This window comes from Schistocerca serialis, chromosome 5 (genome assembly GCF_023864345.2).
Source record: "Schistocerca serialis cubense isolate TAMUIC-IGC-003099 chromosome 5, iqSchSeri2.2, whole genome shotgun sequence".
Classification (NCBI taxonomy): Eukaryota; Metazoa; Arthropoda; class Insecta; order Orthoptera; family Acrididae; genus Schistocerca; species Schistocerca serialis.
This window is the reverse complement of record NC_064642.1, coordinates 1,773,999-2,010,106: the sequence shown is the minus strand read 5'-3', so window position 1 is coordinate 2,010,106 and position 236,108 is coordinate 1,773,999. Positions and strand designations below refer to the sequence as shown.

The following is a 236,108-nucleotide window of genomic DNA, read 5'->3' as shown; positions in this document are numbered from 1 at the left end:
GTTCCAGTATTTCTACGGAATCCAAACTGATCTTCCCCGAGGTCGGCTTCTACTAGTTTTTCCATTTGTCTGTAAAGAATTTGTGTTAGTATTTTGCAGCTGTGGCTTATTAAACTGACTGTTCGGTAATTTTCACATCTGTCAACACCAGCCTTCTTTGGGATTGGAATTATTATATTCTTCTTGAAGTCTGAGGGTATTTCGCCTGTTTCATACATCTTGCTCACCAGATGGTAGAGTTTTGTCAGGACTGGCTCTCCCAAGGCCGTCAGTAGTGCCAATGGAATGTTGTCTACTCCGGGGGCCTTGTTTCGACTCAGGTCTTTCAGTGCTCTGTCAAACTCTTCAAGCAGTATTGTATCTCCCATTTCATCTTCATCTACATCCTCTTCCATTTCCATAATATTGTCCTCAAGTTCATCGCCCTTATATAGACCCTCTTCCACCTTTCTGCTTTCCCTTCTTTGCTCAGAACTGGGTTTCCATCTGAGCTCTTGATGTTCATACAAGTAGTTCTCTTATCTCCAAAGGTCTCTTTAATTTTCCTGTAGGCAGTATCTATCTTACCCCTAGTGAGATAAGCCTCTACATCCTTACATTTGTCCTCTAGCCATCCCTGCTTAGCCATTTTGCACTTCCTGTCGATCTCATTTTTGAGACGTTTGTATTCCTTTTTGCCTGCTTCATTTACTGCATTTTTATATTTTCTCCTTTCATCAATTAAATTCAATATTTCTTCTGTTACCCAAGGATTTCTACTAGCCCTCGTCTTTTTACCTACTTGATCCTCTGCTGCCTTCACTACTTTATCCCTCAAAGCTACCCATTCTTCCTCTACTGTATTTCTTTCCCCCATTCCTGTCAATTGTTCCCTTATGCTCTCCCTGAAACTCTGTACAACTGCTGATTCTTTCAGTTTATCCAGGTCCCATCTCCTTAAGTTCCCACCTTTTTGCAGTTTCTTCAGTTTTAATAGATTGTGGTCGGAGTCCACATCTGCCCCTGGAAATGTCTTACAATTTAAAACCTGGTTCCTAAATCTCTGTCTTACCATTATATAATCTATCTGATACCTTTTAGTATCTCCAGGGCTCTTCCATGTATACAACCTTCTTTCATGATTCTTAAACCAAGTGTTAGCTATGATTAAGTTATGCTCTGTGCAAAATTCTACCAGACGGCTTCCTCTTTCATTTCTCTCCCCCAATCCATATTCACCCACTACATTTCCTTCTCTCACTTTTCCTACTCTCGAATTCCAGTCACCCACGACTATTAAATTTTCGTCACCCTTCACTATCTGAATAATTTCTTTTATCTCATCATACATTTCTACAATTTCTTCGTCATCTGCAGAGCTAGTTGGCATATAAACTTGTACTACTGTAGTAGGTGTGGGCTTCGTATCTATCTTGCCCACAATAATGCGTTCACTATGCTGTTTGTAGTAGCTTACCCACATTCCTATTTCCTATTCATTATTAAACCTACTCCTGCATTACCCCTGTTTGATTTTGTGTTTATAACCCTGTAGTCACCTGACCAGAAGTCTTGTTCCTCCTGCCGCCGAACTTCACTAATTCCCACTATATCTAACTTTAACCTATCCATTTCCCTTTTTACATTTTCTAACCTACCTGCCTGATTAAGTGATCTGACACTCCACGCTCCGATCCGTAGAACGCCAGTTTTCTTTCTCCTGATAACGACGTCCTCTTGAGTAGTCCCCGCCCGGAGATCCGAATGGGGGACTATTTTACCTCCGGAATATTTTACCCAAGAGGACGCCATCATCATTCCATGCTTAGCTCCAAGAAAACAGTTCAGAAGGCTAGTCGTGTATTAGCAATTCTGGTGAAATCTGTGTTGAGATGTAAGGAGATACTACATCCTTTTTGTTTGCAGTTGGTACAAGCTCTAAAAAAATGTTCAAATGTGTGTGAAATAAGGTCATCAGTCCCTAAGCTTACACACTACTTAACCTAAATTATCCTGAAGACAAACACACACACCCATGCCCGAGGGAGGACTCGAACCTCTGCCGGGACCAGCCGCACAGTCCATGACTTAGACCGCACGACTAATCTCGCGCAGCCAAGCTCTAAAGCGCGCAGACTGTGGTTTACATGCCTACTTTGAAAAAGAAATGTTGCTGCATGACGAAGATTTTCTGTATCGTGTTGTCTTCATTGATGAATTGACATTTCACCTAACTGTAAATGTGAGTGCACATAATGTACACATCTGTAGTCAGCAAATTGCCACAAGATAGTACAGTTGCAATGAGATTTTCCTAAACTTAATGTTTTTTGTGCCATATCCCAGCGGAAAGGTTATGGGCGTTTCTTTTTTGGCAGAGCAACTATACAGCAATGCTGGTTTATGAGAGCAGCACTCCAGGCAGCTGATACATCCCTGGTTCAATTAGGGTTAAGTGGCTGCAACCAGTGCTCTCCTTGGTGGCAAGAGGTGGTCCACACAGAGTGCCATAAGCAGATTTGTCCTTTTGGTCACTTCATGTTGTTATTTTAAGCTTCTGTTGCATCTATAACAACTATTGTCTATTCCATATAGTTGCTATGGTTTACTGTGTTGACTGGATTGTTACTAGCTGTTCACTGGTGACTACACTTGGACTTTTGCCTTTGTGCATTGGACTTGTACTGTGTGCAAACTATTCTTGTGTCTCGAGTCCAGTAAACAAAATGTGTGCCACAATCACAACAGTGGTGAGACAATACAAATCTATAGTGCTGCTAGATAGGTGCAACATTACTAAGAGTTTTGAAAAGTCTCCAGCAACAAATGACCTTGCATCAGCTGCAGTTTGGAGCTCAGCAGGAGCTGCCTCAGCAGCAGATGCCTCAGCAGCAGATGGCCGTATAACAACAGCAACAATAAGAACAACAACAGTTACCACCATTTTAAAACCATGGAATAGCAACAGTTACCATTATATCAGACCAGCACTGGTTGGTAAGTATTCGTACATCGCTGTCATGTCACAACTTTTAAAGTATATGATCCTGATCTTTAGAAATCATTATTTTTGTTAGGTGACCCATGGATTGTCCCTCTGGAGAGCGAAATGAGATGTCAGGATGATAGTAGATTTGTTTAATTGACTTCTTTATTCCTGCCCTCGGCCATATTACATCTGGAACTGCTTCATAGAAGCATCCAGTTGCCTCTCTCATGAAACAATAAATCTCTGGCATCACAGACAGAAAAGAGTGGGGCTGACAATGGCATCACTTGAATGCTGCCGTTCGCGATGTTCCTGGGTGTGACTATGATGACAGCGTGGCAGCCCTCGTGACTCGAGGCAGGCTGCCCCATCCTTTGACCGAACAGCAGACCTCGCACTGCATTTGCTCCAGATGTCACAGGCTCTTGGTGAAAGCTGTGAAACTGAGACGAGAATATTTTAGTAGTACTTTGAAGTCTAGCCTATGTTCATTTAGAGCTTAAGGCACGTACTCTAAACTCCTCCTCGGTGGCAAGTGAGAAAAGACTTCCATCTGTTCACTAATGTATTGCAGGGTCAGTTGTTGTTACACCGCACACAGCTGCCTCTCCTCTTGGGGGCTCACCACTCCTCGGTGAGTTCGAGCCTGGCTACCACAGGGCCCCAGCCTTTGCAGCATCTTTTCCCTTTCTGTGCTGCATGTCTATCTTCCTGCTATTCTTTTTCCCCTCTCCCTTGGGGAACATGTCTGATATTTTGGGAATTTATTCCCAAAAGACTTCCATCTGTTCACTAATGTATTGCAGGGTCAGTTGTTGTTACACCGCACACAGCTGCCTCTCCTCTTGGGGGCTCACCACTCCTCGGTGAGTTCGAGCCTGGCTACCACAGGGCCCCAGCCTTTGCAGCATCTTTTCCCTTTCTGTGCTGCATGTCTATCTTCCTGCTATTCTTTTTCCCCTCTCCCTTGGGGAACATGTCTGATATTTTGGGAATTTATTCTAAAGTTTTAGTAGCCTGATATTAGAACAATCTCTCATCTGTTTTATCTCTCTTTCTTCATTTAGCCTCTCCTACCTTCCTCCACATAGATGTTTGAGGTTCCCCTTTGTTTCTTCTCCTTCCTTCCTTCCTTCCTTCCTTCCTTCCTGTGCACACATTAAGGCCGGCACACACGTTTGACACATAACAGGTGACTAGGTAGGGCATAATTGCCAGCCCCAGGTTGACAGGTAGGGATCACGCTTACCCCTGCTACAGCCCAGGCCCAGGGAGGGGTGATTGCCTGTGCTGTTACCTTCCCAGACTGCCAATTGGTCCCCCTGTCAGGAGTTTGGGAGGTGTGAACAATAACCTAAGGCCAGTGAGCCCCCTTCTGAGGGGAAGGGGGGGGGGGGCCTCCCAGTTTGAAGGAGCATGACATTGGAGACACTGGGAGTCATTGAGGGATTTTCTTGCAATGACCCAATCACCATCTCAGTCTACATTTTCTAAACGTAAGCAGAATGAGGCTAAAGATTCAAAGAATCTCCCAGCTACACCTTGGTTCCTCATGGTAACATATATTGAACAAAGTCAGTCCTTTGCTACAGTTAATCCATTCATTATTCGGGAAGGTTTTGACGCAATTGCGGGCCCTGTGTAATTGTGCTCTCGTTTACATAATGGAACTTTGCTTTTGGAGACCGATTGTGATTTGCAGATTGACTGTTGTCAGGTGTGCCTTTGTCATTGTCACCATCCATTTTCAGTATTCACAGTAGAGTTCTTCGTTCTGTATCAGGCCATGCAGTACATATGGTGACACAGACTTTTTAATTGTGTCATCTGCTCTGATTCTCTCAATGCCCTTCAAAGCCTCTGTGTGCTGTACACAGTCCATCCCTTAGCGCAACGGGTCCAAGGAAGTTTTCACTTGCTCACTCTTGAGGGAGCCACTGTGACGTTCACGTGAGTTTCTGGTCACATCAGTCTGAGGGGGAAAGAGGCTGCTGACATTGCTGCCAATACTGCAGTCCTCCACCCTCGGTCTAACTAACTCTATCATCCCTTCATATTATCTCTATGTTGCCATCTTTCAGCAGATGGTGTCATTTTGGCATCACCACTGGTCTTATCTTCACAGGAACATGCTCCAGAGAATTAACCTTCTCCCAGCAGCTTGCCTGACCCCATCTGCACCCCCACCCCCCCACCCCCCACAGTATGGAGTACCACCGGCGAGGCTTGAGTGGAGGTCGTGTGCGAGTCAGCAGGCGCACAACCGGGTTTTCCATCTCAGTTGAGGCAGAGGCGGAGTGACTGGCGGCATGTCCACCTCCACCTCATAGTCGGTTAACCAGCAGAGTCGGACTATGCGTCAATTGACCCGAGAGCAGGCTGTTGTACTGCCCCCACTGCAATGTCGCTGGCGTCCGTAGTGATGAACAACTCGACCGACAGGTCAGGATGGGCGAGTGTCACGGCGTGAACTAAGGAAGTTTTTTAGAGCCTTGAAGGCCTCCAGCTTAGGTTCAGTCCAACGAACTGGTTTAAGGCCTGAAGTCTGTTTGCCCGCCAGCGAGTCTGTCAGCGGGGCCTGCATAGCGGCGGCAGAAGGCAGATGCCGATGTTAGTAATTTATTGTACTCAAGAAACGTCGGAGTTCTTTGTAAGCAGCCAGAGGCATAAGTGACGTGAGGGCCTGCACACGGGATTTGGGAGGCTGTATTCCGTCTGTTGAGACAGTGTAACCCAAAACTGTGACAGAGGAATGGCGCAATTGGAATTTGACCTTGTTGACCTCGACGCCGTTGGAGTTCGAGGACTGGAGGCCCTTGTATAAATGATTTTCGTGTTCCTCAGCTGAGTTGCTGAAAATGAGTGTCATTCATATATTCAAAGCAAAACTCGAACTGTCGTAAGATTGAGTCAATGAAACATTGCCGCATTTGTGCCGCAGCTGTCTTTGGAATGTCTTCCGGGGAATCCGGTGACAGGCACATTACAGTCAATCACACTGAAGATCCCGATAACATGTGAGTGAAATCGTTCATATTCGGCACAGGGTAATTGTCCATGACGTCACGAGTGTTTAAGCGTCTGTAATCACCGTACGTTTGAAAAGAACCGTTGTGTTTGGGGATGAGGTGAATCGGTGAAGACCAGTTGCTGTCAGACAGTTGTAGAATAACCTGCCTCCGAAAGTTCATTAATTTGCTGCCGGGTTGCTCGCAGCTTAATGGAGTTGAGGCGTCTAACCCTGTGCCTAATGGGAGGGCTAGGAGTGGTAATTATCATGTGTGCCATTCCGTCAGTGATGGAAGAAACTGAGAACTGCACATGAGACTGAGTAACGTCCTGGCGTGAAGTTTTTGGATGAGTGGGTCGGGACGAGGCCTAACTGTTAGCGCGGGTGGGAAAAGGCAGCACGAAAGTCACATGACTATTACGTGAGCATGGCGTGCAACTGTCTGGAGAGGTCGGCTGTGTGCGCAGCGTGCAGCGGGTCGGGATGTGCAACGACTGTCTGTTGTCAGTTTTTATCAACACGCAGGGCGGCTGCCTGTGCGGTGGGTGTGGTCGTATCATGCGCACAATTGTCATTAGAAGCACTGAACGTGGCGAGCGCATCGGGGGGTGCGGTGTCTACCGGACATAAATCACACACAATTAATGTTTTTGGACTAACCTGCCGAGTGTCTGAGCTGGTGTCTGCTGGAGAAACAAGGTTATGTGGTGGCACTATGGACTGCAGTTTCATCAGCGAGGTACGAGCCGCGACGAGATCATTGTAAGTGTGTGCTATTCATTGTTTCAACTCGTCGTCTGCCCGGCAGAGTTGTGCTGCTGCATCGTATTCTGACAGTAGGTTAGTGACGCAGGTCACAATGTTGCCTGCGAGGGCGGAACACTCGCACTCGCCTGAGAAACAGAACGTGGAACGTAAGTGCGGGAGCACAGTATGTGAGTGTTAGCGGGATTGTGTAGCACCGAGCCCTGAACCACGTTCGTAGAGTGTTTATAATGGGACAAAAAGTCCATAGCAAGAATTGGTTCATCAATGTCGGCAATGTAGAAAGTCCACGGAAAACACAGATAAGGAGATAGGTGCATTGTAACTTTGACAGAGCCTGAGGTTTGTAATGTTGATGTGTTGACAGCTCACAGAAGTGACCTCGTTGGTGAAAAGACGGGGGAGAGTCATCAATGTAGGTATGATAAGACACATCAGCACCAGTGTCGACAAGGAAAACGAGACGTGACGAAATATCAGTCACATAGAAATGACCGCTCGGACGAGTGGACGGAGTGCAATGTATGAGGATGCCTGTGAGGTTCCCTGTAGGACTCGGCGTCTTTTAGGTCCTGTGGGCAGCTTGGGTGCTGGCCAGGTAACCGGCACTTCTTAGCATTATTGCCAAAAACCATGTGGTACCAGCAGTATGGATGAGCTGGATGTGGTGGTGGTGGTGGTGGTGGTGGTGGTCGTGGTGACTGCAGCAATGGAGGAGGAGGCTTGTCCTCGTTGCTTTGTTCTGGCATGTATATCGGCACATATGGTGCGTGGGCGATCGTGGAATGTGCAGATGGTGGAGAGAGCAAGTGTGTACTGCCAGATGATACAGAAAGCGCGGACGTGGAGCGAGCTCTGTCTCTGCCAGCAGACGGCCGGTAAACAGGAGCAGTTGTGCCGACCAGCGATGAGTGGTGAGCTGGTTGGTGTTGTCGTAGCAATGCATACAGCTGGTCTGCGATGCAGAGACGAGAGCCGATTGACTCAAGGAGTGCAGTAGCAGGTGGAGGTAGGCAATTTGGCGGACCTTACCGCCCACAGAGTGACTTCCAGCATTGTATGCTCACTCACGAGCAACCGAAGATGGCGCCAGAGTTATGGTGGAGTTCGGTTCCCCAGGTGTTCCTTGTACAGGATCTTGATGATTAATTCTTGTGTTGAGCAGGCGAGTTGGTCCATGATGGTTTTCTTCGTGACTCGTGCTTCTGTGGAGGCAGTGGCGAGAGAAGTAGATCGCAAATTAAGTCTGAGTGATCATGGAGATGCGTGATGAGACACAGGAATTTAGAGTTGTCGTTGGACACATGACGCAACTCGAAAAGATGCTCAACAAGCGCAAACCATAATGCAGGGTTGTCCTCATATAATGGAGGCAGCTTCAACAGATGACGGGGGGGGGGGAGGAGATGAAGGCGGCTTCGGTGTCCCTTGGAAAACCAGTTGGTCCATGGTAGGAGAGGCCATACAGCAGACCGGCACAGTAGGTGTAGGTGTGTTACTGGCAAGCATGTCCATAGCAATGGCGGGTTGCATTATCATTGACGTGTCACGAAAACATGACGTGGCTGGCACAGTTGGTACCGTGGGAACGAGCGGTTGCACAATAGGTGCAGGGTCCCATAAACTGGACCAGAGATTACAGGAACTGAATTGAATTGACCCATCCAGGACATAACGTGGAAAGCCGGCGCGGCAGACACAGGTGATGCTGTGGGAGAGGCGAGCGGCTGTGCGACCGAAACCGGAGCCCCCTGAGAGTGCGGGGGAGGGGGGGGGGGGGGCGGTAACTTGTATTATCAAAGTTTAAGTTCTTCTTAAGTGAGCATGGAGAATTGTGCGCACTAAAATGTTCTTGATTAGTTTGCCAATGAGGCAAAACTGGAACAGGTCGCAGTTGATAGTGGCAGGGTACATTTTGCAATAATGGCGGTGCTGCACACAGCACGACAGTAACTGTTGTTGCAGTCCTTTGAGAGTCAAAGTATGCATGCGAATGTAGATCACTTTGAGCATTACACAGTTCTGAATATTATTCACTTCACATGTTTGTGAGCACAGTTCGGCGACATGAAGCCAGAGTCCATTGTTTGTATTAGCGGTGTAGCACTCGACCGTTGTAGAGCTACAAAGTTTGAAGTTAATGTGGCTGGAGATCGCAAATCACTGTGAATTAATGTAGAACCGGTCGTTGGCAAAGGAATGAAGACTTCTGGGGATCGTTATTGTGCTTCCAAGTCTTCAAACAAAGTGTTGGGTGAGGTAGCCATGGCGTCGTGTGCATAACCTGTTTTGGCGGCAACACAACCACCTAAGCTTTGTGCACATAGTTGTTTACCAACCCAAGTTCACCACAGGAGCAACATAGCTCAGCTTTAACCAACACTTTTTCGACTTTTTTCACACCAGATCTCTTGTTGCTTTCTAGTTCACCTTTATCTCTCCCCATATATTTTCATTTTCATTTTAGCCTCCTGTTACACTTTCCACCTTCTAATACCATGTTACCCTCACAACATCCCCACAACGACCCCATTAAGTTTTATTTACATTCCCTCTGCAAACATGCCTTTGCCCAAGCCAGATTACACTCCCATATTTTATTTACTCAGCCTTGTCTGACATTTGGCATTACCCCCAAAGGCCTCACACTTAAAGTTCCTATCTGTGGCTGTAACCCTTCTTTCCATCAGTCCCTATACCAGTTCCAAACTGAATAATCCATAGCCCTCACCCACCTAATCCTTCACCTACACATCAACTCAGCCAATGAACACACCCGTCAACTCCTATCCTTAATAAAAGTCCTCAATCTTTCCTCTCCCACATCCACACCGGCTGTCCAGAGCATCCTCCTACAGGCCAACCGCAAATTAGAACAGCATGCCACCCTCCACCTCAAAAAACTATCCAATCTCCTGGTTTTCCACCTCCGGAAAGGCAACTCACTCACCTTCCACAACCTTTCCAGCAAAACTCAACCTCCTCTCATTGCACACAGACCCAGTCTCTCCCATCTAATCAATCTCCGACTTCCAGCTCCACTCCCCCCAAAACCTCAAAATTCCAATCAACGCAATCTGGAACCACAACACCCCAATTCAGTAGTTAACCTTTCCTCCAAACCTCTCTCCCAATCCAAAACCTCTGTCCTATCCAAAGGCCTCACCTTCAGCCCTTCTCCCAGATTCAACCAAACAGCCATTGTCAAAGATTTACTGTCCTACACTCGTTCTCTCTGCTGAAAATATCACTTTGCCATGAAGAAAAATAATCCTAATCCTACTCCTAATGATCCAACTCCCCAAGACACTATCCAAATTGAACTCTGCCTGGAACAGTTCCATCCTCTGTCACAGCGGGACCCACCTCCTCTTCCTCAAAATCACCCCCTCCAAACCTTCCAGGAATTTCTAACTTCCAGCCCTGCCTCTCAATCTTTCTTGAAAAACCTTAATCCTACTTCTAACATCACCACTGCTGAAGCTCAGGCTATCCGTGATCTGAAGGCTGACCAATCCATCGTCATTCTTCCGCTGGACAAGGGTTCCATGCCCATGGTACTTGATTGTCAGGAGTATGTGGCTGAGGGACTGCATCAGCTTTCAGACTACACGACATACAAAGTTTGCCAAAGTAATCCCATTCCTGATGTCCAGACGGAGCTTCAAGGAATCCTCAGAACCTTAGGCCCCCTACAAAACCTTTCACCTGACTCCATCAACCTCCTGACCCTACCGACACCCCACACCCCTACCTTCTACCTACTTCCTAAAATTCACAAACCCAATCATCCCGGCCACCCGATTGTAGCTGGTTACCAAGCCCCCACAGAACGTATCTCTGCCTACGTAGATCAACACCTTCAACCCATTACATGCAGTCTCCCATCCTTCATCAAAGACACCAGCCACTTTCTCGAACACCTGGAATCCTTACCCAATCTGTTACCCCCGGAAACCATCCTTGTAACCATTGATGCCACTTCCTTATACACAAATATTCCGCACGTCCAGGGCCTTGCTGCGATGGAGCACTTCCTTTCACGCCGATCACCTGCCACCGTACCTAAAACCTCTTTCCTCATTACCTTAGCCAGCTTCATCCTGACTCACAACTTCTTCACTTTCGAAGGCCAGACATACCAGCAATTAAAGGGAACAGTCATGGGTACCAGGATGGCCCCCTTGTACGCCAATCTATTTATGGGTCGCTTAGAGGAAGCCTTCTTGGTTACCCAGGCCTGCCAACCCAAAGTTTGGTACAGATTTATTGATGACATCTTCATGATGTGGACTCACAGTGAAGAAGAACTCCAGAATTTCCTCTCCAACCTCAACTCCTTTGGTTCCATCAGATTCACCTGGTCCTACTCCAAATCCCATGCCACTTTCCTTGACGTTGACCTCCATCTGTCCAATGGCCAGCTTCACACATGTCCTCATCAAACCCACCAACAAGCAACAGTACCTCCATTATGACAGTTGCCACCCATTCCATATCAAACGGTCCCTTCCCTACAGCCTAGGTCTTCGTGGCAAACGAATCTGCTTCAGTCTGGAATCCCTGAACCAGTACACCAACAACCTGAAAACAGCTTTCGCAACCTGCAACTACCCTCCCGACCTGGTACAGAAGCAAATAACCAGAGCCACTTCCTCATCCCCTCAAACCCAGAACCTCCCACAGAAGTACCCCAAAAGTGCCCCACTTGTGACAGGATACTTTCTGGGACTGGATCAGACTCTGAATGTGGCTCTCCAGCAGGGATACGACTTCCTCAAATCCTGCCCTGAAATGTCTTTCCGCCGTCCACCTAACCTTCGTAACCTCTTGGTTCATCCCTATGAAATCCCCAAACCACCTTCCCTACCCTCTGACTCCTACCCTTGTAACCGCCCCCGGTGTAAAACCTGTCCCATGCTCCCTCCCACAACCACCTACTCCAGTCCTGTAACCTGGAAGGTGTACACTATTAAGGGCAGAGCCACGTGTGAAAGCACCCACGTGATTTACCAACTGACTTGCCTACACTGTGAAACTTTCTATGTGGGATTGACCAGGAACAAACTGTCCATTCGCATGAATGGACACAGGCAGACAGTGTTTGTTGGTAATGAGGATCACCCTGTGGCTAAACATGCCTTGGTGCACAGCCAGCACATCTTGGCACAGTGTTACACCGTCCGGGTTATCTGGATACTTCCCACCAACACCAACCTATCCGAACTCCGGAGATGGGAACTTGCCCTTCAATATATCCTCTCTTTCCGTTACCCACCAGGTCTCAACCTCCGTTAATTTCAAGTTGCCGCCGCTCATACCTCACCTGTCATTCAACAATATCTTTGCCTTTGTACTTCCACCTCGACTGACATCTCTGCCCAAACTCTTTGCCTTTACACATGTCTGCTTGTGTCTGTATATGTGCGGATGGATATGTGTGTGTGTGCGCGCGCGAGTGTATACCTGTCCTTTTTTCCCCCTAAGGTAAGTATTTCCGTTCCCAGAATTGGATTGACTCCTTACCCTCTCCCTTAAAACGCACATCCTTTCGTCTTTCCCTCTCCTTCCCTCTTTTCTGAGGAGGCAACCGTGGGTTAGGAAAGCTTTAATTTTTTGTGTGTGTGTGTGTGTGTGTGTGTGTGTGTGTGTGTGTGTGTGTGTCAACATACCAATACTTTCATTTGGTAAGTTACAAAATTCCATTCAATTAGGGGGACCGAAAAATAATGAGAACTGTTTTATAAAAATAATGTCCATCATACATTTGTTCCAACGTTTTTTTCTGTTTGTGGAAACAATTTTTACACTCATTGGAATTTATGCTGTTTTGTGCACCCAGCGTTTATTTTTAGTTTCTTGTATGTCTTGAAAACACTTCCCTTTAGGTTTGTTTTCATTATTTGGAATAAACAAATGTCATAGGAAATGAGGTCCATGGAATAGATTGGGCGAGAAACTGTTAGAATTTGGTTTTTGTCCAAAAACTGCCAGACTTGCAGTACTGTGTTTGCAAGAGCATTGTTGTGGTGAAAAAGCCAAGCTCCTAATTGCCACAGTACAGCAAAATTATTTTGTCTTTTTTTCCCCTCACTGCTTCATATAATCGTTTTACCAGTTCAAGGTGGTATATTGGTTAACTGTGATACCCAGGAGAAACAAATGCATCATGATGGATGATCCCCTTGATGTTGAAAAAACAAATCAAAATTGTCTTCACATGGTATCTCATCTGCGTTGTGTTATTTGGCCTTAGTGATGAGAGAGTCTTCCACTGGTTGCACTGTTCTTGGTTCCTGGGTAATATACATAACATCACAATTCGTCGCCCGTGATTACTTTTGCATATAAATCCAGATCAGTTTCTGAGTGATCTATCAATTCCCAGCACACCTGCAAATGATTCACTCGTCTGTTCCGTAGAAAGCACACATGTAATATATTTTGCTGCAACATGATTCATCTTCAGAACCTCTGTCAAAATTCATTGTCATGAACGCCTGGATGTTCCCACCAATTCATCTATTGTTGTATGACGATAAAACATGATCACAACGCATATTTTTTTCGATGTTTTCATTCAATCTGGAAGTTGAGGGACATCAGTCACGATTCATCTTCAGCTGACATTAGACCACTTGTAAACTCCTGTCTGCCTCAGAGCTTCCACCCCACAAGCTGGCTAAAGCAATTTAACAGTTTCTTCTGCTTATGTTTGCACTTTGCTATTTAATGTCTGCTATTTAAAAATCACTGAACACGTGAAATAGCACTCACAAACACACGCACATTGACCACAACAATGTTTCTGCACCAATGTCATTCAGATAACTTATACAAAATGGTGTCTAGTAAAGAGATTTACCAGCAGAATTCGGAACTAGCGTTCTATCAATTGCCAGAGAAAAATTCTTGTTGCTTTTTGAGTCCCACTTGTATAATAAACTTGTGGCGACTATTGACCACAAAAAACATTTTAGAGTTTGACTTGTAGAGTCTTTGGTCAAGGATCTTCGATATGCTTGTTTTTGTGTGGTTCTTTTTCTCATATTTTCATGTTTTGTGTATATATGCTACAGTTATTTCATAAAAGTGTTCAACATACATCATCTTGTTGATTCTTATTCTTTTGGCATATGATGAAAGGAAGAGAATTATTACGTTGGTGACCCTAGACTCGTTTTTGCCTTTTTTTTTGCTGTTACAGTAGTGACGGCATGTTGTGTGCATGCTATGAGCAATCATCCATACACTGTACAACACAACACACCTCATGTTCTGTCATCTCATTTCACCAGTAGCGTGTGGATCTCGAATGCAGCACCTACCACATGCTGTACTGGTCCGTGATTGGCAGTACCCAAGATTGATTGACAACGACAAGGGATCGTACTGTACCAACGTCTCTATGCCGTTATTGCAGAGTATCCTGTTGCTCAAAGTACTTAGGCCACCAGTCTTCCACCACACCTTTAATTAGGTACAGTTTCTTATTTTTAAATAGATGTTAAGACTGTAGAACGCTATCTAATTGCAGAGGAGAGGAGCGTCTGATGACAAGAATCTAGCCCGCGCCGCAATCACACTCGCAATGAACTAATCGGACACGAAATCAGCCTTAGTGTAATTAATATTGCAGCCACCTCAACCGCTGACCATGCAAACAGCCTGTCTGCCAAATAAAGGGAACAACACCCTGCCTAGACACGACGCCGAAATCGTACCAAGCCACGATAGAACTACGAATAATCACTTTACAATATTCACACACCAATGATTGCTGAAGTAAATCAGTAGTGAATAAATGGGCCTATTTAATGAACCACTCTTGTTGTCTACGATACTGATCTCGTCAGAGCAACAAATTAATTTCAGTACCTGATTATCTTGCGTGATGATAAATGCGGGGACTAGTGCAGCAGGGGATACAACCCGTCGGCTTTGAACAATGACGTCACAAGTCGCCAGAGAGCATGTATTACAGAGATGAAAGAGCTGAGGAGAATGTTGAGAAACAAAGGAATGCGAGAGAGATAAACATTGATCTTGTCAAAAGCATAAGTGTTTTTTGACTTTTTTTAAAAAAAAATCTCACGAGATATAATAAACTGATCCTACTTTATTAAGCAATATTTTGTCAAAAGCCGAGAAGCGATTGTTCTTAATGTTCTAGCTCCCTTCAGTGCGTAATAAGTGTTTTTTGGCTTAAAAAAAAATCTCACGAGATAGAATAAACTGACCCTACTTTATTAAGCAGCTCCCTTCAGTACCTAATAAGTGTTTTTTGGCTTTTAAAAAAAAAAAAAAAAAAAAAAAACTCACGAGATAGAATAAACTGATCCTACTTTATTAAGCAATAGTGTTTTTTTGGCTTTAAAAAAAATCTCACGAGATAGAATAAACTGATCCTACTTTATTAAGCAATATCTTGTCAAAAACCGAGAAGCGATTCTTCTAGTGTTGTAGCTGCCTTCAGTAGCTGATAAGTGTTTTTTGGCTTCAAAAAAAAATCTCACGAGATAGAATAAACTGATCCTACTTTATGAAGCAATCAGTAAAAAAACGAAATTGAAACATAACAGCAAAAGCTTATTAGAACACAGAACTGCTTTATTATCTATGCCTCAAAGAGAAGACATTACGGTCTATGACTAAGGAATGACGTCATTGTTCAAAGCCGACGGGTTGTATCCCCTGCTGCACTAGACCCTAAATGCGACATCCAACTAGCTATTGTTATCTTTCGCATCGAGCTTTTCACAACGCAGTACGTACTCTCTGACATAAACTCGGAACTATTTTATTACTTGCACTAAAATACCAATCTGTCTACCGTCTTGAAATGATTATTCGGATAAATTCTAGTGTCCGATACCACCCGTCGGCTTTGACCAATGACGTCATACGTAAGGCAAAGATGCTGCAATGGTCAATCTATGAATTGAAGAAGCGTCTCGCGGGCCCCGAGGAATCATGAGGTCACATCATGACATGACGTCGTCTATCACGCTAGCCAATATCGCTGGTAGTTTTCGAAACGCGGATATTCTTTGAACATGACACGCAGTTGTGGGTGTATAATGGCGGGTTTTGTGATTTGTGTGCGTTAAAGCTTTTCAATCACGGAAAAAAATTGACAATACTTGCTGCAAAAGCAGATGCTTGCAGAGGAGAAAGGATAGGTTATATTCCAGATAATGGATGGTAAGTAACTTCCGTTAGTAATCTTATAATGCTCAAGAAAAGTAAAGTGTATGGTAAATGTACAGAAATTTCATTATTTGTGCCTATAGTATTCTGATGCATTATGTTACCCAGTAAAGTTTCTTTCAATGCATCTATGTGGATTATTTGTGGTAACGGCGTATTCTCATAACAAATGGCTTCGGTATTTAAGTTGCAATCATCGTAACTTTTTCGTGATCTCTAACGTCAGTAACCTGCACATTTGAAAACTTTTGAATGTTCACAATTACATCGTTCATCATAGTCAGTATTTTTTACAGTAAAATAGGTATGAATTGCAGTGACTGAATCCAGATTTGTGAGTGATGTAATCTGTTTTTGTAATGAATGTTTCAGTTTCTGAAGTGAAAATCCAAAGAGAAGAAGACAGCGAGAAGTAGCTTTTTGTCTGTTTCATGGTTTATAGGCCTACTGGGGAAACTCGCCATGTAAAAAAAAACGAGTAACGCATCAAGCTTGGTACCTCTATGGTGATGTGGAAATCCGAGCGTTGTTAATAAAGAAATTAATTCAGTGTGTGTGGGTGTTTCTTTTGATTCCTTTACCATGTTGCTTATAGTAGACCAAATTTAATTAAAATACCCAAGTGATAATTTCAACATAAATTGGACTAAGGACATAGCTGTTTCTAATGGCTTTGCTTCTTCTCAGAGGCAAAGTATGAACATTTACCTTCCTCAGGCATGTGTGTTCACTAGTCATTTATGGCAAAAGAAATCACTGACTGAAAGCATAATTTGCTTGGCAGACATAATTGGAAATGGCCTTTTTAGTTATAATTTTACATTTTTGGATTACAGTACTCCCAGAGAGATTAACTTAAGCATTTCTTGACCCTGACATGATTAGTAATGGATGTTTCACCACCAGGTCAGGCATAAAGCATTAAGTGTCCTGCTCTGCTGTGAGCAGCATGGTAGTCAATGTTTTAAGCAGACATTTAGGAACTTTGAGTGTAAAGTTTATGAATCTGTACAGTCGTGGCTAAAAAGAACAGCTAGAATGCTAATTACTGTTTCAGGAATTATCCTTTACACAGTTAAATATGTATATAAAAATGAATTCATGAATACGTTTGTAGTCATTTAATCGTTTGGTTTTGTAAGACATTTAAATAAAAATACTGCAGACCCAAAAATAGTCTGGAAATGGCAAGGAATATCAAATATAAGTAAATATTTTTCCTCAGTAAGATTAAAGTGTAAAATTGCTGATACCTGGTTGTTACCATATCACTGCTGGCCCCAGCAGAGCAGTCTGCTGCGACCACCAGCACCTTCTTGCCAGCCAACGGGTTAATACACAAAATAGGGCAGTGCAAGACTTGGTCCATGATTCTCATTGGTTGAAGCAACTAAAATCAAATTTCTGAGGTGTGCTGGAACTGTGTTATTAGTATATTCCCCAGCATGATTTAAAATTTTTGCATTGAAATGGCACTGACAGTGCGTAATATATTTTGCAAATGAGAATAGATACTAAAAAATTTATGTGGGAATATATTTCAAGAAACCCTTTCATACTGAACCTAACAATTATATTGACACACAAGTAAACCCACCTGAATGGCACACTGGGTTACACAAGCATTAGGTGTAGGTGTAAATAGGTAATTTACACGGAAAACTTTTCATACAAATTTTATTGTAAAGCACACTAAATTTAAGAGAAAGGTGCAATGTCTAGATGAGATAAACTTGGACACACAAGAACTGGTTTTGCTCAGATATATGGAAAATTAACTGTAGTATTATATGACATACAACACATCTGAGGTGCAAATCTGTGGAGAGGAGAGATTGCATTGAACCTGTTGTGTATGGTGCACATTTTGTTGCAGTGCTGGGATGATGTCATCCAGATTTCAAAATTAGTGGTCTAGTAATGAAACTCTCATCAGTTTTAATATTTAAAAATAAACATGCCTGAAAAAGGAAGCTGAATTAGGACCTTCAATTAAATTGCAAAAATGTTCTTGTTTTGCACATTCACTGCGGATGACACTTAAAAGCACGGTGTTAGTAGCTCCTATTGACCTTTGTGTCAGCCACAGTGAATATGTTGAAGGTTTTAAAGTAACAAAGTAGTTGTTGACATTCAGGTATTAATGGATGACAGCAGCAAACAGCAATGAAATAATGTGAATTACTTAAACCAGGAATTAAACAAGTCTACATAGCTTTGAACACAGTCAAAAAATGGTTGGTTCAAATGGCTCTGGGCACTATGGGATTTAACTTCTGAGGTCATCAGTCCCCTAGAACGTAGAACTAAGTAAACCTAACTAACCCAAGGACATCACACACATCCATGCCCAAGGCGGGATTCGAACCTGCGACCGTAGTGGTCGCATGGTTCCAGACTGTAGCGCCTAGAACCGCTCGGCCACCCCAGCTGGCGAACAGTCATTTCAAACTTGTTATTACCTGCATATTTGTATGCTATAACTAATACAGCAACCTTTTATTTTCTCATCTTTGATCTGGGACACGTGTCACATCTTGCTCGTTTTCCTAGAGCAACTCTAGGTTTACAAGATCCACATTTCAGAATTCTGGTAATTGCTAGTCCTACCTCATGCTGAAAGTGTGGGTTGATAGCTGTCTCTTCAGATATGATCTCATCAACTGCCATTTCAGAAACTTGAAGCAAAAATGTGATTATTCAATTTTCTGTCAGTGATGAATATATCACTAATGATAGGTATATTCATGCTGGTATAGAACAGTGCAGGGACATCTTCTGGAACACCTGCTGGGTAGACTAAACTGTGCACTTCACATCCAGTGCATCAATTTCTTCATAGGTAGTATCATAGTACACTACTATCTCAGACTTGATTGTTGTGATGCTCAGCAGCATTATGCCTTGAAGACACTAAACTAACAGCCTTCTTAAGTTTTTTGAATGAAGGATATAAGTAAGTAACATACCCAAAAACAATTAAGTTTTACATTTTGCTGTCAGGAACTCTTTTGGAATCTTTCCTTTTATTATTATTTTGTACATGTGTGGCCTTTTTGTTTCCTCTTCCCAGCTTGACAAGCACATCTGATTTGCTTAATGGGGATATTTATGGTAACGAAAAAAATAAATAAATATGTGGATACAATGCAACCTGCAAACCAAGATCATCCTCCAAAACTTTACGAGCCTAGGAAATAAGCACAATGATTTGGACATAATAGCATGTTTTAATAAACCAGATATTTCAGTTATTACTGAGCACTGGTATACCAAAAAAGAATCTTATTATGCACCCATTAACAAAGAATTTCTGCTCATCTTTCAGTAGGGATATCAAACCTTATGGTGATGTTGCAAAAAGTGGCAATAATTGGTGCTCAAAGATGTAATTCCTTACGTGTTGAAGGTGTTTCTGAACTTTCTGCGATAAGCTATAGATGGGAAAGGAAACATAATTTTAGATATGGAAAGACCTCCATCTGAAAGTACAGATATTTTTTTAGCTAATCTCTATCAGTTGCTTGTAGAGAGAGGTAGTAAACACTCTGGGAAAACAGCTGGGTAATTATGCTGATAATTGTTCACAGTTTAATAAAACCTTATCTAACACAATTCAGTTTTCACTCTTAAGGATGGTGAGTGACACACACAGATCTAACATTGCTGATATGTAATACAGGGTACCCAGGACTTTGTACTGGGATACTTTTGTTGATTTATGTAAATGACAAAATACTGCTCCCCAAATCCAAGGATAGTTCTGTATGCCGATGCTACATCCATTGCACGCAAGTGTAAAGATCATGAGCAACTACAAAAACTATGAAACTGTATTACAAATGAAGTAATTCGGTATTTCTATGAAAATCATCTCATTGTCAGCACAAGATTGCAGCAGTAATGGATTTTCACCCCACAAGACAGATTTTGAAATTCAGTTGTGCACTGGAACTGATATTGTCATCAAAGAAAACTACTGCTTGGTTACAGTTAAACTTTCTATATTTAACATGTTATAATGTGGAAACTAATTACCGTACAGGGTCATTCCATGTCAAGTCACCCAGGCCTTGACACCAACCATGTCAGATTTTGATGAAACTTGATACAATTACTTCTTTTATCATCCTGAAAGCACTTGTAAAATTTTTTTGCTCTATCTCTTATAGTTTTTTTTATAAATTTTTAAAGTTTTTAGATTTGGCTTTGTTTCAACAGTCGGAAATTGTAACTTAAACGTGTCCTCACAACTAAAAAAATTTGTATATTAAAGAATACTCAAGATATCAGTATGAAATTTTGGAATAAGTTTGTGTATTATATCTAAATGTTAAAAAAAATTACCATAAAGATATATTAAATTCTTCCAAATGAAAAAAAATTTATAAGGGGGTGTTTTTTTTTTTTTTTTTTTTTTTTAGCTAACGGATGTTTAGTTTTACAAAAACTGCAATATCTAGAGTCTCAGACCTGATAGAAAGCTCAAATTTGTTTTAAAATACTCTTAATTGTATAGGCTATTAGATAAAAGGAAAATTATGTTGGCTTTTTAACCTGTTTAATAGTTATCTAATTTTTAAAATAATATTAATTATATTTTAAAAATAAAAAATGCCAAGTGACTTAGACACCGAAAATAAGTTTTTGTCTTCTTGGAGTAACAATGTACACTTGTATTTTGTATTGTTACTCCTGTGTTTTGAAGTAAAAAATTATTACAGTGTTAAATAGTGCGTGGATAGTGTTTTATTAAGTTTATTCGAACTCTCAGTAAGTACTGTTGCTTAGTTTACAGAGATTCTTTTCCAATATCCTATAAAAGTAACCAGAACAGTAATCAGACCAAAAGTGAAATCAGTATGTCAGATATTCAAACCTGTAGTGTTGGGTTATTTAAAAAATCTGACTGTTTCCAAACAACTTACACACCTTCAAAAAAGTTACAACCGGTATCAGAATTGAGTGAGGAAGAAAAAGATTTGATCCACTTAAGATCTGGAATTAATCTGTGTGAATTTAAGAATATTTGTTCACACCACAGCTACTACTTTTTAAATGTTTTTGAAAAGTATCAAACAACATGTGTAGACCCACTAAAAAACACAAAAAGCCCATCAAAAAATCGTTGAGAAGTGTAGGCTTGGATCTTTCTAAACAATTACTGACAAAAAATATTAGCATAAAACCTGGACAAAAGCTTTGCTCAACATGCCGTAACTTTTGTGAGGAAAAATAAAGAGTTGAAGTCAATGAAAGTGAAACAGATGATGAAGTCATGGTTGAATTAGAATCATTGGAATCCAGAAATGAATCCCTCGTACAAACAAACATTGCTATTGATTATTTAGGTTTAACACCGATAAAGCTTCATCGCTTGTGAGAACAAAGTAAAGGGTCTTATTTTAAAAGGAAGGTTAGCAGTATTGAAAAGACTGCAAAAAAGGCGGTTTCAAAAGCATTAAAATATGATGCACCAAGTTCTGATGATGACGAAGAAGATAAAAGTGTGGTTGAGAAAGCAAAGGATTTTGATGTAATGATTTCTCTTATGAAAGAGAAGATTTAATCTGTTGGGAGGTCTAGAAAAATCCAGATTCTGACCTTGGCTCCAGATTTTTGGACTCGAAATAAAGTGATGAAAGAATTTAATGTAAGTGAGTACATGGTGCGACAAGCTAGAAAGCTAAAATCTGAAAAGGGTATTTTAGAAACTCCTGGTCCAAAAAAGGTAAAACTCTTTCTGAAAATACAGTAAGACTTGTAACAGATTTTTATGAAAAGGATGAAAGTTCCAGAGTGCTACCTGGAACAAAAGACAAAGTAAGTGTTCAAAAAAATATGTACATGCAAAAAAGACTCATTTTGTGTAACTTGAGAGAACTCTATTACTCTTTCAAATGGGAGAATCCCGAGGTAGAAGTAGGATTTTCAAAATTTTGTTTCTTGAGACCTAAATGGTGTATCCTTGCTGGTGCTGCAGGCATACACACTGTATGTGTATGCAGTATCCACCAGAATGTTAAACTATTACTGGATGCTGTGAAAATTGAAGAATCTTATAAAGACCTAATTAAGATGCTTGTGTGCAACACAGAAAACCAAAACTGCATGCTACATCATTGCAACAGCTGTCCTGATAATACTGCACTAACAGAGTGCTTAACTGAAAAACTAAGTGAAGATTATGATTTAGAAGAAGAAATTGTAATCAGTCAGTGGGTTAACACAGACAGGGCAGAAATGATCAAACAGTGTATCAGTGTTGAAGACTACATTTCTTTATTGGTTGGGTCATTGGAAAAGCTCACCCCACACTCGTTTATAGCAAAATCCCAATCAGCAGCCTTTAAAAGATTGATAGAAGACCCACCACCCAAAACAGCAATTATTGTGATGGATTTCAGTGAAAATTATTCCTTTGTTATACGAAATGAGATCCAAAGTTAACACTGGAATAGAGGTGGTTGTACTCTACACCCAGTTGGAGTTTTTCTAAGAAATGAGGTAAACAATGTTTTTGTTTCCAACCACTGTTTTATTAGTGATGAGCAAGAACATGACACTGGTTTTGTTAACTTTGTACAAAAAGAAATTACAAAGTGGCTGTCATTACATCATACTGACATTGACTCAGTTCACTACTTTACAGATGGTTGTGCTGCGCAGTACAAAAATAGAAACAGTTTTAAAAATTTGACTGAACACTTGAGAGACTTTAATTTGAAGGCCCAACACTCTTTTTTTGCAACAAGTCATGGGAAGTCAATTTGTGATGGCCTAGGAGGAACTATTAAAAGAATTTTAAGGAAAGCCAGTCTACAGCTTTCAGACAAAGAACAAATAATGACAGCAATCGATGTGTATAAGTTTTGTGAAAAAAATATTGAAAACATTCATTTTCACTTTATTGACAAAAAAGAAGCTGATTTGCTACGGTTAAAACTAGAAAAACGTTTTTCAGCAACCCGAACCATTCCTGGAACTAGAAGTTTTCATAACTTCAAACCACTTCCAACAAACAACCTTGAAATTAGAAGGACTACATATAGTGTAAAACCCTCCTTAGTCTTTTCTTTCCATTCTTCTTCTGATTGGGTTCGTGTTGAACCATCCATAAATTGCTATGTGGCTGCAAATTATGATGGTAACTGGTACTTTGGACTGGTAAAAACAATATTCAATGATGAAGAAGATGCAGAAATTCCATTTCTACATCCTTCAGGACCCGCTGCATCATTTTATTGGCCTGAAAGAGAAGATTCCTGCATAGTGCCTTTGGAGCACATAGTCTGTGTAGAAGACGCACCTCAATCAAGTGGCACTGGGAGAATGTATTACTTCAAAAAAGACTGTATCAAAAGAACTGAAAGCTCTTGGATGAAGTGGAAAAACAGTTTGAATCAGCATTAATGTTTATTAAAAACACAAAATTACTCAAAAAATTCAATGTTTCAAGCAATCAGTTGGGTTATACATACGTGTCGTAAGTAAACTATCTTTGAACATAATTCTAATGTAATCTACTATAATTAATAAACATGTTAAAAAGCCATCATTATTTTTGTTTTATCAAGTAGCCTATATGTTTAAGAGTAAATTAAAACAAATTTGAGCATTCTATCAGGTCTGAGACTCGAGATATTGCAATTCTTATAAAACAAAACATCCGTTAAAAAATACATATATATATATTTTTTTTCATAGAAAATATTAATATATTTTAATAGCATCATTTTTATCTTCAAATATGTATAATAAATAAACTTGCTGCAAAAATTCATGATGTTATCTAAAAGAGTTTTTAAGATAAGCAAATTTAAAGTTTTGAATACAAATTAAACTGACCATTTCCGAAGGTTCAGAAAACGCAAAACATAATAACTTTAAAAATTTATAAAAAAAAAAAAAAACTGTAAGAGATACAACAACAAAAAAAAAATTGCAGGTGTTGTCAGGATGATATTAGAACCATTTGAGCCAAATTTCATGAAAATCTAAGGAGGTGGGTGTAAAATTTATTTTTTATTGGGTGATTTGATATGGAATGACCCTACAAGAACATAACTTGGTAGCATTAATGTCAAGGACATGGGGAAGAGAAATAATGCAGAATCAATTCAATTGAAACACTTAATGTGCTGCTACAGTACACCATACCATTACATACCAGTACCATTACTGATGATGGTGATGGAGGCTGTTATGAAAAGCTTGCAGTTTTATTCAAATCTGATGTGGCAAGTCAATAGAACTTTTTATCCATGTGAGTAAAAGTATTGTGTAAAATCGATAGAAGTCTCTTCAGGGCCCTTCGGAGTCTTTCACTTACATGTCAACATATTTACTCCCTAATAATATTTGTTGTCCATAATAGGGGTAATTTTACTCCGTTCAGTTAAATGAACTTGCAAAATACTGGAAGTAGACTATACATCCATGCCTACGATTCAGAATGGAATTTCACATTTGGATCGAAAGTCTTCAGTAGGTTGCTGCTAACCATCAGGCAGAAAACTGAATATCCTAAGATATTAAAAAAAATACAAAATAAAAAATTATTTTATTAGTCTCTCCTTCTATAATTATAATTAAACGTAACGTTTCGACTCAAGGATGCATATGCTAGTTAACACTACGGTTCAAATTAACAGGATTTTAATTTTATCATTTTATGCAGGGCTGACAGTACTCATTGCTTTGTACGAAGTATGAGAGAAAAACAGAACTTGAATAAAAAAAAAACATTTCTAGCTGTCACGGTCATTACTTCCTTCCTCTGTGAAGATTAATATCTTTTGTGACTGAAAATGAGGGGAAGATCACTTACACCACCCGTATAGAACACTTTATGTGACACATTCATGAGTATTGCTCGAATGTTTGAGATCCAGGTCAGATTTAAGCAACACACTGAAGCAACTCTGAGGTTGGACGCTAGATAGGTTACCAGTAGTTTCAAACTATGTGCGAGTATTATGAAGATGCTTGGCAAACTCATGTGAGGATCGCTGGAGGGGAAACAATGTTCTTTTTTTATAACACTATTAAGAAAATTTAGAGGGCACGAGAAAACAGGGCTCGGATAGTAGATAGCCTTTCTTCCCTCTCTCTATTTGCGAGTGGATCAGGAAAGAGTATGATTTGTAGTGGTACAACGTACCCTCCACCAGGTACCATTTGGTTGCTTGTGTAGTATGTATATACATCAAAACACGGAAGTTAATTGTGACTGCTTACTACATTAAGAAGTAATAGTTGAACTAACCTAAAGCTTCGTGATTTACTTCAAATGTTTTCTCCCACTGATACACTCTGACAGTCAGTGACTTGCATCTATAGCAGTCTTACAATTTGGAGATGTCAGTATTGCTTAAATCTATTAATATTCCCTCAGTGAGCTCTTTTTATCTTAAGATCACATAAACTGGATTTTTGAGAAACTACACACAGGAAGATGGCATATAGCTGTTTACAGAAAAACAACGATAAAAATTTAAGCATATCGGTAACAGACACTGGGCACGAGCACATATCTGGGCTAGAGCACTATACTGGATTTCGCCCCCTTCCCCCCCCCCCCCCCATTTTCCCTAGAAACCTTGGCTATTTCGCCCCCTCCCCCCCCCCCCCTTTTCCCTAGAAACCTTGGCTGGAGTTATAAATTTATTTGTAGCATAGTCTAAGGTATAGATTAGGGTGAAAAGAGATAATTTCGTTGACAGTTGTGGAACACAGCGAATGAGAAATAAAGGTTGTGGTAACAGACAGACGTGTGGCTTTGACTAATATTTGTTTGCGGCATATTTAAATGTATTTTCCCACATTTAACGCATTTCTCATAATTAAAAAAATAATAAAACTTCTAGGTCATCCACAAAAACATATATTAGAAAATGAACAAGCATCCGACGTGTTTCGATGCATATTACGTACAGATATCGTACACAAACTGGAAAAATGCAATGGGCGTTCCACTACGTATCCTTTACCATATTTGATTCGTTTTTCCGCATTTGCTACTGCTGGTATGGGTTCAAAGACAAATTCCTGCTGCAAACGTCTCAGTGGTAGTTAGTCTACATTAGTAAGCTGCAGTTAATGTGTTAAAAACATTTAGACACATTGTCCTCAATGCGTAATATGTGTTATGCTATAAATCACTCTGCCTTTCGACCAATAATTTGTAATCAGTTGGCTTCAATCAATCACGTAAGACTCTAATATGTAAATTTGACTACGCTGCGGATTATTATGTCACTATAATCGAGATTATTCGCATTCAAATCTTATTTCTACATTTAATTCTGTTAACGGAAGATTCATTCAAACAATCCGGATTGATTTGACGTTCCAAAACAATAGCTGAAGGCAGGTCTGTATAAACGCTGTTTTGACGTCACTTACGTCAACAGAGTTGTTAACAGGTCTAGTCACCAGGCAGCGCTGTCACGCTTTCAGCCTTTCTGATGACGTCATGAAGCGATTCCTCAGGGCCCGCGAGACGCAGAAGCGTCTCGCGGGCCCCGAGGAATCATGACGTCATATCATGGCATGACGTTGTCTCTCATGCAAGCCAATATCGCTGGTAGTTTTCGAAACGCGGATATTCTTTGAACATGGCATGCTGATGTCTTGTGGATTTGTGTATGATGGCGGGATTTGTGTGCGTTAAAGCTTTTCAATCACGGAAAAAAATTGATAATACTTGCTGCAAAAGCACGTGTTTGCAGACGAGAAAGGATAGTTTATTTTCCAGACAATTGACGGTAAGTAACTTCCGTTAGTAATCTTATCATGCGCAAGAAAAGTAAAATTTATGGTAAATCTACAGAAATTTCATTCTTTGTGCCTATAGTATTCTGATGGATTATGTTACTCAGTAAAGTTTCTTTCAATGCATCTATGTGGATTATTTGTGGTAACGGCGTATTCTCATAACAAATGGCTTCGGTATTTAAGTTGCAATCATTGTAACTTTTTCCTGATCAAAAATTGTGTAGTAACTGTATTCTAACAGTAACCTGCACATTTGAAAACTTTTGAATGTTCACAATTAATCATTGATCATAGTCAGTATTTTTGACAGTAAAATAGATATGAATTGCAGTGACTGAATCCAGATTTGTGAGTGGTGTAATGTGTTTTTGTAATGGATGTTTCAGAGTTTCTGAAGGGAAAGTCCAAGGAAGAGAAGACAACGAGAAGTAGCTTTTTTGTCTGTTTCATGGTTTATAGGCCTACTGGGGAAACTCGCCATGTAAAAAAACGAGTAACGCATCCAGCTTGGTACCTCTATGGTGATGTGGAAATCCGAGCATTGTTAATAAAGAAATTAATTCTGTGTGTGTCTTTCTTTTGATTCCTTTATCATGTTGCTTATAGTAGACCAAATTTAATTAAAATACCCAGGTGATAATTTCGACATAAATTGGACTATGTGCATAGCTGCTTCTCACAGGCAAAGTATAAATATTCACCATCCTATGGCATGCGTGTTCACTAGTCAGTTATGGCAAAAGAAGTCGTTAACTCAAAGCATAATTTGCTTGGTAGACATAATTGGAAATGGCCTTTTTAGTTATAAGTTTACATTATTATAGTACTCCCTGAGAGATTATATTGGCCCTGACATGATTAGGTCTGGAATACAGCATTAAGTGTGCTGCTCTGCTGTCAGCAGCTTGGTAGTCAATGTGTTACGCAGTCGTTTAGGAACTAGTGTGAAGTATATGCATCTGTACAGCCTTGGCTAAAAAGATACAGCTAGAATGCTACTTACTGTTTCAGGAATTATCCTTTACACAGTTAAATATATTATGTTAATTATGTATCTAAAACTGAATTCATGAATAACTTTGTAGTCATTTAAATAAAAATACCGCAAACCGAAGAATTGTCTTGAAATGGTAAGGGATATCAAATATAAGTAAATATTTTTCCTCGGTAAGATTAAAGTGTAAAATTGCTGATATCTGGTTGTTACCATGAGATCAGTGCTGGCCCCAGCAGAGCAATGTGCTGTGACCACCGGCACCTTGATGCCAGCCAACGGGTTAATACACAAAACAGGGCAGTGCAAGACTCGGTCCGTAATTGTCATTGGTTGAAGCACCTAAAATTAAATTTCTGAGGTATGCTGCAACTGTGTTATTGGTATATTCCCCAGCATGATTTAAAATCTTTGCATTGAAATGGCACTGACAGTGTGTAATATATTTTGCAACTGAGAATAGATAAAAATTTATGTGGGAATATATTTCAAGAAACCCTTTCAAACCAAACCTGACAATTATGTTGACACACCAGTAAACCCACCCGAATGGCACACTGGGTTACACAAGCATTAGCTGTAGAATAGGTAATTTACACAGAAAACTTTTCATACAAATTTTATTGTAAAGCACACTGAAGTTAAGGGAAAGATGCAATGACTATATGAGATAAACATGGACACACAATAACTCGTTTTGCTCAGATACATGAAAAATTAACTGTAGCATTATATGATGTATAACATATATATGACATACAACACATCTGAGGTGCAAATTTGTGGAGAGGAGAGATTGCATTGAACCTGTTGTGTATGGTGCATATTTTGTTGCAGTGCTGGGATGATGTCATCCAGATTTCAAAATTAGGGGTCTTGTAATGAAACTCTCATCAGTTTTAATATTTAAAAATAAACATGCCTGAAAAAGGAAGCTGAATAGGACTTTAAATTAAATTGCAAAAATTTTCTTGTTTTGCACATTCACTGCAGCTGACACTTAAAAGCTCGTGGCTAGTAGCTCTTATTGGCCTTTGTGTCAGCCACAGTGAACATGTTGAAGATTTTAAAGTAACAAAGTAGTTGTTGACATTCTGGTATTAATGGATGGCAGCAGGAAACACAGCAATGAAATAATGTGAATGACTTAAACCAGGAATTAAACAAGTCTGCATAGCTTTGAACACAGTCATTTCACACTTCTTAGTCACTGCATATTTGTGTGCTATAACTAATACAGCAACCTTTCATTTTCTCATCTTTGATCTGGGACACATGTCACATCTTACTTATTTTCCTAGAGCAACTCTAGGTTTACTAGATCCACATTTCAGAATTCTGGTAATTGTAGTCCTACTTCATGCTGAAAGTGTGGGTTGATAGCTGTCTCTTCAGATATGATCTCATCAACTGCCATTTCAGAAACTTGAAGGAAAACTGTGATTATTAAATTTTCTGTCAGTGATGAATATATCACTAATGTATATACCACACAAATATTCATGATGCTATAGAATAGTGCAGGGCCATCTTCTGGAACACCTGCTGGGTAGACTAAACAGTGCACTTCACATCCAGTGCATCAGTTTCTTCATAGGTAGTATCATAGTACACTACTATCTCAGGCTTGATTGTTGCGATGCTCAGTGAAACAGCATTATGCCTTGAAGACACTAAACTAACAGCCTTCTTAAGTTTTTGAATGAAGGATATAAGTAAGTAATATATCCAAAAACAATTAAGTTTTACATTTTGCTGTAAGAAACTCGTTTTGAATCTTTCCTTTTATTATTATTTTGTACATGTGTGACCTTTTTGTGTCCTCTTCCCAGTTTGACAAGCACATCTGATTTACTTAAGGGGATACGGAATCACCTATCCCCGCAATGTTAATATATGCCTACTATAGGGAACATTTTCTCACAAACTACTGGAGACAGAGAGGTAAAAATTTTACTGTATGTGCATTCATATGTTACAACAATACTGAAACAACAGTTTATTGTGAAAGTATTTTCTTACAGAGATATTGTACATTTATTTTTAAGTAAATTTTTTCCATCGCTTTTTACTAGACTATCACCCCTAAGTCTTTTGTAAATCAAGTAATTAAAAAATCGTTGTTTCAGTATGTAATAGGGACCTATGTCACTACGTCATAAAAATTTCAGACTTCTAGGTTGACCAGTACCTGAGATAATGTTCCTAGATGAAGTAAAAAGTAAACTTACGGGAAACGGAGAAAGAAGATTAAAACATTCCTGATCCGTAGCTAATACCCCCTTCACAGTCTTCATAATCATCTTCAAGTCTTCTTTTGGCACCCCTCTGCACCTGTCTTGCTTTTTTCACTAATGTCTTGATTATATTATCAGCATGCCTTAGTCTGTGCTGATCTAAAAAGAACATAGCACGTACCGTACGGGAACCAACACACATACCCAACTTTTGAAGGACCTGGCATTTAGTTATATTTCCAAGATTGAAGGTTGCCACAGCATCATACACACCAAAATGTAGTGTATTAATTCCGACAAACACTGTTTTTGGGAGACGATGCCATATCACACTATTCAAGCACTCGTTGGGGTTCTGCGTTTTTCCGTGAAGACATTTCATCAGAAGACTTCTGTCAGCCAGATCTCTGAAAATGGGCTTTATTTCTGCCATGATGGCTGATGACTGTGGTGGTGAATGTATTTCTCTCCTGTTGTTAGTCCCCTATTGTATTTACACCAGCTGTTTTCACCTTTGGGGCACAAACCATGTTGTGGATGCTCATCCGTGGATGCGGTGTGGAAATATAAAGCCCATATAGCTCTCCTCATTTCTTCAAGATTGCCTGTATTTTGCCAGATTGCAAGGCCATAGCAGTTCTGAATGTGGTCTATTATGGAATCAGTCAATCTTCCTCTGCCATCCAAGGTTTTCCCATCATCTAGTTTTTTCCCTTTCATAACTGATTTTAACCTTCTCAGCCTGGCACCCATTCTCTTCTGCACATGTCCTATACATTCAAGTTTGCTTATATTTACACTGTTCCCATATGGTTTGCTTTCCAAAACTTCTTTGAATGCTTTAGAGTCACCATCTCCCAGATATTTGACATAGCGAACATTATACCACTGTGAAGAGCGATGAAAAATTTTCTTCACCCCAGCAACCTCCATGCCACCACTACTACCATAATAATTAGCAATACAGTCATCACTGTGTTCATTTTTCAGCCTGCCTGTGCACCTACAGTATTTAGACATTATTGCAACGTCAATAACCTTGCCAGTATCAACACTAGTTGCTGTTACAACACCATTGTTGGAGGTGTGGCCCCTTTTCTGCCACGTGCCATTAAACGCCACTGTGAGGTCACGACTGCCGTCATTTTCTTCCACTGCTTCTTCCACAGCAACCTGCATTGACTTCTGTGCTACATCTTCAACTGCAGATCCTAGTACATAATTGTAAGCTTCAAACTTTGAAGGTGCACTTGGAAGATTTAGAACACCACATAGCATATCACCAGCTGCTTTGCCCTTACCAATTGCTCGCAATCCATAAACTAACCTAATATTTACACTATAAAGTTCAGTTTTCTTGTATCCATTATTTACAGTTACTGAAACCGAACTTGGAAACTTACAGCTGTATTTACAAACACTGCATATTAAATTAAACTGGGCAGCCAGGCCAACATGGGATTCTACTTTCAGAGAAACGTTTCCATGACATTTTTTGCAGCACAAACTGTTTTCAAGAGCTTCACACAATATATTCGTATCAATGAGTTCAAAAACTTCATTCCCTCTATCAAGTAAATTATATTTCTCTTCCAAATCTCTTAGTTTTTTATGAGAAGCACTGTTTTCATTTGGTGTAAGTTCGTTCGGCAAATCAGTAATAAGTGGATTCACATTTTCCAACAGTGATGATGATGAACTGCTTTGCTTTGCTAATGAATCATTATTTCTTTTCTTTTGCCAGTTCACACGCTTTTTAAATACTTTTGCTTTAGCTCTAGGCATTTTCACTGCGAAAAATGAAGCACTAAATACGAAATAACTCAACAACAACTACTTTCTTATATCACACTGTTTACAAAACAGTCCCGCCACAAAGTCAAAGAGTAACTTGAGGAAACCAGAGAGAAACATTTTCGGGCAACTAGTGTATAAATAGTCGCTGGAAACCGGGATATTTGAATTCATGTCACTTTAAAGGTACTGCCAAAAAGTTCATGGTCAGCCACGAGAGACGTGTATAACTAAAGCGCAATACCCGATCTCACAAATATATAAAAATAAAATAGTTATAATTGTAGTAGAGCTATGTATGATACGTCATTTTAAAGAGGAAACATGGCAGAATATAATACGCCAATAAAAAAAAATTCGATTTTTTAACCCAAAATCCGATTCCGTATCCCCTTAATGAGGATATTTATGGTTACAAACAAAAAAAAGAAAAAACATGTGGTGACAATGCAACCTGCGAACAAAGATCATCTTCCAAAACTTTACGAGCCTAGGAAGTAAGCACAATGATTTGGACATAATAGCATGTTTTAATAAACCAGATGTTTCAGTTATTACTGAGCACTGGTATACCAAAAAAGAACCTTATTATGCACCAATTAACAAAAAAATTTCTGCTCGTCTTTCAGTAGGGATATCAAACCTTATGGTGATGTTGCAAAAAGTGCCAATAGTTGGTGCTCAATTCCTTACATGTTGAAGGTGTTACTGAACTTTCTGCAATAAGCTATAGATGGGAAAGCTAATCTCTATCAATTGCTTGTAGAGAGAGATAGTAAATACTCCGGGAAAACGGCTGGGTGATAATGCTGATAATTGTTCACAGTTTAATAAAACCTTATCTAACACAAATCAGTTTTCACTCTTAAGAATGGTGAGTGACATACACTGATCTAACATTACTGATATGTAATACAGGGTACCCAGGACTTAGTACTGGGATACTTTCTTTTGCCGATTTATGTAAATGACAAAATACTGCTCTCTAAATTCAAGGATAGTTCTGTATGCTGATGCTACATCTATTGCATGCACGTGTAAAGGTCATGAGCAACTACAAAAACTGTGAAACTGTATTACAAATGAAATAATTCAGTATTTCTATGAAAGTCATCTCATCGTCAGCACAAGATAGCAGCAGTAATGGATTTTCACCCCACAAGACAGATTTTGAAATTCAGTTGTGCACTGGAACTGATATTGTCATCAAAGAAAACTACTACTTGGTTACAGTTAAACTTTCTATATTTAACATGTTGTAACATGGAAACTAATTACAGTACAAGAACACAACTTGGCAGCATTAACGTCAAGGACATGAGGAAGAGAAATAATGCAGAATCAATTCAATTGAAACACTTTTAACGTTTCTAGAATGAGAAACATCCCCCAGGCTGTGGCTAAGCCACGTCTCTGCTATATCCTTTCTTTCAGGAGTGCTAGTTCTGCAAGGTTCGCAGGAGAGCTTCTGTAAAGTTTGGAAGGTAGGAGACGAGATACTGGCAGAGGTAAAGCTGTGAGTACCGAGCGTGAGTCGTGCTTCGGTAGCTCAGATGGTAGAGCACTTGCCCGCGAAAGGCAAAGGTCCCGAGTTCGAGTCTCGGTCGGGCACACAGTTTTAATCTGCCAGGAAGTTTCACTTTTGATGTGCTGCTATAGTACACCACACCAGTACCATTACTGGTGACGGTGATGGAGGCTGCTATGAAAAGCTTGCGATTTTATTCAAATCTGATGTGGCAAGTTAACAAAACTTTTTATCCATGTGAGTAAAATTATTGTGTAAAATTGATAGCGCAGCTTCTTACAGAAGTCTTTTCAGGGCCCTTCGGAGTCTTTCACTTACATGTCAACATATTTACTCCCTAATAGTATTTGTTGTTCATAATAGGGGTAATTTTACTCTGTTCAGTGAAATGAACTTGCAAAATACTGGAAGTAAAAACAATGTCCATGTAGACTATACATCCCTGCCTACGATTCAGAATGGAATATCACATTCTGATCGAAAGTCTTTAACAGGTTGCTGCTAGACATCAGGCAGAAAACTGAAAATCCTAAGGTAATAAAAAAATACAAAGTAAAAAAAATATTTTATTAGCTTCTCCTTCTATAATTATAATTAAACATAAAGTTTCGACTCACAAATGCAATTTCTAGTTAATGTTAACACTAAGGTTCAAATTAACAGGATTTTAATGTTACCATTATATGTACAGCTGACAGTAGTCATTGTAAAATTATGAAATGACATGTACAAAGTATGAGAGAAAAACAGCACTTAAAAAAAAAACCAACCTTTCTAGCTTTCAGGGTTGTTACTTCCTTCCTCTGGGAAGATGAATATAGTTTGTGACTGGAAATGAGGGGAAGATCACTTACACCACCCGTATAGAACAATTATGTGACACATTCATGAGTACTGCTCCAATGTTTGAGATCCAGGTCAGATTTAAGCAACTCAGAGTCTGGATGCTATATAGGTTACCAGTAATTTCAAACTATGTGTGAGTATAATGAAGATGCTTGGCAAACACATGTGAGAATCCCTGGAGGGAAAATAATGTTCTTTTTGTACAACACTATTGAGAAAATTTAGAAGGCATGAGAAATCTGGGCTCGGATGGTAGATAGCCTTTCTTCCCTCTCTCTGTTTGCGAGTGGAACAGGAAAGAAAATGATTTGTAGTGGTACAAGGTACCATCCACCAGGTACCATTTGGTTGCTTGTGTAGTATGTATGTACATCAAAATACGGAAGAAAATTTTGACTGCCTACTACATTAAGAAGTAATAGTTGAACTAACCTAAGCTTTGTGATTTACTTCAAATGTTTTGTCCCACAATCAGTGACTTGCATCTACAGCAGTCTTACAATTTGGAGATGTCAGTAGGCTTACTGCTTAGATCTATTAATATTCCCTCATTGAGCTCTTTTTATCTTAAGATCACATAAACTGGATTTTTGAGAAACTACATACAGGGAGATGTGATTAGCATATAGCTGTCTGTTTACAGAAAAACAACGATCAAAATTTACGCATATCGGTAACACACACTAGGCAAGAGCACATATCTGGGCTAGAGCACTATACTGGATTTCGCCCCCTTCCCCCCCTTTCCCTAGAAACCTTGGCTGGAGTAATAACTATTTGTAGCATAGTCTGAGGTCTACATTAGGTTGCAAAGCGATAATTTCGTCGACAGTTGTGGAACATAGCGAATGAGAAATAACGGTTGTGATAACAGGCAGACGTTTGGCTTTGCCTAATATTTGTTTGCGGCGTATTTAAATGCACTTTCCCACATTTAATGCATTTCTCATAATAAAAAAATAAAACTACTGGGTCATCCCCAAAAAACATATATTAGAAAATGAACAATCATCCGACGTGTTTTGATGCATATTATTTACAGATATCGTACACAAACTGGAAAAATGCAATGGGCGTTCCACTACGTATACTTTGCCATATTTGATTTGTTTTTCCGCATTTGCTACCGCTGGTATGGGTTCAAAGACAAATTCGTGCTGCAAACGTCTCAGTGGTAGTTAGCCTACATTGGTAAGCTGCAGTTCATGCGTTAAAAACATTTATACACATTGTCCTCAATGCGTAATATGTGTTATGCTATAAATCACTCTCCCCATCGACCAATAATTTGTTATCAGTTGGCTTCAATCAATCACGTAAGACTCTAATGTGTAACTTTGACTACGCTGCGGATTATTATGTCACCATAATCCAGATTATTCGCATTCAAACCTCCTTTCTACATTTAATTCTGTTAATGGAAGCTTCATTCAAACAATCTGGATTGATTTGACGTTCCAAAACAATAGCTGATGGCAAGTCTGTACAAACGCTGTGGCCAACGTGTGACGTCACTTACGTCAACAGAGTTGTTTACAGGTCTAGTCACCAGGCAGCGCTGTCACGCTTTCAGCCTTACTGATGACGTCATGAAGCGATTCCTCGGGGCCCGCGAGACGCACGTCGCGAGACGCACGTATGAGTTGAACGGATCGTACTCTTAAACAAACGAGTGTAGCATGCCGTAAAATAATACATTTAACGTGACTATTATTTACGCACGAATTCATTAAAACGAGTTGAAGATGACTGAAATAAATAAGAACACGAGAGTAATTACGAGCGCATATATTACATTTTACACACGTACTGCAAAAAAATCTAAATAATGAACCGTCGAATAGTTGGAATCGGTAACTAGAAGCAACCTATGTTGGACGTCGTTTCTAGTTACCGATTCCAATATTACTGTTTGTTGCGCAAAAATCTTATATCAGAAACGTGCTTAAAAATGATCTTGTGAGTAAACTACAGAATACGACTAGAATTAAAAAAAAAAAAAAAATATCTTTACATACACTACTGCACACGGAAAGAAATAAAACGCAAAAATGATAAACCTTGCAACCGAAAACTATACTACATGAAAGACACACCAGCTACAGTCTCAAATAACTCTCAGTAAAATCGATACACCAGAAGCGACAGCAAAAATAAGAGAAGTGTAGTAGAAACACCGACAAGGAAAACGTAAAAGTGGCGACATAAAAAGAAACTTACCGCGTATGAACTTCCAAAGGAGACAAATATCGAGGCTGACAAGAGCGAAAGGAGGACATAACAAGAAATAATAATGTTAGGTCAAACTGTAAGGAAAGAAGCAAAATCCATAATAATAATGAGACATAATAAGAAACACAAACTGCCAGGAACGAATGAGATACCACCCAAATCAGTTCTTCTCTACCACCCGCCCTCAATCTGACGTTATAACATAAACCCTATGATGGGAAAGACACAGAAATACCCCTTGGACCACCACTGTAATCAGAAAATATTAAAACGACAGAAAAACCTCCGTGCAGAGAAACCAAAAAAGTAGCACTGGCACAATACAGTAATATAAAAAAAACGCAGTGTAAAACAATAAAAAAAGTACCAGACCCACAAACACTTAACTAACAAGACGAGGCTTGTATATTTTGCCGAATACTTTCATAAATGCAAGACATAAACAGTAACCTTTAGGAATACTATTCCTCCAACAGTATTCGTCTAAATGGCCTTACAACACAGAAATCCTTTCCTTTCCCCGTCTGACAACAGATTTTACAGCCCTCAAATACCACTCGATTCTACTGGTACATGCCCCCGTCTTATAATCTTTAAACTGAATATTGTGATTCACGACCAAATGATGATAACCCCGCTGGCCAGTGCGCTACAGTCTGGAACTGCGCGACCACTACGGTCGCAGGTTCAAATCCTGCCTCGGGCATGGATGTGTGTGATGTCCTTAGGTTAGTTAGGTTTAAGTAGTTCTAAGTTCTAGGAGACTGATGACAGATGTTAAGTCCCATAGTGCTCACAGCCATGTGAACCATTTTTTATAATCCCTTTCGCCCAACCCCCTGTACGAAGCAAACCTATCCGACATGACTACAGAACCTTCTTCCACATATTCTATTAAAGATGTCAAGAGTTCCTTTGTTCGATTTGGTACAACCCTAAATACATCAGCACAATCTCGTCCAGAAGCTACTACTCCAAAAACCCAAAGCCCAACAACATCGTGCCCCCCTTTCGTACTTTCTCTTTCCAAAATGTGACTCGTCTACCTCAACTATAACCCCTGCCCCCCCCCCCCCCCCCCCGCCCTCAAATGGTCCCCTATACTTTATAAATTCGCCGCAGACTCTTCTACAAAACGAGAATCAGTCGACTACAGCGCCACACGAAACCCCTGCTTCGTGCGTGACAGATTTACAAGAATATTCATAGCAAAAATAGTAGGTTAGCATGACAATTACCTCTAAATTCAGTCTCGAACTTTCGAGTCACATCCCACTGTGTATGGATCTCCATATGTTATTTTTTTCTGCACCTCCACATGAATTCGTTGGAAGTTCGTGATGACGCAATCTCCGCCAAAACCGTATAATTTCCACAGACACTGTACTTGCAGAATTCAGCAATGACGCCCAATGATTGCAAAAATTTTATAGTTGATTTACGGTCACTCATTTTCTGAAGAATTTTCTCAGTAAAAACAACTGACTCATCCATAACGAACAGCCCCAGAAATAAAGACCTTATAAATCATGACTACTTACAAATCACTATTTTCATTAACGAAAAATGTCGGAAACAAATTACGAGATGAAAACAATACAATCTACAGCGGTTTTTTTAATATAAGCGAGTAACGAGGAAATCCAGCGAAATAATTTAACGTTAATCGACAACAATCTGCAGCACAAACAAAATAACATTACACATTACGTCATTGATCAAAGCCGACGGGTGGTATCGGACACTAGAATTGACCCGATTATTCTGTTTATGGACACTTCCATCACTACTGTTAGGAATTAAAACATTTTTCATTCTCCCTTAAATATTTTTCCGACTCGACGTAGCGATAACATGTAAGTGATGAGACTTCTCATGCGTCAGAGAATAACGAATCTTTGTTAATAGCATAATCTTTGGCCTTTCCATAAGTAATTAAGTTATTTCAATTAAACTTATTCATCATTTAGGAAGCTTTTCCCCTTAATTGAAATCTTTTCTTTAATATTGAGAAGATCTACTTTCAGTAGATTATTTATGATTTCATTCTTTCAAGAACCTTTTACCAAGCACATTTAAAAACACCACTTTATACGTGATATCGACTCCATTGTATCAATATCGTTGAATTATACTCATTTATACTTCCGAGAATTCTATAGATATATTCACACTAGATACGAATTAAATAGACTGGAAGGTTTCCTTTAACCCCAATAAAATTGGATTTATTTTCCTTCTAGGTATCTCAATACACGTTATCACCAGTGAACGAGTCCCAGCAAATATATTATCATTCCCCACAATACGGAAACAAGTAATAAAAAAATCAAACAAAAATCCTAAATGTCACTGCCACTTTTCAACTAACCTTGAGTTACAATTTAAAAGCAAATCTTCACCTCTTCATGTGTTGACCACACGCGACCCGCTAAGTTCCCTAACATTTAAATCGGCCTCTCGTGACCTTGATGAATCAAGTTTTGGTTTAGCTACGTGTAGCTCGTTAAATGGTTTCTTCAATTGACTATCGCTTGTCTACTCAGCTATACATGCACACCATCACCGTATAGTGAAACAGTTTGTCGTTCTATGAGCCAATTCTCTGTCTGCTGCAAGCTAGTGGTCTTGAACAAACAACTACCAGCACGTGTTCGAGGCTTTCCCTTCTCGATACACACACGCACAATACCCAAACCACCTCAATAAAAACGACAAGCAACCTAATTACCTCTGGGTGCGTCGCGACCACTCAACATACAAAGCAGACGGGATATCGGTCACACTGATTCCACAAAACTCAGCACCTAACAAATCAGTCTCTCAATTAAATCAGGCTCACGCGGGACTCACACCAGCAAATTCTACGAACGAAGCTGTTCCCACAACTATAATCGACAAAATTCCGTGCACTCTCCCAAGACTTAGGTGTCAACTGAGTAGCCTCACTACACGACGCAGTGAAACGCTACAATATCAGACCTGATATACACCACTACCACCACTTGGTCGGTGAGAGGTCTATCCGGGAACTAACTAACTCTTTTCGTTGTACAGCAGGAACCATTTAAAACGAACAAACACGCAACGCCACGCCAACTTCTAACAATTAATGTAATAATCATCGATGCTGTCGATTCTTCGCAATAGTGGCCGGCTGCTGCGCGTCGCTCAGGCGGCATCTCTGGACGCAGCGAGGACGGTATGGTATATCGCTGCAGTCGCGCATGCTCGCCACCTTCTATCCCGTAGACGCTCTCACATCATCTACGACACGATTTGATTTTGGTTTTACCACACCATACATGTATATTATCGTGACCACCAGGAGTTATCATTGATTTATCACGCGGGACGCACCAGTAAGGGCGAACGTACCCTGTGCGTTTTGACACAGCACAATGCCACCATTAAAATGGAACAGGAATATTTCCTTCCCCATGCAATATAAGTGGGCCCTCTAACCTACCCAGGTTCACTGTGGTGCAAACCAAGTGAATCCTCTGCAGTATTTCCACAAGGAAACGTTGACGTTAGCAATCCATGTTTCACAAACTGTTGGGCATGTGTGTTTCAGACCGGATATCACTACCCATTGCATACATTGCTGTCAGTGCCCAGTGTGGAAGTTACTACACTCAACATGTCACTGAAGGTACTGTTCATTCGCCTGCTCTCGTATGCTATGTATCTTCCGTTGTCGCCTCAATGAACCACTGTGTTTCCACACATTCCACATACGGTGATTTTGGACCTTTCCCTCCCAAGTCGGCCTTGGGCAACACGTCACATCATGCTCTTGCAAACCACAAAAGCACATCCCTGATGCATTCAACAACCACGGTCGTCCCTTCCCCCTCCAACCCATCAGTCAAACACACTCTTGTGCCCACAGTATACTGTACAGCATGTAGTCACCTTCTTGACCACTCCCCACCACAAGGACATTGGGTGACACTGCTCTCTACCACCCATCACTCAAACAAGTTTTTGCTCTCAGCACCTCGTCTCCCTCAAAGCCTCAGGGTGCACCGATTCAACTGTCTCCAAACCAGAATTTTCTCATCAGCAGGGTTCCTAAACTGCCGCCCTCTCCATTGAAAGACAACCCTTTGACCTGGTTTACAACCTTTTAAACCTGCTTCGCATCGCAGATGAGGATTCATGCTTCATCTGCCTGATGAACCATCTTCATGACCACACAGACCTTATCTATGACCTCATTCTCTTCCCACCTACGCTTTGGAAATACTCAGCTGGCAAAGCAGCGATAATCAAGTGTCTATCACGCCTTTCATCTGAAGTTATTCACTACAGTGTCCATGAAGAAAGCTTGGGTTGGCACACATCATTCCAACTCAGACATTGGGCAGAGGCTTGCCAGTCCCGACTGGCCTGTGGATACCAGGGTTGGTACTAACAATGACACCCCACCTTCCATCTCGCTCAGCTGGCAACGGATGAGTGAGAGTATGCATGGCACTTCAAGACACACAGCCACCTGGTGGCAACCTTTGCCCGTTACCTGCATCTGCCACCCGACCATTCTTGAGCAATACTGAATTTAAATATTTATTGGGCCAAGAATCAGTTCTGTACATTGTTTGTACATGTGATATAGGACAGTGGTAAACCTAGTTAGTTTACCATACAGTAGTCATTTTGACTACATTGTTGACATAATAAAAATGCATAATAATGTAGGATGGTGTACTACATTGCTTCTACATGTGATAATAGCAGTTATTAAGTGACGTGACAAGATAAGCACAATGCAAACTATATTATGAATTGACAGTTAGTGAATTTGGTAACTGAGGTTAAATTATTATGGTGCTCCATAAACTCAGACAAAGAATAGAAGCAGTGGTCAAGCAAGAACTGTTTTAACTTTATTTTAAATGCATTTAATGTTGGTATGCATTTTAGGTAAGAAGGCGTATGATTACATAACATAGCTTCAGAATGATACACTCCTCTTTTGCATAAGTTTGTATTTACTATGTTCCTGTGTAGGTTCATCTTCTGTCCAGTTTCGTATGTATGTATATCACAGTTGTGTTCGAAGAGATTTTCCTTTTTTAAGATGCTCCCTTTTGTGAAAATTAGTATATCGTATATACAGGGTGTTACAAAAAGGTACGGTCAAACAATCAGGAAACATTCCTCACACACAAATAAAGAAAAAATGTTATGTGGACATGTGTCCAGAAACGCTTAATTTCTATATTAGAGCTCATTGTAGTTTCGTCAGTATGTGCTGTACTTCCTCGATTCACCGCCAGTTGGCCCAATTGAAGGAAGGTAATGTTGACTTCAGTGCTTGTGTTGACATGCGACTCATTGCTCTACAGTACTAGCATCAAGCACATCAGTACGTAGCATCAACAGATAAGTGTTCATCACGAACGTCGTTTTGCAGTCAGTGCAATGTTTACAAATGCAGTGTTGGCAGATGTCCATTTGACGTATGGATTAGCACGGGGCAATAGCCGTGGCGCGGTGCGTTTGCATCGACACAGATTTCCAGAACGAAGATGTCCCGACAGGAAGACGTTCGAAGCAATTGATCGGCGTCTTAGGGAGCACGGAACATTCCAACCTATGACTCGCGACTGGGGAAGACCTAGAACGACGAGGACACCTGCAATGGGCGAGGCAATTCTTCGTGCAGTTGACGATAACCCAAATGTCAGCGTCAGAGAAGTTGCTGCTGCACAAGGTAACGTTGACCACGTCACTGTATGGAGAGTGCTACGGGAGAACCAGTTGTTTCCGTACCATGTAGAGCGTGTGCAGGCACTATCAGCAGCTGATTGGCCTCCATGGGTACACTTCTGCGAATGGCTCATCCAACAATGTGTCAATCCTCATTTCAATGCAAATGTTCTCTCTATGGATGAGGCTTCATTCCAACGTGATCAAATTGTAAATTTTCACAATCAGCATGTGTGGGCTGACGAGAATCCGCACGCAATTGTGCAATCACGTCATCAACACAGATTTTCTGTGAACGTTTGGGCAGGCATTGTTGGTGATGTCTTGATTGGGCCCCACGTTCTTCCACCTACGCTCAATGGAGCACGTTATCATGATTTCATAAGGGATACTCTACCTGTGCTACTAGAACATGTGCCTTTACAAGTACGACACAACATGTGGTTCATGCATGATGGAGCTCCTGCACATTTCAGTCGAAGTGTTCGTATGCTTCTCAACAACAGATTCGGTGACCGATGAATTGGTAGAGGCGGAACAATTCCATGGCCTCCACAGTCTCCTGACCTCAACCCTCTTGACTTTCATTTATGGGGGCATTCGAAAGCTCTTGTCTACGCAACCCCGGTACCAAATGTAGAGACTCTTCATGCTCTTATTGTGGACGGCTGTGATACAATACGCCATTCTCCAGGGCTGCATCAGCACGTCAGGGATTCCATGCGATGGAGGGTGGATGCATGTATCCTCGCTAACGGAGGACATTTTGAACATTTCCTGTAACAAAGTGTTTGAAGTCACGCTGGTACGTTCTGTTATTGTGTGTTTCCATTCCATGATTAATGTCATTTGAAGAGAAGTAATAAAATGAGCTCTAACATGAAAAGTAAGCATTTCGGGACACGTCCATATAACATATTTTCTTTCTTTGTGTGTGAGGAATGTTTCCTGAAAGTTTGGCCGTACCTTTTTGTAACACCCTGTATAAAAGCAAGGCAGTGGCAATATTTTAAAAAGGGTTCTACAGGAATCCTTACATTTAGCTTTTTTATCATCCTGATAATCTTTTTCTGTATTTTAAATGTTTTTGTAGTATTTGTGGAATTCCCTCCAAAAATTATTCCGCAACTGTATAATGCAATGATACATTGTCAGCACTGATGAGCAGCTTGTATTTTGAGTGAGGTTCCTAACAGCGTATGCTAGTGAATTCAGTCTCTCATTTATATTGTTTAGTTGTACCTCCCACTTCAGATCTGCCTGAACATGTACACCTAGAAATTTGTATGACTGACCTTCAGCACATTTTTTTTCCTTCTATAGTGAAAACAGGGTTTGCACAATGGAGGTTTTGTGTCGTATGAAAGTTAACTGCCACAGTTTTTTTCAGAATTTATGATGAGACTATTGGTCTTGAACCATTGTGTTCAGGTATGCATAACTGATGCTGCAGCCTCCTAAAGATTTTCCTCATTGTGTGATTTAATTAGAATATTAGTATCATCTGCAAACAGTACAGTGGTTCCATCATGTATTTTACTAGCCAAGTCATTTACATACAGCAGAAATAGGACACATCCGAGAACTGACCCTTGTGGGACTCCATACTTGATTTTCTGGTCACCACTGAAAAAACTAGAAATTTTTTGTGTTTCACTATCTTTGTGTTTTATTTCTGTAATCTGCTGACGATTACTGAGGTACGACTGAATCCACTTTACTTAATTTACACAAGAGAATGCCATGATCAATTACATCAAAGGCTTTACTTAGATCCAGAAATATCCCAGATACATGTTGTTTATCATCCACTGCTTTTAATACATTTGAGAAGGCAAAAATTGCTGACTGAGTTGACTTTCCAGCTCTGAACCCACGTTGGGAGTCACTTATCAGCCTCTCTTTATTTAAAAAAAAACTGTTAGTCTTCTAAAGAACATTTTTTTCCATAATTTTGCTGAAGCCCGACAAAACTGAAACTGGTCTATACTCAGCAATATCACTTTTTGGACGGTTCTTATGCAGAGATGTTATTTTTGCAGTTTTTAGATTATTTGGACATACCACTCTCAAAAGATGAATTTACTATGCCTGTTAGTGGTTCCACAATAAATGTTGCACTAACTTTAGTAATAGCATCTGGTATCTCATCAACACCCACTGAATATTTATTAGGTAATTCTTCGAGGATTCTTGACAGTTCCTCAAATGTTGCTGGATACAGGAATAATGTGTTTGAATGAATTTTTTTGATCTGAGTGGTAGGTTGGCTGTTTGTCATGGGGTGTATTTATTAACTGCTGTACTATATTTGAGAAATAATTGCTGAAAGCACTAGCAACATATTTAGTGTAGTTAATTTTTATTCATAATCAGCTCTGTATTACTGTAATTAACGGGCCTGATACCCCATTTCTTTCCTTGTAATTTGCCAGGTTGCTTTAGTTTTGTTTTTGGAATCACACAATATTTTGTCATTTTATAGTTTTTTGCTTTTGAAATAACTTCTTTTGTATCTTTTGAAATAGGCAATAAAGCCAGGACTGCTATTATGTTTGGTTTGTTTTTTTGAGTAGAGTTCAACATAGTTGTTTTCTTGGGAAAAGCCATTAAAAAAATTGTATGTAGCTATAAACCTATATTTCTCATTAGTCATATACGTCTTTCCAATTTTCACCCTCTAGGAGGGAACAAAAATATTCCATTTTTTATACTGAAATTCCTTACAGAGAGTGGGAATTTGGTGTCCTGAAACATTCATTGCAAGAATTTGAGCATAGTGATTGCTAAAACCCATGTTATAGGCATATTTGCACTATTTATCAAGATCTTATCAATAATAGATGCAGAGGTAGGTGTTTCTCGAGTTGGTTCAGTTACTGTTGGACTGATGTTGAACGATTGTAGTAAATTTATGTCATCTCTGAATTTAATGGATTTCGAGAAATCTGTATTAAAGGCACCACATATATTTTTCTCGGGAGAGTGAATTTCTTACAAGTGTTCCTCCATGTGATTGTAAAATACTTTGTCTCCATCTGGTGACCTGTATACACAAATAATAATTGTATTTTGCCTTGGTAGTTCAGCAATAGAATGTTCTATATCTTTTTCACAGGACAGTTTATGGTATTTAGTTACACTATTGAATTCAATATTTTTCTTTAACAGGGTGTATAGGTGGACGAGGAGAAAAAAAAAAAATAAAAAAAAAATTCCCGCAGTTCCCGGTTAAAAGTACACTTCCTCCTGGGTGAAAATAAACTTTTTCTGTGTTAAGTGAGAGTATACTTTTCCTCAGAACTGTAAAAGTTATCATTCTTTTGAATGGTTTTGGTTTTATACAACACCATAGAATTTCCCAGCACTTTAGCAAAAGAAACTCAGGTAACAAAACCAGTCAGTCAATAGCAACATCAGTGTTAAGTAGAGCGAACACACAAATAGGAAAAGTTAATGGTTTAAATTAATATATGTTGTGTTGCCACAAGAAAAGAAAAGCTTTCACATATAATGTTGCCCCTTTTTGCACGTGTTACACTTTAAGGTACATCACACAAATGTACCAGTAAAATTTTTAAGAACATAAATGTAAGATCTTCTGGGCTCGAAATTATTCTAAATCATCGTACTCAAAGAGCTGATTTTTAAATGAGAGTAAAACGCTCTGTGATTTAAGAAATTCATCGTACATTCTCACACACAGTTCGTCTTCCATAAAAGGAAATTTACTTTGAAAGTAACGGATTTCAAACAACCATTCGCAATATTTTCCTGTGACCTGTTAGAAAGAGGTTCGTTTCAGCAATTGCCAGAGAGCGCCAGGTAACAAGTGTCACCGCGCCTGCGCACCTACGCAGGAAGCCCGTATGTTCATACATGTAAAACATAATGCCATGAAAGAAACAAGACATTAGATGATACTCCAAGAGCATGGGAATTTCGTGCACCATACGAAAATGCGTAATTCGGCTGAAAGTGCACATTCGTATGTAAATTTTCTTGGAGTACCAGTACTGTATTATCTCATGTTTGATTTTTTATTATGGCATCATGCCATATGCGCTAGGAGATAAAAACATGCACTTGAAATCCAGCGAACATTTGAAACTACATCTACATATATATACTCCGCTAGCCACCAAGCGGTGTGTGGCGGAGGGCACAATTCGCGCCAAAGTCAAATTTATTCCCTCCCCCCCCCCCCCCCCCCCCACTCTTCCACTCGCGGATCGCGAGGGAAAAACGACTGTCTGAATACCTCAGTACGAGCTCTTATTTCCCTTATCTTTGAATGATGATCATTACGCGATTTGAAAGTCGGTGGCAATAATATATGCTCTACATCCTCGGTGAAGATTGGATTTCGGAATTTAGTGAGGAGTCACTTCTGTTTAGTGCGTCGTCTATCTGCAAGTGTGTCCCAATTCAAACTTTCTATGAGATTTGTAACGCTCTTGCGATGGCTAAATGTACCAGTCACGAATCTTGCCGCTCTTCTTTGGGCCTTCTCAATCTCTTGAATCAGACCCAACTGGTAAGGGTCCCTTACAGACGAACAATACTGTAAAGACTTGACGAACTAACTTATTGTAAGCTATTTCCTTTGTTGAAGAACTGCATCGTTTCAGGATTATACCAATAAACTGCAATCTAGAGTTCGCCTTACCCGTTACTTGTGTAACCTGATCATTCCATTTGAGATCATTTCGAATAGTCACACCCAAATACTTCACTGATGTTACTGCTTCCAAAGACTGATCATTTATTTTGTACTCATACATTAATGGGGATTTTCGCCTTGATATGCGCAGCAGGTTACACTTACTAATATTGAGAGATAGCTGCCAGTCATTGCACCACACATCTATTTTTTGCAAATCCTCATTGATTTGTTCACAACTTTCGTGTGATACTACTTTCCTGTAGACTACAGCATCATCGACAAACAGTCTAAGACCGCTGTCAGTACCATCAACCAGATCGTCTATGTAAATCGTAAAAAGCAGAGGACCCATTACGCTACCCTGGGGCACACCTTAAGTTACCTCGTTCAGGACGACATACTGCTCCCTGTCTGTTCGAAAACGTTCTATCCAACCGCATATGTCATTGGATAGGCCGTAAGCGCGCACACTTTTTGTAGCAAGCGACAGTGAGGAACTGATTCGAACGCCTTTCGAAAGTCAAGAAATACGGCATCAACCTTGGAGCCGGTATCTAGAGCCTATTGTATATCATGCACAAAGAGGGCCAGCTGTGTCTCGCATGACCGCTGTTTCCTAAAACCGTGCTGGTTTCTGCAGATGAGCTTCTCAGAGTCTAGAAAGGTCATTATGTCTGAACACAAAATATGTATCATTATTCAACAACAAATCGATGTCAGTGAAATTGGCTGGTAATTATGTGCATCCGATTTTCTACCCTTTTTATAGATTGCTATTACCTGGGCCTTCTTCCAGTCCCGTGGAACTTTCCGCAGTTCCAATGATCTCTGATAGATGATGGATGGAATGGTGCTATATTTGTAGCATAGTCAACATAAAATCTTATGGGGATACCGTCTGTCCCAGATGCCTTCCTGGTGTCTAAGGATCTTAACTGTTTTAAAATCCCAGATACACTAAACACTGTGTCAGCCATCCTTTTGTTTGTTCGATAACTGAAAGCGGGAATGGTGCTGCAATCCTCTATCGTAAGAGAGTTTTTGAAAGCTAGGTTTAGAATTTCGGACTTCTGTCAACTAGGCAATAGCGTGGAATTAAACGCTCGGTTTCAAATAAATTGGCTGGATCAGGTGGAAAAGATTAATTAGAGCCAAACTTCTGTAACAAATCGACAAAAATAACTTCATTGTTCTGCAAGGCGATTAATGCTTGACTGTCAGAAAGGGGACATAAAATAAAACCTAAAACTAATAACGTATTTTAAGTTACGTTGTGCAAGACGCGACAGTTGGCTGCGACTGCGACGCTGCCCCCTCCTCTCCTCTTTTCCCACCCTGGCAGACGGCGACACGGCCGCAACACGACTGGAGTCGTCGCTGTTTCCCAAGCTCCGGTCGGCGGCGGCGGATTCAAACACATCAGAAAAATAAGAATTCCGATTTTCTTGCTGTAAAAAATACTGTATGTTAATGCAACAAAGTTACATCGGCTCCCAGAGTTAGTTTTTCGATACAGATTCTCCTTTTACTTTACAAAATTGAAAAGTATCTCTTCCGGTTTTGCGTGTTTTTTTCGCTGTATATTACTTCTCTATCAATTGTGAGGAAAGTAAAAGGCACAAAAAATTGATGTTTGCGTATCTTACAGTTTCACATCACAGCTTGATAATGAGATGTCTATTTTTCCGATATTCGTCACAGTTATTCCGATACTTAATTTACAAGTAACCTACTGCATAAAATTTGAATTGTGTACAGTGAAAAATGTGGTCGCCGGCTACTTTACGTATGGTTCACGTTAGGTCATACATCGTTGCCGATGAAAAGAAGCTAACATATCGAAATTATTTTTAAAGTTGAGATCAGAGTGATATCGATCTCCGTTTCCGAGATTTGGGCTCATATATCTCCGGGAGCGTCGCGACTAGCCGCCAGTTCTGTCGACGCGCAACGAGAATCGTGTGGTCATCACACGATAGAGAATGCATTTGTTTTGTTTCGCTGACACATTTGGACCTAATGAAATCATTTTATGTCATATATTTCTCCGGTATGAGTTACTAATATTTCTCCATATGCTCTTGACAATTTCATTTAAAATGCCACGAAATGTAGGTTTCTTAAAGCCAAGTGATCAATCAGAACCCATTTTCTTGGTTTTGCTGAGGCATCTGAACCTGTTCCAAGCTTTCTTTCTCGTATATTTCTCTGATACGAGTCCCGAATATTCCTCCATCTGTTTTTGCACATTTCACCTAAAATTCCAATGAAAGATAAGTTTATTAACAATAAGCGCACACTAGCGTCATTACATTGTTTCGAGTTCTTGGCAACAAGATAGGGTTACACCTTAAACATCTCTAGAATTTTCATTCTGAACGTCTACAGTATACACTGGCAGAAATGCGGAAGAAATAATGTCTGTGCTTGTTCAAAAAAATTTCCCCAAATTATACTTGTCAGTTTCTCCCATGCAGAAACTTTTGGAACAAGCTAAGGCAACTTTCATAGCCGACTGACTCTTTATTCCCATCCAAATGAACTTACATATTCTTATATTCTGACAGCATACATCATTATGGATGACATGAACATTTAATCTTGCCAAGCTGCACTCAAAAGATGACTCCAGGATTTACAAAAGACGAATTTCAATTGTGAACTGTGTCAGAAGGGCCTTGTAAAACAGTAGTGCACTTTTGGCACAAGTTTTTTGAGCACCATCTTCTACCAATGAATAGAAGTGAATGTGACAAATTACTTATTGCAGCATACTGTTTGCGCAATCTGTTGAGAAACGCCTTCCTCAAAAACGAACATCTATTGATTACAGAAAGCTGTACAACAATCTGGTGGTGGTTTTTCACAACTAGAAGGTATCATCAAGACACCAATCTACAGTTTACTTTAAAAGTGAAGGTATTGTAAAATGTAACTTTCTCGTTGTACTTTAGATTGTTCATTTTATAATGTAATTGCCGTTTTCAATTTTTATCGTCACAGAAAAGAGTAATGCGAAAATTGACCTTCAAGTTCATTTTCATCATTCTAATTCTACATCTGCAAGGATTATACTGATTTTCATAACAGGCCTGAAAAAATTTGCATTAATGGGAAAATTTTATTTATTTCATTCACCTGCCAGTTTCAACTGTGCACCAATTTCTTTCCAAATTCTGCCTCTGAACATAGTGTCTCGATATTTAGGGTTCTTCAAATCGTAAAGGCAAGGATGTTGCGAGACCAGCTCACAGAGCATCACATCCTGTGAGTGGCTCATTTCAGTTTTCCTTGACTGGCTCGACATCTTTCTGGCAGCCGTACGTCTTTGTGTCGTCCGACTTCCGCCGCAACACTGCTCACTGGTGCAGTGCTGCGGCGGCTGCCGCAACAGTCGCGCGTCGCATCCCTAACTCGAACTGCGCATGCGCCAGCAGGCAACTTCTGACGTCACGTAGCGACCCGTCGCAGTCGCTAGTGTGCGTCGCGTCTTGGACAACGTACCTTTAGCCTTCTGTAATTATGTAAATGTATTTTAATTGACTTGATAGCTTCCGGCCACAGAAATCCGTGTTGTTTTCATTTGATGTGAGAGCCATAAACAAAAAGGAAACAGCAAACTCGCTGAACGTAAACGCAGGTCACGTGAGACTATCCACCTCCCCATTACAACTTAATACTGCTCTGTGGATCAGCCCTGGTCTACGATATTTCCGAACCGGGGCAATACTGGATAGTGGCGCCCCTCCTCCCTCGAGTGTTTGAGGTACGACGCCAAAAGTTTTAAAAATCGACTTTTCAAAAATATGTACACACATTTCTGAAGAGTCCGATACGTAAAACGTAGGCGTTTGAGGAGATGTTTGGTCTTAAATGTGCGAAAGTGCAGTGCCACACCTCTTCACACAGAATTCTTCTATCACGCGTCACCGTATTTCGCTCTGTGGAATTCAAACGTGTAACATTTTGTAACGGGTGCCATCAAACTGTATTCAGGACAGTGGAAATTAAAATGTCCTCTCCTGCTCTCAGTAGGCCAGTTTGACGACCTGCCCCATTTAAAAAGCTCACAATACTGGATGGAATTATTTGTAACCGGGAGGACAGGAACTCTTCACAACATTTGCACTCTTTGTTGCCTATTAGCTAATAATTTGATGTTTTGTGTGGCATAAGATTAAAATAGCATACATAAAACCAGTAAAGACAATAGACAAGCAAGACAGTACACATTTCTTCAATCTTTAAGTCCCAGCATTGCTTTCCTCACTAACCTTAGTACAGCTTTACATGGCGTGCTTTCCTTTTGGGAAAGAATCCATTAGCTCATCAAATTTCGTTAAAGCCGTGGGAGCACGCAGACGAATAGTTGCGTGTGCACAGTTCAGGGGCAGCAGCAAAGATGCTTGTCTTAGATGTTCTATGTTAATGTCTGGCTCATAGCTTCACAATTAAGTTGAACATTAAGAATACGAACGAGTCTATCATTAACAGAATGGAGCTACGTAGTGGCTCCAAAGTGCTGATCCCAAAGTCAAAAGAACACGTACTGCAAGAGGCAGAGGAGAAGGACAACGAAGGTAAACTACAACATACGCCAAACGGCAGAAGCTCTACAGCACGATCAGTACACCAGCAGGGTACGGTGCGCGGTCGGGTTCGGCAATTATGGAACGACATTCGACACCACGGAAAGGATTCAGCGGAGCGGGACAGTGATATTACCAGGACAAAATCCGCGGCCGGAACACACATACAAGAGGAAGATTCGCTGGGACAACGCATGAAAGTACGCCCGCCGCCGTTCCTGGCCGATAAACCGGAACTTTGGTCCTCCATGTAAGAACTGGCATTCATGCATAATCAGGTAACTGACGACCGGGAAAAGTTCATGATAGCGGCAAACAGTCTGGATGCCAGGACAGCGATATTGGTTGAGGAGATAATTAGACGGCCCCTGGAAACGCAGCAATATACAACACTGAAGGGCTTTTTAATAAGGCGGCTTACTAAACCGCTAGATCAAAGAATCTGCGACGTGTTGCGAGGTGAACGTAGAGGTGACGGAATTTCCCCCGCATATTGGTAGCATTTGCGTGGAATCGTGACGGAAAATAAATTTTCGAACACTACGCTTCATTCCGTTTGGGCAGCACAGCTTCCGTCTGCATTAAGAGCAGCTGTGGCAGCGAATGACGGATACGATATACAAGCACTACTCCAACTCACCGACAGGGTTCATGCGACGGTTGAACCAACAAATTCTCTCAGTACAGCAAAGGTGGAGGCGACGACGGAAGAATACGAAGCGGCGGCGATTAATAAGCAGCGGCGCGCTGTTACTGGTACACAACTTCAAAAACTCAAGGAGCAGCTAGACGGGCTGCAGAGGCAGACGGAGGCGTTGAGAGCTACCGGTTCGGAGGTCCTGCCGACACATAAGGGCAGCGGAGATGCAAGGAAGGAGTAATTGTTGGTTTCATCGACGATTTGGTATCATCGACGATTCGGGGAGCGAGCCTCAAAATGCCTTCTACCGTGCAGTCATGCTCGCCGCGTAAATAACATGGAGACTGTAAGTACAGATATTTCTTTACTAACAGTATCTCGGCGACTTTATGTTCGGGATGTGACTGCTTCGTGTTATTATTTGATAGACACAGGGTCTGATGTCAGCACGTGGCCAAAGGGGAAATGTACTTCACTCAGTGACAGCACATCTTTTTGCCTCAAGGCTGCAAATACAGCCCATAATGACGTATGGCAGTTGAAGTGAATTTAGGACCTAGTATTATTTGTCATTGGACGTTTGTCATTGCAGATGTGGTAGAGTGCATATTAGGAGCAAATTTTCTATATGCATTCGATATTGCGGTGGACATTCGGTTATCACAGCTTAGAAGGGGCAAAGAGGTGGTGCAGGGTCATGTAGGAATAATCACAGAGAAGGTACACGGTCCAGTTGGAGTGACGGAAGTATGCTGACTTAGAGAACCGTCAGCGCAGCTGATAGCCGTGGCGGCCCATCATACAGTTCACCACATAAACACCGTGCCCGGGCCTCTGGCCTCCCTCAGACCGAGAAGATTGGCCCTGGACAGATTTGCAGACACAAAAACTGAGTTCGAAGAGAAGTTGGAAATGGGAGTGATACGAAGATCTGATAGTGCATGGGCCTCGCCTTCACATTTACTGCGGAAGAAAGACGGAAGTTGGAGACCTTGTGGTGATTATAGGTTGTCGAATGCCTATACGATACCTGATCGGTATCCGGTTCCCAACATTCGCGACTTTACAAATAAATTGGCCGGAGCTGAATGTTTCAGTGTAGTCGACTATAAAAAAGCATACCACCAAATACCGGTGGCTGACAGTGACATACCGAAGACAGCAGTCACTACACCTTTCGGTCTTTTCGAGTTTTTATGCATGCCATTTGGCTTAAAAAGCGCTGCACAGACACGGCAATGTTTCATCAATGATGTACTGCGAGGGCTAGATTTAACTTTTTCCTATTTAGACGATGTACTGGTGTTCTCGGCGACAGCAGCCCTCCACGAAGAGCACCTCTGGACAGTTTTTCGACAGGCTACGTACTTATGGTGTAGTGATGAATGACACCAAATGCAGTTTGCGTAAAGATTGGGTGACTTACCTGAGTCACACAATCTCAGCAGCTGGCATCCGTCCTTTGGAGGAGAAGGTCGAGGTTATACAGCAGATGCCTCGCCTGTTAGATTTGCAACAGTTGCAGAGGTTCCTAGGTGTTTTAAATTTTTACCGCAGACATCTGCCAGGAGCTGCGGCTTTACAAGCGCCACTCATGGAGGCTTTGGCTGGCACGAACACCGGGAAAAATCAGAAGCTACAATGGACATCAAGCATGCAGTGCGCGTTTTGAGCAGGTCAGTAAAAGCCTAAAGAAAGCGGTTTTACTAGCTCACCCAGACAAAGATGCGAAGCTAGCTATTGGTGTTGACGCAAGTCAGGTGGCGATTGGCGCAGCATTGCATCAGTGGACTGCTGATCACTGGCAGCCTTTAGAATTCTTCTCCAAGAAACTAACAGACCCACAGCGAAATTTGAGTACGAATGATAGAGAGCTGCTGGCTGTTTACGAAGCCATAATGTATTTCCAGTCTTACATGGAAGCCAGACCATTTACATTGTTCACACATAACAAACCGCTCACTTTCACATTCTGCAAATGTACAGATACTTTGTCAGCTACACAATTCTGGCAACTTAAATATATAAGCCAGTTTACTACTGATTTACGACATATTACTGGTTTATGACATATTAATGGGGCAGAGAATATGGTGGCAGATTACTTCTCATGAGTTGCGGCAATATTCAGTGAACTATGCTGCAATGGCGAGAGAGAAGAAGGATGATGCACAGCTGCAAGCTTTTCGGCAGAGCACCCCCACCAGGTTGAACTTAAGAAAACTGTGTCCAGAAGGTGAGACAATACAGTTATGGTGCGATACCTCACAGGGACGGCCTAGACCTTTTGTGCTGGAGAGTTTGGACCGGAAGTATTCGAAGGGTTACATGGTTTGGCTCATTCGGGACTCCAAGCGAGTGTAAAATTAATGACGGAGAGTTTCGTGTGGCCAGGAATTAAGAGAGACTGTCGGATGTGAATGCAGGCGTGTCTGGATTGTCAGCGATGTGAAGTGGGACGCCATTTGAAGAAGCCAGTGGGTAAAGTTTATGGGCCAACTGGTCGTTTCGAACATGTGCATCTGGATATTGTTGGACCATTGCCAATGTCCGAAGGCTATCAGTATCTATTGACGGCAATTGACAGATTTACGAGATGGGCAGAAGCAATCGCCGTTTCAGACATATCAGCAGAGACAGTAAGTCGGATGTTCTTGCTGATGTGGATGGCACAGTTTGGAAGTCCGGTACATGTCACGACAGACCAAGGATGTCAGTTCGAATCCTCCTTGTTCCTGGAGCTGGCAAACATGTGCGGGTTCCGCCGTCACCGTACCACACGTTATCACCTGGAAAGCAATGGCACGGTAGAGCGGTGGCACCGAACATTTAAGGCCACATTAATGTGCCATGGCGACAATTAGTCAGCAGCATTGCCACTAGTGTTACTAGGTTTATGCACTGTTTTCAAACCTGACCTCGGAGCAGCTACAGCAGAATTATTATACGGGTAAACCTTACGCCTACCCGGAGTTTTTTTTTTTTTTTTTTCTTCAGAAGAGTACAGGCAAGAAGGACCTACCGTGCTTGTTAACAAGAGTAAGGGCTCAACTGGCCGAGCTTAGGCCACAACCAGTGACACGGCACGGCGTTAGGCCGTCGTTCGTACATCGAGAATTGAGCAAATGCTCGCACCTAATGTTGCGAACCGATGCAGTCAGAACTCCATTGCAGCCGCCATATACGAGACCCTATAAAGAACTATACTGTACAGACCTGGCCATGACTCTCCTAGTTCACGATAAGAGTGCTACTGTGTCAATAGACCCGGTGAAGCTGCCTCACTTACTGCTAGAAGATGTAAGACAAGAAGAGGAGGCGGGCCTGCAGCAAGACGAGGGGCCCCTGCAGGGTGCAACGGATGGTAGAACAGTGAGCCGGATGAAGCCGTGAGAGGATACGACGATGGAGGAAGTACAGCCGGAAATTCACACAAGAGCCGGGCGAAGGGTCCGATACAAGTTTCTGCACATTCCTGGATCTCCGCTCTTCAGGGAGGTGGCTGTGTGGGAGCACGCAGACAAATAGTTGCGTGTGCACAGTACAGGGGCAGCGACAAAGACTCTAGTGTGCACATAATCATTTACTCTTTGCTTTGTGTTTGTTTTTATCTTAGATGTTCTATGTTAATGTCTGGCTCATTGCTTCACAATAAAGTTGAACATTAAGAGTATGAACGAGTCAATCATTAATAGAATGGAGCTACGTAGTGGCTTTCCTCCTGCATCAAATTGACAAAAGTTGGTGGGCTGGTACTGATTAAATTGTGTTTCTATAGAACTGTGGGTTTGAGCGTTGTCAAGTGGTGAATGGTGATGTATCTGCAGTTGTTCATCACGTGAGGGTGAATTATTCCACGCTCCTGACGCGTGATGTGGGGAATTTTCAAATTGACATTTGAGAGTATGAACTTCATCAATTATCTGTTGACACCCTTCAGGTAAACCCTGAGCTAACGTTCGTCTTATCTGGCCTAATTCTGACAGGACCGTGTCTCCTGTTTCTCCAGGGGCCGCCAGTATTTCAATGAATACATTTTGACAGCTTCCCTGAGTTCGTTCTTGATCTCCTTTTCTATGAATCCGTCTTTGTTTTTAATCCACTTCTGGTAGTGGCCGGACAATGCTTCAGCATGTGCCTTGACAGTATTCTTTACTTGATCCTCCACATTGAGAGTCCCAGTCTGTTTGGAAAGATCATCAACAGCATTCTCGATCGTGTCTATTGCGGTTTTAACTTCCTTTACCTTACCAGAGATTGCATTATAACCTTCTTTTCATGTCACAGCTTGTTGACGGTGTGGGAGCACGCAGACGAATAGTTGCGTGTGCACAGTACAGGCACAGTCTAACACCTTGAAACAAAGCAACTGTCACAAGCCAATGGAAGACATCATCACCCCATTTAAAAAAAAAAGTTGTCAATTCAAATCAAACATCAAAACAATGCTGATTTGCTTTTTTGATGTAAAGCGCGTAGTCCATTCAGAGTTTGCTCCCACAGGTCAGACCATCAACCAAACTTTTTATTCCGAAGTTTTAAGAAGATTGTGCAACAGTGTTCGTCTAAAAGGACCCGACTGGTGGCAGACACGAGACTGGTTCTTCCACCATGACAATGCACCTGCATGCACAGCCATCTCTGTTAGACAATATTTTCCACTACCCCACGCATTTTACTCACCTGACCTCGCTCCGTGCGGCTTTTTATTTCCACGCACGATAAGGGGCACGAAAGGACACCGATTTGACAACATTGAAGAAGTCAAGAAAAAATGACGGAGGAGCTGTCAGCCCTTTCTCAAGATAACTACAAAAAATGTTTCAAACAGTGGGAGCACCAGTGGGACAAATGTATTTCTGTAATGGAGAGTGTTTTGAAGGTGATATGATTGTTTTGTAAGCAACTGGAAAATACACAGATTTTAAAAAAATAATTCCTTTTTTTTTTGGTACCCCCTTGTATAAAGAGGGCGTCCCAGGAGGAATGGTCAATATTCAGGGATATGACAGGAACAATCATTCGAAGAAAGACAGTCTAGGAAACATGGGCTCTAAATGTGTACCTTAAGAGTGCATGTTTAGTAAGCTTTTTTGCTTCAAATTATCATTACTTCCATATCCCTGAATATCAGCTATTCCTCCAGGGATACACTGTGGACTGAATGTTACACCCTATGGTGAGAATATCTATACAATATTAAGCTGTTAGATTGAGAACTGGGTAGTGAATATATAATGTTAAAGAAGGGTGTTTACAGATATTGACAGGGGAGAAAATGTGATAATGATGATGCTTTTGATGATGAAGTTATAATGATAATATATAAGATTAAGATTCACAAGCTTAGGGAAATAAATTTTGAATTATGGGTTAGGAGACACTGATTTGCAGACAGACACAATAAAAAAGACTACTAAACATTTCAGCTTTCGACCAAATGAACAGCGCACACACCTTCTCACAAGCACAACTCACACACACGTGGCCACGAGCTCCAGCGGCAGCAGCTGGAGACATTTCCCATTTGTGTGTTAGTTGTGCGTGTGAGAACGTGTGCACGCTATTTCCAAACAAGGCCTTTTAGCCAAAAGCTTAAATGTTTAACAGCCCTTTCATTGTGCCTGTTTGCGAGTCAATCTCCTCTATGTGATGTGTAGCAGTCTACCCTTTTCATAATACTGAATTATGGCGTATAGTGTACATTTATGTGGAAGAGAATGTGTTTGTGTCAGTTGTATTGTCTCCGTGAACTGACTTTAGTAAAGATGTTAAATGTACATTAAAAAATACTCGTGTCTAATTCGCAAGGTAAAAGTTTACAATAATATCCTTTTGTTTCTGTAAAAGTAGCTTTCTTTCCCAGGCAGTACGATACTAATATTAGTGAACTACTCCCCTTGTTGGCCACCTTTACAGTGCATAATATTAATTGTGTTAAATATGGCCCCACAACCTAAGTTTTGCTAAATAAAAGTTACCTAATAGTAGGTAGAGTGGGGAAATACTACACTGTGTGAAGGAAATGATAATGTCACGATATAGCTGACTACCAATTTATACCACCAGAATGTTGGAACAGGTCTGTCTATTTAAAACCAATTTACATAAAGAATGAGTGATGGGAAATTAAAACGGAAAAAAATATATCAGAAACGGTTTTTGGAGTAGAGCACTAAAAAAAAAAAAAAAAACTGAAAATTCTGTGAAATCATTCTTTTTCTCCAAACATTTTTCACGCTGTGTATTAAAGAAGAATATGTTTGTTATGTATGTTACTAAATTTTGCTTTTGTATCTGATTGATAACCATTTTAGTTAATTTTGCACTATGGTATCCTGAAATCCTGTGTAGTCAGAGTGAACCAATTTTTACACACTTACCTGCATCAGTGTATGCAGAGCTAATTAATTTTGTTATTTTTGATTTTTACTTCACCACCTTGATAATGCAAACATTGTTATATTTTACACAGAATTCTGTCTTTTTTATATCTTGTAGCACACATGTGACAATAATATGCATGTCATAGTGAGGAGGAATACAAATTTGCTTAATGTTTTTTTTTCCAATTTTTCACTATTTGCAAAGTAAATACTTATATGATTTACACCAATAACTGACATTCATAAATGCAGATTTAATCATTTTACAAAATAATGATTTTGAAAATGTTTGATTTTGAAGTTAGAACAATAATGTACAACTACACAAATCAATCTCTCTCTCACACACACACACACACACACACACACACACACACACACACACACACACACACATAATTAATTTCCTGGAAGTGAATGTGTTTCTATGTTTGTCAGAATTGTGCATTGGCCAGCTTCACTATTTTGTGTCACAATTTTTCTCATAGTTTCATGCTTACAAAAGTCTTGGAGGGCTATTGTAATGTAATTGATGTACGGACCTTTTTGTTATGTTTTGTACTTCGTGATACATGCAATCTGAGTACTCAAAATATACAAATACTCAGTGTACCCAATACGCTAAGACAAACAGATCACTTGATACACAAACATTTTTTGGATTTATAGTAATTTTTGGAAAGATATTAAAAATTATTGTCACTACTGTATGTGAGGAATTATTTGAAAAGAAATAATTAATAATACAGAAATTTCTCTGGAGGTAAGAATTGATACTTTGTACGATATCTGTGCTGCAATTTCTTTTCTCTCTCTGGTCTTCCTGGCCTAACATGTTTTCAGCATAATGAAAAGTTGTAGTCTGTTCTGGGAGTCTGTGCTGTTCTGCTGTAAGTGGAAGATGGAGTATGCACTTGGCAGGAGAATGATGTGGTTTTGTTGGCACATAATGCGATGTTGAACAGCTTTAATTTGAAGATTTTATTCTTACAAGTTAACTGAAAAATTTGAATAAAATGACAGAACAATTAGACATGGATCACAGTTCCTATATGTCAAATTAGTCCTTCAGTGAGCCACATTTTCAACGAGGAGCCACAAGAAGCAGCAGAATAAAATATAATTTACTACTACACGAACTACTTTGGCACACACTTATTAGTTGCACTACACTAGTTTTGCAGTTACTAAATAAGTGCACTGAATGAATATTTTTCAAATTCAAACCTATTAATGGTTTTTGCAACAGAGAGGAGGACCACTGAATGGACCAGGCAGTTACTAGCTCAATGTTTAAACTGCCAAACATAATGTCATCATCATGTTATGCCCTTAGAATTGTATCATCAGTGCGTAACATGCAGTGCCTTTTAGTTACATATTATTCATATGTACACTCAATTCTTAGCTATGGCATTCTTTTATGGGGAACAAACGCACAAAATATGAACACAATTTTCAAACTCCAGAAAATAGCCATAACAATAATAACCAAAAATACTAGTCGAGCTCATTGTAAACATCTGTTCAAAACACTGGGGATTTTAACTGCTCCATGTGAATACATTTACCATTCAGTTGTACACATCAAAAATAACATTGATAATTACTGCACAAACAGTTCTGCCCATGACCATGCAACAAGAGATAGACTCAACTTATCTTTACCAAGAAAAAATAAACATAAAACTCTCAACAGCATTTTATACCAAGGAATAAAACTGTACAATAAATTACCAAGAGAGATTAAAGAAATTGCACAAATACTGTGCAATACATTTTATACATTGAAGGATTACTTAGATAAAACTGAGTAACGGTTTGATAAAAAATGTTATACAAATAAATAAATAAATAATAATAATAATAATAATAATAATTATTATTATTATTATAAAACATCCAACATTCCACATAACACCTTCACTCTTTATTTTCCTTTCTAGAAATACTTACCCCCAAGCTATGCATAGCACAATACTAACATCTCTTCCTCTTTCTGAGCTCAACATCTCACTCATTATGGAGGGATACTGACTCAGTTTTTCAGGATACCAAATGGGAAATTGCAGTACAGAAAATAGCCCAGAGATCACCGGTGTGTGTGTGTGTGTGTGTGTGTGTGTGTGTGTGTGTGTGTGTGTGTGTGTGTGTGTGAGATATTGAGTGAACAGTGTGGCATTACATTATTTAATAAGTTATTTGAGAGGGGAAAAAAAGGGGGGGGTGAAGAAGAAGAAGAAGAAGAAGTATTGTGTACCAGGAGTAAATCTAATGACTGTCTTTAACTAGAATGCTGTAAATGTATGTATGTACGAATTAGCTTATTTTAAATTAGTCTTAACTTGTAAATACTTTGACATGTTATATATCCTTCTAAAAAGAGATCTACGGGTGAATAAAGCTGCTACCACCACCACCACCACCACCACCACCACCACCACCACCGGAAAATTTGGATACACTCACCGACTTAACTGATATTAATTCAGATTACAAAAAGTACCCCCTTGCATTAAAAGGGATGTGACATTTGTTCTTTAGGGTATGACCAACATATATTACCGATGAAACTACAGCCATAGCAACAAATGGCTATTAAGATGTGTACCATGCTACAGTAAATGTACTACATAAATTTCCAGTACAGTGTAGTCACTCAATTTTGAATATGTACAATAATGTATACGTGCAGTAGTTTATACATCCAAGTTAGGTTATTTAATATATTTGAATATGTGTTGTAACTTTAATTTTTTGATGCTATTATTCGTTATCATGATACATTTCTGTTTTTAAAGATTTCACAAAATATTACAATTTTTTAGTTTTTATTTAACCATTACATGCAAGTATGTTATATTCCTAATTATAGCTTGATATAATGTTGACAGGTTAAAAAATCTATCACCAAGTGGTGGCATGAAACAATAATAAAAGATGTGGAAATATTCAAGCTTCTGGAGGCAGTGGCTCCATCTCCTGGTAGAAGGGATCAGGAAAAGGACTGATGAGGTTTAGGACATGGGAGGAGTTACAGAATAGTCATCCAGAAGCCAGGTCAGGGGAGATTTACTGGACGGGATGAGAAGGAAAGGCTGATTATTATTATTTGCATGAGAGGAGATTTTAAAACTGGAGAACTTAAAGGTGGAAAATAGCATAATAAGCAAGACAGAGATTACTGGGAGGAAAATAAATAAATAAATTTGTGAACAAGTCATAAGAGCAGAAAGCTAAGTGCATTATACGTGGTGGACAGGTGAAAGTGGCAAAGAAAAATAGGTCAGAAAAGGACCAACATAAATCAAAAGATAAATGGCAGAAAATAAAAGGAATAGTTAAATGGTTCAAATGGCTCTGAGCACTATGGGACTTAACTTCTGAGGTAATCAGTCCCCTACAACTTAGAACTACTTAAACCTAACTAACCTAAGGACATCACACACATTCATGCCCGAGGCAGGATTCGAACCTGCGACCGTAGCGGTTGCGCGGTTCCAGACTGAAGCGCCTAGAACTGCTTGGCCATTCCACCCAGCAAAAGGAATAGTTACCAAACAGCAATGCTGAGACCACAGAAAATATGTAAATTTTGGCTAGGCAGTTGGCAAGAATCAGGCACATGTTGTAAAGCCTGTTTCCACCTGAAATTCTGAGAAAATGTTAGCAGGTGAGACAACCCAGTTGGCATGTGTGATGAAACAAGGTCACAACTGTCATGTTGTAGACTGTGTTCTGCAACAAGGTATTGTGTGTTGTTGCCAGTATACATATTCTGTTTACACCCATTCATATGTAAACTGGTGGTAGCCTGGCAAAGTATAACGCCAAACAGTGTTTGCACAACAACCAGTACACAACACATGTAGTTCCGCGTATGGGGCATGGCAGAGGGTACCCTGTATCACTACTAGTCACTTCCCCTCCTGTTTCACTCACAAATAGAGTGAGAGAAAAGCAATGGTCTATATGCCTCTGTATGAGCCCTAATTTCTCATACACAATACGCACCCACTTTTACGTATCCTGGAATTAACAGTTTCCCACCGTTTATGACTTTTTTTTAATCATTACCATCAAATTTCGTATGTCCACAGTGTTAATTTGCACCCGATTTTGTGTCAATATATTTATAATTTTCCTGCGATCTAAGCATTACAAAAAAATGTGTGTGTGTGTGTGTGTGTGTGTGTGTGTGTGTGTGTGTGTGTGGAGGGAGGGGGGGGGGGGGGGGGGGGAGAATTACGGTGCTGGCACAATGTTGGGCATCCAGTAGTGTTTACAAATATTATGTGGTTAAGTTTTTTGACACCGGGGCACGCTACACGCTACTCAGCAGATTTGAATGGGTAAACATGTGAAAGTTGGAACAACGCGTTCTGTATCTCCCGCAGGTGCCAAGATCTACTTGGCGTTGTGGCTGATGGGAGTAACTAGGTTTGTTCGAGTAAAGATATACTATGTGATCAAAAGTACCTGGACACCTTGCTGAAAATGACTTCAAGTTCACGGCGCCCTCCATCGGTAATGCTGGAATTTAATATGGTGTTGGCCGACCCTTAGCCTTGATGACAGCTTCCCCTCTCGCAGGCATACGTTCCATCAGATGCTGGAAGGTTTCTTGGGTACGGCAACCCATTCTTCACGGAGTGCTGCACTGAGGAGAGGTATCTGTGTCTGTTGGTAAGGCCTGGCATGAAGTAGGTGTTCCAAAACATTCGAAAGGTGTTCTGTAGGTCAGGACTCTGTGCAGGCCAGCCCATTACAGGGATGTTATTGTCATGTAATCACTTCGCAACAAGCCATGCATTATGAACAGGTACTTGATCGTGTTGCAAGATGCAATCGCCATCCCTGAATTGCTCTTCACCAGAGGGAAGCAAGAAGGTGCTTAAAACATCAATGTAGGACAGTGCTGTGATAGTGCCATGCAAAACAAGGGGCACAAGCCTCCTCCATGAAAAACACAACCACACCATTACATCACCGCCTCCAAATTTTACTGTTGGCACTAAACATGCTGGCAGATGATGTTCACCGGGCATTCGCTGTACCCACACCCTGCCATAGGACCGCCACATTGTATACCACGATTCGTCACTCCACACAACATTTTTCCACTGTTCAATGGTTTACACTCCTTACACCAAGCGAGGCTTCATTTTGTATTTACTGGCGTGATGTTTGGCTTATGAGCAGCTGCTCAACCATGAAATCAACGTTTTCTCACCTACCACCTAACTGCCATAGTACTTGCAGTGGATCCTGATGAAGTTCTGAATTCCTGTGTGATGATCTGGATAGATGTCTGCCTTTTACACATTATGATCCTCTACAACTGTCGGCAACCTCTGTCAGTCAACCGACGAGGTCGGCCTGTATGCTTTTGTGCTTTACTTGTTCCTTAACGTTTCCACTTCACTATCACATTGAAAACAATGGACCTAGGGATGTTTAGGAGTGTGGAAATCTTGCATACACACACATGACAAGTGACACGCAATCACCTGACAAAGCTCGAAGTCCATGAGTTTTGTGGAGTGCCCCATTCTCCTCTATCACCGACGTCTAATGACTACGGAGGTCGCTGATATGGAGTACCTGGCAGTAGGTGACAGCGCAATGCACCCAATATGAAAAATGTATTTTTTTGGGGATGTCTGGATACTATGCAAACACAGTTTCGTGAGTGTTGTGACTCGAACTATATTTAGTGTTTTTCGCCATTTGGCCTCTTGTAGCACTAGCTGACACCGTCATTCACTCTGCGTTGCTAAAATGTTTTCAGTTTAAACACAGTGTAGGTTACATATTTTTTTCATACTGGGCAAAACATGTTTCAATAATTTATTCTCATTGTCAAGTGCAGTATTAACGTATGTATTTTTTGAGATGTTACACATACAGTGTGAGTGATAGTTTGCGTATGTGGGGTTTTCCACGCAACTGAGGAGGCACAGTACCTGATACCCTCAAAAAGACAAATGCAGTGCAACAGACGCAGAGTAACACATATTCAAACACCACACAAAAAAATACTTATGTACATATCTGCACTTGACAACAAGAAAAAATTCTCAAAACGTGTCATGCAAGGCATGAAAAAATATTTAACTAGTGCAGCATTCCATTACTTAAATAATGAATGACAGCTGCAGGCTTTCAAAAACATTGATTATAACATATGAAATTGAGTCAAATGTTCCTACTTCCGAGACTTATCAGTTCCAGTTACATCAGCGGTTTTTATTGGCTAATAAACCTGCATTAGATAATAAACAAATACCTGATAAGTCTTTTGCTGCCTGTTATGTACATATATCATATACAAAGTGCAAAAATGCCAGAGAGTATCCTACACAGAACTTTTACAGCTTAAGAAAACGCTATTTCCCACATTTTACACAATTTTTTTGAAGTCCCTTGAAAAGCGTAAAAGCGGGGTTTCACTGTATATTCTTTGTGGTCTGCATGTAAAACATATGTAATCATTCTGCTGTCAGCTTTCTCATTATTGTTCCTTGAAAAGAAAATTGCCTTCCCTCCATGGATTCCCATTAGAGTTCTCAAAGCATCTGTGTAACATTTGCATGTTGTTTGAACCTACCAGTAATAAATTCAGCAGCCTACCTCTGAAGTCCTTAGATGTCTTCCTTTAATCTGACCTGGTACCGATCTCAAACATTCAAGCAGAAGTCGAGAATAGGTCACACTGGCACCCTATGTGCAGTCTCCTTTACAGATGAACCACATTTTCCCAAAAATTCTCCCAATATATGGAAGCCGACTGTTTGCCTTCCCTGCCACAATCCTCACATGCTTGTTCCACTTCATGTTGCTTTGCAACATTACTACCAGATATTTTGTCTAAGTTATCTTTTATTCTCCTGCAGTCATTCAACTTCCATATCTTCCCATACATCACAGCAACATCAGCAGATGACCACAGATTGTGGCCCACACTGTCCATCAGATCATTATTGTATACAGAAAATAATAGTGGTCCTATCACACTTCTCTGAGTATTCCTGACGATACCCTTGTCTCTGATGAACACTCGCTGTCGAAGACAACATACTGGGTTCATCAGATGCGAATAAAAACTTACTTAATTTTGTAGTTCAAAACAGGAAATGTGGACGTGCCATTGCAGCTGAAATGATTCAAACCGTAGGCTGCAAAAGAGCCCATGAAAGAAACATTTCGCCAATTAAGTTTAAACTTACATATGGATAGGTTTGATGATTTATGCAATCAAATAATCTGATTGTCAAGGAAGTATAATTGCACAAAAAATGCCTCAAGCTTAAAGAAACAATTTGGTAGCTTTTCAGCCTTATGTAATCCAACTTGTTGTTGTTGTTGTTGTTGTGGTCTTCAGTCCTGAGACTGGTTTGATGCAGCTCTCCATGCTACTCTATCCAGTGCAAGCTTCTTCATCTCCCAGTACCTACTGCAGCCTACATCCTTCTGAATCTGTTTAGTGTGTTCATCTCTTGGTTTCCCTCTACGATTTTTACCCTCCACGCTGCCATCCAATACTAAATTGGTGATCCCTTGATGCCGCAGAACATGTCCTACCAACCGATCCCTTCTTCTTGTCAAGTTGTGCCACAAACTCCTCTCCAATCCTATTCAATACTTCCTCATTAGTTACGTGATCTACCCATCTGATCTTCAGCATTCTTCTGTAGCACCACATTTCGAAAGCTTCTATTCTCTTCTTGTGTAAACTATTTATCATCCACGTTTCACTTCCATACATTGCTACACTCCATACAAATACTTTCAACAGCTTCCTGACACAAATCTATACTCAATGTTGACAAATTCCTCTTCTTCAGAAACACTTTCCTTGTCATTGCCAGTCTACATTTTATATCCTCTCTACTTCGACCATCATCAGTTATTTTGCTCCCCAAATAGCAAAACTCCTTTACTACTTTAAGTGTCTCATTTCCTAATCTAATTCCCTCAGCATCACCCGACTCAATTCAACTACATTCCATTATCCTCGTTTTGCTTTTGTTGATGTTCATCTTATATCCTTCTTTCAAGACACTGTCCATTCCGTTCAACTGCTCTTCCAAGTCCTTTGCTGTCTCTGACAGAATTACAATGTCATTGGCGAACCTCAACGTTTTTATTTCTTTTCCATGGACTTTAATACCTACACCGAATTTTTCTTTTGTTTCCTTTACTGCTTGCTCAATATACAGATAAAATAACATCGGGGGCAGGCTACAACCCTGTCTCACTCCCTTCCCAACCACTGCTTCCCTTTCATGCCCCTCGACTCTTATAACTGCCATCTGGTTTCTGTACAAATTGTAAATAACCTTTCGTTCCCCGTATTTTACCCCTGCGACCTTCAGAATTTGAAAGAGTATTCCAGTCAACATTGTCAAAAGCTTTCTCTAAGTCTACAAATGCTAGAAATGTAGGTTTGCCTTTCCTTTTCTAAGATAAGTCGTAGGGTCAGTATTGCCTCACGTATTCCAACATCCAACCTAGACACACAAAATTTTATGTACAGTCGCAAACAAAGAGCGCAGAGCAAACACTGGTATATCTTGATACGCCCAACAGCACTACAGTAAATAATATAGAGGAATGTAGTATCCACGTACATACATGTGGTGCTGAAAACCCAAGAACAGCTACTGCATTTGTGAACAATGTGCACTTTTTCTGCAACTTTCTCCTCAAGTCTTTGGTGGTTAACAAAAGTAACTGCAGTAACTTGTAATGGTATTAATTTCAACCCATTAGGTAAATGAACATGCCATTTCAAAGTTTATGATTCGTGATCTGAGGGGGAAATCTTTTTTTATAGGTTGCAGCATGAATTTCAAAAGCTACAATTTAGGAAAAAAAGTGAGGCCTATATTCACAGAAACGTAGATACTGCACTGACATCAACTAAATTGTCAAAGTAGATTATAAACAATGTAAACTTTCGGTTGGAATACCATTGATATCAGGAAAAGGATAGATTGGTATTCACTGTAAAGATGCACTGTTTCGTTGCAGACAGGCACAACGAAAAGACTAACACATTACAGCTTTTGGCCAAAGCATTCTTCAGGAAAAAACACAAGCAAGCTTACCTCATGCACTCATGACCGATACCACCAGTAGCCCCAACCGGAATGCGACTGTCACATGAATAGTAGAAATCTGGAGTCGGACAGGGAAGGGAGAGGGATAGCAAGATATGTGTGGGGCTAGGGGGGGGGGGGGAGAGAGGAGTGAAGAGGAGAGTACTGTTTAGTGAGGCATGTAGGGACTATATGGTAGTCTGACAAGACTGCCAGGCACAGCATTGTGTGTGTGTGTGTGTGTGTGTGTGTGTGTGTGTGTGTGTGCGTGTGCGCGTGTGTGGGGGGGGGGGGGGGGGAGCAGCAGGGAAGGGGAAATGACAGGTGGATGCATTGGCAGAGGGCTGCAAAAAATGAGGATAAAGGGATGTAAAAAGAGAGATCATGATAGGATAGAGACACTGGAAACTGTTAGGTGGAGGGGTGGGGAGAATAGGTTATCATAAGTTGAGGCTGCTATACTTTCGCGAGTGAAGAATGTGTTGTAAGAATAACTTCCATTTGTGCACCTCAGAAAAGCTGGTGATGGAAAGGAGGGGGGAGGAGTCCACATGACCCCGGTTGTGAAGCAGTCATTGAAAACAAGTATGTTATGTTCACCTAGCTGTATGTAGCCGAGACCTCAGGGTGGTCTACTTGGCTCCTGGCCACAGTTTAGCAGTGGCCATTCATCCTGGTGGGCAGACCATTGGTAGTCCTACCAATATAAAAATATGTGCAATGGTTGCAGCTGAGCTGGTAAAAAATATGGCTGCTTTCACAGGTGTCCTGGCATCTGATGAAGTAAGGTAAACTAATGATAGGACTGGAGTAGGAAGTGATAAATGGGTGGGACTGGGCAGGTCTTGCACCTCGGTCTTCCACAGGAATATGATTCCAGTGGCAAGGGGTTGGGATTGGAAGTGGCATAGGAACGAACTAGGATGTTGCTGATGTTAGGTAGGCAATGGAACACCACTGTATGATGGGTGGGAAGGATCTCGGGTATGATGTCCTTCGTATTAGGGCATCATGATAAATAATTGAATCCTGACAAAGGATGTGGTTCAATTGTTCCAGTCCAGGTTGGTATTGGTTGACAAAGGGAGGCACTCTGTTGTAGTTGGCTCTTGGGGGTAGTGGGAGGAAATGTCATTGGAAACTGTTCGCGGACTAGGTCTGGAGGATGGTGCCCGTCTGTGAAGGCCTTGGTGCGACTTTAAGCATACTGGGAAATTAAGTACTTATCACTGCAGATATGCCATCCCAGGTGGCGAGGCTGTACGGAAGTGGGTTTTGGAGTGGAAAGTACAGCAGCTATCGAAATGCAGGTACTGTTGATGGTAGGTGGATTTAATGTGGACACAGGTACAGGTGTGGATGGAGCCATCAGAGAGGAGGCGATCAACATCGAGTATTATGGCATGCTGTGTTGAGGAGGATCGGGTGAAGTGGATGGGAGAGAAGGTGTTGAGGTTGTTAAGGAATGACGATAGGGTGTCTTTGCTCTGAGTCTAGATCACAAAGATATCATCAATGAACCTGAACCAGAACAAGGCTTAAGAGGGTTAGGAAGGCTTCCTCTAGATGGCCCATAAACAGGTTGGTATAGGATGATGGCATGTGGGTGCCCATGGCTGTGCTGCAGATTTGTTTGCATATCACCTATCACCAATTTTTCCTAAATGAATGGAGCATGTCTTAATTACCTTTTGTTCGCCATAGAAATTGACCATATTTACTGAGTAGTTAGGTCTTATACATGGAAGTACTGGGCCCAAAAGCCGACACACTCATGTTTGTCGCCGAAGTGGGTGCTGTGGCTGCCATCCAGGTACTAAGACAGTGACAGAAATTGAACTCGCATGCAATTTAAAATTATTTGTAATCACAATCTTCGTTTCATTGTGCTCCTCTTGTAAACACACGGAATGACCGAGGGAATAGGAGCATAGACATTTCTATTGTGAAGTAGAACACACTTCAGACTGCGTTTTGAATTGTCTACAAAGAAACACGAGTCATCTGGATTGTACAATGTAATCCCTAATTCCTGGAGAAGACCTGAGACATTATGGCAATATACAAACTTATTTTCCTCTTTCTTTCATAGACCCCTTCCTGCTTTCGTTAATATGACACTTTTACAGTATCATTTAGTATACTTTTTTTTTTTTGCGCAATCTAGAGGATAACACTTCAGCTGCAGGTGTGCAGAGATGCAAATCACACACAAGGATATTCAGCTCAGACGCGTTAAACTGGTGAGGACTGTGAGGGATCGGGGGCACACACATCAAAGTCACTTTCTTCACTTGTCTCCAGGTCTTGGTCGCTATCGACATCTGTAAATGAAGTGAATCATGTAAAAATTGAATGTGGTAGCTCAATGGAGTGCATACTAGGTCTGATTGCTGAGGAAGTATTAGGATATGGTGATTTACATGTGTTTTTCAAACCAATTGCCTTTTATATTAATGATATAAAAATAGCAGTTACTCATGTGTTATATTAATGATATAAAAATAGCAGTTACTCATGTGAGCCACTAATTCTCCTCCGAGTATGGGATTCTCAAAGGTAAAACCTTACACTTTCCTTTCATCCCGTCAAGCAGCATTTCACCACAGTTGTGACATACAGTATGTGGGACACACGTTTTTCTTGGTTGCCGAGAGTAAGTCCATAGTATGATATGCTACATAAACTTGCCTCACAAAAAAGTTATATCGCGTCTTTCATAAATAAGACTGTGGTATTCACAAATGTAAGAGAAACTATATGGGTGACCATTATATTGACATCTATTAGTAATCATAATGAAATGACATCCGATCTTACAAAACAAAAGCTAGCAATATCACAACCCTGCTGATAACAAACATATTATTAACGTAACTACAAACTGTTTTAAATGGAAAATTTCAAATTGCACAAAAACTAGAGCATGGAGAGCAAAACCAATTTCATACTTGAAATCGTCACATCAAAAACATTCAGAATGAGTATTAAAAAATCCCATGCAAGTGAGACTGAAAAAAAATGGTTGACCAGTGTTACCTATCATCATGCCATGAAATGAGAAACATCTTATCCAATATCCTTTCCATCCTTCCTAAAGTGGTGTTCCATCACCCACCCAACCTTCAGAACATCCTAGTCCATTCCTACAACATTTCCCATTCCAACCCTATTTCACAGGGAACATACCACTGTGGAACAGAACTGCAAGAACTGCCCAATCCGCTCATCCAGCACATACTGTTCCAGTCCTGTCAGGCACTTATCTTACCGCATCAATGGCTGGGTCACCTGTGAAAGCAGTCATGCCATATACCAGCTCAGTTGCAACCATTGCACAGCTTTTTATAATGGTATGACTACCAGCCAGCTATCCACCAGGATGAGTGGTCACTGCCAAACTGTGACCAAGAACAAAGTGGATCACCCCATGGCACAACAGGCAGCTGAACACAACACACTTGATTTCAATGGCTGCTTCACTACCCGAGCCATCTGGATTCTTCCCTCCACCTCCAGCTTTTCTGAACTGTGCAGATGGGAGTTATCCTTAATTATCCCGGCCTCAATCTATGGTAACATACTGTCCCCACACGCTCCACCCAACAGTTTCTGCCCCCTCTGTCCTATCACCTCCACCTTTTTCACAAAGAAGGGTTTGGCTGAAAGTTATAATGTGTAATAGTACTTTCATTGGGCCTGTCTGAAACTCAATGGGTCATCTTAATGGTGGGTAGACTATCCTTTTCCTAATATTGTCAAAGTATGTTACACCACAGGAAAGAATTTAATAGTGTGTACAGAGTATATTCAAAATCCGTCCACAACTCAACACAGTGAGAGTGATTTTTAAGTGCAGACAGACAGAACTACCAGTTTTGGTGAATGTATCAATATGCAGGCATAATTCCAGTGATCCATTTGGATGCCTAAGAATTTGAAACACAGGTTTCATTTAACGTGTGCTCGCTGATCTCTCTGTCGACAATCACATACTGTGATTTTTTATCAATTAAAAAGTAGTCAATTCTCTGCGAGACAGCAGTAGGTCTGTTTTACTACGGGCTGTCTGGCATGAGTGTGTCTGGGCACTTTCCCGGAACACATGCAGAAATGATATGTGGGATGTGCCTGCAAGAAGTCACTGAAATACAACAGTTGTGGAAAGGATATATTGCTAATTACCTTACAGATGACACGTTGAGTTGCAGACAGACACAACAAAAAGCCAATTTCACATTAAGATTTTGGCCAAAGCCTTCATCAGAAAAGAGAAACACATGAATTCACACAAGCATGCACACCTTACACACCCATGACTGCTGTAACTGCCTGCTCATGCATGCAAGTTAGGTAAAATAAACCAGAGATTAACAGCTTTTGGCAGAACAATTAGCAAGTATGCTGTGATGAACATCTTGTTTAATGACACAAAAGTGATTTCTAAGTGAATGCAAGATAAGTTTATAATATTTGATAGAATCATTTTCATCAACTTTAATTAATGCAAAAGAAGATTTCACAGCAAGGTGTGTCAATATGCATAGCACATTTGCTGCACTTATAAATACTATATCTGTGAAACATTCACCATTAACAAGGTATTTTTCTTCATGAGCTAAATAAAATCAAACAATGAAAAATCCAAGATGGAATGTAACAATACTATGAAAAGGAAAGTTGCCACTCACCATGTAGCAGAGATGCTGAGTCGCAGATCAGTACAACAAAAGGATTGTCACAAATAAAACTTTTGGCCCTTAAAGCCTTCGTCAAAAATAGACAACGCATATGCGTGCGCATGTGTGTGTGCGTGCACGCACTGTAGCTATAGTTGCTTACAGCTGTGGCTACAGTTGCCTGAGACTGCAGTCACGTGTGTGCGAGTTGCGTTCGCACACGTGTCGTCCAATTTTGACGAAAGCATTATGGGCTAAAAGCTTTATTTGTAACAGTCATTTTGTTATGCCTACCTGTGACTCAGCATCTTTGCTATATGGTGAGTGGCAACTTCCTTTTTCATAATACTGTTGAGCTAAATAAAAGTAGGCAATGTAGAACTCAATCCCATTAGAAGCCAGACAGCAGAAGTTCTTTGGAAAGTGTGGTGATAAAATTATTCCCAACTTATGAGTGGTAGAAACAGTGCTGAAGCTCAAGTCACTGGTGGTAGCGGTGCCAGGAGTATTTTGTAATTTTCTGGGCTACTTGAAGAAAAAGAAAAATCATAAACAAAACTATGCCGTATTATCCAAAAGCCGAAACAGATAGAACTTCGCAAACTTGACATTCAAAAAGAAAGAAAAAAATGGTCATATTAGAATAATAAGGACTATTTTAGGAAGACAGACATGCATCATTTTGCACAAAGTGAAATAACTGTAAAGAATGAGATACAGCATGCATTTTCCTGCAGCTGTAACTGATGTGAATGCTACACTGCTACAGACACTTTATTCTTTCAAACAATGGTAAATGTAGACAATATCCTTGCATATCTGGCAGTTGACTACGGCCATCACATGCTTAAAGCAACATGCCATACAACTTTAAATATGAAAAAATTACACTAGAATTAACTGTTACATATTAGACATTGTATTTAATGAGCAACATGTATGGTGCAACAATATGTACATGCCTTTAGCTGAACAACAGCTAATCACACTAAAAAACAGCCACTTTTCATGCTAAACTTAAGTCCAAACATAAGCTGACAAGCGTCAAATTTTTGCCGCTCTTACCACAAACTATTTTATGCAGTGGTGTCTGATATTACCTATATATGTGTATGTCAACTTCTTACAAGCGGACGGTTACATTCCCCTTCAGTGCTGATCCCTGAATTCTTCGCCTGTTAAAAGATTTTTTTTTAATAAGATGCTGAGAAGAAAAAATGTCTTAAACAAGTAAATAAAGATAGTTACATTACAGGAAACAAGTACATACTTTTATCTCTTCTACACCTCTTGTGGTTGGCAAATTGAAGGATTTGTTCATTAGTTCTCAATAATCTAAACATGAAGTAACAAAAGCAAAATGGGTGCAATGGACAAAAAGACATAAGGAGATGATAAAATATTTTTGAATTATGTTATCCCATTTGCTCCTTCATTACAAGTACTTTTAGTATTTTTTTTTAAATATTTTTGTACACATTTTGTCTTCAGTGCCATTCTTTAAAGTCTGAAACAAATGTGCCATCCTCATTTCAAAACTCTGCTAAATAATACTTTCAGAAACAATTAAACAATTACCGGCGTAATTTTTAACTTCTGACTGCTATGAATCGTTATTATTATACATTAAGTTGTTATGTTTTATTTCTGAGTGGATCCCCCACTGTGTATTATGATGCACATTTTAATTCTACATACAATACGAGGGCAAGTCAATTATTATCCGCAATTTAGTTATATTTTTGTTTATTTTGGTAGTACTGTAGTTTTACATTGATGACGCAGGCTTTGTTTATTTTTGATTATATCTTTGTGATTGTCAAGCTGCTAGGTTAGTTTCATTATTGCTGCCGTACTGTTAATCATGGCTGCTCCGCTGTCTATTTGCACCAAAGAAGAACAACATTCAGTGACCTGTTTTTCGTGGTCGGAAGGTGTATCTGGGGCTGAAATTCATCAAAGACTTTTGGTACAGTACAGGAACAGTGTTTTGCCACAACGGAGTGTCTCTGAATGGTTTGAAAAATTCCGAAATGGTTGCACAAATGTTACGCATGATGAAGGAGCAGATGACCGTTTACAGCCACAAATGAAGAAACCACTGTGCATTACTGTGAAATAATACTCTTAGACAGACAATTAACTATTGACGCTGCAAATTAGTCACGGTTCTTTTCAAAATCATCCACAACAGACTTGGGTTTCATAGCATTTGTGCAAGATGAGTCCCAAAACAACTCACAGTTGCATAAACAAACACGCTTGGACATCTGCAAAAAACATTTGGATTGCTATGATAACAAAGGGGACAATTTCTTAGACACGATCATTACTGGTGACGAAACACGGATCCATCATTACGAGCCGGACAGTAAACGGCAGAGTATGGAATGGAAACGTCCAAATTCGCCATGCAATAAAATGTTCAAGACCCAACCGCCTGCAGGAAAACTGATGCTTATGGTTTTTTGGGACACACAAAGTCCAGTACTGGAACATTATGGGGAAAAGGGCACAACAATAAACAGTATACGTTACTGTGAAATGCTTACTACCAGGCTAAAGCCTGCAGTTCGAAGCAAGTGCTGAGGTTTGCTGTCAAAAGGTGTTGTGTTGTTGCAAGACAATGCCCGTCTGCATACTGCTGACCACACTGCTGAAATGCTCCAGAAACTCAAATTTAAAAAATGATGTTCTTGTTAAGTTACCTATTTGATTACAATAAAATTTTATAAATACTTTGCTGATAATAATTGACTTACCCTCGTACTTTCTCAAATATCACAGAAGAGAAAAAATGAAAAAATTGTGGATCCATCGGTCAATCTGTCAATCAGGATCAAGTGAAAGATATGTGGCAAATTCCTAGATAACAGAACGCAGCATTGTCATTCTGAATGGAGAGAAGTCTTCCGAAGTTAGAGTGATTTCAGGTGTGCCACAGGGGAGTGTCGTAGGACCATTGCTATTCATAATATACATAATTGACCTTGTGGATGACATCGGAAATTCACTGAGGCTTTTTGCGGATGATGCTGTGTTATATCGAGAGGTTGTAACAAAGGAAAATTGTACTTAAATGCAGGAGGATCTGCAACGAATTGACACATGGTGCAGGGAATGGCAATTGAATCTCAATCTAGACAAGTGTAATGTGCTGCGAATACACAGAAACAAAGATCCTTTATCATTTAGCTACAATATAGCAGGTCAGGAACGAAGCAGTTAATTCCATAAATTATCTGGGAGTAGGCATTAGGGGTGATTTAAAGTGGAATGAACATATAAAATTAATCGTCAGTAAAGCAGATGCCAGACAGATTCATTGGAAGAATCTTAAGGAAATGCAATCCGAAAACAAAGGAAGTAGGTTAGAGTACACTTTTTTGCCCACTGCTTGAATATTGCTCACCAGTGCGGAATCCGTACCAGGTGGGGTTAATGGAGGAGATAGAGAAGATCCAACGGAGAGCAGTGCGCTTCGTTACAGGATCATTTAGTAATCGCGAAAGCATTACGGAGGTGATAAACTCCAGTGGAAGACTCTGCAGGAGAGACGCTCAGTAGTCTGGTACGGGCTTTTGTTGAAGTATCGAGAACATACCTTCACCGAGGAGTCGAGCAGTATATTGCTCCCTCCTAAGTATGTCTCGCGAAGAGACCATGAGGATAAAATCAGAGAGATTAGAGCCCACACAGAGGCATACCTACAATCTTTCTTTCCACGAACAATATGAGACTGGAATAGAAGGGAGAACTGATAGAGGTACTCAAAGTACCCTCCACCACACACTGTCAGGTGGCTGGCGGAGATGAATAGTTATGGAAGCTAGGACAGTGTATATTTTTTCATGTGTCTATTGGCAGCACTGAAAATGTCCCCTCATAGCAGTAAGTAGTGGCCAGCAAATCTTTCTTGTAATACATTATTATTAATAACTGAGCAGAAATTAGTTTCCTATAGTTCGAATAAACTTGCCGTACCAATCAGATGCATGCTCACAAAGGTTTGTATCAATTAAATTAAAAAATGTCCTCCTTATGCCCCCCCCCCCCCCCCCCACACACACACACACACAGAGGAGTGAATGAGATGGGATGGGGGGATGGGGAATAATTCACAGTAACAGTACTTAAGTATTGTAAATAACTTCAAATCACTGTGTATAATTAGCAGGAGAATTCTCACAAAATATGTTATAAGTGCTCATTTAAAACTGACTTAATAAGAGCAGACATGGCTAACAAAAAGGATATATCAAAGGCACAAATCAATCTAGATAGTTTTTAAGCTTTCAACTGACCATGAAAACAATTTTAGATTCCTGTGTATATACGTCTATCAACAGCATATTCATTTCTCACTTTAACCAATAATCCAGGGTTCTTTCTTGAAACATCTCTCTTGTAATGTGTATAACCACTGTCTTCCGTTACACAACATCCACTTACGTTCTCTGTACAGTCCTGCAATCAAAATTGATATAATGGAAAAAATGAATACACTGCATACCATAAAAATGTTAATAAGCTAATATTTTATTGTTTTGCAACAACAATGGACATTACACACTACTGACCTATAATACCACTGTTTGGCAAAACTGTTTCATGAAACAGAAGCAACAAGATTTAGTCTACAGGGGGGCTCAAAAGTCACTGAACATTTGGTTAAAAGAAAATGAAGCAATAGCAAGACACAGTACTACGAAGTTTTAACCCATTAAGTTGTTATTACCAAATGGTGATCATTACATCTTGTCAAGTTGGTATACAATATAATGACAAACAAAACAGACAATAATCAAACTAGTAAATTGTTGAAAGTGATCTGTGAGACACGTTTACTGCTGGATTTTTCCGAATTGTCATGATGTTAATGAAAGAAGAAAGGATTTTTGCGTTAAAAACATTTTATAAACGTAGTGCTAGTGAAGCTGTTAATGAAAGGGGAAGACACTCTTCGTCAAAACCACCTTCTAGACAAACAGTGTATGACGTACGAGATAGATCTGAAGAACACGGATTTGTTATGGATGCAACAAGAGCTGGCTGCCCAACAAGTCAAAACTGACGAAAATGAATTGCACGTATGTTTAGCTGTGACCCAGAGTCCATGAAAATTAACCATACAATTAGCAACCGAGCTGGATTTATCATGAAGGCCACAGGAAGAAACGTTACACAAATAGAAGTTTAACGTTTACATTCCACATTAACGACATGGGTTACTTGAAGATGATTCAAATCAACGTCTTTGAATTTCAACTGATGGTTGATACACAGAAATATGATCCCAACCTGTTCAACAACACTGTATGGTCTAACAAGGCCAATTTTAAGTTAAGTGGACAAGGTAACAGACGTATCTGCACTTACTGGTATACTGACAATCAAAATCAAACTTGCCTGGGTGTTGGGAGGGGGCCAATATCTTCATTTGGTGTACTTGAACCATTTTTTGAAGGAACAGTGACTGGTGATAACTATTTGGATATGCTTCAGAATTATGTGGTGCCGAAAACTTTACAGAAATTTACTCTCAACACAATGGTGCTCCACCACATTATGTCGTACCCATCTGCAATTTATTAAAAGAAACTTTCCAAAGCGATTGGTTGAAGGGCAGTTACTAACATGCCTCCACATTCACCAGATATCATGCCCGTGGGCTTTCTCCTATGGGGTGTCGTCAAGAACGGTTGTTTATTCTCAAAAGCATCAGACCATTGCTGGACTAAAAGGCTACACACACAAAACCGTGATACTACACTAAGCCACAGAGTATGTAACAGAGTTCCATAGAGACTTCAAAGATGTTTAAATGAGGACGGAAAACAATTTGACCATAAAAAATAATTGTAAGTATTGTTTGTATTTGTAATGAAACAAGTTCAGTCTTTTGTTTAAATCGGTACCCAGTGGCTTTTGTGCCACCCTGAATTACGACTTTGTTTCAATAACCATCTCCAACATGAGTCTAGTGAGATACACAGGGTGATTCAAAAGTAACTGTACACACTTCATGGGTTTAATGTACGAGCAGGGAAAAAAGTGGGGGAGGAGGGAGGGGGGGGGGGGGGGGGCGATATTGCCATGGGCAGAGCTTGTGTAGTAGGCATTTCTGTCACTAAGCATGTATAGTGAAACTCATTGCCAATTCAATGCCGCCTGTGTTGGCAACCTGGCTTTTTCTGTTCATCTGTAATGATTGTTTTTGCTGGGGATGTTCTGTTCTTGTTTCAGTTTTATGATGACAAGTGTAAGTAAACAATGTGCAGTGTGAAATTTTGTTTTCTACCCCGTAAAAATGCTTCTGAAACTGTTTTAGTGTTGAAAACAGCTTACCAAGATGATACTATGGAAAAAACTCAAGTGCACAAGTGGTTTGCAAGATTTAAAAATGGTGACATGTCGATTGATGACATACCCCGTTCTGGACATCCATCAACTGGCTGAATGAACGAAAATATTGAAAAAAATTCGAGAGCTTGTGCTCAGAGTCTATCAGATCTTTTATTGGAAGTTTTAAGAAGATCCAACAACAAGTACCTGCTGCGTAAGTGTCACTGTAGAGGTTCATCAATCAACTGTATGGCACCTGGTATAGAGACAGCAATTCCACCCATATCACCTGTAGAAGGTACAGGAGTGACACCTGCAAGCTATGTCTTCAGTTACTGTTTACAGATGAGAGCCTCTCTATCCATGCTGTATTGTGAACATTCGTAACATGCACATGTGGGTGTATGAGACCTTCACATTACTACAGTATAAGGATATCTACATCGTATTTCAATGAACAATTACTGTGGTACTGTGAACAAATTACTTGGACCACATGTTATTCCAAAGCACGTGCCTGGCAAAGAGTATTGACAATTTTTGGAACACGTATTGGGTGGTCTGTATAATGAGGTCCCACATACTATACAAACCAACTTACTGTTTACGCATGATGGGGCCTCTGCACATTTCAGTTGGGAGGCAGGTGAGTATCTCTATGTTGCTTATCAAGGTAAGTGAATAGAGTCGTGCAGGACCAGATGCTTGGCATGCCAGATCTCTGGACTTGGGGCCACTTCAGGGAACTTTTGTTTGATGTTGCAACTAAGAATGCACCATTCTGAGAATGGTAAGACATCTAGCAAGTCACTGCCTTCGTCATTTTAAATATGTTCTAGCGGAAATGTACAACATGTAGTTGTATTGAATTTTGGGTCATTTTCTGTTGCAAATGTGATCCCTATTCTACTGCATAATTCTGAGATAAAACAATTTCAGACAAAACTTTATTTCACATTTTACACTTATTCTGATGCATACACTACACCAACTAGTTGTGTACAGTTACTTTTGAATCACCCTGTACAAGCAGCATGCGTAACCAAACTTATATTTTTCTTGATATTAAGCAACAAATGCTACAATAAACCCTTAATGCAGAGAAAGTAAGCTATTGTCAAGGGCACACTTATTTGGTCAAGTGACAAAGCTGACCTAATATTATGATGATAGTAAGATAACTTGAAGAAAATATATACCAGCAACCATAATTTTATTGACTAATTTTATTTAGCTACCAAGTTTGGTTGGTTGCCATAATTCTGAATTACATTACAAGCATGTTAAGGAGCCTTTCTTGACAGTCATTCAGAACATAACTTCATCATTATCCTCATGCAGCTCAACAACAACAAAGATTGTTAGTAAAGACCGCAGTAAGATTTATGTCTATCATATACACGCAGGGCGATGCGAAACAAGCTTCACAAGAAGACTGAAAGAATTGCCACACTCACAAACTAATAGAAAGGATAAGCTGTTCTTAACTCAAAGTGGGCTTTTAAAACCACAGCGTACTGTGAGGCATGCTCTTACTAGAATTGGTATGTCTTCCCTTCCTCCAATCAGTGAACTGCCTGACTGCAGCAGGCTGTGCCAACAGTGCCCATAGAGGCAGAGCAGTTACTGCAGCAGCCCCCAGCCTGTGCGACGGGAGACAGTCAGCTTACTACACTGAGGCCACATGAAGCTACAGCTGATGCAATAATCCACGTTCAATGACAGCTACAGTTGGAAATGGAAGTCCTTGCCTCAGTTGGAGGATACATTTTTATCTGAGGACGGACATATGCAGTGCCATGTATGTCGAAGTATTTAATTCTGCTAGAAAGTACAACATACCAATTATCCAAGTCTTCAAGCAGCGCACTACGAGCAGGTAGAAGGCAGAGCTCATACAGAGCTAGTAGCCAAACTTTACAACAACATACGAGGAGGTACAAGTTTCAAAAAGAATTCTTAGAACAGAAGTCATAGAAATATGCAGCATATTTCATGCACTGTAATGTGTTTATACTTTTCTGGTGAACAATAGAGAAGAAAAGGTAAGTGAAGCAGCAATTCGAGCAAGCTACAAAGCCGTTCATATTATAGCACCAAGTGGCAAACCATTTTCAACGAGATCTCTCATAAAACTTTTTAAGGTAGTAGTTGCAGAATGTGTGTTTCCAAGGGAGTTGCAGGTAATTGAAGGGGTTTGCCTTTAAAAGCAAAAAGTGTCTTGTCAAATTGTGGACATATCAGTGAATTTAGAGAGACAGTTCAGGAAAAAGGCCAAGAACTTGGCTGCATTCCACTTACACAAGGCAAAAGCATTTATATACACCTCACTCTGCTCAGCTTTCCGTAGGCAATCAGTGGATAGTATGAACTACTACTTGGACAAGCTCCATTTTGTAGCCACAGATCGTGCATTGAGCATTATCAAGGTTTTGCCTGTCATTTAAAAAATAAACTCAAAAGCAAATTTAGGACAGATGTTTTGACTGTTCACTGCTTCATTTACCAGGAGGCAATGTGTGCTGAAAGAGTGGAACTACATGACATAATGGAAGTCGTGGTCAAATGTGTGAATTTTGTGTGGTGTCAAAGTTTGAATGACTGCCAATTCAAAGCAATCCTGAAAGATAAGGAAGCAGAGTATGGGGACATAACTAAACCACAGAACAGTTCATTGCTTAGTTGGGCAAAAGTTCATGATGTTTTCTTTCCCACTTGAAATTGGTTGGTTGGTTTAAAGACAGGAGAAGGGACCAAACTACGAGGTCATCGGTCCCTTATTCCTAATAAAACAATGCCACAAGTGTGAGAATAAAACGGACAAAACATATAACACAAAACGGAAAGAAAGGAAAAGCCACAAGAATGAAGGGAAGACAATGAACACTAAAAGGAACAAAAGAGGACAAGAAAACAACAGAGAGATGCTAGAAACATAAGAGAGTAAAACATGAAAGCAGATTACAGTGGCTGGCCAACCACGAGAATAAAATGGGAAAGCCAGCTACTCTGCAACACATTAAAACCTCCACCCTAAAAGCACTAGTGTGGAGGACACAGAGGGACAAAGGACATGCGCTAAAACCTACATAGAAGTATAAAAACCCACTCTCACGAATAAAACATAAAACTAAAGCTGCTGTGGAGGCATTGTCACCCAACACCAAAGGCAGGGTGCTGGGAAAGTTAAAAGTCTGCCGCAGAGCGGCAAAAAGTGGGCAGCCCAGCAAGAGGTGGATGACTGTCATTTGGGAGCCACAGCAACATTGAAGTTGGTCCTCGCGACGGAATAGGTAACCATGGATTAGCCACGTATGGCCAATGTGGAGCCGGCAGAGGACAACTGATTCCCTGCGAGAGACCTGCATGGAAGACTTCCACACATTCAGTCTCCTTAATGACACGCAGTTTGTTGTGCGAGCTGTTATGCCATTCCGTCTCCCAAAGCCGGAAAACCCTGCGATGTAAGACAGAACGCAGGTCAGCTTTGGAAATGCCTATCTCCAGAAACGGATTTCGCGTCGCCTGTTTGGCCAGCCTGTCGGTAAGTTCGTTGCTGGGGATTTCGACGTATCCTGGGGTCCACACAAACACCACGGAACGGCGGGAATGTTCCAGGGCATAGATGGATTCCTGAATGGACGCCACCAGAGGGTGGCGAGGGTAGCACTGGCCGATAGCTTGTAGGCTGCTCGGTGAGTCAGTACACAGGAGAAATGACTCGTCAGGGCATGAGCGGATGTACTCAAGAGCATGTGATATGGCCGCCAGCTCTGCAGTGAAAACACTGCAGCTGACTGGCAAGGAGTGCTGCTCAATATGTCCTCCACGAACATATGCGAAGCCTACGTGACCATCAGCCATTGAGCTATCGGTGTAAACCGCTTCAGAGCCCTGGAACATGTCAAGAACCAAGAGGAAGTGACAGCGGAGAACGGTGGGGTTAACTGAGTCCTTAGGGCCATGCAAAAGGTCCAGACGAAGCTGCGGCAGAGGTGTTCACCATGGAGGCATACGTGAACAGACCACAAGTAGAGGTGGTAAAGGGAAGGACTCCAGTTCGGAGAGAAGGGACCACACGCAAATCGCAATCGTTAGCCCCTATCTGGGCCGCCGTTGCGGGAGATGGACTGCTGCAGGTGGGAAAAGGAGATGTTAATTTGGATGCTCAGGGGAACTTTGAATGTGTGCTGCATAACTGGTGAGCAGTTGCGCACGTCTGATCTGCAGTGGAGGGACACCAGTACACTGGTCACCGGACTCGTCCTAAAAGCTCCTGTCGCTAATCGAACCCCACAGTGGAGTACAGAGTCGAGTAAATGCAATGCTTAAGGTGCTGCCAAACCATAAACCACACTCCTGTAGTCAGTTCGGGATTGAACAAGGGCTCTGTAGAGCTGCAGCAGCGTACAGCGATCTGCACCCCAAGTGATGTTGCTCAGGCAATGGAGGGCATTGAGGTGCTGCCATCACTTCTGCTTAAGCTGACGAAGATGAGGGAGCCAAGTCAAATTGAGTGTCGAAAACCAGTCCTAGGACTGATATGTCTCCACTACAGTGAGTGGATCATCATTAAGATAATGTGAGGGTTCCGGATAAACGGTACAATGCCGACGGAAGTGCATGACACACGACTTTGCGGTTGAAAACTGGCCTTGTGGATGGCTCCCTGGAGGCGCTGCTCAGCAACAAAAGTACTGGAGCAGCATATAGAGAAGGTGAGATGGAGGGCCCGACAGCTGCTGCTAGACCATTAATGGCCACTAAAAATAGAGAGACACTCAATACAGAGCCCTGCAGGACTCCATTCTCCTGGATATGGATGGACCTATCGGAGTCACCAACTTGGACACGGAAAGTAGGGAGTGACAGGAAGTTTTGGATAAAAATCTGGAGTGGTCCCCGGAGACCCCACTCATACAGTGGATAGGAATCTCTAGTAGCTGTAGATGTAGGAAGTATGAAGCAGACTTCAGTAGTTACGGTGGCTAGAACAGTTGCAAAGTCAAAGAAGTAGAAGAAGGTTCTGCTGTTAGGTAGTTCTCATGGCAGAGGTGTAGGCCAGCAGTTGCAGGAAGTGCTGGGGAGTGAGTACCAGGTCACCAGCATTGTGAAGCCTAATGCAGGATTGGCTCAGGCGACTGTTAACATAGGGGGGTTATGTAGGGATTTTACTAAAGAGGATCAGGTAATGGTTGTGAGTGGGGCAGGTAATAGTATTGATAGGGATGGGGAGTATGACATAGATGGTGACTTGGAAAAGATAGCCACTCAGACTGGCAACACGAATGTGCATTTCGTGGAACTGTTTCAGCGTCACGATCGGCCTCATCTTAATACAGCCGTCAGGCGTAATAACATGAGACTTGGAGGTGCGCTGATGACAGAAAGCATGGGTCATATTTCAGTGGTGTCGGTGGAGTCTATCAGCAGGACGGGTTTCACTAGACATGGCCTACACCTCAACAGGTATGGGAAGGGGAGGTTGGCAAAGCTTATAGGTCAAAGCATAGGTGGGTTTGGTGGGATCACTCATGGGAAAATTCCTGCAGTAGTCGGTGTTAGAGTTGCACCTTTTTTAGATTGAAGTCAGCTGATAGGTATTCGTGCTTAAGGGGAGTCTCTCTAACAAATGAACCACTTTTGACAAAGCTTAGGTATCCGAGTAATGAGGGAATTAGTATATTTCATCAAAATATACAAGGTATCAGAGAGAAAGTTAGTGAACTGCTTATAGATGTTGACTCAAATTATTGGTATATCTGAACACTTCTTAAATAAGGAGCTAATTCAGAGGCTTCCTTTACCAGGCTACAGGTTGGCTGGCAGCTATTCGAGAAGCTCTTTGCGGGGTGGGGGGAGTAGCCATGTATGTGAAAAACGGCATCCCATTTGAGTCAATTGATGTTTCAAAGTACTGCACTGAAAAGGTGTTTGAATGTTGTGCAGGTGTGGTTAAATTTAACGGAGCTAGACTTCTAACTGTTGTTATTTATAGATCCCCAGACTCCGATTTCACAACATTTTTGCTAAAGCTAGAGGAGGTTCTTGGTTCACTTTATAGGAAATACAAAAAGTTAGTTATATGTGGTGACTTCAATATTAATTGTATAAGTGATTGTGCAAGGAAGAGGACGCTGGTAGACCACCTTAATTCATATAATCTTATGCAAACCGTATTCTTTCCAACGAGAGTGTAAGGGAACAGTAGAACAACCATAGACAACATTTTTGTTCATTCCTCATAACTAGAAGGGCATTCTGTTAGCAACAAGGTGAATGGCCTTTCAGATCATGATGCACAAATTTTAACTCAAAGATTTTTGTGCTGCAACACGTGTTAAATATAGTCATCAGCTGTTTAGGAAAGCTGATCCAGTTGCTGTAGAGACCTTTGTAAACCTTATCAAGGAACAAGAGTGGCAAGATGTTTATAGCACTGATACAGTAGATGATAAATATAATGCTTTTCTCAAGACTTTTCTCGTGCTCTTTGAAAGTTGCTTTCCATTAGAACGTTCAAAACAGGGTACTAGCACAAACAGGCAGCCTGGGTGGCTGACTAGAGGGATAAGAATATCTTGTAGAACAAAGTGGCAATTATATCAAAACGTTAGAAACAGTCAAAATCTAAATGCAGCAGCCCATTACAAACAGTATTGTAAGGTGCTTAAAAATGTTATTAGGAAGGCAAAAAGTATGTGGTATGCAGATAGAATAGCTAAGTCTCAGGATAAAATTAAAACCATATGGTCAGTCGTAAAGGAAGTGGCTGGTCTGCAGAGACAGGTTGAGGATATAGAATCAGTGCGTAGTGGTAATGTCCGTGTTACTGATAAGTCGCATATATGTACAGTATTTAATAATCACTTTCTGAATATAGAGGTGAACTAAATAGAAACCTAGTCCCAACAGGGAATCATATAGCGCTCTTAGAAAAAAGTGTTCCGAGACTGTTACCTGAAATGCCCCTCCATGATACTGACAAGAGGGAGATTGAGTTAATAATTAAATCACTAAAGACCAAGAACTCTCATGGATATGATGGGGTATCTAGCAGAATACTGAAGTATTGTTCTATGTATGTTAGCCCAGTACTTAGCCATATCTGTAACTTTTCCTTCAGGAGTGGTCGGTCTCCTGATCAATTAAAGTACTCGGTAGTGAAGCCACATTATAAAAAGGGAGACATTGATAATGTTGACAATTTTAGACCTATTTCTATGCCATCGGTGTTTGCTAAAGTTATCGAGAAGGTTGTATATACAAGGTTACTGGAGCATTTAAATTCACATAATTTGCTGTCAAATGTTCAGTTTGGTTTTAGCAATGGTTTAACAACTGAAAATGTTATATTCTCTTTTCTCTGTGAGGTTTTGGGCGGATTAAATAAAAGGTTGCGAACGCTAGGTGTTTTCTTTGATTTAACAAAGGCTTTTGACTGTGTTGACCACAAAATGTTACTGCAGAAGTTGGACCATTATGGAGTAAGGGGAGTAGCTTTCAATTGGTTCACCTCTTACTTTAAGAACAGAAAGCAGAAGGTAATTCTCCGCAATATTGAGAGTGGTAGTGATGTTCAGTCCCAATGGGGCACTGTTAAGTGGGGCGTTCCCCAAGGGTCGGTGCTGGGGCCACTGCTGTTTCTTATTTATATAAATTATATGCCTTCTAGTATTACAGGTGATTCAAAAATATTTCTGTTTGCTGATGACACCAGCTTGATAGTGAAGGATCTTGTGTGTAATATCGAAACAGTATCAAATAATGTAGTTCATGAAGTAAGTTCGTGGCTTGTGGAATATAATTTGATGCTAAATCACAGTAAGACTCAGTTTTTACAGTTTCTAACTCACAATTCAACAAGAACCGATATTTTGATCAGACAGAATGGGCGTATTATAAGCAAGACGGAACAGTTCAAGTTCCTAGGTGTTCTGATAGATAGTAAGCTGTTGTGGAAAGCCCATGTCCAGGATCTTGTTCAGAAACTAAATGCTGCTTTATTTACCATTAGAACAGTATCTGAAATAAGTGACACTTCAACACGAAAAGTAGTCTACTTCGCATATTTTCATACGCTTATGTCATATGGTATTATTTTTTGGGGTAATTTTTCTGATTCAAAAAGGGTATTTTTGGCTCAAAAATGGGCTGTTCGAGCTATATGTGGCGTAAGTTCGAGAACCTCTTGTCGACCCCTATTCAATAGTATGGGAATTCTGACACTGCCCTCACAGTATATATTTTCTTTAATGTCGTTTGTTGTTAGCAATATTAGCCTATTCCCAAGAGTTAGCAGCTTTCACTAAGTTAATACTAGGCAGAAATCCAATCTGCATGTGGAATGCACTTCCTTGACTCTTGTGCAGAAAGGAGTGCAGTATTCTGCTGCATCCATTTTCAATAAGCTACCACAAGAACTCAAAAATCTTAGCAGTAGCCCAAACTGTTTTAAGTCCAAACTGAAGAGTTTCCTCATGGCTCACTCCTCCTATTCTGTCGAGGAGCTCCTGGAAGAGCTAAAAAATTAAGCAAATTCCAGTGTTACATTGTTGATTTTCTTTATTTAAACTTACGACTTGTCACCTGAATATGTTTTTTTTTATATTTCATTTTATCTGTTTCTAATATTGTGTTATAATTTCATGTATTGACTCGTTCCATGACAATGGAGACTTCTCCTTAATTTGGTCCCACAGAACAATAAATAAATAAATAAATAAATAAATAAATAAAATAAACAATGTGGCAAGGATACGATGTCGCCAAGTCGTGTCGTATGCTTTACATAAGTCAAAAAAGACTGTTCGGATGGCAGACTCGATGGACACAAGATTATCAGTGGTAGAGCGACCCTGGCGGAGGCCGCCCTGACATGGAGCGAGCAAGCCACGTGACTCCAGGACCCAACCCAACCGCCGACACACCATACATTCCAGCAGCTTACAAAAGAACGTCAGTGACGCTGATGGGCCAATAGCTATCCACATCAAGCAGGTTTTTACTGGGTTTGAGCACCAGAATTATGATGCTCTCGCGCCACTGCAATGGAAAGACGCCATCGCACCAGAGCTGGTTGAAGACGACAAGAAGATGTCGCTTGTGGTCAGATGAGAGATGTTTAATCATCTGCCTGTGGATGCGATCAGATCCAGGAGCTGTGTCAGGGCAATGTGCAAGGGCACTGAGAAGCTCCCATTCTCTACATGGGGCGTTATAGGATTCACTGCAGCATGTAGTGAGTGAGAGGATGTTCCCTTCCAGCCGCTGTTTGAGTGTGTGAAAGGCTGGGGGTAATTCTCCGATGCAAAGGCTCCAGCTAAGTGCTCACCAATCACGTTTGCACTGGTGCATAACTCGTCATTTATGGTAACACCGGGGACAGCTGTTGGGGCCTGGTACCCGAAAAGATGTTTGATCTTTGTCCAGACTTGGGAAGGTAACATGTGGCACCCAATGGTGGAGATATATCTCTCCCAACACCACTCCTTCCATTGTTTGACAAGGCAGCAAACACGGGCACGGAGCCGTTAAAAGGCTATGAGGTACTCCAGGAAAGGGTGTCGCTTATGCCACTGTAGAGCTCGCCGACGCTACTTAATTGTTTCAGCGACTTCCAGTGACTGCCTTACACCTCGGGCACCCCAAAGCGTGGGGGATCGCATTTTCTGCCGCAGAAACAATTGTGCTAGTCACCTGCTCAACCATCACATCGATGTTACCGTGTGGGGGAGATTCAGCGGTGACAGCAGAGGTGAAAGTTCCCCAGTCCGCCAAGTTCAAAGCCCATCTGGGCAGACGTCCGTGTGCCTGACACTGGGGCAGTGGTCATTACCACACAGGTCATCATGTGCTCTTCAGTGGATAGATGGGAGAAGTCCTGGGCTGCAAATTGATAAATCAATGGCCGAGTAACTACCATGAGCCACACGGAAGTGTGTGGTGGCCCCAGTATTTAAGAGGCAGAGGTCGAACTGAGACAGTAAAGTTTCGACATCTCTGCCTCAGCCAGTAAGCATGGTACCACCCCACAAGGGGTTATGGGCATAAAAATCTCCCAGAAGTAGGAAAGGCTTAGGGAGTTGATGAATCAGTGCAGACAGTTATTTTCTGTGTTGTCCTTATTCTGACAGCCGCAGCGCCAAGAGGGGTTTGAAGGGGGCACATGTTCCTTACAGCTGAGTTTAGGACATAAATGCTAACTCCACCTGACGCTCTATTATAGTCACTACGGTTCCTGTGTAATATCCCTTATAGCCGCGGAGGGCAGGGGTCGCATTGCTGATAACCATTTTCCTGGAGGGCAATGCAGAAAGCAAGTGTAAAGCTTAACAGTTGTCGTAGCTCAGCCACGCAGTAGAAAAAACCGCCACAATTCCACTGGAGGATGACATCATGAGACTGAGAAGGCATGGAACATACAATGAGGCAGTTTACGCCTCAGAGTCACCTGCTGCCACCGATTTATTGCCTGAGCAGTCCATATCCATTGTGTCCAAGAGCCTGGCGAGATCTAGGTCCTCAGCGGACGCCAAAATCTCCACTCCGTCCTCAGCCGCAGAGCTTGTAGGTAGCAGTGGTGTGGGTGCCACCGCAATTTCCTTTGTCTTAGGGGCTTTCTTTATGGATTTCTCTCGCTGTTCCTTGGGTTTCCCTTGCTGGGAGGACTTCACTGGCTCAGTCTCCAAGACTGAGGATGAGCGTAAAGCCCTATGACCAGTTGCTTTTGGGCTCTTCAGCCACTGGTGGGTGTCGTCTTTCCCACTAGAAGAATCCTGGAGAGGGAGTGACCCAAGGGACCCCTTCCTAGCAAGAGAAGCCGAAGACGACTTACGCTTCTCCGGCTTAGAAGTGGGGACAGACGTCCTCGATGGTTGGGAGGGTGTTGCTACCGAATTAGTTGGTGTGGAAGCAACAGGTAGGGAAATGCCCCCCGCCATCAAGGAAGCAGGTGTAGTTATCTGGCTCTGAGAGGTGACTGTGGCTGGTGGAGCTGATGGTGCCAGAACTGTTGTAGCAGCTGCATAAGATGATGTCATACGTACAGGATGCATGCATTCAAATTTTCTCTTAGCCTCAGTTTAGGTCAGTCGGTCTAGGGTTTTCATGATTTTCCTTTCTTTCTGGAGAATCCTGCAGCCTGGCGAGCAACGCGAATTATGCTCTAAGCAGTTGACACAGGTGGGAGGCAGGGCACAGAGTACTGAGATGTGATGGGTGTCCGCAATCTCGTCAGGTGACGCTGGAAGTACAGCAGGAAGACATATGGCTGAACTTCCAGCACTTAAAGCACCGCTTCGGGGGAAGGGATATAGGGCTTTACATCACAGCAGTAGACCATCACCTTGACATTCTCGAGCCATGTATCACCCTCAAAGGCCAAGATGAAAGCACCGGTGGCAACCTGATTATCCCTTGGACCCTGGTGGACATGCCGGATGAAATGTACACAGCGTCGCTCTAAATTGGTGTGCAGCTCATTGTCAGACTGCAAAAGAAGATCCCTGTGAAATGATGCCCAGGACCATAATTAAGCTCTTATGGGCCATGATGGTTACAGAAACACCCCCAGCTTGTCACAAGCGAGTAACTCCCGTGACTGGGCAGAGGATACTGTTTTGATCAAGACTGACCCAGATCTCATTTTGGATAAGCCCCCCATCTCCCCGAACTTGTCCTCTAAATTCTCAACAAAAAACTGAGGCTTCATTGTCATGAAAGATTCCCCATCAGCTCTCAAACATACAAGGTACTGGGGCAAATAAGATCCGCTGCCATCCTTAGCCTGACGTTCCTCCCATGGTGTGGCCAGGGACGGGAATGATTTGAGGTCATACTTCTGTGTGTTGAATTGAGCTCGTGATCGCTTAGAGACTGCTGGTGTTTCACCACCAGCTTTCCTATTTGTGAGAAAATATCTCTTTTTCTCTATATGAAACAGGGAGAAATGCATTTTTTGAGAGATTTAAAATTGATATAAGACGTAGCATTTGTAGGTGACATAACAATCCATTTCAACAACTTTGATTTGTCATTACATGGCAAGGGGCAGTTAATAAGAGATGTGCACGACTCCTTTAAAACTACCTGAAAGTACCCATTTTGGCAAGCCAAGACAAAGCAGCTTATCACGATTTGAAACAAGATTATGAGAGCTCACCATTTTGGAAATGGAAATGAAATTATTCAGCACTCTTCAGTTTCACCCGATGATCTGTCAGTCAGTCCAGTTAGAAGTTACAGGGTTGCAAAACTGAACTACACTGAAAGCCAGAAAAGGGGAATTTTTTCATCGTGGTATCATTATTACAGAAAACATTTTTACCAGGCTGCACAAAAATACCACACACATCAAGTGGATTTTTGGGTCTACATATTCTTCTCAGCTGCTTTTCACAATAATGTTCCAGAGTTTGCCCCTCAGTCCGCAAGATCCGGGCGGTCGCAGAGGGTGGGCTTACTGGTAGTTGGGAGCTCCAACGTCAGGCGCGTAATGGGGCCCCTTAGGGATATGGCAGCAAGAAAGGGGAAGAAAACGAATGTGCACTCCGTGTGCATACCGGGGGGAGTCATTCCAGATGTGGAAAGGATCCTTCCGGACGCCATAAAGGGTACAGGGTGCACCCATCTGCAGGTGGTCGCTCATGTCGGCACCAATGATGTGTGCCGCTATGGATCGGAGGAAATCCTCTCTGGCTTCCGGCGGCTATCTGATTTGGTGAAGACTGCCAGTCTCGCTAGCGGGATGAAAGCAGAGCTCACCATCTGCAGCATCGTTGACAGGACTGACTGCGGACCTTTGGTACAGAGCCGAGTGGAGGGTCTGATTCAGAGGCTGAGACGGTTCTGCGACTGTGTGGGCTGCAGATTCCTCGACTTGCGCCATAGGGTGGTGGGGTTTCGGGCTCCGCTGGATAGGTCAGGAGTCCACTACATGCAGCAAGCAGCTACACGGGTAGCAGGGGTTGTGTGGTGTGGACTGGGCGGTTTTTTAGGTTAGATGGCCTTGGGCAAGTACAGAAAGGGCAGCAGCGTCAAATGGTGCGGGGCAAAGTCAGGACATGCGGGGGCCAAGCAGCAATCGGTATTGTAATTGTAAACTGTTGAAGCTGCATTGGTAAAGTACCGGAACTTGAAGCGCTGATAGAAAGCACCGAAGCTGAAATCGTTATAGGTACGGAAAGCTGGCTGAAGCCAGAGATAAATTCTGCCAAAATTTTTACAAAGGCACAGACGGTGTTTAGAAAGGATAGGTTGCATGCAACCGGTGGTGGCGTGTTTGTCGCTGTTAGTAGTAGTTTATCCTGTAGTGAAGTAGAAGTGGATTGTTCCTGTGAATTATTATGGGTGGAGGTTACACTCAACAACCGAGCTAGGTTAATGGTTGGCTCCTTTTACCGACCTCCCGACTCAGCAGCACTAGTGGCAGAACAACTGAGAAAATTTGGAATACATTTCACATAAATTTTCTCAGCATGTTATAGTCTTCGGTGGAGATTTCAATTTACCAGATATAGACTGGGACACTCAGATGTTTAGGACAGGTGGTAGGGACAGAGCATCGAGTGACATTATACTGAGTGCACTATCCGAAAATTACCTCTAGCAATTAAACAGAGAACCGACTCGTGGAGATAACATCTTGGACCTACTGATAACAAACAGACCCAAACTTTTCGACTCTGTAAGTGCAGAACAGGGAATCAGTGATCATAAGGCCGTTGCAGCATCCCTGAATATGGAAGTTAATAGGAATATAAAAAAACGGAGGTAGGCTTATCTGTTTAGCAAGAGTAATAGAAGGCAGATTTCAGACTACCTAGCAGATCAAAACGAAAATTTCTGTTCCGACACTGACAATGTTGAGTGTTTATGGAAAAAGTTCAAGGCAATCGTAAAATGCGTTTTAGACAGGTACGTGCCGAGTAAAACTGTGAGGGACGGGAAAAACCCACCGTGGTTCAACAACAAAGTTAGGAAACTACTGCGAAAGCAAAGAGAGCTTCACTCCAAGTGTAAACGCGGCCAAAACCTCTCAGACAAACAGAAGCTAAACGATGTCAAAGTTAGCGTAAGGAGGGCTATGCGTGAAGCGTTCATTGAATTCGAAAGTGAAATTCTATGTACCGACTTGACAGAAAATCCTAGGAAGTTCTGGTCTTACGTTAAATCAGTAAGTGGCTCGAAACAGCATATCCAGACACTACGGGATGATGATGGCATTGAAACAGAGGATGACACGCGAAAAGCTGAAATACTAAACACCTTTTTCCAAAGCTGTTTCACAGAGGAAGACCGCACTGCAGTTCCTTCTCTAAATCCTCGCACAAACGAAAAAATGGCTGACATCGAAATAAGTGTCCAAGGAATAGAAAAGCAACTGGAATCACTCAACAGAGGAATGTCCACTGGACCTGATGGGATACCAATTCGATTCTACACAGAGTACGCGAAAGAACTTGCCCCCCTTCTAACAGCCGTGTAGCGCAAGTCTCTAGAGGAATGGAAGGTTCCAAATGATTGGAAAAGAGCACCGGTAGTCCCAGTTTTCAAGAAGGGTCGTCGACCAGATGCGCAAAACTATAGACCTATATCTCTGACGTCTATCTGTTGTAGAATTTTAGAACATGTTTTTTGCTCACGTATCATGTCATTTTTGGAAACCCAGAATCTACTCTGTAGGTATCAACATGGATTCTGGAAACAGTGATCATGAGAGACCCAACTCGCTTTATTTGTTCATGACACCTAGAAAATATTAGATACAGGCTCCCAGGTAGATGCTATTTTCCTTGACTTCCAGAAGGCGTTCGATACAGTTCCGCACTGACGCCTGATAAACAAAGTAAGAGCCTAAGGAATATCAGACCAGCTGTGTGGGTGGATTGAAGAGAGTTTAGCAAACAGAACACATCATGTTGTTATCAATGGAGAGACGTCTACAGACGTTAAAGTAACCTCTGGAGTGCCACATGGGAGTGTTATGGGACCACTGCTTTTCACAATATATATAAATGACCTAGTAGATAGCGTCGGAAGTTCCATGCGGCTTTTCGCAGATGATGCTGTAGCATACAGAGAAGTTGCAGCATTAGAAAATTGTAGCAAAGTGCAGGAAGATCTGCAGCGGATAGGCACTTAGTGCAGGGAGTGGCAACTGACCCTTACCATAGACAAATGTAATGTATTGCGAATACATAAAAAGAAGGATCCTTTATTGTATGATTATATGATAGCGGAACAAACACTGGTAGCAGTTGCTTCTGTAAAATATCTGAGAGTAGGTGTGCGGGACGATTTGAAGTGGAATGATCATATAAAATTAATTGTTGGTAAGGCAGGTACCAGGTTGAGATTCATTGTGAGAGTCCTTAGAAAATGTAGTCAATCAACAAAGGAGGTGGCTTACAAAACACTCGTTCGACCTATACTCAAGTATTGCTCACCAGTGTGTGCTCCGTGCCAGATCGGGTTAACGCAGGAGATAGAAAAGATCCAAAGAAGAGCGGCGCATTTCGTCACAGGATTATTTGGTAACCGTGATGGCGTTACGGAGATGTTTAATAAACTCAAGTGGCAGACTCTGCAAGAGAGGCGCTCGCATCGCGGTGTAGCTTGCTTGCCAGGTTTCGAGAGGGTGTGTTTCTGGATGAGGTTTCAAATATATTGCTTCCCCCTACTTATACCTCCCGAGGAGGTCACAAATGTAAAATTAGAGAGATTCGAGCATGCACGGAGGCTTTCCGACAGTCGTTCTTCCCGCGAACCATACGCGACTGGAACAGAAAAGGGAGGTAATGACAGTGGCACGTAAAGTGCCTTCCGCCACACACCGTTGGGTGGCTTGCGGAGTATAGATGTAGATGTAATGAAAAGGATAACAACCATGGAATGGAATGATGGAAATCCAGGATGGAACAATGACAATGTTATGTAAAGGGCAGATTGTTACTCATTATATAGGGCAGATGTTAAGTTGCAGACAGCCACAACAAAAAGACTGCTAAACATGTGAGATTTTGGCCAAAAGAAAAGGTATAAAACACACACACACACACACACACACACACACACACACACACACACACTACTGCCTCTGGCTGCCGAGGCCGGTCTGTGAGCACATGCACGATTCTAGAAGCACTGTGGGTGACAGATGGAAGGATGGGTAAGTATAGCAGGGTAGGGGTGTGAGACAGTAAACTGCTGCCTGTGGGAGCATATGGGACAGGATCGGGACAAAGTATGGCACCTAGGTGCAGTCGGGAGGTTAGATGGGTTGGGGTGGGGGAAAGTGGAACAGGAGAGAGGTAAAAAGACTGTGGGTGCATTGGTGAACACAACACTGTGTAGTGCTGGAGTGGGAACAGCGAAGGGGATAGGTGGGTGAAGGACAGTAACCAATGAAGGCCAAGAGGTTATGAGAACACAGGATGTATTGCAGGGAGATTTCCCACCTGAACATTTCAGAAAAGCTCATGTTGGTAGGGAGCATCCAGATGACACAGGCTGTGAAGCTGTCACTGAAGTGAAGAACGTTGAGTTGGACAGTGTGCTCAGCAATTGGGTGGTCCAGCTGTCGCTTGGCCAATCTGTCAGTGACCATTTATGCGGACAGACAGCTTGTTGGTTGTCGTACCCACGTAGAATGCAGCACAGTGGTTGCAACATAGCTTGTTGATATTACAACTGCTTTCCGGTCTATTACAGGAATATGATCCATGATGCAAGGGGATGGAAGTAGGGGTGGAGTAGATATGGATGAGATGTTGTGTTTGTTTATTAGGCAGTAGAATACTGCTGTGGCACTGTGGGAGGGGTGGGGAAGGTAGTGGGTACGATATTCTGCATTTCAGGGCATAACGAGAGGTAGCTGAAACCCTGGTGGAGAATGTGATTTGGTTGCTCCAGTCCTGGATAGTATTGAGCCACAAGGGGAATGCTCCTTTGTGGCAGGACAGTGGGGGCTTTAGGAGGTAGTGTGTGATTGGAGAGATAAGGCACAGGAGATCTGTTTCTGTACAATGGTGGTGGTGGTGGTGGTGGTGGTGGGGAGGGGGGGGGGAAGAGGGGGGGGGGGTAATTTCAGAATTTCAGTCTATGATGGCCTCAGTGAAGTCCTTGGCATATTTGAAGAGGAACTGCTCATCACTACAGATGCGACAGCCATGGGTGGTTAAGCTGTATGGAAGGGACTACTTCATATGGAATGGGTGGCAGCTGTCGAAATGATGGTACTGCAGGTGGTAGGTAGGTTTTATATGGATGGAGGTACTGGCGTAGCCATCTTTGAGGTGGTGGTCAACATAAAAGAAGGTGGCTTCTTGTGTTGAGGAGGACCAGGTGAGGTAAATGGGGACAAAGTGCTGAGGTTCTGGAAGAATATGTATAGGGTGTCCTCACCCTTGATACAGATCATTAACATGTCATCAATGAATCTGAACTAGGTGAGGGATTTAGAATTCTGGCTGATTAGGAAAGTGTCCTCTAGATGGCCCATGAGTAGGTAGACATAGGATGGTGCCATGCGTGTGCCCACTGCTGTACCATGAACATGTTTCTAGGTGATGCCTTCAAAGGTGAAGTAATTGTGGGGGTGAGGATACAGTTGGTCAAAGTGATAAGGAAGGAGGTTGTAGATTGAGAATCCATCAGGCACTGGGAAAGGTAATATTCAATAGTGATAGGGCCATGGACATTAGAAACATTAGTTTAAAGGCAGATGGCATCAATAATGATGAGTAGGGTACTGTGTGTTGAAGGATCAGGAACTGTGGAGTGTCAGTGGAGGAAAAGGTGTGTGTCTTATGTAGGAGAGTAGGTTCGGGTGTTGGTCTATGAGAGCAGGGATTCTCTACGTGGAGGCACAGCAAACAAACAATAGTGTTTCCTGGGGGGTCAGTTTATGGACTTTAGGAAGCATATAAAAGGTAGGAGTACAGGGAGATGTATTGATGTGGGGGGAGGGGGTGGGGGGCAGGGAGGTGGACTAACTATGGGGAGAGGTTCTGCAACAGGCCTGAGAATTTGAGGAGAGACTGGAGGTCCTGTTGGATATTTGGAATGGGTTCACTGTGGCAGGGTTAGTAGGTGAACAAATCTGATATTAAGTCGGGACAGGTTTTAGATGGTGGACTGCAGTTCTTTCTGCAGATGTAAGGTTACCTAGTATGTTGAAGGATATGGGGAATGATGGTGAGGCAAGGTATGAGGTTAAGAAATATTGGAATATCACCTATGAAAGCAGTAGTGTGATCTAAAAGCTAAGCTGCAACCACTGTGCTCTGTTCTATGTGGGTATGACAACCAACAAGCTGTCTTATCTGCACGAGTGGCCACTCACAAACTGTGGCTGAGAGTCAGCTGAACCTCCCAGTTGCTGTCCAACATAACATTCTTAACTTCAGTGATTGTTTCACAGCCTGTGCCTTCTGGCTCCTTCCTCTCCAATATATGCTACATTCCTGTAACCCCTGGCCTCAATGTTCATTAACCACTGTCCTTCACCCTCCTATCCCCTTCCCTGCTCCCACCCCAACACTACATAGCCTTCTATTCCACCAATGCATGCACAATCTTCTTACTTTCTCCTTTTCTGCCTTCTCCCACCTCTTGTCCCCCACCTACCCTCCCAATTGCACCTAGCTGCCCTACCCTATCCCCACCAGGATCAGCCTCCTCCATACCACCCCCCCCCCCCCCCCCCCCGCACCCATGTTGCTTCTCCCATCATGTGCAACTGTTTAGTCTGTACTCGAAAGCCAGAGACACTGTGTGTGTATGTGTATGTGTGTGGGCGCGCACGCGCAGGCGCGTGCGCACGTATGTGTGTGTGTGTGTGTGTGTGTGTGTGTGTGTGTGTGTGTGTGTGCGCGTGTGTGTGTGGGAGGGCGCGCGCGTGTGTGTGTGTGTGTGTGTGTGTGTGTGTGTGTGTGTGTGTGTGTGGGGGGGGGGGGGTGGGGGGGGGGTGGTGTATGTGTGTGGGTGTGTGTGGGCGTGTATGTGCGCGCGTGTGTGTGTGTGTGTGTGTGTGTGTGTGTGTGTGTGTGGGCGTGTATGAGGCCGTGTGTGTGTGTGTGTGTGTGTGTGTGTGTGTGTGTGTGTGGGCGTGTATGAGGCCGTGTGTGTGGGCACGCGTGCATTTTGTGCTTGCATGAATGATTTCTCTACTGTAGAAGAAGGTCTTTTGGTGAAAAGCTCACTTGTTTAAAAGTCCTTTTGTTGTGCCTGCCTTGGACTCAACATAGCCGCTATATGGTGTGTAGTACTCTAGCCTTTTCATGACACTGTCAAAAACCAAGGAATGATTTTTTTTTTTAGGATGCAACAATGAAAAGCAGCCACCACCTTAACACTGTGAACACTTTGATGCCTGATATTTCAGTTCTTGTTCTGAAAAGAAAATGTCAACTATCAGAAGCCCAATAAATGTATTCTACTTCTATAAGAACAGTTGTTTGTTTATATCCTTAACTTCCTATTTGCCTGAGGTAGCAAGACACTTCATTGTAGCAATTAAGAGTATGAGATTGATGATCATTCAAGGTGCTTTAGGCAGATCAAAATGCTTGCACTCTGTCAAAATAACACACAAACTCTGGGTATTTATTTATTTATTTTAAAAGAGTACATCAGAGTTCAAGTCTGTAAGGAATAGGCAGACATCTATCCAGACCGTCACACAGGAATTCCAAACCGCATCAAGATCCGGTGAACGTCATCTGCCAGCGTGCGTTGTACCAACAGTAAAATTCGGAGGCGGTGGTGTTATGGCGTGGTCGTGTTTCGCATGGAGAGGGCTTGCACCCCCTTATTGCTTTGTGTGACACTATCAAAGCACAGGCCTACATTGATGTTTTAAGCACCTTCTTGATTCCCACTGTTGAAGAGCAATTTGGGGATGGCGACTGCATCTTTCAACACGATCGAGCACCTGTTCATAAAACACAGCCTGTGGTGGAGTGGTTACCTGACAATAACATTCCTGTAATGGACTGGCCTGCACAGAGTCCTGACCTGAATCCTACAGAACACCTTTGGGATGTTTTGGAATGCCTACTTTGTGCCAGGCCTCACCGACACCTCTCCTCAGTGCAGCACTCCATAAGGATGGGCCAACACCATATTGAATTCCAGCATTACCGATGGAGGGCGCCACGAACTTTTAAGTCATTTTCACCCAGATGTCCAGATACTTTTCATGGCACATGTAAGATACACATTGCCAAAATATGCTGAACTGAAAGTGGAACACCATAAACTTCACAGAGTGGTGGATTCTCCTGCCAAAGGAGGAAGCCACGTGTTAAAGGCCACATGTTTGACATGCAGTCTGGTAAGCAGAACCTCCTTCCAGTGGTGAGGCTGACAAGAAGTTGGCCATGCCTGTATGGTCGATCTGAGCGACCGCAGTTTACTTTCTGTCCCTAGCAACCATTCAGTCACCCACTGATGTATTATGCATCTGTCACAAAATTAGAAGATGGTGTGCAATGGAATGGGACACTGATGGGCAGCACCATCCCTACAAGCTTTCTTGTCGGCCGTGTCTTTTCCCCTGTATCCCAATGTGGCCAGGTACCCAGCAAAAGATAACCACCTTGCCAAGGTGTTGGAGCTGCTGTAAGGAGTCATGGATGAGATGAATCAGCTGGTCTACTGGATACATTCGGTGAAGTGCTTGTAGGGCACTAAGCATGTAAGGTGATGTCTGTGAACCCTCTACAGTGCAATCAGAATTCCATATAATTCTGCATCATAATTTGTAAATTGTTCTGGAAGATGCACTTTAAAAACCCTATCAGGAAAAACAACAGAATAACAGAAGTAAGTCTCTTGCTGGGATGCATCTGTATAAACAATGATAAAACTGTGGCACATACTTAAAATGGATGTAAAGAGAGTTGTAAAAACATAATCTTTAGTACTAATTTTCTTGTACTGTATAGAGCTTAAAATCACATTGGGTCTCTGAATACACCAAGGTCGCAACACATTCCATCCCTAGTAGTGTATGTTGATGCCAAATAGATACAGATCCTTGAGACAGTCTGTAGCACGTATTCCAGATCGCTTGGTCACATGGCGCTGATTCCTGAGCAGCTGTTAAAAGGTGGGTTGGAACACTGCATTTTGGAACACTGCATTATATGCCAATGACTGGAGACGCTGAGACTTTCAGTACCTGTAGAGCCAAAAGGATACATCACCAAATCCAGAGTTGTGGTTCACCAGCCTCTGCACACAGACTCTGAACTGGGGTTGGCCCAAAAGGTTCCAATCAATACCCAAAAGCCCCCATGGTGCACAGCATCAAACATCTTGAGATAGCATGTAGGGGCTGATCCGTAGATCACGCTGCCATAATCTAAATGTGATCGAACAAATGCCCTGTAAAACTGCAGGAGGCAGGACCTGTCAGCTCCCCATGTTTTTCCACGAAGGAATTTCAAAATATTCAATGACTGGAAGCTCTTTATTCATAATTCTTTCAGGTGTGTGAGCCAATTTAATTTCGACTCAAGTAATAAACCCAGAAAACACAGTTTTTTGAAAACGTAAAATATTGTCCCCCGCTGTGAGTACTGGTTGGTTAAAACTTCGATGAGAATGGTTAAAACTGACACATGTAGTCTTCTCTAGTGAGAAACGAAAACCAGCTGTCCTGTCGCAAGTTTCCAGCCTTCTAATGGTTAGCTGTAGCTGCCTTGTCGTCATCGTAAGATCAGAGGCAGAATAAAAGATTGCAAAATCATCCACAAAACAAAGAGAAATTGACAGGGCTAATGAATGCGGAGGAAATGCCGTTAATACTGATGGCAGACAATGTGACACTGAGGACACTGCCTAGGAGGACCCCATTTTCTTGAACAGAGCAGTGAGACAAGGCATCGCCATTGCGATATCAAAAACACCGATCCTTGAGAAAGGATTGGATAAGAAGGGGGCAGGCATCCACATAGTTGGCGAAGGACTCTGTACCTCCACGTAGTATTGTATGCTGTTTTGAGGTCAAAAAACACAAAAACCAAATGGCTTTGGCGTAAGAAGGGCTCCTGTATCGCCGTCTCCAGTAGAGTTAAGCTGACAAGCGTGGAACGGTGGTGCCTGAAACCGCACTGGGAGCAGCTCAGGTGACCTCGGGATTTGAGCAGCCAGATGAGGCAGCGGTTAACCATGCATTCAAGAGGCTTACCCATACAACTGTAAGGGCTGCACTTTGGTAACTATTAGGCAAACAACAGTTTCAAATTTTGTCTCTCAATAGTAATATTCTGGCAAAAGTATTAACTTACCAGCATACATCTCTGGTTTAAAGACAGTACTGCACTGTAAAACTACAATCACTTGTCAGCCCTGAGGTAGGTTAATTTATATATGCCGAGATGTTGTAACAAATAGTGCCATCTACTGAAGTAGTGTGTGCATTAAATACTTTAATTGGATTATTTTCCGTGGAAAGAATTTCTTCTGTAACATCAGTGATCTTTCTTTCTTTCTTTCTTTCTTCCTTTCTTTTCCCCCTCAATCACAGACTTCCAGTCTGTTTTGGTCTTCCGCACGCCTGCGCCACCTTCTTACTCCCGCCGCTCTCAGGCTAGCTTCCACATCTTCCAGCCATCTCACACGTGGTCATCCTCTCCTTTTTCTACCACCAGGATGTCCCATCATCAGCTTCTTCAGGAGCCTTTCTTCTGTCATCTGCTGGACATTTCCTTGCCATCTTAGCCTTCCCATTTTGAATGAGATTACAAAATCAGGTTCTTTGTACAGAGACCTTACTTCTTCATTAGTCCTAATTCTCCATACTTCTCCTTTTACAGGACCAAAAATCTTCCTCATCACTTTCCTATCTCAGATACTTAGCTTCTTCTCCAAAGCCTCTGTCAGCACCCGTGCCTCACTTCCATACATAAGAACTGGTTTGATCACTGTTTTATAAAGTGTCAGCTTTAATTTCCTACTTAGGTTCTTACTTTTGAGCATGGAGTAGAGTGGTCTATATGATCTGTTGGCAGCCTTAATTCAGTTTGTGATATCTGCCTCCACTTTGTTTTCTGATGTTATTACTGAGCCAAGATATATAGAACAGTATACTCTTCCGAAGCTGTACCCTTCCAACTGGAGCTCATCTGTGTTTCTTCTAACTCTCTCAGTTACCATGTACTTAGATTTTGTCTCACTAATTTTTAGACCAAGGTTCTTGGCAGTGGCTTCAAACTTTTCAAAGCTGATGTAAGTGCCTCTGTACTTCTGGCACTTATTACCACATCATCTGCATACGTTAAAATTTGAAGAAGCCTATTATAAATATTGCCTCCTGGGTTTGTGGTTATTGATCTTACTGCATTCTCTAATACCAGGTTGAACACACATTTTTCAACATCACTGATCAGCTCCTGATACGGGGTAATAATCTTACTCTGTTCTTTTCTCTCTTCCTTCTTACACTGTGCTGCTTTGTCTTTATCACTTACAGCCCAGTATCAGGTTCCACACCCTGCCTCAGTGGCTTTCAGAATATGGGTGTCTCAAATAAAATTACCTTTTCCCTTCTTCCTTTAATCTATTGCTTTTCAATAAGGGATATTATGGAACAGTAATGATATAAGCAAGTTCAGCCTTTGTCTACTCATGTTTGAGGTTTATGATTACATCAAGTATTAAATATTTCTACTATCATCAATGTGATATAAGCTTATTGTACCAATTATAACACTTTATATACTGGGTAGATATATAATTCACTCATTAAGCAACAGCAGGAGAAAACACACACAAAATTTAACGAAATGTGCAAGCTTTCAGAGCCAGTGATTTCTCCTCCTAGCAGAAGGGTTGAGGGGGAAGAAGAAGGGTTGTAGGAAAAGGACTGGCAAGGTTTGGGAAACGGGGAGAGTTACAGAAAAGTCATCCAGAACCCCTGGTCAGAGGAGACTTAATGGACGGGATGAAACACTGGTAAGAATTGTATGTATCTAATACAAATATTTTTCTCTGGGAAACTCTTCAAACTATATAAAAATTTATCACTTTGCACTGTACGAAATGTGCTTTAATATTGCTTCTGGACCCAAATATGTTTTATGATTATTGATTAACAACCATGTGTTCTTGTTCTATATACTATCACAAAACATATGGAATCTTGTGGTAAAACTTGTTAAGGGCATAAAAAAAATTATGGAAACGCATAATTTACATTTAGCACAGCACATTTCTGAAACACAGAAAACTTTATATACCAGTACACGAAACATACTTACATTTACACTATCTTCAAACCACTTTTTCTGTACATACAGCTCTTCATAACAGTTTACTGGTTCTCGTAATTTAGATGGTTTCACTAAAAATAAAAAACCTCAATCAAATTTCAGTTGGTTTATATCATGGGAACTCAACTTAACTCTATTAAACATACTGTCTCTCATTCAACAACAACCACCACCACCTGTATTTTCAGCTGAGAATACTTATGTCTTTGTATTCAGTGATAATTACAATGGAAAGTCCAGGTCAGAAAATCAACAATTATGAAAAAGATAGATTGCTGCTCACCATAAAGATGACATGCTAAGTTACTCATAGGCACAATGAAAAGACTGTTACACATTTAGCTTTTGGCCAAACCCTTCTTCAGAAAAGAAAGGAAAAAGCACACATTCTCACAAGCAGGTACATCACATACACACATGACCACTATCTCCAGCCAGACAGTAAGTGTTGTGTTGAACGAAAGCAGCAATCTAGAGTGGTGCAGAGAAGGGGAAAAGAGAGCTGGGTACAGTTGGAGGGAGAGGTGAACTGTCAGGTGAGCGACCTGTGGCTATAAGGTATCAGGACAAGGCTACCTGACAAAGTACTGCGAGGCTGTGGCAGATGAGAAAGGGGGAGCAGAAAAGCAGAGGAGCAGAGAGGGGAAAAGACTAGTGGGTGCGTTGGCAGAGAACGGGCACAGTGAAGGCAAAGCGGCATCAATTGGTAGGAGGTTGTAAGACAGAGGGGGCAGAAACTGTTGGGTGGAGGGTGTAAGGACAGTAAGCTATCATATGTTGAGGCTGAAATGGGATTTGGAGCGGAGAATGAGCTGTAAATGAGATTGGGAGCAGGGAATGAGCTGTAAATGAGATTGGGAGCAGAGAATGAGCTGCAAGGGTAAATCCCAACTGTTCAGTTCTGGAAAGTTGGCGGTAAAGGGAAGGATCAAGATGGTCGGGATTGTGAAGCACCCATTGAAATAAAGCATGTTATATTCTGCTACAAGCCTTGCCACAGGCTGGTCCACTTCGCTCTTGGCCATAGTTTGGTTATGGCCATTCATACTGGTGGACAGCTAGTTGGTAGTCCTGCCAATACAAAAAGCTGTGCAATAACTGCAACTATGCCAATCTGTTTATGGGTCATCAAACGGAAACCTTCGTAGCCTCCCAGAAAACCAAAATCCTAGTCTGGTTCAGGTTCACTAACCAGTCTCAGGGCCCAGACATCCTATCCTCATTCCTTCACAACCTCAACACCTTCTCCCCATTCCCTTCACCTGGTCTTCTTCAACCCAGCATGCTACCTTCGTGGGCACTCTTTGATGTCTCCATGCACACCTCTGTCCACATTAAACCCATCAATCACAAACAGCATCTGCATTTCCGATATCTGCCACTGCTCCCACACTAAAAAATCCCTTACGTACAGCCTGGCCACCCAGAGACGGTGTATCTGCAGTGACAAGAACTCCCTTGCCCAGTCTGCTCAAGCTCTCACAAAGGCATTCACAGACAGGCACAATCCCCCAGACCTAATCTGCAAACAGATTTACCATACCATATCCCCACACACCCCCAATCCTCCCATCACTGACAAGAATCAGCAACAAAGGAGTGCCCCTTCGTCACCCAATACCATCCCAGACTGGAACAACTGAACCACATCCTTCACCAGTGCTTTTATTGTCTACCATCATGCCCTGATATCAGGGAAATCCTATCCAAGATCATTTACACCCCTCAAGGTGATGTTCCATCGTCCACTAAAGCTTCAAAACATCCTAGTCCATCTCTTTGCCACTCCCAATCCCAACCCCTTGCCACAAGGATCATACTCCTGTGGAAGACGCAGGTGCAAAACCTGCCCAATCCACCCACCCAGCACTTCATATTCCAGTCCTGTCAAAGGCTTATCCTACCTTCTCAGAGGCTGGGCCACCTGTGACAGCAGCCATGTCATGTACCAGCTCTGCTGCAGTCATTGCAGAGCTTTTTATATTGGTATGACTACCAACTAGTTGTCCACAAGGATGAATGGACACTGCCAAACTCTGGCCAAGAGCAAAGTAGACCACCCTGTGGCACAACATGCAGCTGAACATAACATGCTCGTTTTCAATGCCTGCTTCACGTTTGTCATATGGATCCTTCCCTCCACCATGAACTGTTCTGAACTGTGCAGATGGAGGTTATCCTTGCAACACATTCTTTGCTACTGAAATCATCCTGGCCTCAACTTATGGTAACATACGGTCCCACACCACCACCACCACCACCACCACCACCACCACCACCACCCACCAGTTTCCGCTCCCTCTGTCCTATCACCTCCTCCTAATTCGCATCTTCTTACCCTCACTGTGTGTCGCTCTCTGCAAACGCACACATCTACCCCTCTCCGCTCCTCACCTTTTCTGCTCCCTTTCCCTCATAGCCTCCCAATGCTACACCGGGGAGCCTTGTGCCAACACCTTATAGGCCCAGCTCAGCTCACTCCACTCGACAGCATTCGTCTCACCCTCCAACTGTACCCAGCTATCTCTGCCCCTTCTCTGCCCCACTACCAATTGCTGCTTTTGTTCAAGGCAACAGTTGCAATCTGGTTAGACGGGCTGGAGGTAGCAGTCACGTGTGAGTGAAGTGTACCTGCTTGTGTCAATATGTGTATACATTTTCCTTTCTTTTCTGACGAAGGCTTTGGCCAAAAGCTAAGAGTGTAACAGTCTTTTCGTTGTCTGTGTCTGCAACTCGATGTGTAAACTTTACAGTGAGCAGCAATCCATCTTCCTCATAATTCTTGAACTGTCTAAACAGATATTTGTAATTATTTTAACAGCAACAAAAGGGAGAACTGATGTGGGTGGTGATGATGGAAGAGTGGGTGGAAGCACTTACTTCTATACTTCTGCCTCACTGTAGAAACTTCTTTTAAATATCCACGGTGATGGTCGCGGCACCTATACAACTGGTCTTGTTGGATTTCCCTCTCTTCCTCATCAGTCCTCCAATCACTTAGTAGACTTCCCTGATGACTACAGTCTTCATTACAGGAATTTCGGTAGTACTGTATGTAAATAAACATATATGTAAATTAATAGGTCCCACAGTGGGATTAAATGAATTTAAATTTCATTACAAACACAACAAATAAAATAGTTGTTAATCGTCTGGTGAGCTTAAATGAATTACTAAATGAAAAACTAATCTGAACGACACTTAACATTAACTCTAATTTGCCTGTCAGCACTGGTTACTAGGGAATGTTTATCCCGTTTGAAAGGGGCTTTTTGGCCATGATATTCAACTGGCAACAGAGAGTGCAGTGTGAACAATTATGATAATCTGTTTGGGAATAAACAGCCAAGGGATTCAAAATCTTAATTTTCTTACATAAACACTACAAATATATGTTTGCTGCTTCACCTCTAAGTTAGTGTCTTATTAGTTTCACAAAAAAATATAAATTATTGACTTTGTACTAATATTTATGTCACATTTTCAACACCGAGTGGGAAAAAACTGGTAAAAATCAACACTTATATTTGGATACCATATTATAATTTTATCAACAATCTACCCTTATACTTCCAAGGGAATAGTCCAACCCAACATTTTGAAATCTGGTCTGAAATATTTTCATATGGAACAAATACACCTAAAAAACGCAATGTCAGAGTTTTAGCTGCTAAGACACACTACAAGTATTTTTTTTAAATGTTGAAAATTGTTAAATTCGTAGCTTGCCAGGTGACTGGAAACATGTGCACGCCTACCAGAACTGTAGCGGACAGTGCACATGCATTGTGTCAAACACACATCCTTGATTGACGGTACATCAGTAAACAAATGACAAGGCACAATGCATTCGTATGCTAAGAGGTACGACTGAATTAATTTTGTGTTTTCTTAGTATATGCTTGCTAACAGCATTTGTCTGTGTGTAAGTTCCAGAGTATCCAATTAACATTTTCATCCTCACAAAGATAAAATAAGATGAATGTATTATGCAATCTAAATCACCTTCTTCTCTCAAAGGACTAAAAGTTTTTTATATATTAGTTAATTTCTTGAACATTCATTTGAATGATGTCAAAATGTCATTAAAAGTTATGGAAACATTAGAAGAATGAGGAAGTAACTCTGACGATTCTGTGAACTGTGGTTAGAACAATGATTGTTACGAAGTCCAGAGCAAAAGTACAGTACTTCCTAGCCCAAGGGAGACATGGTAATAGCTCTCAGTGAAAAAGAAAAGGCTGTAAATTATTTCGTTAAATTAAGGAGGGAGAAAACACTTAAAATTACACTGTCCGCAAAGCTAGTTTCTTTCGTACTGGAATTGTATAAATGTAAAAAAAAATACTTACATGCAGTACGAAATATGCCCCAAGATATAACCTGCAAAAGTGTGGAAGACAAACTATTCAAACGAGGGAGTTCTATGCAACTGGGCCTCTGAATTGCAAGTGAGATGAGCATTACTGACTTCCAGGCTTCTTTGAATTGGTTAAGCAGATTCAGAAAATTACACAGGAAAGGAAGTTGCAAAATAATGAAGCTTACTTCACGTAAATGTCTAAAGGAGATGTCATTAATAGGTAGTACTGTAGACGAATTCGTAGCTTCTTGTTATCCCCTAAAACACTGTGTATACAACCTTATAATTTCAAGGGAGGAAATAAATAAATAAAATATGACAAGAGTAGCTTGTGCAGTTGATGGATGCCATGACACATTCATATACAATAATGCCACTAATAATATAATGTATTGTTATATAATTACAGTGATAAGTATCACTGGATTACAGTTTCCGCAGCTTTACATCCACCTTCAGTAACCTCGAAGGCAAATTATGGCCAAAAATTAATAAAAGGACTGTTTAGTTGCAGATATCTTGTAATCAATGTAGCAAAATCTGGAAAAATAGGAGAGAATAATTTTCAATACCACATCTGAAATATCTTCTTATCAGTTGCAGAAAATAATTCGTTGCTTTTGCTGGACTCTTGGCCTGGACATAAGGACACCTCTGTAATTAGGAGGATGACCAAAAGGCTATCAACATAATTAGGTTTCCATTCTGGACTAATGGTGTGACTCAGCCCCTCAATAAAGAAGTTTTTCAACAGTGTTAAGAATTTTTCAGAAAATGACCAGGCAATATAATATAGGTTTATTGATGTAACAGTATAGCTAAACTTACGCCATTTGTGCACTGTCGTTCTGCATCATCATCACGTTTTGTGAATCTGGCGAGGTAGGTGCGCCTCGTAAGCAACACTTTATGCAGGACAACAGCCACAACCATTTCTTACTCTGTTCCAACATTGTCTAAATAACCTGGTAATTACTGTGAAGTGCCGGAATGCATTAATTTTCCTTTGTTTGCATCATCCAGTACACATTCGCATGTTTGACAACTACAGGAAATAAACAAGGAACTGTTTATTGTTAGTAAAATAAACTTATTCAAAAGTTATCGTAAGAACTGTGCTACGCCTTAGTTTTCGCTGCCAGTAACTTGTTTCACAATTACAACTGCAACAGTTTAGCTGTCATCAATATGAACAATGGGGGGAGGGGGGTATTAACTTGAGACTTTGTGGTATGGTGTAAATGCTTAAAATTCGTGTGTGTGTGTGTGTGTGTGTGTGTTTTTGAGTGTGTGTTCACTTTGGACTTCGCACTATGTGGTACTACATTCTCTTGTCACGGCTGTGTCTGCTTGTTCTCCAGATCTCATGCCTGCTGAGTGACTAAATTTTATACTTAGCGTGCACTTTCACAGCTAACATTTTGACAGTGCGTTTCTTTCAGTGTATTCCTCCTGTGGGAAAATTTCTCAGGATAGGTTTTGACATATTAGATTGGACCATTCCCTTGTTAGACACAATTCTAGGTTTTTATGAAAAAGAGTTCATTCATATTATTAAAATGAGCAAAATTAGAAAAACAGGTGCCTGGCTATTTACATCAATTGCCTTACATTATTAACGATGGTCACCAGGATAGTGTCGTCCACATTTATCCTTCGTTGGGTTTTCTCTTTAACTTGAGATCTGTGAAATTCCTCACGAGACTCGTACAAAGCCTGTATCTGATCTGAAAAAGAATAAATAGCACCAGTTACTAGAAATGTAATTTTTTATGGAGATTTAAACACACACACACACACACACACACACACACACACACACACACGCACACACACACACACACAAGAGAGAACATCATCATTATGCTGTAAGCACATCAACTACTGTAACAAAATGTACTGTTTTGTTCAGATTTAATTTATTACTTCCTTTCAGGCAAATGGGTTAGAGTGATGCAGGAAAAAGGCAATGAAATAGAAAAGAGTAGAGAACTGACCTTTTGGTATTTCAACACAATATAAATAAACTACATATTTTTTAGTCCCTTAAGTTTTGAGAGGCTTTTGGTAAATTAATGTTTGAACATTGTTCTGTAGCCATAATACAGTTTGCATTCAGTAAAATGGTTTAAAATAAAAGGTCTGTGTTCTCCACATATCTTGTAATCCAGCTAGTGAAATTTTTCAAGTGCTGGTTTCAAGTAGTTAAGAACCTTAAACTTTATTTTGTCTTGTAAATAAACTTTACAGACTAGAATTCATATACCTGTACAGACATTTCAAAAACATTGGTGAACTCGCCAGTTTGAGCTCTGAGTTCAGCCGAAGAAACACAAAAATTGCCAGTTACGTAATTTTTGTGGAAAATAAAAGAATGGAAAGTCCATGTTGGAAAATACAATTATCGAGAGGATAGACTACTACTCACCGTAAATATGACCCATTGAGATGCAGGCAGGCAGTTATCTCCATCAGGAGAAGGAGAGTAGGTCATTAATAAATTTGGTTAGGGCTAAAGGCGATGTCTTTGGATAGCACTGAAACATCTGTGGGGAGCTAATGATTTTGGTACAAAAGTTAATAACAGTGTTCTGGGAGTGGTTCAGCTTTGATTTTAGTGGATTGTTGGAAGCAGCTTTGGGGGATGTGGCAAGTTTCAAAGGTCAGCTAGATAGCGTCTTGGTGCTATGACAGTTGACGAGGAGGAACACTGTGGATAAGATAGGGGTCCAATAGCAATGCCCCAAGGTGGCAGTAGGAATTCAGCAAGTTTCTAGTGCTCTTCCAGGTGCTGGAGTGGAAGGGACCCAATTTCAGAGATGTGAAGTATATAGTCAGGATTAAACAGTAGCAGCATCTTGTGGAGGGAGCAGAGGTTGTTCTAGGATGTATGTGGTTCAGTATGATATCTTCACGATCTGGGCTCAGGCCCAACACACCATACCCCCATTCCTTCACAAACTCAACACCTTCTCTCTCATCCACTTCACTCGGTCCTCCTCAACCCAGCATGCCACCGTCCTGGTCATTAACCTCCTCCTCTCTGATAGCTCCATCTGCGCCGCTGTCCACACTAAACGCACCAACTACCAACAGTACCTGCATTTTGACAGCTACCCTTCCACACAGCCCAGCCACTAAGGGACTGCATATCAGCAGTGACGGCAGCTCACTTGTCCGGTATGCTGGAGGTCACACAAGTGCCTTCACAGGTAGGCGCTATCCCCCCAGACCTCTGCCATATTCCCCGCAAGCACCAAATTCTCCTGCCACCCCCGATGGGCCAGCTACAAAAGAGTGCCACCACTTTATCATCCAATAATACCCCGGACTGGAACAACTGAAACACATCTTTTGTCAGGGCTTCAATTATCTATCATATTGCCCTGATATGTGGGATATCCTGTCCAAGGTCCACCTTCATAAAGTGGTGTTCTGTCACCACCACAAGATCCACAGCATCCTAGTCCATCCCCATCCCACTCCCAATCCCATTCCCCTGGAAAAGGTGCAAGGTATGCCCAATCAAACCACCCAGCACTTCCTAGCCCAGTCCTGTCATAGGCGTACCCTATCCCATCAGAGGCCAGGCCACCTGTCAAAGCAGTCATGTCATGTACCAGCTCTGTTGTAATCGTTGCTCGGTTTATTGGTATCATTACCAACCAGCTATCCATCACGAAAAATGGCCACCAGCAAACTGTGGCCAAGAGCAAAGCATACAGCTGAACATAACAGGCTTGATCACAATGGCTGCTTCACATACCATGCCATCTGGATCCTCTCCTGCACCACCAGCCTTTACAAACTGCACAGGTTGGAGTTATCCTTACAACACATTCTCCACTCTCGAAATCACCTTGGCCTCAACATACGGCAACCAACTGTCCCCACAATCCGCACACAACAGTTTCTGCCCCGTCCGTCCTATCAGCTCCTCCTAACACAAATCTTCTCACCCTCATTGTGCACTGCTCTCTGCCAATGTAACCACCAACTTTTTCACCTTCTCTGCTCCTTTCTGTTACACTCTCTATTTCCCCCCTCCCTTACCCACAGCCTCCTGAGACTGCACCAGGTAGCCTTGTCTGGCCACCAACTAGTACCTTCACACTCTGCCAGGTAGCACTGTTTCCTCCTCCGTCAATCATACCCTGCTATTCCTACCACTTCCCTGTTGCTCTATGGATTGTTGCTACCATTCAACACATTTCTGTTTCAGTCTGGCCTGAGCAGCCTGCATGGTGTCGGTGTGTGTGTGTGTGTGTGTGTGTGTGTGTGTGTGTGTGTGTGTGTGTGTGTGTGTTTGTTTTCTGATGAAGGCTTTTGCCGAAAGCCTAATGTGTAACAGTCTGTCAGCAACTCAATGTGTCATTGTGTCAACTTTATGGCGAGTAGCATTCCATCCTTTCCATAATTATTATTTTTATGGAGAAGAAACGCTTCTCTCCCCTCCTGGATGTCACTGCTAGAAGTAAGTACCTCCCTATATTTCAAACCATACTTCTGGATGCACTTTATGTGCTAAGAGGCCAGCAAAATATGATACTGAACACTGTTTGGAAGAATGGTCTTCCTGAGAGGAAAAAAGGTACTCTTCAATCTCATGGTATTTCCTTCTCCATCCACAGGTGATCCAGGAGTTTCAACAGTAACAGCCGGTTGATATTCTTCATAGGTTTGCAGCCAGGTCATGTCGTCGTCCAGACACAATACTTTGGCGGACCAGCTAGCCGCCATCTTCAGGTGAGTTAATGTTTGTGCACTACCTCGCCGGAACTGAATTCCAGCCGCAATGACGGAAACCTTTATACACCACGGACAGAGCACCGCGCGTGCACGAGATCTACATCTACATCCATACTCCGCAAGCCACCTGACGGTGTGTGGTGGAGAGTAACTATCTGTTCTCTTTCTATTCCAGTCTTGTATTGCTCATGGAAAGAAAGATTGTTGGTATGCCTCTGTGTGGGCTCTAATCTCTCTGATTTTATCCTCATGGTCTCTTTGCGAGATATACGTAGGAGGGAGCAATATACTGCATGACTCCTCGGTGAAGGTATGTTCTCGAAACTTCAACTATAGCCCGTATTGAGCTACTGAGAGTCTTTCTTGCAGAGTCTTCCACTGGAGTTTATCTATCATCTCCGTAACGCTTTCGCGATTACTAAATGATCCTGTAACGAAGCACGCTGCTCTCCGTTGGATCTTCTCTATCTCTTCTATCAACCCTATCTGGTACGGATCCCACACTGGTGACCAGTATTCAAGCAGTGGGCGAACAAGTGTACTGTAACCTACTTCCTTTGTTTTTGGATTGCATTTCCTTAGTATTCTTCCAATGAATCTCAGTCTGGCATCTGCTTTACCGACAATTAATTTTATACGGTCATTCCATTTTAAATCACTCCTCAGATAATTTATGGAATGAACTGCTTCCAGTTCCTGACCTGCTATATTGTAGCTAAATGATAAAGGATCTTTCTTTCTATGTATTCGCAGCACATTACACTTGTCTAGATTGAGATTCAATTGCCATTCCCTTAACCATGCGTCAATTCGTTGCAGATCCTCCTGCAGTTCAGTACAATTTTCCGTTGTTACAACCTCTCAATATACTACAGCATCATCTGCAAAAAGACTCAGTGAACTTCTGATGTCATCCACAAGGTCATTTATGTGTATTGTGAATAGCAACAGTCCTACAACACTCCCCTGTGGCACACCTGAAATCACTCTTACTTCAGAAGACTTCTCTCCATTGAGAATGACATGCTGCGTTCTGTTATCTAGGAACTCTGCAATCCAATCACACAATTGGTCTGATAGTCCTTATGCTCTTGCTCTGTTCATTAAACGACTGTCGGGAACTGTATCAAAGGCCTTGCGGAAGTCAAGAAACACGGCATCTACCTGGGAACCTGTGTCTATGGCCCTCTGAGTCTCGTGGACGAATAGCGCAAGCTGGGTTTCACACGATCGTCTTTTTCGAAACCCATGCTGATTCCTACAGAGTAGATTTCTAGTCTCCAAAAAAGTCATTATACTCTAACATAATACATTGTTGTTTAATGTCGGACAAAATTGGATTGCATATCTTACTTAGAGGAAAACCTTTATTAACAGTGATAATCTAATTTCAATGGATTCTTTAAGAAAACATTCCCAACAGTGAGAAACAGGAGAAATCAATTGTGTCTTGTCATACATCATGCTGTGTCCTTCATTAAGGCAGTGTTCCGCCACTGCCAACTTCTCAAGTTGGAACAACTGAGTGTGCCGTTTATGTTCCACACACCGGTCCTGAATAGTTCGAACAGTTTGACCAATGTATTTCTTTCCACAGTGACATGAAATTTCATAAACCCCGGGCATCCTCAAGCCCAAATTATCTTTAACTGAGGCAGTAAGGGCTCTAGTCTTGGCCACTGGCATAAACACACTTTTAATATAATATTTTCTTAAAATTCTTGAAATTGTGGATGATGTACTTCCCGCCAAGGGTAAATAAGCAACAGTTTCAAAAGCATCCCCTATTGGTGAAAAGAGCTTATGCCAATTCTGACGAGCAACATTTGAAAGAAGAACTTGATCATTTGAAGATTCATTTTAATCATTTGAAGATTCATTTTAATCTTCAAATGATCAAGTTCTTCTTTCAAATGTTGCTCGTCAGAATTGGCATAAGCTCTTTTCACCAATAGAGGATGCTTTTGAAACTGTTGCTTATTTACCCTTGGCGGGAAGTATATCATCCACAATTTCAAGAATTTTAAGAAAATATTATATTAAAAGTGTGTTTACGGCAGTGGCCAAGACTAGAGCCCTTCTTGGCTCAGTTAAAGATAATTTAGACTGGAGGAAGCCCGGGGTTTATGAAATTTCGTGTCACTGTGGAAAGAAGTATATTGGTCAAACTATTCAAACTATTCAGGACCGGTGTGCGGAACATCATCGGTACACTCGGTTGTTCCAGCCTGAGAAGTCGGCAGTGGTGGAACACTGCCTTAATGAAGGACACAGGATGATGTACGACAAGACACAATTGATCTCTCCTGCTTTTTGCTATTGGGAATGTGTTCTTCAAGAATCCACTGAAATTAGATTATCAAGTAATATTATTAACAGGGATAAAGGTTTTCCTCTAAGTAAGATATGGAATCCGATTTTTTCCGACATTAAACAACAACGGTCTTCTTTTCGATCACTGGATTCTTCCACCTAGTGCTGTTGCGATTTATCGTTTGCCGTCTTCTCCCACTTGCGCGCTGCGTGTCTACTTGCTGCCATGAGGCGCTGCCCATCATTTTGTGCACACACGGTGCTCTGTCAGTAGTAAATGGGCTATCTGACCATGACATGCAACACTTAACATTAAATTTTGAAAATTGTCAGAGTAAAACATCTATCAGAACTGAATACAGAAGGGCAATAAAACAGTCAAAAACTGAGAAATTTAGGAGATTTCTCAAAGAAATTAATTGGATGCATGTTTACAGCACGCAAGACACAAATGGAAAATACAAAACATTCATTAATAAAGTTAGCACCTTATTTGAAAATTGTTTTCCCCTGAAGGTAACTCAAATTAAGCAGAAGTCTAATAAGAAACCATGGATCACACAAGGGATAAAGATATCACGTGAGACAAAAAGGAAACACTATCTGATACGTAGTGACACCTTTGATACTAGCATTATAGCTGATTACAAAAATTACTGCAAAATATTGAAGAAGGCTATCCAGAAATCTAAACACCTGCATTATGAGAAGAAGATAAATACATCCAGCAATAAAATAAAAACACTAGGATCAGAAATGACGAGTGTTCATGTGAGCTTAGTCATATCTTAAGTTATTTGTGTAATTAATCAATCGTCACAGGAACATTCCTGGACTGGCTTAAATATGCTGAAGTTATACCTCGTCACAAGAAAGGGGACAAATAAATGCCATCAAATTACCGACTGATCTCACTTTTGCCAGCTTTTTCAAAAATCTTTGAAAAGGGTATGTTCAAGCGTGTACTTAAGCACCTTAGTGAAAATAACTGTCAAAGTCACAGTTTGAGTTTCTTAAGGGTTCTGATATTGAGAAACTATTTACACTTACAACGAAAATGTCCTTAATTCATTGGGCAACAAATTAGAGGCAACTGGCTTATTCTGTGATCTGTCAAAGGCGTTTGACTGTGTGAATCACAGCATTCTTTTAAGTAAATTAAAATATTATGGCGTCACTGGTAGTGCTGCAAAGTGGTTTCAGTCCTATCTTACTAATAGAAAACAAAGGGTGTCATTACATAACACTTCAGCAGTAGACAATCAGACATCATCTGACTGGGAAGAAATTACATGTGGTGTTCTCCAAGGTTACATCCTAGGTCCACTACTGTTTCTTGTGTATATTAATGACCCGTCATCTGTTACCTTACCAGATGCCAAGTTTGTCTTATATGCTGACGATACAAACACTGCAATAAAAAGTAAATCAAATATAAATTTAGAAAGGGCAGCTAATCAAATTTTTACTGGCATTAATAAGTGGTGCATAGCCAATTCACTGTCATTAAACTTTGAAAAGACCCACTATATGCAGTTCAGAACTTCCAAGAGATTTCCTTCTGGTGTGTGTATAAAATTTGACGACATGGAAATAGGAGAAGTTGAGAGTGTAAAATTCTTGGGATTACAACTTGATAATAAATTCAGTTGGGAGCAACATACTAATGAACTGCTAAAGCGCCTAAACAAGTCTGTGTTTGCACTGCGAATGATGTCAGACATAGGAGATATAAATATAAAAAAACTGGCATATTTTGCTTATTTTCACTCCATTATGTCATATGGTATCATATTTTGAGGTAACTCCACAAACAGAGAAAAAAATTTTAGAGTACAGAAGCATATAATAAGAGTAATGAATAGTGTAAACCCAAGAAAATCATGTCGAAAGCTATTAAAAGAAATGGGCACATTAATCACAGCTTCTCAGTATATTTAGTCCTTAATGAAATTTGTTGTAAATAATACATCTCTTTTTCCAACTAACTGCTTAGTACACAGTATCAATACTAGGAATAAGAACATATATCTAAAAAGAAAGATGATGAAACTTACCAAACAAAAGCGCTGGCAGGTCGATAGACACACAAACAAACACAAACATACACACAAAATTCTAGCTTTCGCAACCAATGGTTGCCTCGTCAGGCAACCATTGGTTGCGAAAGCTAGAATTTTGTGTGTATGTTTGTGTTTGTTTGTGTGTCTATCGACCTGCCAGCGCTTTTGTTTGGTAAGTTTCATCATCTTTCTTTTTAGATATATTTTTCCCACGTGGAATGTTTCCCTCTATTATATTCTAGGAATAAGAACGATATACATAAAGATTTAACATCACAACATGTGTTTTTCAGGGAAGTGTAGCAGATTTTTGCGCAAGAAAAGATCATAACAGCGATTCCAGGAACCACGGTAATGAGGAGCAACTATTAGAAAATACCAATTCAGAACAGGATGTTAGTGTGAGTGAGCACTGCAATGCAGATGGTGAGCTTACATGGAACTGTGGAATTAGCACTATAATAGGTGAAATGGTATTAGAGGTACCTGAGGAAGAATGCAGGAGGGCAGAGGAAGTTTTACGTAGATTAGAAGGAGTAGTGTCTGATAGTGATGAAGAAGGAACAGAAGTGGAGGAAGCAGGGGGTTATTTTGATAATTCTGACAACACGATAGGAAGGGTTCCAGAATCCGATATTATTATCAAAGGAGGAGAGTGTTTGCAGAAGTGTTTTGATTTGACAGTAGTGGACAGATTAATTAAAGCTGCCACAGTTAAACAGGAAGAAGACTCCGTGAATAGTGCAAGATTTGTTAGATGAACGTGATTCTGAAGTCAGTAAGGCAAGATTTGTTAGATGAACCTGATTCTGAAGTCAGAGAGAAAACTGCAGGACAGCCTATAATAGAAGAAGTTGCTATTTTTAATGAGAAGGTTCCTTGTTTACTGGTAGTGGTTCCAATTTATGTGCACTGTCACAGGGTTTTGTGAATGCTCTCCCTGCTAGTAAGGATGTGGTTATAATGGCAGTAAATGGCATAAATATTATTGTAGCCACAGGAAAAAGTAAGAAAGTAGTTAAACATGAAGTTATGCTACCTGTCAGTATTGGCAATGTACAGTTGGACCAGAATTTTTTTATAATAAATGGCTTAGGCATGGGAATGCTGGTGGGAGCAGATTTCTTACAAAAGTACAAAGGAAAAGTGGATTTTGGATATAATGAAGCAGTCATTGTGGTGTAGGAAAGAATAATAGCTATTCCGTTTATTAGTAAATGGCAATATGAATCCGACGAGTAAAGTGACATGCCTATATGTTAGTGCAGAAAAAAAAAAAAAGAGGATGTTGTGGGGTATAATGAGTATGGCGAAAGGAAGGAAGTAGAACCTTCTGAGGTAGAAAACATCCGAATAAGAATAAATGAAAAAGTAGAGGGATTATTGGATTTGACAGAAACACAAAAGGATGAGCTGAAACGAATTTTGAGCAGGCATCAGGAAGTGTTTGACCAGCCAGGACTAGTTCGAGATTACGGATGTTATCTAACTGTAAAAGAGGATGCACATTTCTTCCAAAAGTCATTCGCTGTTGCCGAAGTACATAAAGAAGCTGTAAGATATATGATTCAGAAAATGCTTATGTGGGACATTACAGAAAGGGGAATTAGCGTGTATAAAAACCCACTGGTTGTGGTGCCTAAAAAGCACAGTTTGATTTGGCTCGTTTTGGACGCTAGCGCTTTGAACAAAATAATATTTCAAGAGAGTGATAGGCCTGAAAATATAGAAGAATTATTGCAAAAATTTAAAGTAGCAAAATTTTTCACATTGATGGATGTAACTTGTCGTTACTAGAACCTACCCTTAGCGAAAGAATCTAGGAAATACACAGCTTTCCTGTTCGAGGGAAGGTGCTATCAGTACAAGGTGGTGACCTTTGGGTTAAACATCAGTGTTTGTGCATTTGTTAGGGCAATGTCCCAAGTGCTAGGTGACCAGTTTTTAAGAAGAATTACAGTTTATGTGGAGGATGTGTTGATTTCAACTTCCACTTGGAAGAACACTGAATGTTGTTGGATAAGGTTTTAGAAGCAATATAAAGGGGTGGAATGAAACTCAAATTACACAAAAAATGAGTTTATTAGAAAAGAAATAAAATTCCTGGGACATATTGTTAATGGAAAAGGAATTAGGCCCAATCCTGAAAAAATTAAATCCATTAGGGATTATTTAGCACCTACTATCCGAAAGGAATTAGAAGGTATGTTTGGCCTTTCTGGATTGTGTCAAAAATTTGTGCTTGGACAATTATTCAACGTACCTTGTCTGAGAGAACTATTAAAGAAAAATGTACAGTTTAGATGGACAAATGAGTATCAGAGGGCCTTTGAAGAACTTAAAGAGGCACTGCTAAGTAGTCATATATTAAACCATCCTGACTTTGCCATGCCTTTACCAAGTTCATGAAATGATCGCGTTTGCTAGTCAATTATTGCAACAGGCAGAAAAGAACTATGGCATTTCGGAGCTGAAAGCTCTACCAGTTATATTTGGGCTAAAGAAATTTGAACATTACCTATTAAGCCACAAAGCAATAGTTCATACTGACCATAGGGTCTTAATATTTTTGCAGACATGCCAACTAAAACACGGGAGACTGAGGTGGTGGTCAATGTATCTCCAGCAATTTGATATAAAGTACATAAAGGGCTCAGAGGACATTGCAGCCAACATACTGCCTAGAAATGTTAAAGAAAACGGGCAGGAAGTAGATCCTTTAGGACAACGAGAATGGAGTGATGTTTTTTTGGCAACAATACAATTACAGGAAGAAGGACCGCTTAAATGCATTTGTAAGAACCTCACAAGGGAACAAAATCAAGATGACAATTTTAAACTCGTAAAAAGTGGCTAGGTCATCCAGATTTTCCAAAAATAGTGGAATATTGCAATATACATCAGGAGATACTATTTAGGTGAAGAAAACACGATGAGGAAAAATGGTGCATCTGTTTCCCAGAACAACATGTGGACTTGCTGACAGATTATGTGCATGGGAACTAAGGGCATTATGGAGCCGGGAAATGCATTGTGAAATTGAATGAGGTAGCAATTTCTGATAACATGTGGCACAGGGTACAGAAATGGCTGTAATCTTGTGACAGATGTCAGAAGGTGTGAGCAAATAATAGGATTGTACAGGGACAAACGTATTCTGTAGAACCTCAAAACAGGCTAGATCTTGTAGTTGTGGACCTTTTTGGCCCTTTTCCTGTCTAGGGGAGGGTTGTGAACATGTCTTTGTACCGGTAAATGGATTTACGAAGTATGTTAGATTTTATCCTATAAAGAAGGCAAAATCCAAAGTAATTGTTAGTATAAGAGAAAGATTAGTTTGTAAATACTGGAGTGCCGAAAGCCATGTTGTCAGATAATGGACCACAATTTGTGCCCAAGAGGTTTGAGGAATGTTTAAACAAAAGGAATATAGAACATATAAAGATTTCAGCCTATTTTCCACAGGGAAATATGGCAAAAGAATAATTAAAGAACTAAATCGTCTCTGTAGGACATATTGTCACAAGAAGCACTCAGCTCGGGCCAGCTACTTAGAATATTTTGAAGAGGTGATTAATCACTAGTGGGTCTCTGACTGGTAGAATGTGAAAATTAGTCGGGTCAGACTTACTAAAATTCTGGCTGCTTCTTGAGTGAATATTTGTTAGACAGACAGGGAAATTTGAATGATAATGTCTTACCATATTAAATATGGGCTTGATAGCCATTTCATGTGTTTCAATATGAATTAAAAGCAGATTTAATCTAATGATTACGCTTTTCTGCAAATAGACTGAAGATCCCGAATGACTGATTTTATGATCGTGAACTTTCAGGAACTGACTTTCATCTAGAGATATGTGGCCTCTGTATGGTAGGTATTAGGTGGTGGTTTCATCAACACTGCTTTATACTACCTAGCATGTATCTGCTACCACAGAGTGAAGGGACAATGGCAAGAATCCTGTCAAGGTAGGTGGACTGAACGACAGCATTAACAAAAATTCAGACGACCGACCCCGCCTCGCCACAAAGTGCTTAGATTAAGAAGGGCAGCTGTTACAAGATTTGTCAATAACATTGCTATCCTCAGTGAGATTGATTAAGAATTAAAGGACATGTTGAATGGAGAGAGCAGTCTAGTAAACATTGAAGATGAACTGAGAGTAAACAAAAGAAAGGCTATGGTAAATATTAGTGAGAAATTTCACACTGAAATTGGTGATCACGAAGTAGATGAAGTTAAGGAATTCTGCTCCCTCAGAAGCAAAATGGCACACGATGGATGAAGCAAGGAGGATTGGTTGGTTGGAGAAGGGACCAAACTAGGCGGTCATCAGTCCTTCCGACCTGAGATTAACTAAAACCGATAAAATCCCACATTGAAAGAGAGAACTACAACATCCATGAAATGATAAGCTATTGACTGGGAAGGAAGGAAAAGGACAGAAGACGAGGTGAGGGAAAGAAAGTGACTAATGACAGGGGCGTGAAGGAAGAAGCACAGGAGACAAGAGAGATGCTCAAGATATAACAGACCCCATAAGGAAAGAAGTGGGAAGGCAGAGGGCCCAATCCAGTTGGGGCGAAGGGGGGAGCACGAGAGCCTGCCACCCCTCCACTCACCGATAAGGTGGAAGGCTCCTCCGTTAAATAAAGTGATAAAAACCCGCATCACGAATAAAACACGAAACGGGATCCACTGTTGAGGCTTTGTCAGCCAACACCAGGGGTAGCGAGTCCGGAAGGCTAAAAGTTCGTCACAGGGTGGCTAAGTTGGGGCAGTCCAATAAGATGTGAGCCACAGTCAACATCAATCCGCAACAACAGAGAGGGGGTTCCTCACAACGGAGGAGATAACCGTGAGTCAACCAAGTACGGCCAATGCAGAGCCGGCATAGGACGACAGAGGCTTTACGAGAGGCCCAGGAGGAGGACTGACATGGAGTTGTAGAATCCTTAATCGCCCTGAGCTTGTTCGGTGAAGAAAGAGTGTGCCATTCTGCATCCCATAGGCCCAAAACCTGACGACATAATGCCGAGTAAAGGTCTATTTCCGGAATGCCTATAACAAGAGACAGCCTGGTAGTAGCTAACTTAGCCAGTCGATCGGCAAGTTCATTGCCAGGAATCCCAACATGGCCTGGGGTCCAAATGAAAACCACCGAGCATTCACGTTGAGCAAGGAGAGAAAGGGAGTCCTGGATAGCGATGACCAACGGGTGGTGAGGGAAGCACTGGCCGATAGCGTGCAAACCGATCAATGAGTCACTACATATAGTGAAGGATAGGCCTGAGCAGGAGCAGATATGGTCCAGTGCGCGCAAGATGGCTACCAATTCTGCAGTAAAAACACTACAGCCATCGGTCAAGGAACGAAGTTCTGTGCGGCGCGCATAGGTGTAAGCAAAACCAGTGCGGCCAGAAACCACGGAGCCATCAGTATAAATCACTTCTGAACTCTGGAGTAAACTGAGGAGACAGTAGAATTGGTGGCGAAGAGCCATCGGAGTGACAGAATTCTTTGAATCGATTGAGAGATCAAGACAGAGCTGTGGCCAAGAGACGCACCAAGGAGGGGTACGTGCGTGAGCAGAGAAGATAGGCGGTAAAGGGAATTGCTGGAGTTCAGAAAAGAGCGACCGAATGCGGACAGCCACGGTAACCCCACATCGTGGCCGCCGCTGCGGCAGCGTAATCACCATGTCCAGATAAAGGAGACCATAATTAGGGTGCTTTGGGGTGCAGCGAATGCAGAGCACATAAGATATCAGCTGTTGTTGGCACAAAACTCGCAGTACGGGGCTAGTCCGGAAGGCACCAGTCGCAAGTCGGACCCAACAGTGGTGTATGGGGTCTAGGGCTGCAGCATCGAAGGCGACGCAGAATCATAGACAGGACTTCCATTGTCTAAACGAGACTGGACCAACACTTGATACAATTGCAGGACAACAGAGCAATCTGCACCCCAGGCGGTATTGCACAGACACCTAAGAACATTGAGAGGGGACCAGCACGTCCTCTTCAGCTGTCGAAGAGCCTGGTCAATTGGGCATCGTAGACCAGATCCATGAAGCGATGGGTATCCACTACCTCAAGGGGCTGGCCATTGAGGAACAGTTACGCTTGGGGATGGACTGTACAGCGACGGCAGAAATTCATGACACATGTCTTGGCCGCCGAAAACTGAAAGCCACGGGAGAGAGCCCATGAGTGCGCCCGGCAGATTGCCCCCTGTAGATGGTGTTCTGCAGCGCCCATTACAGAGGAAGCGAGGTAGATACAAAAATTGTCAGCATACAAAGAGGGGTCATTGTCGGCCCAACAGCTGTCACCAGACCATTAATGGCTATTAGAAAGAGAGGGACGCTCAGCACGGAACCCTGTGGAACCCCATTTTCTTGCCGATGGGGAGTACTGTAGGAGCAGCCAACTTGGGACTCGAAAAGAGCGACAAGAAAGGAAGTTACGAATAAAAATAGGCAGAGTGCCACAAAGGTCCCATTCGTGGAGAGTGGTGAGGATGTGGTGGCACCAGGTGGTGTCATAGACTTTACGCAGATCAAAGAAGACTGCAAAGAGGTGTTACCGACAGGCAAAAGCCGACTGGAGAGCAGACTCCAGGTGCACCAAGCTATCCACCGTAGAGCAGCCACAGCGAAAACCACTTTGAGTCGATGACATAAGGTCGCGGGATTCAAGGATCCAAAACAGCCACCGACCCATCACGCATTCAAGGAGCTTGCAGAGGGTGTTAGTAAGGCTAATGGGATGGTAGCTACCCAAGTGAAGAGGTGGCTTCCCCGGCTTCAACACTGGAACAACAATGCTTTCCTGCCACTGGGTAGGAAAGACTCCTCACTCCACAGACGGTTGAAGAGGGTCAGGATATAATGGTGGCCAGCCACTGATAAGTGTTGGAGCATTTGGTTATGTATCCGATCTGGTCCAGGAAACGTGTCAGGACAAAAGGCGAGGGTGCTGGCAAATTCCCACTCGCTGAATGGAGCATTATAAGGCTCTGAGCAGCGAGAAACAAAAGACAAAGGTAGTTGTTCTGAGTGCTATTTCAGGAGAAGGAACGTGGGTGTATACTGAGCCGATGCCGAAGTTTGAGCAAAGTGTTGAGCAAAATTTTCTGCTACAAAGTCCGGATTGGTAAGGAAAACACCATGCACAGAAATTCCTGCAACCCCGGTGGGAGGATGGTGGCCAAAAATTCACCTGAGTTTTGCCCAGACTTGTGAAGAGGGGGTGTGTGGTCCTATGGCAGCTACATATCGTTCCCAGCAAATCCGTTTCTGAGATTTGATTAGATAGCGGGCCCGGGCAGGGAGTCATTTAAAGACCAGAAGAAAAGCAGTAGAAGGGTGCCGCTCGAAGTGTTGAAGAGCACGGCGGCAGTCTTTTATGGCTGCAGCAATTTCCGGAGTCCACCAAGGGACCATCTTCCGGTTTGGGGAACCTGAGGAAGAAGGGATTGCGAAAACAGCTGCTGAAAGGATGGCAGCAGTCAAAGTCTGAGTAGATTCATCAACACTGTCATGTGGCAATACAGGGGGAGATGGCAGCAGAGAAGAAGGCACCCAAATCAGCTTTAGATATGGCCTACCTGGGAGGGTGACGGAGCGAGAGACACTGAAGGAAGGTCAAATCAATCGGATAATTTCCAGAATATCCTTTCTTTCAGGAGTGCTAGTTCTGCATGGTTCGCAGGAGAGCTTCTGTAAAGTTTGGAAGGTAGGAGACGAGGTACTGGCAGAAGTGAAGCTGTGAGTACCGGGCGTGAGTCGTGCTTCGGCAGCTCAGTTGGTAGAGCACTTGCCCGCGAAAGGCAAGGTCCCGAGTTCGAGTCTCGGTCGGGCACACAGTTTTAATCTGCCAGAAAGTTTCAATCAGATAATGTTCGCTGTCACATAAGTCGTCATGGACGCCCCACTGAATGGAGGAAAGAAGGCCGGGACTGCAGATGGAGAGGTCAATGGTAGAGAAAGTGTTGTGCACCACACTAAAGTGTGCGGGAGGGCCTGTGTTAAGTAAACAGAGGTCAAGTCCTGCCAGAACAGCTTCAACTGTCTGGTGAGGGCATGGGATGTGGGCAGCCTGTCAGGTGGGAGGTAGAATTACAGATTGTTATTGGAGGGGCCAAATGGACCCTGACAGCAATGGCTTCCAGAGTGGTATGGAGGGGAACTCATTTACTAACGATATCTTTGCAGACCAAGGTGCAAACACCACCAGAAGCCCACAAAGGGCCAATTCGGTTCTGAGAGAAAGTGTGGAACCCACAAAGGACGGGTGAGTAAGAATTGACAAAATGGGTCTCCTGGAGTGCAATACAAGCAGCAGACTAGAAGGAAAGAAGGGGCTGCAAATCTGGAAGGTGATGCAAATACCTATTACAGTTCCATTGGAGGATTCTCAAGCCGGAGTCCAAACGGGAAGCAAAGGGACCGGAGTCAGTCACGCTGCCGAGTCGCCATCCGTCACCAATAAGGACGGGGTAATATCCATAGAGGTGGGGTCAGATTCTGTTGGTTCACTGACTGGAGGAGGGGAAGGCTGCACTCAGGGGAAGGAAGAGAAGGGCAGACTTCAGCGAGGGCAGGCACGGAATTACACCAGGCAATCCTGGCGCCCACCGGCCGTGGATCACGCTGCCAATGTGGAGCCGTAGATTGCCTTCCAAGAGGGTTCCGAGAAGAGGAGTCCCGGGAGGGAGCTCCAGTACCGGCGGCCACTGAAGGAGGGGAGCACTTCTCCGGCGGGGGAGGGGGAGCAGCACCCGAAGGGTTGGGTACGGGTACTGACGGGGAGTGGGAGTACGAGAGGGAGGAGGAGGCTGAAGGCATGGGGCGAATGGGGTGGAGCTGGGGGTAGGAGGGGGAATGGACATAACGGAAGCAAAAGTAGAAGACAGACACGGGATGGAGCCGGTCATACTGTTGATGAGCCTCAATGTAGCTGAGCCGATCTAAGGTTTTGTACTCTTGTATCATCCTTTCTTTCACAACCACTGGGCATACAGGCGAGCATGGAGAATGCTGTCCATGACAATTTACATGAGGGGAGCACAGGCACTCCCCTCATGGAGGGGGCACCCACAGTCACCGCAGAGGGGATCAGAGGTGCAGCGGGAAGACGTGTCCAAACCACAAGCACTTGAAGTGTCTCATCGGTTGTCGAATATAAGGTTTTACATCACACCGATACACCATTACCTTGACCTTCACTGGGAGGAAATTGCCCTCGAAGGCCAGGATAAAGGCGCCCATAGTGGTGCGATTGTTTGGAGGGCCTTGCTGCACACGGCGGATAAAACGAACCCCTCGCCGCTCGAGGTTAGCACGGAGCTCCTTGTCAGTTTGGAGAAGAAGATCTCAGTGGAAAATAATGCCCTGTACTGAGTTCAACCATTTGTGGGGCGTGACAGAGACTGGGACATCACCGAGACAGTCAAAAGCATGCAGGGCGTCAGATTGGGCAGCAGAAGATGTCTTTATGAGCAAAGCACTGGATCGCATTTTACTCATCGATTCCACTTCGCCATACTTATCTTCAATCATCTCAAAGGCTTGGTCGTGGCAAAACTTCCACCATCGGTCCTGGTACAAACCAGGTACCGAGGGAAAGGTTTCAACCCAAGCCGGCGAGCTTGACCCTCCACCCAGGGGGTGGCCAGGGAAGGGAAGGCCGAAGGATCAGAAGGAGGAGTGTCACGTCTGCTACCACTCTTAGAGACGGCCACAGAATGGCCAGGATGGTGAAGCTTTTGTCGCTTCATGCGCAAGGCGTCCACCCTAGTACCACCCACTCTAATCAGGGGCGCCACCCAGCCACAGCAAGGGCCGTCTGGCACAGCAGCCACTGCCAGGAGTTCTGGTGCTCCAAAGTGATGAGCATCAACTCATGGGCATACACGAAGCGTTAACAGCTTAGGTATTAGCAGTGTGATCCCTGTGGTTTCAGGGGGCTCAGCCATGTGGGTACTTAACAGCCTCACCACATGGACTGGCTACCATGCTGGTGACCTAGCAGGAGGGGGGGGGGGGGGGGCAGGGTGCAAAGGGAAAGGAGAGTGGAGGGGGGAGAGGAACCTGCACCATGGAAGCTAGGTAGGAAGTTCATCCCCAAATGGCTCACACTGAATGTAAAATTTTGGGAATGGAGGTCAAACCCCACGGGGACCAAAAACGCTGAAAAGTAGATGGAAACAGCAAACTAAACAATAGCACAGACCAAAACAAAGTCAGGAGGATAGCCAGGCCGACATAAAGAAGCTAACTAAGAGGGAAAAGAGGGGGGCAGGGACAAAGGAGTAATGATAGGGAGGGAGAGGAACAGGGATGGTAATGCAGCCTAGAAAGGGGCCCTGTGCGTGCCACACACGTACCCACAAAAGGACTGTGGGCCCCCTGAGGGGTGAAGCAAGGAGGAGATAAGAAACTTACTCCCATAGGCAAAGAGCATTGATTGTTAAAAGAAGTCTACTACTATAAAAAATAGGCAGCACAGCATTCTATGGAAGGGAATTGTGGACATAGAAAATCGAGCAAGGAGAGACTCAAGTGCTACAGAAGGCATCTTAAAATCAAGTGAACTGGTAAGAAATGAGGTTCTCTGCAGAAATGGGAGAAATGAAATACAACTAGAAGGGAGAAGATTACATGACTTGTACTAAGATGTCAGGGAACAACTTCCGTGGTATTAGAGGAAGCAATAGAGGGCAGAACATTTTGAAATATATATATATGACAAATCATTGAGGACTTCGGGTGCACATGGTATTCTGAGATGACGACTCTGCAAAATGAGAGGATGTTCTGACCAGCCACACCAAACCAGACAGAAGTTTGATGAGAAAAACAGCACCTTATCACTTTAAATACAGGCCATGTTAAAGCTATAAACATCTATTTGCCAGAGTTTAAATACATTGGGTTGACAACTGACATTCTGAAACTAGTGTTTGCTGCATTTAATAGTACATTGCTTTCATAAATACAAAGTGTAACAGGGCATAACAGAGTTCAGAGTTGTCCAGAAGGTAGAGATGAAAGCGTAATGAAAATTGAACAAGTTAACACTATTTCCTCTGTTGACTACACAATGTGCCACAATTCATCTCTCATTACTTGTAGCTCTGTTACATTTAAAAGTGATTACAAATGGCTGTGTCGATTCTAAATCCCATAAAATGCAAACATTGCACTATAATGGAACAAAGAACCACCACAGCTGACAAAATTAATTTTATTGTACATCTGCCAATAAATGTTACTATGGAATCTCAGTTTAACCACTGTCAAAAGAAGGGGGGAGGGGATAAAGAGAGGAGGAAGGGAGGAGGGAGGGAAAGGGAAAGCGAATGCTGTCATATGGAAATTATTTAGTGCACCATGAAATTGTTTCAGTACTTCAGATAAGTGTTTGGTTACGTAGTGTAGAGTTCCAGCACTTCTGTCATGTGAATTACACTTGTTTCTGAAGTTGAAGGTATACTCAATTTGAAAGACTTGTAAAGTAATTTTGGTGATAAGTCTGAGATAAAAGTAGAAACAATTCTTTGACATATATATTGTGCGAAAAGTAATGACGATTTTAGAGTAATTATCAGTGGTCATCAATGCCCTTGCTGACCTGAACACTTGAATCTGGCAATATGCAGCCATGACTTAAGCAATATTACTATGCCAAAGTTCTGTATACAGGAAGGACTCTGAGCAGCAATGAAACATTGCTGGAACCCCCTCCCCTAAATATTTACGGGCAAAATTTAACTCAACATAAAAATTCAAAATTTACAGAATGTATTGCACATACATTCTCTGAATACGAAACCTCAAAACAAAGTATGAAAAATGAAAAGAGCATCTACCTGTATCCCCTTGCTTGGAACCTCAGTATAATTATTAATTATGATTATTTAAGACACATTTAAAACCATCATCAGGGCCCAGACTTTCTCGTGAATTACGGTATCTAAGCTCGGTTTGGGCCTACTAATTAATTGGTCAGTGCGGCAACTGGCACAGATGCACTAGGAGAAGTGGCAAGACCCCTCTCCCTATTTCTGGCTCAAGTGGGGTGAGCGAGCAGGTGATGTGCAGGTAGTCTGGCAGCCAGGCTGTGGTGTACACAAACACACATCTGTGGCCTCCTGTGTGCGAGTAGTTGCAGCTGAGTGGTTCACATGAGTGCAATACATGTGTAATACGACTGCCTGGAGGGTAGCCTATACTAGCTGCACCTGTCCACAAGCAGAGTGGCACTCCCCAGTGCACATGCCCTGGGAGGCAGCCTTTTGTTAACAGTTCACCCCCCCCCCCCCCCTGCCCACCCTTTTTTTCTTCAAGAATGTCATCTTTTATGAGTGAGGAAGGCAACCACTTTCAAAAGGGCAAAATTGTTGTAAACTCTTAAATCTGTGGCACGAGCATACATACCTGGGTATCCTGCAAGTATAATGTTAATGTCTAAAAGAAACGAGATGAATGACTAAAATGAGTGTTAGGATGTTCGCCTGGTACACAAAAGCAGAAGGGAAGTATAAAAACCAGCTAAAAGAGAAAAGTAAAGTACCGTAAGGTGGCGGAAGTTTGCCAGCCAAAAAGAGCAGAGGATCCTCTGCGAAAGGTAAGACGACGAGGGGGGGTCACTTTCTGTGTCTGAACACCAGGGGCCCGATCATTACAAATTGCCAGGTCAATAGAATGGTAGGAGCTACTAAGGTGGTACCATTCATCAAAATGACAAATTGATGTTGAAGGATAAACAAATTAAAAGGAGGAAAAGGAGGAGTGAGGCCAGTCCATCAGCCAGGGACAGCCAGAGGCTCTCCAGGGCTGAGACTACAGGGGGAGGCAAGCAGCTGCCACTGACCGAGGGTCTTCAAGACAGTATTGTCTGAACTTCAAATACATTTAGACAAGCTGCACTGTCAGAGAATGTGTAAAATTAGGTCGACTAGAATTGAAGGTAATGGGTCAGCTAGATCCACTGTTTGCCTTATAATAACAAAAGTGGTTAATGGAAAATCTCATATAAAGATGTGAAACAAATACTAACAAAGAGATAGAGGGGCTGGCCAGTACTTACCTCAGCTCAGTACATCCGATAGATACACAAAAAACAGAACCGAAAATTTACGTTCCTAGCTTTCGGAACAAATGTTCCTTCATCAGGGAGGAGAGAGGGGAAAGAAAGGGAAGAAGGGAAAGTGGGTTCAGTTACTCACAACCCAGGTTATGAAGCAACAGGGAAAGGAAAACACGGAGGGTAGCAAGGATGGAGGCATGGTTGTCAGAGGGAAGCCAAAGATATTCTACTGTAAGTACTGTGCCAGCTTCAAACCAAAGAGGATGCCTACAGAAGTAAAGAGGTATATAGTATAGAGATAAACACAACTATGTAGGATGAAAAGATGCGTGAATGGCTAAAGAGGAAAGGGGAAAGAAGAGAAGACTGAAGAGTAAATGGGAGTGAGGTTGTTTAACGTAGGTTCAGTCCAGGGGGATGGCGGGATGAAAGGACGTGTTGGAGTGCAAGTTCCCATCTCCGCAGTTCAGAGGGACTGGTGTTGGGCGGGAGAAGCCAAATGGCACATACGGTGTAGCAGGTTCCTAGGTCCCTAGAATTATGCTGGAGGGCATGCTCTGCTACTGGATATTGGACATCTCCTAGGCGGACAGTTCGTCTGTGTCCGTTCATGCGCTCAGTCAGTTTAGTTGTTGTCATACCGATGTAAAAGGCTGTGCAGTGCAGGCATGTCAGCTGATAAATGACATGTGTAGTTTCACACATGGCCCTGCCTTGAATTGTGCATGTTTTACCAGTAGCAGGGCTGGAGTAGGTGGTTGTGGGGGGATGTATGGGGCAGGTTTTGCAGCAGGGTCGGTTACAGGGGTAGGAACCGCTGGGTAGAGAAGGTAGTCTGGGAATATTGTAGGGTTTAACAAGGATGTTACGGAGGTTGGGGGGGGGGGGGGGCAACGAAAGGCAACTCTGGGTGGTGTGGGGAGAATTTTGTCAAGGGATGATCTCATTTCAGGGGTTGACTTGAGAAAGTCATATCCCTGGCGGAGTAATTTGTTGATGTATTCGAGGCCAGGATAATATTGGGTGACAAGAGGGATGCTTCTGTGTGGTCTTGGGGTAGGAACATTGTTGTTGTACGGGGAGGAATGTATTGCTCGGGAGATCTGTTTGTGGGCAAGGTCTGCAGGATAGTTGTGGGAGAGGAAAGCACTGGTCAGGTTATTGGTGTAGTTGTTGAGGGATTCATCACTGGAGCAGATACGTTTGCCACGAATACCTAGGCTGTACGGAAGGGGGAGTTTGATGTGGAATGGATGGCAGCTATCAAAGTGAAGGTACTGTTGTTTGTTTGTGGGTTTGATATGGACAGAGGTGTGGATGTGAGCTTCAACAAGATGACGGTCAACATCCAGGAAGGTGGCTTTGGTTTTGGAGAAGGACCAGGTGAAATTCAGATTCGAAAAGGAGTTGAGGTTATGGAGGGAATTAAGGAGTGTTTCTTCACCATGAGTCGAGACCACAAAGATGTCATCCATAAACCTATACCAGGCCAGGGGAAGCAGCTGTTGGGTCTTCAGGAAAGCCTCCTCCATGCGGCCCATGAAGAGGTTGGCGTAGGACGGAGCCATCCTGGTTCCCATGGCCGTTCCCCCCGATTTGTTTGTAGGTCTGGCCTTCAAAAGTGAAGTAATTATGGGTGAGGATGAAGCTGGTAAGTGTGATAAGGAACGAGGTTTTTGGAAGATCTTCGGGTGGGCGTTGGGAGAGGTAGTGCTCAAGCGCAGAGAGACCATGGGTATGTGGGATGTTTGTGTAAAGGGATGTAGCATCTATGGTGACAAGAAAGGTTTCAGGTGGGAGAGGAGTGGGAATGGATTTGAGGCGTTCTAGGAAGTGGTTTGTGTCTTTGATGTAGGATGGGAGTCTGCGGGTGATAGGTTGAAGGTGTTGGTCTACCAGAGCTGAGATACGTTCTGTTGCGGCTTTGAAGCCTGCTACAATGGGACGGCCAGGATGGTTCTCTTTGTGGATTTTGGGTAATAGGTAGAAGGTAGGGGTACGTGGCTCAGGTGGGGTTAGTAAGTCTATGGAAGTCGTCGTGAGGCCTTGTGAGGGACCAGTGACGAATCCGTCAACAATTACACTAATAACCTGACAAGTGCTTTCCTCTCCCGCAACTATCCTGCAGACCTTGTCCACAAACAGATCTCCCGAGCAATACATTCCTCCCCGTCCAACAACAATGTTCCTACCCCCAGACCACACAGAAGCATCCCTCTTGTCACCCAGTATTATCCTGGCCTCGAATACATCAACAAATTACTCCGCCAGGGATATGACTTTCTCAAGTCAACCCCTGAAATGAGATCATCCCTTGACTAAATTCTCCCCACACCACCCAGAGTTGCCTTTCGTGGCCCCCCTAACCTCCGTAACATCCTTGTTAAACCCTACAATATTCGCAGACTACCTTCTCTACCCAGCGGTTCCTACCCCTGTAACCGACCCCGCTGCAAAACCTGCCCCATACATACCCCCACAACCACCTACTCCAGCCCTGCTACTGGTAAAACATGCACAATTCAAGGCAGGGCCACGTGTGAAACTACACGTCATTTATCAGCTGACATGCCTGCACTGCACAGCCTTTTACATCGGTATGACAACAACTAAACTGACTGAGCGCATGAACGGACACAGACGAACTGTCCGCCTAGGAGATGTCCAATATCCAGTAGCAGAGCATGCCCTCCAGCATAATTCTAGGGACCTAGGAACCTGCTACACCGTATGTGCCATTTGGCTTCTCCCGCCCAACACCAGTCCCTCTGAACTGCGGAGATGGGAACTTGCACTCCAACACGTCCTTTCATCCCGCCATCCCCCTGGACTGAACCTACATTAAACAACCTCACTCCCATTTACTCTTCAGTCTTCTCCTCATTCCCTTTCCTCTTTAGCCATTCACGCATCTTTTCATCCTACATAGTTGTGTTTATCTTTATACTATATACCTCTTTACTTCGGTAGGCATCCTCTTTGGTTTGAAGCTGGCACAGTACTTACAGTAGAATATCTTTGGCTTCCCTCTGACGACCATGCCTCCATCCTTGCTACCCTCCGTGTTTTCCTTTCCCTGTTGCTTCATAACCTGGGTTGTGAGTAACTGAACCCACTTTCCCTTCTTCCCTTTCTTTCCCCTCTCTCCTCCCTGATGAAGGAACATTTGTTCCGAAAGCTAGGAACGTAAATTTTCGGTTCTGTTTTTTGTGTATCTATCGGCTGTACTGAGCTAAGTACTGGCCAGCCCCTCTATCTCTTTGTTAGTATTAATAACAGAAGTGGGGCACATTATTAAAATGTAAACCATTCATAATGGAGCACCATAACTGCAACAAAGTCTAGAGAATTATTTTCAAATTTATTGATGGAACAGGCTAGTGTGGCTGAAGCGGAGTAGGAAAAGAACTGTAGAGCTACTCCTACCCTAAGAGATATCTGTTGAGCAGAAAGTGAAGCTGAGGATCTCGAGGTATAAAGAGAAGGGATAATGGGGGTGGTGGGGAGAGGGAGAACACCCTCTCTTCCCAAATAGGGTCTGCTTGAAAAGCTAACTGGGCCTAGTATTGAGGGTGCAAACTGACCAATCTTTTCTGGTGTAGGTGATACCTCGGTTACTATAGTAAAATTAGTAGAAGCTGATCTCAGGAAGATCACTTTCGATTCCAGAGAAATGTAGAAACACACGAGGTAATAATTACCGTATGAGTTATCTTAGAAGATCAGGTAAGGAAAGATAAACCTACGTTTACTGCAGGGCTTAACAACATGCAGTTTTGAGTTTGAGTACTGATGCCTGAAATAGGGGAGAGCAAGTTTTGAATATAGAGGCAGCTAAATTAGCAATGGCAAGTCAGTATTGTGCAACACCAACAATGTCTCCTCACTTGAACACACAGTGTGAAGACTCTTATATTACACAAAACAGTGGGTTTGAAAAATGTTTAAATTATCACAAGATGGGTCAATTGAATACCTAATGAGATGGTAATGATTTGAACTGGGGAGAAAAGAAATTTACAGCATAACTGGACTAAAAGAAGTGATCTGTTGATGGGTTACAAGCCTGAGGCACTGAGCAATTCGATGTGGTCTCTCGGGTTTCCTCAGTATGATTAATGGTGCACTTCCAGGTGTACAATAGAGGAGAGATGTTAGGAACATCAGCAACACATCCGGCTAACACAACTAAGCAAATCAAACAGTCTTGAATATATTCACAAAATGAAATGCAATGAGACCAGCACTGGGGTGCAAACAAGATTCTGGAACAGCATAATGAAGATGCCAGAAAACCTAATAAACAGGAACACAAGTTTCAATTTAAAAACTAAATTTAGTGTGCGTCATGGCACTAAATGTATTAAATTCTTGCTGGTCATTACATCCACCAGAACTGGAATATGCTGAGTGAGTTTGCGATTCATGGGATAACAGTGTGGGCTCTGAAAAACAAAAGGTCATCAAAGGACGCAATGTGTGTCAGGAAGCTATAGCTACAAATAGCGGCACGAGACCAACAATAGTTCACAGTCTATCGGGAGACCAGGCTGAAAGTACTTCAGCAGATGACAGGGGCATGTAGATGAACAATGGCTAAAGTTTAAAAGAATAGTTGACCATGCACTGGACTGATATGTACCTGTTACAAAATGTCATAATGGAAGGACCCTCTACGGTATGCGATCACTGTAAAGAAACAGAGACTACTGCATAATAGGTGCAAAACAAAACATTGGGTTATGGGTAGAGAGTGGCTCAATGAAATATCCTTGGCAGTTAAGAGAAAATTAGTGTCCAGCCCTTAGCAAATGATACAGAAACTGAAATTGAGGATAGTAAAAGAGAAGCCTATATGCTTAACTCCGATCCAAATGTTCCTTACAAGGAAAACCCAGGAGAACTGCCCAAATTTAATTCTCATATCGCTGAAAAGATGAGTAAAATAAGTACAAGCATCAGTGGTGTCGAGAATCAGCTGAAAATGTTAAAAACTGGACAAAGCTCCAGGGACCAATCCAATCCCTGTCAGATTCTACACTGAATTTGCAACCGACTTAGCCCCTATTCTTTCTATATTGTAGATGCCTCAAGCAAAAAACCATGCACAGTAGTTGGAAGAAAGCACAGGTCACACTCGTCTACAAGAAGGGTAGTAGAAGTGATCCACAAAATACTGTCCAATATCCTTGACTTTGATTTGTTGTAGAATCTTAGACCATATTCTGAGGTGAAACTTAATGAGGTATCTTGAACAGAATGTCCAGCCTCCATGTCAATCAGCATGGATACTGAAAAAATCAATCATATGAAACCTAACTTGCACTTTTTTCACATGGCCTACTGAAGGCCTCAGGTAAAGATAGTCAAGCAGATGCAGTATTTCTTGATTTCTGAATAGTGTTTGACTCAGTACCACATCTACACTTAGTATCAAAAGTGTGATCATATAGAATATCAAATGAAATTTCTGATTGGATTGGTGATCTTTTTGGTAGGGAGGACATGGCATGTTATCTTGGATTGAGAGTCATCGTCAAATGTAGAAGTAACTTTGGGTGTGCCCCAGGGAAGTGTGTCAGGTCCCTTCCTGTTCATGCTGTATATCAGTGACCTTGTGGGCAAGACAAATAGTAACCTCCAACATTTTGCAGATGACAGTACTGTCTGAAAGAAGCTCTATAAATGTTCAGTCAGATCTTGATAAGGTTTAAAAGTGGTGCACAGGTTGACAACTTTTACACACACACACACACACACACACACACACACACACACAAATGTAGTAGCCTATGTCTATAATATCAATGAGTCACACTGGGAATCAGCCAAATCATAAAAATGCCTGAGTGTAACACTTTTAGGGATATGAAATGGAATTATTACATAGTTTCAGTCATGGGTAAAGCACATGTTAGACTTTGATTTATTGGCAGAATACTGGGAAAATGCAAACAACTCGTGCGACCCAAGCTGGAATATTGTTCAAGTGTGTGGGAATGCATACCAAATAGGACTTACAAGGGATGTTGAATGTATAAGGAGAAGGGCAACATGAATGGCCACATATTTGTTTGAACTGTGGGAGAGTGTCACACAGATGTTGAAGGAAATGAACTAGCTACCTCTTGAACATAGGCATAAACTACCCTGAAAGAGCCTACTTATAGTTTCAAAAATTGGCTTTAAATGATGACTATAGGAATATACTACAACCACTTATTTATCGCTCACATAGGAGGATTGCGAGGACAAGATTAGATTAATTACAGTACACGCAGAGGCATTTAAACAATCATTCTTCCCATGCTGCATACATGAATGGAACACAGGGAAAAACACTAATAACTGGTACAACAGGAAGTAGCCTCTGCCATACGCTTCACAGTGGTTTGCAGAGAGTATACCCAGCGTCACCTTGTTGACATGGTACTGTAGAGAAGTGTGTGTGTGTGTGTGTGTGTGTGTGTGTGTGTGTGTGTGTCAGGAGGGGGAAAGGGGGATGCATAGAGAAAGGTCAAGGTTTCAATACAGTAAACAGATTGAAATGTATGTCTGCAGGAGCAGTTACGCAGACAAAGGATAGACTAGCATACACAGAGATGCATCACCTTGTCTTCGGACTGAATACTGCAGCAACAGCAACAACAAAAATGGCTGCTGTTTGACAAAGGTTTCGTATCCGATGGAGTTAAAATTCAAGTGGTGTAATTTGTTAGTGTTTTAAAATGCATTGGGCATCACTGATACTAAAATCAAATACTATGAAGTGCCATGAGATTTAAGGAAGAAAACAAGATAATTTTATTTAGGGAACAGATTTAAGCTGTTTTAGGAAACTTAGCACTTCAGTTTTTATCATGTGTCCAGATGACGGTAATATCTAGGAGGTACGAAATTTCATAGCAACCAAATCTGCTGAAATTTGCATATGTTGCTTATGGATAATGTAGTAAGAATCTAAAAATGTGAATGTAGTGTCTTGGCTGCCTCCTAAAAAATTAAAAGCTGTGCCCACAGCAGGTAGGGTGATGCTCACCGTTTTTTCGACATCTAAAGTCCGACATTCATCGAATCCTTGAGCACAGAAAAACCATTAACAGTGAGACACTCCATAGCCTATGAAGTTCATCAAGAGCAAATGACCTGGGCTACTCATGGAGGGAGTGATTCTATTCAATGATAACATGCATCCACACGGCTGCTGGGTCACATGAAGCGTAATGTTCAAGTTCAAGTGCTAGCAGCTTGAGCACCAATCCTACAGCCTGGACATGTGTGTGGTCCACTAAAAACACATCTCAAAGGGAAGTACTTGAACTCTGACAATGAACTGAAGGGTGCAGTGTTGCACTGGCTACTGCCACAGCCAGAAGAATTCTGAGCACAGGGAACACTTACTGTGGGATAGTTGCACTTAGGCCTCTGCTGATTACTTCTGAATAAAGAGTTCAATTATAACCACAATCTTGTTTCATACTTTTTGCAGGTAAGCACCTTTTATGCAACTCTCGTATGATTGGAAAAAAAGGATGCCACTTTAATTTGTGTGTCTCTGGCTGCTGAGGCCAGAGTCCTGTAGTCATGTGTGTGTGAGTTGTGTTTCCGTGTGTGTGTGTGTGTGTGTGTGTGTGTGTGTGTGTGTGTGTGTGTGTGTTTCCAATGAAGCCTTGTTGGCTGAAAGCTCACTTTCTGTTTATTTTTGTTGTGCCTATTTGCAACTCAGCATCTCTGCTATATGGTGAGCAGCAACTATCCTTTTCATAATATTGTTATCTCTGATAAAATAGTTCCTCATGATAAGTTTCGCTTTGAAATAGCGTCTACTAGGTGATCTTGCATTTTCGCATTCTGAGGCAGAATTTTGCACCTATTTCACATGATGCAAATTTTTCCAGTCCCTACAAATAGCCTACAGTAGAAGTATCAGTAATGGAGGAATATTTGTGGAGAGGCCACACAAACATGTTTCTGATGAGGGGCATCAGCCTTTTCAGTAGTAGCAGAGGCAAGAGTCTGGGTTACTGAAAGATCTAGCCTTTTAACCAACACGGCCTCACAGCGTTTGTTCTGCAAATGGCTGAAAAAGAAGAACTACATTCATGCAACTCTTCTGTAGGGTTAAATGATGATGGCATTCTCTTGGGCAAACAGTTCCCTATTCAGATCACTGAATGAATGAAGTCATAAAAAAACTGGCAATCTACAAGTTGCAGGGTGTAATGTTAAATCCCTTAATGGGGTAGGGAGGTTAGGGAACTTAAAAAGTGAAATTGATAGGGTAAAGTTAGATATAATGGGAATTAGTGAAGTTTGGTTGCAGGGAGAACAGTACTACTGGTCAAGTGAGTAAAGGGTTATAAATTATAAATTAAAATATCAAATGAAAGTAATGTAGAAGTATGTCTAACAACGGATAACAAAATAATAGGACTGTGGGTAAGCTACTATGAACAGTGTAATTAACACATCCAACACAATAGTTCAAGTTCATATGTCAATTAGCTTTGTAGTTGATGAGGGCATTGAAAAATGTATCATGGCATAAAAGAAATTATTCAGGTAGTTAAGTGAAAGGAATACCATATTTACCTGAATATAAGACGACGAAAACAAGTAATTTTTGACAAAATAATTTAACTGGATAGATAAAAAATCTACTCACCAAGCAGTGGCAGAACACACACATAAAAGAGGGTTGTGGTTAGGCGCCTAATTACATCCCTCTTTCATGTGCACATTCTGCCACTAGCTTGGTGGGTAGATTTATTAACTACCCAATTAAATTATTTTGTCGAATATAAGATGACATTTTTTCTCAAATTCAATAGATTAAACTATTGCTGCTGAGGTCAACATTTTTACATTGTTTAGTGGAGTATATAGGGGGTAATCTTACATTTATAGGGATCTTCTTACATTTAGAGATGAAGCTTTGGCTATTGAGGACATGTGCAGATTTATTTTTAAGAAATCTGAATGGCAGGGTTGGGTAAATGATACTCGCATTCCAACAGGTTCGAGATTTTCTTATGTACCAAAGTGTTTGATATAGTATCAACATTGCTCGAATAATCATTCGACATGACACACACAGCACTAGTGCAAGAGACTTGTGAGAAATTATGAACTAGCCACTACAACAGGGTGTTGCTCTCATTAAAATTTGACAATTTTGTGAAACACAAGAGGAAATAGCATTAACTTCTATGATCTTGCAAACTCTTTTTGTGTTTGGACAGGTTTGCTATAAAAGTTCTCATACATGTATCGATACCATGTACATACATTAATTCTGTTTTTTAAGTAAAGGTAAGATTTGAAAGTGGAAATGTCTTTCAAAAACATTACTTGATTCTGAACCAAGATAAAAACTTTATTTGATTATGAGTGACTGTAATTATTTACTAAGTGGGTTGCAAAGAAATATTCTGTCACTATTCATGTATTGGAATATTGGGTAAAAAGATTACAAGCTTTTAATCAGCTTCAGAACACGATGGCAAAATTCAGTTGAAACAAAAAGGAAAATTAATCCAGAAATAAATCATATTAAACTGACTAATAATTACTGTGAGAATAAATTACAGTGGCAAGAGCTGTCATGAAGATGATACCAACAGATGTCACTATATCATGGGATGAGCGAAAGTTTGAGAATGGGCCTGAATCTTATTTACAATCTTTTATTTATGTATTAGTTGGTGCTGTTACATATGACCTGCACACTTGAAGATATTGCAGTCTGTTTTTCACAGTTGCTCAATCTCAACCCTACAAAAGCATTGAAAGGCGAACAATGACACCAGCTTGGCTGAGAACTATTATGACTGCAAGGACGGTAGTGATGAACAAGCAGCAAATTCTATCATGTTGCCAACCATGGGAATCGATACCACATACTTTGGTTTTTTATGAACATCTTACATGGTTAAATTGCAGTTTTCCTGAATCCATTTGTAGTTGGAATCAAACTATCTTTGAAATTAGACATATATTCAAAAATATTAGTCATTTCTGCAGAGGATGGTAAAAGTGTAGATAGAGGCCAGTGGTGTACTTACGTGTTTCTTGCTACGATGTTGTCAATGCCTTCTGTGACATACGACGGGAATTAAAGGTGGTGTGCCAACTGGTTCTACACAGCTAATGAGAGGGGGGGCAGGTAGGCAATTTGTTTGGAAGCATGAGACATTGTAACATTCTCACACCAGTGATGATGACGATGATGATGGTCCCATACTCCGAGACGGAGCGTAGGGGAATGATGCGGGAGACCCACACTGCCGTACTAGGAAAGGTCCTAGTGGAGGTGGTTTGTCATTGCCTTCCTCCTACTATAATGGGGATGAATGATGATGATGAAGACGACACAACAACACCCAGTCATCTCAAGGCAGGAAAAATCTCTGACCCCGCCAGGAATCGAACCCGGGACCCTGTGCTCAGGAAGCGAGAACGCTACCGCGAGATCACGAGCAGTATAGAAGCAAAAAAAGAATCAATAAATGACATACATTTAGAATAGATAATATGTTAACTTTTTGGGAGATACTTTATGTCAACAAAACAATTTGTAATTTGGTCAGTCAGAATACGTTAAAAATGATTTTTTCTCAAAAAACCTAATTAAAAAACAGGGTGTCATCTTATTTTCAGGGCTTTCTTATATTGAAGTAAATATGGTATTTAACTGTGATGAAGAACTGGTATCTGACAATAGGAAAGAGAAGAAAAGGAAAATAGTAGGATAATACAGATGGGGGGAAAGGAATAAAAGAAACCCACCTGATAGAGCATAATTTAATCATTTCTCACATCTGGTTTAAGAATCATGTTAGAAGGTTGTATATGTGGAAGAGACCTGGGGAAAAGAAAAGTTTCAGATTATATAATAGTGTGAAAGCAGATTTTTAACTGCATGACATTTCCAGGGGGAGATGTGGACTTTGACTGTACTTGGTTATAAACTGTAGATTACAACCAAAGTGCAAAAAGGTAGGAAATTAAGGAGATGGGACCTGGACAAGCAGAAAGAATCTGTAAGCTGAAAGAATCTCTTTCACAAAGAGATTATCGAGAGCTTCAGAGTGTGCATTAGGCAATGTTTGACTGACACAGGGAAAGGAAATACAGCAGAAGATGAATGCGTAGCTTTGAGAGAGGTTTGAGAGGTGAAACAATGAAGGCAGAAGATGACCCAAGAGGTAAAAAGACAAGGCCCATTAAAAATCATGCAGATACTGAGTTTAAATTGTGAAAGCAGAAAATATAAAAATGCAGCAAATGAAGTGTGAGGGGAAAGTTAAATAATAAAAAAAAAATTAAAAAATAAATAAAAAATAAAAGAAAAAAATTGACAGGAAGTGCAAAATGGGTAAGAAGGAATGGCTAGAAGGCAAATGCAAGGCTGTAGAAGCATATGTAACTAGGGGAAAGATAGATGCTGACTATAGCAAAATTACAGAGACCTCTGGAAAAAAGAGAAGCAGCTGTATGAAAATCATGAGTTCAGATGGCAAGCCAGTACATAGAAAGGGAAGAGGAAGTAGATGAAGATGAGATGGGAGGTACAACACTGTAAGAAAAATTTCACATAGCACTAAATTACTGAAAGTATAAAATGGCTAAGTAATTGAAATATTCCTTCAAAATTATTGAGATTATTGGGAGAGCAAGAGATGGCAGAACTATTCCACCTGGCATTCAAGATATATGAGACAGGATAACTACCCTCAGACTTCAAGAAGAAAGTAATAATTCCAGATCCAAAGGAAACAGGTGCTGAAAGGTCTGAATATTACTGCAAATTGCTAGCACGAATTATGTTTACAGAGGAAAGAAACAAGGTAGAAGTCAACCTCTGGGAAGATCAGTTAGAGTTCCAGAAAAATACAGGAACACGAGAGGTGATAGTGACCCTATGACATATTTAGGAAGGTAGGTTAGAGAAAGGCAAATCTATATTTATGGCAGTTATATATTTAGCAAGATCATGAATACTGTTCTCCTTGAAATAATTAAGGTAGCAGGGATAAAATACACGGAGCAGAAGGTTGCACACAGTTGTACAGAAACCAAACTGCAGTTATAAAAATTGAAGGACATAAAAGGAAGGAGAAGCAGAGAAGGGTGTGAGACAGAACTGTTGCCTATCCCTGATAACCTCTACACTGAGTAAGCAATAAAGAAAATGAAGAAGTAGTTCAGGAAGTAGAAATTAAAAATTTTGAGGTTTGCCAATGGCACTGTAATTCTCTGACAGCAAAGAATTTGGAAGAGTAGCTGAAGGAAACAGACAGTGTCTTAAAAGAGGTTGTCAGATGAGCATCAACAAAAGTTGAATGTAGTCCATTTGAATCGGGTTATGCTGAAGGAGTTACATTAGGAAATGGCACACTAAAATTTGTCTGTGAGTTTTGCTATTTGGGCATCAAAATAACACACAATATCCAAAGGAGAGAGGATGTAAAACGCATACTGGCTACAGCAAGGAAAGAATTTCTGAGAAAAGTAGTTTGTTAAAATCAAATACAAACTTAAGTGTTCAGAGTCTTTTCTGAAGTTATTTGTCTGCAGCATAGCCTTTTGTGGGACTGAAATGTGAATGATAAGCAGTTCAGACAAGAAGAGAATAGAAGCTCTTGAAATAAGGGGCTACAGAGGAATGCTGAAGACTGGACGGATATATCATGTAACTAATGAGGCGGTACTGAATCGAACTGGGGAGAAAACAAATTTATAACACAACTTGACTTAAAGAATGGATCAGTTGATCAAGGAGTTGTCACTATGGTACTGGAGGGAAATGTGAGGGTAAAAATTGTAGAGGGAGATCAAGGGATAAATACAGTAAGCAAGTTGTAATGGATGTATGTTGCAGAAGTTATGCACAAATGAAGAGGCTGATTATGGATAAATTATCATGAAGAGCACTGATAAAACCAGTCTTCAGACTGGGAACAATGACAACAATGACGATGAAAGCAACGACGACGACAACAGCAACAACCACAACATACTGTTAATTTGTGCTGGAATGTGTGGACCTCATTAAGAAAAAGTGGACAATAACATCTGAAAATTAAAGCAAGAAAAATATTAGTATTGCGAGTGACTGAAATTAGATGGCAAGGCATTTACTATTTACATTTTGAAGAAAACAGTAATTCACAGAGAATGTGAAAAAGTAAGGAAGAAAAAATTGCAGAGATGATAAATTCTGAATTAATTAATTTAGTAGTGAGTACATTCAGTGTTAGTGGCTAGATATGATGAATGTTCTTAGAAAACCAACCGAGCCTCCTATATTCAGGCGTAATTTCCAACTTCAAAATATGGTGGTATCATAAAATTAATGATAAAGTGATAATTATTAGATGTCACTCATGATATGAGCACTGAAATGATTGTGTGTGACTTCAATGATGTGGCCAGTCCTTACAAAGGAAAGAAAATTCTAGGGAAATTTTGCAACTTTTCTGAAGATAATACATTCACTTCCACAAATTAGAACATGAGCAGCACTTGCTAAATGTGTATTTCAAAGAAAGAAAGCTTCTGGACCGCAAACTGAAAAATAATGGGCAGCTTAATAAAAAGGGGTTAAGGTACCCAAGAAATAATGATTTAATGACCTGTTTAAGACAAAGATGCAAATACAAACAAATAATGAAATCATGAGCACAATAATGATCATAGTGGTTTGTGGTAAGAAGAGAGCCTCCGAAAGATGATGACACAAGGCAAAGAGAATATAGTGTACAAGGTAATGGGTAATAATGGTAAAAAATTGTATTCTGTTCTACTTCCACCATTTTAATTTAGCCTCAGGCAGCGGCATGAACAGTTACGTAAACTACTCCACAGTACTTGTGGCTGGCTCCCACACTATTACGCTGTGCTAGGGATGCCACCACAGTACTGCTGAGAGAGAGACACCAACTATCTACCTCAAACCCACCAACAAGAGGACAAGGTGCCATCAAGTGAGGTACGCAACAGCGGGTCCCTCTTTTTCCCTGCCAGCTTCCTTACCACCTGGACATGTCCACCAGTCCTTTCTATTTAGGGCGAGACACTCTTTCCATACCATGTGCGGTTCACTCCATAGCCGTAGCTGTAGCAGTAGCCAGTTTTCATATTTCACGCATCAGTGGTAATTCTTGGGAATAAAACCCACTTTTCCCTGACTCTTGGGATTTTTCATTTTATGTATAGGAAAAACACCCTGGATGCCCACCTGAGCTCCTGATACCATCCTGACATGTACAACAGTTCTTCAGTTTGCTGTGATATGGGCTTTGATCGAAGAAATGATCACGTGTAAAAAAAATCCACACGCATAGTAATTCTGTTTGAGTCCCAGTCATGAATATTTAGCTTCATGTCTATTATGGTGGCAACCACTTGCACAGAATTTAAAATTATTAAAGTACATTACAAGAATCTCCCGTCTGGTGATAGTATTGAAATATGTCTGCTTGTGTCTGTATGTGTGGATGGATATGTGCGTGTGTGCGAGTGTATACCTGTCCTTTTTTCCCCCTAAGGTAAGTCTTTCCGCTCCCGGGATTGGAATGACTCCTTACCCTCTCCCTTAAAACCCACTTCCTTTCGTCTTCCCCTCTCCTTCCCTCTTTCCTGATGAGGCAACAGTTTGTTGCGAAAGCTTGAATTTTGAGTGTATGTTTGTGTGTGTATCGACCTGCCAGCACTTTCGTTCGGTAAGTCACCTCATCTTTGTTTTTATATATAATTTTTCCCACGTGGAACGTTTCCTTCTATATATATATATATATATATATATATATATATATATATATATATATATATATATATTAAAAAAAAAACCCTCACGTTTTGTGGAACTGATGACTTTACAAACAGCGGATCTGAATCATACTTAAACAGAAAGCAAAAGGTTGTGCTGAATAACTCAATCAATGTAGGAATTTTTAGTGAGTGGGGACATAACAAAGGGAGTTCCACAGGGTTCAATTTTGGATCCACTCCTATTCCTTATAAATGTGAATGACCTTCCACTCAACATTCAACAGGTAGAATTATTACATACTGCAGACGATACTAGTGTTATAATATATCTCATTAAAGAGAAAGCTTCCAAAGAGATGGTAAATGATATTTTTCAAAGAATTATAGAGTGGTTCTCAGAAAATGGAAGTTTTAAAAAGGCACACTTGTGTATATGCAGTTCTGTACAACAAACAGTGTCACACCAACAATTGATGTAACACATGACAAATCAGTAAATAAGTTAGAATGATCCAAATTTTTGGGTGTACACATTGATGAAAATGAACTGGAAGTAGGATATTACTGAGCTGCTCAAACAATTAAGTTTAGCTACTTACGCTCTTCATATAAGTGCTAAGGTTGGAAACAAATGTATTAACCCCTTTCTATATGTCCACACAATATCGGCTTATGGAACAATTTTATGGGATAGCTCATCACTTAGAAAGAAAGTGCTGATTGCACAGAATATGTGGTGTGCACCCACAGGCATCGGGTGAGCCTCTCTGCAAGGAACTAGGCATTTTAACTGTGATGTCACAACTCATATTTGCTAATGCATCAGAAATAATCCATCACAATTTCAGAAGAACAGTAATGTCTGTACCTACAGCATTACACCTTTATTACCCATTACTGAAGCTGTCAGTTGTTCAGAAAGGAGTTCAATATACAGCAACACAAAAATTTTCATTTTCTCAGTATCATAAAGTGTCTAACATGTGGAACAGCAAGTTCTTTTAGTAAGCAGAGATAAAAAAATGTGTTCATTAATGTTAACAGTAATCATGTACATGAGATGTGATTAAAAAGGTCTATTTGAGGCGAAACCACTATTGCATCACACTAATGTTCCCTCTCACACCTCAATGGTTCTCCAGGATTTTTTTGACAAGAAATAAAACCATTGTGTTGCCTCAGCCACTGTATTTGCCAGATATGGCTCCCTGCGACTTCTTTCTATTCCTGAGACTGAAGAGAACCATGAATAGACATCGTTTTGCCACCACTGTTGAGGTAAAAAATAGAATCGGTGAAGGAGCTGAACACAATAATGAAAAGTAAGTTCCAGAAGTGCTTCCAAGTTTGGAAAATGCTCTGGCACAATTGTATTACATCTGAGGGGGATTGCCTTGAAGTGGACAAAGTTGATGCTGATGAATAAATAAAGATTCTTTAAGAAAAACAAGAATTCCCATTACTTTCCTCATCACACCTCACCCATTATCCTGTAAACTGAATCGTTCTACATCATTTTGATAGAGAATCGTTCAAATGATCTAAGGAACATGCAACTATCTAACTCAAGTATGATATTTATCTAAAAACAAAGATGATGTGACTTACCAAATGAAAGTGCTGGCAGGTCGACAGACACACAAACAAACACAAACATACACACAAAAAATTCAAGCTTTCGCAACAAACTGTTGCCTCATCAGGAAAGAGGGAAGGAGAGGGGAAGACGAAAGGAAGTGGGTTTTAGAGGAGAGGGTAAGGAGTCATTCCAATCCCGGGAGCGGAAAGACTTACCTTAGGGGGAAAAAAGGACAGGTATACACTCGCACACACGCACATATCCATCCACACATACAGACACAAGCTGTCTGCTTGTGTCTGTATGTGTGGATGGATATGTGCGTGTGTGCGAGTGTATACCTGTCCTTTTTTCCCCCTAAGGTAAGTCTTTCCGCTCCCGGGATTGGAATGACTCCTTACCCTCTCCTCTAAAACCCACTTCCTTTCGTCTTCCCCTCTCCTTCCCTCTTTCCTGATGAGGCAACAGTTTGTTGCGAAAGCTTGAATTTTTTGTGTGTATGTTTGTGTTTGTTTGTGTGTCTGTCGACCTGCCAGCACTTTCATTTGGTAAGTCACATCATCTTTGTTTTTAGATATATATTTCCTACGTGGTATGTTTCCCTCTATTATAATCAAGTATGATATTATTATATATGATGCTGCATAGCATATGTTTCTTCAGTTTATCTATATATGTAAACACATGCTTCCCTCCATCAGTGAATGGAAAAAGGAAGTAAGAATGTGGCTTAACATCCCAACACTGAAAAATGAGCACAAGATCAGATTGTCAAAGGACACTGGCCAAATTCTTTAGAAGGAACTATCCAGGCATTTGCCCTGAGCAATTTATGAAAATCACAGAAAGCTTAAATCTGTACAGATGGATGGAAATTTAAGTCATTACCCTCTTGAACCCAAGTCCATGCCTTGCCAGTGGGCAGTCTCCTCAGTGTCAATGAATACAGAGACGGTCGCACACCACATTTTCTCTGTTCTGCTTATCAGTGTAACATTGTCTGCACTACTCATACAACAAATGTTGTAAGTTTTTCTCACTTTTTTGATATTTTCCCCTCATTTACACAAGACTGATGCTTGTTCCAAATTCTTTAGTTTTCCTGTCTACAATTTAATGAAACAGACAGCCCAACAATGGGTTAACTACAGACATATACTTACCTTCCTGTCATCCTCAATATTAGTTTCTCTTAAATTTTATTTTACTATTAAGCAACATGCATATTAAAAAATTTAAATACCTGCCTTAACAACGTTTGTTTATGTTTACTCTAGCTGAGTGTGTGTAAGTTCATCCCTGACAGTTGCAGCTTTGCTGGCCTACCTCAGCCCATAACATAATAACTTTATAAACATCTCCATCGCAACACCTCAGCTCTGTAGATGACTACTGTTTTTGCCTGCAGCCATTAGCACTCTGCAGTTGAAAGCTGGCAACAGTGCTGCCAGCTGTCAGAGATCTACTTACGCTATCTCGACTATAGGAAATTTACAGGTACCTGTCCTTTTTTTTGGGTGAAACTGAGGGTTACTAATTTTTGATGGATGCCTTGTTTGACAATTATGAAACTCATTCTCCTTGCGTGCAGATTTCAAAAGGTATTTTCCTGTGTGTGTTTCAATTCCTTGTCTCATTTCTTCTTCAGTGGGGTGTTTAAATAAACTTTTAGCACGAGGAGTCTGTAATTGCAGCATTTCTTGCTTCCTATGCCTGGCCTCATTGAAGTCATCTTGTGTGTTATATTCTGGAGCAGTCTTTTCTATTTTTCTGTAGTTATTGCCTCTATTGTTCCCATAATTCCAATGATTGTTGGTACCACGCACATAATTCTGCCCAGCTGCAGACATTTGGTAACAATTCGTCACTTTCTGAAAGAAATCACACTCTTTTATTACTAAAGCAATAATTATCAATGCACTCAATGAAAAATCTAAATAAACAGTAACAAAGATTATAAACAGTATACGCACTTCATATATTTATGCTGAAAATAGAACCAGAGTCAATATTATGATAAGGACAGACTGCTACTCACCACTTAGAGTTGTTGAGTCACAGACAGGCGTACTAACAAGACTGCTAAATGAGACAGCCCGTCTGCAACTCAACATCATCTCTATATGGTGCTTAGCAATCTGTCCTTTTCATAATATTATCATTTTTGCATCTTGGATTTTCCATTGTTTGAAAATAAATTAATATGGATATACATAACACTTCTGGAATAAATTAATATTATGTAACACATCACTTGTGCCAGTATTTATTACAGTGTCACAGACAAGAATTTAGTTGATTAATTGAAACAGTAATCACAAGGGAAGTGTGGTCTGAACAGTCAACTATGAAGTATTAGTAGTAGCTCTCATTTGTTTGAGGTACCACTACTAGGTATTTCTCCCACACTACAAGTTTACTGTGCTGTATATTGTGCTGCAGTATATCCACATTATTTCCTTTCCTACATATGTAATTCCCTACTACTGGTAGTGGTATTAACCCACGGATTACTTGTACAAGGACATTATATATGTTGTGGTGTTACAGTTTCAGAGAGAAAAAAAGTCAAGTAACTCATATTTACAGGTATTACTCAGCTGTGGTCTTACACAGTAGACCCTAATTGCTTCAAAATTGGATAAACTGAAAGCGTCCCCACCAACTTACATCGAAAAATCTACCACCTTAATCAAATTTTGGATAATTCATACTACAAACTAAAATTTAGTCCCCAACATTACATATTTCACACCTCATTCTTCATCTAAACCTAATAAGTGTGTACATATAACAATATTATGAAAAGAAATGTTGCTACTCACCATATAGCGGAGATGCTGAGTTGCAGATAGGCACAACAAAAAGACTGTCACAAATAAAGCTTTCAGCCAATAAGGCCTTTGTCAACAATATACAGCACACGCACACAAATGCGCACACAAGCCCAAACGCAACTCACACACACGACTACAGTCTCAGGCAATTGAAACCACACAGCGTGGTTTCAGTTGCCCGAGGCTGCAGTTGTGTGTGTGTGTGTGTGTGTGTGTGTGTGTGTGTGTGTGTGTGTGTGTGTCTTTTTGGTGTGGGGGGTGAGGGGGGGGGGGGGGGGTGCGCATGCGCTTGTGTCTCGTTTGTTGGCAAAAGCCTTACTGGCTGAAAGCTTTATTTGTGAGAGTCTTTTTGTTGTGCCTATCTGCTACTCAACATCTCCGCTATGTGGTGAGTAGCAAACTTTCCTTTTCATAATACTGTTACATTCCATCCTGGATTTTCCATTGTTTAAGTGTGTACATATGGAGTGCTGTGGATTATGGTGTTTTCCATTACACATTCCTCACAATTTTTCTCAACAATATACTGCACTGTAATTTCACAACAACGGCCCATTCGCTTGCTTACTACTCACGTAAGATGCAAGGAAGGGGGAAGAGAACGGCCAGTCAGCAGACCACACACAGTGTGCAACACACAACAGTCCAGACAGCTCTCTGTCTCTGCCTGTGAGCAATGAATGCGTTTTTTCCCTTTCATTCCATCACACGCAATATGCTGCCAGAACAGAAAAGACCTTACAATTCTCTGACGTTAAAACAAAGTCAGAAAATTCTATGTCTGGTCAACAATGGAGAGAAGACAAACACAGGTTGCAGAACACTTTCACATCCCAAAGCCTAACCTCTCGTCGGTAATAATTTCAAGACAGGAAATAGAGACAAGTCTGGCAAGGTGTTCATTTAGTGACCATAGCAAGCACATGAGGTCAGCCAAACATGAAGTCGTGGAGTATTCTCAGTTTGAACAGTTCCAATATGTGTACTCATAGCAAATTCCATTGTCTGCATCAAGCTTCAAGAAAACGTCCCACAAAATCCCCCAGAAAAAGGGAATTTCTGGATTTGTGTTTTCTGAGGCTTGGCATTTTCAGAAGAGGCATAAAATGCATGCTGTCAATGTCTATTGGGGGGACAGGGGGGGGGGGGGGACACACGGGGTAAATGAGATGCCAATAAGGGCACAAGGGCACAGGAATTTCAATCCAAGCTGTCTCATTTCTGTCACCCAAGAAACACACACACACACACACACACACACACACACACACACACACACACAAAGCAAGCACACCTCACGCACACACGAGTTCCAACTTCAGCATCTCGGGCCAGAATGCAACATGATATGGGATGCAAGCAGCAATCTGGGTGGGGAAGGGGAAGGTGAGAGTGAAGATGAAGGTGAAGTGGAAGGTAAGGAGGAAGGGGAGAGGATAGCAGTGTACAGATGGGGAGAGAGACGAACACTATCTGTTGGAGTGCGCGGGGGCTAGACTGCCAACAGGCGCAGCATCATGAGGTTGAGGGACAGGGAGGTGGGGTAAAAAGGAGCAAAAAAGGAGAGGAGTGGGAAAAGATGGGCGGATGCATTGACAGAGGGCTGCAAATAAACACGATGGGAGGTGAGAATGGGGATGAGATGACAGGACAGAGGGGGTGGAAGCTGTTGGATGGAGGGTGTGGGCATGGTATGTTACCATAGCTTGAGGACAGGATAGTCACAGGAGCAGAGAGTGTGTTGTAAGGATAACTCCCACCTGTGCAGTTCAGAAAAGCTGGTGGTATAGGGAAGGATCCAGATGGCTTGGGTAGTAAAGCACCTACTGAAATCCAGTATGTTATGTTTAGCTGCGTGTTGTGCATGCTATTTTGCTCTTGGCCACAGTTTGGTGGTGGCCATTCATCCTGGTGGACATGCTGGTTGGTAGTCATACCAATATAAAATGGTGAGCAATGATTGCAACATAGCTGGTAAATAACATGGCTGCTTTCACAGGTGGCCCAGCCCCTGATGAGGTATGAGAAAACCTGCGACAGGACTGGAATAGGAAGTGCCGGGTGGGTGGGTGGATTGGGCAGGTTTCGCACCTGTGTCTTCCACATGGATATGATCCTTGTGGCAAGGTGTTGGGATTAGGAGCGGAATAGTGATGGACTAGGATGTTGTGGAGGTTGGGTGGGCCATGGAACACCACTTTAGGAGGGATGGTAAGTGTCTCGCATAGAATGTCCCTCATTTCAGAGCATGATGGTAGGTAATCAAAGCCTTGGTGAAGGATGTGGTTCAGTTGTTCCAGTCCAGTGTGATACTGGGTGGTGAAGGGGACACATTTCTTTGTGGCTGGTTATTGGGGGTGCTAGGAGGGTTGGGATTGTGAGGGGAAATGGCACAGATCTGTTTGCGGACTAGGTCTGGGGGACAGTGCCTGCCTGCGAAGGCCTTGAGACCCTCAGCATACTGAGGAAAGGAGTTTTTCTCACTTCAGATACACCGTCCCTGGGTAGCCAGGTTGTATGGGAGGGATTTTTTGGGTGAAAGGGATGGCAGCTATCAAAATGCAGATATTCTCAGTGGTTGGTGGGCTTAATGTGGACAGAGGTGTGGATCCATCCATTAGAGAGGAGGAGGTCTACACTCCTGGAAATTGAAATAAGAACACCGTGAATTCATTGTCCCAGGAAGGGGAAACTTTATTGACACATTCCTGGGATCAGATACATCACATGATCACACTGACAGAACCACAGGCACATAGACACAGGCAACAGAGCATGCACAATGTCGGCACTAGTACAGTGTATATCCACCTTTCGCAGCAATGCAGGCTGCTATTCTCCCATGGAGACGATCGTAGAGATGCTGGATGTAGTCCTGTGGAACGGCTTGCCATGCCATTTCCACCTGGCGCCTCAGTTGGACCAGCGTTCGTGCTGGACGTGCAGACCGCGTGAGACGACGCTTCATCCAGTCCCAAACATGCTCAATCGGGGACAGATCCGGAGATCTTGCTGGCCAGGGTAGTTGACTTACACCTTCTAGAGCACGTTGGGTGGCACGGGATACATGCGGACGTGCATTGTCCTGTTGGAACAGCAAGTTCCCTTGCCGGTCTAGGAATGGTAGAACGATGGGTTCGATGACGGTTTGGATGTACCGTGCACTATTCAGTGTCCCCTCGACGATCACCAGTGGTGTACGGCCAGTGTAGGAGATCGCTCCCCACACCATGATGCCGGGTGTTGGCCCTGTGTACCTCGGTCGTATGCAGTCCTGATTGTGGCGCTCACCTGCACGGCGCCAAATACGCATACGACCATCATTGGCACCAAGGCAGAAGCGACTCTCATCGCTGAAGACGACACGTCTCCATTCGTCCCTCCATTCACGCCTGTCGCGACACCACTGGAGGCGGGCTGCACGATGTTGGGGCGTGAGCGGAAGACGGCCTAACGGTGTGCGGGACCGTAGCCCAGCTTCATGGAGACGGTTGCGAATGGTCCTCGCCGATACCCCAGGAGCAACAGTGTCCCTAATTTGCTGGGAAGTTGCGGTGCGGTCCCCTACGGCACTGCGTAGGATCCTACGGTCTTGGCGTGCATCCGTGCGTCGCTGCGGTCCGGTCCCAGGTCGACGGGCACGTGCACCTTCCGCTGACCACTGGCGACAACATCGATGTACTGTGGAGACCTCACGCCCCACGTGTTGAGCAATTCGGCGGTATGTCCACCTGGCCTCCCGCATGCCCACTATACGCCCTCGCTCAAAGTCCGTCAACTGCACATACGGTTCACGTCCACGCTGTCGCGGCATGCTACCAGTTTAAAGACTGCGATGGAGCTCCGTATGCCACGGCAAACTGGCTGACACTGACGGCGGCGGTGCACAAATGCTGCGCAGCTAGAGCCATTCGACGGCCAACACCGCGGTTCCTGGTGTGTTCGCTGTGCCGTGCGTGTGATCATTGCTTGTACAGCCCTCTCGCAGTGTCCGGAGCAAGTATGGTGGGTCTGACACACCGATGTCAATGTGTTCTTTTTTCCATTTCCAGGAGTGTATATCTAGGAAGGTGGCACGGTTGGTTAAGGAGACCCATGTGAAGCGGATGGGAGAAAACGTGTTGAGGTTGTGAAGGAAAGAAGGTAGAATATCATCACCCTGGGTTCAGATCATGGAGATATCATCAAAGGACCTGAATGTTTTAGGAGGCCAAGAAAGTCTCCTCTAGATGGCGCATACAAAGGTTGGCATCAGAGGGTGCCATGCAGGTGCCCATGCTGTGCTGCAGATTGTTTATATACCCTCCCTTCAAATGACAAGTAATTGTTTGTTAGGATAAAGTTATTAAGATGTATGAGGAATGATGTAGTAGGTTTGGAGTCTGAAGGACATTGGGAAAGGTAGTGTTGAATAGCAGTAAGACCATAGGCATGAGGCACGTAGTGACGAGTAAGGTTTCAGCAGGTAGAGGGGTACGGATGGCAGGAAGTCGGTGAAGGAAGTGGTTAGTGTCTTTGATGTGGGAGACTAGCAGTCCAACACAAACTCATTTCCTGCTTAAAGCCTTAGGTCCTTCCCAGAACATCTCCCTGAACCCATTTCCCTCCTCACCCCTACGACACCCTGCAAACCCAACTTTTACATGATCCCCAAAATCCACAAACCCAATAATCGTGGACACCCCAGTGTGGCTGGTTATTATACCCCCACTGAAAGAATTTTGGTACTCATTGAGAAACACCGCCAACCAATTGTCTGTAGTCTAGCCTCCCACTTCCCTCACAGATTCTCTGCCATCACCATCCCTTAGGTCCTGGGATCCTACTTGTCACTGTTGATACCACCTCCCTATACACCAACATCCCTCATGCCCATGCTCTTACCACTATTGAACACTACCTTCCCCACCATCCATCGAGACCTTCCAAGACTTGCGCTATCCCCCAGACCTAATCCGCAAAAAGATCTCTCATGCCATATCCCCTCACAACCCCAATCCTTACCATCCCCAAAAACCTGCCACAAAGGAGTGTCCCTTTCGTCATCCAGTATCACCCTGCCCTGTAAGAACTGAGCCGCACCCTTCGCCAAGGTTTTGATTACCTATCGCCGTACCCTGAAATAAGGGACATCCTACCAGAGATACTTCTCACCCCTCCTGAAGTGGTGTTCCATCACTCACCCAACCTCCACAACATCCTAGTCTGTCCCCATGCCACTACCAATCCCAAACCCTTGCCACAAAAATCATATCCCTGTGGAAGACCCTGGTGCAAAACCTGCCCAAAACCTGCCCAATCCCCCCCCCCCCCCCCCCCAGCACTTCCTACTCCAGTCCTGTTACAGGTTTATTCCACCCCAACAGGGGGCGGTCCATCTGTGAAAGCAGCCAGGTCATTTACCAGCTCTGCTGCAATCACTGCACAGCTTTTTATAATGGCATGACTCCCAACCAGTTGACTACCAGGACGAAGGCCACCACCGCAAAGTAGACCACCCTCTGGCACAACGTGCAGCTGAACATAACACACTATTCCAGTGGCTTCTTCACTGCCTGAGCCATCTGGATTCTTTCCTCCACCACCAACTTTTCTGAACTGCGCAGATGGGAGTCATCCTTACAACACATTCTCCGCTCTCGTAATTAGCCCTGCCTCAACCTACAGTAACATACTCTCCCACACCCTCCACCCAACAGTTTTCACCCCCCCCCCCCCCATCCATCTCATTCCCATTCTGTTTATATGCAACTGTTTGCAAAAACGTCTGCCCGTCTTTCCCTGCACCTCCCCTCTTTTGCTCCTTTTTTTCCCCAGCTGCCTGCCCACAACCTCCTGACACTGCGCCTGTTGGCACTCAAGTCCCTGCACACTACACCAGATAGCACTCATCGCTCTCCCCATCCATACACTACTATCACTTCCCCTTCTTCACCCTCCCAATATTGCTGCTGCTTGCATTCCACGTGATGTTGCATTCTGGCCCTAGATGCTGGAGTTGGCGGTCGTACGTGCATGAGGTGTGCTTGTGCTTTGTGTGTGTGTGTGTGTGTGTGTGTGTGTGTGTGTGTGATGCGAGTGTCATTTAATCATGCCTGTCTGGAACTTCATGTGTCTTCTTTACAGTAAGTAGTAATCTATCTTTTCCTACATTGTTTAATCAACTAACTAACATGTCAAGGGCGAGGAATGTCAGGGGCAAGAAATGTCATGGTGGAAAACATAGCAAGGAGACTCTGACGGTGGTCTTGTGTTGTAATTCATGTGTTTCTGAGAAGCTCAAACCAGTAGTGACTATAAAATCCATGTTTTAAAAATGACAACCTATTTCACCCACCATGCTAATATGAGAATAACAGTAAAGCTTGGATGGCCGAATCTCTCTTCCGTACCCGGTTCTTAAAGTTTCGGCAACAAATGGCTGCAATGAGGGAAAGTATTTTGCTAACTTGGGACCACTGCTCAGCACATCAGTTCAATGAGCTGGAACTTCCGAACACAGAAGTTGTCTTCTTACTAGCTAACACTGCAGGCCATGCACAGCCCATGGATCAATGAATAATCATCTCAACAAAGCATAATTACAGATGTTGACTTGACATAAATACTGTACATATACAGATTAGTTAGTTTTATTTTTTCTCACAAATTGAGCACTTTCATTCACTGGTACCCATAACAAGAGAAAACATGATCTCAACATTTGTATATTTTTGCAAAAAAACATTACTTCAAATTTCAATTAATCACATCATTTACTTTTCATTCCCTTGAAATTTGATTCACTGAATTTGCACTGTGGTAGGCCCATTCTGGATTTTGCCTTTAGTAATTTTCAGCTTCCACCAAGAGAACTTTTACAGTGCCAGGTGACTACCCACTTGATTACAGCACTCATTCCAAGCAACAAGGTGCTTCACAAGCTGGCCTTACGAGTGAGAAATGAGCTCTTCAGTTTAGGATACAATTGCCATTTCTCAATATGGAATTTACTGAATACGAACAACATTTCTTGGGTTCTCTCTAATTATCTATGGTATTTCTGTATGGTTGTGAAAAAATTGTTATGAATCAAGCAATCATCTCTTCTTACCGTCACAGTCTAAAATATTGTAAGGTATTTTGTGCATTCTTTCCACTTCAATGTTTGCACTGTTATCTACTTATCTCTAACTGCACAGTGCTCTATCACTGTATCAGGCTACATCTTAATGTAAACAGAAATTTCTGAGAATGACTTGTATTTCAATTAATAATATCTATGTGAATGGGTTAGTAGGGCAACAGATTAACATTTGTGCACATGGTAAGCTGGCCTGCAAGACAATCTTGTGCAAGAACATAATGGATTCATAAAGTTGGGCTTAATGAAGCAGTTTATGAAAATCTTACCGGAAGATCGAGAATCTTTGAAATATTTATGCAAGAAGTTACTCATCTAGCACAACTGGGATCATACACAACAAAATACACCCACAATATATTTTCTGTTGTAATTAATACGTTGAAAAAGGCTCCAATAGTTGAGCTGTCTGATGAGTCCTAAGATTCATGGTTTGAATAGCAATTCGATTTTTTCCCCTCAATATTTGTGTCATGTGTGTGAGGAGAAAATGAAGAGTGCTTTGATCAAGCCATAAAAAGTGATGGAGAACTTGGGTCAGGGCCACTGGAACGTCAGTACAATGGGATACCATTGTCGGTGGCCTTTACCAGGAGAACCCTCCAACTGCCCTAAGTGCACACCTGAAATCATATGCTCAGTTTCCTGTCCAGTAGTGCAGTGCTGAATGTGGTGACTTTCGTTGATTCTGTTCATGTGGTTATAGTTCTCAGTACCATTTTAATCAGTTTTTATATTTTATGAAATACTTAGTTATATAGAAGTGATGGATCATCTTACTACAATGCAAAAAATGTAGATAACCTTACTACAACACAAGCCAATGTGCACAACATGAAGGTATTTTCTGAGTAAAGAACATTTGGTCGCCTCTAATGTGATTACAATTTGTATTAAAGAATTGCGAGGGGAGGGGAGGGGGAGGAGGCAGTTGTCAGCTAATATTACAAGCCCCAACTGAAGGGTTGCAATTTATAAAGAAGTCATTCTCGCCACACTAATGACAGATCAGTAAGGAATGCAAAAATTAACCACATGTCTACTGGAATGACTAAGAAAGATCACTAAGAATATTGGGAGAAAACTCACAGCTACCTATAAACAGCTTCACAAAATCCGTATTTCAATAAATGATGAAGGACTTTTACATCAATCAAAACACAGTGCCGACAAAATGCACATTGTTTATTACTATAAAACAAAAGAAATCTATTTTCCTTGACATAAAGATGTTTTCAAAAGACACTTCACAAAAAGAAGTTTACCTGTAAGTGAAAGAAAGATTGTGCTAGAGGGAAGTGACATAACTGACTGGTGATGCAAATACTTGGTACAAGTATGCAAATTAAGAGAGCAAGGCAGAAAGTTCTTTTATACTGATGAAACTTCCAGTGGACAAGAACACTATTTTTAGAAAATGCTGTCAGGACCCTGGTGTTACGGACAACGTCAGTGAACGCAACAGAATTACTTTGGTTAATTTTGATCTAGTGCTGGGTTTATTTATTAGTCAACAAAATGATATCCCCTTCAAAATATTTCCCATTACATATTACAGACTTTGCCAGCACTTTTTCCAACTCCCGAAACACCTGTGGAACTAAGCAAACACAGCTTTTAGCTCTCTCAGTCACATGTTTGCAATTTCATTTCTGCTTTTAAAAGATTGTCTTTCAAGTTTTCTTTACTTCTGGTAACATAAAAAAGTCACATGATGCAAATATAGGGGCTGGAGTATCATTACAGTACTGTTTTTGGCCAAAACATCACTTGCATGCAACGAAGTGAGTAGGTGTGTTACTGTATTGCAAAAACTGTCAATTGTTCTGTCACAAATCTTGATCCTCCTCCACTTCTCGACTCTTTTATGCAAACGGAGTTGTAATTTTATGTAGCACTCACCTTGTTGCAATAAATCATGGCCCACTATAATGTTAAAATCTAAGAACGCCATGAGTATTACCCACACCTGACCGCACTGTTTAAGAGTTTTTTTCGGTCCTAACGACCCAGAATGCATTCACTGGAAGAATGAGCCTTAGGTTCAATGTCATATCCATCAACTTATGTTTCGTAACCTATTATGACCTGTTTCAGTGGATTCATACTGTCAGCTTCATCTAGCGAGTGCTGGGCAACTCGCTGCTCTTTTTCTCCAAATTCAATTTTTAAACAAATTTAACCAAAGTCATTTCATGATATGAGCCAGCTGATACATCGACATCATAAGAGACTTCTCTGATTGTGATTCAGTTATCTTTCATAGCCATTTCAGTCACTTTATCCACAATTACGGTGGTTGATTTGCTGAGTGTTTAAGCATGCTCACTATCTTCAATGTCTTCATTCCCATCTTGGAAATGCTTATCCCAGTCATAAACACTTGTTTTACTCATAGCAGACTCACCAAAAGCAACAGCTAACATTTCTACAACTCTGATGCACTTTATTTCGTTATCATAGCAAAACTGAATACCTGTTCTCTGATCCATTTTTTATGCATAATAAATAATCATCAATACTACCCAAACACCTGTGATCTTTTTGTTTGCTGACCACATACGAAGTATCCAATATGACTAACACTGTGCAGATACTTTACACTCATTTTCCAACACAATGGGGGAGGGGGGGGGACCCACACGAATCACACCAATCCAATATGCGACCTTACAAATTCCTCAGTTTTAGAGCACTTGTTGTGTAGGAAGAATTGATGCATTTCAACAGAGGCTGTCAAAGGAAACTTCCTTTTCTTAACAAAGACACAGCATAAGAATGAGTCTTTAATCCTGCAGAAAATTACACTGTACACAGAGGTGCAAAAGTCATGAGATACCTACTAAAATCATGTCACCCTCTTTTTGCCTGGCATGCTGCAGCAACTCGATATGGCATGGACTCAACAGCCTGCCTCTACAGGCATCATCCATAACTGCAAAAGTGTTGCCGATGCATAATTTTGTGCATGAACTTACTTTTCAATTATGTTCCACAAATGTTCTACAGGATTTATGTCGAGCAGTCTGGGTGGCTTAACCATTCGCTCGAACTGTTCAGAATGTTCTTCACACCAGTTGCAAACAATTGTGGCATGGTACATTGTCATCCATAAAAATTCCATTATTGTTTGGGAATATGATGTACATGAATGGCTGCAAATGGGCTCCAAGTAGCCAAACATAACCATTTCCCATCAATGATCATTTCAGCCGGACCAGAGGACTCAGTCCATTCCATTATGGAGCCGCCACCAGCTTGTGCAGTGCCTTGTTGACAACTCAGATCAATGGCTTTAGTGGATATGTTCATTATAAACCCCACATTGACTTCTGTGGTTGCTTCACATACTGTTGCTTGTCTGTTGGGACTGACTATTTTACATAAACATGGTCGCTCTCCGTCGTTAAGTGAAGGCTATCTGCCACTGCGTTGTCCATGGTGAGAGGTACTGTGTGAAATCTGATATTCTTGGCACACTCTTGACACTGTGGATCTCTGAATACTGAATTCCATAACATTTGCCAAAATGGACTCTCTCATGTATCTAGGTCCAACTACCATTCTGTGTATGAAGCCTGATAATTACCATCATGCAGCCATAGTCACGTTGGACACTTTATCACATGAATCAGCTGAGTACAAATGATAGCTCTACCAATGCACTGCTCTTCTATACCTTGCGTACATGATACTACTGCCATCTGTACACACCTACTGGTATTTCACTACTTTTGTCACGTCAGTGTATTGTATTCAAAATCCAGTAGGAGAATGTCCATGGCTTCAGTAGGAGACAGTAGATGAATGTGCTTTCAGAGGAACGAGCATTCAGTTCTATGTATGTACTTGATGAATGAATCCTGTCCAATGACTTCTGTTCCACCGTTGATGTAAGTTATTCTATAAGGTTGTGCATCGGAAGGAGATCATTGACTTCTGTATTCCATATAGAGTTCTCACATTTGTCTAAAAATAAATGCTGTCTGGATGTATCTGCACATGGTGTTGCTACAGATTTAAAGCACACATCATGAAAAGGCCAGTATAAGTTTGTGGAACCATGTAGAAGTGCCTTGTGATGTAGCGGTGTAGGAAGAGTGGGGACTCCCTCAATCGTGAGTTTGCCAACAGACTACAGCAGCTTTTATAATACGTGCAACAAAAATTTCTGTATCTAGAATGTAAGAGCATGTATTATTGAAAGAAAACACACAATAAGATTGTAATTTTGGGGTACAAATATGAGCATGGATGCTGATGACCATGTGTTTAAAGGGACTAAACAACTGTGGCATCATTCCCTCTATTTCATGAGAAACACATAAGACAGTAAAAAGCCAAAAAAGTGGGAACTTTGCTGTTCCAACTACATAAGAAAGTCAAATAGCAGAGAGGTAGAGAGAGAGAGAGAGGAGGGGGGGCAGCATCATGCAAAAGAGGGTCTAAAGGGACAACAAGGTGAGGGGGAATAAAGTAACCAGTGGTCGCATGAGGGGGAGGGAGGTGGGGGTTACCTTGCACAAGGGGAGGCTCTGCCCCCATTCCCACAAACACCTCTAACAATCAAAGTGGAGGAGTATTATAGTTTAGTGTAAAATTTGCTCTCCCTCAGGGAAAGCAACACTCTGGTAGTGACTGTCTCATCATCCCCAAGCATCTGAGGTAGTGAGGTAGTCAAGCTGAGAGAATGCCGCGGATCGGTCAGCAGAGCGCTCCCAATAAGAACACGCGTTATCATCAGTAGACTACTGCAGCTGCAGTAATGGCAATCCTCCTGATGCAGAAGGAACTTGTGGGTGAGTCTCACGTGGCTGATACGTAGTCGGCACGGCACAATGACATCTTTCCGAGAGGCCCAGAAAGATGTATGGCACACTTTAGTGGACCCATTAATCGCTCTTAACTTGTTTTGGGCCATAGCAGCCTGCCATTCCAATTCCCAGAGCACCAAAATACTGTGTCAACGTTGTAATCTTAAGCCTGTGCCTGATATTTTGATATCAAGATGATCTCCTGCAGTTGTGTCTTTGGCTAGATGGCTGGGGAGTTTATTTTCTGGAACGCCCATGTGGCTCGGTGTGCAGATGAAGGTCACTGACTTTCCAGAATTATAGAGGTCAACCAGTAGGTCCTGGATGTTGGTGACCACAAGGTTTTTAGATACAGCAGGGATATTCCTTTTAAGCAAACCAGGGAACTGCTATAGAGTAGGAACTACGTTGTGGCCAGGGATTTGATGTACCGCAAAGCCTGAGATATGGCAATCAACTGAGATATGGCAATCAACTGAGATATGGCAATCAACTGAGATATGGCAATCAACTCTGCAGTGTATACAATGCAGGAAGTCAGCAGAGAGAGCTTCTTATGTCCCCTTGCATGTGTAAAAGCGTAACCAACCCTGTCATTGACTTTTGATCCATCTGTGCACATGTATACCGAATGAGAATAATTGAGGAGGATTGAGTGAAACAGAATTGGAGAAGGGTAGGATCAGTGTTCTCTTTAGGGCCACAAAAGAGGTCCATCCACATCACAGAATAGGGTACAGACCACCGGGAGTGTCGAGAGGTAGCCCTAGGAAAACAGATGAAAGGAGATTGTTGGAGGTCCTTCAGTAGAGTATCGAGTCGGATCCCAGCTGGTCCACTCAGTTTTCAGTGACACTCTGAACTGTTGGTTATGCTACAGAGTTGACTGACGTGGGTGAGTGGGCATCTGACAGACTGTGATTGTGTAATTAGCCAGAAGCTGCTGTCAGCTAACCCACAGTGGTGGGACACCGGCTTCTGCCAGGAGGCTGTCAGCAGGGCTCATACGGAAGGCCCTCGTTGCCAACCGCACACCAGTGTGGTGAACAGGATCCAGCAAGCTCAGTACACACAGTGCTGCTGACCCATAACCAACACATCCATATTCCAAGCGGGATAAAACCAGCGCTTTGTAAAATCTCGTAACTATGCAGTCCGTGTCCCATGGAGGGCAGTTAGCTTCTTCGTGCAAGTTATCTCGATCTCGAGCCGGTGGACATGTCGCAGCCAAGTTAGCTTGTTGTATAATAAAAATATCTAATTGAAAAGTTTCAGCGACTTCAAGTAATTGCTCACCAAGATAATTTTCTGATCCAGAGTCGGCAAAAATGCAGAACTCATGATTTGCAAGAGAAAATTGATAGCCACAATTCAGTGCCCAGTCACGTATTCTCCAGCTAGCGCTCAGTGGTTCACAGCGACGCGGCTGTGTAGTACAGGCAAAGATCATCTACATATGGCAACGCGGAGACTGTGGGGCCCGCTGCATTTATGATACCACTGATGGTAATAGCGAACAGTATTACGCTCAGAACCAGTCCCTAAAGGACTCCACTTTCTTGCATATACTGGCTGCTGAGAGTCAAAGCTATCCAGACCCAAGAATATTGGAGAGCTGGGAAACTCTGGATAAAAATGGGTTAACTGCCCCAGAAACCCCCTAATGCAGTGTAGATAGTAAGTGATGTCACCAGCTGGTATCTTATGTCTTGCGTAGGTGAAAGAACACAGTTGTCGAGGTGTGAAAGCACTGTGCACTGCAGAGTTCAGATGAACCAGATGATTTGTGGTGTACTGGGAAGCTCGGAAGCCACATTGAAATTGTGATATATGCCCTTCAGCTTCAAGGAATCACCAAATACAGCGGTTGATCATATGCTCAAATAACTTATGCAGCCCATTTATCAGAGATTGGCTGGTAGTTAGTTAAAAATGTGGGTTCTTTCCCAGTTTCAGAACAGGAATAATAATACCTTCTAACCATTGAGAGGGAAGTTCTCCTCCCCGTCAAATACAATGAAAAAGACTGAGGATATGTTTCATGCTATCAGCACAAAGACATTTTAGCATTTGGTTGTGAATTTTGTTGGGTCCAGGGGACGTATCTCGACACTCCACCAAAGCACTGTGAGACTCCCATTTGCTGAAAGGGATGTTGTATGACAAAGAACTGTGTGTGTAGAAGAATAGTGGGTAGCACATGATGAGGTGTTTCAGGGTCAGGAAATGAGAATGGTACTGCATTCAGCAAGTACCAAGGGATCAGTGCAGGATGCCAGGAAGTGCTGTGGGTGGTGGATGGTCGCAAATGTGACGGAGTGTATTCCATATTTGGGACAATGGGCTGTGGGATTGCATAGATTATATGTATTGCTCCACACACTCCTGCTTCCATTTCTTTATTAAAAACCATGCTTTCACCCCTAGTATCTTGAATGCTATTAAATTATCCATAGACAGATGGCACTTGAGCTTTGTAGCACCCTGCGGTGTTCCCCGATGGATGTGACTATACCTTCAGACCACTGTGGCACCAGTGGTTGTCAGAATGTGCCGCAGTAGTAGGGTACCATTGTTGCAGCAGCATGAATAACAGTATCAATAGTATCCTGTACCACTTTGTCGACATCTGTCGCACGACTGGCTGCAAAAGTGGCTGCAGAGGAGAAAGCCTGCCAGTCATCTTTCTGAAGTGACTAACGTGGAGCACGTTCCTGATCTCTGTGAGTGGAGAGGGAGAGAACAATAGGAAAATGGTCACTGTCATGAAGATCGCAATGGACGTGCCGCTGACAATCAGGGGTGAGAAATTCAGGCTGCAAACTGTGAGATCAATAGCTACCTATGTTCTGTGGGCTGCACTGAAATGTGTTGCAGCAAGGCTGTGTAGGCAGAATTCCAATTCTGAAAGAAGTGTTCTAATACCTGGTCTCTGAGGGACTTGAGTAGATGCTGGACAGAGGATTAAGAGCTTTACTGCGCCCCGCAAGAGGAAGGGAGGAGGTAGCTGTTCCACTAACTATAACAGCTTGTGATAATGGAAAGGTCCGTCTGGGGCGGACAAACATTGCAGATTGTCATCCAAAGTGACAGGTAGACACTAATGGTCATGAACTCTAGTTCAGTGGTAAGGGACACCTGCTCACTGAATATATGAGAGTGAATGAGGGTACAAACCCCACTGGACACTCAACATAACGCGGTTGTACAGTACGGTTAATAGTTTTTCAGAGCAGGGTAATGTGTTGATATGAATCGTGTTTCCTGAAGCGCTAGGCCAATTATGGAATAATGGCCAGTAAATGACAGAGTTCTGTCAGATGGCAATAGTAGCCATTACAGTTTCTTTGAATGAGCGTTGGAGTCAGGTCTGAGACAGTGGCGAATGGAGAAGATGGATGCGATTACTTCGCTACCAGGTCACAGTCCACCCGATTGAGGGATCCGTCGTCAAGGTGCATAGGTTCAATATTTGCAGGGGTGGGGAGCGGACATCTGAAGCCTCAGAAAGTACTACTTTTTTTCTGTTATTTTTGTGAGACTTTGATTTATGTGAAGATTTCCTCATTTTATCTTCTGGGAGTAAAGGGGACCATACTCTTCTTGGCCCACAGCCTGTGGCTGTTGGTCCTTGTCTTGAGAGGGAGCACCTTGACAGGTGTACTCATCCATGACAACACCAGAAGATGACTAGGCATCTCTGGCCATACCAATGGCATGGGAACCACGAATACTGCAGGGGTAGGGGGCTTGGGAGCTGACATTCTCTCCCCCAACTGTGGGGCAGGCTTGGAATATGACCAGTTCCAGGTGGTGTCTTGCGAGACCTCGTTACTGCATGATGTATGGACTGTGCCAACAGTCGCAAAATTTGAGGCTGTATCAGTCGGATGAGGTTTTTCAAACTTTTTCTTTGCATCTTGACAAGACAGGCAGTCAAGTAATTTAAACTCTTTAATTTTCTTTTCCCTTGAACACAGAGCACTCAGTTGAATGAGGAGGGCATGGTTCTGGACAGTTGACACATTGAGGGGGTTGGTCACAAAAGCTGCCCACATGGGATGACCGTCCACATGCTCGACAGATAGACCCATTAGAACAGCAGGAGGACATGTCTGAACCTATGGCACCTAAAACATCTCAGCAGAGGAGGAAAATAAGGCCCGACATCACACCTACAAAACCAGAACCTTAACCTTCTCATGAAAATGTTGCCGTCAAAAGCCAGGATAAAAGTTCCAATGTCCACTTTATTATCTTCGGATACCTTCTGGATGTGGCGAACAAAATGAACTCCACGTTGCAGCAGATTAGTACGACTAGCTTTTCATCAGTTTCTAGCATCATGTTCTGATGGAAGATAACATCGTGACTTCTACTCAGCTTGTTATAAGAAGAAATGGTGACTGGTATATCTCCTATCTTTCAACAGGCCTGAAGTGCCTGTGATTGGTTGGCGTACAATGTGCCGATCACCAAAGAGCAATTTCTCATCTTCTCTATTGCTGCAACCTCTCCAAACAAACCAAGAACTCGGTGCACTTCTATTTCTTCTTCCCTGGCTCTCGTCTTGAGGCATGGTCAAAGATGGAAATGCTACAGGATTGTAACTCTCTGTATTAGAATCGCTGTTCCCGACTGTGGCCACCATTAAGTTTTGGGCCATTTCATTGTGAATTATCCACCCCAATGCCACTCACTCTGTTTGGAGGCTTTGCCGTGGGCACCACCACGCCAAAGGCAAAGGCTGCCTGGCACAATTACCGTTGTCCAGAATACTGGTACCCCGAAGTTGATAGGCACCTCCTCCTTGACTAGCACAGGGAGGTTACAGCTCAGACATCAGCAATGCAATCCATGCTGTGGCAGGGGCTACCAATGAGAGGGTACATGACAACCCCACCATGATGGACTGGCTACTGCGTCGGATTTTGGGTGCAGGTGTAGATCCACTTGATTAGTAGGTGCAAAAGATAACAGCACACAGTAGAGAGTAAATGCACCACAGTAAGGTGTACTTACCCAAACAGCCCACACTTCTGTAAAATTTGGAAAGTGGGGGGCCAAAGCCAAAATGGGAACCAGAATTTAAAAAGCCAAAAAAGGTGAGGGCAACAGTATTAAAGAAAGAAAAAATAGTAAAAACCTTCCGAAGTCCAAACTACTGTTAAAATACCAAGGTAAAACTGTGACCAAATAAAAAGACTCCTAGTAGCAACTCTTACAACAGGCACAGAAGGGCCATGGGTCTATTCTAGCCCCTGACACCACAAGGGTAGGGAGGATATGAGAATGGAGCCCCGACACCTATGGAAAGATGTCAACACAATTTTTTAATGCTTTCTTCTGATTTTTGTATTGCATGTCCTACATGCATACTGTATACGATATAAGAACTTGTAGTGAACATTTTATCCTGTAAATAATGGGAATTATAACAGGAAGTGTGATCAGAACAATCTTTCATGTGATAATACCAAAAAGAATAAACTTAGTTTCCAGGTGCCATGTCAACTGATTAATAGCTCTCAGATAGGAGTTTCCGTGAGAGTATTGGCAAGTGCTCTAATAAACAACAGCTATTCTCGAACAACAGTAACACAATGAGGCCACACAAATTAAATCTGTGTGTGTGTGTGTGTGTGTGTATGTGTGTGTGTGTGTGTGTGTGTGTGTGTGTGTGTGTGAGAGAGAGAGAGAGAGAGAGAGAGAGAGAGAGAGAGAGAGAGAGAGGGAGGAGGGGGGGAGGCAGATTTCTAGTGTTCCATCTCTTTCCTTAATTTAGCATTTATTCAGTTTTCATTTACAAAACTAATCATCTCAACTGAAATAATTTGAGAGAGAACAAATTATTATACAGATGAATGAAATACACAATTCGTATAATGGACAGATAAAAAAATCTACTCACCAAGTGGTGGCAGGGACACACACACACACACACACACACACACACACACACACACACACACACACACACAAAAGGATTTAACTTTCACAAGCTCTCAGAGCCAGTGGCTCCTTCTTACGGTGGAAGAGTTGAAGGGTAAGGAAGAGGGCTGATGGGAAAGGACTTGGTACAGTTTAGAATAGTCACCTAGAACCCCGGGTCAGGGGAGACTTACCGAACGGGATGAGAAGGAAAGGAGGGAAAGACTGATTGTCTTCCCTGACCCGGCGTTCTGAGTGACTTTTCTGAACTGTACCCCTTTCCCTAAGTCCTTCCAGTACTTTTCTGTCAACCCTCTTCCTTCCCCTTCAGCTCTTCCAACAAAAGGAGCCACTGGTTCTGAAATGAAACAAAATTTTGTGTGGCTACTCAGAGCTTTAAATTCGTTTGTGTGTGTGTGTGTGTGTGTGTGTGTGTGTGTGTGTGTGTGTGTGTGTGTGTGTGTGTGTCCCTGCTACCGACTGGTGAGTCGATTTTTTTTACCTGTCCACTTACATTATATATATCAATAACTGATTATTTTCATTGTTATAAATATCATATAATGATTGACTAGAAAATCAGAGTTCTTAAGATGCATAATAATGTTACTCCTACTATTACTGGCTAAATTTGGCAACATTTACCTTGCGTGCATTTCCTGTTTTTTTCTGCCCTTCTACTAGTGAAGCTATGTGAGATGTCTTAGTATCCCTTGCCTTTAATACTAAAGACCCATCTGTATTATGAACCATAATTATTTCCGCAATGCTTTGAATTAAACCTTCTAGTGACGGGAAACCATATTTCGCATAAGGAATCTTCGTTCCCACAAGCTGTCTGTATTCATCTGAAATTTTAAAAACAAGAAAATAAATGAATGAAATTAAAGCATAGTGTTGCTAGAAAAACCAGAGCCAGTTTCGCATAATACTGCAAACAATATCAGTTGAACAATTAGTTTGTGTTGTATCTGTACATCTAGTCACCTGATGACTGTCCAGTCATCTGAAGTTCAGGTACCATTTAAACACACACAAATCTGAATATTACCTAATTTTAATGGTTTTTCAGCATCCAGCTTACTTGTGCCATTCATTTTTATGCACTCATGACCACTATTAACTTTAAATACAATATTAATTAAATGTGTAGTACTCATTGTTTGAATATAAGTTCATATTTTCTAAAAACTAAATTTATCTTTGTAACTCTTCCATTTCCTTTCCTTTCTTCACTACCCAGGCTGAATCTAACTATAAAAAGTGTAATCCAATATCACAACCTGTGTGAAGTTATACAACTGCTGAGCTTCAGTTTTTAGCAAATATACTTGTGTTTTTCTTTCTACCACGGATTTTCCTTTTACTTTTTTCTCATCCCCAGTACCGTCTCATAATGTATAAAACAATTTCTTGTTACACAGACGTTTGACAAATTGCGTAATGTGGAACACAATTCACATTTCACGTTCACTGGAACTGCCTTACTATGGATTTTCATAGGAAATTTTATTTTTGTTGCTCATTTACACTAATTTGGAAAAATGTGGTTTCAATAGACTTTTTGGACTTACACCGAATTCGGCCTCAACTACGTTGAAACATGAATAGTACACTGAGGTTTGCTGAGCAATTTAACAAAACCATGTATGAGAAATAAATATAAGAATTCATTCTAGAATTTATATAACTTTTTGCTAACAGACTTACCTTCAGTGTGTTTGTTTCCAATACATTTCTAAGACTACTCTGAATGAGAAAACTACCAACTACGAAATATTATCATTATTTCTCCATTTTGGATAAAACCTAACATCTTTCTCCTCTTGCAGTGTACCACAACACAGCATAGTGCTGCCATCACTGCAATGCACTTATTTCACTTAAGTCATGCTGTACCTATTTCACACCACACATTTACAAGTAATGAGAAATCAAAAAATAATATTACTTACTATCTATTTCTGTTACAGGCACACCACCTTTGCGCGATACGATGCACGCTATAATCATCTGTTTAACTTGATCCATTTTAACTTCAGCAACTGTGAACAGAGAATATGCTTATTTGCTTGAGAGTACCAGTAGGTCCTACTAACATTCAGGCCTCCAAAAAGTCATGTCGGTATAAAAGATAACAGCAATGACTTATCTCATGCAAGTGATCATTTCCATGACAAAAAATAGAAGATTCTGATATCAGTAAGACAAACTATGTTATTATTAACAGTTTTAGAATTTTGTTTGTACAAATACAAAGGAGATGTTAGCATGCATCAGTATGATTCACATAATAAGTTTAAATCATACATTACAACAGTGACTTGTACTCCTTTGTGCCCAGCCCAGCAACATGTCCAAAGCAGCGTATGTGTTGTACACCTCTGCATATGCCCTGTACTTACCTATCCTCCCAAACACAAATTCCCTTATCAATCTTTACTACAAACTTTCATCTTGTCAAATAAAACTTGAACTTGAGCTATCAGCAAGTGATATACACTACATTTAAATATCAAACACATTGTAGGTGACAAGATGTTTGATACAAACTTCAGGTTTCAGAATCAGCCACTCTTACTAGCAGTTCTGATGAAGTTTTCACTATCACCACAAAAATAACAATAAAAATTAACAAACAAATAAATTCATGAATTATTTTTGTTTTTATTCCAGGTACATTTTTTCAGTCCTAGTGCACACTAAAATTCCTGTTTCACAGTACAATAACGTAGAACTACACGGCAAAACAAAACGGTCCGATTCCACTGGTAAAGTGAGGTATCATGAGGTAACTTGCTTTTGGCAGCAGTGGAAATGTTGCAGCTGTTGGGTCAATTTAGATGGCTAAAGAAGTCATCTGAAATTAGTTTCACATTGCTGCCAAAAATAAATTACTTCGTGATACCACACTTTATCAATAGGTTGTGTCATTTTATTGTGTGTCCTCTAGCAGTGTGCTAATGTACTGTGGCATAAGGATTTCCATGTAGATCAGGTCCTTTTTTTGACATGACAATTAAGACTTATCACTCTCATTTAAAGCCTTATAAAAAGTACAGAAGAGAGAGAGATACAGTGTATGGTATGCCATACATACTATTGCCATAGATACTACTCATTACCTTGGTAGAAAGTATGAAACTCATCAATGAATGTATGAATGTAAAGAATAGAGCAATAGCATCTGTATTCATTCCCCGAGTGGTAAAGTAACATTAGAGTCAGTAGTGCATCCCAACATGTTATATACTTTCTCACCATTATCATAAGTCTTCTGTTTTCTGTTGCACCATCAACAACATAAGGATTTTTTACAGTTATTGTGACTTACCAGGTGTCAGCCTATGTCAACTGCACATGGACAACTGCAACTTCAGAAGTAAGATGGCAGATGCTATTGTGACAGATGACAACACAATTGGGATAAAATGCTTGGCTGAACAATTACTGAAGCGTTGTTTACAAAATACTTGTGTAACCCCATAGTCAAGGAATACAAAGAAGGGAGTGCAAATGGTCACAGTTTTGTTCGAACCATTGGAGCTCAAGGAGATGATGATAGACCTAAAGTGGCAGATGTTTGAAGGTATCACAAGTTGTGACATTCACAAATAAAATAGTGACCCAGAAGTTGTAGAATAAATGATCACAAAACTTTCTGACCCTTAGACCACCTGTTTCAGTCAGTGATGGTCATCTTCATATCTGCAGTAAAAAAATGGAAAAACCAAATACAATCAATGGACACTCTACATATTAAAATAATAAAGTATGCCATAATCAAAAGTGTTACTCTCAAACAAGTGGAAAACATGTTCTTGAATTATGAATAGGCGTATCTGTTTTAAAATGTCTTAATATAGTGTAGCCATTGTTGCATTGTCAAAAACCACACAAATTCAGCTTAAAATCATCACAACTATTTAAAATATGGCATAAACTTAAGGCCATAATGCCAGCAGTGTCATCCTGTTAGCAGGGATACTGTTAAACTTAGCTACATTAGTCACTATCGTAAACCTACACACATTTGACAGTTACAGAATTGTACGAAATGCAATAAAATATTTCTGTTTTTATGACTTTTTTATTTTATCCCCTTCTTCTATGTTACACTGGCTTTACAATCTCCACTTTAAAACACAAATTCACATTGTTATTGCCAATCATAAAAATACGTCGAATTCCATCAGAGGCATGTCCACTACTACTATATTCTGCAGTACTAACAATATTCCAAAGAGCTCGCCAAAAAACCGAAAGAGCTCGCCAAAAAACCGAAAGAGCTCGCCAAAAAACCGAAAGAGCTCGCCAAAAAACCGAAAGAGCTCGCCAAAAAACCGAAAGAGCTCGCCAAAAAAACCGAAAGAGCTCGCCAAAAAAACCGAAAGAGCTCGCCAAAAAAACCGAAAGAGCTCGCCAAAAAAACCGAAAGAGCTCGCCAAAAAAACCGAAAGAGCTCGCCAAACAAACCGAAAGAGCTCGCCAAACAAACCGAAAGAGCTCGCCAAACAAACCGAAAGAGCTCGCCAAACAAACCGAAAGAGCTCGCCAAACAAACCGAAAGAGCTCGCCAAACAAACCGAAAGAGCTCGCCAAACAAACCGAAAGAGCTCGCCAAACAAACCGAAAGAGCTCGCCAAACAAACCGAAAGAGCTCGCCAAACAAACCGAAAGAGCTCGCCAAACAAACCGAAAGAGCTCGCCAAACAAACCGAAAGAGCTCGCCAAACAAACCGAAAGAGCTCGCCAAAAAAACCGAAAGAGCTCGCCAAAAAACCGAAAGAGCTCGCCAAAAAAACCGAAAGAGCTCGCCAAAAAAACCGAAAGAGCTCGCCAAAAAAACCGAAAGAGCTCGCCAAAAAAACCGAAAGAGCTCGCCAAAAAAACCGAAAGAGCTCGCCAAAAAAACCGAAAGAGCTCGCCAAAAAAACCGAAAGAGCTCGCCAAAAAAACCGAAAGAGCTCGCCAAAAAAACCGAAAGAGCTCGCCAAAAAAACCGAAAGAGCTCGCCAAAAAAACCGAAAGAGCTCGCCAAAAAAACCGAAAGAGCTCGCCAAAAAAACCGAAAGAGCTCGCCAAAAAAACCGAAAGAGCTCGCCAAAAAAACCAAAAGAGCTCGCCAAAAAAACCAAAAGAGCTCGCCAAAAAAACCAAAAGAGCTCGCCAAAAAAACCAAAAGAGCTCGCCAAAAAAACCAAAAGAGCTCGCCAAAAAAACCAAAAGAGCTCGCCAAAAAAACCAAAAGAGCTCGCCAAAAAAACCAAAAGAGCTCGCCAAAAAAACCAAAAGAGCTCGCCAAAAAAACCAAAAGAGCTCGCCAAAAAAACCAAAAGAGCTCGCCAAAAAAACCAAAAGAGCTCGCCAAAAAACCAAAAGAGCTCGCCAAAAAACCAAAAGAGCTCGCCAAAAAACCAAAAGAGCTCGCCAAAAAACCAAAAGAGCTCGCCAAAAAACCAAAAGAGCTCGCCAAAAAACCAAAAGAGCTCGCCAAAAAACCAAAAGAGCTCGCCAAAAAACCAAAAGAGCTCGCCAAAAAACCAAAAGAGCTCGCCAAAAAACCAAAAGAGCTCGCCAAAAAACCAAAAGAGCTCGCCAAAAAACCAAAAGAGCTCGCCAAAAAACCAAAAGAGCTCGCCAAAAAACCAAAAGAGCTCGCCAAAAAACCAAAAGAGCCCGCCAAAAAACCAAAAGAGCCCGCCAAAAAACCAAAAGAGCCCGCCAAAAAACCAAAAGAGCCCGCCAAAAAACCAAAAGAGCCCGCCAAAAAACCAAAAGAGCCCGCCAAAAAACCAAAAGAGCCCGCCAAAAAACCAAAAGAGCCCGCCAAAAAACCAAAAGAGCCCGCCAAAAGAGCTCGCCAAAAGAGCCCGCCAAAAGAGCCCGCCAAAAGAGCTCGCCAAAAGAGCCCGCCAAAAGAGCCCGCCAAAAGAGCTCGCCAAAAGAGCTCGCCAAAAGAGCTCGCCAAAAGAGCTCGCCAAAAGAGCTCGCCAAAAGAGCTCGCCAAAAGAGCTCGCCAAAAGAGCTCGCCAAAAGAGCTCGCCAAAAGAGCTCGCCAAAAGAGCTCGCCAAAAAACCAAAAGAGCTCGCCAAAAAACCAAAAGAGCTCGCCAAAAAACCCAAAGAGCTCGCCAAAAAACCAAAAGAGCTCGCCAAAAAACCAAAAGAGCTCGCCAAAAAACCAAAAGAGCTCGCCAAAAAACCAAAAGAGCTCGCCAAAAAACCAAAAGAGCTCGCCAAAAAACCAAAAGAGCTCGCCAAAAAACCAAAAGAGCTCGCCAAAAAACCAAAAGAGCTCGCCAAAAAACCAAAAGAGCTCGCCAAAAAACCAAAAGAGCTCGCCAAAAAACCAAAAGAGCTCGCCAAAAAACCAAAAGAGCTCGCCAAAAAACCAAAAGAGCTCGCCAAAAAACCAAAAGAGCTCGCCAAAAAACCAAAAGAGCTCGCCAAAAAACCAAAAGAGCTCGCCAAAAAACCAAAAGAGCTCGCCAAAAAACCAAAAGAGCTCGCCAAAAAACCAAAAGAGCTCGCCAAAAAACCAAAAGAGCTCGCCAAAAAACCAAAAGAGCTCGCCAAAAAACCAAAAGAGCTCGCCAAAAAACCAAAAGAGCTCACCAAAAGAGCTCGCCAAAAAACCAAAAGAGCTCGCCAAAAAACAAAAGAGCTCGCCAAAAAACAAAAGAGCTCGCCAAAAAACAAAAGAGCTCGCCAAAAAACAAAAGAGCTCGCCAAAAAACAAAAGAGCTCGCCAAAAAACAAAAGAGCTCGCCAAAAAACAAAAGAGCTCGCCAAAAAACAAAAGAGCTCGCCAAAAAACAAAAGAGCTTACAAAAAACAAAAGAGCTTACAAAAAACAAAAGAGCTTACAAACTTTCTTGACAAAAGAATCTTCACCAAGTTATACCATTATTTTATAAATGAGTCCAGAAATGAATTTAATAATTAGCATCAGATTGAATAAATAATAATAGGAATTTTAAGGATGACAGGTATTTCGTAATTTCAAATGTTTCTAAAATAAAAGTAATTTCAACTCTACATACAGAGGGAGTACATAGCTATTCTAATAAATTAATTTCTATTTATATATTTTAGCCTGAAATATAATTCATAGTATACAAAATCAAATGAAATTCATTTAAACAGCTGGGATAATTTTAAGATCCGAAAATATTTCTGGTATTTGCCATTTTTGTACAGAAAGGTAATGTGGGAGGAGGATGTCCTATTACAGCAACTAGCTTCTTTGCTGGGCAAAGGTATGAAACGGGGTTGATTTGGACCTTAGGTGGTGATCTGTCACGTAGGGAACATAGTCTGTTCTGGAAACTGTGATACTAATCAGTTGTTCTGAAAGATGTTAATGTAAAATGTTGTTTATGATGTTGAAGAATGTACAAGTTAAACTGACAGCTGGGTATTTGCTGATTTGGTGACATTAGAACAAGAACAGCCTCTCTTCCAACTCCAAGTATAATTGCCAGATGAAGAAGAATGATTAGCATGGCAGACCAGAGCCTAGTAGCAGGTCTGGTCCACAACTGCAAATGCCTACCAAATTATTTACGGAAATCATGAGAACACCTGATGAGACAGTTTATGCACTTGGATGTAGTACACATTTAAGTACAAGCAACAATTAAACCCAAGGTGACACTGTAATAGTTAATGGTGTTCCCTCCTCGTAGTTCTATAGTAAACTTGGTTTTTGGATGCATGCTGCCTATTGCTTGGGCAGCAAAGGTGTTAACCTCATTAGTGTCACCCTCTATTAGTAATAAAATAACATGGACATAACATTTTGTGCAGGGGTCACCTGTTTGGAGAGTGTAGGGATGATTTTATTATTATTTATTTTATGGCCTTCATTGGACCCCTCTAGTCAAAAAAACAAAGTTGTAAACAAGTTGTTACACAGGGACACAATTTGGGTCAACAATAACTTAATATGATATTTAGGTAATATAATTGTAAGAGTCTATTCTTATATGAAAGGTGTTTTGCTCTTCTGTCTGCCCAATATTTCTTAATTTTTTCAGATATTTTCTTTCTTTCTTCATCTGAGATCACTCTTCCTGTACTCCTTTTATTGATTTTCATTTGTAGTCTGGTTAGCGGGTCTTGCAGTATTCTGGTTTTCTCTGTCTTGTTTTTTAGGTCATCTACTGTAATTTGGAGTTCTTCTTTATCTTCTTTAATTTCTGTGATCCATTTAATGTTGCTCTTGCTATTCCACAATGTCCAAAGAATGAGATGCGTTTCTTCCTGGTCATGACTGGTTCTATTTTCTTATATACTGTTTCATTTGATGCTATTCTCCAATGTCCATTTATTTTACACTGTTTTTTTATACATGTCCCAATTATTCTTCTTTCTATTTTTAGTATCCTGTCAATTTCTGCTGTATTTGTTGTTTTGAAGATAGTTTCAGCTGCATACGTAGGGATGAATTATTTAACACAAAAATTTTCAAGACTTATGTGCTTTGAGTTGGTTGTTGTGAAGATTGCTCACAGCCCACAGTGCTGGTCTAAGTGTGGTTCACAGGTGAGGATTGCTGATTGAGGGACACCTCTGTGGAATGTCAGTTATGATCTTCAACCAACAAAAGTACTGGAAAGGGTCGTGCAGTCGTCTCAAGCATGGATGGCCGAGAGTTTGACAGAGACCTCGCCCTATCCTCGTCTAGCTTCTGATCAGCCACACATTCCTCTCCTGTTCTCCTACATTCCGTTCAGAACTCTTGCCGTAATGGCCACCTTCAAACAGATGGTGGATTCCCTAGGTGTGCCATCTGTTTCCATTTATGGTTATAACAGCCCAATGGATTTTATCAGATTTTATTTTATGACACAACTACCCCTGATGTTCACCTAAAGACCCATCCTCACACATTCTGCATAATTGTAATAAATGGTTTATAGTTTCAGCTATGGAAACTTGGAGGAAAAAAAAATGCATTCTAAATCATTCTCAGAAATATCTGCTAAAATATCAGCAAGTCCATGTTTATGATAATATATTTTCTCAGTGAAAATAAAAGCACTTGGAAGCTAAAACAAAACCTTAAAATTCAATTTGTTCTGTATATTTTGCATTACTAATTTATTATGGTTTAGCAGACAATGTCTAATAATTTCAACAGTTTCTTTTTTGGGACAATACTGTACAGGCCTTTTGCATCCAGGGATACTAGCATCGTTTACATGGTAACAGCTGTGTGTACCCAATGTTGCCTGTGTGTGTATTTACTCGAGTCTTGTATTTACTAATCTCCTCCTCTCCACTCTCCCAGTCCATCTCCTCCCAGTCCGCATTCACTCTGTCCAGCTAATCCTCCCCCTATAAGTCCATCCTCTCCTCCCCTACCCATCCTCTTCTTCCCCACCTTCATCTCCTCCCCCTTTTCCCCTTACTCTGTCCCTTTCCTACTCCCCGTCCCTCTACCCATCTCCTCCTCTTCCCGTTCTCTGTCCACCTCTTTCCTTTCTCCCTCCATTTCTCCTTCCCCCTCTCTCCATCCATCTCCTCCTCCCCTTCTCTCAAATTATCACCCTCAATCCAATTGGATGTTGTTGGTTCTTATCGTCACAGTATTTCTTCCCAGACAGTAAGTAATCCAGGGGTTTAGGAAAAACGTTTTACCGACATCTTTGCTCACATACACATTTGTCAGATTTATTTAACATATTTCACTCATATGTATATACATATTTCGCATGTATCTCTAGCGAATTTCGCCCTGCAGTTTCATTTTCACACAGGTAATTGTTTATGTCACATCTCCTGAACTATGTGCTATATGCTGATATAATTTTGCAAATACACCCAGTGCTATACATGGATACTACCTATGAAATGTGTTGCAAATAGATTTCGTAGTAAATAGGTAATAAATTAAAATTTCATGTATAGCATGGCTGTTTTTCACACATTTGAGTATTTATGGCATTTTACTCCCGAGAAATGTGTCATACAATCATATATATGTTTATAGGCACATTCCGTGATATATATGAATATTGTCTGCAAAATGTGTTGCGAATCGAGTTAGTGGTAAAGAAGTAATAAACAAACATCCAACATGACATGGCTTTACTGCACGACCCGTGAAAAATTACAATATAGTTCATAAGTAGAGTTGTACAAAAATATAGTTTACATTATTGAAGTGGTTTTATGAACCATTTACAACATAGCTTGAATGAAAAGGTTATAAAATGTTGCAAAATCTCTTCTCACAAGTCTCCAATTAAATTGTTAATGTCCCCCAGATACAAAGCAGGGAGAGTGTATGTCATTCTAGTTGGTGTTGCTGGATCAAGACTTGCACGAGTTTCATATCTTCTGATGAAACAAGTCTCAGTGTTTGGCGGGTACCATGAATGATGGAGATGGTTACTGTTGATCCAAGAAGCTGTCCTGTGCTTCAAGTGTTTCTTCATAAGTCTGTAACACACATTCATATGTGTGCGTGTGTGTGCGCGCGCTTGGTGATTACATTTTTTTTATCTATCCAATTATATTGTCAAAAATTGATTATTTTCATTGTTCTGCTTATGAACTGTACTTTTTAATAATTTGTGTTTCATATTTGTGTGTTACCTTCTAGCTTTTGATAGTTTGCCAATGCTGACAAAATATGCTTTTGCAAAGGTATTGAAGATGAAGTGTTTCGAGATATTCAAGGACAAAAGTTAAGGTCAGTGACCTCGAATGCGAAGCTTCTTGGAAACTGGCCATGTTGCAGATCAATAAAAAGCTCTGATCATTAGCTTTTCATTCCTGTATCTGGATTAGAACCAGAGATAGTAATTTATGTTGAGAGAGGCGCATATAAATTTAACACAATCAACTTTGCAGACCTGTAACTTTCTTCAAAATTGGGTACCTCTGGAAACTGATGGTTTTACATCTCTTATCTGGATAATTGGATGCACCATATTTGAAAGAAATCTGAGGTAGTTAGTTTAGAATTGTCACATTTCTGCATTGAACCGATATGAAACTACCTGTATTCGAATGCAATGTTATGTCAAAATGTCAAGCAACTGGTAAGGAACTTTCGAAGCTTTACGATTTTGTACAAACATTTAGGGCCTACATCCATATAAATAAGACTGTAAACATTCATACATTATACGAGGGTTGGAACTTAAATATTGGAAACTATTTATTTACAATCGATACAAAAGAGTTACATGTTTGCACCTGTTACTGTCCTTCAAAGTGGTCACTAGCGTTGTGTAGAACCCGTTGCTGCCGATGTGGAAGGCATAGTATACAGTTACCAGAGCCTATACTGTTGATGGTGCGAATGGAGCGATCTACTGTCTGTCAAATCCCTGGAACAGTTCTGAAGCGAATGCCACGAAGTGGTGCCTTCATCTTCAGAATCAAATCAAAGTCACAATGACTTAAGGCTGGGGAGTATGGAGGATGGTACAGTACTTCCCAGTCCCATCAACCCAACACAGCAGCCACAGCTTGTGCTGTATGTGCCCGCGCATTGTCGCGCAAAATGATGGCAGGGTTGCACAGAAAGTGTCACCGTTTCTCTTGCAAAGCTGGTCACAGGTGATGCTCCAAAAACGAAGAGTAATACTGTGCATCGACGCTCTGCCGTGGAGGAACGTAGTGCATTAGGATAACACCACCACAGTTGTGGACAGAATCACCATAACTTTCACCATACTGGGGCTCTGACACACTTTCGACTTTCGCGGCGGCCCATAATGATGCCATTCGTTAGATTGGCGTTTCTGTTTTGGCTCTTACGATGTGGTCCATGTCACATCCAGTGTTATGATACAGTGTAAGACAGCCTCTCCTTTGCGCTCATAGTGCTCCAGGTGCACCTGAGCAGCGTCGTAACGCATCCATTTCTGCATTTCCGTCAAGTCATGCGGAACCCATCACGATGCAATTTTTCGCAGGCCCAGGCATTCCTTCAGGATACAAAGCACTGTCATATGCGCTAATTCAGTTTCGTGGGTGGGCTCATGAATCGTATGGCGTCGATCACTATCCGCTAATGTGGCAACAGCGTGCACTACTACTTCAGAGACACTGGAGACCCGTCCAATGCATGTCCGCCACAGTCTGCCGACCTTTGTTGAAGGCTTTTATCCAAAGTGCCACTTTTCTGTACGGCAATGCCGATTCCCCACAGGCCTCTCGAAGACCTCGATGACAATGTCGTGCCGTACGACCTCTGGTACAATCAATCTTGATCCAACTCCGTTGTTCCTGTTATGAAAACACAGTGACACTGTTACATTAGACCACTCACTCACAAGTGACTGTGTTTCCCTCGATTGTGCGTTCGCCGGTGACGTGAGACGGGCGAGTCCATTTGCTCGGAGGTAAGGTAGGTATGTCAAAAACGTGTGATATCAGCGACAATAGTAGATTCCATTGCATAGTGTCTCCACAGCAGTGTTGCCACTATTTAAGTTCCAACCTACGTATAAACACACAATATATGTTTTGTTAGCAAAAATGTATAAGAGTACTCAACCAATTTACTTCAAATTTCTATAGATTAGTGTAATAAACATTCAGGCTGTTCAGAAATTCCTGTTACAAACTTCTAGGAATTAATAGAGGAGAGTGAGTACATAATACTCTGAATAGGAAACCACGTCTGGAAACATACGGTTTCCGAGCCACAGCTGTTTGAAAATAAGTTTGCTAGGTGGGGATGCAACAAGGAAGTCATCATGGTGGGGTGTGGTTACATCGGATTGGCTGATGTCTATCCTACCTCTCTTAACTGGTTTGAGCCTCATTCATGTGTAGGTGAGTGTTAGAGCAACACGGTTGAGTACACATTTGCTGAATTCACTGACTTGATCCTTCTGAATGGTGAAACTTACAGTAACGGAAGAGCTGCTTGCTGCCATTATCAAGATCATTCTCCACAAGATCTGACTCCATCGTATACCCTTTTCACCACAATTACGCACAGCACTGAGAAAGGGCACCCTCACTGTCAGCAGGCGTGACTGTGGAGCTCCCCTCTACAAGTTCCAGCAGTCCCCAATGGCAATTTCCGTACGCACTGTATAGGTTACATGTTTTTAATTTAAATGATGTAAACATACAGGGTGTTTCAGAAGTGATGGTCAATAATTCACGCATGGCAAGTACAGCCCAATGTAGCTAAAAAGACCCAATAAATGTGGGTCCACAAATCAACAGCTGCTGAGGTGTTGCGTTAATTCGAGTTAGGAACCAACTGTAAACATCCCTAGATACCGTGGTACTTACGATGGTATCTCAAGGTTTGGGATCGACTGTCTGTCCGTGCATGTGCAACTGCTTCCCTTTCCCCCTCTGTGCACTGTGCCGTAATGGCCTCACAATCAGTTACGAATGTGAAGGCACCATGGACAGAGGTGACATCAATGAAGAGCATGCTGACATGCACTTCATATATGGCAAAGCGGACGGCAGTGCCCTTTAGGCTGCACGATTTGTATGAAGCAGCTTTTTCTCTCCACAGCCAGCCCAACACGTGTACATTTAGCTGGTTACATCAGTGCCTTAGAGAAACTGGGTGTTTTTGCACACCACATATGAGAAGAACGACCCAGACCCATAACGCCCATTGTTGAGGAGAGGATGTTACACATTGTACGCAAATGTCTGAGTACTTCAACAAGGAAGGTTGCTACCCAAGAACGTATCCTGAGTCATAGCAGTGTGTGGCTCATTTTACATCGGCAAGTACTCTATCCGTATCATCTCCGGCGAGTGCGAGTCATCAACAATGCAGACTTCCCTCCTAGAGAAAATTTCTGCCAATGAGTGCTACAACAGTGTACCCTGAATCTCCTGTTTGTAAGCAGTATTCTTGTCACAGATGAGGTTGGACTTACCCGTGATGGTATTTTTAACTATGGTGTCACATTTGGGCTGATGTCAATTCTAATGAAACACTTGTATCACGACGTCAGCAGCAAGAATCAAACAATGGAAAATCCAGGATGGAATGTAACAATATTATGAGAAGGAAAGTTGCTGCTAACCATATAGCCGACATGCTGAGTCACAGATAGGCACAACAAAAAGACTCTCACAATTAAAACTTTCGGCCATTAAGGCCTTCATCAACAATTAGACACACACACACACACACACACACACACACACACACACACACAATGTATGTGAGCTGTATTTGTGTGTGTGTGTGGGGGGGGGGGGGGGGGGGGGCACACGGACGAGTATGTCTGTCTATTGTTGACGAAGGCCTTAATGGCTGAAAGCTATAATTGTAAGTGTCTTTTTGTTGTGCCTATCTGCGACTCAGCATCTCCGGTATATGGTGAGTAGCAACTTTCCTTTTCATAATATTGTTACACGACATCAGCACAGTTATTCATTGAACGTCTGGGCAGGAGAGCTCACAGACCACATAACTGGACCACACTTCCTATCTCAGAGACTAATCTGACAGCAGTACATACGGTTTCTGCGGACTGTACTTCCAGATGCATATGATGATGTCCCAATGGATCAACTCTAACATTTGATTCATGCATGACAGTGCTCCAGCACATTTTCATTCATGAGTGCGCCGGCTTCTGACTCAGACGTGTTTTGGGTAGGTAGAGGAGGGTCTGTAACACGGTCTCCAAGGTCTCCGGATTTAAATCCCATGGATTTCTGTGCATGGGGTCATGTCAAAAGATGTGTATCTAATTCTCATACATATTAGAAATATGTGCTTTCTCTTTTCTCTCTTTTCCATTTAACCATACTAAGCCACAGCAAGTAAACAAATAATAACTGTGCATAGGCAGAACAACAGACCTTGCCCCATACATGGGATGAAAAGGCGTGCATCCCCAGGAAGGAGAAGTAATGCTCCCAACATTTCTTCCTACTGTGCTTAATCGGACAGGTTAAAGTATGGAGGTTTATCCCTGACCGATTTCACTTGAGATGCTGCATGGCTCTTGATGATCCTGATTAGCTTTTGCACTGTATTTGGTCCAACATGGCACCAGCCAGCAGGGGACTGAGTCTGTAGAAAGGTGAACAGCAGTTCTAGGGGTGCATGTGACTAGGTAGTGACAGGATAACCAGAAAGTTATTACTGTCACAAAGATCATCTTGTAACAACCATTGCAGAAAAGCCAAAAGATTCAGGGAAGAAATCGTACGGACAATAGTGAAAATGTGCCTTGGGTGGCACAAAATGCATGGCAGTGCCGTCACTGACAAACACAGATCATGACTGGAAAGAAGCTGGTCAAACAGGAGGCCTAACAGATGTAGTGTTACTCCCACACATGGGGTGGTAGGCACTGAAATCCTGAAGTAGGATAAGAGGAGGACAGAGCTGTTGGATAAAGGTGATCATCTCAAGAAATACATGCCCTACCTGAAGGTAAATAAATAGTACAAATGGTGATTGCTCGGGTAGTCTGCACTCACACTGCTCTTGATTCCAGCTTGATATGAAGGGGAAGCCACTAGCTGACTACATCTGTGGAACCCATGTACAGACCCCTCCAATTGCCCTCCCAGGACCAGTACAATTCTAGTAGAATGCACAGTAATGGTGGGGCATTGGGGAATGGTCATCACTGAAAGCAGTTTCTTAGAGATCAATACAGACTGCACAATAAGAAGAAATTTGCTGTAACAGTTCAGGTGGGTGACAATAGTATCCACTACTGTTCCACTGGGTCATCACACTGAGGATGTCCTGGTTAGGTGTGAAAGAACCAGGAGGGCCGGTCACATCCTGAGACCACAGTCAATGGAGCGTGCGGGACAATATCTATGAACAATAGCTTGTGGGGATCCATCGTCACTAGAGCAGCCTTCTCCCAATTCTTCTTTTCCTTCTCTTTCACAACTATTGGTGGCCGAAATTCTTGCAAGGTCTTATCTGCTACAGGCGTGGGAACAGATAAAGAGTGAGCACCCCTGGGACCCAAAGGCCATGGCACCTTCAGCCACTGGCTGGTGTTAGGCTTTTGATCTGTGGGTTTCTGGGGGGAGAAGCCCCAGAGAGGAGCCCTATCACTGATAAGTACCAGAAGAGGAAGCTGCCTGCTTCTCCAGCCAGTTGTGTAAAGTGATTCCCAAAGATGGTGTCGTGGGAACCGCGAGAGTGGAGGGCAGTGGTAGACCTGGTTTCGAAAAAACTGTAGTGGTGGGGAGGTGGGGGCCCGACAGCAGTGACTTCTGCATAATCATGCTGACTGAGTGCAGGCATTCATATTTATTTATTTCCTCAGTATATAACAGGCGATGACATGATTTATATTCTTGGACTTTCTTTTCTCTTTTAAATACTGTGAAACCATTGAACGTAGACAATGGTGTTCTGTATAATCGACACACAAAGAGGGTTACTCTCAAGGATGCCCTTCGTAGAGTGATCGTCCGCAGTTTCCACATTTTGGGTCTGCTGTGCAGCAGGATGACATATGACCAAAGCCTAAATACTGGAAACACCTCGTGGACAGTGGGAGATGAGGTTTCACATCATGCCTGTAAACCTTAACTTTAACTTTTTGTGGGAGGTCATTTCCTTCAAATGCTATGATAAAAGCATCTACACCTTTTCTCTTATCCCCCAGACCTTTTTGTATGCCTCACTATTCTAAATTATCTCATATCTTCATCAGTCTGGAATTCAGATCTCTGTGAAATATAACTCCTTGCGCCATATTAAAAGTTTATGTGGGACAACAGCCACAGTCATTAAAATGGCTGAAGAGCTTGAGATTGTGCAGCAGAGGGGACATTAATAGTGATCCATTGCACATTTTTCCCAGTGAGTCAACCTATCCAAATTTGTCTTCTGTGTGTTTCACAAAAAATAATTGTTTTGTCACCGTAAAAGTATCTATCAGCTTAGTAACACCATGTACTGACTAAGTCATTTTACTAAAAGTCATCTGGCTTGTCCCTCGCCCCTACCTTGGACTGCTGAGTTGTTTGTGTAATGGGGTCTCATGTCATCTTGAGAAGTTTGTCGACACTGGCTATCAACAAAAGAGCCAACGAAATGGGGGTTCCTGAATGCATCATAACGAGACAGCCATATCACAAAAACACAGAAAACAACAGTACATGCCACGATTATACAAAAAAGACTGTAATATCTATGCGGACTTGTGTTAAATATTTTTGTACTGCCACTGTAGCCTAATGACAAGTCTGACGAAGTGTAACCTCCAAATGTTTTGGAATTAAATAAGTAGTCAATAAATTTTGTACCTGGTAGTGTTATCTGAAAAATCGTTTTGAAATCTATCTGTTGAGACAACCAAATCAGAATGGCAATTGTGTTGGTTCAATGTGATACATTTCCCACGCGAAACGCCCACCTTCATGCCATCTGCTCTGACTGAGGACTCTCCGCCTGGGTGCCACACAGGCACAGAGGGGTCACCTGGCATAACAGCTGTTGCAGGGAGTCCTGATGCCTCAGGAAGATGGACATCTACTCCTTGGCACACTTGGGGAGTTAAGAGACTGGATATGAGAAGTGTAATCCCTGTGTTGTCAGAGGGCTCTATCAAAACGGTGTACAGTGATCCTACCATATCGGATTGGCTACTGTGTTGGCTTTCAAGTGCATATATCAGTCTATGCAATTATTGTGTGCAAAGGGCTGACAACACTGTACACAGTAGGTGCTATATAAGGCATTCTTTACCAGTCAGTCCACCCTATAGAAAAAATTATAAAGTACTAGGCATCCGCAACTATTGAAAGGCATAATATAAGAAGAATTCTACTAACAACTGGTAAAATTCTTGTTTCATTAACACACAACTGGTTTCACGGCCTAAAGATCCGTCATCAGGTGCAACCTACATGGTAAAGAGTAATATACAGTATATCAACTTTGTGGATATTAAAATTAATGATCATATCGAGACTATACTCAATTTTAACAGGTCATAAGTGTACCCATCACTCCTAGTCAATGTATATTATTCATTGAATATTATCTATTTTATATTGGCAAACGAAGGGTGACAAAAATGTGATACATTAATTACACAAAAACTGCTGATTGGGATTCACGGCGGCTGCACTTTGGATAAGGAGAGACTCTGTCTTTGGCTTCCAGCAGCTTTATGAAGTGGAAAAGACTGCCAGTCCTTCTGGTAGACATAGATGGAAATCGCCATTTCTATCGCTGTTGGGAGGGCCTACTATAGACCTCCTGCACAGAGCTGAGTGTAGGGTCTGAATCAGAGGCTCAGATGGCTCTGTGATCATGCAGGCTGCAGATTTCTTGACTTGTGCCATAGAGTTAAGAGGAGCCATGTTCTGCTTGTAGGTCAGGGGTCAGTTACACATAGGATGTGGCTTTGTGGGTAGTGGGGGCTGTGTGGAGTGGTCCGGACAGTTTTTTAGATTACAGGATCTCATGGAAATACAAAGATGGATTCAGTCTCAAAGGGTGCAGGTCAAACACAGGGCAAGGATAGACATAGGAACCATTGGTATTATAGTTGTAAACTGTTGTAGCTATGTCAGGAAAGAACCAGAGCTCCAAGAACTAAGAGAAAGCACTGAAGCTCTAACCATTATAGGTACTGAAAGCTGGTTGAAGCCAGAGGCAAGTTCAGCTGAAATTTTTGCAAAGGGGGTAGCAATGTTGAGAAAGGATAGATTAGATACAGTTGGTAGTGGTGCATTCGTTGCTGTTAGTGGTAGTTTATCTAGTAGTGAAACTGAAGTACAGAGTGTTCAACTTGAAAGAGGCACCAGCTTTCAGTAGTTTATATGAAATGAATATTATTGCTGACTAGCATATATTGGTAAGAGATGGGTGAAATAATATTGATATTGTTGATATGAATGGAACCGTTTGTTGGATGTAAACTTAAGTTGTGCCAGCCACTGCTGATTAGTGGCTTTTGAACAAGGTTGCGTAATCGTATCTCCTTGCTTATTAAAATGCGCTTAACTGTTGAAGAACATGTGTTCATGATTGAAACATATTTTGTAATAAAATCTCATTGTGTGTGTCACCAATAGTTCATGAACAAATCTGAAAAGGAAACACCAGTGAAAAGTGTTACTCAGAAGTAAGTTAAAAAATATTGTGAAACAGGTTCAGTGTTGGACAAGAATCAAGTCAGACATAGGTCAGTTTTAACAATGCAGATCATTCAGGATATTAAAGTAGCAATTATAACATCTGCCAATAAATCTTTGTGTGCATTAAGCCAGGAAAAGAATATTTCACCTGGTTGACCCCCAAACTGCTGTGGGAAAAATGCTGAAATGTTATCTGTTCTGCATGCAGGTTTTCCATGAGTTGAATAATACTATGTCAGAAGGGTTCACCAATGACAGAGGTTCAAGATCTTCCTTATAGGCAACACTGGCATTTTAGATCACGTGTTTTTCACAGATGAAGCTTAGTTTCATCTTGGTGAGCATGTTAATATTCAGAACTGATGGACCTAAGGTACTAACAACCCGCACACTTTCATTGAGTCTCCCCTACACAAATAAAAAACTCGTGCATGTTTTGCGATTTGAAGAGAACAAATAATAGGAGCTTTGTTTTTTGAAACCTCTGTGGATGCTGCCGTCTACCAAGAGATTATCCAAGAGTTCATAAGCTTACTACAAGATGATGGGTGTGACTGCTGGTTGCAACAGGACGGTGACACTTGCCATTGAGCTTGCCCTATTATAGAAATCTACAGGATTTTTTTGGCGAAAGAATCATTTTGACAGTATTGTGGCCACCATCATCCCCTGATCTGAATAGCCCCAGACTTTTTTTTGTTAGGAGCTACACAAAGATATTGCTTACAGGAGTAATACACATATTCCGTAGGAATTGAAGACAAATATTATGAAAGCCATCAATGAAACAGATAGTGTAAATCTGACAAGAGTAGTCACGAAATGTTCAAACATGTCTACAAGTGCATAGAAATGGATGGACAACATTTCCAACACTTGCTGTAATTTATAGTAACTTATGATGTTGTTGTTGTTGTTGTCTTCAGTCCTGAGACTGGTTTGATGCAGCTCTCCATGCTACTCTATCCTGTGCAAGGTTCTTCATCTCCCAGTACGTACTGCAGCCTACATCCTTCTGAATCTGCTTAGTGTATTCAACTCTTGGTCTCCCTCTACGATTTTTACCCTCCACTCTGCCCTCCAATACTAAGTTGGTGATCCCTTCAGCCTCAGAACATGTCCTACCAACCGATCACTTCTTCTAGTCAAGTTGTGCCACAAACCCCTCTTCTCCCCAATTCAACTTATGATGTAAGTTTTCCAATAAAAATATTACTTATAGAATAAACAGTCAGTCAGGCTCCAGATCCTGCTGACATACTAGTACAACAGCAGAGCGGCAAGTTAAGCATTTATCTTTTTCTGTGTTTTCCTCATAATACTATATTTATTAATTTTCTTGTGTATTTCTTTGTGTAATAGGTTTAATTTCATGTTTTTGTAAGTGTGAATTCATTCAGTGTGCAGTGCAACAGTCACTCACTGAACAGCCAGCTATGTAGCTCTTTAACACATCAACATCCATTGGTGACACATCAGTAGGGCAGCAAGATGCATATCTAGGATTGTCTGTTTTTATAGTTCACTTCTTCAGGTAGTCCTGCTAGGATGGCTATGCTGTGTGCAGACACAGGAGGAGATGGCTGCACTTCACGAACAGCTGAATGTGCATTTTGGCTATGGTCAATGACCTTCACACTGCTGCCTCAGTGGCAGAGAATCTGTTGCGTCATACGGGACATCTCAAGTTCACTTGTTTTGCCCACGGTCTCTCCTTCAGAGGCACTAAATAGTGCAACCGATGCGATGGATCTGCCCTCACAGAAGGGTGAGTGGCGGTGGTAATGTGTTGGCATTGCTCGAGGCAGAGGGCTAATGTGGAGACTGGCCACCTGGCCTCACCCATTCATCCTGCAAGAGAACAGGTGGCCACTCCCTGTGGTCTGAGCAGGTGCAGGGGAAGAAGGGTTTATTATTTATTCGAAGCTCCAATGTTAGGGGCATTATTGAGTCCCTCAGGTAGACAGCAATTAGGGGCTGGAAAGAAAGCCAATATGCAAATGTGCACTCAGTATGTCTGCTGGGGTGCCTTGTCCGAGATGTGAAGGTGGCCTTGCCTGTGGCTATGTGTACAGGGTGCAGTCGTCTGCATGTAGTGGCTCACGTCGGCACCAACAACACCTGTTGCTTTGATTCTGAGGCCTCCATTAGTTCAAACAAGCGGGTGGCAGGGGTGGTGAAGACTGCTGGCCTTGCGTGCAGGTTGCAAGCACACCTCACAATTTGCAGCACTGTTCCCAGAGTTGATTGGGGCTCTTTGATTTGGAGCCAAATGGAAGGTCTCAACCAACGGCTTTGTCGACTCTTGATGGTCTTGTCTGCAGATTTCTAGACCTGTGTTATCATAAGGGGATTTGTAGGACTCCCCTCGATACATCAGGGATGCACTACACAAAGGAAGCAGCTACTCAGGTAGCAAAGTACTTGTGGAATGCACAGGAGGGTCTTTAGACTATGCAGTAGTTAGAGGTACTCTGATCAACACTTGCCAGTCGATATGCAGCACGGGAAGTCAAACAGCATTCAGAATAAAGACACTTCAACTGTCACAGTTTTATCAGTAAACAGCCGAAGCATTCTTAATAAAGTTCCTGAATTTAATGCGCACCAGAAAGTTCTCACACTCAAATTATCCTCGGAACTGAGAGTGGCTGAAACCCGAAGTGGAAAGCTATGAAATATTTAGCGAGTCGTGGAATGTATATCGGAAAGACAGGGTAGAGGCCATAGGAAGAGTAGTGTTCATTGCAGTTGACAAAAATATTCTCTCTAGTGAGGTCGAAGTTTAGTGTGAAATTCAAGTCATCTGGTCACATGTAACACATGTAAGTGACACCAAGTTAATTGCTGGGTGTTTTTGCTGGTCACCCGATTCTGTTGTGCAGTTCTACAATCATTCAAAGAAAGTTTACACTCAGTAGCGTGTAAATACCAAGATCAGACAATACAAGCTGGAGGCAACTTTAACCTGACAAGTACAGACTAGAATGTGTATGGATTCATAGCAGGGGGTACAGACAATCATGCGAAATAATTTCTGAAAACTGTGTTGAGCAGCTAGTTCAGCAGCCCATATGCAACGAAAACATCCTAGACCTTGTAGCTACAAATAGGCTGGGCCTTATTGACAATGTCAGTAGAGAAACAGGGATTAAGGGATTAGTGGTCACGATGTCATTTTAGCAACTATGATTACGAAAGTTAATAAATCAGTAGAGAAGGCTATAAGAGGGTTTCTGCTAGATAGATTAGATTAGATTCAGTTTTCATTCTGTAGACCCAAAAACGAGATGATTCTCATGGGTGTGGAATACGTCAGAAAGCATAACATAAAAACATAAAACGTTTCAATATAATACTCATGTTCCAGAACAATTGTCAGAATATTGTACAGATATGTGAATACATTACAGTAAACTGGAACCGCTAATATTTACTGAATTACTACACTGTCAGAATGAAACATTGTTATGCAGTTTTAATAAATTTATCATACACAAAATACCTAATCTTGACTGTTGCGACCAAGTGTTGTCAAAATGAAATCTAACAGACATTTTTACTTAAGCTGGTCTAACATTCTCTGTTAAGATAGTCATCTATAGAGTAGAGGGAGTTGCCTATCAAAAAGTCTTTCAAACTCCGTTTAGACCATGCTTTATCTGAAACTAAATTTTTAATGGTTTCTGCAATTTATTGAAAATGCGTGTTCCTGAATATTGGAACCCTTTTTGGACCAAGGTAAATGATTTTAGGTCTTTATGTAGATTGTTCTTATTCCTAGTACTGATACTATGTATTGGGCTATCGGTTGCAAACAGAGATATATCACTTGCAACAAATTTCATAAAGGAATCAACATGCTGAGAAGCACTGAACAAATTTCTACATGATGTTTTTGAATTAACACAACAAATGATTCTTATTACATACTTCTGCACTCTAAAGACTTTTGCTCGGTTTGATGAGTTACCCCATAATATGATCCCATATGACAGAACAGAAAAAGTAAGCAGAGCATTCAAGTATTTTTTTATTTGTATCTCCTACATCTAACATCATTCTCACTGCAAATACAGACTTGTTTAGGCGCTTCAACAATACTGAGATATGCCCTTCTCAACTGAATTTATTATCAAGTTGTAATCCTAGAAATTTAACACTGTCAACCTCTGATCTGCATGTCGTCATACGTTATACACATGCTGGAAGAAAATCTCTTACAGGTTCTGAACTGCATTGGTGGGTCTTTTCGAAGTTTAATGACAGTGATTTAGCTTTAAACCATTTATTAATGTCAGTGAAAACCTGATTAGCAGCTATTTCTAAATCTGCTACTTATTCCAATGTTCGTATCATCTGCAAACAAAATAAACTTAGCATCTGGCAATGTAACAGGCGAGAGATCATTAATGCACACAAGAAAAAGAAATGGACCCAAGAGGGAACCTCGAGGAGCAACACATGTAATTAATTCCCAACCAGATGAAGACTGACTGCTTACTGCACAGGTATTTCACAACACCCTTTGTTTCCTGTTAGACAGATAAGACCATTCTGCAGCATTGCTGGCGGCACCATAACATTCTAATGTACTTCTTAAGATTGGTTCAAATGGCTCTGAGCACTATGGGACTTAACATCTTAGGTCATCAGTCCCCTAGCACTTAGAACTACTTAAACCTAACTAACCTAAGGACGTCACACACATCCATGCCCGAGGCAGGATTCGAACCTGCGACCGTAGCAGTCCCGCGGTTCCAGACTGCAGCGCTAGAACCGCACGACCACCGCGGCCGGCACTTATTATTATTATTATTATTATTATTATTATTATTATTATTATTATTATTATTATTATTATTCTTTCTCTTCTCAGACGTTATGTCTGGTCAAAAATGGAAAGCGACGCGGACCTTGATCAAGCGTGACTTCCTTTTAACTGTACGGTACATGTTACATTGCATTTAGAAACTTTCGGGTAATTGAACATGTATCAATAATTACAGATCACTGTAGTTGTATATATACGTTTGGATGTAGCCGTATTGCGTTGATGTACTGGTGGATATTGTGTGGTATGACTCCTGTAGTTGATAGTATAATTGGTACAATGTCAACTTTATCCTGATGCCACATGTCTGACTTCCTCAGCCAGTTGGATGTATTTTTCAATTTTTTCTCCTGTTTTCTTCTGTATATTTGTTGTATTGGGTATGGATATTTTGATTAGTTGTGTTAATTTCTTCTTTTTATTGGTGAGTATGATGTCAGGTTTGTTATGTGGTGGTGTTTTATCTGTTATAATGGTTCTGTTCCAGTATAATTTGTATTCATCATTCTCCAGTACACTTTGTGGTGCATACTTGTATGTGGGAACGTGTTGTTTTATTAGTTTATGTTATATGGCAAGCTGTTGATGTATTATTTTTGCTACATTGTCATGTCTTCTGGTGTATTCTGTATTTGCTAGTATTGTACATCCGCTTGTGATGTGATCCACTGTTTCTATTTGTTGTTTGCAAAGTCTGCATTTATCTGTTGTGGTATTGGGATCTTTAATAATATGCTTGCTGTAATATCTGGTGTTTATTGTTTGATCCTGTACTGCAATCATTAATCCTTCCGTCTCACTGTATATATTGCCTTTTCTTTGCCATGTGTTGGATGCGTCTTGATTGATGTGTGGCTGTGTTAGATGATACGGGTGCTTGCCATGTAGTGTTTTCTTTTTCAAATTTATTATTATCTTCACTTTCTCAGACGTTAAGTCCGGTTAAAAATGGAGTGACGCGGACCTTGATCAAGCGTCACTTCCTTTTAACTATACGGTATGTGTTATATTGCATTTAGGAACTTTCGGGTAATTGAACATGTATCAATAATTACGGATTTCTGTAGTTGTATATATATGTTTGGATGTAGCTGTATTGCATTGATGTACTGGTGGATATTGTGTGGTATGACTCCTGTAGTTGATAGTATAATTGGTATGATGTCAACTTTATCCTGATGCCACATGTCTTTGACTTCCTCAGCCAGTTGGATGTATTTTTCAATTTTTTCTCCTGTTTTCTTTTGTATATTTGTTGTATTGGGTATGGATATTTCGATTAGTTGTGTTAATTTCTTCTTTTTATTGGTGAGTATGATGTCAGGTTTGTTATGTGGCGTTGTTTTATCTGTTATAATGGTTCTGTTCCTGTATAATTTGTATTCATGATTCTCCAGTATATTTTGTGGTGTATACTTGTATGTAGGAATGTGTTGTTTTAAAAGTTTATGTTGTAAGGCAAGCTGTTGATGTATTATTTTTGCGACATTGTCATGTCTTCTGGTGTATTCTGTATTTGCTAGTATTGTACATCCGCTTGTGATGTGATCTACTGTTTCTATTTGTTGTTTACAAAGTCTGCATTTATCCGTTGTGGTATTGGGATCTTTAATAATATGCTTGCTGTAATACCTGGTGTTTATTGTTTGATCCTGTATTGCAATCATGAATCCTTCTGTCTCACTGTATATATTGCCTTTTCTTAGCCATGTGTTGGATGCGTCTTGATCGATGTGTGGCTGTGTTAGATGATACGGGTGCTTGCCATGAAGTGTTTTCTTTTTCCAATTTACTTTCTTCGTATCTGTTGATGTTATGTGATCTAGAGGGTTGTAGAAGTGGTTATGAAATTGCAGTGGTGTAGCCGATGTATTTATATGAGTGATTGCCTTGTGTATTTTGCTTGTTTCTGCTCGTTCTAGAAAGAATTTTCTTAAATTGTCTACCTGTCCATAATGTAGTGACTTACCGAACAAAAGCGCTGGCAGGTCGATAGACACACAAACAAACACAAACATACACACAAAATTCAAGCTTTCGCAACAAACTGTCGCCTCATCAGGAAAGAGGGAAGGAGAGGGGAAGACGAAAGGAAGTGGGTTTTAAGGGAGAGGGTCATTCCAATCCCGGGAGCGGAAAGACTTACCTTAGGGGGAAAAAATGACTCCTTACCCTCTCCCTTAAAACCCACTTCCTTTCGTCTTCCCCTCTCCTTCCCTCTTTCCTGATGAGGCGACAGTTTGTTGCGAAAGCTTGAATTTTGTGTGTATGTTTGTGTTTGTTTGTGTGTCTATCGACCTGCCAGCGCTTTTGTTCGGTAAGTCACCTCATCTTTGTTTTTATATATAATTTTTCCCACGTGGAATGTTTCCTTCCATTATATTGATGTCCATAATGTAGGTTTTTTATGTCGATAAATCCCCTTCCTCCTTCCTTTCTGCTTAATGTGAATCTTTTTGTTGCTGAATGTATGTGATGTATTCTATATTTGTGGCATTGTGATCGTGTAAGCGTATTGAGTGCTTCTAGGTCTGTGTTACTCCATTTCACTACTCCAAATGAGTAGGTCAATATTGGTATGGCATAAGTATTTATAGCTTTTGTCTTGTTTCTTGCTGTCAATTCTGTTTTCAGTATTTTTGTTAGTCTTTGTCTATATTTTTCTTTTAGTTCTTCTTTAATATTTGTATTATCTATTCCTATTTTTTGTCCGTATCCTAGATATTTATAGGCATCCGTTTTTTCCATCGCTTCTATGCAGTCGCTGTGGTTATCCAATATGTAATCTTCTTGTTTAGTGTGTTTTCCCTTGACTATGCTATTTTTCTTACATTTGTCTGTTCCAAAAGCCATACTTATATCATTGCTGAATCCTTCTGTTATCTTTAGTAATTGGTTGAGTTGTTGATTGTTGCTGCCAGTAGTTTTAGATCATCCATGTATAGCAAATGTGTGATTTTGTGTGGGTATGTTCCAGTAATATTGTATCCATAATTTGTATTATTTAGCATGTTGGATAGTAGGTTCAGAGCAAGGCAGAACCAGAAAGGACTTAATGAGTCTCCTTGGTATATTCCACGCTTGATCTGTATTGGCTGTGATGTGATATTATTTGAATTTGTTTGGATATTAAGTGTGGTTTTCCAATTTTTCATTACTATGTTTAGGAACTGTATCAATTTACGATCTACTTTGTATATTTCCAATATTTGTAGTAACCATGAGTGGGGTACACTATCAAAAGCTTTTTGGTAATCAATGTATGCGTAGTGTAGCGACCTTTGTTTAGTTTTAGCTTGATATGTCACCTCTGCATCTATTATCAGTTGCTCTTTACATCCTCGTGCTCCTTTGCAACAGCCTTTTTGTTCTTCATTTATAATTTTGTTCTGTGTTGTATGTGTCATTAATTTCTGTTTAATGACTGAAGTTAATATTTTGTATATTGTTGGTAGGCATGTTATGGGGCGATATTTAGCTGGGTTTGCTGTGTCTGCTTGATCTTTAGGTTTCAGATATGTTATTCCGTGTGTAAGTGTATCAGGGAATGTGTATGGGTCTGCAATGTAACTGTTAAATAATTTAGTTAGATGTGAATGTGTTGAGGTGAACTTCTTTAACCAGAAATTTGCTATTTTATCATTTCCAGGGGCTTTCCAATTGTGAGTAGAATTAATTGCTTGGGTGACTTCATGTTGCAAAATTATCACTTCAGGCATTTGTGGTAGCATCTTGTATGTGTCTGTTTCTGCTTGTATCCATCGTGCATGCCTGTTATGTTGTACCGGGTTTGACCATATGTTGCTCCAGAAGTGTTCCAAGTCTGTTATGTTTGGTGGATTGTCTATTTTAATGTGTGTGTTATCTATTGTCTGGTAAAATTTGTTTTGGTTTGTGTTGAATGTTTGGTTTTGTTTCCTTCTATTTTCACTTTTTTTGTATCTTCTGAGTCGTTTGGCTAATGCTTGTAATTTCTGCTTCTTTTCGTCTAATTGCTCTGTCACTTCTTGTTGTGAGATTTTACCTAACCTTTTTCGTTTTTTTTCCGAGATTTCATTTCTTATAAATTGTGTTAGCTGTCCGATGTCTTTTCTCAGTTTTTCTATTTTGATCTGTAGCCTGTGTTGCCATGCTGGTTTTGTGGGTTTCTTCTGTGTGTTGGTTGGTTCTGATCTCTGCCTAGTGTGTATATTTAGTGTAGTGAGTGCTCCTATATAAACCAGTAGTTGTAACTCTTCCATAGTTGTGTTTTCATTTATTTTGTTGTGTATGATTGTGTTGATAGTTTTTATTGTTGTTTTGACTTGTGGGTTATTTGGTGGTCTATGCAAGAATGGTCTAATGTCTGTATTTGTGTCTGTATTCTATATATGTTAGCTGAAATTTTTCTTCTATATCTAACATCTGTGTCACTTCGTGTTCTATTTGTGCTTGTTCTGGTGGCTGTCTTAAGATTTCGTTTTCCTCTGATTGTTTAATTGGTGCGTGTTGTTCTTTGTTTGTTTGCTCTGGGATGTTTGAGTCCATTACTGTATTTTCTTCTTCTTCTGATTGCACATTATTTTGTTCCAGTATTTGTTGTACTTGTTGTTTGATGTTTTCTAATTCTGACTGGGGTATCCTGTTATTTTTTATTATTACACGGATCTGATCAGCTAGTCGTTGTTCTGTTAAAAATTTTAATTCTGGGTATCTGGTAATAAATGTTGTGTATACTTGTGATCTGTATCCAGTTGTGTTGGTTCCTAGGTTTGTTGCTTGGTAATAACAGAACATGAGGTGTCGATTAACTTCATCTGACCATCTCATCCTCTGTCTTTGTTTTCCTTCTAGGGTGGTTGCAGGAAGCATATCCTGCAAAACACCTCTATTTGGATTTAAATCATTTTCCAGTTGGCTAGCAGTGTCGTTACCATTGTGGGCGGGCATAGGGTTCAAGCGTCGTCCCCGACCATGACGGCGAGGCTTCTTTAGTTCTGTCCTGAACCAACTAATCACACTAAAAGGGGGGTTAGCCCTATTAGTGGTTTGTTCTTTTCGTCGCCTTTTACTGTAAGAGTAAACAGCTTTCTCTGTATCAGAACCCTTAAGAAACCCAAACTGTGACTTTGACAATATACCATTTGCAGTCAGATGCTTAAGGAGATGCCTGAACACAACCTTTTCAAATATCTTTGAGGAAGCCGGCAAAAGTGAAATTGGTCGATAGATGGTGGTATCTCTTTATCCCCCTCTTGTAGAAAGGCTTAACTTCAGCATATTTTAGTCAGTCTGGAAACGTTCCGCTGATAAGAGATTGATTGCACTAATAACTTGAGACAGAACTCAACTCGCATGAGCACTCTTTGAGTAACTCTGTTGATGTTATCATACCCACTAGAATACTTATACTTTAAGAATGTTATGATGGATGCTATTGAATGTGAGTGCATTTCCATTTTGCTGAAGTTATTTTCAAAGACTGGTCTCAGATATTCCACTGCACTGTTCACCGAAACCTGATAACCCCAAGCTGTTAGTATCCGGTCCAGACGGTATACCAATCAGGTTCCTTTCAGAGTATGCAGACACAATAGCACCTTTCTTAGCAATCATATACAACAGCTCACTTGACGAAAGGTCTGTTCCTAAAGACTGGAAAGTAGCACAGGTCACACCAATAGTCAAGAAAGGAAATAGGAGTAATCCATTGAATTACAAACCCATATCACTGACCTCAATTTGCAGTAGGATTTTTGGGCATATACTGTACTCTAACATTATGAATCACCTTGAAGAAAATGACTTATTGATACATACCCAACACGGATTCAGAAAATTTCATTCTTGTGCATCACTTTATTCCCATGAAGTAATGAGTGCTGTCGACATGGAATCTCAGATCGATTCCATATTCCTAGATTTCCAGAAGGCTGTTGATAACATTCCTCACAAGTGACTATCAATCAAATTGCGTGCATATGGAGTACCGTCTCTGGTGTGTGACTGCATTTGTGATTTCCTCTCAGAGAGGTCACAGTTCATAGTGAAAGACAGTAAATCATCGAGTAGAATATAAGTGATATCTGGCATTCCGCGAGGTAGTGCCATAGGCCCTCTGCTGTTCCCGATTTACATAAATGATCTAGGTGATAATCAGAACAGCTCCCTTAGATTGTTGGCAGATGATGCTGTAAGTTCCCGTCTAGTAAAATCATCAGACGATCAATTCCAATTATAAAATGATCTAGAGAGAATTTCTGTATGGTGCGAAAAGTGGCAATTGGCACTAAACAAAGAAAAGTGCGATGTCATCCACATGGGTACTAAAAGAAATCCGATAAATTTTGGGTATACAATAAATCGCACAAATCTAAGGGTTGTCAATTCAACTAAATACCTAGGAATTACAATTACGAGCATCTTAAATCGGAAATACCAGATAGATAATATTACGGGGAAGGCGAAACAAAGACTGTGCTTTGTTGGCAGAACACTTAGAAGAGGCAACAAACCCACTAAAGAGACAGCCTACATTACACTTGTCCGTCCTCTGCTGAAATATTGCTGCGCAGTGTGGGATCCTTACCAGGTAGGATTGACGGAGGACATCGAAAAAGTGCAAAGAAGGGCAGCTCATTTCGTGTTATCGCGAAATAGGGGTGAGAGAGTCACTGATATGGTATGCGAGTTGGGGTGACAGTCACTGAAACAAAGGCTGTTCTCTTTACGGCGGGATCTATTTATGAAATTTCAATCACCCACTCTTCCGAATGCGAAAATATTTTGTTGACACCCACCTAAGTGGGGAGAATGATCATCATAATAAAATAAGAGAAATCAGAGCTTGAATGGAAAGATTTAGGTGTTCCTTTTCCCCCACACGCAATTCGAGAGTGGAATGGTAGAGAAGTAGTATGAAAATGGTTTGATGAATCCTCTGCCAGGCACTTAAGTGTGAACTGCAGTATAATCATGCAGATGTAGATGTAGATGAACAGAAATGACGTACTTGTTTAAGAGGTTTGCAACATTATAGGCACTTGTTACCAAGATCAGTTAAGCAGTTATTAATATCTCACTTAGACAGTGAATTGACATCACTTTGTTCCAGTAAGATGGATGTAGTGGAATTATGGGCAAAGGTTGGTTGGTTGGTTTGTGGGATTAAAGGGACCAGACTGCAATGGTCATCGGTCCCTTGCTCCAAAACTTAAAAACATCCACACAGAGTAAAAAACGGATAATGGAGACAACAGACGACACAGGACAAGAAAAACTCAAAGAACAGACAAAACGAATTAAAATCACACAGAGTGTGACAGTGGTTGGCCGACCATAGAGACAAGAAAAGGAAAAGCCAACCACCGAGAAACACATTAAAAACTCAATCTAAAACCGTAGGCTAAATGCCAGACTCAACACAAAAAAGGACAAACACTTAGATTAAGTGATAAAAGCCCCCTGCCTGAATAAAATGCAAAACTAAGCCTGCCATAGCATTGCCATCAGTTAAAAGGGCAGGGAGCATATCAGGCAGCGCAAACGTCTGCCTGAGCACAGTTAAAAGTGGACAGGCCAACAAAATGTGGACCACTGTCAACTATTGAAATTTCAAGAGGGTACGTTCCTGAAAGTCAAGCAACATATTACTTCCTTTCACGTACATCTCACAAAATGATCATAAAGGGAAAACCCGAGGTTTACCAACAATTGATCTCCCCAGGTGCCATTCATGATTTGAACTACGAGGTCATCAGTCCCTTACTACGAAGAAAACAATGCCACAAGGGTCAGAATACGACAATGAGACTTACAACACAAAACAGAATGAAAGGAAAAACCACAACAGCGACTGAAGGGCAACAAACAGTTAAATGGACAAAAGGGGACAAGAAAACCACAAAGATGCAAGAAACAGGTAGAAGAGGTTAAAACAAGAAAGCAGGATGCCATGGCTGGCTGACCATGAGGATAAAAAGGAAAAGCCAGCCACGATGCAACACATTTAAACCTCCACCCTGAAAGCACTAGGGTGGAGGGCACAGAGGGACAAAGGACATGTGCTAAAACTTAGAGCAAACGATAAAACTCACCTTCACGAATAAAATGTAAAACTAAAGATGCGGTTGAGGCATGGTCGCCCAACACCAAAGGTAGGGTGCTGGAAAAGTTAGAAGTCTGCCGCAGAGTGGCTAAAAGCGGGCAGTCCAGCAAGACATGGACAACTGTCATTCGTGAGCCACAGCGAGGTGGGTCCTCGCGACGGATGAGGTAACCAGAATCAGCCACGTATGGCCAATGCGGAGCCGACAGAGAACCACAGAGTCCCTGCGAAAGACGCACACGGAGGTCTTCCACACATTCGTAGTTTCCTTAATGGCACGCAGCTTGTTGTGTGTACTGAGGTTATGCCGTTCCATCTCCCAAAGCGGAAAACCTTGTGGCGTAATACTGAACGCAGGTCAGTTTCAGAGAAGCCGATCTCCATAAGCAGTTTCCGCATAGCCTGTCGGCAAGTTTGTTGCCTGCAACTGACATAACCTGGGGTCCAGACAAACACCACTGAACAACTGGACCGTTCCAGGGCATAGATGGACTCCTGGATGGTCACTACCAAGAGATGATGAGGGTGGCAGTGGTCGATAGCTTGTAGGCTGCTCAAGGAGTCAGTACACAGGAGAAATGACTTGCCTGGGCACGAGCGGATGTGCTCAAGAGCACGAGATACGGCCGTCAGCTCTGCAGTGAAAACACTGCAGCCATCTGATAAGGAGTGCTGTTCTATATGTTCTCCACGAACATAGGCAAAGCCAACGTGACCGTCAGCCATCGAGCTATCGGTGTAGGCCACTTCATGGCCCAAATACCTGTCAAGAATCGGGAGGAAGTGACAGGAGAGTCGCAGGTTAACTGAGTCCTTAGGGCCATGTGAAAGGTCCAATCAAGGCTGTGGCCTAGGTGTACACCATGGAGGTGTTCGTGAATGAACCTCAAGGATAGGCAGTGAAGGTAAGGACTCAAGTTCAGAGAGAAGGAACTACAATTGTAAACGCTGACCTGGGCCACTGATGAGGGAGATGAACCGCCGTGGTCGGGAAAAGGAGACGGTAATTTGGATGCGAAGGAGAACTACAAATGTGTGCAACGTAACTGGAGAGCAGTTGTGCACGTCTAACCTGCAATGGAGGGTCACTGGCCTCCACCATGACACTGGCCACCGGACTCGTCCAAAAAGCTCCTGTTGCTAGGCGAACACCACAGTGGTGCACTGGGTCGAGTAAATGCAATGCTGAGGGCGCCGCTGAACCATAAATGAGACTCCTATAGTCAACGCGGGATTGAACGAGGGCCCTGTAGAGCTGCAGCAGCGTAGAGCAATCTGTACCCCAGTTGGTGTTGCTCAGGCAGTGGAGGGCATTGAGATGCTGCCAGCACTTCCGCTTAAGCTGACGGAGGTGAGGGAGCCAAGTCAATCGGGCGTCGAAAACAAGTCCTAAGAATCGATATGTCTCCACTACAGCAAGTGGATGGTCATTAAGGTAAAGTTCTGAGTCCGGATGAATGGTACGAAGACGACAGAAGTGCATAGCATACGACTTTTTGGCCAAAAACTGAAAGCCATGGGCTAGAGCCAATGACCGGCTCCCTGCAGGCGCCGCTCAGCAAACACCAGTACTGGAGGAGCAGTACAAAATTCAGAAGTCGTCTGCATACAGGGAGTGTGAGACGGACAGCACTACAGCTGCTGCTAGACCATTAATGTCCACTAAAAATAGAGATACACTCAATATGGAGCCCTGCAGGATCCCATACTCCTGGATATGAGAGAGAACTATAGGAAGCACCAACTTGGACACGGGAAGTATGAAGCGACAGGAAATTGTGGATAAAAAACGGGAGTGGGCCTCTGAGACACCATTCGTATAATGTGGCAAGGATATGATGTCGCCAGGTGGCGTCAAACGCTTTTCGTAAATCACAAAAGATGGCAACCAGGTGTTGGCGTATGGAAAAGGCTATTCGGATGGCAGACTCAAGGGACACAAGTTTATCAGTGGTAGAGCGACCCTGGCGGAAGCCGCCCTGACATGGAGCCAGTAGGCCACGTGACTCCAGGACCCAACCCAACCGCCGACACACCATACGTTCCACCAGCTTACAAAGGACTTTGGTGAGGCTAATAGGCCAATAGCTATCCACATCAAGTGGGTTTTTACCAGGTTTAAGCACCGGAATGATGGTGCTCTCCCAACACTGTGAGGGAAAGACGCCATCGCACCAGATCCAGTTGGTTGGTTGGTTTTTGGGGAAGAAGACCAGACAGCGTGGTCATCGGTCTCATCGGATTAGGGAAGGATGGGGAAGGAAGTCGGCCGTGCCCTTTCAGAGGAACCATCCCAGCATTTGCCTGGAGTGATTGAGGGAAATCACGGAAAACCTAAATCAGGATGGCCGGACGCGGGATTGAACCGTCGTCCTCCCGAATGCGAGTCCAGTGTCTTACCACTGCGCCACCCCGCTCGGTCCCAGATGCAGTTGAAGATGATGGAGAAGAAAGGGTGAAGGCTCATAAGTCGGAGCTCAGCATGGTGGTGGAAAACACTGTCGCAAGTCCAATGGAGGATGACGACATCGTGAGACTGGGAAGGCACGGAACATACAATGAGGCAGTTTACGCTTAGGGTCACCTGCTGCCACTGACTTATTACCTGAGCAGTCTATATCCATCGTGTCTGAGGGTCCGGCGAGAACTAGGTCCTCAGCAGATGCCAGAATCTCCACCTTATCCCCAGACCCAGAGCTTGTAGGTAGCAGTGGTGTGGGTGCCACTGCAATTTCCCTGGTCTTAGGGGTCTTCTTTTTGGACTTTTCTCACTGCTCCTTGGTTTTCTCTGGCTGGGAGGGCTTCACTGATTCAGTCTCTGGGACTGAGGATGATCGTGAAGCCATATGACCAGCTGCTTTTGGGCACTTCAGCCATTGGCGGGCGTCATCTTTCCCATTGGCAGAAACCTGGGATGGGAGTGACTCAAGGGACCACTTCCTGGCGAGAGGAGCCGAAGAAGACTTCAACTTCTCCGGCTGAGAAGTGGATTATTGGGACGTGATGGACGTCCACAATCTTGACATGTGATGCTGGAAGTACAAAGTACAGCGGGAATACATATGGCCGAACTTCCAGCACTTAAAGCATGGCATCGGGGGAGGGATACGGTATATGGCTTCACATCACAGCGGTAGACCATTACCTTGACGTTCTCGGGTAAGGTGTCACCCACGAAGGCCATGATGAAGGCACCAGTGGCAACCTGATTATCCCTCGGACCCCAACGGATGCGCCGCATGGAATGAACACCTCACCGCTATAAATTGGCGTGCAGCTCATTGTCAGACTGCAAGAGAAGGTCCCTGGGCCATATTTCAGCTCTTATGTGGTGTGATGGCAACAGAAACATCCCCTAACTTATTACAAGCAAGTAAAGTCCGTGACTGGGCAGAGGATGCTATTTTTATCAAGACTGACCCAGATAGCATTTCAGACAAGCCCTCCACCTCCCCAAACTTGTCCTATAAATGCTCTACAAAAACTGTGGCTTCATCGAAACAAAGGAGCCCCCATCAGTTCTCGTACATACGAGGTAACGGGCTGAATAAGGTTCGCTACCATCCTTCGCCTGGCATTCCTCTCATCATGGTGTGGCCAGTGAGGGGTATAATTTAGGGTTGTACTTTCTTGCATTGCACTGAGACTTCGAGCGCTTAGACTGCTGGTGTCTGATCACCAGCAAGTGATGATGCCGAACACTTCATCGCGCGTCATCCGCCCTGTTGCCACCCAATCCGACCAGGAGCGCTCTCTACGAGCGCCACCCAGCCACAGCAAAGGCCACCTGGTAGGATGGCCATTGCTGGGAGTCCCAATGTCCCAGGATGATGGGTTGGTTGGTTGGCTGGTTTAAAAGAGGGGGGAAGGGACCAAACTACAAGGTCATCGGTCCCTTGTTCCTAATAAAACAATGCCACAAGTGTGAGAATAAAACGGACAAAACATATAACACAAAACGGTGAGAAAGGAAAAACCACAAGAATGAAGGAAAGGCAATGAACACTAAAAGGAACAAAAGAGGACAAGAAAACAACAGAAAGGTGCTAGAAACAGAAGAGAGTAAAACAAGAAAGCAAATTACAGTGGCTGGCCAACCACAAGAATAAAAAGGGAAAGCCAGTCACTCTGCAACACATTAAAAACTCAACCCTAAAAGCACTATGATGGAGGACACAGAGCGACAAAGGACATGCACTGAAACTTAGACCAAATGATAATGCCCACCCTCACGAATAAAACATAAAACTAAATCAGCCAATGAGGCATTGTCAGATAGAATGAGTGGCAATGAATTGGGTAATCCAAGATTTCATCACTGGGCAGTCAAAGTGGGACAGTGCACCAGAATATGGGTCACTGTCAACAGGGCACTGCACTGACACTGAGGTGTGTCTTCACGGCTCAAGAGGTACCCACGGGTCGCCCAAGCGTGGCCAATACGGAGCCGGAGAGGACAACTGATTCCCTGCGAGAGACCCACATGGAAGACTTCCACACATTTGTAGTCTCCTTAATGACAAGTTCGTTGCCTGGGATGCCGACATGTACTGCACAAACACCACTGAACGAAGGGACCGGTCCACGGCATAGATGAACTGCTGGATGGATGCCACCACAGGATGGTGAGGGTAGCACTGGTTGATAACCTGTAGGCTGTTCAAGGAGTCAGTACAAAGAAGAAACAATTCCTCGAGGCATGAACGGATATGCTCAAGTGGACAAGATATGGCCACCAGCTCTGTAGTGAATACACTGCAGCTATCGGGCAAGGAATGCTCTTCAATATGGCCTCTGTGGACAAAGGCAAAACCAACATTACCATCAGCCATTGAGTCGTCGCTGTAAACCACTTCAGAGACTCTGAACACTTCAAGAATTGAGAGGAAGTGACAGTTGAGAGCCAAAGGGTTAAGGTCCGGGCGAAGTTTTGGCCTACAGCTACACCATGGAGGTGTACGTGAATGGGCCTCGAGGAGAGGTGGTGAAGGGAAGGACTCCAGTTCAGACAGAAGCGGTCGCACACGAACCGCAATTGTTAGCCCTGACCTGGGACGCCTAGGTGGGAGGTGAACCGCTGTGGTTTGGAAAAGAAGACGGTAATTAGGATGTTCGGGAGAGCTATGAATGTGTGCAATGTAACGGGTGAGCAGTTGTGCACGTCTGATCTTCAATGGAGGGACTCCGGCCTCCACCAGTACACTTGTCACCGAACTCTTTCTAAAAGCGCCTGTCGCTAGTTGAACTCCGCAATGGTGCAATGCGTCGAGCAAACGCAATTCTGAGGGCGCCGCGAAACCATAAATCACACTCCCATACTCAAGACAGGATTGAACAAGGGCTCTGTAGAGCTACAGCGGTGTGGAGTGATCTGCACCCCAGTTGGTGTTGCTCAGGCAGCGGAGGGCACTGAGGTGCTGCCAACACTTCCATTTAAGCTGACTAAGATGAGTAAGTCAAGTCAAACAAGTGTTGAAAAAAAAGACCTAAGAATCGATATGTCTCCACTACAGTGAGTGGATCGTCATTAAGGTAAGGTGCTGGTTCAAGATGAATGGTACGACACCAACAGAAATGCAGGACACACAAGTTCATGGCGGAAAACTGGAAGCCATGCGCTACAGCCCACGACTGCGCCTTGTGGATGGCTCCCTGTAGGTGACGCTCAGCAACATCAGTACTGGAGCAGCAGTAAGAAATGCAGAAGACATCTGCATACAGTGAAGATGAGACGGAGGGCCCAACAGCTTACAAAGAACATTGGTGAGGCTGATGGGCCGATAGCTATTCACATCAAGCGGGTTTTTACCGGGTTTGAGCACCGGAATGATAGTGCTCTCCCACCATTGCAATGGAAAGACACCATTGCACCAGATCCAGTTGAACATGGATGACGAGGATATGTAGCTTGCAGTCAGATGCGAGATGTTTAATCATCTGGCTGTGTATCTGATCAGGCCCAGGAGCTGTGTTGCTACCGAATTAGTTGGTGTGGGAGCAACAGGTAGGGAAATGCCCCCCCACCATCAAGGGAGCAGGTGTAGTTATCCGGCTCGGAGAGGTGACTGCGGCTGGTGGAGCTGATGGTGCCAGAACTGTTGTAGCAGCTGCATAAGATGATGTCATACGTACAGGATGCATGCATTCAAATTTTCTCTTAGCCTCAGTTTAGGTCAGTCGGTCCAGGGTTTTCATGATTTTCCTTTCTTTCTGGAGAATCCTGCAGTCTGGCGAGCAAGGTGAATTATGCTCTAAGCAGTTGACACAGGTGGGAGGCAGGGCACAGAGTATTGAGATGTGATGGGCGTCCGCAATCTCGTCCGGTGACGCTGGAAGTACAGCAGGAAGACATATGGCTGAACTTCCAGCACTTAAAGCACCGCTTCGGGGGAAGGGATATAGGGCTTTACATCACAGTAGTAGACCATCACCTTGACATTCTCGAGCCATGTATCACCCTCGAAGGCCAAGATGAAAGCACCGGTGGCAACCTGATTATCCCTTGGACCCTGGTGGACATGCCGGATGAAATGTACACAGCATCGCTCTAAATTGGTGTGCAGCTCATTGTCAGACTGCAAAAGAAGATCCCTGTGAAATGATGCCCAGGACCATAATTAAGCTCTTATGGGCCATGATGGTTACAGAAACATCCCCCAGCTTGTCACAAGCGAGTAACATCCGTGACTGGGCCGAGGATGCTGTTTTGATCAAGACTGACCCAGATCTCATTTTTGACAATCCCTACAATCCCTCCACCTCCCCAAATTTGTTCTCTAAATGCTCAACAAAAAACTGAGGCCTCATCATCATGAAAGATTCCCCATCAGCTCTCTAACATTCAAGGTACCAGGGTGAATAAGATCTGCTGCCATCCTTAGCCTGACATTCCTGGCATGGTGTGGCCACGGAGGGAAACGATTTGGGGTCATACTTCTCTGTGTTGAATTGAGCTCGTGAACTCTTAGAGACTGCTGGTGTTTCACCACCAGCAATACAGGATGGACTAGCTTCACCGCTTGTCATCTGCCCTGGTGCCACCCACTCCGACCAGGGGCCCTCCCCACAAATGCCACCCAGCCACAGAAAAGGCCATTGCCGGGAGTCCTGATGCCCCAAGGGGATGGGCATCTACCCCTTGGCATATGTGAGGGGGAGGGGGGGGGGGGGGGGGGTTGATGACGCAGGCGTCAGCAGAGTGATCCCTGTGTGGTCAGGGGGGCTACAACTAACAGGATACTGGTGCCCCCACTGCAACGGACTGACTACTCTGCAGGATATCATGTGCAAAGAAGTCCATGGTCATTGTCGATGCAGAAAGCAACACTGCATAGTGCATGGTGGGAAGCGCACCCAGGAAGGCGTGCTTCCCAACAGATGGAAAATGAGCTGGACTGAAGTGCGATGACGAGAAAGTGGGCTAAAGATCTCAAGGTGTGATGGACACAATGCACCATGTAAGGCGCCCTTCCCCAATTGGCTCGCTCTTCAAGAAAATTTTGAAAAATGGAGGTCAAACCCTACAGGGGACCATCACATAAAGGCAGAAACATGCGAGACTCCTTTTAGTCGCCTCTTATGACAGGCAGGAATTCCTCAGGCCTATTCTAACCCCCCGGACCGGCAGGGGGGAGTCCAGTTGAGAGGAAAGGAGAACGGGTAAACAAATAAGTAAAAGGAACATTTGGGTGGCAGGAAGAGTAAAGAACAAGTGGAAAGGAGGGGGGAGGGTGAGAGCAGGGGGTGCCTCAAAGGCACTATGCATGATGGACACCAGCACTACCACCTACTCATCTCGATCCCTGTACCACAACATGATCGCGACGACAGGGACAACACGAGAAGAAAAGGGGGGACAAAATGGCACTAAAGACCAAACAAAATGAAGGAAAAAAATGGGGCAAAACCTGACTGGCGTAGAGTGAGGCCGAAGGCCTCCCAAACCAATGCCATTTCTGAGAGATCTCTGTTGATCCATCATGGACTAGGGACATCAGCTGGTTCAGTAATTGTCAATATCAATAACATTCGCCAGCAACCGTGTAACTACGATGTTATCTTATTTTGACGGCAACCAGATCCACCATCCCACTATGCCACCATCAGGCCTATGCATAACAAAAGTGTGTACATCTAGTGTATATCAGGGTGTACAAAGCAAGCTTACAGAAAGTGACAAGTAATCATAAAAGCGCTTAATACTTCAAAATGAAAGTAAAGGTGTTAAACCAAACCTCTGTGTCCATCCAGCACAATACACTAAAAACATGAACATATTTGTTAGTCATAACACTACTTAACACCACATATTTACAAGAGAACATGTAAAAACATTAAAAAGATCAAAACCAGACAGTATACAAACACGAGCTCTGCTGAAACACAGCGTCCCCCCTCCCCAATATAAAATCCTATATAAATCTTATAGATGAGGACTTACCTTCATTTAAAGTAAAATGTCACACAATTATCTATGACATACAATAATATGCATACTTACGGCCTAGGTACTATCACAACTGCTGATATAATTAGTTCTCACAGCATAAAAACACCTTGAAGCAAAACCAAACAGCGGGACTTATTACACATAGTCCATATCAATTCAGGCAGGCTAGGAAAAAAATCTTACCTTCATAGTCTTGGGTGTCATAGAATTTAGCACATGTTAAAACGAAGGACTAAGTAAGGAACATGAATTTTTTGTTTCCTCCAAAAACATTGCCGGTCTGAGATACAAGCCTCCAAAGATTACACTGCACATACCATTCTGAAGATGCGAATTTTGGAAAAAATTCTAAAATGCTGTATCTCTGGCACATTTCTAGATATTTTTTCATTTTTTTAAATTGAAAGATAATTGCTTCATGATACCAAAGAAATCCTCCATTTGGACTTATCTGTCCAAGCGTTTTTACTACAGCATTCTGAACTTTTTTATAATTTACGGATTTTTATTTATTTATTTTCAAAATGGCAATCCATAAAATTTTGATTATTTTCTGTTGATTAGTACCATTAGTTTTACATTCCCTGAAAAGGAGAGTGTCCACTTTTAGGTTGAAGAGGTTTTATAAACAATTTAAATTTTTGCCATACATAAACCTGTTTTCCTATCACATAACAGGCCCATAAAAATCAAAACATAACCTTATTTAACATAATTTTAGTTTTGAAAGCTGGGTAATGACTCATTTTTCAAGCATTTTAAATGGTTCCAAAATGTATGTGAAAGGTCCAAAGACCTAAAGGTTTCAATTTATACAACTTCTGTGCACTCTGTTTTGTACTGAAATTAGCCAGTCAATGAACTAAAAATGTGTTCCACTGCTTCAGTATCTTCCTTTGATATAGAGTGATGGCTTCCTATTGAACAAATAGGAACTGGATCACTTACAATCCTCAAAATATTGTGAACAGGAAGTGAGCACCAACAGCACTGTTGCTGTCCTTCAGTTGGAAACCTGTAACCAGCAGCTGGTCAGTGTGATAGCATGAGGTTCACTACAATTTCATTTTAACTCATAACTGGTGCCTATAATCTCTGCAATCCACAGGTCACAGTCATATACAAAATACACCACAAGCATCCCCCTTCCCAGGTTGTAATTTTTATTTATTTATTTATTTATTTATTTTATTTACATGCCAAGTTCCATAGGGCCAAATTGAGGAGCAAATCTCCAAGGTCATGGAACATGTCAGTACACAAAATTAAACATAAAAGTAATAACAAATAAAAATTAATGTTTATGAACCCAAAAAAAGTCAGTCCACAAGTTTAAGTACATGCAATCAACAATACAATAAGAATCCGCTTAATTTTTCAAGGAACTCCTCAACAGAATAGGAGTGACCCATAAGAAAACTCTTCAGTTTCGATTTGAAAGCATGTGGATTACTGCTAAGATTTTTTAATTCTAGTAGTAGCTTATTGAAAATGGATGCAGCAGTATACTGCACACGTTTTTGGACGAGAGTTAAGGAAGTCCGATGCAAATGCAGGTTCGATTTCTGCCAAGCACTAACCGAGTGAAAGCTGCTTATTCTTGGTAAAATGCTGATATTGTTAACAAGAAATGACAGTAAGGAATATACATATATATTGAGAGGCCAATGTCAAAATGCCCAGACTCGTGAACAGGGGTCAACAAGAGGTTCATGAACTTTCACAACTTATTGCCTGAGCCACCCGTTTCTGAGCCAAAAATATCCTTTTAGAATGGTAAAGCCCGTGTGGAGTTTGCTGGTCTCCCATCGGGCGCCTCCCCAGGTGGCGGATAGGGGAATGCTCACCAGATATGGTGGGTACCGGGGAAATAAAATACCCGGGGTGGACCAAAACTAGCAACTGCTGCCTTGTAGTATGATATTGGCTTATCAAAGGCTAAAGGAAGAAAACCTTGAGTAAAAATTACCTGGTCCTCCAGGTTGGGGGTTGTGCAGTGGGCCAGCTCCTCACTCACATAAAAACATAAAAATGCTAAAAAACCTAATAATATGCCTCGGAAAAATTGGAACTTTGGACGACGAACTGGCAATGAGAAACGGAAAATTATGTTTGGATGCTGGAATGTGCCAGGTATTTCCACTAAAATAAATTTACTCCCCGCAGAACTTGACATGTTCAACATGGATGTTGTCGTACTCTCTGAAACAAAGAAGAAAGGCCAAGGAGAAGAAGAACTGGATAATTATGTACATATCTGGAGTGGGGTATCAAAAGCAGTAAGAGCCAAAGCAGGAGTCTCCATTATGATAAAAAAATTATGGAAAGAAAGAATCACAAATTGGACATTCATCAATCAACGTATAATAACTGTTGAAATGACATTATTTGCTAGGGAAGTTGTGATTATTGGCGTATATGCACCCACGAACGACACAAAAGATAAGGAGAAAGATACATTTTGGGACACCCTCAGGGAGACTATTGAAAAAATCCCAAGAAGAAAGGAACTGATTATCATGGGAGATCTGAATGGAAGGGTAGGAATAAGAGAATCTTGTAGAATGGTAGGAAAACATGGAGAGGACGAATATAATGACAATGGAGAACGATTGATTGAAATTTGTGAACAATTTGATCTAAAAATTACCAACACATTTTTCAAACATAAGGACATTCATAAATATACTTGGCAACAGAACACCAAAGAACTTCGTTCTATAATAGATTATATTATCATTAGGCAAACAAGTAGTTTCAAGGCAGTAGACGTCAGATCTTATAGAGGAGCCCAGTGTGGATCAGACCACTATCTAGTTAAAATGAAGTCTTTCTGGCCATGGAAGAATGCAAGGAGTGATACAAGTAACATAAATAAAATGAACCAGACTGAGAAAGATGAAAATTTACCTTTTAATATTGACAGCCTACAAGACGAAAGTATCAGAACACTCTTTGCGGACAGGATGGAAAGGAAACTGGTTGAATCATTTGAAGGAAGTACAGAGGAAATATATGACTATATAAAAGCTAATGTGAAAATCATAGCAACAGAGGTGTTGGGTAAAAAAGATAGCAACCACAACCGTGCAGCAGAGTGGTGGTCAGAGGAACTAGAGGTCCTCATTAGAGAAAAACGAAATGCGTTCCTTCAGTGGTTGAATGATAAATCAGAAGAAACAAGGTCAATATACAAGGAAAAGAAGAATGAAGTGACGAAAAAAATAAGGATGGCAAAAAATGAAGCATGGGAAAGAACATGTGCCAAGGTGAATAGCAAATTAGGATTTGGGAGAGCAAAAGAAGCATGGTCAGTATTGAAAGGGCTTCGACAGGATACAAAAAGCAAAACTAATCTCCAACTGATAACACAAAAGGAATGGGAAGAGTATTTCCAAAAATTATTAAATGAGGACAGAGAAGAATATCTAGAAGAAGGAACAGGGGAAGATGAAGGACATGAAGATGATGAGATCCATATTTTAGAAAGTGAAGTACTTCAGGCGTTGAGAACAGGAAAGAATGGTAAATCACCGGGACCAGGCAATATCAATCTGGAGTGTCTGAAATATGGTGGTGACAAAATTGTGAAACTGATAACACAGCTCTTCAACAAAATGATACATGGAGATTCAATACCCAACGAAATGAAGCTAGGTTACATTAATACAATATTTAAGAAAGGGGATCGCAAAAATTGTTCAAACTATCGACGAATTTGTGTTACAAACACATTAATGAGAATTTTTGCGAAAGTAATTAAAAACAAACTGGGAAAAAATTTTAGAACCCAAGAAGAACAATGTGGATTCACGGCTGGGAGATCATGTGTAGACCATATTTTCACATTACGACAGATTTTGGAGAAACATAGGGAAAAATCAAAAAGTATAGGATTAATTTTCATAGATCTAGAAAAAGCGTATGATACTGTTCCAAGAAAATTACTTTGGAGAGCACTACATATGGCAAACATAAACCCTTCCTTGATTAAAATAATACAACAGATGTATAAAGATAACATTTGCCAAGTGAAAGTTGGTAATAAACTTTCACAGAAATTTAGAACAAGCAAAGGCCTTTTACAGGGCTGTCCCATGTCACCATCATTATTTAAAATCTATATAGATATTAGCCTTAGAACATGGTCTCATAAATGTAATAGTATGGGATTAGAAATAAGAGATGGAGTTTACCTACATCATTTATTATTTGCTGATGATCAAGTAGTCGTAGCACAAGATGGGGAGGATGCTAACTATATGTGCAATCAACTAGCAGTAGCATACAAAACTTGGGGTTTGAAGATTAATTACCAAAAAACAGAATACTTGACTAATGATTCAGATGAGCTATACATTGAAGGAAAGAAAATCAAAAAGATAAACACTTTCTGTTATTTGGGATCCATTTTAGAAATCGAGGGAAAATCAGAGTCAGAAATCAATAAAAGAATTAGTAGCGGACGGAGGGTCACTGGGATGCTTAACTCAGTCTTATGGAGCAGGAATGTAATGAGCAGAACAAAAAAATTAATCTACAAATCCATATTAGAGAGTGTGGTTCTGTATGGAACGGAGACCTGGACAATTAACATGAAGCACATTAAAAAATTACAAGCTCTAGAGATGGACTTTTGGAGAAGATCGGCAAGAATCTCCAGGAAAGAAAAGATAAGGAACACCGAAGTAATAAGGAGAATGGAAATAAAAGAAAGAATATATGACGTAATGGATAGGAAGAAATTACAGTGGTACGAGCATGTACGACGAATGGAGGAAGCCAGAATACCAAAATTGATACTGGAGTGGGAACCGGAGGGGAGAAGAAGAAGAGGACGACCTGTGACCACCTGGCTCCAAAATGTACAGCACACAATGAGGAGAATGGGCGCAGAGGAAGAGGACACGCAAGATCGAAACACATGGAGAAATATTTTGAGAGTATAGTTTAAGAACGTTTATTGTTTGTATTGTCATTTCCAGGTAAATTATTATGTTGGAGATAAGCCTCTGTAATGAGGAAAAGCTCAAAATAATAAAAATAAAGAATGGTAAAGGTTACTCCAAAATATAATACCATATGACATACGTGAATGAAAATAAACAAAGTAGACTAATTTTCATGTTGAACAATCACTCACTCCTGATACCGTTTGAATAGTAAAAATGGCAGCATTAAGCCTTTGAACAAAATCCTGAACATGGGCTTTCCACGACAGCTTACTATCTACCTGAACACCTAGAAATTTGAACTGTTCAGTTTCACTAATCATATGCCTGTTCTGTGAAATTAAAATGTCAGGTTTTGTTGAATTGTGTGTTAGAAACTGTAAAAACTGAGCCTTACTGTGATTTAGCGTTAGAATATTTTTACAAGCCATGAACTCAGGTCATGTACTGCACTATTTGAAACCGAGCCAATATTGCACACAACATCCTTTATTACCAAGTTAGTGTCATCAGCAAACAGAAACATTTTAGAGTTACCCATAATACTAGAGGGCATATCATTTATATAAATAAGGAACAGGAGTGGCCCCAACACTGATCCCTGGGGCACCCCCACTTGACTTTGCCCCACTCATATCCCACATCACAGCCATTCTTAACATTGTGACTAATGACCTTTTGCTGTCTGCTGCTAAAGTAAGAGGTGAACCAATTGTGAGCTAGCCTCCGTATTCCATAATGGTCCAACTTCTGGAGCAATATTTTGTGATCAAAACAATCAAATGCCTTACTTATATAAAAAAAAAATATGACAAGCATTCAAAACCTTTTGTTTAGCCCATCCAGTACCTCACAGAGAAAAGAGAATACAGCATTTTCAGTTGTTAAATGACGTCTATAGCCAAACTGTACATTTGACAGCAAATCGTGTGATATAAAATGATCAATTATCCTTACATACACAACCTTTTCAATAACTTTTGCAAACACTGGTGGCATAGAAATAGGTCTCAAATTATCTAAATTATCCCTTTCTCCCTTTTTGTAAAGTGGCTTTACCACTGAATACTTTAACTGATCAGGAAACTGACCATTCTTAAAGGAAAAATTACAAATATGGCTAAGTACAGGGATAACATATGCAGCACAGTACTTTAATATTCTGCTAGGCACTCAATCTTATCCGTGAGAGTCCTTAGTCTTCGGTGATTTAATTATTGACTCTGTGTCACGGAAGAATATTTCAGACATCAATTTTGGAAAGGCATTTGCCAAGAAAGTTATATAATTTCCTGTAGAAACTAAATTTTTATTTAATTCACCAGCAATGCTCAGAAAATGATTGTTAAATACTGTACATAGATTTGATTTATCAGTAACAAATATTTTTACTACGAACTGACTTTATATCGTCGACCTTGTGCTGCTGACCAGACACTTCCTTCACAACTGACCATGGTTTTAATTTTATCCTGTGTATTAGCTATTCTATTGGCATACCACATACTCTTTGCCTTCCTAATAACATTTTTAAGCACCTTACAATACTGTTTGTAATGGGCTACTGTAGCTTGATTGTGACTACTAACTTCCGATATAATTCCTGCTTTGTTCTACAAGATATCCTTATCCCAATAGCCAGCCACCTGGGCTGCCTATTACTGCTAGTACCCCGTTTAGAACGTTCTAATGGAAACCAACTCTCATAGAGCATGAGAAATGTTTTAAGGAAAGCATTATATTTGTCATCTATGTTATCGGCACTATAAACATCCTGCCACTCGTTCCTTGACAAGGTTTCAAAAACTCTTTTGTTGTTGGATTAACTTTCATACATAGTTTGTAACTAAATATAACACTGGTTTGAGTACAAAAGCCTTTTAGTGTTAAAATTTGTGCATCATGGTCTGAAAGGCCATTCACACTTTTACTAACAGAATGCCCATCTAGTAATGAAGAATGAATAAAAATATTGTCTATGGCTGTCCTACTCTTCCCCTGCACCTTAGTTGGAAAAAACACAGTCTGCATCAGATCATATGAATTTAGGAGGTCTACCAACGTCCTTTTTCTTGCACCATCATATACAAAATTAATATTGAATTCACCACATATAACTAATTTCTGGTACTTCCCATAAAGTGAATCAAGAACCCCCTCTAGCTTGAGCAGAAATGCTCTGAAGACAGAGTTAGGGGACCTATAAACAACAACAATTAGAAGTTTGGTTTCACTAAATTCAACTGCCCCTGCACAACATTCAAATATCTGTTCAGTGCAGTGCCGTGAGATGTCTATGGACTCAAATGGAATACTGTTTTTTACGTACATAGCCACTCCCCCACCCCACAAGAAACTCCTTGAAAAACAGCCAGCCAATCTGTATCCTGGTAAAGGAAGCCTCTGAATTGTCAAATTATTTAAGTGGTTGGTTCAATATACTAATAATTTCAGAGTCAACATCTATAAGCAGTTCACCAACTTTATCTCTAATACCTATTACATTTGATGAAAGAAACTAATTCCTTTTCTACTTGGAAACATGACGTCCTCTGAAGGTGAGCCCTTAGTTAGTGGGACTTCCTTTAAGCAGGAATACCTATCAGCTGACTTCAATCCAAAAAAGGTGCAACTCTAACACCAACTACTACAGGAATATTTCCACGAGTGATTCCACCACCACCCACTACACTGTCACCTATAAGCTCAGCCAGCCTCCCCTTCCCATACCTATTGACGTGCATGCCATGGTTAGTGAAACCCAATCTACTGATAGACCTAACTGGCACCACTGAGATGTGACCCATGCCCTCTGCCATCAGCACCTCCCCCCCCCCCCCCCCCCAGCCCCATGTTAACGCACTTAACAGCAGCATTAAGGTGAGGCTGATCATGATGCTGAAACAGTAGCACTAAATGCACATTGTGGCACTAGTTTGAGTAACTGTCTTTATCAGGTCATCACCTACATCATATTCCCCGTCACTGTCAAAACTGTTCCCTGCTCCACCCACTATGACTGCTGATCCTCCTTTGTAAAATTCCTATGTAACTCCCTTAAGCTGTCAGTCACTTGGGCCAACCCTGCACTAGGCTTCACAATGCTGGTGACCTGGTGCTCACTCCCCAACACTTCCTGCAACTGCTGGCCCACAACTGTACCGCAAGAACTACCTAGCAGCAGAACCTCCTTCTTTCTGTTAGACTTCGCAGCTAACCTAGGCCTCCAAATTGCTGAGGACTGCTGCATGTTCCCTACATCTACAGCTACATTACACTCTTCTCCACTCAACTCTGACAGTTTGTCAAATCTATTGCATATACACAAAGTAAAGCTGTCTGATTACCTCCTCTTCCTAACTGCCTTCTTGAGTATTATTCTGAATAATATCCTGCTGTTTCTGAGCTAGGCCAAACAAATGAAATTTCTTCTTTCTTACTCTTTAAAGTGCATGTAATATGAGTTCGCCCATCACTGAGTCCAAAAATGTGTCCTCTGAATTCCTTTCACAGGAGTAGTTTGTTTGAACCATTCTTCTTTTATCTGTTCACGGAATTTTTCAATTTCCTCTTTGGACAAAAGAATGAGGGCTGTGGATGTGTAAGATTTCACGACTCTCGTAAAATCCTCAGTATTCTGAATTACAGCTGTATTTGGTAAGGAAAGATTATGTTTTGTCACATGGTGCTTCACCAGGCTGCCTACATCATCACAAGGCTCCTTCCTGCGACCAGTAGCGCTGCATACCCACTCCGTTGGCACAAGTGACTTTACTCAATTCAAACAGGTGGTAACGATTTTCAAAATGACTAGGAGCACCATCAGAAATAATGATGATCTTCTCTGCCCCGTTTGCAGTTGAAGAATTTTGCACACTGCTAGCAAAACATGTGCTGAGCCAAGTCCTGTGTCATCACTTATAACTGCAACACTTGTGGTCTTGTTTTCAAAACATGTCACTCCTGTAAAAATTGAAACCTGGTCATAACTCCAATGATACCATTGTACTTCTTGTTGGAGAATTACAGACCAGTTCTCAGCAAAATCACAGTGAAGCACTAAACATAGTTCTTCAGCCTGTACACACACTTTTACTTCTGAAATGTGCTGTTGCAATGTCTTCAGATGCTGGTGTGTTACTGCTTTCACTGACCATTTACCAAGTTCAACAATGAAACTGTCAAAGGCAACAGTTTTCTTAATTAGTTTATTTTCCTCCTGTGTCACATAGGTGACGTCTGCAGAGTTATCTGCTACGTCTTCCACGCTAAGTGTCTGTAAGGACAGTTCTCCCTTTCCAGGGTAGTCACCACAATGTTGAAACAAACAAGTCTCTAGCTTTACATCACAGACTACTAATGACTTCACATGCCCAACCAAGGTGTCATACGTCACGTGCTCCAGTAAGTTCTTCACAGTTACCACACAAAGTTCACGTGTGCAGTACACATGTAAACAGACATCTCTAGGTGGGTGTGGAACTACTCACATAGGTTGTAGTGCATAAAATTTTGATCTTTCAATGTGTGAAGTTGTATAGTTGCTCTTATAGACTGCAAAAGTTTCTTTAATATTGCAAGTCATGTACCTTTCACTTTCACAACTTTTTGACCTTCAGCTGTTATAGTTACAGTCTCTTTTCTGTTGGCACTCTGGTGAGAGCAGTCCCTTTTATCTTCCACACAAAATGACTGCACTATTTGAATTTGAGCTGCTTCTACAGGATGACCATAATAGGGATCTGGTCTTCCAAAGACTCCTTTTACAGACCTCACATTTCTTGATTTGTCTACCATGTACTTTGATACTGATGGAACAGGCTTAAGAATTGTTTTCTTTGAAAATGCCTCTGGAATAATAGTTAAAACTTGCACCTCCTCACTGTAGGATGCACAATACTCAACAACTGAATTGATATTTGTGAAAAATTCCTGGCATGAGGTGCAAGAGTGCTTCTGTTCATTTTCTTCTGAAAATGGAATTTCTACTTTGAAGAGTGTGGTCAGCTTTGCTGTAGTGTATTTATCCATAGCTTTAGTAATTTCTCTATGCTACTTCACTGACCACGGTTTCTTAACAGGACTAACACCTACCTCTGTAGTTCACCGATTCAGGATATTTCGGCTAATTCTTCTCTTACTTAAGAGAAAATTAACATGCCAAGAGCATGCTACGAATATCCAGAAATACTTAGTGCGAGGGCCAAAAGGCGGGAGCAGTCGAGCAAAATATGAACCACCATGAGGGGGAACTCGCAACTAAAATACGGAGGCAGCTCATTACAGAGTAAAAAAACATGGGTCAATCTGGTATGACTGATATATAGACAATAGAGAATGGTAGATTCCCACCTGGAGAGGACGAGGGAAGAACGCCATGGGGTGTAAGTCCCTGTGATCATACGTTTATCAGATGAAGGGTGGCCCCCTCAAGAGTCGGCCTATGATGATTAAACCTACCAGTAACAAATCTAGCAGCCTGCCTCTGAATTGCTTCTATGTCCTCCCTCAATCCGACCTGATAGGGATCCCAAACACTCTAACAGTACTCACGAATAGGTCGTATTAGTGTTTTACAAGCGGTCTCCTTCACAGATGAACCACATCTTACCAAAATTCTACCAATGAACTGAAGACGACTGTCCGCCTTCCCCACAACTGCCATTACATGCTCGTCCCACTTCGTACACCACAGCATCATCAGCAAACAGCCGCACATTGCTATCCACCCTATCCAAAAGATCACTTATGTAGATAGAAAACAACAGCGGACCTACCACACTTCCTTGGGCACTCCAGATGATACCCTCACCTCCAACGAACACTCACCATCGAGGGCAACGTACTGGGTTCTATTACTTAAGAAGTCTTCGAGCCACTCACATACTTGGGAACCAATCCCATTTGCTCGTATCTTAGTTGAGAGTCTGCAGTGGGGCACCGAGTCAAACACTTTCCGGAAGTCAACGAATATGGCATTCGTCTGATACCCTTCATCCATGGTTCGCAAGATATCATGTGAAAAAAGGGCGAGTTGCGTTTCGCAGGAGCGATGCTTTCTAAAGCCGTGCTGATGCATGGACAGCAACTTCTCTGTCTCAAGGAAATTCATTATATTCTAACTGAGAATATGTTCGAGAATCCTGCAACAAACCAATATTAAGGATATTGGCCTGTAATTTTGAGGATCCGTCCTTCTACCCTTCTTATATACAGGCGTGACCTGCACTTTTTTCCAGTCGCTCGGGACTTTACGTTGGGCAAGAGATTCGCGATAAATGCAAGCTAAGTAAGGAGCCAATGCAGTAGAGTACTCTCTGTAAAACCAAATTGGAATCCATCAGGACCTGGCGATTTATTTATTTTCAACCCATTCAGCTGCTTCACAACCCCAGGGATGTCTATCACTATGTCCTCCATACGGGAACCTGTACGAGACTCAAATGACAGTATGTTTGTACGATTCTCCTGCGTGAAAGATTTCTCAAATGCTAAATTTAAAATTTCAGCTTTCGTTTTGCTGTCTTCCTTTGCCAGGCCAGACTGATCAGCAAGTGACTGGATGGAAGCCTTCGACCCACTTACCGATTTTACGTAAGACCAGAATTTCCTTGGGTTTTCAGCAAGATCTTTTGCTAAGGTATGACAGTGGTAGAAGTTGAATGCTTCGCGCATCGCTCTTTTTACAGCAGCACGAATCTCTACTAACTTTTGCCAGTCCTCATTCTCCCGATCTTTCTTGTACCACGAGTGCAGCTGCCTTTGCTTCCTGAGCATTATCCGAATTGCGCTGTTAAACCATGGTGGGTCTTTTCTGTCCGTAACCCACTTTTTCGGCACATACTTGTCCGATGCGTGATTTACAATGTGTTTAAAATTTGCCCATAATTCATCCACATCCATCGTACCAGAAATAAATGAAGTGGATTCATTTACTAAATGGGATGCTAAAAAACGGCTTATCTGCTCTTTCTAGTAAGAATACCCTCCTAGCCTTCTTGACCAACTTTTTTTTTGTTACTATAGTCGTAATGACAACATCATGATCACTAATCCCTGTCTCAACACTGACACCGTTGATGAGGTCTGGTCTGTTCGTGGCTACCAGATCTAAAAAATTTACATTACACGCTGGCTGTCGATTTAGCTGCTCAAAACAGTTTTCAGGTAACGTGATCAAAAGTAATTCACATGACGGCTTATCTGTACCACTTGCAATGAATCCATAGACATCCCAGTCTATACTAGGTAGGTTGAAGTCGCCTCCGACTAATATAGCATGATCCGGGTACTTCTGCGATACAGAATGCAGAGTCCCTTTGAATGATTCTAGAACTGTCACGGTGGAACCTGGTGGCCGGTAATAACACCCCACAATTAACTATTTCCCCTAGCCCTGTTAAACGTGTCCAGATAACTTCACAATCACACTCTACTTCGACCTCAGTAGACACAATATTTTCGTCAACAGCAATGAAGACACCACCTCCTACGGTGTCTAATCTGTCTTTCCGATACACGTTCCAACCCTCACTAAATATTTCAGAACTTCCTATCTCGGGGTTGAGCCAGGTCTCAGTCCCGAGAATAATTTGTGCGCCACACGCTTCCTGGAGGGCAGTAAATTCAGGAACTGGAAATACGGAAGCGTCCGATCCCGCCCGTCTGCTTTGACCCATGACGTCACAAATATGGCGGAAACAAAAACAGACACACACACTTTCCACAAGAAGCCTAATGACACTAACGGGACAAGCGCTGGAAATGAGGTGTTTTGGGTGGGGGGCAAACTAAATATAAACAAATTTAGACATCTTGCGTAGCTACAACGTGTAAGTGAAGACAGCCATGCATGAATACCCACCCACCTCCCCAGGGGTCGTAACCCCTGCAACCCATAGAAGATAAAGATGCTTCAGTAGCTGATTAGTGTTTTTTGTCTTTTTTAAAAAAAAAATCTCACGGGATAGAACGAACAGATCAGAAAAGTAAATAAAATAAGATAAAACAGAACTGGAGACAGCCACACTCAAACCAAACTCCGCGCCGTCATGACGTCACACACAACACCCTTACGTCACGGGTCAAAGCCGACGCGTGGGATCGGACGCTTCTGTCAACCCCAGGAACTTTAGTCCGAACACTTTGAAAATTTACGCTAATATCTCGACAGCTGAAGTGTCTTTACACTGAGCGCATCCTGATTTCCCTGCCTGCACGTCAACTGATGAGTGCTCATCAGGACACCTCACACTACAGCCTAGCCCAAAAGAAACCCATGTGCACGCCACAAGTACTCTGCTACCACAGCAGCCGCTTCCTTGTGTAGTGCCCCCTTGACCTATCTAGGGGCGTCCTACAATTCCCCACTCAATAGCGCAAGTCTAGAAATCTGCAGCCAAGACCGTCACAGAGTCGACGAAGCCTCTGGTTGAGACCCTCCAGTGGCTTCAACGACTCTGTGACGGTCTTGGCTGCAGATTTCTAGACTTGCGCTATTGGGTGGGGAATTGCAGGATGCCCCTAGACAGGTGAGGGGTGCACTACACACTAAACACGTTACCAAGTGGAATGGATGCTTCAAAGTTGAGAACCATTAAATATTTCATAACTGCAATACAAATTAATGAAAAAGCAATACCAACTGGCCTGTAAGCAAAATGAAGTGACTAGCAGGAAAAAACTTCAGTTAAGTAAGTTTTCCCATACAAACATTCTTAACCTACCATCGTCTGTCACATTTTTCTTGATAATCATGCAGTGTCATTTCACACACTAATATCCTGCCTTTTCTTGCATATGTTATCTCATCTCACAGGGCAGAGGTTTCATACTACATCATTATGCCTGCACAACTGGTTGCATTATTGTACCCTATATAGTGATCTGTGACTCACATTCAGACCCCAGCATCTCGCAACATTCTTCCACAAAATATTCCACAGTTGAAAGAGTCACAATGACAGGATAAATCATAATTACACAGAGGGAATTTCTCAATGAAACTGTTGCTAACATGTTATTCCTATGCGGATAAGTTCCCCCTGAGTAAAATTTAAATGCCTTTTTATGGAAAAGTAAAATGTGATTACCTATTTAAAGAAATCATAAAGGGGAGAAACACACAACAGAGCCAGTGAATAGCATTCTGCATTACATACCATGATTCTACCACCACACACGGTTTGGTAAACTTGGGAGTAAAAATTTAGATAATTATGCGCTTCATGAATACACAGTTAACGATTAAGTGGCTAATTCATTGCTAAATTTCATCATTTCGTTGTTTTTCTATGAAATACAAAACCACAGGGAAACACTGGTACACAAAATTAAATCGGGCAGAACTACACTTAACGTGTGATGTCAAGCACGCTAACACTTGTGTACTAAACTGTTTTAAAATTGGCTGGCAGCGTCTGCAAGAAGGCACATATAAGGTATTACAGTTCCAAATCTTTATACTCAACATTTCTGTAACTATGTTTATCATGCGTTAGAAATACATTTCCCTAAATTCTGTAAGGAACGATAACATTTAATAACTCATTCCACATGTAATAGTTCGGGTTTTCCCCTCAATTTTAAATATGATGCAATGAATTCCGCTAGACTTCGAAAGTTTACAGACAAATATTACGTGTCATGGAAAGGACCTACACTAAATAAAAATCGAACGATATTCACAGAAAATATTTAGCAGCTGATGTCCTGTTATATGCAGCGTAATGGCAAATACTGTCTCTTTATCTTCGCGTTCTCACGCCTATGCCAGTTTATTTGCACGTTGTTTTGATTGAAGCACCTTTTATCTCTAAGACACACGGTGTTTCACAAGAAACCATGAACAGAGTATTTTCCCCGGTGTTTTTTAATACATCTTCACTAACTATGCATATTCGAACTTTCCGAACTACATCCTCATTCAAACCCGTGCGCACAAACAATTCTACTTACATAGATATAACACTCTCTCCCTCCCACTCACCAAAGTTAATAATATTGTTTATAAATCCTTGAATCATTTTGCATTATGACATAAATAAGACAGTTTATAAACCGGTAGGTAGTACACACAATGTAGATAACATCATTTTAAAATAAATCTTAATTACGTGCAAATTCAGAGAAAATTTATATGCACTCGCACAGACACTACTCCCCTCACACTACCCCTCCTCCACATCTAATACTCTACAAACCATGTAAAATGAATGGCCGAGGTATTTCAGTTGCACCACATTTTAGCGTTTCTTCCCATCCTGTACACGTATATTCCTTGATTGACTCTGTCGACGCTGCAGTTGTCACGTGCGCCTAGATTCCTCACCTAATACTTCTCTTTATTTATTTATATAGTTGGCGCCTTCAAAAGTCTGTCACTTCGGTTGTTCAGAATTTTTGTGACTCTCTCCCATTCGTATTGCCCAATTCAATTCAATCTCTTTATTCACCTGTTAACAATATACATTTTATGGATGCAGTCAATTCAGAGCCAGGGTTAGTTATAACAAAGTAACTTACATTTAACTCATTTACAAACTTACATGAAAATACAATAATCTTACATCAATATTGGTAAATAAACTCCTTTTTTGTATTCAGATATTCTTCAATGTTGTAAAAGCAATGTGTTATTAAAATTGCTTTAATTTTAAAGAAATTCTTTAAATTTGTTTCTTGTAGCAGGCAATGGACTAAAAAGTATTTTGGGTTAATAATGGACACATTTTTGGTAATGTGTTTCTTTGCAGGTGCCTGTGTGAAAGTTATCTCTGTTTCTTGTTTTGCAGTTTTGAATCTGATTGTTCGGTGTTTAACATTCCTAGTGAGTTTTCAAGAAGTACATACATTCATAAATTTATAAGTTAAGAAGTGCCATTATTTTAAATTCTTTAAATATCTCCCTGTATAGCTCGCTATGGGGAATTCCTTTCATCATTACGATAACCCTTTTCTTAAGCTTGAAAGTTCCTTTTGCCATACCATTACTTTCTCAGAAGATCGCTCATTAAGAAAGCTATCTTATTCATGCATTCACAAGCAATATTGTTCGGTATTCGATAACGAACTTTAGTGTACAACCATATAAAGGCAAAGCACAGAAAACTAAACGATAACTGTAAATAACAGTAACTAGCTCCAGTCTTTGAAATTTTGATAATTACAGCATTATGTCTGTTGATATGCTCGGTCTCCGACACGCTCATGATCCAGCACCGTCGTTCTGGCGAGTTTTGTTGCATGACAGTTGTTCTATTTTTCCAACTGCAACCTCATAGTTGCTGTCAGTATGCGGATACCTGTATATTTAGTTTTCCCACTTCAGTTACTAGCTGCTCCATGGTATGTTCGTCCAATGCATGCTGTTAGTGACGAGTATTCGTGTATGCTCCAGGACCAGTAACGTGAGCTTCCATTTCCTTGCCTGTTCCTGCGTCCTTGTCTTGACTGTTGCTGATATTTGCACATGTACGAGTGTAAGTCAATTATTATCTGCAAAGTAGTTATAAAATTTTATTGTAATCAAATAGGAAATTCACAAGAACATCATTTTTCGACATAGTCTCCTTGCGTTTCAATGTAGTTGGTCCATCGTTGTACAAACTTCATGATGCCCTCATAAAGGAAGGTTCTCGGTTGAGCTGCGGGCCAGGAATGCACTGCTTCTTTCACTGCTTGGCAAATCGACGGCCGCTTAGTGCCTGTTTGAATGGACCAAAGAAGGGATAGTCAGAAGGGGCAAGACTGGGACTATATGGAGGACGATCCAGTACTTCAAATTTGAGTTTCTGTAGTGTTTCAGCAGTGTGGGGAGCAGTATGCGGACGGGCATTGTCGGGCAACAACACAACACATTTTGACAGCAATCCTCGACGTTTGCTTCGAATTGTAGGCTTTAGCCTGGCAGTAAGCATTTCACTATAACATACACAGTTTATTGTTGTGCCCCTTTCCCCATAATGTTCCAGTACAGGGCCTTGTGCGTCCTAAAAAGCCGTAAGCATCAGTTTTCCTGTGGACGGTTGGGTCTTGGGCTTTGCGCGGCGAATTTGTATGTTTCCAGTCCATACTCTGCTGTTTACTCTCTTGCTCGTAATGATGGATCCATGTTTCATTACCAGTAATGATCTTGTCTAAGAAGTTGTCCCCTTTGTTACCATAGCAATCCAAATGTTTTTTGCAGATGTCCAAGCGCATTTGTTTACGCAAATGTATGGGTTGTTTTTGGCCCCATCTTGCACAAACTTTATGAAAACCAAATCTGTTGTGGATGATTTCGTAGCCAGAACCATGAGTAATTTGCAGACGATCTGCCACTTCGTCAATAGTTATACGCCTTCTGACCACAAAAAACGGATCACTGAATGTTGCTCTTCTTTGCTGCAAATAGACAGCGGAGCAGCCATGATTAACAGCACTACAGCGATAGCGAAACTAACCTAGCGGCTTGAAAATTGCAAAGATATAACAATACATAAACAAAGCATGCGTCATCAACGTAAAACGACAGTACTACCAAAATGAACAAAAATGTAACAAAATTGCGGATAATAATTGACTTACCCTCATAGCACCCTCACTTAAGCTGTCTGCAGTGGTCCCTACCTTCCCTGCTAAGTTTTGCAATGGCATGTCTGTTTGTGCTGTAATGACAGTGCAGTGGTGGCTGGTGGTTTACGAAGCCATAATATTCGTAAAGACTGTTCAATTAGAAGTTCTCGACCTGCTAATGTATGTAAAATTTTGTGCACTTGTGACCGAGTTTCATCGCTCATGTCTTCTCTGTGAAAATGTTTTGTAGTCGCCGTTCTGGTGACAATGCGTAGCACCGAACGAGGGCTTCCTATAGCAAACTGTAACTTTGCTGTGAAAAGATTTCTTCACGTTCCGCAATCACCTCTAAATCCAGATACGAAACCACAATATTAAATCTATCCATGTTATCGAACACTCGACGCTGCTGAATTACTCATCCGACTAGCGTAAAGCAAGTCTGAGGTCTGGCCGACCAGAACCTTAACATTTCCGTGTCGTTCATACATAATCCCTTCTTGCATATTTACATCTGTAATGTCGTTTTACAGCGAATTACAAGTCGTGGATGGTGATCCAGGGTCGAGCGGTATGTGTTGTTCCATTCTGATTCCCGTTTCCGGCGGTTGTGTCAACGGATCCATTGGTTCCGACGATAAGTCTTCCTATTATCCTTTGTTTTTTTCTTTTCCAGGATCACCCTATGGGAACGTTCTCTTATTCACACATTCGCAATTAATATCGACAAGTATTAGATAATGAACTTTACTGTAGAAGCATAGAAGGGGAAAGCATGGAAAGCTAAACGACAGTGTATATAACAACAATAATTATACTGACAACGACAAAGATGCGATTTATGGTCTATGATGATTTCGCCCACTTATCGTGGTGAAGTGTACTGTGGTGTCGCCACAACAGCACATTGAGCAAGTTGTTCATATAAGCATAATACACACACAACAGCGATTCATTGCTGCAGCAGTCCCGAAGAATTCTTAGCTCAGAATAGAATTTACTTATTTTTTTTGTTCAAAATTTCTAGATGCTTCTCCCATTTCAAGTACTCATCTACATACATGCCAAAAAATTTCGTGTATGGAGCTTGTGCAATAGTATAGTTCCTTACCTCAGCTTTTGTGCTGCTCCTAGCTTTACTTTTAATGTAACTGAAAGTCATCCATACTGCAGACAACCTTGTAGGTGGGGCAACCACAGCTACATGTAGTCATTTTGGGTATTAATAACCACTTCAGCTGAAGCGGTTATTAATACCCAAGATCATCCAAACCGATTTTGCTTACCACTTGTTTAGCAGTATTTGGTGTGGGTTCAGCATACTTGAACAATATTTAAGAATGGGTTGTATGAAGGTTAATTCGTACTGGCCATCACATCACATCACAAACGTTCCACATTGGATTTCAGATGGCCGCATTCACACAGGCTGTCAACGGACCTTCACGTCACGTCACTTCAAGGTACGTCACGTCAAGGTTTCTCAGAAGGAAAGTTTCGACGGCGGCGTTGTCTGCTAACATTGGGAATTAACTTTTTTTCCCTGCACTCGCTCGTGTTATAGGAATGAATTTTGTGCTTTTGTTCCTTCATATCTTAATTTTATTATTATGCTTTCTTTTTGCGGCAAATTACAAACATTCCATTACGACTTCGATATATATTCGACTGGATATTCTTCCATAATATAGGTCAGAAAAAAGCGAAAATTTATTTAGATTTTACAATTACAGAACAGTGCTTATACTCAGAGTATATATATTTGAGAACATAAGTTGATGAAGCAATTTTCATTAAATAATAATTTAAGTGACAAAGTCAACTATAGTGAAGACGAAAAATACAGTCGTTTATAATGCTGTTACTTACATAAGGGAAAAGTGTAATGGATAAGTTATACAGGCTTTCTTTATACCCTAATAAATATTGTTTGATATATTTGTACATATATATTTTCCCTAGTAAATAGATGTTTATGTTTTGTAATGTTGGTTCACTTTTAAGCACTTAAACACACAAAAGTGATCACGAAATACGCTATGAAGTTTGCCTTGATCGTTAATAATCTTTATTTTATTTATTTATATATCCACCTAATACAACATGGAAAGAACTTTCATCTATTGAAATAAATAATATATCCATGTTCCTCAGTCCAGTAAGCCCAACAGAGCTCCTAAATACCATTAATTCACTGAAGAGTAAGTACTCAACTGGTATTGATGATATTCCAGATTATATTATAAAAATAACAGCAAGACAAATACATTCACCTTTATTGGACATATGCAATTCATCCTTGTCATGTGGTGTCTTCCCTCAGCAACTGAAAATGCAAAAGTAATACCCCTATATAAAAAAGGTGATCATCAATGTATGGGTAACTATAGGCCTGTGTCTCTATTGTCAGGGTTTTCGAAAATTATTGAAAAAGTGTTCCTTTCAAAACTAATTACATTCTTCGACAAGAATAATATTATTTCTGGATGTCAACATGGCTTCAGACCACAGAGAACAATTGAAACTGCCACTTTCAATCTGATAAACCATGTCGTAAATGCAGTGGACAACCACAGAAATATCTCAGGTTTATTCTTGGACCTAACAAAAGCTTTTGATGTGATTGATCATTCTATACTCCTGAGGAAGCTCGAATGGTATGGTGTAAGAGGTGTGCCAAATCAGTGGATCAAATCATATTTGGAATATCGTTCTCAGGTAACTGAAATTAAGTACACAGAAGGAAATGAACTCCAGGTACACGTTTCAAAACCATGTGGACAAACTCATGGTGTTCCACAGCGCTCCATTTTAGGTCCCTTTCTTTTTTTGGTCTACATTAATGATTTCCCATCACACGTTAGGGATTCTGAACCAGTACTGTTTGCAGATGACACCAGTCTATTGATTGAAGGGAATAATGAAGAAAATCTTACTGCATCTGCAAAAGATATTACAAAAGGAGTGTCTGAATGGTTTACCAGAAACAGGCTAATAGTTAATCCCCAAAAAACTGTACTAATGAATTTCCACACTGATCAAAATAAAAATCCGGCACAACCTGTAATATGTATAGATAACCAAAACATTAGTTCTGTCAATGAAACTAAATTTCTTGGGATTCATATCCAGGAAAATCTTAAATGGAACACTCATATCACAGCCACAAATTCAAAACTAGCAAAAATGAGCTATGTGGTAAGAATTCTCTGCAACAGTACTAGTGCAGAAACAGTTAGGGCTGTATACTTTGCTCGTGTACATTCAATACTGAAGTACGGTATCATTTTCTGGGGAAATGTACATCAGGCCATAACAGTTTTCAGGAAACAAAAGGCAATTATAAGAATACTGAAACAAGTGAGCAGCAGAAAATCATGCAAACCTTTCTTTAAAGATCTAAAGATCCTACCCCTTCCCTGCATTTATATACTGGAAATAGTCACGCATGTCAAAAAAAGCATACTGAGAAAAGAAAACCTTTTTCCTCAAAACAAAAGTGTCCATGATTACAGTACCAGGTCAGACAGTGACATACATGTCAATCATTGTAACACCACATTATGCCAAAAAGGTGTATATCATGCAGGAACAAAACTTTACAACAGATTACCAAGACATATAAAATCTCTTACTGAACTACAAAGCTTTAAAAAGTCTGTGACATCCTACCTTCCGAAAAACTGCTACTATTCAGTCTCACAGTATCTTATGCAAGAAAAAATGTAATTTGTATCTTTAATTGTAGAAATAAGTTATAAATATACAGTATTTCAAAAATTTGTAATTATTAACTGTATAGATCCAATTTGTCATAAAAATTTATAAAATTTATGTTTGATATTTGAAAATCCAATAGCCAAAACATGTTTTCTGTCCAATATCCTGTGTACAATATATGTACTTAAAAAGAGATTTATATGGACAAATAAATAAATAAATAAAAAATAAATATTGTGTAGCTTATGATGTATATCTATGGAGCATGTCCAACTACATATTTGCTTTGTCAGTTTTACATTAAAAACGTTACTTTTGCTGATTCAAACTGCGGATTTGCTTAGATAGCTAATAAACTTTAGCCATAATGCTTCTTTTGTAAATTTACACAGTAGTGGGTTGCTGTATAAGTCCATAGCATTTTTTCATAAAAATAGGGGGGATGTTAGTCATCAATAGTACATTCTCCATCACTTTTTACAACAGTCTGCCAATGCTGAGCTAACTTTCCTATTCCACAACTGTAGAAATCATGTGATTTTGGGGCAAAGAACTCATCAAGTCACATTCGAAGAGCATTTTCATCCTGCAAGGAAGTTCCTTGAAGGTTGTTCGATAGAGAGTCGAAAAGGTGAAAATCTGAGGGCACAAGATCAAGTGAATATTGTCGGTGCAGGCTGACTTCCCAACCCAGCTCCCTTATAATGTTTTTGTCAGCCTGGCAGCATGCAGACAGGGATTATCATGGGGTGACACTGCTTCACACATTCTTCCAAGTCGTTGTTCTTGGGCTGCGTCTGCAAGACATTTCAGTAGTTGATAATAAATGACAGCACAGATGGTTACACCTCAGGAAAGCAATGCAATGTACATCACACCATCGCTGTTCCACCAGATGCATAACATTGTCTTTTTTGGATGCCTGCAGATCTTTGTAGGGGGAGTTGCTGCTTTCTTTGGGGTTCAACTGTTCCTTTATTTTCCTTATGTTAGCATAAAGACACCATTTCTTGTCACTAGTAACGCTACAGAACGGGAATGGTCGATGTTGTTCATGAGCCAATTGGTGAGGAGAAGGCAAAGATTTTTGTGATTTTGGCTTAGAGCGTGCAGTACCGATACACCCCATTTTTCAATCTTCCCTATTGCATGCAAACACACGAAAATCGTATTTTGTTTGTGGTCTTAATACGACAGCGTTCGAAAATCTGATAAACAAGATACAAGAGCAAACAGTGAAAGTGAAATGATGAAAATGATTGAAGTGACAACATCCAATAACTTATCTACTACTAATACGATTGCCAGAAGTGAAATGATCAGAAATGAGAAACACAAGGAAAATAAGGTACTTGTGACATTGGAAAGCCAGGGAACAGGATGTGGGTCACTTTTACACGAGAAGTTAGTCTTGTCTTACCAAGCGGAAACGATCATTTAACCAGTTGCACCCCTAAACGAAATCACAAAAAACGTGGTACACCTAACAAAAACATTCACAAATGATACTGATAATCCCATTCAAAAGGTTAAAAAGCCTGTGCACGAAACATTACAGACTATATTGAAACTTAGCCATAAAAGGAATATAATTATACACCCTGTCCCAAAACGACATGATGTACAGTAGCTAAATTCAAAAGTAGAAGCGTCAAATCACCATATGGTACAGACAATAAATGAGTTAAGGAATACAAACAAAAGAAAAATCGTGATTAATTTTGATATGGAAGATTAAGTCGAAAGAAATTTACAGCACAAGGCTTCCATTTAGATGGAGAGGGCAAGAAACATATATATGAAAGACTGGGTTTTCTTATTAGTAAGATAAATTCAAAATCCCGAGTTTCAATATTAAGAGTCAGAAACTACAGACAAGGAAATAAAAAAGGAGAAAGCAGAAGGCACAGGAAAGACATTACCTTAAACAGTACAAACTAGAATCGATCAGTGTGTAAGGTTACGGGGGTTTGTTGTTTTTGCTTACTTATCCTTGAATTGAGAACAACTGTGTGAGGTGAAATGACAAGTTTAATGTCACAATAATTCTCACCAAATTACAGCTCTTCACACAGTTTTCAATTCACCAACATAAAAACAGAGCAATGGATAATAAATCTTGCCAACATCAAAAAGTGAAATAAGTTTATACACAACAATGTTAAATATTAACTCTTTGAAAGAACATTAATCTTAAGCACAATATCATGAAAGTTTAATTGGAAGTTTCTTTACATTAATCCTAAGCAAAATAATATGAAAGTTTAATTGGACGTTTCTTTACAGAATCGCTCCTTCACATACATTATGATGTTGGTCAGTATTACTAAACTCGTCCGATTCCGGTTCAAAATTTGGTACTATTTAGGATGACAATCAAGTGTACGATGGATGGTTAGTCAAGTGACAAATTTGAATGCAAGTTTACCCGAGGCTGCTCGAGTTTACAGTGGATGCAAGCTGGTGAACCAATAAAGTTTACGCCTCTGCACGCGGCATTTACCTTAAGCTGCGATGTGTTGCTGTCTGCAAGGCCACTCTCTCCCACTGAAATTCCTACAAAACTAATGTGGCCGTTGATGAACCTTCCAGCAGAAACTTTCCCTATGTTTCTCGTTATGCGTGAAAACATGTACTTAGCCCTAGTCTTATTATGTGACGCTATACACGCACGTGGTTGGAGTAGCATGCTTATTATAGTGCCTCTCAGTTCTCGCAAGAACAATTAACTAATTTGGCTAGTTCGTTTCTCCACAGTCGGAGATAAACGTTCCTACAGCTAAATTTAGCTGGAGTGCAGTCCCTGTGAAGACAGTGTCCACACCAGTTTCTTCTCTGCATCGTACTGATCGTTAAGCGCTATGTTCTGCACTTGACGCCAGTTCAGAGAAGAGTACCCTTTCAAAAATTCTCTCTTGTCCTACTCGTGGCAGAACTGCCTCCGCCCACTTGGGTTCCTTTTTCATGTCTCGGTTTTTTCGACCAATAGGAGCGATCCTCTCATTTTGTAGAATCACCCTTTACCAACACCGTCTCGCAACGTCCCTTCTATCAAACTGCGTCAAAACTTCGGTAGTTTTCTCCTTCCTAGTGAGTTTCCGCCAATCAGACCTTTTGTGCCCGTTCTAGACGCCTAAAGTACATTGACCTGTGCATGTGTCGCACTCGCTGGACGAAAATGCATCACTTGCTTTTGTTCGTCTCCCGTTGGAATTTCGAATCGCAGATTTCTAAAGCTGCTTCTCTGCCCTCGTACTGATGTCCTCGCTACAGGCGGCCCTCCAGCTTGAATCATCTGGCCCAGGGTCGCTGTCCGCTTTCCTGCCACCCCTTTAAGTGGTCGACAGCGTTACTCCTGTAGCGCGGTTTCGCTAGGCCGTTGTGGAGCTGGCTTTTCGAAACTAAAAGCTACTCGACTTGCGTTCCCTGTTCTACCTTTGCTCAAAGACATGCATTGTATAAGAATGGTGTGTAAATTACCGTCGACTGACTGCCATCCCTTTTTGCATTACATATTAGTAGGCAAATGTTCTCATAACTGTCGATTTACGTTAGGTGTCATCTTCACCTTCTCATTGTGATTTGTAAAGGTCTGATGTAAGGTGCAAATCTGACCATTTATTCTGCCACCTCACAAGTGGATTTTAAAAAAGGCCGAATAGATGGGAAAGAAAGCCATCAGATCAATGCAAACTGCAACTGACCAGTGGTTCAGCACAACACAAAAGAAGAAAGGAGATATCCAAGGAATTAACAATGAACTGGACCAAACTATACTGAAGAAAGAAGAGAGCAAGAAGTCAATCATTACAACTGTAAACCTGTTTCTTTTGTCAAAAATGTTGTCCCAGTGACTGAAGAGTTATATAATGTTGCAAGACCTCCAATCTCAATGGAAACAACCACTCGAGCGTCAGAAGAAACCTCTAGAGGATCTGCAATGACACCACAATGATCAAAAACCATGTCACCAACAGCAAATACAACCACTGTAGCATCAGCACCAATCTCCCTTGTAGTAGGAGGTGGTTCCATATGCCCAGTTAGAAGGAACAAAAGGCAGCCAAGTCATCTGAGGGATTTTTTATTGTCAAAAGCATCAGCTACAACAAAAAGATGAGCATTTAAAGCAAGGTAAGTGGTACAGTAGTTATTTCCACTAGTGCAGGAATGAAGATCTTTCACTAAAATGTTCAGTCCCTATATAACAACGTTGATGGTTTAAATATACTAATAATGCATCAACTAAAAGATATTGCTATAATGTGTCTTTCTGAGGATGGAACCTTAATAAAATCTGTCTACCTACAAAATTTCTCTTTGATTGACTAGTATTGTAGGCTGGGCAGTCACTATGGGGGAGTAGCCATATTTGCCATGACTGATATAGAAGTTACTGATATAGTTAAGGCACACATAAAAAAGTTGTGCATCACACTGGTTCCCAGAACTCTCGACGGTAGACGACTGTGGATATTGTATCACACATACAGTCCCTTTGATTGTTCAGAGAGGTCACTAAACCCGCCCAAAGATGTAAACAACCACGCATCAGCGGCGTCTATTAGATGGAGGGGGTCTGATAGCCAATTAGTTGTAATCATTCCACCAGGAAGGAGGTACATGGCTTGTGTTGTCTGCAGTTCAACAGTGCCTATACGGTCAATGCTGAGGTTCGATCGCGCTCGCATTGTTACTTTGTGCCAGGAATGGCTCTCAATGTGGGGTGTGTCCATGCGTATCGGAGTGAACCAAAGCGATGTTGTTAGGATATAGAGGAGATACAGAGAAATGGGAACTGTCGATGACATGCTTCGCTCAGGCCGCCCAAGGGCTACTCCTGCAGTTGATGACCGCTACTTACGGAATATGGCTCAGAGGAACCCTGACAGCAATGCCACCATGTTGAATAATGCTTTTCATGCAGCCACAGGACATTGTGTTACAACTCAAACTGTGTGCAATAGGCTGCGTGATGTTTAGGTTCACTCCTGACAGCCATGGCGAGGTCCACTCAGCGCGGTACAGATGGGCCCAACAACATGCCAAATGGACTGCTCAGATTTGGCATCACATTCTCTTCACTGATGAGTGTCGCATATGCCTTCAACCAGACAATCATCAGAGACGTGTTTGAAGGCAACCCGGTCAGGCTGAATGCCTTAGACACACTGTCCAGCGAGTGCAGCAAGGTGGAGGTTTCCTGCTGTTTTCGGGTGGCATTATGTCGAGCCGACATACGCCGCTGGTGGTCATGGAAGGCCCCATAAGGTCTGTACGATACCTGAATGCCATCCTCCAACCGATAGTGCAACCATATCAGCAGCATATTGGCGAGGCATTCGTCTTCATAGACGACAATTCGCGCCCTCGTCGTGTACATCTTGTGAATTACTTCCTTAGGATAACGACATCGCTCGACTAGAGTGGCCAGCATGTTCTCCAGACATGAATCCTCTCGAACATGCCTGGGGTAGACTGAAAAGGGCTGTTTATAGACGACGAATCGCTGTTGAGGAGTGGGACAATTTGGACCAAGAGTGCTTTGATGAACTTGTGATAGTATGCCAACGATGAATACAGGCATGCATCAGTGCTACTGGGTATTACAGGTATCGGTGTGTACAGCAATCTGGACCACCACCTCTGAAGGTCTCGCTGTATGGTGGTACAACATGCAATGTCTGGTTTTCATTAGGAATAAAAACGGCGGGATGATGGTTATGTTGATCTCTATACCAATTTTCTGTACTGGTTCAGTAACTGTCGGAACTGAGGTGATGCAAAACTTTTTTTGATCTGTGTAATACCCACAAAAGTTGTGAAAAAGACTTCGAGATGGCATCAATAAAAGTTTCAGTACTAAAATTGATAACACCTTCAGTGTACCGGTCCCCATCAGGGTAATCTGAGGTATTCCTAGAAAAAATGAAATGGTTCATAAATAAAGTAACTGCAGCAAGAAATTATGTTATGATTGTGGTGACTTTAAGATCGACTTTCTCAATAATAGTAAACAGAGAGCCACTCTAGTCAAATCTCATAATCTTACTGTCATGGTAAACATTACGACGAGAATAACATTAACAAGTCAGACAGCCTTGGATCAAATCCTGACAGATAAAGAGAAATCGAAGTGGTCTGTAAACCATTTCATATGGCTTTCAGTGACCATGAAGCCTTAATAATGGCCATCACCACTAATGGAGAACATGCAAACAGCAATATACTTAAGCTTAAAAGTAGGATTTCTATCAGGAAAAGATGAACTTATTTAATTCTTTACTGCACAATGAAGACTGGTGCTCTGTTTACGAAAAGCAAAGCCTGAATACAAAATTCAATATACAGCGTTTCCTCTAAAAATTGTAAATATGAGAAAGAATGAAAGAGGCAATGGCTAGATTACTAAGGTAACTAGAATTTCTTGCCAGAAAAAAGAGAACTGCACCAAATCTGCAAGGAAAATAATGTCACTGCAGATATGCACACCCACTACAAAACATATACAAAAATTTGATGACAGATTATATAACAGGCAAAAAGAATGCACATCGATAGGAATATAAAAATTCTACGAGAAATAAAAGCAATGTGAGACATCATAAATAAGGAAACAGGCAAGAAAAGTAAACCAATGAGAATCTTGCCTTGTTACATAACAATAAAATGATTATTGAACCAAGTGAAACAGCAAATATATTCAACAGCTACTTCACTGGAACAGCTGAAAATTTAATAAAAAGAAAATTAATTTTGTTGGAAATCAGCAGTGAGTAGGAAATTAGATCAACAGCTGTAAATTATCAGTGTTTGTGGATCATTTGAGGATGGAGGAAACAATCAAAACTGTTACAGGTCTCTAACCAACATACCCAGCACGAGTTGGCGGCATCCCAGCAGATTCTTACAGCTGTCCCTCCAATACATTATCGAACCACTCATTCATATATGTAACTCCTCACACTAACAGACATCTTTCCTGATTAGCTAAAAACGTCAAAAGTTATTCCAATATTCAAAGCTGGTGACAAAGGTAAGGTGGTAAACTATTGCCCCATTTCATTAACATACTGTTTTCCTAAAGTGCTGTAAAAAATAATATACAATAAGTTAACAAATTCTATAAACAAAAATGGAGTATCAGCGAATTCTCAGCATGGTTTCTGAAGTAAGGAATCAACTGAGATGGCAATCTATGAATGCTTAACCACTGTTTTAAAAGCTGTTGATGAAAATAGGGAACAGCAGGTATATTTTTAGATTTAACTAAACTTTCAACATGGTTAACCATATAACTCTTCTAAATAAGCTTGAATATTATGTCAATATGGGATTAGAAAATGAATGGATTCTTCATTTCCCAGTGACTGTAAGCAGAAAGTATGCATTAGATATGTAGATGAAAAACACAAACAATCTCAACATACCTATCAGAAGAATGCCCAGTCACCCACGGGGTACCTCAAGGGTCAGTAATAGGACCTCTTCTTTTCCTAATATACACTCCTGGAAATTGAAATAAGAACACCGTGAATTCATTGTCCCAGGAAGGGGAAACTTTATTGACACATTCCTGGGGTCAGATACATCACATGATCACACTGACAGAACCACAGGCACATAGGCACAGGCAACAGAGCATGCACAATGTCGGCACTAGTACAGTGTATATCCACCTTTCGCAGCAATGCAGGCTGCTATTCTCCCATGGAGACGATCGTAGAGATGCTGGATGTAGTCCTGTGGAACGGCTTGCCATGCCATTTCCACCTGGCGCCTCAGTTGGACCAGCGTTCGTGCTGGACGTGCAGACCGCGTGAGACGACGCTTCATCCAGTCCCAAACATGCTCAGTGGGGGACAGATCCGGAGATCTTGCTGGCCAGGGTAGTTGACTTACACCTTCTAGAGCACATTGGGTGGCACGGGATACGTGCGGACCTACATTGTCCTGTTGGAACAGCAAGTTCCCTTGCCGGTCTAGAAATGGTAGAACGATGGG

The 236,108-nt window shown here is 41.5% G+C and overlaps 2 protein-coding genes across 5 annotated transcripts; one reads left to right on the top strand and one right to left on the bottom strand.

The window, feature by feature from the left end:
* Nucleotides 1-72,867: 72,867 nt before the first annotated feature.
* LOC126481554 (uncharacterized) lies at nucleotides 72,868-221,771 on the bottom strand. 4 transcript variants are annotated; one of them, XM_050105394.1, is made up of 9 exons: nucleotides 221,517-221,771; nucleotides 168,372-168,461; nucleotides 167,062-167,264; nucleotides 147,213-147,582; nucleotides 108,746-108,861; nucleotides 105,652-105,820; nucleotides 102,760-102,842; nucleotides 76,450-76,612; nucleotides 72,868-73,320 (listed from the first exon to the last, which is right to left on the bottom strand). In XM_050105394.1, exons 2-8 carry the CDS (start codon nucleotides 168,445-168,447, stop codon nucleotides 76,463-76,465), a joined length of 1,167 nt encoding a protein of 388 aa, XP_049961351.1. In that variant the 5' UTR covers nucleotides 168,448-168,461; nucleotides 221,517-221,771; the 3' UTR covers nucleotides 72,868-73,320; nucleotides 76,450-76,462. The 4 variants fall into 4 exon arrangements, with proteins under 4 accessions (XP_049961351.1, XP_049961350.1, XP_049961352.1 ...); XM_050105393.1 differs by having other exon boundaries at nucleotides 168,372-168,462; nucleotides 221,531-221,771; XM_050105395.1 differs by lacking the exon at nucleotides 221,517-221,771 and adding an exon at nucleotides 221,300-221,316.
* On the top strand, nucleotides 169,804-181,291 carry LOC126481108 (muscle M-line assembly protein unc-89-like). The gene is made up of 4 exons (XM_050104631.1): nucleotides 169,804-169,893; nucleotides 171,756-172,352; nucleotides 172,430-173,041; nucleotides 181,226-181,291. The coding sequence occupies exons 1-4, from the start codon at nucleotides 169,804-169,806 to the stop codon at nucleotides 181,289-181,291; spliced, it is 1,365 nt and encodes a 454-aa protein (XP_049960588.1).
* Nucleotides 221,772-236,108: the final 14,337 nt, after the last annotated feature.

Coding starts and splice junctions, on each gene's coding strand:
- LOC126481108 (XM_050104631.1), top strand. CDS start 169,804: ATGGCAGATGCTATTGTGACAGATGACAACACAATTGGGATAAAATGC. Junction 169,894..171,755: donor GTTGTTTACAAAATACTTGT/GTAACCCCATAG, acceptor AAAAACCAAAAG/AGCTCGCCAAAAAAACCAAA. Junction 173,042..181,225: donor CAAAAGAGCTCACCAAAAGA/GCTCGCCAAAAA, acceptor AACTGTGCATAG/GCAGAACAACAGACCTTGCC.
- LOC126481554 (XM_050105394.1), bottom strand. CDS start 168,447: ATGGATCAAGTTAAACAGATGATTATAGCGTGCATCGTATCGCGCAAA. Junction 108,862..147,212: donor TCACCCAAAAAAAAGGACAG/GTACCTGTAAAT, acceptor ATTCTTTTTCAG/ATCAGATACAGGCTTTGTAC. Junction 76,613..102,759: donor GGTTTGAAGATAGTGTAAAT/GTAAGTATGTTT, acceptor TTTTGATTGCAG/GACTGTACAGAGAACGTAAG.